The sequence below is a fragment of the Pteropus medius genome, unplaced genomic scaffold, assembly GCF_902729225.1.
Source record: "Pteropus medius unplaced genomic scaffold, Ma_sr-lr_union100, whole genome shotgun sequence".
NCBI classification, from domain to species: Eukaryota; Metazoa; Chordata; class Mammalia; order Chiroptera; family Pteropodidae; genus Pteropus; species Pteropus medius.
In genome coordinates this window covers 11,611,764-11,853,766 of record NW_024355990.1, presented here as the reverse complement: position 1 = coordinate 11,853,766, position 242,003 = coordinate 11,611,764, and the positions used below count along the sequence as shown (strand labels likewise).

The following is a 242,003-nucleotide window of genomic DNA, read 5'->3' as shown; positions in this document are numbered from 1 at the left end:
AGAAGAGAGTAAAACACATCTGTATTCAAATCCTAGCTCCTACATACTTACTACGCTTGGACAAATTACTTAACCTAAGATCAGTGTTTTCTGATGATGGATGATATGATGGTAATATTTGTACTCACTTGCTTCACAGAATTACTTTGAGAATTAAATGAGATGATTTAGGTAAAGAATTTCTTCATACTTGGCAAACAGAGGTACATGGTATTTACTATTATAATAAAAAAGCAAAATTCCTAATGACAGATTCCTCCATACCCAGGGTATCGGGAATTGATCAAGATCCCTTAAAATCAGGTAGAGGAATAAAAACTTCAAAGAGAAAGTAGAGTATAAAACAGAAGCAGAAACTCTCTTTCCACTGACCCCTCCATACCCACCTCAGTATCCGTCTATCCCAGGTGAAATGCTTGCATTAGCTGGGTAAAATAAAACAGCCATTTACATAAACCCTTACCATATATTTACAACGCAAGAATAACCATTATGCATGTCATATTCACTATATTGCAAACTTAAATTCCAAAACTCAACTGCCTTCATTGGTTTGTTGTTCATATAACATGAATGATTTCACTACTTCAATTAATTAGAGGCGTCGTGGGCATCAGCAAAATTCTGGTCTCTACAAATCTGAAGCTTTAATAATATGCTTTAAACTCTGTAAACTCTCAATACTATGTTATTTAGAGTTACCTTAAGAACATAGGCAACTACCAAGAAATTACCCAAAAAAGGCTGTGAAGAATTTTGTCCTCTCCATACAAAGATACTATAAAAACAGAAAACACAAATAAAACACTTCAGCCAATGAAAACTGAACCCTCGAAAAACAAATTTGATGGGGGGAAGAAAACCTACAAGTTGAATTAAGTACGCTCAAAGAAGAGATTGGAGATGCACAAAATCTAAGAACAGAAAGGGAGAAGGGGAAGGAAGAGAGAAGAGGAGGAAAAGAATGAGGAGGAAAAAGACCATAACTGATCAAACCCAGGGGAGAAAATGAAGATAAAACCATCACAGAAATGAAAACTAAAAACTAAATTACAAGGCATCCATGGGAGAATAGAATCAAATGAAAATCTAATAAGTGACCCTTATTAGAAAAGCAGGAAGGCAACCAAGAGAATGAAAGTGAGAAAGAAAAAGGGCAGAGAGGCTGATATAGAAGGGAGACAAAGAAAGCCAATATACATATAGTTGGGAGTCTCTAAGGAAGAAAAACAAAATAAAAAAGTTTTAGAATATTTAAAATGTAATCCAGAAATTCAAAAAATTTACATATTAAAAGGGCCCATCTTATACATGGGAAAACTGACTCAAAACAACAAACCCTGAGACACATCCTAGTAAAACTAGACTTTGAAGACAAAGAAAGAAATCCCCAGGGCTTCCAGGCAAGATTGAATTACTCATAAGAAAACAGGCCCGTATCAAACTTCCCAAGAGCACCACACACAGCAAGGCAACTGTGGAGAAACATTTTCAAGAAATTGGAGGAAAGAAAGTACAAAACGATCTTTCAAGTACCAAGGCTATTAAAAAACAGTTGTTTTCAAATGTGTAAGAACTCAAGAAATAGTCTACCTTCTTGAAGAGTCTTAAAGAGTCTGCGGCAGGATGAGCCCCATCCAAGCAAGAAATAACTGAGGCAACTGAAGTAAAAGAACTGGTGGTGAGCATTTATTATTTTTATTCATAAAGAATTACAAAAAAGTCAGAGGCAGAGACATGGGTAAAAGAATAGTATACAAATATTATATGTTCTGACAGATTTTATATATGATACCCCAATAAAAGAAAATATTAAGCACGCATACACAGAACATCACAGTAACTGACCACATATTATGATACACACACTGCAAAAAAATTAGAAAGTTTCATAAAGTAGAACTATTCCAAATACTCTGATCACAATTAAATGCAATCAATGAAATAAAATTAAATCCCTTGTTTTTGACTAGAATGTTTCACTCACCATCATCAAAATATTGTTCCTATGTTAATTTATGAATTTAATGAAATCCCAATAAAAATATTACAATATTTTCCTGGAGCTGAAAGAACTGATACCTAGCACATATGAAACTATCACTAAAATGCTAGGAAAACACAAAAAAAGAAACGCTATGTGGGAAGGGAAGACCTAGCCCTACCAGATTCAGAAACAAATTACAAAGCCTCTATAATTAAAACCACTAACACATAAATAGATGTACATTTATAGACAGACTGATAGAACAAAAAGTCCAAAAACCGACCTAATTACTTCACTATGGCCTACAATATACATGATGTACATCCCTTCATACTACATATACGAATGAAACAGTTGTTTACATAATTTTTATCACCACAAGTATCAACTGATCTACAGACCAGGGGAGAGACTGCTTCATTCATCTCTCCATCCATCTATACAGCTGCAATACCACATCAGGGCCTTATTTTGACAGAACAGACAGCAGAATCAATGCATGAATATCCACAAGAAATGAGAATAATTTATCTCAGAATCAACTGAGAAATAACTGCAATATCACTGATTACTGGTGAATACTGATGTGCAAAAACTTTGTCAAGGAAATGTGATGACATTCTAAAGTAACTCAGAAATGATTTGCAGCTTGGTCTGTTTAAAAATGACCATCCTGAACACCACAAGACGACTCATCAGTACTTTATTCTCAAAATGAGACAAACAATATTGATGGTTTATTAAAAGTTGAAAAACGTCGAACTGTCGAATACAATAGCAGAACTGTTTATTGCACTAAAATTTTAAAATTAGATCAGCACAACTCTTGTTGGCTCCTTTGTCTACCCTCAAATGTGGTGACTTCCAGTACAACAATTAATAAAAGCAGGAATAATGGATTTACTGCTCTTATTCCCTATCTTAAAACAAAATCTTCTATCTTTTGATCAGTCAATGAGATTTTTCCTTTAAGATTTTAGTTGATAATCCATTATCAAGTTAAAGAAATGTCTTCTAAGCTTAATTTGCTAAGCACGTTTTTAACATAGGTAGGTGTTAAAAGTTGTTTCTGCACCAATTACAATAAACATATCCTTTTTCTATTTTATTCTGTTAATGTGGTGATCAACTGTTTTCTATAGTTAAATCACCTTTGCAATCTTGGAAAAAATCTTGCAATCTTGGAAAATACTCAAGATGAATATTTTTGTTATTTTTTAGTTTTAATTATTTTATAAACATTACCAGAATCAGTTTACTAATCATTTATTTAGGACAGTATTTCCACTTAGAGTACCCTCACAGGAAATATGCTCAAAAGTGCTGAAGAGACGTAAGTTCTACTTGAATATGCTTATCGTCTTTTGTTCAAGTAGCACAATTATGTGCTTATTAATACATCAGAAAAGAGAGCCTTCAGTCCAAAGTGATATAAGATTTCACTTTTCCTGTTCTTTCACAGAAAATAAACAGGTTTTCTAGGCTTTCGTTTCTCAGAAAAATATATCAATTCTAAATGAAATAAACTGTGGGAAAAAAAAAAGACCTTAAAAAAAAGCTATACAAGAAACTACTGCCCTTTAAAAGTTGAGCCATTTCAATATTATCTGACATGATCCAGCTATTTTTGTCCTTATTGTCTTTATAATATAAAATTAGTGACAAAAAGAGGCTTATAAGCAATTTTACATTTAGGATGATGATTTTTAAATGTCTATGTTTAGTAACAGCAAGAACATGAAATGAAACTATAATCAGTTAAGATTTATCACTTTTGCTAAAAAGTTAAAAACTAGCATAATAATTATAATGTCAATTCTACATACAATGCCAGATTTGATTTTTATGCAATATCAAATTTTAATCTCATCACAACTATTGACCATTTAAAAAATTCTATATGGCAAAAGTTATCATATACAAAATTAAAAGAGAAATGACAGAAACAAAATAGAGTGTAACAAAAGATTAATATCCAGGACGTACAAAGAGTGTCTACAAATCAATTAGAAAAATCCAGAGAGATCAGAAAATGGTTAAAATAATATAAACACAGAATTCACAGAAGTAGAAATGGCGAATAAAAACATAAAAATAGAATTACCACACAAAGAATCAAAGAAAATAAACATCATGGTGACATTCTTAACTCGCCAAATTAGCAAAAAACTTTTAAACCTGTTAAAACTCAATTTTTAAAAACAAAAAACATGTATATACTATGGAAGAATTCTGAAAGTATAGATCAGACATATTTCCTGCCCTTAAGAATTGTATAGTCTAGTTGAGAAGCCATGACTAAGAAACATAAAACTACCATTAAATTAGTGCTAAACTGAACTACAAAAACATTCATAGTCAGTACAAAAAGTAGTCCAAAAGAAGAAAGCTCAATAGAACAAATATTTATCAAGCCCACGGGTATATGAAGGCACCGTGTGTGGAAAATAAACACCATAACTATGTTATATCACCTAGCAAGGCAGTTAAGACAAGCACAGTAGAAAGCATTAAGTGACAAGTGCCTTAACAAGCAAAGAGTTCTGAGATTTCAGAGGGAAGAACTCAAAGTAGCTTCTAAATTATCTGAAGAAGCTGTACCAGTGAGGTACAATGTTAACTGAACTCCAAGGATAGGTATGATTTTTAACCAGTAGAGATGAGACTAGAGAAAACCACCACCCAGGAAGAAGAAAGAAACAGACAAAATTAAAAATGGAAGGAGATACATCTGTGAGAGGAGCGTTCCAAGTTCTCCAGAGCCCAGGCGAATTCAGGGGGAAAAGATAAGGCTTAAAAGGTAGACTGGGTAAATTTCTGGAATGGCTTGAATGACAGGCTAAGAAGTTTGGATCTTATCCTATCAATAACAGTGAGATATTAAAGGTTTCTGAGCAGGAGAAAGCCATGATCAAAGTGAAGCTCCCGGTAAAATTAATCTGACAGTGAAGTCCAAGATGGACTGCAGCACAAAGGGCTTAAAGTAGAGAAACCATTGGTTAACTATGGCAACAATTTCAGTCTGAGTTAATACCTATTGGATTATGGCAGTGGAATTAATGAGAATGGAAAAGGAAGGGATGGATCAATAGAGATTTTAAAGGAGAAAAAGTAGAGCCTGACGATTAGAGTTGAAAGGAACAGAGAATTAATTAAAAATTGAAAATTCTTCCTTTGTTTGGAAATGTTTATTAACTCCTGGCTACGTATTGGATAAAATCCAAACTCCTTAGCCTACCATTTAAGTCACTGTATAATCTGACCAGGTGTTCCTTTTTTCCCCCTTCTTACCCTACTCCATACACATAACTTGACATTTTATAGCCTTTGATTTTGCTTGTGTTTCTCTCTCCTCCTGGAGATTAGAACATCTGGAGTCTAGGAGGTGGGCCTAGACCACTGGAATTACTTGGATTGTGGATGAGACAGAAGAGGTTCCCAAAAGGAAAAGTAGGATAAGTTATCAACAGAACAGGGCAAAACCGCAAGCATCCTCTGCTTCAGCAGCTGGCAATTTACAGTTAGGTGACACTGGTAACTGATTACATCTGGGGGAACCATATTAAGAAACTAGGGAACACATGGAAATTAATCTTTTCAGTGTACAGTCTTCTGTACAAGCTAAATTTGCCATGTATGTACATTTTAGCTTATTCTATTTTTTAAAGTTTTTTAAATCATGCACAAAAGATATAAAAACTGGGTGACAACCTGTATCTTTAAGTCACCTCGAATCACACACAGTATGAGAACAAGTCCCAAATCTTGTTATTCAGAATTCAGGACAAAAAAAACGTTACCCCAAGGTAACTGACCGTTTTCCCCCTTGTGTGTATGAAAGTTAAAAACTTTTAAGTAGAGAAAAATAGCAAAGAAATTCTTTGACTGCATATTAATATAAATCTATTTTTAAACCTAGAAAAAAGTACCGTAATTTCCCTATTAAAGCACATTTCAGGGCCAAACACTATGAAAGGAAATGTTTAAATATAATCCAAAATGTAAGGTAATCTCTGGATAATGATTTACTTTTCTAGTACTTTATAGTAATTGTCAAAATTTCTAAAATGTATCTGTATTATTTAGTAATCAGTATTTCTTAAATGATGTTACAAAACTGACAATTTCAACATTTAAAATACATCTTAATGGATTTACACTCAAATTTTATTATTTAATAAATAAGCTTGAATTCTTATATGCTTGATACAAATTACATAAAATAAGTCCCTGCCCCCAAGTTGGTTTCGGCCTCATTAAGACTAGATATAGCACTAAGCTCAGCAGCTAGTAGCTTAAGGGATCCATCACAGAAAGGTATACTAGTCCTTAGGCTTTATTTCCAAAATTAACTAAAAGCTTAGAAATATGTAATGAGTATTCAATCCAATTTCCTACATTACTTAAGGCTTCAATACTAAAATGCATTCAAACTGCAAAAACGCAAAATCCTGAAACAGCCAGTAAGATATTACTAACTAAGACAAAAAAGGAGATTCACATTTTAGAAGAATCTTCCATACAGTAGATAAAACAACCCAAGTTATCCCTAAATACTCATTCCTCAACAATTCAAAAAATATATATTTACAAAATACTGGAGAAAGAAATGCAGACTTTAACCCTTTAAGAATTTTTCTAGAATTCTTCTTTTTCAGTTCTTTTCCTTCACAAACAGAAATCCATAAAAATTTTATTCTCCATTCAGTATACACACTGTTCAAGAAATTTACTTATTATTTTATTTATTTTTATTTTTATTTATTTTTTTTAGGCGAGGCAACCCTTGGTTGACCTCACAAATTGCAAGGACCTTGTCATCTTACAATCCCTTATTTTTTTTTATTTTTTATGCCTACAGCACCTGGTATTCTAGGTGGTCTCCCATACAAGTACTAACTAGGTCCGGCCCTGCTTAGCTTCCGAGATCAGATGGGATTGTTCAGGGTAGCACGGCCTAGACTGTTCAAGAAATTGAAAAATGATCATGTTAACGAAAACTACACCAATCCAGGACTCTGAAGACAGCATAAATTCACATCAAAATAGGAGTCAGGAGACCACTGCTGAGTAAGTTGCTTAACCTTGCTGAGCTTTTTCTGTGATACGAAACTGGATCCTATGCGGGGAGGTGGGGGGAGCGCGGGCAGTACACATATACAAATTTACATACAGCCCAGGGGATTCACAGTACCCTCACAGTATCCACAAAGTACCAGAAGCCAATCTACAGTTCTTAAAGGTCTACGTAGCCCAGATTAAGGTAGAACTTATTCTCGGCCAGCTCCCAAATTTGAGAGTTGCTATGAGCAAGTATAGCAAAAATCATAAAGTAGTAGAAAGAAAAAAGCTCAGATAGTAAAAGTGATCGAGTTCACTAATAAAAGACTTTCAAACCGCAAAATTTTAAAACATACCATTTCACTCATCTACAAAATGGTTGAACACTAAAAAATTGATAATGTTCATGGCTGGCAATGCATTTTCACAAGTTTGGCTTTTTCGTTATTTATAAACCAGAGTCCAATACAGACTCTCTCCCAAGGAAAAAAAATACAAGACATTGCATGGAATTTCAGCACTGCCTACTCTGGACTTCAAAGTTTACTGTCCCAGAACTTTTCCTTTGCCTCCCTCGGCCTCGCCCTTCATGTACAAAAAGACAACCACCCGTGTATACCTTTTTCACAGTGTGCTCCCTCTTTTTGGTGGGCATATCTTTCAGTAGCTTCCTAAGAAGGAGTAAGTAGAAATAATTTTTTGAGATCTAGCATACCTCAAAATGCCTTTATTCTGCTCTCACACTTGACCGATCTAATGGTTGAGTTCTAGGCTAGAAGTCATCTTCTCTCGAATTCTGAGGGCACTGCTCCACTGCTTCTCCATTCTGATATTGCTGATGAGAATTTCTATTGCTGATAGAAATCTAATGCCATTTCTATTTCTTCATGTGAAAGCTGAAGGACTGAGTAGTGAGGCCCTCCCTCCCCCACCTGGCAACTGATAACTTTACTGTACGGTATCTGGCAGGATGACCTAGCTAGGGAGACTCTAAGTATCAGCATTTATAAGTGTTTTCTCTGGAGCTGTCCATTTTTTTCCAGAAAAGGCTTTCTCGTAAAGGATAAAAGACATAACTGGCTGCTAGCGTTTCTGGAGCTAACTGGTGCGCAGGGTTGGGAGTTTCTCTATTTAAGATGCTCCAGTCCCCTATTTTCAGGTCAGCACTTCTCCCCGCTGCCTTCCAGACTGTCAGGTCTCCCTGGGTCTGGAATCGGTTTGGTTAACTTTCTCCACAAAACAAGTCTTTAATTTTTCGTGAGGATTAAAGAAGAATAGTTCACGTAGCTGCCTGGGATACGGTACGTACATAAGTTTTTGGCCTTACATCTCACCTGTACCCTCAGAGATATCTGGTGTCTCCAGTCTTGAGTCTTTTCTAGAGATCTGTGATATGAACCTGCTGGAATAATGCAAAGATCTGGTACTCCCCCTCTGCAGATACTTGATATTCTACTTTCTCAGTTAAATTACCTACTCCAACCACCACCTTCCATCTTCCTGAAATTTTTGACATCATTTATTTGCTGTCTCCTCTTCTGTAAGTCTTGTTCGGGTAGGTATAAATGCTGTTTTCATCCCTTGACTCTCACTGAATGGGGTTTGAGGAGAGAAGAGAAATAAACATTTGTTCAATCTCCCAGGCTTAAAAAAGATGACAGATAACTTTTATCTGATGCTAATATATACACTGGGGTACATCCAGTTGTGTGTAGCCTGGTTGGGGGCCCTGCTTTAAGAATAAGAGCAGAAAAAATAGATATGAAAGTAAATATTCAACTCAGAACGAGAAAAATGAGAAATTTTAACAAACTGACAAATACCATCAATATCATTAAAAAATGATAGAAAATACTATTTTTGTTAACTGACACACTCCGATACTACCTTTTTTCCTAGCTTCTTGGCTGCATACTCTTTGATTACCTCTTCCCATACGACAGAGCTTTTTGAAATTTGTTTTACTGAGAAAAAGTTATATAAAATGAAATTCACCATTTTAAACTATGCGATTTAATGGGTTTTAGTATATTCCCAATCCAATACAACCATTACCACTATCTATTCCAGAACATTTACATCACCCCAAAAAGAAACCCCATACCTGTTAGCAATCACCCCCCAAATCTCCCCTTCCTCCTGTCTTCTGGCAACCTCTGATGTACTTTGTCTCCATGACATTTGCTGACTGGAATCATACAATATCTGATCTTTTCTGTCTAGCTTCTTTCATTCAGCATAATGTTTATGAGGCTTGTCCATGTTGTAGCATGTATTAGTATTTCATTCTCTTTTATGGCTGAATAATATTACATTGTTTAGATATACCACATTTTTTTTTATCTATTCATCAGTTAATGGGCATTTAGGTTGTTTCCACCCAATTATTTTCGTCATTGTGAAGAATGCTGCTGTGAACATTCATGTACAAGTTTTTGTGTGAACATATGTTTTCAGTTCTCTTAGATATATACCTAGGAATGGAACTGCTGAGTCATATGGTAATTCTGTATTTAACTTTTTGAGACTGCCAAATTTTTTGCCACATTGGCTGAACCATTGTACTTTCCCACGAACAATGTATGAGAATCCCTGCCAATACTTATTTTCCCATTTTTTATTAAAGCCCTCTTAGTAGGTGTGAAGTGGTATCGAATTGTGGTTTTGATTTGCATTCCCCTAATGACTCAAGATACTGAGCATCTTTCCATGTGCTTATTGGTCGCTGGTATATCTTTGGAGAAATGTCTATTCAAATCCTTTGTCCATTTTTTAATTGGGTTGTTTGTCCTTTTGTTGTACAATTTTAAGAGTTCTTTATATATTCTGGATACTAGACCCTTACTGGACAGATATTGATTTACAAATATTTTTTGTAACACATTTTATGAATTGTCTTTTTACTTTATTTGTAGTGTCCTTTGGGGCACAAGGTTGTAATTTTGAGGAAATCCAATTTATTTGATTACTTGTGTTTTGGTGTCATATTTAAGAAATCATTGCCTATCCAAGGTCTTGTGTTGTCCTCTAAGAGTTTTTATGGTTTCAACAGTTACATTTAGATCTCTAATCCATTTTGAGTTGATTTTTGTATATGGTATGAGATGGAGTCCATCTTCATTCTTTTGCATGTGGATATCCATTTGCTCTAACACCATTTATTGAAAGACCAACCTTTCCCCATTGAATGGTCTTGGCACCCTTGTCGAAAATAACTGACCACAGAGGTATGTGCTTATTTCTGGACTATCGTTTCTACTTCATTAATCTATATGCCAGTATCACACTATCTCACAAGTTTTTAATGTCATTTTCCATAGAAATAACAGGAAAATAATTCAGTTCTTCCTCTAGCATAGTTGAACACATTTCTAAGCCATTGATAATGGCTTAGAAAAGTTTCTTTTATAGCACAGGTTCATTGTTGGTAATGTTACATAAACTTTTAGGATTGTCATCAATTTTGAGAAAACTCTTAAGACTCTTTCATACAAAGCTTTAACATTTGGAAGAATTTTCCACAGACTGGCTTTTGACAACAAACCTTGTTTTTTCTCCATTAAGCACATACTTCAGGTGTCGGATACATGGGACACATTCATATCACTATACCATCTCTAGGCCTGCAGGTTAATGTTACACAATGTCGGGTGGTTAACACAATGTGTAATATTCCTAGAAACTATCCCCATACTGGGATGGCTAGCAATACCTTTACTGTACATAAAAAGACTGTGAACCACATAATCCTGCAAAAACCCAACTAAATGTATCCTCAAGTCAGTTTCTCCATGGCCAGATGCCCAAAATGCCTACAGCCATTCCAATGCCAGCAACATGAGAAGGTAGACAGAAGAGAAGTCAGTGTAAAAAGAGGCAACAATCTTAATTGATTGTGGTTAAGATATCTTAACATTTGCAACTTCTTCATAACTATATGACCATGTACAGGAAATACTGTTTCTTGATTGAGGTGCTGCTTATATACGTGTGTTAAGTTTGTGAAAAGTCTTAAGCTGCACACTTAAAAATTCTTGCACCGTTTCTGTGTATATAACATATACCAATAAAATATTTTTTTAAAGTGACCATATGAACTCATTACTAGGGTCCCTCCCAGGCCCTCAGATAGAATCCTGAAAGTTAAGCTTCATGAGTTTCATTAGCCTCATGAATTTCACAGTAAACTCATCTCTATACACATAGAACAAATTGGACATCCCAAAATGTAGTTTCTAGTACTACCTTGAAGACTGTGTCTTGCCAACTAGCCATGGGACTTAGAAAAAAACACATATGACCTCCCTAAGTACGTTACTCACCTAAAATCGGTTAGAAGTTAGATCATATACTCTAAGACATCTTTCTAGTAGTCATTCTTTCAAGAAACAGTTACAGAGTACCTCCCAAGTGTTCAGCATTACCGTAGGCAAATGAAACATACAAGGTCCCTGCCCTGTCAGAGCTCCCAATTTAATAAGGATAAAAGAAAATAATCAACATTAGGTAAAAACTAAGAAAATGTGAATTATGATTTTAATTAATAATATCACTATTGGTTCATTGTGACATATGTACCATACTAATGCAAGATTAGTTAATAACAGGGGAAACTGGGTGTTAAGTATATAGAAACTCTCTGTACTTCTTGCCATTTTTCTATAAATCTAAAACTAATCTAAAATTAAAAGGTTACTTTTTAAAAAGAATAAATGGGTGAAGAAATGAATATGAAAATAAATTATGTCTTCTGAAGTCAACAGGGTACTATGATAGAGTAACGAAGGCAGAACTCTACAAAGAGCTCCCCACAGCAAGAACTTTCAGATATTACTCAAACTGACACAGAAAAATAATAAACAACAAGATCACTAAGTGCGCACGTGCACACACACCCACACCCTGCAGTGGAAAAGAAACTGGCCTTTTCAAGAAATTAAAACACAATCAATGTGACTAAAGCATGATGAGCAAAGGAAAGACCAGTCAACAGGGGCTGAATTACGGATCTTATGCAAATAATGTCTATTTCATTCAAAGTATAATAGAAAGCCACTGGAGGGTTTGAAGCAGAGGAGCAAAATTATCCAACATGTTTTTTATTTTTATTTTTTTAGAAGCTCCTCTGTGGAGAATGGATTATAAAAGGTTTAAAGAAAAACAAAGCAGACTCAAAGGGGGAGCATTAAAATTCTTTGATTCTTAACCCTAAATTATATTTCCTCATTATAAAAATAATTCCAGAGAATTAAAGAATTAAATTTATACATTTGCATAAAGTATTTTATTCAAATAGAGTCTGCCTTCTTTCTTTTTACCAGTCTGCTTCTGTTTCCATTGAGTATCCTTTTTTTAGTATCTTTTTTATCCTTTACCAAAATAATTTATGGATTTTAATACTTAACAATAAACTATAACTTTTCTAGAAGCTGTTGAAAATTTTTATGACATTTGTTAAGTGCTCTGTAATAAAATTTCTGGAAACGCCAAAAGGAGAACATAAAATAAATAAATTATAAAAGTTGAAAAATGGTGTCTATTAGATTAAGATACCAAAGAGTAAGTACATAGTTCATCCCAAAAAAAACAAAAAGTAGCAGCAGCTACTGCTGCTACCACCTATGACAATTTTTTAAATGGCTGTCAAATTTTTTTGACACTTTCCATTAAGAGATGGGGTCTATGTTCCTTCCACTTGAATCTAGAACTTGTAACTACCTTACTTGTAACCAATAAAATGTGGCAAAGACTTCCTAGGATGGCAGAAACAGAGATGCAGCTTTCGCCTTGCTCACTGGGCAGTTCCTGCTGGTGGCCTGAGCCAAGTCACATTAGCAGCGTAACTGCCCGGGAGCTGCTATAGACCAGCCTGGGCAGAAAAACCACAGGAGAGGCTCTCAGGAGACCTGAAGAGACAAAAATGCCCAGCCAGCCCCCAGCTGTTCCAGCTCCGGCCACTCTCTGAAGAAAACACATGACATACTCTGAGCCAAAACCACCCGGCAGAGCCCTTCCCAAACTCCTGACCCACAGAAACCCCAAGAGATAATAAAAGTATTGTTTGGGTTTTAAGCCTCTAAGTTTAGGAGTAATTTTTATACAGCAATTATAACAAGCCTTTATAGCAAATATATGATAGTTAGTCCAACTAACTGAGGGAAGAGGAAGAATTTCTATCAATAAGGGTGGATTTTTCAGATAGAGACCAGCTTTAATATATTTAGGAAATTTGAAAAAGCTCTGCGATAAGTACGGCACATTCTTCCTGAAATCAACATTTTGGCCTTATAGTCTCTATAGATCTACAGATTCTTTCCCTGCATCATGACTCTCCTGCAGCAAAAGGGCATAAATATACCTATCGAGCCACTGAGCAGCCAAGTCAGAGTCTTGCATTACAACCCTTCTATATGTAGTAATCTGTTATCACTGGCCTAAAGTAATCACTGGCCTCTCTTCAACCAAAACGGGTAAGCCAGTTATTGCGGAAGCATCAAAACTGCCAAACAAAGCAAATATTATTAGATTTACTCCCTTTGAACTAAGAATCACCACACATTACCATTAAGTAGGAAAGACCTTTTAAATTATGTATCTCGTCCATATCCTTTTTTATACTTTTATTCATTTAATTAACAAATATCTAATAAGCACTGTGGGTATACAAATATAAATAAGAGATAGTTCATAGCTACAAGAGTTCATGGTGCTATGGGAAAAACATCAATACAACCAATGAATTTTAAGCCAGTATGATAAATGATACAATGAAGTATGCTAAAGTATAGTAGGAATATAAATAAGGGTATGCTGGATGTTCTCTATTCGCTCCTCCAAAACCATTCTCCACCCTTTATCCAGTGCTTAGCATCCTAGAAAGCTGACCTTTATGAACTACATAAACTGGACTCCCTTGCCCTCTGGCTTCAAACTGGGTTCAGTAAATGAGAAGCAACAGAGAGGGTCTCTCCAGGTTCCCATAACTACTGGCTCCCTTTGCCCCTGCTGGCCCAAAGATGGTGCAACTTCCTTATCCTTGCTAGTCCCTAGGTGCTACATTATTCCTTGTTGGGATTCTTTAACCCTATTTGTTGTAAGTAGTCCCTTCATGACATTCTATTTCACCTATGGAGAATGTTATCTGTTTACTATCTGGACCCTAACTGATAGAGAGGCATACCTAACTCAGCCTAGGGAAGTCTGTGAAGACTTCTCACAGGACATAATGATTCAGCTATGTCTTAATAGCTGAATAGATTAGGTAGGAAGACTAGGTAAAGAAGAAAGGTAACAAGATCTAAGGAAACAACAGTCAAAAACTTGGAGATATGAGAGAATATGAAAAAAATTAGGAAAGATGAGGAGAGACTTGAAACATACCAACCAAACAGACCTTTTCTGCATCCTGATTAGAACAAACCAATTATTCAAAATGGGGAAGGGAAAGAAGAAAAGAAGAACTGGAAATGCATCTCTTCATCAGATGAATGTGGTTTTCTTATTTTCAATTAGTTCATGTATCTATGAGTGAATATTATCTATTGTAAATATTCTAGTCCTATTCTATTCCTATTTTTCATTACTATAAATGTGCTAAGAAAACTGATTCACATAAATAAGTGAATAAGGGAGTTTTAGTATAGCAATGCCACCAAATTATTTTAATTCTTTGAGTTATATGCAAAAGAAATCACAATAATCTCTCATGATTTCTAGAATGTAATGGCATTCATTTGCATTCTCTTTTTTATGAAAGTTGCTTTTAAGGATCAGCTAACAATTTGTTTAGGTCCTTCAATTTTGATGAAACCACTTGACTTGTGAAAAGATGTTAATCAGTCATTGGAGTCACTGCCTTCTCAGCAACCTCACCAATATTTTGATTTGTCTCTTTGGTGCTCTGGAAAGCCTCTCACCACAGGACAATATACTATTTGAGATGGCCAAGAGATGTTCCTTTTTTTGTAAAGTGTTAGGAAGAAAGACTGATCAATTTTAGAATCTGAAAATTGAGCTCCCTTAAAAATATCCATGAGCTTTCATTCTTTTTATTTTACCCTCACTGAATGTACCACAAACTTTAGCACTGACTGTTTATTTTATCCATCACGTCTTGTCTCTGTTTACACTGCAAATTCCCTGAAAGTAAGATCAGGGTCCAAATCTCTCCTTGAAATCTCGGAGCCCACACCTCCATGTTAGGTGCATATAAGACTATCAATAAATGTTCACTGAATGAACATGTAAATATTTCATCACCATCCCAAGTCCTCTTTCTAGTTAGAAAAAAACAGACTTAACACTTAATGAAACTGGAAGTCAGAAGAAACCTGAAATATCATCATCAACCCCATTTTAAAGTAACAAAGATTGGTTTCCTATCTAAGTTTTTGTACCTAAGAAAAATACAAAACAACGAGGAAAGAGAAAACTAAAATACGCAAGGATTCATATTTTTATTACAAAGGACTTTGGTACAACTAGTCTCATTTTGATAGAACTAGAATAATTTTAACAAATGTTCCACCAAAAACCTATTACTATTCTCTTCATAAGATTTAAGGAAAAAAATTCATCAGGTAAAATGTTTTCATTTCACTTTCATTTCAGAATACCTATAAAGTCAAGATCAGAATAATAATTAAATTAGATAATAAATGAGAACACTTTAAAACTGTAGAGCTCTAAAAATAAAATTAGCTTCCTAACACTGACAGACTGGCTATATATGTGATTTTTCTTAGTTGACTTGACAAAAACCAGTGTTTTGGCAGTGAATTCAGATTGACTTTTACTTCTGTTAAGATGTCTGCAGAGTACGGTAAGAATTCTATCCATCGAATCAAATATTAATGAATAAATACTTCGATCCTATATCTTTAAAACTTAACATTGTCAAAATTACTAAGGTATAATTGTTAGTTAACCCTATAATGACATTGTAGAGATCTTATTATTTGTTTCAAATTAGGTCCTTAAGACCATGTAAGCTTTTTTCAATTTCATCATTCTTTAACTCAAATATTTACTGAAGATGCACTATGTATTGAGCACTGTGTTAAATATGGTATTTTGAATGTATCAAATGCCATTTTACTTTCCTTAAATTTAAACAAGATTTTTTCCATCATTCTTCCTTCGCAAAATTTCCAAAATTCATTCTTAAAAATCTTTCAACCTTATTTATAGTATTGGTCATATGATTCTGAATCTGACCAAAGTTTTCTTCTTCACTAGAGAAAGTTATGTTTAAAGCCTGATGACATAAGATCATACAAAAATAAAAATAGAATTAACCACTAATATTTGCAATCCTAATATAACAAATAACATGTAGCATACAGTCTATATAAGAAAGTTTATCTTAAAGTATGGATTTTCATTAGAAGCCAACATCACCTTTAATAGTTTCTAATTCTACAACTCCATTTATTTCAATTTAGACTAGGTTTCAATTTCACAGGTCTTTATTTACTGTTGACAGCTACCTGTGCAGAAATAACCCCATCTACTGGCAAGAGGTGAAACTACAGGCTATTTTTGAAAGTGCCAGCAAGCTACAGGGAAATGTATTAAGTCATTAAAGATTTGGATCCAAACAATTCCCTCACCTCCAAAATCTTGAACTATTCAAACTGTTCTCCAAAGCTCTTCTACTTTTTACCAAAAATAAAGGGGAGAGATGAATACGTTAAGTTTCTAAATGTTTGCTATACTGTTTAAAGATAAAATTATAACACATCAGCTAATATAACTATACGAATGCTTTATGATATACTAGTACCCCAAAGTGTACAAGACATTTATACCTATCTTATAACATGATACCCTTTAAGTCAAATCTTTATTAATGTTGTACTCGCTCCTATAAAACACAACATATAATTGGTTATGACATATTTAAAACAGTCTGGTCAAAAATGACAAAATACATTAACATAATAACTTACAGCTTGAATGGTATTTTCTACATATACTGTATCTTGTCCAGTGGAATCCTAAAATAAATAACACTGTCATTTAAAGCATGCATTTATAACTAAAAGCAGAGGCACCGAGAAAATAAGTGAATTACTTAAAGGCACCAAAGCTCATCAACGGCATAACTAGTACCCGAACTCATATTTTCTGCCTCCAAGTTCTAACTTTTCCACAACACTCCACTACCTCCCACAAAATTAGCAAGTATATCTTTCAAAGTAAATAAGATCTACATTATGATGTCCGCTTTGTGACAGTTCCCAGGAATGCACTGTGGTCAAATAAAAAAAGTTTGCTTAGATTTTAATAAAACTAAGTTTCTTCCTTTCTTTTGTCTTATATAGAGAAAAATACATGATCATAATATAAAAGTTTAAAAACCCATAATCCAATTCACATTTAATAAAACAATTACATTCTTTCTTTTCTATTGCCACTTTTTAGATATGTTTATTCTATTCATCCCACTTTTTTCCAAAGATGAATTGAACTGATAGCTAGTCAATAGGCAAACCCTGTTAAGTCATGCTTACTGCAATCCACTTTCATCAGTAAGAGATAAAGATAAAAATTTTAAAGGTCCATCATAAAAATTTTGAAAGGAAAAAGAGAGTCCATTCTAGGTCCAATCTGATTTCATATATCTCCATTCAGGATGCCATATAATAAAAATAATGTCTGGCACATGTCAAGAAATTGATAAGTATTTGTTGGCTGAATAAATGAAACAATGGCTCTAAAGCATTACAAGATCCTAAGTTGCTACAGTTCCCTAAATTTAAAAGACTCAATTATGCTTATTAATCTATTCTTATCAAAATGTTTACCAAAAAAATTTATCAATGTTTGAAATCAGAAGATTTACATTAAAGCTACAGAAATCAAGAAAGTGTGGATTATAAATGATAAACTTCTAAAAGAATTATAGATAAAAGGAACAGAATAGAGTCCAGAAATAGAACTACATGTATACTGTCAATTTATTTTCAGCCAAAGTGCCAAGACAATTCAATGGAGGAAACAATAATATTTTAACAATACTAGAAAAATCAGATATTCACATGGGGAAAAAAAACACACCTTGACCCTTACCTCGCATGCCATATTAAAAATTATGACCCTTTAGAAGGGTCAAAAATCTAAATGTAAGAGCTAATATTATAAATAATGCAGGGGAAAACCTTTAGAACTGTGAATCAGGAAAAGATTTCCTAGACAGGACATAAAAAGCATGAATCATAAAGAAAAAAACTGCTGAGCAAGGATTAATCAAATTCAAAACTTCTGCTCTTTGAAATACTATTGGGAGGGAGTCACAATATAGGAGAAAATATTTGCAAAACACATATCTGATAAAGGACTTGTACCCAGAATATAAAAAGAATTCTCAAAACTCAATAATAAGGACACAACCCAATTTTAAAACTATGAGCAAAAAATGTGAACAGATACTAACCAAAGACACATAGATAACAAATAAGTCCATGAAAAGATGCCTAACACTGTAGGTCAATAAGAGAATTACAATTAAAGCTACACTGAAATATTTCTACACACCAATTAGAAGGGCTATAATCAAAGACTGACAACAGCAAGTGTTGGCAGAGGATGGGGGCAACTGGAACTCTCACGCATTGCTGGTAAAAATGTGAAATGGTACAACTTTGAAAACCAGTTTAGCAAATTTTTTAAAAATTAAATACATACCGTACGACCCAACGATCCTAATCATGAGAAATAAAAACATGTTCACAAAGAGAGGAGTACTCAAATGTTCATAACGGCTTTATTCATAATGGCCAAAACCCAGAAATGACAAATGTCTATGGATATTTGTGAATGGATAAACAAAACTGGATATATATGTACGATGCAATATTCCTCAAGAATAAAAAGGAACCTACAACTGATACATATGAATAGATCTCAAAAGCATTATACTAAGTAAAAGAAGCCTCATCTAGAAGGCTACATACTGTATTATTCCATTTACATAAAATTCTAGAAAAGGCAAAACTACAGTGAATGGGTGGTTGCCAAGGACTGGGGATGGGAGAAGGAGACAGCTATGAAGGGGTACAAGGAAACTTTCCGAGAAGAAAGAAATGCCCTTTATGCAATCATCTATGTAGTAATTCCTACCTAAAATGAATCATCAAGATTTATTTTAAAACTGAAGTTTTATGTCTGCTGTCAATTTTTAGTAAGAAACCAAACTGTCAAACTTAAGATACCTGTTGATATTTAATGACTTGTAAAATGTGTTTTTTTCCCAAAGCAGTCAATGCTTTCAGAAGTTATTCTAAAACAAATTAATATAAAATTCCTTGCTTTGTTCAATGATTATACATTAGTGAGAAAACCCAAAAGAAAAATGTTAAGTGTTAACATCCAACTGTAAAAAAAAATGCCAAATGTTAATACCCAGAAAACGAGCATTGAGTGAAAAACCAATAGGTTTAGTGTTGAGCAAAAATACATATGACTGCATTCCTAAATATAAGCAATAACTAAGATTAGAAAATACAATGAAAATGCCATAAATACAAATTAGCTGTTATTACATTAAAATATATGAAGAAAATTATTAAACTTCCCTGAGCAATACAGACGAAAGCTTAAATAAACAAAAACACAGGGTGCTCCTAGGTGAGAAAACGAAATACTATACACTTAAATGTCTCCTCCCAAAGTAAGGCAATTCTAATTACAATCTCAATGAAATTTCTTTTTAAACTTAACAAGTTTAATATTCGTATGGAAAAGTAAACATGTAAAATAGTAAAATAAATTTCTGACACAACAGAATATTAAACCAGATTATAAAGCTACAATAATGAAAAGAGCATGGCACTGAACAAGAGATAATGTGATTCTACTACAACTAATTTAACATAACTAAAAAGATAATCACATCACTGTAGAAAGGAAGAATTGGTTAATAAATAATGATGAAATGACTAATAGTAATTTGGGGGAAAATAGCTTCCTAAACCATTTTTTAAAACCACTAAAATAAAACGCATTTAAATATCTACTAAGCCTCTTGAAGAAAAAGGCCTTCCTAAATATAGAAATAATAGGAAAAACAAAAGAAAAGTTGGACAGATTTGACTCCTAAAATAACAAATTTCTGCATGTCCAAAAATGGTCAAAATTAAGAGACAAATAACGGACTGAGGAAAATGTTTGTAGCAAATATGACAACAGGCTAACATATTTTTAATTCTCAGGCAGATCGATAAGAAAAAAACTAAGACCTTAAAAGATAACTGGGACAAAGCCAAACAAGTCAACGAAGAGAAATAAAATTAGTAAACAGGAAAATATTCAACTTTACAAGTAAATGTTTCAAGACTATATGCCATGAAATTAGCAAAAAAAAAAATTAAAAACAAGAATCAATGCTTGTACTGGAATAGTAGAAAGGAAAATTTATTTATCCGCTGCTGCTCTGAATAGGCACAATTCTTTTAGGAAGCTGCCTGAGGAAAAAACTAATCAAGAACCTTAAAAAGATCCATACCCTTTAACACAATAGCACTTTTTCTATGGAAATATCCTAAGAAAATCATCTTTAAAAAAAAAAAAAAATCAAAGTTATCTACACCATGTTTACAGCAATTATCTGTAATAAAAAAAATTGGAAATAAAAAGTTAAAACAAGAAAAACACATGAACAATGGTTGTGGTAGCATCCTTTTAACTGATTATCCTAAAATCAGTCTTCACAGTTCCCATGCCAGTCCATCCTCCCTATTGCCCCAAGATTAACATTTCTAAACAGCAAATACATCAAAGCTTAAAATCTTTCAAGAGTTCCCACCGCCTTAAAAAAAAAGGAAAAATCAAACTTCTTGGTAAAATATAACAAGGTCCAAAATGGGTTTGTCCCTGTCTACATCCTCATCTCTTGCCACTCACACCCACTGCATTAGCCATAAAGAACACATGTAGAGTTACACAGAACTACTTCTATGTCTTCAGCACTGATCCAATAAAATGCCCAAAAGTTCTTAATCCATGCTGAAACAAGGCTTCTGCCATCATGGAGTTTACAGATAGAAACAACAAATGCCCTTCAGTGAGTTACAGAGGAAAAGACAACTCAGGGCAAAGAAAGTTCTAAGGATAGGGTAATCCTGGAGATGAGTCTTAAAAAGTGAGCAAGGATCACAAGGGGCAAGGGTAATTCCAACTAAATGGAAAGTATTTGTTTCCACACGAAATCTTGTAAATTTGTAACAGGCTTTCTAGATAGACAGCTTAGGTTCTAACATGTACTTAACTTAAGTTTCTCCGACCTCTTGGAGCTATTGTGAGAATTCAAAGTGATAATAGATGTAAACTTAATACAGTATCTGGCACTTAATAAGCATTCAATACATGTCAGTCATGTGGAAACATATTACAATACTAATTGCAAGAGTATATTTCAAGGGTCCAGCACTCTTAGAGAAAGTAACAGAAACAAAGTGAGGGTAGAGAGAGAAAAAGCAGTAAGACTTCACTCCATGATAATATCCTCACACTACAGCACAATACTTTACACTCATAATGATGTTAAATCATAAATAAAACATTAAGTTCTGTTAAGGATGGTCTATTTGAAAGGAGTAAGACATAATAACATCTTTAAAAGCCTTAAAAATCTTTTAAAAACATCAAAAATGGCTAAAATAAAAATCTTGTGTGCCTAAAATATAGCCCCTTCATTTACTTTGAAAATTGAGTTATCTGCTAAATATGCTAATTATATGCTAAATAAATGACATGGTAGTATGCTGTCATAGCTACAATTCAAGAGGGAAAAAGTAGACTATTATTAAAACACGCTTTACTCACCAATAAAAACCAATCTACATGAAGCACCTACGCAGGTCCAACTGCCTGTATGAGGTTAGACCAGAAGAGATAACACACTGAGAAAAGAAAGGAGCTAAGCCAGACTGGCTTCCTCTTTAGAAACCAAGAAAATAAAATGAATTGGGGATATTCAAAACACTAAATAAGAATAAGGCGTTATGGTATATAGGCACATTCTTACTTACAAACCTATGAGATATAACCAAGTTGTAATTTTTAAAGCCTTAAATCAATAAAATATGCAGGAAAACAATACTAAGATACCAGCAAATCTAAAATGAAACTTTTAAAGTTGATTTTCCGTTAGCAATAGACAAAGTTAACCTCATTACTGCCAAGGGTTTTATAAATTCATAACATGAGCAGCATACAAAAACATTTAAAATACAAAAAGGTTCTGGATAAGTAATCTGTTATTTCTCCATATCTAAGGATTTTAAATATTAGAAATTATATTAACCTGCTTTTTCCAGGCTTTAGTTTTCAAAACAATGATATAAAAAATATTACCCCCAATTTTTTTACTATAACCAAATACAAAGAATATTTTTTCTAAACCATTGTACGAAAAGCCCACATCAGATATTCATAAGAATGTTGTATACAAATTGTACATTTTATGATCAATTTGCTCTAGAAATATTTGCTGAAATTGATAGCTTTACCATAGAGCCCATTTTAATGACCAAGTATTATGTGTCATAAAGAACAACAGAAGTAGCTTGATGAATCCAATCAGATTTTAACCACTAATGGCCCGAGGAATCTCAAATTTGGGATTAAATTTGCACTGTCTTCTTAGTATCAACAAATACCAAACAGTTCATTAATTGATTATGGTCTGAGGAATAATATGTGGAACAGTCTAATTAATATCTGTTGTGGGCAGAGATCTCATAGCTCAAATATTTCTTCTTCACTTTGTGTGTGTATGAATATGAGGGTGAGTGTGTCACCATGCAAGAATCATTTATAACCTTCAGTAAAGGGACAACATTATATCCCACATTAAGGATATAATTAAGTAACTGCAGTTCATAAAGCTGAAATCAAAGATAATCTATAAATTTAAAATACTGGTATGGTATTAACATAAAGCAAAGAACAATAATTTTAAAACATCTTACAGCCCCAGTGTATTATAAACCAAATAAAAGCTCTCTGTGGAATCTGCCTTTTTTTTTAAGTGATTTTCCTCTATTATGGAATCCGAATCTAAATGAACTGTTAAACACTTAGTCTAAAGGTATGCCAAACATTTCTTAAGGTCTTAACAAAGAATCAACTTTTTTTTTTTTTTTTTAAACAAAACGAGGCCTAGGTTAAATATTTTATTTGGCTTCTCAAGATGGACTGAAAAGTTGGGCACCAGCTCCAGACCAATTCCTGGACGCACATCAAACACAGCCCTGTCATTTATCCAGTCAGTCAAAACAATCTTTTCCATCTAACCCTTTAATGTTTATGTCCTAAAAAGCTGCTAATTGAATCCAGCTCTTGAGATCTATTTGTTAAAATATATATACCATCTAATTTGTAAATGAACAAAAATAAAAAATATATGTTAACTTTCCTGGCAAAACAGCATAAAATCCACCATATGTAACCAAAAGGGAGAGGGCAATGTTTTTCATATTTGAATAGTTTTCTCTTAAAATATGACAGAGATGAATTCTCAATGGTTTTAAGAAATTGAGAGTACCTCAACTGTTTTTATAATTAAGGGGACACAGTATATTTAAAATTCCTCAGAAAAATCTAAAACTACAAAAATCACTCAATTTAGTCCAGTGTTACTCTCCCCCCCCCCAAAAATAAGTGTAATCTTTTCTCGTAACTTTACTCATGAATTTTTATAATGTATCACATACGGTCCAAAAACCATAGATAAACACTTTAAAATCTATTGAATCAAAAATGGCTAAAATAAAAATCTTCAAACTCATTTTATCTGCAGAAAATCAAAAGCCCTGTTTTCTCCCTCATTTTCTCATTATGGATATAGTAAATGGCTAACAGCCTATTTTTGATGCTTTTTGCACACCTGGAATCACAGGTTCTTTCCATAATCACTGACAGAGGACTGACTCTGAGAAGAACAGCAGTAAACTCTAAAACAATCATCTCTTATAAAGGTTTCCATTGATTCAGAAGAAAACAAGGAAACTGAATGGGGGAAGGTGGACACATGCATCCCCTCAACCGGGTTTTTCATTAGTTAATGATTCCTTGCAATTTTCCCTAGCAAAAGTAAAACTATCATGAAAGCAATATATTTTAAAAATTGCAGCCAAAAGTCGGGCTAAATTCTCAAATACCAACTTCTCTGCAAGTCTTTAACCCAAAAGTTCAGCCAGTGGGCTGGGATGTGACACACAAGCATTCAATTACAAAATTAGTCCATATAAATCTCAAAGTCTAGTGCAGACAAACATAGTTACAGTTTATTCTTACACACGCACCCACACACATACAGATCCTAAGGAAAACGATCTTTCTCGCCACACATCCGAATATCAACATGGGTAATTTATTAATAGTGAATGGAGAAACTAGGAATAACTACGCTGATTTCATACATTTTTCAAACCAAAAATAATTTTTCCTTGAAATGGGGTAACGACTTTGTAAGAATACCAAAAATGGCACTGTAAGCAAAATGGACCTGTAATGTTAAAGATTTAATGCACTTGGACTCATAAACACTTTGTAAGAGAAGCCTTCTCTCTAGCAACCCCTCCAGACATTCTTTTCTATTTAGAAAAGGGAAAGGGAGGAGGCTGGGGAGAAAGAAAAAACTTCGCTTCAAAGTTTGTATGAGCACATACTTAGAAACGTACAAAAAAAAAAAGTGTGTTTGTAAAGCCGGTCTCGAGTTAGGAGTGAGACATAAGTTCTGCGGCCTACAAGGAACAACCCAAAACATGCTACCCTGCAATCAAACACTTCCAAAACACAGAGTGTACAATGAGCCGGAGACGTCGGATCAGGCGGACACACCGGAAAAGTCAACCTCAGTCTCCTTCCCTCCCAAGGACGTGAGTCTCAGGTGTGTGGCACCGGCCGCTGTGGCTGGCAGCTGAGAGTGAAGGCTCTGCACGCGGGCACAAGTGGGCGAACAAGTTAACAATCAGGGAACACACACACACACACACACACACCCTCCCGTTAAGCGCTCCATCTTTAAGGAGTGTTTACTGCGCGCAGTCAGCCACCGGATTCAATAATCCGGCACTGGAGCTCCTCAGTCCCTCGACGACCCCACCTGGGCAGCGGCCCGCAGGCTGCTCCCCGAGGTCCCCGGAGGGTCGTTGCTCCTCGGCCAAGGCTTTCCGACCTCCAATTCGCCTGCAATTCCAACCTGGGTCCCCCTCCCCTCAACAAAAGACCCCCGAGTCACCCTTGGCGTTTTTAAGAATTTCCAGACAAGGGCGTGAGGTTTCTCCCTGACTCTCCCTGAACTAGGCCTTCCCACGTCCCCGACCCCCAACTCACCATTGATCGCGACCCTGGCCCTTCCAAGGCCACTGGCACCCCCCACCGGGTCGCCCACCCGCGGCTGCCCCGGCCGCGTCCCCCCGCCCCCCTCACCTGTCAGGCGCAGCTTGACGGGCCCGTTCCTCCGGCCCCCGGGGTTAGACATGTCCCCGGCGGCGGGGGCGGCGGCGGCGGGGCCGCGGCGCGGGGCCCGGGGCCGGCGGGCGGGGCGGGGGCGACGGCGAGGCGCGACGGAGTCACCACAGCGGCCGGGGCTGGGGCCCGAGCAGCCGGCGCCGCGGCCGCCGCGGCCGGAGGGTCCCGGATGTGCCCAGCGTCGTCGCCATGAGCCGCGGAGGGAGCGGGACGCCGAGCCCCCCCTCCTCCCACTTCTCCTTCCTCGGCCCGGGCCGCGCAACAAAGCGGCAGCGGCGGCTGGCCGCGCTGCCTGCGCCCGCGCCCCGCCGCCGCCACGCAGCCGCCTCCGCCTTTCCCTCCTCTCGGCTCGGCGAGGCGCTGGAGCCGACGGGGCCGGTCGGCTGAGGCGGGCGGTGCTCGGCGGCGCCGGGGCCGACTCGGGGATCGGCCGCTTCCTCCTCCACCGCCCTCTTGTCTGAGCGAACCCGGTCCTGCGACCGCCGCCGCCACTCGTCGGCTGCGGGGGGGCGGGGCCGGCTGCGGGGGCGGGGCGGGGCGGGGGCGGGGCCGGCTGGAAGGGAAGGCGGGGCCGAAGGGCGGGGCGGGGCCGAGGGGCGGGGCTCGGCGCGGGGGCGCGAGGGCGCGAGCCCCGGCGCGGCCTGGGCACCCATGTGCACCGTTGAGTGTTCGCGGCAGCGGAGCGCCCCACGCAGAACTTGAGGAGGGAACCCGCGAAGGAACCGAGGGGCGGCGCGGAGCTCTCTGGCCCCGGGAGGGGTTTCGTGTCCCGCCCACTTAAGGGAGAGCTTTTGTCCATGCGACGCAGACTGCAGTCCACTGCGTGCAGGGCTCTCGGAGAGGCTGGGGCGAACAAGGTTAGGACCCCATCCGCTGCCCTTTGGGAATGTAGCGTCACCAAGGGAAGAGGCGCTATTTTCATACCGAGGATTCCAGCAACTCCCCAAGGGGTGTTTTGCTCCTGGTATCATAGTTGCCACTCCATAAAGGACTCACCGGTGAACGAGATCAGGTTACCTGCCTGTTCGGCTCTTTTTACAGCTGTAGAGCAAGGATAGGAGGATAATACTATTGCCTTAAAGGATTATTAACAAGATAAACCTTGGAGAGCAATGTGTGAAAAGCTTTTCATACAGTACTGTCTGTCGTTATCTCAGAAGGAAAAAATTTTTTAAGTGAAATAAAAATAAGTGTACCTTACGCTTTGACTCTGTAATTGCACTCTTAGGAATTTATTCTTGACATATAATAATACAGAAGATGTTATTTGCAAAGTTTGGTTAATAACAAAAGAGGGATTGAGCAAACAGCCTGGTGAATTACATCAACCCCTTGGATTTTTATGCAGCCGTTTAAATGGCAATTTTGAAGATCATATAATGGGGAAGAGTTTACAAATAACCAAAGTTTAAAAAGCAGAATAAAAAGTTGTATGCGTGCATGCGAAAGTATCCAGCATAATGAAAACTAAGGATATCAGCGCGGGGGGGCGGGGGACGGGGAGAGGAGGAGGCTTTGTTTAAAGCTGTCATAACAATGCAAATGTTTAACAAAGTATAATATATTTTAATCCTATATCAGAGTCAGTCGTTATTTCCAATTCATCAGCGATGTCACTTCATCCTCCAGAAGTAGTTAACCTCCAAGAGCATCTCATCAGAGTACAACCCCACAATAAAGTGATTACATAAAATTCCAGAAGTCAGACTAGAAATTCATTCAACAGATACTGAGTGCCCATTATGTGCAAAGCAGTGAACAAGATCCTCTAAAAATACTTCTTTGTACTACAGAAGCTCTGAAGATACACTAATCAATTTAAACAATAGCCACTATCACAATTTAAGAGACTGGATGGATAATGGCAATTAAACTTAGCAAGCTGACATATACATACACACACATTTGCCTCATTCTTAAGGCACACACTTTGCTCCCAACCACCCACTAACATAATTTGTAGCTTTCTATTAGGTAATAGAAGTTAGAATTTCATGGGAGAGCTAAGGAGACTACCTGCTGTAAAGTTTAAAGCAGTACATTCAAATATGTAAGTGACGGTGGAGAAAAATGTATATATGCTTACTTAATATGCCTATGTGTAAGTTTAAATCTTGCTGTTTAAAATGAAAAATTCAGATAAGAATGATATTTTAAAACAATTCATACTGTTAAGGAGAGCTAAACTTTTCATATAATTACATCTTAGCATTAGATGCTAGGATTGCTTCATCATGGCAACAGTTTAATCATATTTTTGAGAAAAAGGAAGGAACAACAATTCTTAGGGAATTCGCCCTCTTATTTCTTCCTAAAATAAAATCGACTTCCAATGTAAATTGTACCTATACATGTCTCTAATGGGTATGGAAATTGCAGAAAATCTTTTCAAAGCCTTTTTATTCCCTTATGACTTCTAATTCGCTCTTGGTAGAACTGTGCACTTTTTATTGAATCATTGTTTTAGGCATCTGTCTCAAGTATACTAACTCCACCTATTTCATAACGATAAAATGTCTTTTTGCATGAATGCCACTAAATAGAACTTTCCAATGAAAATGCTGTAACAGCTCATTAAATAGCGTTTTTGAGCAAAAGTTTTAAACTTTTTCATTAACGTATATTAATCACTTAATGTTGTACTCTTTATAATTGTATCCTAGACCAGAGGTAAAAATCGACACCTAGTTATAAGAATATTTAAAACCTTTTGTTTAAAACATGTTTCTGTTTTTCAAGACTAATGTTAAATTTGAAGTGACTTTGCAAGAAAATGCTTACCATCTGTAGTTGGTATTTTTCTTCTGCTCCAGCCATTAATATATTTTTCACATAGAAGAGTTGTCTCCAGTAATAAAAAATCTGTCTGAGATAAGGTTATGTTAATAATGGTACTCCTGTGAAGCTATTTTTATAAATTTCAAATTTAATACAGTTTATGCACCACGGAAAAAGCAAACATCAGACACTCAGCAGTTCTGCTCCTGCTTAAAATTCAACTCTCTTAAATATTTAAAATATCATGAATTGAATTTAATATTTAGTTCTAGCTTCCTCCAAATCAGCTTGTAATTGATAAAGCCACAGCCCCCATGTACCTGCTTATTGTCAGCCTGACCCTTCCTACCCATCTCCACTCATTTCCTCTGCCTGCCCCAGGTCCTCAGAGTTAGGTTCACTAAACACTCTGATATGCAGTCCTGTCCTGACATGGTTTAGGATTAGGTCACATTCCAAGGTATTCTCCACGGCCCCTTCCCTGATTCCCTCCCAGCAGACCAGTGATGGAAGCTGAAGTCACATCCGAGACCTGTGTCTCTCCAGGTCTGGGCTTCCCCATGCCACTAGCCTCAGCTCTTGCCTTCTCGGCCTCTACCTGGGTGTACTAAGATGGTAGCCTCTACCCACGTTCCCTTCTGAAGGAATCTGCCTTCATTTCTCTAACATAGTGTCCTAGACTCCATCTCAGAGATATTGATTCAATAGGTGGGGGCGGGTGCCTTTCTAATGCCGCTGGTGGGGAGAACCCACTCTGAAAACCACTGCCTTACACCAGAGATGAGCCTGCTGGCCCTATTTGCTAGGTGAGCTTGACCTCGGCTAACTGAGCCCAAGATGGATGGCTGACCAAGAGACCAATCAGATTTTTTCTCCTTGGAACACGAAATGGGGACACTGGGAGACTGAGTTAGCAGTGGGGAGCTGAGGGTTGAGAGGTGACAGAGTTAGCGGTTGAGAAAGCCATTTTAAGGTTCAAGTAGATTAATAAAAGAGGAAATAAGTGTGAAAAAAGATACTAAAATGCAGATAGAAGTGTAGATAAAAGGCTTCATAACCCCAAAGAGGAAGACAAAGAGGGTGACTGTCTGATGGATTTCCTGCAGGTACTCCTGGCCCAGGTGTGCCTTGTTACAGTTCATTTTTTTCAAGGGGCCTCACTGTGCAGAATAACTATTCCACTCCTTACTCAAGCCAGTTTAAGTGGGTCCCTGTCCTTTGCATTCACTTTGTCTCCACTTGGAAACTTCTTCGGGCCCCTCCTAAGCTCTTCCTCAAACAACCTTAATTATCTCTTTTCATTGCTTCTGCCTGTCTTCTTCCCAAACCTGGGTCTCACCTGAAACCTAGTCTGTGGCTTGGATCCCGTCACCAAGGGCAGCACCTCTAGAATCTAGAGCAGTCTAATACATACAGCTGTCATGCTCATGAAATATGGCTAGTGAAGTGCTGCAAGTATAAAACGCATATTGAATTTTGAAGATTTAGTATGGGAAAAAAGGCAAAATATCTTAATATTTTTATATTGACATATTAATATGGTAATATTTGGGATATATTGGGTTAAATAAGATATAGTTCTTCATTTTTTTTAACTTTTTTTTTAACATGACTACTGGAAAATTTGAAACTACAAATATGACTTTATATTTCTATTGAACAGTGATGATCTAGAGCAGGGAGAAGTTCCCAATCCCCGGGCTGCAGACTAGTACTGGTCCATGGTCTGTTAAGAACTGGGCCACACAGCTGGTGAGCAGCAGGCAAGCAAGCAAAGCTTTATTTGTATTTGCAACTGCTCCCCAGCGCTAGCATCACCACCCCAGCTCCACCTCAGATCATCAGGCATTAGATTCTCATAGGAGCACCGGTCCCTGGAGCCAAAAAGGTTGGAGACCACTAATTTAGAGGATGATGACCATCCCACCCATCTACTTCCAGTTCAACAGCAACTATCTCACACTAGTGAGAGCGGGAAGAGATCCTCCAAAAAGATATATTGAAGTCCTAAATTTCATCCTTCACCTGTGAATGTGACCTTAATTGGAAATAGGGTCTTTGAAAATGTAATCAGGCTAAGATGAGGCAATAGGATAGGTCCTAATAAGAGCAAAATACCATGTGAATACAGAGACACACAGGAAGAATGTCATGTGATGACTGAGAGATTGGAGTGTATAGCTGCAAGCCCAGGAATGCCAAAGGTTGCCGGCCACCACCAGAAACTAGGAAGAGGCAAGGAGGGATTCTACCCAGAGTGCCAGAGAAAGCATGGCCTTGTCGACACCTTAATTTTAGACTTCTAGCCTTCGGAACTGTGAGAGAATAAATTGCTGTTGTTTTCAACCACCTTATTTCTGATCCTTTGTCACAGGAGCCCTAGGAAACTAATACAACCTCTAAGTCCCTTCCATACCCAATTAGATTGGACGTAATACAAGTGAAAAGGCACACTGCATAGCTGGCTTTCATTATTTGTTGCATTTACAGCACAGCGCTTCTTAAAAAATAGAAAACCCTGTAAATCCAGGCCATTTTTATGCGCCCAATTTCAAATGTCTTCAGTATACAGACTGCCCAGTTATATTGTGAATTCTGAGTTAAAAGAGAATATAATTTGAAGAGATTGCATATTTTCCAAAGCCAATTTGGTGATTTAAGCATGGAAGTATTACAATTAAATGTTTGAGAAGTTATCTGTGCATGGTTTGCTGTAAGCTGATATCATGAAACAACACATCTTTTCAGGATGAGGTAGCAGCCCCAGCCCCGGGGGAAAGGGAGCGGGCGCATCACTCAACTGCAACTACTCTGGACAACTGAGCAACACGAGCAGGCTCAAAAAAAAAGTCATATCCAATCATCTTCAAAATAAAAACTGTAGTAGCTACAACACGATTCTCTAAGGGCGGGATGGGAGGAGATGTGGAAATATTTGTATGATGCAGTCTTCGTGGGTAATGCAGAGGATATGGGCCAAAATGAGATCAACACAGCTCAGAAGCCAATGGGTCAATGTCAACCATTGCTTAAAAACTTTCAATGGCTGTTCATTGCCTTTAGAAGCCAATCCAAACAGCTTTATGACATAAAGGAATGTTCATGATTTAAGTATATAAACTTTTAAAAAGGAGAAAATGAAAATACACGTGAGGAATAATCCCAATTTCAATTTTTAAATAAATGTACATTCATTCAAATGACATATACCAAGTGTATGCTAGCTGTTGAGAACTGTTCTTAGAGCTTGTGATACAGTGGAAGAAGACAACTAACAAGGAAACAATATATGAAATACAAAGGGTAAGAAGGGAATTATCTGTCATTTTCTAGAGTTCATTTTCAATGCCTAAGTCAAATCAATCACAGTGGTTCCCCAAAGTTTTACCAAAAGTGTTGAAAAAGATTTTACCTCTTCCCATTAGACATGAACTAGAAAGGACAGGCACTGCTGTGCCATATTGTGGCCCTCGATGGCAGACACTGTCTAAGACTGGAGTCAGCACAGAGGAAGAGGGGCCAAGAAATGAAGAATGGACTCTGATTCTGATTACCCCATTTGAGCCCTTGTATCTAGCCATTCCTAAAGCCACTATGTAGTTTGGGTCAGGTTTTCGGTCACTTGCCCACAAGAGTCCTAACTAAGCCAGATCTCTGAGGTGGAAGCCACAATCTGCATTCTTAACTAGGTCCCCATGTGAATAATCATTGAGGAGGTAAAGAATCGGCTTGAGAACATGGACTAGCAAAATTTTTCTAGACGAGGCCAGAGAGTAAATATTTTAGGCTTCACCAACCGTAGGGGCTCTGTTGCAACTACTCAACTCTGATGTTATAATGCAAAAGCAGCTATAGATGAAGGGGTATAGTTGTGTTCTAATAAAACTTTATTTATAAATGCAGGCAGTGGGCTAGATTGGGTCCATTGGCCATAGCACCAACTCCTGCTCTAGATCTAGAGCCATAAGTAAGGAGAACAGTACCATATCTGGAAGAGTCAACAGGATACAGTGTTTTTCCAAGATCTGTGAATTCTGAAACCATTTATTAGTTGAAGGAAAGAAGCCAATTCAATCATAACAAAAACTAATATTTATTGAGGGCTTACTATGTGCTAGATGCTATGCTAAGGAACATATCATTTAGGACGCTTTGGTTAACAAGGAAAGAAATCCTGAATCAAACAACTTAAATAATAGAGATTTGTTATCTCATATAACAAGTATCTCTGAGATAGGATTTATTCCATTATTGGAGTTTCAGTGTTTAGTGATATGTTCAAGAACCTAGGTTCTATCTTATGTCTCTGCCTTCCTCAGGGCTTTGGCTTTGCCTTCAGGTAACTCCTCAATGACTACCAGATGGCTACTGCAGTCCCTGGCCTCACATTCAGACCAAATAATCTTCAGAAGAAAAAGATCATCTCTTCCTCTGTCTGCTTCTTCGGAGTGAAGAAATCCTTCCCTGAAGCCCTTCCACACCAACATATTTCCCTCTCATCTCTCATTGGTCAGAATTTGATCATATGCTCACTCTTAAACTAATCATTGGCAAGGGCAATGGAATTTCCAAAATTAGCTGAGACCAATCAGGAATTACCTCCTGATCTAGGCTATGTAGAGAGTATAGAGAATGATGGAAAACATGCATGAATATCTAAATGAAATCACGGTTCTGTTAGGAAGGAAGTATGGAGGCCAGGAATGAATATTGAATAAGGAACCACAGGTGACAATGTTAGGTGATATTCTTTTTTATTTTTACAGATGGGAAAATAAAGTTCAGAGAGACAAAAGAAACTCACCCAAGGTCATACAACCAATAAGTGGAAGAGACTGGATCCAGGTCTTTAACTATAGCACCCAAGACCTCAACCAACACATGAAAGTGCTACGGTAAAGCTGAAGATGTTGGGGAAGTACAGGATAGCTCCAAAGGTCCCCATAATCAAGTAAATTGGGTCGGTTATTAAACCTGCGATGTGACCAGACTTTCCTAGCAGGGTGTACCACCGAGTTTTGCTGTGTAACAACCTCCTAAGTTAGTATATAAAACTACAACAATTTATTTAGCTCATAATTATATGGGACAGCAATTTGGACTGGGCTCTGGTCTCAGGTGGACTCACCAATGTACATTTGGTCAGCTGCCAGTTAGCTAGTAGATCAACTGAGGACTGGGCTGGTCTAAGATGGCCTTAGGTGGGATGGCACAGTTTTGCTCCACATGGTCTCTCATCCTCCAGCAGAGTGCCAAGAGGTAGAGTGAAAACGCAAGTCTTCTTGAGACTTAGCTCAGATCTAGGAAGAGTTACTTTTTGATTAGGGACTGAGCTGAAAAAAAGTCTTTTCTCACATTTTGCCCATTCTCATGTTTGTTATTCAGGAAATATTCAATAGGTTGGCCTATTTTATGGCCAACACATCACCTAAGCTCCCAGAGGACAAGGCCTCTTAACCAGAGCTGGCAGATGACACCAAGAGGTGGGACGTGGATTTAGTACGGAGTTAGAAAAGCGGCACCATGGTCAATGGATTGAGGCTGAGCTAAGAAAGTATCTGAAAACCAAATCAAATATTTAAACCCAAGACAAAATTATACCATCAATATGTGTCACCCCCCAAAACACATTTCATATGGTAATTTAAAGACCAGAGCCATATTTTCTACTATACTGGTAAATATAAGTTATACATTCATTCATCAAATATTTATTGTGCCAAACTCTGTCAAACATGAAATGAATTAAATTCTTATCAAGTTGCTGTCTTTAAAAATGTCCTTCAGAATGAATTATGTTATCTTTGTAGGGCCCAAGAAGATTTCCCCTCAATATCAGAATTTCTTTATTTGCAAAATTATTAAAATATTGATATCTTTTTTTCTGAATCCATTCACTGCTATCTTTGGCAGTTTAAATCTATGACTGTACGCAGGCATTTAAAACATTCTAGAATTAATTTTTAAGGAAAGGCAGTGAGTTGAATTAAGCTGTATTTCATCTTATGAACCCATTCAGAAATTTACAGACTTTAGGTAAGAACTTACACTGCGAGAAGCCTGGCCCACAGCCCATTTCTGAACGTGGAATTTGGCTCATGTGAATTCTCATAACAAAAGAGAAATTGCCAAAACAAGCAATTTTCTCTAAATACAGGTGAAATAATATTCTTACAGAGTAAATCCTCACTACGTGAAAACACACAGAGTAAGTTCACTAAACGTTCCCTAAAATAGTTCTCCATAGAACCGAAGCCACGGAAAGTGACTGAGCCAGTCAAGTCTGTGAAGGGAATTCCTCTTCCCGCGTCATTACGCAGGAGACTCGAGAAAGAACACTGAGCAAATCAAGGTGAAATCTGCCAACCCCCAGGGTAGAGCAGCCTGACACAAGAAAGTTCTCTTGGTTTCAGTGATCTCAGCTTCTACAAGCTTGAGAAGAGGCATGGATATAGAAAATGTTCATGAATATGAATATAGAAAATATATAGAAATATAGAAAATATATAGAATATAGAAATGTAGAAAATAATCACAAAAGCTATCTACTGTATTAATGTCCACTGTGAATTTTCTTGTTGAAAAATAGCACTTTCTAATGTGTCATTTGTATGACACTACAGCTAAGTAATCTATAATATATTCAATTAATAGAGTGCCATGAGGGCAATTAAAATTGCCAAGTAGGTAAACTACATTAATACACTCAAATAAAGTTAAGTTTAAAAAATGTTTAAGAACTTTGAGTTAGGCATCATCAAGTGGTGTATATTAACAAGAAAGTTAAGAATAAATGACCTAGTAGAGTATTCTGTTTAGAATAAAAAGTTCGTATTCTAGCAAAAAATTCTAAACTATCTTAATATCTAATCATTCATGATCGGTTAAATAAATTATGGTACATTTATACTATGGAGTATTATTTTAATGTAGTCATTGGAATAATATTATAGATGCAGCCATTAAAATAATATTATAGAAATATATTTATTAAATATAAGATGCATAGCATAAATAGTACATAAAAATATTAAATATTATTAATATACCTATTTCTTGACATGAGAAAATGCTATAAACTTGCAGTCAAGTGAAAAAAGCTTTATAATATTATATTGCTGTTGAAATTCATTCAACAGAAAAATATAATATGTATGCAGATTTAAATCTTAGTATTTTTTCCTTATATTTGTATTTTCCACTTTTTTAATAATGAACATCTATTACCTATGTAGTTAAACAGTTAAAATATGGGGTTTTAGCAAGATAAAAATATTCAAATAGAAAAAGAATGAAAGAAATTCACCAAGTGTCAACAATTGTTGTCACTAGATAATGGCATATTACGTGATTTTCATTTTCCTTTTTAACTTTGATGTTTTCTGAATTTTCCACAAAGAGCATATGTTAAAATTATATTACATATTACTACTACATATTATTTCACCCCATATTGGATGAATGGATGGGGAAAGGAAGTGTTTACACAGGAGAAAGTTCACTTTCAATAAACTAAAAATGAAAACTTCTGCATTATATGCTATAGATATATATGCATATAAACTATGCTATAGATTCTTCAGAAATGTCTGATTGTCAATAGCAAGAAATTTTAAACTATCTTAATTCCTAATAAATGAAGCCAATTAGATTCCTAATAAATGAAGCCATTAAATGTGTAATTTGCAAATGCCAGTGACAACTTTAAATCGGTCCAAATGGTGGTGGGATCCCTGACTCAACATTGCCCCCTTCCTGTGGTTATAGTATCTCTCTCTGGGACAAGGACAACCCTATGCCAACCAAATTCCAGGGAGAAAACTGGAGCTTAACAGGGGGTTCCTTGGGTTACTAGGGTTCAAAGAGTCACTTGCTCAAGTAGAAGTTGAGAGACACATGAATCAACAACAGCCCCTGTGGAAATGACTTCAAGCTCTTAGCTGACAATAGGCTCAGCATGAGTCATTCCAGTGACATGGGCCCTTAGCTGAATTCAGAGCAGGATTCTATTGGGGATGAGGATCATGATGGTCCTCCTCTCCTTGAAGCCCATCAGCCTCCTCCATCCACAAAAAATACTTTCAGTTCTGGGTGCTGTACTGTAAAAGGGACAGGAGAGAAAGGAATCAAAATGCTGAAGGCCTTCAAGCCATGCCCCAGGCAGAACGCTTGGAAAAGCTGAGAAAGAAAACCCAGAGGAACACACCAGCTGCCTTGAAATAACTGATAAGCTATCATGTTCAGGTGAATTAAACTTATTCATGTGGTTTTGCAAGAAGGAGCTATGACCAGCGTGCTGGAGCTAGGATTGCAATACAATTGAGACAGATCTTGAGACAAGAAAAAGGCTTTCTGAGTAGTCTGAATTTGCGGAAGATGCACTGGCCTTGAAACTGCTCCTCAAAGTGTGGTCCATGGAACCACAGCGTGGGCTTCATGGGAAACCCATTAGAAAAGTGCTGGGTCTCAGAGCCAGTGCACACCCATGATATTTCAGAGAATCAGAACAGGCAGCTTTAAATGATGCAACTCAAATGCACTTTCCAGTTGGAGGGGCCCTGGTGTAGACTGCCCACCTGGGGAGAGAATGTGCCCTGGAGACAAATGCAAGGCTGGGCTACCCTCATTCAGGAGACTGTGTGGAACTCATACTGGAGGGCTGAGAAAGATTTACGAGTCAGAGTGTTCACTGAAGCAGAGTTTGAATTAGAAAAATAAAAAGAAAGTAATCGAAATCTGGTAAAAAAGCTATAATAAGAAAATATTATGCAACTATTAAAAATGATATTTCAGAGAAATATTGAAGAACATTAAAAATGTTCATAATACCGTACATTAAGGGAAAATAAATTACAAAATAAATTACAAAATAATATACACAATGGGAGAGCTACCATACATAATATTAACTTAAAAATAATTATGAAAAAGTTAAAAATATAATTAAAATGTTATGTAGCCTATGGAGACTGATTTTTTTAAATGTTTATTATAAAAGTAACAATTGTTCATCACAAAATTTGAAAAATGGTAAACACTATAAAGAAGAAACTAAAAACAATTTATTATCTAACTCCCAAAGATAATCATTGTTATCATTTTGGTATATTTCTTTTTATTCCTTATTCTATGTGAACTATGTAGTTTAAACATTTATTTTTCTGATAGATATAGAGAATTTAGAAAATCAGAAAAGTATAAAGGAGAAATTTTAAATATTCAGACATAATCGCTATTAATATTTCTATCTAGCTTATGTTTTTATGTATAAATGTAAAAATATATTTTTAAACCAAGTTGGGATTATATTGTAAAATCAATTTTATATCCAGATTTTTTATTTATAGTGAGACTATTTCTGTATTATTAAATATTATTTGAACACAAATTAAGTGGCTGTATCACATTTTATCCTGTAAATATACATACTTTATTGCTTAGTCACATGTTAATCAATATTTAGATTGTTTCATAGTCTTCACTGGTTTAGATCTATAATTAAAACTCTTACTTATACATCCCTGATTATTTTATTAGAATGAGTCCTAGAATTGGGATTACCTTGAGGTCAAAGGGCATGAACTCTTTCTAGGTATAACCTTCTTTCAGAAAGGTGAGACTCTCCAACTCCCTGCATGCCCACTAGCCTTTCTTTTCCTGAAAGCTGACAGCAGACTGGCAAGTTCTGGACTCAGAGATTTTCTTGGAATTAATATTTTTTAAATGACATTCATATTCAGTTTCTTCCATAGCTGTTTGCTTATTCTGATACACTACTTTCATCAATCGACTTTGGTAATTTATATTTCCCCAGAAAAAATTTCCACTTCATTAAGAATTACAGATTTAATAGAACAGTGTTGAACATCTTATGCTGTTAATTTCTTCCCAACTGATACAGTATTCTCTTTCTCATCTCTATTTCTAGTTATTATGGGAGATTCTCCCCCCATTTTTTAGCTTAATTATATCACCAGATTAGTATTTTAAAGAATTAACCCTTTAATGTATTATCAATTCAAACTTATTTGACTTATTTATTTTTATAATTCCTTTAGAGAATAACATCCAAAGTCTAGAAAAAAGAAAAGCTATTTTTCTTGCATATCCAAGAAAAATTAACACAAAAGTAAAATAAACTGACTGCTTTCTGTCTCCAAATCTAATTAGGAAAGTTTTATTATTTTTATTATGTGGAGAACTTAAATTCCTAAGGAAAAAAACTTACTAACCAAAAAGATTAATGGGTATATACTTGCATATACAGTTCATCGAAGAAAAAATTTTAAATTCACTTATTAAAATATTTCTCATGAATTGAATTAGAAAGATATAACAATAAATAAATAACCTCATATTAGTCAGGTTTTCATAGAATTCATTGCCTTTTTTTTAATAATAGCTTTATTGAGCTATAATTCACATACCATGCAGTTTATCTTTTTAAAATATACAATTCGGTGGTTTTTAATATATTCACAGAGTTGTACAACCATATCACTAACTCATTTTAGAACATTTTCATCACCCCAGAAAGAAATACTGTCCCCATTAGCAGTCATTCCCCATTCCATTCTCCCCCAGCCGCAGACAACCACTAACCTACTTTCTGCCTCTATAGAGCTGCATATTGTGGACATTTCAAATAAATGGACATACAATATGTGATCTTTTATTACTGGCTTCTTTCATTTACCATAATGTTATCAGGGTTCATTCATATTGTAGCATGCATCAATATTTCAATCTTTTTCATTGCCAAATAATATTCCACTGTGTGGATATACTATATTTTGCTTATTCATTCATCATTTCCTGGGCATTTCGAGATGTTTCCACTCTTTGGTGATTGTGAACATTCACGTACAAGTTTTCATGTGGAAGGACATTATCATTGTCTTTTACACAGCCGAAGTCTATAAATTGGATGCAACTTTTTGACAAAATCATATATAAAATGTCCATTTCTTTTCACTTCCGTAATCCTACTTCTCAGAATCTGATTCAAATAAATAAATAATAAACAATGCGGGAAAACATTAAGCAGAAAGCTGCTGATCATGATATTATTTAAGCCTAACCCATTTGTCCTGCTTCTCCAGCAAAAGGTGCAAAAATGAGGCCCCGATTTCTTTATAACTGAAATGACTGGGACACATTACTGTCTTTCTTTCATCTCAAGAGGCTTTTCCACAGAGAAAATCGGTCCAAAGGGGCTCATCTCTGCCACTGTTGCTGGAGTGGCTCTCAGAGTCACTATTGGAAGAAGTCACTGTGGGCATTCGGGCACAGGCTGGCCACCCTTCTCGTTTCCCCCGGAAGGCAGGGTCTGGGTTCCTGGCCACTTCCTCCTTCAGTCCCCTTTGTCCTTCAGATGACCTCAGCGAGGATTAACTCAGTCCATCAGTGAGACCCCAAGCCAATAAACCTCTCTAAGGGCAGATTTTCCCATTCCTCCCCAACGATTTTTGAGCTCTGCCCTCCAAGGAGTCCGGGTGGAGGAGTTCACATACTGGAAGCCCCCAGAGTGTGGGGTATGCTTTGCCTTACATCTGCCTAACTACAAGAAACCACTCAAGGGGGTGCTTCCTAAAGATCAGCCCCACTGCTGGCAGCTTCTATTTTTAATTTTTAAAATGTAAATGTCATGCTTTTCTGTGAGTACGCAATCAATTTCACTCAAAAATTAAATAATACAAAGGGGTACACAGTGAAAAGCATCCTCCAATCCTGTCCCAGCCTCCTGCTTAGGGACCATGTTAGACTAACCAATATCACAATATGAGAACTGATCATACATAATCTTTGTTCACATCTTGTTTATCCTTCCCTATCAGTGCAAAATTTGGATATATCATAACTTATTTAACCAATCTCTTATTAGGTTGTTTCCAATCTTTTGCTAATCAATCAATAATGCAACCAATACCTTAATAAGGGTAAAAGGGTTCTGCACCCAAATTTCAATGCGTAGAGGGGGTTCCCCTCCCCGCCCCCACACACCATCATGCAATGCTCTGGATATCAGCTGCATGTCTTTGAATTCAACTTAATTCTAACACTATCTTCTTGGAGAGAGTATCAGACCCTGCGGGTTGAGGACTCAACCTACAAGACTGCTAACTCCCCATCTTCACCTGTGCTTCTCACTGACTACGAATCAGAGGTTTCCAAGAACCCCTCCTTATGTTTGATTAATTTGCTAGAGCAGCTTACAGAACTCAGGAAGTGTACTTACTGGATTACGGGCTTATTGCACAAAGATATAATTCAGGAACAGCTAAATGGAAGAGATGCATAGGTGTGATATGGGGGAAAGGGCACAGAGCTTCCATGCCCTCTTCAGGGGGTCCACTCTCTCTGATCTCAATGTGTTCATGAACTTGGAAGCTCTCTAACTCTCTCCTTCTGGGTTTTTATGGTTTTCATTACACAGACATGATTGATTAAATCACTGGCCATTGGTGATTGAACTCGATCTTTCCAGGAGGTCTAGGGGTGAGACTGAAAGTTCTAACCCTCCAATCACATAGTTGAGTCTCCTGGCAACCAGGTCCCACCCTTAGGCCAAAAGTGACCTAATTAACATAACAAAAGACACTAAGAGCTTCTTTCATCACTTAGGGAATTCCAAGGGATTTTTAGCAGCCCTGTGCCAGGAAGGGGAGAAAGATCAAATATAGTTTCCTTATTATAAATCATAATATCACAGAGGCACCATTGTTCATGACAAATTAATGAGCTAAATGCTCAATTAAAGGGTATGTAAGCATTAATTTTGGTAGATATCACCAATTTTCTCTCCATAGACATTTAGTAACTCAGCTAACCAGGAGGCAGTGACTATCAGGTCTTTGCCAATCTGAGAGATAAAGACAAAGACTAGTACTTTCTGGGTTGTTTTCATGTGACTTTCTCTTAGTGAACATTTCTAAAAGATATTTAAAAATGATTTGTGTTTCCTTTTCTGTGACTTGTTCGTACATAGTCCTTGCTCATTTTCTTACTAGGTTATTGGCTTGTTTCCTTACCAATTTGTAGGAAGTCTTTATATATTAGGGAAATTAGCCTTTTCTAAATTTGGAATTGAAAATGTATTCCCAGTTTGTCATTTGTCTTTTGACTGCATGTATAGTAAATTCTGCCATGAAGGAATTAGATTTTTATATAATCATATTTATCCATTTTTTATTTTATGGATTCTGGACTTAGTTTCACACTTGGACAAAATTTCTACTTATAAAATATTAAAAAATTCTCCAATGGATTTTTCAAGTACTTTTATAGTTTCTTTTTTTTCTCTTTTTTTTTTTCTTTTTGGACATCTAAATATTTAGTGCATTTGGAATTTATCCCAGTGAAAGTTATGGATCCAAGTTTTTTCCCCCCAGATGGCTACTCAGTTGTCCTCAACACTACTTTTAAAAATTATCTATATTTTTTCCTTTAATTTATACATCATTATCATCTATTAACTTTCCCTGGCAACATTCAAATGATAGCTTCTTCTAGTTAAAAAAGAAATACTGAGATATAAACCTAAAAGCAACAAATGAACAGGACAAACAAGAGACTTGTGGGCATGAATGGGGGAAGGAGGGAGGTAGATGGGGTAAAAGGGGTCAAATCTGTGGGGACTGAAAGAAATCTAACTATGGGAGGTGAAATTTTAAAGAAAAAATAAAAAATAAAAATAACAATAAAGAAATACCAGGTGTAGTTACCCTACTTCATTTTCTTTCCCCAATACATTTATAAATTAATACCAGGAATACCTTAAATATTTGGTAACAGAGACCAACAATAGAATTCTAGTAAGAGTGTAATCTTGTAAATAATTTTGATGAAATACTGTGCAATCTTTAAAGCAATGATTATAAAGATTATGTCAAAACATGGGAGAAATGCTTCAGATTTCTGCAATTCCTGACAAATGCAATTGTCAAGTGAAAAACAAAAAAGGATATAAATTTTACGCAAACCAGGAATGACCACATTCTGAAAACATGTGTAGCAAAGAATCGTATGAGCAATACACCAGAAGGATAATAGTGGTTTTGCTGGGATGAGAGACAAGAGATTCCCCCCACCTTTCTTCCCCTGAATTTTCTGTAAAGTGGTATTATCAGTAAAATTTTCAAATTTACTTTTTAATAATGGCAAATTGTTCACATGGGTTTTTTCTCCTCTGCCTCCAGATACCTCAATAATATAATTTTTAAAAATATAAAGATTACAACTCTATACACACACACACACACACACACACGCACACACGCACACACACAAAGGGAAGAGAAAGATCTCATGGTTGAAAAATTCCAACACGTTTTGGGAGCGGGCAAGCTCATGTAGGAGTGGTGACAGACACCACGGAGCTGTGAGGAAGCGACCAGAAGACGCTGGGTGGGGTGGTGATTAAAATAAAACATGTCACTTGTGGACAGGACTCCAGACTTCCCTCCTGGGAGACATCTCTGACTCACTGTGTGTGCCCTCCAGCCAAGACATTGAGAGGTGCTCTTGCCTCTTTTCTCCCAACTGAACAAGGAGCACTGTGTTTAACATCTCTAGCGTTCACTTGGGGCTACGGGGAGGTTAATTACTGTTTGAGAAGGTATGTGAGCTGGTGGAATAAAAGACCCAACAGGCGGGAGGAGGGTTATTCCCAGTCATGTAACCCTTTAAATCCTGTGATCCTTGCAGGCAACCAGGAGCCCAGCACTTGGCTTTCCAGCTGGACAGCTGCAGGTGCAGCCTAATGCAGGTTTGGCCGAATCACTGTAAGAACATTGCTGTGAAGATATGAATGGGCATGAGGCTTGCAGCTGAGACACCGGCCCAGGCACATCTTTGGGGAGCTGCTTCCCACAGAGCTAGTGATATGTTCTCCTTGGTCTCCTATTCAGTATGCTTATTATTCTCCAGAACTGGAGCCCTGTACAGGGCCCCTCACTGCCCTGCCTTGCTCCTACTGATCAAGAAAAGTCCAGTCTCCCTATACTGGGAGCTCCAATGCCCTAGAGTTGCTGCTCAGAACGCAATGGTCTTGTCAAGCTGTAGAAATGATCTCCAGCATGTTGATGGTGTTGGCAATCACATCTTCTTAGGAGGGGGAACACACACACACACACACCTCTGACTTCAGGAACTTACTGGTGAGCTTGAATTCAATCTCTTTTCTATGGCTTGGAAACCAGATGGGGCTAAAAATATTTGTTCATTCATTCATTCATTCATTCATTCATTCATTTCATCAACTGTCTTCATTCTTTCTTTAAGAGAATGAATTTCTAAGCTCAGAAATGTAGCTTTAAAGACCACAATAATCTGTTGAAAATCTACTCTACAGGTCAGTCCCTGTCCTAAACCCAATGAAAATAAAAAGAAATACAACTCCTATTCAGAGTTAGCTAGATTATTTATACTCCTCTTAAAGATTTAAGCATTTTTTTCTCCAAAAAAACAGAAACCATGTCTGTCTTATTCACTGCTGTATATTGTATTTATTCATCAAGTAAATATTTACTGAGCACCTACCATGTGCCAGGTCCCAATTCAGGTACTAGAGACACAACAGTGAACAAAGTATCTACTTTCATGGAGCTTAGATTCCAGTAAGAGAGACAGACAATAAATAAATGAACAAATAAACCCATAATATGTAAAGCAGTGAAAAATACTTAGGAAAAATAAAGAAGGGTAAGGGCCAAGAGTGGCAGAGGATGTTATTCCACATGGGTCCGATATAGGAGAATTTTCTGATAAAGAGAAGGTGGAGCAGAGATGTGAATTAGGCGAGGAAGTGGGCTGTGGAGACATCTGGGAATAAATGGAGTCATAATTGCAAAACCTTCAAGAGAGGAACAACCAACAATGGTATGTTGGACAGTAAGGAGAAAATCGTCATAAGAGTGGAGCGAACAAAGTTGGGGTGCAGCCAGAAGTGGGAGTTGAAAAGAGAGAGTGGTATGATCATTTAGGGCCTTTTAGATATGGACTTTGTGTAAGCTTTTTACAGAAATATAACACACGTAGAGGAAAGGCCACGCATTATAAATATACGACTCAATGAATTTTCACCAACTGGATCTACCTGTTTAATCCTGACTGAGCGATGGAACATGCCAGCAACCCTGAAGCCTCTCTCCTGCCTCCTCTGTCATTATCCCCTCAAGGATAACCACTAGCTCAATGTCTATTTCTATAGATTAATTTTACCTGTTTTTGAACTTCATGCCAATGGAATCACACAGTATTACTCTTTGGTGTCTGGCTTTCCTTACTCGATGTTCTGTTTGTGAGATTTCTCTATACTGTTGTGTACAGTCATGGCTCGTTTTTTTCATTCTTGTGCGTTATTGCACTGTATAAATAAACCACAATTTCTCTCTCCAGTCTACCACTGATCAACATTTGGATTGTTTTCAGTTTGGGGGCCATTTCAAATAGCTCTGCTATGAGTATTCTCGTTTGCATCTTTGGAATGCATGAGTGTGCATTTCGGTTGAGTGGATATTCAGCGGTGGAACCATTGGGCATAGATTTTGCTTCCGAAGACGCTACCAAACTGTCTTCAGACTTTGCTTTTTAATCTGAGTGGAAAGGAAAAATCATTTGAATGTTTCGAGCAGAGAAACCACACAATCTGGCCTATCTCTTTAAAGGGTCACATACTAGAAATTTTTTAGGATCACATTTTTTAAACGTTCACCGTATGACATAAAACCCACACTGACCAGCACCCGCACGAAAAGCATGACGGCAAATTTATATCTCCGGCCAGGACCTCTACTCTGAAGCACATACTCGCGTCTCCAAAGCCTACCTGACAGCTCCACATGGGTGTCTACTGGGCATCTCAAACCTTCTATGGCCCAAACCAAGCTCTCGATAGTCTGCCCCGGGTCAGCTCCTGCTACAGGGTTCTTCACCTTCATTAATGGCAGCGTCGTTCTTCTATTTACTTAGGTTGAAAACGTTAGTGTTATTGTTATCTCGATCTCCTTGAATTTTTTCATAGCCCATATCCTGTCTGTCAGTAGATCCTGTGAACTCCATCTTCAGAATATTCTAGAACCACTGCTCACTATGCCCCCTTGCCACTACCTTCCTAGGCCACCATTATCTCTCCTCTAGACTATTTCGTTCCCCTCCTATGTGGTCTCTCGGCCCTCACCCTCTTCAGGCTACCTGAGAGAGCCTGTTGAAACATAAATTAGATCCTGTCACTTCTCTATTCAAACTCTCCTGTGGCTTTCCATATCGCGGGGTGAAAACCAAAGTCCATCCTACCACTTACAAGTCGCAGCGTGCCATGGTTCCTTTTAACCTTTGACTTTAACACCTGTGCCTCTCCCTTCCTCACTTCACTCCAACCACAGTGGCCTTTCTCCTGTTCTCCACACGGTCTGGGCATGCTCTCACCTCAGGGCCTTTGCACTCGCTGTTCCCTCTGCCCAGAATGCTCTTGCCCCCATTGCTTGCTCCCTTCCCTCCTTCGAACCTTTACTCAAAATTCCCTTTCCCAGGAAGGACGTCTCCAGCCACCTTGTGAATGTCTCACGCTTCCCTCCATACCTAACGTTGCGTATTTGTTTTCCCAGCTTTGTTTTCTCCGCTTCGCATTTATCACTATCTCACATGCCATAATGTTTTATATTTTTTATCATGTTTATCAGCTGCCCCTCCCAGTGAACGTAATTGCTATGAGGACATTGATTTTTATGTTTTGTTTACCTCCATTGCCCAGCATCTAGAATAGGACTTGGCATGTAGTAGGTACTCAATAAACATTTATTGTATGAATGAATGAACGGATGGATGGATCCTGGCCCTGGATGCTTTCTTCATTACCTGTGCCTGAGAAGCAGTAGTTTCTCAGCACCTCCAATGAGTTAGAGTTGCCAATAGAAACATGTTCATTCTATACTCTCCCTTCCTGCCGTGCAGGGACCTGGGAAAAGCAGAGATGCTGATTGATATCTTCAGCTGGGAAGGAAGATGGGATTAGGTACTAGAAATTAGAGGAAGGATGTCTCCGCCCGTCTGCTCCCAGGAGCAGAGGCTGCGATCTGCCTGGCAAGTCGCCTGCTCCCAGAAACAGGATGTGTCCGGAGAGGAAGTGACTGCAGACATGGTTCAGGGGGAAAATGCCCTGTGCCTGAGACAGAACACTTGAGGCTAGTCATTCTGGAGCCTTCCAAGGGTCCATTCCTGGGGGATGAGTAAATTCCGCTCCACGGTCCTGCGGTGACTCACTCCGTATCTCAGGGAATTCTCAGCCCATCCCTAAGACAGGGTGGACAGGTGTTTCCTCCTCTGGGGTTCCCAGCTTGAATGACTGGATGCTGATGGGGAGAGGATACCCATGCCCCCAGACAGCTCGGGTGGGCTGTGAGATTAATCGACTTCTGTGCCAGCATCTTCCTGGGGACAACGTGGGTGAAGAAGAGAGCACGTAGCAAGGCAGCAGGTCCTGGAGCTGTGTGTGCTGTTGCAGGGAAGAATAACTCAGGTCCAGAGAGAGAAAAGGGCGTGTGTGTTTAACGCTTTGCAGAAACTGTCAAAGGGGGTAGCTTGCCAGCAGGTCCTTTTAGCAACCATCTCTTAATTTGAATCAGAGGTTAGAAGTCTAGAAAGCCGTTGCCTGGGGTTCTCTAGGAAACTTGCATGCCGTACCTTTCCCAGGAGTGAGCGAGGAAGCAAACTTGGCCTGACCGAGTCCTGGGACCTCACGACAGGCACCCCCAGCAGAATCTGGGGGGTTCTCTCAGCTTTTTTGAGGTTCTCCAGCTTCAAGATCACAGAGGCCATGGCCAAATGTCTTATTTTGCAGCCAGAAGAGAGAGAAAGGGTTCCTACAGACTCTCTGCAGTCATTCTGCCTTGGTGGCTCTAAAATTTGGACTCCACTTTTTGGTCAAAGGGCATCAATGTCATCAAATCCATCAAATCCAGGAAAGTTTTGATGAAAAACAACTTGGCTCTTTAAGAAAAGAACCACAAACACACTGCTCAGCGTGGAAATGGGCAGATGCATCGATACAAGTTCCCAGAAGAGCAGAAAAAGAAAGAAAACTCTCCCAATGCTGTGTGACCACAGCGATCCCCAGACAAGCTCCCGGCCTTGTGTTTATGGTGAAATGCAGCAAGCAGCTCAAAGCTAGGAATGTTGTTACGAGCATTACAATTATTATAATAAAAGCCGCAGTATTTTTTTTTCTTCCTCTCCGAAAACCAAAATGAGCATCTTTAAACTTGTTTATGATGCACGGTTAAAGATAGCAAGCAGGAGGTGTCATCCTGGCGGGCTGCTTCTAAACTTCTTTATTTACAGAAAAGAGCTTGTATGGTGTGAAGCATCCTGCAACCTGCTCTATTTGCTTAACCAACTGACTGCGAGCATCTTCGCCAAGCTCACATACATTTCGATGTATAAACATCTACATCCTCCTACGGGCTTCCTGTACACTAAGAATCTAAGGGGTCTTCCTTGATGGAAGAGATGGAGTCACCTTGGCAATGGCCAGGAGGTGGGCCCCAAAGCAGACATCCACTCTGCTAAATGCTCTGCTAAACATCCCCGCGGGAGGAGCTCACCACCTCAGCCCTTTCTCATGTTACACAGACACCCATCCATCTTCTGTGTGTCAGAAGGGTGGGGAGGGTGCCTCCTCTTGGCCATCTTGAGCTCTCGCCTCCTGCAATTTCCCCTCACCTTGCTCCGATCTCACTTTTTCCTCTCTAGAAGCTGAAGATAGATGGCAAAGCGACCGTCTCCCTGGCAGAGTGAACAACCCTCCTGGTTTGCCTGAGAGTGAGGGTTTTCCAGGAACATGAGACTTTGAGTTTTAAAGCCAGGCCCAGGATAACCAAGGGGGTTGGTCACTTATTCACAGAACTGGGGGAAACGACATGGTCGATCCTGATCCTGATCAAGTTGCTGGAGATCCCCTTTCCACAGCTCCACCAAGGTCAGGTGGGAAGTTTCCAGAAGGCACACTCAGAGATTCTCATTGACCCGGTCTGCTTGGGTCCACTGTGGGAACAATAGCCAGGACAGGGGATATAGATTCTGGGAGGCAGAGCACTATCCAGCAGGAAGCGGGCAGCTGAGGACGCTGACCACTTCTCAGCTTCTCTCCAGATTCTTGCATTTGTCATTAAATGAAGTGGCCCCCAGGCTCTTCCCCATCCCAGTATAGAATGGAGAAAGGATCGGCCTGACAGGGGGACTGAGGCTTTTCCTGCCACCTGAGTGTTAGTAATCTCAAAGGAGTGGGGACCAGGCAGACCCCGTGAGAAGCGGACTTGCTAACAGACAGGACAGACTCCGCTCCATCACGACGGGAGACACAGCCCTGGGCCAGCAAAGCCAGAGACCAGGATACACTCACATTTCAGCAATACCTTAGGAACGCTTTCAGATAACACGCTCCACGTTTTAATTCGGCCTCCCCACACCTTTCCTGGTAAAATACCTCCATTTAAACCAATGGGTCTAATTATTAATCAAGAAAACACACAATAAGTTTGTGACCTTCCCTGCATTTCCAGACTTTCTGGATATTACCCCGCAGTGCATTTATTGTACTTTTTTCAGCTTAACAATTGGACCCAGTAATTCAATGGAAAGTTACTTCCCCTGTAAACATAACGAGCTTATCATTTGAAAATGTAAGTAGCATACACTTAAAAAAATAAATAACTGAATAAATGAATGAATGGAGAACAAGAGATAAATCTCTCATGCAGAATTCCAAATCATTTGTGTAGGCACTCCACACTCAAGGGGAGGAGCAGAACTCCCTGGTCCTTAAGACTCGTCTGTGCATGGTGACTTCCTCCCAAAGAGAACAGCCTGGAAAAGGGGAAAAATAGGAACTTCATAGTGGGGAAATCTGACAAATACAACCTCAGCCAGGTGATTTCAGAAGAGTTTGTGCTGTGTTTCCTGACTTTGCCTGCACACTCCAGGACTGTGGGGAGGCAGTCCGGTGAGGCAGAAAGATCTTGCATCTGAGTTCCAGTCCTACCTTTGTGTGCCTTTGGGGCAGGCACTTCATCTCATTGACCCTCAGTTTCCTCATCTGCAGGTAGGAAGAGTATTAGAATGTGGTGACATATATCTGCCCTTTAGCCACATCGAGTGCTGAAAAACCTGATTCCATTTGGGGAGAGCTCTGAGGTGCCAGAGTGGTATGCAGGGGACAGCTTAGCAGAGGGTCGTGCTGCCACCAACCCCTCACCCAGGCAGTTCTCCTCATCCTCCCGGATCCATCCAGCTGTTCACTCATGCTCCGCCAATGTCAGCAAGGTCAAGGGCCTTTCAGACCCTTTTGGTCAATTTGGTTGGCAGGGGGGCCAGAGGGGCGAGGTTTGCACAAAGCTTTGCCTGTTAATTTTACAGGACCCAGAGGGCACGTTTTATAGAACACGATGTTCATGCTAGCATCTCAGACCACAAACCCCAAGAATCGGAATGCTGAGACACTCAGGAAGCCTAAAGAGTTCTCTCATCTTGAAGCCCAGCCCAGCTCACGGGAATGGCATGCATCAAAAGGCAGGGAGTCCCTTCAAGTCTGTCCCATCAAGCCACCAGACACTGGTTACTTTGATGTGGCTACACAAGAGGTTGAATTCTCAGGGAGTGGTGAAGTGATCTGGGACATCCAGAGCTGGGGTGCAACTCATGCCTGAGAAGTGAGGCCACCACAAGAAGCCCGGCTCCCCCTTGCTAAAAGAGGGACTCAGAGCTGGAGCCTCAATTCCTCATGGGATAAATGGCATTTTGGTTCCTGTTTCTTTTCCTCTCTGTTTGTTTCTTTGTTTGTTTGTTTGTTTTTCTTCCCCCTACATTCTCTAAAGAAGTATTAACAGGTACTGCAAACCCCAGGAAAAAGTCCCCAAAGAAACACAGAAGAGTGGGTGGCCTTCCTTCAAGATCTGATGTATCAAAGGCCTCAGGACAGTTCTGGCTGTTGCTCTCCCCCTGCTGGCTGTGCCTCATCACTGGCTTGGCGGGCCGGGACACCAGCTCCCTGTCCTGGACTTCCCTGGGGGAAAGAGAAAAAATAGAGAAAGAGAAGGAAGATGGCTGAAGGGAAGAGATGGCCCGACAGGTCACAAAGTCAGACTTAGTCACAATTCCCGTGGGGATTTCTCTGCAGCTGATGGCCCTGTGAAGAGCGAAAGAAAGAGAGAGAATCACTTAGGGCTAAAGAAGTATCTTTGTAGAAGGAGGGAGAACAAATAACAGGTCAGCCAGGGAGACCTGCTGGCCTCCTGAAGGCATCTATACGTAAAACACACCAGCTTAAGACAAGCAACCCAGAAAGTGAAAGTAAAGAAAGAACAGGACAGCAAGAACAGGACGGAGAGGAAAGACAAGCAGAGAGGAAGATGAAAGGCAGCCCTAGGGACACAGGGCAGTGACATGCATTTCTGTTTACAAAAGCCCTGCCCTGGGTCACTGAACACATCTAGAAGATTTAGTTATCATTGCTCCTCACAGCATTTTGCAGATAAGAAAACCAAGACCCACAAGGTTAAAGTCTTCACCCTAGGACCACAGGTAGGGATTAGCTGAGTCAGATTTGAACCTAAGACTGTCTGGCTCCAATGCCCAGGCTTTTAATACAACCCTATGCTTCATCAGTAATTGCCCCAGAGCTACTGGCTGCCTGCTTTGGGTCCACACCTGACCCATGGCTGCTTTTCATTGCTTGTAATTTCAAAAATAGTCATGGAAAAGAAAGGGTACAGACTGGGAGTTAAACACATCATTTTCCCTCACATTTTATAGATTAAAATATAGTCATAATAGCCACACGTAGGGGCAAATGGATGACAGATGAGCCCAAAAGGGTGACCCCCCTTAGCTGGTGGGTGTCTCCTGCCATAAGCAGCCCGGTTTATGACTCCAGCATTTCATACAAAAGTATGACTTTCTATGTGTATCATGATGTGTAAAAGTTGGGTTCTCCTTACTTGTAAGACTACAACTAAGTGACATGGAGTCTGGAAACAGAATAAGAAAACATTTTCATGTGGGGTGGTGAAGGATGGATACTGAAGACAAGAACATTAAGACAAACTCTATCAGTTCTCAGTATGAGCACATTTCTCTAGAAACTAATTACAACTGGGGAAACCCTGTAGTTGGATAGAAACCAATGATAAAGAATTAAAAATCTTAAACAATATATTTGCCAAGTGAACTCATTACGGAATAAGAAACAAAACGATCGAGTAAGAGTGGCATTCAAGGATGGTTAAACATCTAAATTATAATGATAATAATAACAATCGCCTCGCTGGACACTTGCCCCTCCAAGTCCACCCTTCACCCTTCCGCCTGTGGCCCTGGAGACAGACCAGAGAGGATGACATCATCGCGCCTCCTTGCCCTGGCTTCTGATAGGCTCAGCCGATGAAGACACCAAGAGGAGCCCACGGTCGGGGTGTGGATTCCTCCAGCTGTCTGTCGGACAGCTTGCCACTAGGCTGCGACATCCCTGGACTGAAGGTCACAGCTCCTGCCAGGCAGCCATCTCTATCTCTGGATTTCAGTAACCAGTCCTGCCCCGGCCTTCTACGGCCCAGGCCCAGAAAAGCGTTCCACTATGACGAACTTTTGGCTATTGAGCTTATTCCTTGTTGTTTTCCTCACTTTCTTTTCATTAAACTCTCCTCGAATTACCCAATTTGAGTGTGCTGTCTTCTGCTAGTAATTGGTGACAAGAGCGGCCCAGTATCAAGGGCAGCCCTCAAAATAAGATCCTGTGATTAGATTGTCTATATAATTGAATAGAGCAGCAATAACATCCTTGAAGGGAGTGGTGGGCATGAGTGGTTCATATATCATCAATGGCCTTGGGTGATATTATAATCACTCAAGGGTGGCATGGGATGAAGAGCAGGTGGCATGGGATGAAGAGCAGGTAGAGGATAAGGCACTAAGATTTAGAGTGACTTGGGCACTTAGACACTGTGACAATAATGGTTGTTATAGACTGTGGAGTCACTTGGCCTCTACTAATGTCACTAGAGAAAATACATAAGGAAAAAGAACAATTGAAAGCTGAAAATGTTAAACTGAAAATGCAGTGAAGAGTGAGAAAGGCTTGCTGGTAGCAGTGAAGGAGCCTTCATCCCCTGTCTTTGCAGTATGTGGCTGAAGACTGAGGCCAGAGCCTCACTGTATATGTAGCAGAAATGCAGCTCCAATTAAATGCCCAGGGAAGGACCAAAGGGGGAAGTAGTGAAACCCTGAGACTTAAAATGGCAGCGTCTGGGAAGTCGCAGACAAGACTGAGAAGTTTGAGCTCAGATTCTCCCAAACCTCCCTCGTCATCTCAGGCAGTCCCTCCCCCATCTGGGGGAACAAACATCCCTGCCTAGGAGCCCTCTAGTGACTGTACTTAGGAAAGCCGCTTCACAAAAGGGATGCCAAATCTCCTTCTCGAACCTCCAGCCTCAAAAGGAGAGTAGGATCCCAATATGGCCCAGATGAAGGAGACTAAGCCCTGCTCCAGAAGGAGATGTCCCACATACAGAAGTGTTGCAGGACCTTGCCAATTTAAATCAAGAGTCTTGGGAGCATGTATGGCAATGGAGTCAAAGCATTCTAGCCCAAGGAAGGTAAATACAGGACTTGATCGGGCTGAATTCATAGATACGGATATACTTGCCTGGGTTTGGGCATTGGAGTTTGACAGGAAATTGCAGTAGTGAGTGCCACCATCAAGGACGTGAAAGATGCAGGGACAGCCATTCCCACACCATGCCCACATAACATGCCTGTCTGAATGGTGTAACCCTCTCGTAATTGCAGAGAATGTCAGGAGATTGACCCAGACTTAAACAGATTGACCCAGACTTAAACAGGTGCCAGCTGTGACGATCACAGCTGAAATGCTAGGCGCCGAATGCACAGCTACTCACCAGAAAAACACTTTCTCCCCATTCCCCTCAGTAAAGAGAATCAGAAGCAGGGGTCAACACAGATGCTCTTTACTGCTTTGCCTTAGGGCTCCGCTGCTATCTTTCTCCTGTGACAATCTAGTTCAGGAGGCTTTGATCATCTTGATAACCCGCAGGACACCACTGCTGCTCCATTGATGAGCTATAAGTAGTAATCACTTTAGATACCTCAGTAAGCCACACCCGTATACAGAGTAGGAGATAAACCCACAGACTTTCAGAGCCTACCATGTTGTGAATTTTTTAGGATCCAGGAGTCTGGGGCCCATCAGAACATCCCTTCCAAAGTAAGAGATAAGTTGTTGCACTTGCTTTGCCCACCATGAAGAAAAAGGTGAAAAGGTGAAACCCTGGTAGACCCCTGAGTTTTGAAGATAGTGTATATCACATCTGGGCATGTGACTCTGAGTCACCAGTAAGGCTGCCAGTGTTGATGGGGCTTGGGGTAAGAAAGGGCTCTGCAGCAGTCCGGGCTACTATTCAGGCTGTCCCATTTGTTCTATTTCTCTGAAGAACATCTTTGTAAATAATCCCTGTATTAAATTCTCCTCGGATTACCCAGTTTGAATGTGCCATCTGTTTCCAGGTAGGACCCTAACTGATATAATAGCTAAAATTTATATAGCACATTTTAAATGCCGGGCATTGGTATAAGACCTTTACATATACCATTTCATTTAATCCTCTGAAGAACCCCATGAGGTAGCTACTGTTCTTATCCATAATTTACAAATGGGGAACTGGAGCACAGAAAAGTGAAGTAACTTACTCAAGATCATACAGCTACTGACCTACACAAGCTGTTTGTAGAATTACGCTCATAACCACTGCACTAAACCACCTTTCTTAATAATCAAGATAGGTAGTGGGTACATGAGGATTTATGATTATAGAGGATATTTCTCATATATATATATGTATTTTTGGCCACCTGACATCTGCACCCTCTTCCAATGCATCTGGGGTACAAACATATGACCTGGACTCAGCTATTTAAAAACATTCGGCCCAGAGCTATGTGGGCCATGAGTAACTCTACCTCTAGAGGCACAAGATAGAATTCCTGGGTAGCTGTGGCGGTGCTGCCAATGGAGTCACCAGCACTTAGGGCTCAAGGTGTCGGCAATGCAAGCTGCAGCATCTAGAGCTCAAAGGACAAGGCTTCCTGCAGTTCTGAGAGATGCCACTCTCTTGCTCGTGAACTGTTTTCCTACCTAAATCAGCTCAAATTGATTCCTGGGTCTTGCAATCAGGAACTCTGATCAGTACTATTGCTTGTTGCATATTTCTCTATGTTTGACATATTTCATAATAAAGAAAATAAATTAATCCACTACATTAAAAGATCAAGGAGGAAAGACACAGGATCATCTCAAGAAAAGCAGAAAAGGCATTCGATATCATTCGACATTTGTAAATAATAGTAATAATAAACTCAAAGGAAACTAGACTAGCTGCCAACTTCCTCAACCTGATGAAAATTTTCTATCAACTCGTTTAGAAAATGGACATGCAGAAGCAATGAGACCAGAAACAAGAAATGAAAATCCACTGTCACTATTTCTATTTAACATTCTATTGAAGGGCCTAGGAAATGCAATAAAAATAAGAAAAATAAATTAGGAGGTATAAGAATTAAGGAGAAGACAAACAGCATTTATTTGCAGAAGATATGATAAGTACATAGAAAGCTCCAAGAGAATCTTTGCACAAAATACTAAATTTAAAAGAGTTCAGAATGGTGTTGGAATATAATATCAAAATACAGAAACCTGACAGCATTCTTAGACAGCGGAATAGCCAAACCAAAAAAAAAAAAAATCCCATTTATAATAGCAACATAAAGTCTAAGATGCTTAAGAATAAATGTAACAAAATATGTCCAAAACCTCTATGGAGAAAATCTCCAACCATTCTTGAAGGACATAGGAAGAAGACTTATACCCAGAAATGGAGAAATACAACCTGCTCAGAGATGAGACAGCTCGATATTGTAAAGATGTCATTTCCCCACCAAATTAATCTAGAACTTTTAATCTATAATGAAACTTTTTAAAAATTCCAAATAGGTTTTCTTCAGACTTAATAAAAAAGAATGAAAGCTAAGAAATATCTGAAGAACAATGTAGTAGGACTTGACCTTCCAAATGCTGTAATAATATTATAATTAAGACAATGTGATATTTGTGTAGGGAGAAACCAAAAAACCAGTGGAACAGAATAGTGAAGCCAGAAACTGATCCATGCAATATATAAAAACAATATATGACAGGAGGATATTACAAATCAGCGAAAAGAAGATGGATGGCTGGACTATTCAAAAGTGATGCTAGAAGAATTAGTTACCCAAATGGGAGAAAATAGTTAGATCCTTACCTCACAGCATACACAAAAATAAATTCTAGATGGATTGGAGACCCAAATGTGGAAGCAAAACTTTAAAACTTAAAAAAAAATATATATATATATAGAAGAATATCTTCATAGTATTGGGCAGAAAAAGGTTTCTCAAATAAGACACAAATAAGATAAAACTATTATAAATAAATAAATAGATAGCTAGATAAATAAATAAATCCTTACCAAAAGGAAGAAAATAAGAAAAGAAAATAAAGCGACAGACTTTAGTTTTCAGAAGATATAAAGAACTCCTATAAAAGCAAGAAGATGACAAACAAACCAAGCGGAAAAATGGGCAAAAGATTTTAACAGGAAATTCAGAGAATAGTCAAAGGCATATGGAAAGAGTCCCCAAACTCATTAACAGGGAAATGCAAATTAAAAGGGCCCTGAGAGACCACTTTACAGCCTTCAGATTGGCAAGGATTTAAAAGACTGACAATGTCAAGTGTTGGCAAAGATGTGCTCAAACAGGAACTCAGATGAACTGCCGGTGGAGCGTAAATTGGTACAACCACTCTGAGTAATGACTTGGCCACAGTAAACTCAGTGGAGAATAAATCCTTCAATCCAACAATTCCACTTCTGGGTATATATACTGTCAGCAAACTCTCACACACTCGCCAAAAGAAGGATATAAAAGAATGCCTCTTGCAACTCTATAACAGCAAAAAACTGCAAACAACTTAAATATCCACCAATAGAAGCCTGGATAAATAAATTGCCACAGAAATGTACAATGGCATTGTACATTTAAAAAATGAACAAGAGCTTCATATATCACCGTGGGTAAATTTCAGAAAACATAAATTTAAAAGCATTTAATGTTGAAGTATAATATACACATGATTTAATTTAAATAGAGTTAATAAATAGCCCGAATGACAATTCTGTATATTATATTCTGGATGCTATATATGTTGTAAAATTACGCACACATCACCAAAACTCAGATGCATGGTTACTTCTGGAGAAGGGAGGGGTAAGACAGATAAGGGTTAGACAGCAGGAGTAATGGTATTGATCTCTATCTGTGATGCTTCATTTTCTTAAAAATAAGCAAAACCTCAAAAGCAAATTTGGTAAAATGTTAAATGTTACTCATTGACGGTAGGTGCAGAGAATACTATATCAAACTCTGCACTTCTGTTAGAAATACTTTACAATTTTTAAAAATGAAACTTTTTTTGTGGAAATTGACAAACTGATCTTAAGATTCATATAGAAACGGAAGGGGCACAGAATAGACAAAATAATTTAAAAAAAAAGAACAAATTTAGAGGACTCACACTTGCTAATTTCAAAACTTACTACAAAGCTACCTACAGTAATCAAGACAGTACACAGCTGCCATAAGGATAGACGTATAGGTCAATGGAATAGAATTGAGAGCCTAGAAATAAACCCTTACATTTATGGTCAATTGACTTTTGACAGGGGTGCCGTGACAATTCAGTGGGGAAATCTTAATCTGTTCAATAAATGGTATTGGGACAACTGGTATCCACATGCAAAAGAATAAAGTTGGACCCTCTACATCACACCATATACAAAAATTAATTTGAAATGGATCAAAGACCTAAATGTAAGAACTAAAGCTTAAAACTCTTAGGAGAAAACATAGAAATAAATCTTTGTGACTTTGGATTAAACAATGATTTCTGAGATATGACACTAAAAAGCACAAACAATAAAACAAAGAGTAGATAAATTAGACTTATTAATCGTAATTTAAAACTTTTTGCTTCAAAGGACACTATCAAGAAAGTGAAAAGACAGCCCATGGAATGACAGAAAATATTTGCAAATCATATACCTGATAAGGGCCTAGTACCCAGAATATATAAACTCTTATAACTTAACAATAAAATGACACGAAATCCGATTAGAAAATGGACAAAGGATCTGAATAGATATTTCTCCAATATATACTGGAAATATATACAAGGAAATATAATCAACATCAATAGTCATTAGAGAAACGTAAATCAAAATCACAATGAGCTCCCACTTCATACTCACTGGATGGCTATAGCTGAACAGATGGATAATAAATATTGAAGATGTGGAAAAATCGGAACCCTCGCACATCAATAGTGGAAATGCAAATAGTGCAGCCACTTTGTAAAACATTGACAACTCGTCAAAGTCTTAAACACAGAGTTGCCCAGTTCTACTTCTAGCTCTATACCCGAGAGTATTAAAAACACATGTCCACATAAAAACTTGTACACAAATGTTCATAGCAGCATTATTCATAATAGCTGAAAAGTAGAAATAACCGAAATGTCCAACTACTGATGAATGAATTTTAAAAATGTGATTTATCTATACAATAGGATATTATTTGGCAATAAAAATGAATGAAGAACTGATATGTGCTATAACATGAATGAACCTGGAAAGCATTATGCTAAATGAAAGAAGCTGGACACAAAAGTCCACATGTTGTATGATTCCATTTATATGAAATGTGCAGAATAGGCAAATCCATAGACACAGAAAGCAGATGAATGGTTGTCTACGGTAAATGGGGAGTGATTGCTAATTGGGTACGGAGTTCCTTTTTGGAGTGATGAAATGTTCTGAAGTTAAATAGTGGTGATCGTTGCATAACTCTGAACGTACTAAAAGCACTGAATCATATACTTTAAAATGGTCAATTTTAGGGTACATGAATTATACCTCAATTTAAGAAAACGAATTGAAGATTCTGCTTTGGAGTTTGTGACCTGCTCTGTCCCTCCCCACTTGTCTCCCTGGAGGGGCTTCAGGACAGCAAATGAGAGTGTGACTTGGCAGTTGCTCAGATGCTTGTCCTCACACAAAGACCATGAGGAAATTAAGCCGGAACCCTGTGTCAGAATCGTTTCATAGGCTGCAGTATGGCATCAAGAGTGTTTGCCACTTTATCCTATAGCCAAGCAAAACACATGCTTGATTGCAGGAAATAAATGAGCTCTGCATGAATGTAATGGTTTAAAAAGTTTCTGCATATTTTTGACCTGCATAATTGCCTTGAATGTAATTATAAGACTGTTATAGTCATGTCACAATGATCGATGGTAGTCTCTTGATGTGCAATTATTTTCACTTGTTTTGCAAGCAGACCTGAATACACATGCATTTCAAATATCTAAAATATTTGTAAATTAAAATATGCATATTTTATATGCGTGTGTATTCATTTATTTATCCACTCATCTAACAAATAGATGCACCTAACAAGTAAGCGTCTTGCCAGGCACTGTTCTGGGCACTGGGGAGACAAGATAAACAAAATAGAGAAAGCTCCTGTTCTAATAAGAGGTTACATTATAGTCAGGGAGACCAAAAATTAACATATTCATATGAGGCAGGTGATCATAAATGCTGTATTTACAAAGCGAATAGTGTGAGAGGATCAAGTATCTGCTTAGCAGGTAGGACATTCATGGTTCGCTTCTCCGAGAGGGTGACACTGAGCAGAGATCCAAAGAAGAGGAGTGGGGAGCCCTAACAAGCTCTGCAGGCACCAAACAAGCACCAACATCCGGAGGTGGGAACAAGCTTGCCGCATTTGAACCATAGCAAGAAGGTGAGTGTGGCTGGAACGGAGGGAAAAAGGGAGAGGCAGGTAGAAGATGCAGTTGGGGAAGATGCTAGGTGCCAGCTGTGCCTAGATGCTACTATCTGGACTTGGCACAAATACAAGGTGAGAAGGGAGGTCCATTGGAACATTCCAGGCAGGGAAGCTATATGTTCTGTTTTGTATTAAGCTCACTGTAAAAAAAATACAATAAAAGAAGCCGACTGTGGCTGTGTGCAGAGGATAAAGTGTAAAGGGGCAGGAATGGAGGCAAGGAAACACAGATAAGGGTCAGATGCAAACAGAGCCAACTCTCAGTGGTTACAGCCAAGTAGTGTTTAACTTTTATTCTCCTATACAGTTCAGGTTTGTTATACTGGATATGCATTCATTTGGAACTTAGAATAAAGATATTTTAAAAGATAACCTCTCCTTTGGAACCCTCATGCAATGCTGGTGGGAATATAAAATGGTGCAGCCACTGTGGGAAACAGTATGGTGGTTCGCCAAAAAGTTAAGCATAACATTACCATATGATCCAGCAATTCCACCGCTACGTATATATGTATATGCCCTGAAGAACTGAACGCAGGGACTCAAACAGATACTTGTACACCAGTGTGAATAGCAGCATTATTCACAATAGCCCGAAGATGGAAACGACATCTATACACACACACACATTCTCTCTCTCTCTCTCTCACACACACACACACACACACACACACACACACATGCATTGCCATGCACACACACACACACATTTATCAGAGAAGGGATAGTGGGGAGAAATCTGCATAAATGCCATCCAGAAAGCAGACACTGGGGATGAATATGTTTTACAAGATAATGAGATCATATGTCTAAAACTCTCCTCTATTAAAAAAATAAACTGCCTGTGATGTGGTCTAGAGCATCACTGTCCAATAGAAACACAGTGTGAGACACATGTAATTTTATATTTCTAGTAGTCACATTAAGAAAAACAGATAGGATTCATTTTTACAAAATATTTTTAACCCAGTGTATAAAAAACATCATCTCAGCTTGTAAACAATATTAAAAAGTCATTAATGAAATAGTCTACATTTATTTTTTTTTATACTAAGTCTTCAAAAGCCGGTGTGTATGTTGCACCAGCAGCACATCTCCGTTTGGACGAGTCACATTCCAAGGCTCAATGGCCACATATGGCCTGTGGCTTCTGCACAGGTCAGCTCCAGGCTAGAATGAGGAGCCAGCCTCTGAACCAGCATTCGGCCCCCTGGCTTCCAGCCTCAGCTCTACCACATAAGCCACGGGACCTGTGGGAAGTGCCTTAATAGTCATGAATTTTGGTCCTTATCCTGAGAAATTCTTAATAAAATGGAGTGGACAGTTTATGTGCCTATCTCACAGAGTTTTGGGGAGACTCCAGAGAGATAACATGAAACTAAAAAGGTCTATACAGGTGTGATGTCTGATTGAATCCATTTATCAACGCCCAAATGCAATATACTAACATTATAGTGTTAGTAATAACTATAGGCAAGATGAGTATTTCTGTATGTGTTAACTCGGGAGGAGGCACGTAGAAGTGTGAAAGGGAGAATGTCGTGGGATTAAGCATCAGTAAATAACTCCACAGTAGTCCTCTCCAGGAAAGAGCCCAAAGCCACTTGTCACTGACTTATGAGTGTGTGGAGCCCGAGGAGCGCACAGTCTTAATTGCTCTGCAAGTCAATTTTCTTCCAAAGGAAGAAATTTCTCAAAGATGCTATTTCTCAAAGGAAGGGAGCTCAGAGCTTTCTTGTTCATGAATTTATTTTTCAGGGGTGGGGTGATTTAAAGAGCCCAGGCCATTTCCTGACGGTGCACGCTGAGCCCGCCTGGAAGCCTCGGGCTCCAGCAGGGCTAACCACGAGCCAGACCCAGAGTAAGCTTCATCCCACGCTTCCTGTCGGGTCCGGCAGCCTGAGTTTCCTGGTGACCCTTCCCTGCATCCAGCTGATTCAAAAGCCTGGCAAGCCTTGGTGCCAGTCAAGAAAATCTGAGGCAACCAGGTTTGTTATTTCAAATCTTTAACCCTACAGACCTCTATGTTTGGCTAATAAATACGAAAGTTAAAACAAGGATGCATGGGTTAGCTATGATTATAATACAAGTGGGCAAAAATCCCTGTATGACCAGCCTTCAAAATGCCAGCCCATTTCAAAGTTAACTAATTTAACTAGTAGAGTAAAATAATATAAGCGATGAGCAGTGGGAATGTAAAACGGTAAAGTCATTCTAGAAAACAGTTTGGCAGTTTCTTATAAAGTTAAACACACACTTACCATAAGATCCAGCAATTACACCCCTGGGTATTTATCCCACAGAAATGAAAACTTGTGTTCACACAAAATCCTATACACCAATGTTTATAGCAGCTTTACTTGTAATAGTCATGTATATAGATGTAAAGAGATTTATAATAAGGAATTGGCTCACGTGATTATAGAGGCTGACAAGTCCCAAGATCTGCAGTCAGCAAGCTGGAGACTGAAGAGAGCCAATGTGTAGTTCCAGTCTGAGTCCAAAAGCCTGAAATCCAGAAAGAGCCAATGTTTCAGTTGGAGTCTGAAGGCAAGAAAAAAAATGACATCCCATCCGAAGTCAGTCAGGCAAGAGGAATTCCCTCTTATTTGGGGGAGGGTCAGACTTTCTGTTCCATTCAGGCCTTCAACTGATTAGACAAGGCCCACTTACATTAGGGAAGGCAATCTGCTTTACTCGGTCTATCATTTAAATGTTAAACTCATCCAAAAACACCCTCACAGAATAAGGTTTCACCAAATATCTGGGCATCCCATGGCCCAGTCAAGTTGACACATAAAATTAATCATCATAAGTCAAAAACCGAAAACAAGTCAAATGTCCTTCAATGGCTGAATGAATAAACAAACAGTGGTATATCATTACAATGGAATATTACTCAGCAAAAAAAAAAAAAGAAAGAAAAGAAATGTACTATGAATACATAGAAAAAAAAAGATCTCAGAACTTTATGCTGAGTGAAAAAAGTCAGTCTCAAAGTTTACATACTGAAGGTAACAGATATGTTAATTAGCTTGATTGTGAAAATCATTTCACTATTTAAAAATATATCAAATCATCACATGTACTCCTTAAATATACACAATTTTTATTTGTCAATCATACTTCAATAAAACTGAAGGGAAGGGCGAAAGAATAAAGATTAAATCCTGCTTTTGCTCCTGTTTGCCTGGTATAAAGGTATAAGTGGCAAGACCAAAATTCAACCAAATCTGTCTGACTCCGAGTCTTTTGACCTCTCCCCTGCCTCATAGAGCCTCCATCACTTACACGATAGGTCGTTCCAGCCCTGATGTCAGCTGAGCATCCTGCACTTGTCCTTCTCACACTCCCTGGTACCTGGGGTCTTGAGATAAACACAGAAAATCCTGCTCTGTGAAGAGGCTATAAGAATTAGCAAAGAAGTGAATCCATTGAAGAGCAAACTACAGAATGAGGCCAGACAAGCAGATGGCCCAGCCTAGGGTCAGGGGTCCTGGAACAGAGCGAGCAGCTTTCTCACTTGAACTTAGATGGTGACCAGCTTTTCGAGGATGTGTGTCTCCTGCAGGATGCCGCCCCTGACTCCCTCCAGACTGAGCTAGGGGTCTCTCTTCAACGTTCCCATATCGACAGAGTTTATCAGAGATGTTCCATATGGTTCTAGAATCACCAGAGTATATGCCATCGATCTTGGAGCCTAGCACAAAACTTGGCCTGAGTAGGGGCTCAGTAAGTGTTTGCTTAGTGAATGAATTAACTGCAAGATTCTACAGATTGTGGACGCAAATGCCTTCAGAGGCCAAGCAGACAGTACAAATGAATGAGGTTGGGGATGGTAACAATAGGGAGTGCTGAGGATTACATGTGTCACATTCAAAAGGGCAGCCACTATTCAGCTCTGGCCATTTGCTGCCATGTGGGAATGTGGACCATCTATTGCCACATCTGATTTTTCAAGAGAAGCCAAAATCCAGACTTTTATGATGAGCTCCTGATTTTTTCATGTTGTGAACAAATTTTAAACTTTTTAAATTAAGTGAGGGCCAAACAAAACACATGTGGCTGGTTGACCACTGACCAGAGGACATGTTTGGAACTTCTACCCTGAAGCTTCAGGATGTTTCTGATGCAGCGAGAGTGATTTTGCTGAAAACTGCTAGGCAAAGAGGTCAAGAGCAGGCAAAGGAAAGCCAGTATCACCAACATCCATAAGCCAATTCCATTTGGACGGCCTCTTCTGCAGGCAGCCCTCTGAGAGAGGCCTAAAGAGCAGGCAGGAACTCTGAAGGCTGGTTGGGGGCAGGGACAGATGGCCTTATAAACTGCTAGCCGCTTTGATTATAGGATTCTTGTATAACTTGAACCCTCATGAAAAATGCATTTTAAAAAAATTATCAGATTATATTCATCCTGGTGCTGGAGGCACAAGGACCAGACAATCTCATCTAGTGGTCAAAAAATGCCAGATTTATTTGAAGAGGAGCCTCATCTCTGCTTGCACCAGACAGAGGGAGTTTAAGACAAGACTGGACAGGGCCCTGGGGAAGAGCCGCGGGTGGTGAATCAGCCCCAGTTAAAGGACCTAATGTGGGTGTAAAGTCTCCCCACCTCCCACCCTTTGCTTCAACACCAGGGGCCTTTTGTCATCTTCACCAGATGATTCTTCCTTTCAAATTAAGGAAATGGCACAAAGTTCAGAATGGCCCAGTTTCAGATCCTCCTGGCTGTGTGACTTTAGGCAAGTGTGACAGCTTTGGAATCCCAGTGCCTATATCTTTAAAAAGTAACAAGCACATGTTGATATCACACACTCTTTGATATGATATAATGAGAAGGACACTTCATCTCTTTGGTATTTTTTCCAAAAATCTACATCCCCAGTCTAATCATGAGAAAACATCAGATAAGCTCAATTTGAAGAACATTATACAAAACATCTGAGTGTATTCTTCCAAAATGTCAAGATTAAGAAAAACAAGGGTAGACTGAGAAACTGTCACATATTGAAAGAGACTAAGGAGACACAAGAGAAAAAGGAGTTACAAATATGGAAAGAGAGAAGTCTGGAATGAGCCTTGTGGTGTTGGATAGTGATTGGACACATCAGCGTGAACCCATGGCTTTCAGCATATATAGATAGGTATAAAAATAATTATAGAAATGAGCGCTCGTAGGTAGAGTTTCAGTTTTGCAAGATGAAAGAGTTCTGTGGATTATGGTGGTGAAGGTTGTACAACGAGGTGAATGTACTTAATGCCACAGGACTGTACACTTAAAAATGGTTAAGATGGTAAATTTTATGTGTATGTCATCACAATTTTCAAATACAATAAATAAACATAAATGTAAATGATTGTGTGTGCTGTGTGCTGTGCTGTGCTGTGCGTGTGTATATACACCTATATTCTACCCACTAACAAGGACTGGCAGGCATTGCTCCAGCAGCAGTGAGCACACCCAGCATCTGGATCTTGACTTCTAAATACCATTTTCAGCGAAGTGAACCAGGATCTTTGGAGAAATGGCTGATTCCAGGGCTAGGACAGGAAAAGTACAAGAGGAACCTAGAACCATTGGTGCTGGAAAGCTCAAAGAATGACGGGTCATGGATAAAGGACACGGCCACCGGCTCGGATGGGCCACCACTGGCCGAATTGTGAATAACTTACTTAACGAAATAAGTCATGAGCATAATGGATTATAACTCATTGACTCCACAGATCCATAAAGATATAAGTAAATTACTTGCCCAAGATCTCAAGTGGGGAAGGTAGCACTGGAGGAAGAAGAATACTCACTCTTTTTCTTTTTTTTTTTTCCTATTAAAAAAAAAATGCTGTGAGTGGAAAGGATATGACACATAGAGCGAATTGGAGGCCTAGAAAATTCCTAGAGAGACTGTCCAGGACATATGGACTTTTGAGATCTGTCCAGTGTCATTTCCTGTTGGTGGGAAGGGAAGATGCACAGGGTACCCACGAGGAATGGCATGTAGGGGCGAGGTGGGTAGGAGAGAGGGGAGGGGCCCGGGCCACCAGCTGCTGCTTCTGGCAAACCCCTCCCCCCGGGGCCTCCCAGAGTGGCCTCTGCCCTGCAGGGTGAGGTGCCACACATCTGGTTCACATCAAAGGGTAAAAGCCAATGGGTTTCTGGGATGGAAGAAGCCCAGCAAACTCAGCCAAGCCATGCTGCTTGGACACCAAGGCACAGCGTCACCTCTTCCACAGGTCACCAGGCCTGGCCAGCTCCCAAGGGCCTGGAGAGGGGATGCATTTGGAATGAGGCCATCTTTTCCGCTGAGGACCACATTCTCTGGGCCCAGCTCTGCCTAATATACAAAACAGCCTCATCATGTGTCCAGAGGGGCTGGTTCTGTGACTTGCAGATGACTCATTTCAGGTCTGGAATGAGGCTAGAGCTGCACACACACACACCAAGTGTAACAACCTCCTCCCACAGGGCTTGTTTGTGCTTCTCATGGCGCCTCCCTTGGCTGGGAAGGGATAATTGCTTGCTGTGGAATCTTAAGCAACTTTCTTAACTTCTCTCAGCCCCAGTCTCTCCATCTGCAAAATGGGAACAATACCTTCTTCACAGGGCCATGGTTAGCATATTAGAGCTACTGAACATAAAGCATAGTCACAGCTCCAGAGTTCTCGATTAATATCACCATTCCTACTGGTCATTTGAATATCAGTCTTATCCTGTTGAACAGTAAAAATCTTGGGGGAAAAAAGACTTTTTTTTTTAGGCTTTGTACCCCAACAATTAGTACCATGTCTGGCGGTATGAGGCAGGGGACAAAACAGTTTACTTTCTGGCTTTGCTATTTGGTAGCTGTGTGACTCTAGGAAGCTTCCTTAACCTCCCTGAGCCTCAGTTTCTTTCCCTGCATCCGAGGTGTTTGCAAGAATTGAGAGAGGCAATGCATGTCAGGAGATGGTTGGTGGTATAAACTATTTTCCTTCCTAGACTCATATTCAAAGCTCAAGAAACAGTTGTTGAGTTGAAAGGATGCACATCAGGGAAGCTTCTCTTAAAACCATCCAGCGTTAGCCCTATTTCTGCCCAGAGTTAGATTGTTCCTCTTCAACAATTGGCAGCGGCCAGAAGAGAGCTGGTTCATTCTGGAGAGAGCTCTGAGGCCCAGCATCCTGGCCAGTGCCCCTTGCAGGCCTACGCTTCCTACCCTGGTCTTGTTCGTTGTCTTCAAACTTATGGAAAGGATATTGATTGCCCCTTTGCCAGATGCAACCATCTTGCTCTTCCCCAGTGCGGGGTGTCCCCTGGGGAGCCATGTAGCTTCAGTGGGCATACTTGTCCATTGCAAAATGGACAAGAGCTGGGACTGCAAAGTCTGGGTTCTGTAACGCCACGCCCCTTGGTCTTTTGGAAAAGAAGATGAAACCAAAGAAGCTGGCTACACCTTGACAAATCATTTGACCTCATTGTGCCTCAGTTTTTCTCATCTGTAAAAAGATCTTATAGACACCACCCACTTCATGGAGTGTGATGAGGCTGCCTGAGAAGTTCGAGTATGGAATGGGGCATACTTAGTACAGTGCCTGGCACATAGTGCTCAGTAAATGTTCGCTCTTATGATTATTGGCTCTCATTTGAAATCTCTCCAGCCCTAAATAATTCCTGCTGAGCAGAGTTCAAGCTTGACTCTGGTTTACCAGGGCTCCTAGAAGAGAAAGACAATCTCTCATTTGGTTTCTCTTTCTTCCTTTCAACAGTGAGGAATCTGATATTCCATCAATATTTAGTCCATCCCTATAAACCAGAGAGACAATCTAATCTACAGATAGAACCATAACACGATCAGGTGATGAAATCTAAGTTCCTCTCATTTGATCACCCAGATCCCAACACACCCAACTAATCTCTCTCCTCCTCCCAAATTATATCAGTCCCCTAAACAATCAACCATTTAACTACCAGCCATAATATAACTACCTGCCCTAACTTGGACACTGCTCAGCGTAATCAACGCACAAAATCGAAAGCTTTCGCTTTAAACTCTTTCTTTGAAAACTTGACCAAGAAAAAGAACAGAAAGAAGCAGCCTTCCCACCTCTGTAAAATCCTCTGTGAAATGAAAAGCCCAAAGTTAAAAATAGACAGTAAATACATAATTATAATATATAATAATACATTCTATTACATAATATAGTTGATTATATTATATATTAACAAAATAATTATATAATATTTATCATTTCCGTGTGTGTGTGTGTGTGTGTGTGTGTGTGTGTGTGTATACATACAACCAAAAGCCAAGAGAAAACTTATCACTCTTAGGAGTGAAATGAAACAAAGTACACATTTTTTGCGTGACAACAGCTAGAAGAATATCATTGTGGAGTGTTGCAGAAGCAGCTGTTGCAATCTGCTTCGTAACCAGAATAGGACGTAATTGTAGGTGAGGACTGGGGACAGACTCATTGAGTTTAGAGATACTTGGGTTAAAAATATCATACTCTCAAAAAAAAATCTATCATCTCTCTATCAGAAATTTGTCGCCTTCCCTTTAAACTTCTATTTTTTTATTCGAGGTGTAATTGACATATAACATTATATTAATCTCAGATGTACGACATGATTCGATGTTTGTACATATGGCAAAACAACCACAAGTCTAGCTAATAACCATCACCATATATAGTTACAAAATTTTTTTTTCTTATGATGAGAATGTTTAAAACCTACTGTGTTACAACTTTCAAATATGCAATACAGTATACTGCTTTTTAAAATGACACCAGTTGAGAGCTTACTCGTTGAGCTGGTTATCTCACTCACCCTTAAAATATCCCTAGGAGTTAGATAGCAGTTTTATCCCCATTTTGTGGAGTTGGAACGAGAGCAGTTAAGTAACTTTCTGGAAGTGGCACAGCTACTAAGTGTGGGAGGCAGAATTCAAACTCGCATCTGACTCTACAGCCCACGTTGTTAACCTCAAAACTCTACTGCCTCCCTGTGGCAGTTTTTCCCAGTCCCGAGAAAGCCACAGCTTTCACAAATCCACACTTACCTGTCCCACAACACACTGAACTCAGTGTCTCTCATGTTGCTTTTCAGAGCAAACTCCACACCCTATATTCACATTTTCAACATGCAGAAAATATTAACCCACCATGAGAAAGAAAAAAAAATACCTTGATTTGGTTTCCTTTTAACCAGTAACTTCCACATTCTCCGACTCTCAGCCATTATAAGGAGAGCATCGTTTCTTATGTTCTTATGTAAGACCGAATGGATCTACTCACTGTCAACTCACGACACAGTTGGGAAGCCGTTTAGAAGCCCTGGGGCTTGAGTCTAGTGGGAGGAATCTGGTGATGCATGGCCCAGGTTGGCGGGAATTCGCTTGGACACCTAGATCGGGATCGCTGCAGTAGGTCGCATCTGGTCCTAACTCCAAAGTTTTAGACACATCTTCGTTCTTCGTATCGGTGTTTCAGATACCTCAGGTGGCAAAAAGGGAGGTTTATTTTTTTCTGTTAAAACTTTCCTAGTTCAAAGCAAGAGTTTTTTGCCTTGGATGTTGGTTTTATTGCATAGTGAGTGAGGTCCGAGGTGGAGGAGGAAGAGGGTCTTGGTGGGAGGGTAGGTTTGATCTGTTCGGTGGGATTAGGAGCAAACGTGGCCCCTTTAATTAGAAGGTTAGAACAGAGTTGCTGGGATCGGGGTCGATTGAACTCAGGTTTGACTGGGCATTTGGTCCCTTACTCTTTTCCAAGTAACGTGGAGGTGACAAAAACCAGCCCAAGGAAAGGGCAAAGGAGTGAGTAGGAGAGATGACCCACTGGCGGGATTTGAGGACGAGTAAGTGGTAGGACAAGGGGAGGTGAACTTGCAAATAGGTAAAATAAAATCATTAAAAGGACGAAGATACTGTGTTTCCTTTATCTTTTCCAAGTGTCTTCGCCTCTGAATCAAAGCTCTCAGTGTGGAGTTTGCTGAGAATCTGTGGAAATCCTGGAAGGCAAAGACGGCCGCCCACACTGCCAACAGCTGAGTGCTACTGTTCAAATCATTGTAACTGCACTAGGCTGTTCAAACCTCATAACAAACAACCCTCACGAGGTGGAAACCATTTTTTACATTAACAGATGAGGAGACTGAGGTTCCCCTGGAAGTTGGGCCTGGAGGAAGAAAGAAAGAAATAGCTACTCACTGAATAGGCCCAGTCAGAAACGGAAGGCCTCATTCTGCTCACTGCAGCAAAAATAAAACCTCAAAGCTCTGGGGCCCAACAGGGAACTGCAAAAAGTGGCTTTTTCAGAAAAAAAAAACACAAGGTGCACAATGCATATGCTTCCCAGGGGACACATGGTACAGTGAGAGGCATGTCTCTAATACCTCATGGCTTAGGAGAATGTCATCACCTGCAGAGGAACCCAGGGTGCTCCCAGGAGCTTAGAGCCTAGATCTGAATGGGCTCTGAGGTCACCAACATAAGACCTGGGGCTGAGAGAGAGGACACAAACCTCAATGAATCGCTTTGATTCTTTAGACAGGGGTTTTTCAACCTCAGCACTACTAACATTTTGGACCCGATAATTCTCACAGTGGGGGTCTGTTCTGTGCATTCTACTGTATTTAACAGCACCCTTCTCCCTGAGATGTGACAATCAAAGTGTCTCCAGATTATCAGACTTCCTCTTGATGGGGGGGGGGGGGGGGTGGGAGCAAAATCACGCTCAATTAAGAACCACTGCTTTAGATAAAAATTAATCTTAGACTTGTTCTTTTTTTTTTGCAATTCCTGAAATCTTGCTCAAACGTCTAAATGACCCGTTTTAAACACCAGTATCTGAACCCCGCCGAATGCAGCAAAAAAGCAAATCAAGGAGGCAATTAAGTGGTGCCTAACTTGCTTCTTCCTTGCAGTTTCAATTGCATGTGGCCGTCGGCTTCCCTTCCTCCCCACGGTTTGAATCGTTGCTGTGCAGGGCAAAAACAGTGGCTGGTCCACCTCAGAGCTGGCCGCATTTCAATAACGGCTGGGAGGACTCTCATGGGGCTTTCCAAGCTTAATTAGTTCTTATTTGTAAAGTTCCTTAGGAAGCTCAGGCCAGGATTCTATGGGAAGTCCGAGTTACTAGGATTCTCGCCACACTCTTGAACATTCCGGCAGAAAAGAGCTCACAGGAGCGAGTGTGAATAGTGAAGGAGGCCTTGTGGAGCGCATTCGAGACTAAAGAAAGAGGGCAATACTTTCCAACTTTCTGGCCCTCCTCCTATTCTCCAGAGCAGGAAGTTATTTAAAGTATTTCCTGAACAGCTGAAGTATGTTAGAAACCTGCTAGCATTCTCTAAATTATCTCCAAGGAAATAGATGCTGAAGAATTTCTTTGCAACAAGGAACTTTTTGAGCTCTGCTGCCCATTTCTACCTGAATAGGGTGAATACTCTCACTCTGGGAACTGGTGACAATTGTCTTAGATCATTTTGATGTCACTTTCAGTGTCCTAAACAACATACCCTGGAGAATTCTTCTAGCACATTATGTATATATATTTATGAAGGGAGAGGGAGAGAGTTTGAATGAATGAATGAATGGATGAATGAATGAACTTTCTTCACTAGGTAATTTAGCAGGATCGATAATAGCTTGCTAATTATCTCATTATCCTCAATCTTTGGGGCAGTCGGGGAGAACGGGTAAGAATGAGGTCAACTTTGATTTTAGGAAGAATTCTAGAATGGAAACTGATCAGCCCCATCCCACCTCTAGAGAGTTTAAACCTCCCCTGCAAATCAGTGTTGGGATGTTGGGAGCGGGGGTTGGGGGAGCAGGGTCACGGGACAGAGAGCCATCTGGGAGCCAGCTGTGACTTCGGCTAGCAAATTCCTCCAGTTTCTTATGAGAAGGGCAAGCGTGATTGGCACAGCAAAAATACCAGAGGAACATGGCAGTTGTTAACTCCAAAGCAAAGAACAAGGCCTAGACAGAAAGCCAATTCGTGAAGAGAATGACAGATCTGATTATGCTGCTGAAGGCCAGGCAAGTTCCCTGCCTCCTCATAAGTTAGGAACCAGTCCCCGGCAGGGCTCAGGATCCAGCACTTGGGAAGTAAGTGTGTGACTTGCCTCTCGAACACCTGCTGTTACCGTAGAGTCAGGACCTGCAGGAATGCTGAACTGAGGCCAAAGGGACAACTATCAGCCTCTGTCGTCTTGTTTTCCAGGGACAAAGGCACCACATTCTTAAGGGTGTTTTCAATTCTGCTTTTGGAATGAATGTCAACCAAATGCTATTGCTTAGGGACAGCAGTTACAACTCCTATTTAACTAGAGTTCTTTGGTCAAAATACAGCCTAATTCATTGCTTTATTTTATTCGTTATTTTATAATGGGTCTTAAACTACCGCATGAAGTAAGCTCAGATGGTGACATGAGAAAAAAAGCACACTACAAATGTGTAGAAAATAAACTGGAAAGAGCTACACCTGAAGTTTGTAATATTTTGAAGGTGGCTACACCTCTGAGAACTTAATTTTCATCAGGCTATAAGCTTCGTTCTCAGAAAAGCTCAGATGCATGTTATTTAACGGTAAACTTTACAATGTCAAGGGTTCACGGGCTCCCTTAAGGCCTATCCCGGATCTCGGGTTACTTAGATTAAGAATTCCTATCTATGAAAAAAACATACAATTCAATGGTGGAATTTTAGACTATTATTTTAATCTTTGTGATATTCTGTGTTTTTGCATTTTCTGAAGTTAGTATTACTGCTGTCACTAGGAAAAGTTATTTCACAAAGTTACCAAAAAGAAAAAAAAGGAATAAGTTTCATAGTCACTAGGATCTCTCATGATGGAAACATTGTTCATGGGGATGGGCAGAGACAGTCACTGGGCACCTGAAACTCTGGTCTAACTAAGTCATAGTTTTGAAGTCTTATTTCTACATGTTTTCCCGCATTTTTCCTGTATTCCAACAGTTTTGCTAAAAATATGTAGCTACAATCAGGAACTGCCTTTTCATTCATTTAAAATTAATTTTCTTTTTCATCCAATTATCCCTCATCTTCACTTTTTATGGACAAGCTTCCAATATTTCTGCCTGAACCTGTTCAAGTTCTAAACAGTAAACCTTTTTCAGAGTAGAAAATAAAACTTTGCTGTCTCACAGCCACGTGCTTGTTCATTGAAGGAGCTTCTTATCACTAATAAGTAAAGGCCCATCGTTTATACTGACAAGCTTCCAGGCAAACATCACCGCGTAGGACTTAAGCGGCTCAGGTGGCCATTATCATGGCCACTGAGAAGCTGGATGAGGAGGTGCTCCAAATATTTTGTCCCACAGAATTAAGAGAAAGGGGGACAGTGGACACAGGAAGAGAACTCGAGAGCTCTCACCTGGATAGCTACACTTTGCTAAAAGCTGGTGGGCCTGGGTCAGTTCCACTGTTCAAAAATCCAAACAAGCCTGTAAAAGGCCTAAAGGCTGACAAAACATCCAACTGTTGGATAGAATCCTATCACTGAATATAGAAACAAACCATGTAGTGATCTTGTGTTGATTTACATCTGATTGATAAGGGGAAAAAAAGGGTAATGATAAACTTTAGCCTATAAGGTAAAATATATTGAAAGAGATGTGTTAAAAGAACTAAATCTTTGCTGTTAAAAGGTTGAGAATTGCTGTTCTATGGCTATAATACTTATCTGAGATATTAATATTATATAGTAATATCTATACTTACTTTATACCAGGGATTGTGCTATTTTAACAGCCCAAACTTACTAACATATGGAAGAGGACTTGAACTCAGGGAAATGGATCTGGCTCCTAATTACTAGTCCATTCCACAGCAGCGCATCCCATCCCAGACCTAGGATGAGGAAAGACATTTGTGACTGTGAAAAGCCTAAGAGGAATGCATAAACTGATCGATTTAAAAGGGTTTGGTGAATACAACTCCTTCACAGTATTATGAAACCTTCCCAAATATTTAGGAGAAATTGGGTATTTATAGACACCAGAATTATGCTTTCAAACTATGCCAACATACAAACACTCAAAAGCAAATTGCTCTTCTGCTCTCAAAGAACCCTACGTGATATCCTGTTTTTTTATCATCTTTATTAGCTGGGGTTAAGACACTTATCAGTAATATTGCTAAAACACTTTTCACTTGACACTTTCCCTTGGGGGAGAGGGACACCGCATGATTTGGCCAAGTTCTGTGAATCACAAATTAGGTCAACAGCCCAATCTCAAAAGAAAGCACCATTAATGACATATTTCAAGGGCTTTCCACAATGAGCCAGCTGGGTTTTGGCAAGCTTCAGCAGGGTGGAGGGAGGCAAGCAGTCTGCTACACTTCCCTTAATGGCCTTCTAAACTTGGAGTCCTGCATCTCACAAACTTTCTAACTATACATACAAACAAAACAGGATTTTGCTTTTACCACTATTGACAGGATGGAAAAGAACATATCACTTTGGTGAACATACAATTTTGGTTCTGGAAGCTCAAAAAATAAAAATAAAATAAAAGAATAAAGTAATTTAAGAGGCCAAATGCTGAAGCAAAAGTCCTATTTAACAATGAGGATTTACTATGGCAAGAAATTATCCAGAGTTTATTTTTCCAGTGATCACACAGCCACAGAAAGATTGAGGGTGAAGGAAAAATAATCAAACCACCTTAGGAAATGGAACGTTTATTTCCTACTTTGTTCCAAAAATAGTAGCTTGATAGGATTTAAAGTCATGGTACAATGTAACAATTTTTTGATAAACTATCTTTCAGCTCTATTTTTAAAACTTATTGGGGTGACATTTGTAAATAAAATTATATAGAATTCAAGTGTATAACTCAATGATACATCATCAGCAAATCACATTGTGTGCAATGTAACAATTTAAGGAATCAATACTTTGTGAAATGTTTAACACTGACGTTCAATCTGTTAATGATAATGCTATTCTGTAAAGATTTTTGCAGCAAGTAAAATGTTAGCTTTTACTGATATTTGCCTCATGAAAATTTAAGTGTTACTTTCCCATCCTTACCTACAACTAATATAAAAATGAAAGTTATAGACAAAGATATAATTAAAGTCTCAAATGAGATTTAAAACTGCTAAGAATTTAGTGCATTGATAGAAGCAATTTAAACATTAATACTTCGTAAAAAAAGAAAAAGTTGGTGACTATATAGTGTTTAATTGGACCTTAAACATTAAGCTAGATATGAAAACTCAAAGATAGAATTTTATCCAGTTAAATTCAATAAAAACATACAAATGCCTCTATGGGTTTTAACAACTCCAAGAAAACTAGCATGATAAGAATTTTATCTAAAATATGAAAATGTATTTTTGGAAATCAGCTGTCTCCTGTCCATTACTTCATACTGAGTTACGCTTTTACTCTAACAAATCCAGACCTTAAACTGTTTTTCAGTGGTATTACATCAGTCCCTCCCAAGCCATTAGGCTTCACCTATCTTCACAGCAAAAGCCTCAGGGCGTCCAGATTTACTTCTACATTATCTAAGTTAGAGACTTTTGGATGCGGCATCCAAGAAGAGACTTACGCTGGGAAAAAGGTAGGAAAAAGCAGGAGTGGAGCAATAAGCTGGGAAAGGGCAGTCTGTAAAGCCACACCCTTTTGTCCTTTCTCTTCACTCTCCCCTTAAGGGAAGGCTTGATACAGAGAAAGTGAGAAAAAGCCCAAGGCTCCTAACAAGATGCCCTAAGCTTAGGGAACCACATGTACTGTGGTTTAGTGTTCCGGGTTAGGAACCTGGCTGCAGAAGGAGCTTTAAATTAGCATTAGCTAAAGTATTCTCTATTTCTGCAACCAAACTTTCCATTTCATGGAGGAAATTTTGATGAACTGGGAGAATATCCTTACACTTGTCCCCACTGAGAGCAGGTAAATGAAAATGTTACATTGTATTACTGACTTGAAAAGCCATCTTATTTTATTAATACAGCACCCTTAAAGGTCATTAATCACCTTTAACTAGTTTTCAACCCAAATCCTAACCTCCACCACTGTAGCTTGTCTTCTATGGAAAAAAAAAGGCAAAGTTATGGATTTCAGCAATGTACACTTAGTTTAACATTACTTTTCTACTAGTCGAAAAAGCAAAAACGCAGTAGTACTTTTAAGATGCATTTCATTTTTCCTAAGACTTACGGGGTACCGTAGTTAACACCCACCCCAATCCATTTCCTATTCTGCTAACAGCACAGCTATTCCATACAGTAAGCTTTCAACTCAAACTGCAAAAAGGAGCACCTGAGGATTAAAGAGAAGATAGGATACTTGGACCCCACTCCTTACCAAATAAACATAAACATAACTTCTGGGAAAACACTTTGCAGGTGATGCCAAGATAAACCACTTTCAGCCTTGGAGTTTGGGAGGAATGAATTTTGTTTGTAGCTCCCACGAACTCATGGTTAAATATAAGATTTTTATTCCATCTCCCTGGCCATTGAGATTTGAGACTGGCTGAGGGCCTCTGAAAAATTTTTTCTGGCTAGTATAAAAAGGATGTGAAATCTGGAAGTGCCAACAGCCATTATTACCAAGCGGGGAAGCAGCTAGAGAAAAGCCAGAACTGGGAACCAGACAGCAAAAATGTTATTATTACCCCTGTGCCCTTGATGACATCATGAACTTTACTACATCAAATGTCTGTAACCAGAACCGCATCTCTAGAGTCACATCCGTTTTGGTTCCATTACCCTTCATGCGGAACCTAAGAGCTCCAAATTGGAAAGCAAAACATAGGCATGGTAAAGTAACAAAAAGGGTGGAATTTAATCTTTATTTACAGGACACTGCAAGATATGAAATTCCACATAGAAATAAGAAACCCATTGAGAGACGTTTCGTACAGTATGTACAGTTTGGAACTGTTCAAGTATAGTTTTGTTGTAAAAAGTGCTACAATAACAAACCACATTTAAAAAGAATTCTTAGTAGAGAAACAGTAAGACAAACTTATACCAAACAGTGCACAACAAACAACTTTATGCCCCAGCTGTACAATCTAGAAGTTAAAGGTCCCAGGAGTGCCATCCTGGACTTGGAATGTATAGCCTTCAGAGGTAGTTTCTGGTACAACATTTTGATCTTCCTCTTCCTGAAGTAGTAAAACAAAAACAAAAACACCAATATAATCCCGTAAATATGGCACATTTCTAAGCAGTAGTTTGTCTAGAAGTAAATACTATAGAAGTATTTACTCTGAAGTTCTTTATCTACACATATCATATTTAATCCTGTACCAAATTTCAATACCTGTAACAGTGGAGGGAAGGTGGGCTGCTGAAACCTGCCAATTTCACAGTGCCTAGGAGGGGAAGGTTCTGAATGGGTTAAGGAAGGCTACCTGTCACGTCACTTTAATAGGAACTGCTTATTAGGCCAGAGTGTGGTCAGGAGGTTGGCCCACTTCTCCATCAACTCCTACACAAACTTACTCTCAAGATATTCTAAGATCCCCAAGGCTATTCATTTCAAAGTAAATTGGTGATTTTTAAAAATCTCAAGTTAAAAATATTATCATCAAACCAAACATGAGAGGAGCAAGTATGTACATTACTTATACTGATATTTTGCTCTATTTAACAAGGGTACAAGGCTCACTAAAAGTGCAAGAGGTAAAAAGAATCCTATAGGCTTGACCCTAAATGTGTATTTTCCAAGTTCTTATATTACCATGTTACTCACCTCTACAGAGAAATACTTCTCAATCAAGTTCAATGAAGCTTTGTACACAGACTCATTTTCATGGTTTTGTAGAGCTTCAATTTTGTCCAAACCTCCACATTCTTCAATCATTATACTAAGTTTCTCAGTTTCACCTAGTTTCTCAGCAGCCTGAAAAAAAAAAAAATTCCAAGTTTACTGGCATATACACATACACACTCTATTTCAAAGAAAACAATGTCTGTTTGAGTACTAATATATCAGACAGAAAAACACTTGACAGTTCCTTCAACCCTACGAGATAAAATATGAGTATCTCCATTTTACATTTTTTAAAAATTCAAAGTGATCAGATCTGTACTTGCTTTTAGCAACTACTTCTGTAGCTTTTGACCAAAGAGATCTTCGAATAATTCTCAACTTCTGTGTTATCAAAATCACCAGGGCGAATTTAAAAACGACACTATATCCAGGTTCATTGGTCTGTGATGGGAACAGGAAACTTGTTTTGTAAAAGCACCCAGATAATTCCAAAGTGTAGTCACAGCTGAGAACCATTATCTAAGGGCAAAGATAGCCTATGATGCATAAAAACAAATTTCGATGACTGAATTATTTGTTGATACCAAGAATTTATTAGGTGTAAGAATATTGTGGTTAAATTTTTAAATCCTTGACTTCTAAGAGATAAATTTTTACAGATGAAATAATTTATTTGCTTCAAAATAATTTAAGAGGCTTTGCTTAGATGAGAGAGAATAGGAAAATAGGTCAAATGTTGACAAATTATCTTTGGTGATGGATACATACCAGGGATTAGGCTAGACTCAACTTCTGTACATAAAAATTGCCGTAATTAGAAGTTTAAGGTTGTTGCATAGGATCTACCTACCATTAATCACTGTGATGAGATACAAACATGCTAACATGCTTAGATCAATTAGGAAGGAAATATAATTACATAACAGTTGTTCTAATTTAATTTCAACAAAATTCAGGAGGAAATTGGGGAATTAGTTTTTTGACAAAATAATTAAGAATAGTGTTCACGTATGAATCTGACTTCAGTTCAGGTCACATCAGGCACTTGTCATCTCCTTATCTTTTAATCCCTGTCACACCTTTTACCAAGAGTGCAGCTCGCATAAACAGGCTTCCTGATTCTGTGGCCTACTGGGTAAACTTAGCTGCCTCCACCCCACCCCACAGCCCCTTTCCCCCATATAAACAGTAAGCTAATTATCAAGCCCAAATTCAAATAAATTCCACCTTGTTAAGATTCACCTGAAAGATATTTGAAATGGCATCCAGAATAACCAGAATAATTTTGGTATCTTTCGCAGTTAAGAGGTTCATCAGTGGTTCTATTATGCCACAACGAACGAGGTATACAATCTGTTCAACCGTTCCACCACTTGTATAGTTGGTCACAGCCCATACAGCTTCCTTTTGTGTCTTAAAGTCTGCCTAATAAACATAAGGAAACAGATTTATTTCAGAATGGTTGTAAAAACAAATTTCCAAAAGTATTGTTTTAGAAAAACAATAACTAAAACTATTAATTGGTTCCATTGAACCTTAAATGAAAGAGATAACTGGCTATTATTTAGCAAAGGACTGTTAAGAACCAAACATTGGTACATTAAGAATCTTACCGAGCAGTCTTACCAAATGCCCATCCATAAACACTAACGATCTTCTGATTAAGGTCTGACACTTCAGGTATTACCTTAGAGAGAACGCCAATGAGGAATGGGACTAATCCATGATTCACGACTTGCTGTATCTGGTCCTGGCGGCCAGCTGTGATGTTAGACATTGTCCATGTAGCTTCCTTCTGAATATTAGTTTTGGAGTTCGTTAGCAGGCTTGGAAAGATGGCAAGTGCTCCCGCATCTATTACAACCTGAGTCTGTTCATCTGTCCCAGTGACAATATTTCCTATGGCTCTTAGCGCAGGAGTCTGAAAAGAAAAAAAATGTTGATACTAGCAGTTATCTTTCATTTTTCCCAACATTGCTCAAAAATTCTATACCCTAAATGTTTTGACAAGAGGCTCATCGTGGCCTAAAGTAGACAATATGTCAACGTTAATATCGACTGATAATGCTCCTCATACTTCATAGTCTTGTCTGAACGTTCACAACTTACCACAATTGGCAATTCAGTAGCCCCTAGGAGTTTCACAAGTTGGGGCACAACTCCTGTTTTCACGACCATTTCAATCCGTTCATTTGGACCATCAGTAAGGTAGGAAATGGCCCAGCAGCTATCTGCTAATACCTCTGGATCATCATGATGCAAGAGGCGAACTAAAGTAGGAAGAATTTGCTCAACAGCATCTAAGGGGGGTGCAGGATTCTTATTGCGACAAAGGTTTGAAAGCGTCCAGGTAAGATTACGTAAGTAACCACACTGGGGAAAAAGAAAAAAAGAAATGAGAGATCCTGTTTTTTGAAGGGGTGGGAAAAATTAGAATCAACAATTAAGTAACTTCACTTATTTTAATAACTTACTGCTAAAGATGACATATCAGGAACTGCAAGAAGAGCCAACAGTGGGTCCACTGCACCATACTTGATAACCAAGTCTCGGAAAACTGAACCATCACCTGAAAAACGAGGCGGTTAATCATATCTGAGAATGTTTGTCTTTGCATTAGACTCTGGCACACCCAGTCACTGAACATTCTCAGAAACTCCTTAACTTATTCAGATGCCACTTTCACCACTAATAAGCACTGGAAACAAGCAAGTTCAAAACTTGACACAAAAGTCACTATTACTTATGACAAGGCACTTCTCCCAGCCTCAGCAAGATTAGAGACAATCTGTCAAAAGAATTTAAAATGAAGTACCTGCAATGTTTCCTAGAGCCCATACGGCTTGTTCACTGATGTGAGCATGGGGCGATGCCAAAAGAGAAATGAATGCTGGGATAGCACCTCCGTCAACTACAGCCTTGGTCTGTTCTGATGTTCCAGAAGCAATGTTAGTGAGGGCCCAAGCAGATTCAAACTGAATGGGACTACAATCAGTTCTGCCCAAGAAGGACACAAATTTTGGAATCAAACCAGCCCGGATTATGTTGTCTATGGGTGGCTGTTTTTCCCTAGAAAGCAGTTTCCTAAGGGTAAGCAAAAAGAGAAACAAAAGTTAAACGTGATTAACAAGTGAAGTTTGTGTAAAAACCAATGAAAAATGCAATTCAAGAGTCTGAAACTTTAGATAACCTTTTACAGTAAAGCAAATAAATGCTCAGATATCCTGGAATTGGAAAGGAACTAGCACCATACACACATATCCTTAACCACCTTTTTTCCAAAATAAAAATATTACTAGTTTTGTAGATCACCTTCCTCTCTGCGTCCTTGCAGAAATCTTGCCACATTTTACAAACGTTGACAAACTGATTACACTCAGTAAATTTAAATTGTGTTTCTCTGACCAAGTGAGGTTAAACATCTTTTCCATGATCTTTTGTCATTTGGATTTTCTGCAGTTATGCTCGAAAAATTATTAATCCTTTCTGTTAGGATGTCAGAAATATTTGTGTATAGTGATAGTCTAAATACTTATTTTCTAAATGGTTGTACCATTCTAAATGGATGTGCCAATCCCATTTACTGAATAATCCTCCCTTTCCCTGACACTGACTTGAAATGCCACTTTGACAAAAACTTTGCAGTTTTCTTTAAAAGTATACCAAAAGGTGAATAGCAATTATCACTGAGTGTGGGTGGGACTTTTGGCATTATAGAAAATTATAGCTGCACCTAACAGATTTTAATGAAGATAGGCCTATGCGTGGCTTAAACCATTACCCACCAACATCATCAGTCTCTTTTCACACCAAAAAATCCAAAAAGGCTAATTTCTTAGGTTACCCAGGCTATAACAGACAAGATTTACCTAGCAGCTTGAGTAGCTTGGAGTTGGTTTTCCAAATTGTTGCTGTTTATGCCTTTGACAATGTCATCAACAGACCAATTTACAGTGCCCTACAAAAACAGTGAAATTTATCATTTTTAAAATTAAATACAAACATTAAAATCTCCACTTGCCATTGTGAAGACATTTTTAGATCTATAATCAGTTACTAAATTTTTATTAGCTCTACATTTCATTTTGCCTGCTAATTAAATATTCATTATACAGAGAACAATTCTCAAACTTGGTGTCATAATTTACCACAGTCTGTTACGAAGTATACCAGCTTTTTGTCACTAAAAAGGTGACTGAACAATTAAAAAAATAAATTAGAGCAGTTTGAAGGTTATTTCTACATTAGTCTCAATCACTTGCATTCAGATATGCTTTTAGTGAAAAAAGAACTGAGCTATAGGCACTGTGCTGGGGATTTTCTTACCTAACTTTGTAATCTATGCATTTCCATGGTACAGTGCTGCAAAGACGTTTTATATTGTGATCACAGTATAAAGGTTTGAGAAACAATGCTATAGTTAACTAGAGAAGAAGGGATTTAAGTACAATACTCAAGAAACAGCACATAGGTAGCATTCAATTTTAAATAAAATGTGGAGCGCTAAAGAAAATCATAATGTGAAAAAAATTAAGTGCCCAATATTGTTGAAAGATGAAAGAGATAAATTTTAAAATCTAAGATGTGTCTAATTTACAAAAAACCTTCAAAGCATATGGATTTGAAACCATCGAAGTTGTTAAGCAAACAAAGACTATGTCTAAAGCCGTCTTTTAGGGAAATATTTAGGTAAATAGTATGTGGCATAGAATGAAAGGAAGATAAATTAGGAGACTACTAACAATATTTCAGGAGGAAAAAGATCTGAACAAAACTGGTGACAAGTACAATAAACTAGAGAATGTCAGCAAAAAAAAAGTTAGAAATAAGCCAGAAAGTGGTCAGTTCTGGACACGCTCAACTGGCATGGTCAGGTCAAGGTACTGAGCTGGCATCTGTAAATGCAGGGAAACTTGAAGGGAGATCAGAGCTAGAGACGACTTTGGAATTAGCCTCAGTAGATTACAGAGTGGGCAGGAAAGAAAACAACCCATCAGACTTACTGATTTGGAGTAGCAAAAACATCTTCACAGATTTTATAGTTAAAATCATTAGGCTAGGATAGTTTTAAAATTTCTAAGCCCCATACTGATTTTCTGGGTTCATCATAACTCATAAACTAAAATATAATTACCTGGTTGTTGCGGTTTTCCTGCAGTGGAGAAGTAGCATCATCAGGAAACGAGCTTACATTTCTCCTTTTCAGCATCTGGTCATCCTTCTTAGCTTTCCTCAGTTCCACATTAACTTCTATTCGGCGCCGCCTCATTTCCTTGGGAAAAGATAACATATTTCACCTATCGTTTCAGTTTTTGTTGTAAAGCGAGGGCACTTTTCCCCCAAATTCCCTCAGTTTTGACCCCTTTCCAAATATCTTTCCATTCAAAAAAATACTATCCAGAAGCAACAGAAGGTACTCACTGTACTGTCTTTCCCCTTGTTCTTGAATCTGTTGAGGCGGGCAGCTGGTGAATTAGCATTCTCGTTGGTGGACATGGTTGAGACAAAGGGAGAAAGCTGTAAGATGGGGAAAGAGAAAAAAATTTCCCTTTTATCATTTTGCTTTGCCCATAATAAGAGCATTAATAGATACTTCACATTCTTTTTTCATACTAATTCTTCTAAATCTTGTGTGTACTTCAGCATTCAAAATTTAGACTGCCCACAAGCATTTGATAACTACCATATTGGACAGTGCGCCTCCAACTCTACTATATAGAATCTATAAACAGCTAAAGGCAAAGTAGGGGAACTGAGCTTACAGTTAAAATCTGTCGTAGGCGCAATACATTCAGATCCTCTGGAGGCTCTCTCTACTAATAGTCTTTAAATGGCCAAAATAGGTATATTTTCCACACGTGAAAATTAAAGAAAAATTTGGTTCATTATTACATTATGGAGTCTTCCATTACATTTCCTGTCAACACTGAAAATTTGCGATGCAGTTCTCCATCTTAAACATCTCAATCACATTTTCATTTCCAGGAATTTCAAGTGAATGCACTTAGGCTGATATCATTCAGACTCAGATACTGAAGAGCAATCTCCAAAAGGTGACAAAAGTAAAAGGGCGCCTAACAATCTATCTTTACTCCATTATGTTTCTTTAAGAAATTGACACAGCCAACCAAGTCCTACATGTTAAGAGAGAGTTCTTCCAACCGCCACCTCCATTTCCAGCCTTCCCCTGCCCCCCGCCCCAGGGAAGATGCAGCGAGTAACCAATCGGCAAAGGAGGGGCCTGAGAGAGGCTCCGGCCTCACTCTAATTCTCTGGGCCGCGACGCGCAAAGGCTCTGGATGAGGTTCGCAGAGCCTCGGCGGCCTACAGCCCAAGTACTCATACCGCGAAACAGACCCTTCGTCAACGAACGACGCCCAGAAGGCTTCGTCAACGAGGGAGGCCAAAGCCAGGCCGGGCGTGTACCGGGAGCCTCCTCTCCCGCCACCCACAAGCAGAGCGCGGCCTGGCCAGCCGTTACCACTCGGGCCGTGCTGGGACCAGCGTTCGTACCTACACAGCCGGCTCAGGGTTTCACAGGAGACGGTGAGGGGGTCGCACAGGCTGCGGCTCGCCTACTCCGAAAACGTCCACCACGGATCGGCCCGAAGACGGTGTGGCTCGTGCAGCCGGCCGGCGCGATTTAAATTTCCCGGTGACTCCGCATTCTGATTGGCTGGTTCGAGCCCACGGTGTGCGTCCATTGGTGGATTTGAAAAACACGTTGGGCGGGGGAGCATAGGGCCTAGCCCGAGAGAAAATAGCATCGCGAGATGAGGGAGCGGCCTGGCAATCCCAGAGCGCTTAATAGTTCAGAGTGAAAAGACTCCAGATCCCAGCATGCAGCGCGAAGGGCCAGTCCTCAACCCCGCCTTGGTCTGAGACTAGGCCCTTTGCAAAGGGTTTGCGCGGGTGAAGTCGCTGGACGTTTCCCTGGGCGGCTTCCTTAACCAAGTACTACAAATGATTCCCCAAATCATGCTTTTTAAAATGTTGATATAGAAACTTATTGCTATGCATAGTCTCCCTGATAGGACACAGATGGAATTTGGCAGGGGTTTATGACCATTATGGAGAAGAGGGATTTGGTCAATTGGTATGGCTTTTTAAAAATTTTTTATTTTTTTAAACTTGTGTCATAAAAGACTTCTTAGAAGCCACAAATATGGTAACGGAAGGTTCATTATGCCCGTTTCTCTAGATAGTCTTTTATTTTTAAATAATGTCAAATACAAAATAATTGGAAATCTTTACCCAGATTTACCAAACGTTAACACTTTGCCACATTAGCTATTCTCTCTCTCGCCCTCTACGTATATTTATATAGTGTTCAAATTTTGCCAATCGTTCTATGCTGTATTTTACACATTTCTGAATAAAATGTTTGCATTTTCTTGTCATGTACACTTTTTAAGTATCAATGATGGTTACGAGAGCATTGGGATTATGGGCCATTTTTTCTTCCTGCAATTTTTCTGTATTCTAAAATGGTATTTCTAGAAAAATTAGGTTCTTTTTCTATAAATAAATTCAAACATTGAACTTTGTGCATTCTTGCAGGCATTTATGCCAGCCTCATTCATTGTGTAGCAGCCATGGGGTTCACAGGTCGATTCTACTCTCCTACTCAACCAGCACAATTCCATCCCCCTAAGTGCAGAAATGTGGAAGAAATTCGCCCCTAAACCAATCACTGCAGGGCATTCTCTTGGCTACTGATGGTTCAGGGGCATACATGTGACCTAAATTCACCCAGTTGGGAAGGCTATGCCTTTTGATTGGAGGTAGGAAAGCAGGCTCTGTTCCTGAGGGGTGTGAGTCCTAGGAATTTGAATAGGACAATTGTAGAGAAACCAGGAAAGTTCTAATCAACTGCCTGCCCTACCTCTGAAGGTTGCAGTTACATGACTTTGCAATTATGTCTTCCAATACATTTCCTTTGTTGTCAGTTTGGTTTTTGTTTTGTTTTGTTTTGTTTTTGCTGTAAATATCGAGTATATGCCCAGAAGTGTTCTAAGTGTTTTACCTATATTAACATTTAATCTTCACGACTCTGAATCGTGAGTAGTTAAGTAACTTGTCTGTGTTTATACAGCTAATGAAGTCAGAGATAAAGACTCCGATCCAGGCTGTCTGGTTCCAGGATGCATGCTCTCAACCACTATTCTGTACATGCACCTGAAAACCTGAAACGAATATAATGTCAAAAGTGAAAGTTGCCTTTGAAAGATATACAGTATTGCCCTTAGGAAGCATATACCCTCCATTCTTAGCTACTGTAGTTTGGAGATTCCGCAGAGGGTCTTGTCTAGCCTAGGCCAAACAGTACATTCCACTCCCTAGATACAGGGATTGGTGATGAAGATGTAACACTATGGAAGAAAATCTTTACTGAGGCCTTTGAGAGATACTCTCTCTTCCACAGGACTGTGTGTTGTGATGTGAGCCTGAGAATGTAGCTGCTCCAGAGAAGCAAATCCAAGTGTGATCAAGTCTGAATAATCTTAGTTTGCCTGTCAGTCATTCTTTCAAGTAAAAACTTTCGAGGGAAAAAGGAGCTAGTTTAGCCTGCAACTCAAACACTGCACAAATGTTTTCCTCCAGAGACTACCACTGTATTTTGGTACAGAGAAGTGATTTATGCACACATCCCATTTGTCACATAAAATATTATAAAGGTGTGTACTCAAGGGTTGATACTTAATACAATTAATAATTCTTATAGTATCATCAAGGATATAATCCTAAGTGAAGCTGGCTCTCCCCCACCACTAATACCCCCACCCCCGACAGTTTAAGTTGAAAATACCACTGTTACTAGTTGTGTCACTGCCTAGATTCACTAAGGTGCCAGTTTTACCCACCATCGCTTCTGTACCATCAAGTACTACACAATTTGTGAAGTATTATTCACTAATAATGTCTTAGTTTTCATGAAAAGCATTTCCTGGATGACTCGTGGTCCACAGGTAATAAAATAGTGGTCTATAAGATTTAAAAGATTCACACCAAAATTTTAATAGCGCTTAACTGAATGCTAGAATTATGGTCAATTTCAATTCTCTTCGTTTGGCTTATCCATATATTACACAGTTTTACAATGAACAGGTATTATACGTCTAAGAAAACGAAAATTTGTATTTTAAAAAACCACAAATGCAGCATCTTTACACGCTACAAGCCTAGAGATATTGTGCATGGAACCAGAGAGTCTCTAAATCTTTAGAATTAAAAAAAAAAAAAAATCAGTATTTTGTATTTAGGGACCGTGTTCTACCCATTTTCCCTTTAACCGGGAGGTAAACAGGACACGGGGAGGAAAATAGATGTAGATGAGTGGGGTAGAAGGGCAGATTTAAAGAAAAGCCTGTTCACCCTGGAATCCCACAACAGTCTACAGCACGTAATAGGTTATCAAATTAATGTACGTTGACTAAATGCAAGAAAGAAAGAGAAGGAATGGGCTGTAGGAATGGAAAGGTTGAAGGGGGTGAGGGAGGACTTTATGCTGTGCGAGTGGCCAGTGGCAGAGGAAGGTCCAGGGAAACCGTAAAATGCAGACGCCGGCGCCCACCTAGGTAAACAGAATTAGAATGGACGGAGTAGAACCATTGGAATTTTGTTTAAAGTTCCTCTGATGCGCCTAAGGGGCAGCCAGGGAAGAGAACCTTCCAAGAACCACGGGCAGACAGGAGATGAGCACCCGCGAGCGGACCACACAGTGCCGGGCGGCGCCGGCGGGGTACCCACGCGCAAGCGCGCCGGGGGTCTGCCTGCGATCTGGGCCAAGGGCGCAGGCGCGCGCTGCCGCCGTTGGGGGCGGTTCCCAAAACACACACCGCCCCACGCGAGGCCGCGGAGCGCAGGGGCGGGGCGCGATGATGACATCGCGTAAGGAGACGGAGTGAGAAGCCGGATCCTGTGGTGACCCAGTGGCCTAATGGATAAGGCATCAGCCTCCGGAGCTGGGGATTGTGGGTTCGAGTCCCATCTGGGTCGCACGAAGTTCTATTTTGGTGAAGAGAACAATGATGAAGAACACGGTTGGCGTAATAAAAGTAGATTCTGAAATGAGGTTATTTTGCCTCTCCAGTGATCTCGAGGATGATTGTATTTACAATTAAGAAATGCATCTTCGCGTTTTAAAACCATTGCAAATGAGACCAAGTGAGAGCTAAGATCTGACCCTAAAGAGGAGTATTTTTCTTGCTTAACTTTTACTTTTGAAAGAAAAAAACCGACTGAACATATGGCATCACCTCTTTTTCTGTCTACCTTTTCAAACTGAGTTTCACCATGGCAGCCACACATGCAATACTTTCTCCCCATCTATCCCAAGGGATGTGTGAGCAGATCCAATTGTGCTGTCTCCAAACATTTTATTTCAGTACTAGGGAGCGTTTATAGAAAAGAAACTGTGCTGTTACAACACACAAATGTAATAAGCATAATTTATGGTTTCTGTCCCTAAACTATTATGAACAACAAATTGTAGTTAGAACATCCTGTTTGTATGTGTGTTTTATTTGCGAATTAGCGTTATAAAAGAAATACGATCAGAGTTTAAGCATTTCAGACCCGTTCAGTTGACTATCTTGAAAGTTTAAACTCTTCTTGCAAGACTTGTAAAAGAGGAATATCACTGAGTTAATGCCTATTCCAAAACTTACGAAATGCAACGTAATGTCCTGGATTTCAGCCTGAAACAGAAAAAGGACCTTAGTGGAAAAACCAGTAGAATCAGAATACAGTCTGATTAGTTACCATCAATGTACCAATGTTGATTTCTTAGTGGTGACAAGTGTACGTGGTAATGGAAGATGTTAACATTAGGAGCAAATGGGGGAAGGGTATATGGGTGCTCTCTGCCCCATCTTTGCAACTTTTATGTAAATCTGAAGTTATTCCAAAATTAAACGTTTATTTAAAAAAAAAAAACAAAAACTAAGCAACCAATGGAGAAGTTTAACTAATATCCTCACACTCCTTTTTAAGATTAGGAATGCACTACTGAAAATTTTAAACCAGAACACTTTAACAAATGAAGACCACGGGATAATTTCCAGCTCCATTCCTGGTATCTCAGAGTTGGTGACCACATTAGGTCCTTGCATGCAGTAGGTGAACAAAAAATCCAAACCAAATTGTCTCCTGCCTCCCACCAGTAGACTGGATCTGGGGACAATAGACAGTGACAATGTCTCTCTGGTCCCCAAAGGTAAGATTGCTCTCATAACAGAATGCTCAGCCCTGAAAACTGGGCAGCTCAAATTCTTGGGTTTTCTGCCCTTCGGGTTTCTGCCTAGGCCTCCAGCATGCTCACCTGACCCTCCCACCTCATTCCTCTCTTTCGTCCTCCCTCTCAACCCAGCTCCTTCTCTCTCGTAGATGTTTTGTGGCTCGCTCGCCATGGTGTATTCAGCTGAAGTCAGTAAACATTTACTAAGTGCCTACTGAATTCTCCAGTTTCAGGTTACCTGGTGCAAATTCCACATTTTCCTCTTCCCTCACCTCTGTCACCTTCCCCATTTCTTTCTTCACCTGTGTCAGATGAAGGGTTGTGACTCCGCCAGTCCCAGGACAGTCTCTCTCTCTGAACCTATCCTCTCTACCCTCAGGAAATTGTCTGGCACTTAATAAACACTCCAAAGGGATAGGCCCATTAATTACCTCTTGCCTAGGTCTTTAGCTTCCTCCTCTACTGGCTCTTTCCTCTGAGCCCCCAAACATCCTACCATTTCCCCATTCCTTAGAAGCTCGCCCTTGGTCCTGGACCCCTCACGTGAGACCTGGGTGTGTTCTTCCCACGCAGCCACACTGATCCATGGTGGTCTCCACAGGTCCACTGTCTCCTTTTCTCCACTTGCCACGCCCCCCTCACTCTCCTGCCGCAGGGCACACTCCTTGACAGTGACCTCTTAGTTGGCAAATTTAAGAAACACCTTTCAGTCCTCATCTTGCTTGGCTTCACTCTGAAGTCTGAAATTCTTGACCAGTTTTTCCCTCTTGAAACACACTCTTTTCCCAGGCTTCCAGGAATTCTCTCTTTCTGTGATTCTCCCAACAACTTCTCAGTCTCCTTTGCTAGTTCCCTGTTGCCAACAGCAGAGACAAACTAGTCCAACCTAAGCAAAGCAAATGAAAATTCACTGGAAAGACCTGGGGACAGGAGGCGCTCACTAACCAGAGGAGCAAAGCTGGAGGACCAGGCTTGGGAACAAGCAAGAATTGAGGACACACCAATGGCCTCCCAAAAGCAAGAATCTGGAAGCACAGTGATTCTCAGAGGTAGAAACGCCTGCTGCCATCACTGCCCCATGTCATGTGGCTAGAGCTGCAATAAGTGCCTATGATACTTTGTTTTGTCCCAGGACACTCACTCCAGAATCAAGGTTCCAGGGGAAAACTTACAACTGGTCCAGCCTGAATATGGACCTTTCTCTATTGATTCACAGGGCCACAGAAGAATTAGCCTCCCACCAATTATTCCCACAATGGAGAAGAGGTAATTCCTTAAAAGGAAAAAGAGGAATGCTCGTTAGCCATGGAAAACACCAGCACCTTTCCTTAGCACAAATTTTGTACATTTTATTTTTAGTATTCCGTATTAATTGTTCTGTCACCACTGTTGATTTTAGGTGACGTAGACTGGGATTTTTTTTCTCTTTAAACTTTGTTTTAATGGATCTGAAAGTTCTGTGACAGATTTTTGGTCAAGTTGTTTCCATTAAAAAGTACTGATTTTAAAAACTGATAATTTAAAACTACCACACATAAAAGAACCAAATGGTCCACAAAACATTCTCTTTTTTCCTTCTGAAGCTTTTACAATGCATCGTTATCATTAACCAGTCTTTCACTATTAAACTCCAGTGGCCATTGGAGACAGTTCTGAGACAGTTCTCCCACCACTATTAAGACTGGGTGGCAGAGAGTGGGAATAATATTCATTTGCCTGCTGAGCTTTCTGGACAGACTTGGTGACTTCGGCAGCCCCAGGAACCTTCCTGTCCACTGCTTTCATGACACCATCTGTCTCATGTCACAAAGAGCAAAACGGCTCAGGGGAGGATAGTCAGAGAAGCTCTCAACACACACGGGCTCGCCAGGAACCATATCAATAATGGCAGCATCCCTAGATTTCGAGAACTTAGGGCCATCTTTCAGCTTTTTCCCAGGATGGCAATCAATCTTCTTTTTCAGCTCAGCAAACTTGCAACCAGTGCGAGCTGTGTGACAATCCTGCATAGGTGCATAGCCAGCACTGATGTGGCCTAGATGGCTTAGGCTAATCACCTGAGCCATGAAGGCAGCTGCTTCCACTGGCGGGTTATTTTTGCTGTCAGCAGCCACACTGCCATGATGAACATCTTTGACAAACATGCTCTTGACATCGAAGCCCACACTGTTCCCAGGAAGAGCTTCACACAAAGCTTCATGGCTCATTTCAACAGTTTACAGCTTTACTTCAGTTTTGATGTTGACTGAAGCAAAGGTGACCACCACGCCAGGTTTGAGAACACCAGTCACTACTCAGCCCAGAGGGACAGTACCACAACCTGGAAGGGCAGACCCAAGGGCCTGTCAGTTGGACAAGGTGGCGGGACACAATCCAGAGCTTCAAGCAGCATGGTTCCACTGGCACTGCCATCTTCATGGGTGGCTTTCTAGCCCTTGAACCAAGGCATGCTAGCACTTGGCTCCAGGACGTTGTCACCATTCCAACCAGGAACTGGCACAAATGGCACTGTGTCGAGGTTGTAGCCAATTTTCTTAACCTGAGTGCTGAGTTCCTCAGCGTTTTCCTTGTGCATCTTCCGGCTGTAGGCTGGCTCGGTAGAACCCATTTCATTGACACCAACAATTAGTTCACACTCAGCGTATAAGGCAGAAGGGTCTGCCTATTCTTGGGGATATCTGCTTTAAATTCACCAACATCAGCAGCAACGATTGGTATCGCACATCAGCCTCGGATGTGCCTATCATCACATTTTGGGTAAAGTCTCCGTGTCCTGGGACATCAATGACAGTCACATAACACTTGCTGGTCTCAAATTTTCATAAGGAGATATATCAGTGGTGGTACAACACTCACATTCAGCTTTCGGTTTATCCAAGAATCAAGGATAGTTGAAGGAGAACTTTCCCATCTCAGCAGCCTCCTTCTCAAATTTTTCAGTGTACTTCTGTTGATCCCACTACATTTGTAGATGAGATGGCCAGTAGTGGTAGACTTGTCCGTATACACAGGTCCAATGACCACAACGTGGCTATGAGTCTTTTCCTTTCCCATTTTGGCTTAGATGTAGCGGTGGTTTTCACTTGTGCTCTGGCAGCAAACCTATTGCGAAAGATACTAGACTGTGAATTTTTAAGGAGTCACAGACTCTCATTACATTTCATGATATAAAGCGTCTGTACTTGACATTATTAATAAACAAAGGTGTCAAATCTTGGAGTAAAGTGAACAGCTTTTAACCAATGATAGCTGTATCACATTACTTATAGTCTGAGAAGACAGGTAAAATTACTAATATATATTACAGAACATTTTTGGACTTTGGTTGAAAATCAGCTTGAAGATTTACAAATGCCCTCCTGTGTCAAATCAGCATGACGTACGCCTGGAATGGTAGTTGGTTGAGGTGACTGTTTCACCCTGATAGTTTGACTTACTTGAGAGCAGGGCTCCTCGACTAGGTCAGTTTTGCTCCTGCGGGGACTTTTGGCATATCAGAAGACATTTTTAATTGTCACGACTGGGGGAGTTGTGACATCTGTGGGTAGAGGTCAGGGATGCTGTTGATTACCCTACAGTGCACAGGACAACCCCATAACAAACAATGATCTGGCCCGAAATGGCGACATTGCCCAGGCTTAGGAACTGCCTTAGAGGCTTGACAAACAGGGATGGTATGATTATATTATTGATGGGCCTCACCAAAAACATTTTAGGATCTCACCAATTGCCCCTATTATCACTTTTCCTTTGTTTCCCAAACAGTCTCAGGGACAAAGTGAGGAGTAGGTCAAAGGGTGTTTCTAAACAGAATTCCAGGGACACTCAGGGTAAGCTAGGTATAAAGCCACCTTTGATGAGGCCCTTGCTGAATCCTGGGCCTGGTTCTGGAACCCTCACATCACAAGCGGGGCAGGCTGGAGTGTGAGGAGACAAACAATGGCCATTATTTGGAGAATAATGTACTATAGACCCAACTATTTGGAGAAACCCATTTTTACCACAGGAAAGATAGATTATACTTGTAATAAAGATAGTATCCTTAATATAGGGAAGAAAATAGCAAAATTCAGATATTTGAAGTTTTTGCATAAGATTCTCCTTTACGTTTCAACTGAGTCAGATAAAGATCAGGTGTTTACTACTAGGATCATGATTTATTTTTAATTATGGGCTATTCTACTTTGGGGTTAAAAAATAATTATCAACACTTAACATATAGAAAAGTCACATATCATTAAGTGTTCAGTTGAAGTATATTCACAAACTGAACACACTTGTATAACCAGTACCCAGATCAAGAAACAGGACATTAGTCACTGCAGAAGCCCTCCTTGAGCCTTTCCCAATCCTGACCTCCTCCCAGGGTGACCGGTAGCCTTATTTCTAACAGCATCATTTAATTTCGCCTGTTGTTGTAGTGGATCACTTCGTAATTTTAATTTTTAAGGCTCAGATAAATATAAGTATTTATTAGTATTGTGTTGGTTCGAATTGTCAAAACTCATTTGAGAACGTCAGAAAACACATCAGAATTAATATTAAAATACAATCCAATAATATTAATATCCAGAATTTATCATACTTGAAAATTAACCTACCGTAGTTATCATTTTTTCCCTACTCGTCTCGGAAATCCCACAAAAACATCGAGAAGAAGAACCACAAACAACACCATTAATAAAACTTAGAGACATGTGAAATTTCTCAAAATAAAAGGAGAAAGGAAGGCTGCCCAAGGCAGTGAGGAACCCGCGGAGATAGAGTCAAAAAAGGGTGCTGGTGGTCGCAGATCTTAGGAAAGGCCAGCAGAGGGCGCATCTCTAAGGGGAAGGGTCGCGCTCTGGAAGGCAAAACAATAATCCCTTGTTTGCGGTGGCAAGACTGGGGTGTGCGGACAGCGCCTCCCCCTCACAGGGAGAGACTCGTGTTCTGGGTATGGTTTTGCCTTCCTTGCTTGCAGGACTTCTGCTAGCACCGCCACTGCTGGATTTAAACGTTGCCAGAATGCACGCGTCCAGGAAGCAAGCAGAGGGGGTGGGAGTGGCCCCTCCCACTACCACCACTAATAATTCACTGGAAGAACTTTTTGCTTTCCTTGCCAGTGATCTGACACTCAAGGGAGAGTCCCAGTGCCCAAGGAAGGAACGTTTAAACCAGGAAACACTATCATGGTTCCATTCATTGGAAGCTGAGGCTACCCATTGGCCATTGGACCCCCTCATGCTGTTGAATCAATAGACAGAAAAGGGGTCACTGTTATAGCTGAATGTTTATGCCCCCCCCAAATCTATATGTTGAAGCTCTAACCCACAATGTTATGGTATTAGGTGGTGGGCCTTTGGGGTGCTTAGATTTAGATGAGGTCATGAGGGTGGAGCCACCATGATGTATTAGTGTTTTTATAAGAAGGGGAACAGTCCAGAGCCCCTTTCTTCTGTCTTCCCTTCCCCTCCTCCCTCTCCCTCTCCCTCCTCTCCCCTCTCCCCTCCCTCCCTCTCTCTCCCTGCCAAGTGAGGATACAGCAAGAAGGCGGCCATCTGTGAGCCAGGAAGAGAGTTCTCACTAGAACCTAACCTTGCTGGCACCCTGATCCCAAACTTCCAGCCTCAGAAATAAATGTCTGTTGTTTAAGCCACCCAGTCTATGGTACTTTGTTACAGCAGCCCCAGTTTAGACTGCGTGATCGATGTGATTCCCAAGGGGAAAATTGCTCTGCTATTAAAATTGCTCTGCAAAGTCTGGAACCCAAGGACCTCCTGGGGGCCCATCTTAGGGTGCCCTTGTCCCAAAAACCCACTTAATGGGGGAAGTACAGCAATCCAATAAATTCAGGACTATCAAGAATTCAGGTCCTACAGGAATAAGATTCTGGGTCTCCCTACCAGGCATACAGCCCTGCCCAGTTGAAGGTGAAGGAAACATGGAATAAGTGATGGAAGAATGCTGCTATGATGATCAACTCAGACCTTAGGGCCATTGTTGAGGAGCCTCTAAGGGCTATGTTTTATGTTAATTGGCTCTTTTCTTCCTGTCTTATGTAAAGAGCACTGGTAGTACCTAATGGATTTGGTAGCACTTGCATTATAGCTGTATACTCCAAATGACACCAGATCCAATAACCGATACCAGATCGGTTACTCATCTGTAAAACCGGGATAATAAAAATATAAGTTCATGTTTTGATGTAAAGATTTAATTCTTGGAACAGTGCTCAACAGGTGGCACTATTATTATAATTATTATAATTACCGACAGATGTTCTTTTTCATTTCATTGTAACATAAGACAAGGAAGTACCCAAAATAAAAAAAAAAAATCCCAATTATGCATTAATTCAAAAAATCATTTCTTGAACTATGAGTACATTTTTAAGAATAAGAAAATGGATTAGAGAGGGGCATAAGGATCCTTCATCTGTGTATTGGTTACCTATTGCTGCAAAACAGATGACCCCCAAATTTAGCAGCTTAAAGCAATGAACATTTATTAATCACACGTTCTGTGGCCAAGGATTCTGGGAGTAGTTTAAATGGGTGGTTCTGTTCATATCTCTCAGGAGGTTTCAGTCAAGTTATGGGCTGGGGCTGCAGTCTTATCTGAAAGCTCAACTGGGAGAAGATCTGCTTTGAAGCTCACTTGCTGGCTGTTGGCAGGCCTCAGTGTTTTAGTGCTATTGGTTGAAGACTTCAGTTCCTTGCTCTGTGGGCCTCACAGAGACTGCTTGAGTGTCCTTTAAACATGGCAGCTGGCTTTCCCCAGGGTAAATGATCTAAAAGAAAGAGAGAATGCACATCCAACCAGGAAAGTTCAGTCTCTTTGTAATCTAATCTTGGAAATGTCTATTATCATTTCTCCCATATGCTACTGGCCACTCAGACCAGTCCTGCTAAAATGTGAGAGGAGGCTGTACGGGATGTGAATAGCATGAAGTGAGTGAGCATCACTAGAAGCCAGCTGTCTGGAGACTGGCTACCAATTGCATTTGTAATTTTTTTTAACACTAAAAAATATGACGCAAATATAACTGGGTCATACTTATACAAAATGTTCATTATATTATTCTCGATAACTTTTGCATACTTGTAATATTTTGTAATAAAAATATCTTCCCTGGTTGCCCACTTAGAGGGGGGTTGGGGAGCTGGGTGAAAAAGGTGAAGGGATTAAGAAGTACAAATTGGCAGTTAACAAAATAGTCATGGGGATGTTTAAAGCATAGTGTAGGGTATATAGACAATAATATTGAAATCACTATGTATGGTGTCAGATGGGTACTAGACTTACCGAAGGGATTACTTCTTAAGTCATATAAATGTCTAACCACTGTGCTATACACCTGAAACTAATACAGTACTGAATTTCAACTATAATTAAAAAATAAATATATATAAATAAAAAATAAAAATATCTTCACCTTAAAAATGCTCACAGGAAAAGCATACCTCAAGTAATGATGATGAAGAATCCTAAAGACATTATCAAGAAACAGGCGTTCTAGCAAAAGTACAAGAAGTAATGATCCTTGTGAATCAGGAAAATTTAAGAAGGGAGTAGACTAAGATGAAAGAACAATAGGATGGATCAAAACAAGAGTTAACTAATAGCAGTTCCTTTGCATTAAAATCCTTATTGAAAAGAGCCAAGGCAGAGTCGATACGATTAAAAATGAAATCAGGGACGGGATGTACAAATGCAAGAATGTCTCCTAGAATGAAAGGGAAAAAGAGATAAAAATGAGGAGAGAGAAGGTAAAATACATAGAAGACATAATCAGATGATCAATGTTAAGAAAGTCACAATGGAATAGAAATATTTGTCAAATTCATAAGGTGTTAAAAGGTATGGATATACAGATAAACATAGCTCGATATACTTGAAGCAAAATTGTCTTTATTCACTTGAAAATGGATCATTAGAAGTGTTCTCTGCTAATGAGGAATACCAATAAAACAAAAATGATGATTGTGATATTATTCAACAAGGTTTGGAAAGTTCTCCTTAATGAAATAAAAAATTAAAATATATATTGGAGACGAAGAGGCAAAATATCATTATTTATAAAGTATATGGTTTTCTACTGGGAAAACTCAAAGGAATTAATTAAAAATAGTTTGGAATATTTTTGGACATACACAAATTGGGATGTAAAGAGGTAAATACGAATATACACACAAATCAGTAGCTTTTCTATACACCTACCAAAACCAGTTAGAAAATGTGAAGGGAAAATGACCCTTTCCATATTATATTAAAAATATAAAATACCCAGGAAATAAATTTAACAAGAAATGTTTAGTGCTTAGATGAAGAACATGAAAATATTCTGACACAGGAAAAGAAGACTCAAAGAAATGTAGAGGTATCTCATTTTCATGGACAGAAAGAGTACAGAAAAGCTGTCAATTCCTTTATAAATTCATCTATACATTTAAGAAAAATTAAAAAAAAATCCTATAGGATTTTAAAATTCAGCAGAGTAATTCTATAATTCACTTTGGAAAAATCATTGTAATAGCCTAAGTAAGTTTTGGAAAGAAAGATACATTGTAACACCATGATAGTTATAACAATGCTTCACTCTGGGCATACAGGCATGTGAAGAAACAGATGGAATAAGAGATTAGAGTAGAAAGTCTAGAAATAGACCTACATTTACTATAAGTTAACACTCTCTGTGTTAAAGGTGACATCTCGACTTTGGGAAAGGATGGATTTACTTGCCAATTGGATTAGACAACTTCCTAGTTATTTGAGAAAAAAAATAAAATTAGATTCTTACCTCATACTACATACCAAAATAAATTCCAGATGGAATCATGATTTAACAATAAGCACTAGAAAAATATAGGTTAATTTATTTATATACATATATGTAAACATTTTTAAATTTGAGTTTGAGAAAGTCTTTCGAAGCATGGCAAAAGCAACCAGGGACATTGTTAATTAAACAATGGATTGCACTATACAAAATTTAAAAGTTCTATGGCCAAAAAGTCACTAAGAAGTTAAAAACCAAGTAAAATTCTGTAGGAAAATATTTGCAATATATATATAATGGACAAAGGGTTAAAATTCTTAGGGTATAAATAGTTCTTAAAGTCATAAAGGAAAATAAGAACATCCTAATAAATAAACAAGGAATACGAACAGGAAATTAACAAAAGAAAGCCAAATGGCCAATAAATCTATGAAAAAGTATACAATATCACCAGCGATCAAAGAAATGTAAATTTAAAAAAGGAAAACCTTAAAAGAAAAACCTCTTTAAAACAGCATAGATATCAAATAATGATGATTTGCTATCTCAATGTGGAGAAACAGGCATTATTGCATGCCTGTGCCAATCACTGGTCTGTGTAAACTGACAAAGCATATCTGGGGGACAATTCAGAAGTCTGTAGCAAAAATATTGAAATTACCATATCCTTTGATTCAGCAATTCAATGTCTAGGAATTCAATCATAAAAAAAAAGATGATGGAATCCTATACTTATTGACATGGAAAGATGTTGACATATTAAAAATTTAGAAACCATGTCATAAAATATGTATGGACCATGATCCCACTTTTATATAAAGAAATTATGTAATGTATTTACATGTACATATATGTGTAGAAAAAAGTCTGGGAATTCATACATCAAAATATGTATAGTAATCTTTTCAAGACAATAGGATTATATTTGATTTTTTCCTTTTTTCTTATCCGTAATATCTAATTATTCTGGAATGAATATGTATTATTTATATAAATGTAGGCTTTTATAAAGGAATGGAAAGTGTCACCAAAAAAACCCCAACAGATTTAACTATATAAACTAGTAACATTTCTTATTTACGATATCAGAAATTCATAGGTCGAGCTCTAGAAAACTTCAATACCGCAGATCCCCCCCACTCTAAGTACTCTTTCTGGTCACTGCCTACGTCCGAGGATAACGATTATCCTAACTCTTAACTTCATAGATTAGTTTTGCCTGTTTGTAAACCTTACAGAAATAAAATTATATAGCAGGCAGTCTTTTGCATTAGGCTTTTTTTACTCAGTATTGTCTTTATGAGATTCTTCTATGTTTCGCTTGTGTAATTGTAGCTCATTTATTTTTATTGCTATATTAACAATGAATATGGTTCATGATTTTTTCCCCCAGGAGACATCTGGCAATGTCTGGAGACAGTTTAGGTTGTCACAACTGGAGGTGGGGGGTGCCATTGGTATCCAGTGGATAAGGTCGGGGATGGTGGTCAATATCCTATGATACACAACAAAGAATTTTCTGCCCCAAATGTCAATAGTGGTGAGTCTGAGAAACCTGGCTCTACAGTATTCCACTATGTCATGCTACAGCCATTCCTCTGTCGATGGGGTCACAACAGCAAAAACTGAGAATCTGTGAACAGAAAATGTTCACAAATTAGGATTTGTCTAAAATGAGAACATGTTATGCAGTTATGAGAGTTCACATTTACAAAAAGTTTGTAATGCTATTTTAACAATTTTAATTAAATAAAAGCCGGATACAAAACTGTATACACAAAACGTAAAGTGGGGAAGCATAGCTGTCGTGGTGTCATGTGAACAACACAGGATCCGAAATCGTGCAGACGTTGGCCCGCGCACCTGTGTCAAAATGATACCTAAGGAAGCGCCCGGAAGGAAGAGGCTGGGATGGTACAGTGATTGCTGGCAGGGCTGGGGGTGAGACGAGGCCCACATTTTGTAGTTATCGTGTCTATACCTTTCTCTATACATTCTCAAACGTGTCTATACATTACTGTAGAGTGATAGGAAAATAAAATCAAGAATTGAAAAACAGCTACTCGGAACCACTCAGGGACTCCCCATCATCTGTGGGCGGTCCGTCTACAGGGCCTCGAGGCTCTCCAGCACCTTCTCGCCCTGGGAAGCCTTCCTCAGCGCTCTGCCTGGCTGGATGCGCAGGCTCTCCCATACGTCGATGACTTTGTACGTGCTGTTGCCTCAGACTGCAGTACCTGCCCTCCTTGGTTTACCTGGTCAACCCCAATCATTCTTCAAACCAGAATTTCTGTGTTGTCTACAGGGAGCTTTGCTTGGCCTCCACTTCCTGTTGAACACTCCTAACAGGTAGAACTTTTTCATACTGCACTTAACACTATAATTGAATGCTATTTCTCACAGTAGTCTATGAGCCATGTAAGGGGAGGACTTATGTCCTAACATCCCAGGACCTGGCCCAGTGCCTGTGGGAGTAAACCTAGGGGCTGTCTGCGAAAGTCTGAGGATTTGGGGAGACCCTGGTCCCAATCAAGATGGTCCTGAAACAGAACTAGAATGTGACACTAATTTACCTAATGGAAACCAAAGCAATTGTGTTGTAGTCTTTTTGAAGAATGATGACGACTGGTATTTCTGGCTTCTAAAACAAGCCCTGGCCCATAGTATTTCGACACCAGTGGTGGACTGCAATTCAGTTCTGGCTCTAACCACCTGGAGTTGGTGCAGACCCCACCTGGAGTTAGTGCAGGTCCACCCCAAGACTGCTCTCATTTCAGACCAACTGGCTACAAATCTGGACGGTTCTCACAATCCCCCTCAGGTTTGATAGTTGTCTACAATGACTCATAGAACTCAGGAAAAGTGCTATACCTATGTTCACAGTTTTATTATAAAGGATACAAATCAGGACCAGACAAATCAAGGCACACGTAGGGTGGGATCTGGGAGGGCCCAACTGCATAGCTTCCTTGTTCTCTCTCCATACATGGGGATGCATCACCCTCCTAGCACATCGATGTGTTCACCAGCCGGGAAGCACCAGAGTTTTCTCTGGGGTTTCTATAAGTAGGCCTGATGGATTCCATCACTGGCCATCTGAGTGAAACCAATCTCCACCCTGGAGGTCGGGTTGGCTCAAAGTCTTGGCTCTCTAATCCCATGGTTGGTCTTTCTGGTGACTTGCTCCTGTCCTGAAGTTAGCAAAGGGCCCTCCAAGAGTCACCTCATTAGCATAAACTCAGGTGTGATCCAGGAAGCTCGTGAATAACAAAGACATTTCTATCACTTGGGAAATTCAAAGAGTTTTAGGAGAGGCCATGCCAGGATACTGGTACAAATTCTTTCTTATACAACACATAGTAGATGCTCAACAAATATTTACTAAGCAGATGGACTCACTCAAAATATGAGAAATTGGCAGGGAAGAGGAAGGCCGTTAGACTCTTAGAGTCTGCCACCTGATACGTGTACATAACTATTGTGGAGATGGACACATTAGGCTAGGAGAAACCAATACCGTTAAAACATTCCAATCACATGATGAACTCCGGCGCTCTGGTTTATATTACCAAGCACCACGATGGTAATTTGGCTTCCCATGTGACTCGTTTATAGAAAGAGAATACTAGCCAGGCTGACACGAGCATGCATGTCTGCCTGAGTTGATTTCCTGTTGTAAATTAATAGAGTGGTGTACTGGCTTACATAGGTCCGTCTCTGAGCTCTTTGTGCTTTCCACCATCTGTGTGGTTTCTGAATCTGCAAGCTGGTGGCTGCCCAAGACCCAGCCCTGGACTCTGACAAGTTCTTTCAGGCTGGTGCCACCGAGAGCCTCTAAGAGCCCATGGGAGCCACCCAGCCCGATCTCTGCCTCTACATTTCAGGGTGTGGACGCCAGGGCATTCACAACATTCCAGCGACAGAAGAGTTTCGGGAACACCTCACATTGGATCTGGGTGACTTAAACATAATCTCAAACAGGTATGTCTGAGATGTGGTTGTAACTGAGAAAGCTTAAGCCTAATTAATTTTATTCCACTTGACTTAAAGAAAGCATGTGAAAAAAGGGGATCTGAGGACATCTACAAACTGGTCTCCAAAAGCATGAATTTCACAGTATATTGGTCTGGTCGTGGCCGGAGGCTGGAGGTACTGACTCTGGTGTACTTAAGCCTTGCAGTGACTGGAGGGATTTATTTATTTATTTATTTGAGGAAATAGAGAATTCGCTCTTTTAAAACCTGTATGAGGAAGATTAGCCCACCTTCAGCTTCAGTTCAATCTAGTGCTCAACAGGCAACCTTCTGAATTAGACCTCTGAATCATCTTTACTATAGCATCTCTGTTGCATATTGATAAATGACATTCTGATATATATATATATATATATATATATATATATATATCTGCTTTTTATGAGTTTGGTTAATGTGAGTTGGTCCCACAAATTGGCTCCATGGCCAAAACTGATTTCAAGCTGAGGCTAGCCTACAGAACATGATGACACCCTCCCAACACATTGTCAGCCTGTGAGTGACTAGAAAGCCAGCTCTTCTGTAAATGAACACATTTACCTCACTGTATCCCTCAAAACACAACACACCTAATCCAGGAACCTGTTCTACAGTATCCCCAAATGATCTTCTTCTTGGATACCCCAAATGGCCAGGAGATCATTGTCATAACCCTTCAAAGCCATCTGTTTTCTCGGAGATCTTGGGCGTTAGAATATTCTTTCTAAAATTGCAATTAAACCTGTCACTTCATAACTTCTACCTACAGGTTCTTTCGCAAAATATAACAAATGTTTTTGTGTGTCTAGGCTGCATATCCTCAGTTTCTCTAAAAGAACTTGAACATGATGGAGTCCAGTCCCCTCACCACCCTATTGTTTTCCTTCCAGCTTTCCAGTTTCTTTCTTAAAAACATGCTCCCCCCAGAATCCAGTCAGTCCACTACCAGTATTATTTTTGAGACATAAGATATTAGTGCAGCAAAAGTTTGTTATTTCTTTTAGCAGCTGCATCTCACGGTTGGCTCAGATGCTTCAGACGCCCTCACTCAATGCATTTCCCCTTCCTTTCGGATTTGAAGCTGTTGACATGAGATACGTGCCGGGAAAGCTGTGAGTTTACTACGCTGAGCTTATTTTCCCTTTGGTCAGTGCTGTTTCTGTTCACTCTGAGGGAAAGGGTCCTGAGCTCAGGACCAATATACAGAGCCATTTCAAGAAGTCATACCTAAGCAGTGAATGAGAATGAGTTTTTCTTAGAAAGAAAGAAAGAAAAAAAAAATCCACCTTTCTTGAGGAAATGAGCCATCGCAAGAGAGCTGGGAAGGTGTCTCACTCATCTTTGCCCCCGAGGATCTACTAATTTGTCTATTTACTGTAGGCTTAATCTAGAAAAATCTTGCTCTCGCTCACTCTCCTGCACCCTGTCCCTCAGCCCCTAACACCGATAGTCTCTCCACTTCCCACCCCGCCCTCTCTTCCCCCCAGCCCAGGACGCGAACCCACAGGGCTTTAAAGTTTAGGAATGATGTTATCGATACCCACAGGACAGACATTCGCGGGGACAGCTTTGGGAGGCCATGTGCTCGTCCCCCCTTAGAAGTGGGAGAAATCCCCGCGGCTGGGTGTCGTTCCAATGGTCTGTCCAGTGAGTGAGTCCCGTTTCCCCAAAGGCTGCCCCTCATTAGCATGAACGGGGGTGGGGGTGCGGAGAGGGGTGGGGGGAGAGAAAGAGCAAAAAGCCCAGGCTCAGTGTTAGAGCCTGGGAACCTTGTCTACAAAAATGACAGCTAGAGCTTTGTGGCTCCTCTGTTTGATCATTGGATCATCTCCCGAAGCCCCAGTGGCGGAGAGAAAAGGTAAGATTGATGAAATGCTGAGCCCTGGGAGAGGGGCTGGGATCCGGGGGGACGTGGGGGAAACTGGGGAGAGGGCGCAATGAAGAGCGGAACGAGAAAGGGGGTCAGAGTTTGCAAGAGGAGACACCGGGTCCGTGCTCGTGTTTGCAGGGAGCAAAACGTGTCCCCCAAGATTTTGTGTGTCTTGGCAGCCTTTTAGGAAAGAAGCCAGTTCGGCTACTGAAATGATCTCGAGCGAACCCGGCAGGCTGGAGAAAACTTTGCATGTTAAGTAGTTGCTCCATCACAGAGCAGGGAAAGTGTCAGAAGGGGTCGCGGCGCGCCTTTCGGGAGCCGCGCGGGCCGGGCTCGGAGGACGCGGCGGTGGCGGGCGCCCGGAGGAGCGCGGGGTCCGCTGTGCGCCCGCGTCCGGGTCCCACCCGCGATCGCAGCGCTGCGTGCGCCCGCCGTGGCTGCGGGCGAAGGGAGCCGAAAATGGACACATCTCCCCTCTCATTGCAGCCCCAACGAATGGCCCTGCGACACCTGAGTCTTTAACACACGCGCACGCACACACACACACACACACACACACACACACACACACACACACACACACACACACACACACCCCATGCATGAAACAGAAAATAAGTTACTGACGGAATGAAGAAATCAGGGATTGTTCTGCAGGGAGGTGTTTTTGTTTTGCTTTTGGGGGGATGTTCTGTTCGATTCACTATCTCTGGGAAAAATAGCTTCCGCACCTCACAGGGCAATTTACTTTGGGTTATTTTTCCACATGGAAATGGAATGACTTCAGTGGCATTTAACCCAAATATCGGACCATCTTTCCCATGACAACAGATGGCGATATCAATGGGGAAGCAGTTGTGAGGTCAACAGTTGACAGTCAGGAATTGGAGAGCCACCAGAACTTTATTCAGCTGTATATGGGACAATGTTGACCATGATGAGTCAGAATCAACCTCTCTGCAAAAACAGGAACTATATAACCAGCTATTATTGCTGGGTGAAAGTTGATTTTAAAGGAGATTGTCAGTTTGGCAAGATAAATCACTTTAAATGAAGTGTTGCAAGAGCTGCCAAGCTCTTCAATGCAAGAGGAGCGAAATGCTGAAAACCAGCCGTTAAAACAACAGAAAGAGAAAAATCCAGACGGGTTCTCGTGCCTGTTTGGAGGGCACTGGGACCCAGGCGAACGCGGAGCTGATACTGTGTGACCGGGCATGCATGCAAAGTTGCCCAGCTTCCAAGCTGGCTGAAGTGTGCTCACCAACCTGCCTTCAGAGCTGAGGAAAATCATGAATAATTTTAAAAATTTGTTTTCACGCCTTATCATTTAGGAGTTTTTTTCTCCATCATCAAAGGAGGGATCAAATGTAAGCGACGTGTGCGCTTTTATACTTAACCAGGGGCCTCCCAGGCACGCTTTAAAAAAACTTTCTTAGCTGTGGTTTAACAGTAAGGGGTGTCCAAGAGCCAGATAAAAATCCACCCACAAATGCTCGATTCTGCTGAGACCAAGATGACAATGTAAACATGGATGGGAAAACCAAATAGTTCTGTTGTCAGGGGCGCTTAAACAATTAGGAGAACCTGTAATATGAGACCTCTCCCCCTGGGGCTTGCTCTCGGTACTTTCTCAACAAATTGTATACAGCAAAAAGGCGGATGTTTACACACACACACGAAAGGGCAAAAAGAGTTTGTTATTTAACCAGAGTTGTCAGTTATCTTTAGTCCTAGCACAAACAGGTGGTTGCAATTTTAAAAGCTATAGATTTGAAAAGGTTCCTTAACAAAATGAAATGTTCCCACGTGGTGAGAGGATTTTTCTCAGTTGGCCTCATTCTTAAGAGGGCAAAACCCTTATCTGTCTCTCTTTGGGGCCTATGAAAGGGACCAGAAAGTGAGGCGTCCCACCCCTGAACGCCTTCCCCTCCCCTCGGTTCTCTTTTCTTCGCTTCCAGGTCCCCCGGTCTCCCCATCTCCCCTCTCGCAGGTGCTAGCTAAGTTTACATTGTCCCCCATCTCCCCTCCCCTCCCATGGCCGTGTCTTCTTTCTCCCCATCAGCCTCCCGTCCGCTCCGCGGCTTCATCTCCTCCGCCCGCCTCCCCTCTTCTCTCCCTGCAGCCTCGGCGGCGCACAACAGGAAGCCCGACCCCGGCGGGGGCGCGAGCGCGGAGGAGACGCCGGGGCCGCGAGCGCAGCCGGCCTCCGAGGCCGCTCCGCGCGCCTGGTCGGACCCGCGGCGCCGGAAGCCCCCGCCGCCCGCCGAGAACCGGGCCGGCTTCCGGGAGGCCGCGCGCGCGCCCGCCGGGCCGTCGAGCCCGCGCCTCCCGCAGGCCGAGAACCGCGCGTCACCGCGCCGCGTGCCCGCGCTGGAGGACGCCCCGCGGCGCGCGCGCGCCCGGGCCCTGCGCTTCCCAGCCGTGCGGCCGCCCGCGCCCGCCCGGGACGCCGGCCCCGCTCACCCCAACCGGCCGCGCGCCGCCCTGCTGCCCCCGGTCCCCGCGCCGTCGCCGCCGAGGGACACGGATGCCGGCGCGGAGCCCTGCGCGCGCGCCTGCGGGGCGGACCTGGACGAGCGGGAGTCCTACTGCGCGAGCGAATTCGGTGAGCCCCGCCCCGCCCCGCAGCTCCTCCCGGGCCCGGGCTGCAGAGCCTCGGCTGCCGGGCGAGCCCTTCCGAGCCGAGCGCGCCCGGCTGTGCACGCGGACACCCTAAGCCAAACCCTAGAGAAACCCACCCACTCGATCCTGCAGGCCCCAGACCCGTGTGGACTATGTCGTGATGTGTTAAAAACGCACTGGGGAAGGAAAGGAAGTGAGCGTTATGCATTTCTCCAAACTTTGTTTTTTGAAAGCAGCAGTGAACGGAATCGTGCATGATGTGGACGTGCTCGGCTCAGGGATCCAGCTGGTGACTCTGCTGGTGGACCGGGACGGGCTGTACAAGATGAACCGCCTGTACATCACTCCGGACGGGTTTTTCTTCCGAGTCCACATGTTAGCCCTAGACTCCTCCAGTTGCAATAAGCCATGTCCAGAATTTAAACCTGGTATCGAAACTGATCTGACCACCTTTTATAAGTACTTTATGTCACCATTTGTAACTTGGGCGCCACAGCTCGGTCTTTTGGTCACTTTTTTGAGGGAGAGGGGTATTCTAAAATGAATAGAATTTAGACGACAGGTATTTCGGCCATTGTGATTTAAGCTCCATCAGCCCCCCACTGCCCGTGCCTCCGTGGGAACATCACTGATTGGCACAAAGCAGGCACTCAGTAAATATTGACAGGTGGAGTGCATGGTGAAACACCGTTGCCAGAAGAGATGCATAAGGGGCTCTGTTTAAACTGAGTTTAGCTAAGTCCCTTTGTTGGGGAGGTGGCCCATACCCACTGCCATGTCTTTCTAGATATGTGCTTTGGAAAATCCTGCTAAGTTGTGATTAGGACCTTTGTTCTCTAATATTGACTGTTAACAGGCCGATTATCGGGTTATCTTCTAAAGGTTACTAGACTGTTTCCACCTGTTTTCTGAGAGTTTAGTGTCTGAGATCCAAGATAATAGATTCAGGCTTAGACATTTCTTAAAAGTCTTACTTTTATTTTTATTTTTTTATTTTTATTTAATGGCATTTAAAAGACACTATGCATTTATGTTTTGGTTATTTATTTTTGCAGGCACCAGGTATATTGTGATGGGCCACCTCTACCATAAGAGACGGCAGCTCCCTACAGCTCTGCTCCATGTCCTCAGAGGGCGCCTCCGACCAGGAGATGGACTGCTCTGGAGCAGCAGCAGCTATGTGAAAAGGTTTAACCGACGAAGGGATGGGCAAGTTCAAGGTGCAGTTCACACTCAATGCATTTGAATCATACCATCCTGGCATTTCTGGATCATAAAAGACTTGGAATTTAGCAACAAGACAGGAAAGGTTTATCTTCATGTAATGGCTCCTTTATGAACTAGTTGCATAGTTCCAACTCGAATGTTGAAGTTACCACTTAATTACAAAATGCTTCTTAAATGGCATGCTTCTGAGCCCTGTGGCAGTTATTCAACTATAGTGACAGTTAGGCACACAGCTAACTGACCTGTCTAGTTAACAGATCACTACTTCATGTTGTTTATTTTTAATTATTTTAATTTAAATACATTCTTCAGTAGAAATAGTTCACAAAACATTTCCTTGATTTTATATACAACTTTGAATAGTTTATATCATGTATCAAACCAGATTTTATACCCAAATCATCACATTTTAAATTCTGTACATAACAATAAGTGCACTAGTCAGATATGTATGGAATATTATATAGATCAAACATTAGGGTCAGAGCCCAAGTTATAAAGTTTTACACTTAAAGAATGCTAAAGGGCTTAATTCAAGCAAAATACTTTTTAAACAAGCGTTTCTGATGCACCGAAATGTAAGATATAGTTTATTTTCACGCCTCCCTGCTCCTAAAAATGTATGTTTTGTGCCGAATTGGCAGCTCTCCCGATGCTAAACATATTCTCGGTGTATCTGATGTCATTTTTCTATTAAGACCAAGTATCATGTTTGTGTTTGTAAAGCAGTAAATCTTACCTTGAAATCAGATCTTGGATGCACCTGGGTTTTTTTTTTTAGCCTCACTGAGCTCCAAAGTTGTTGGGGAAAAAGCCTTTCTCAAACTTACTCCAAAACTCTGGGACCAATAGTCAATGACAGTTTGGAGACATGTGAATGTTAAACATTTGCTAGTTGATCAGAAAAAGGTTTAATCACTAGCTGAATCTAATATTGATTTTATATGAGTCCACAAAGATATTAACAATATTTTTTCAGAAGAGCAAGCTGTACTTAAGTTCTTTTGAAACACTGTGAGCAGACACACTGATGATCCACGGTTGGAGATTAGTGCCTCAAGATAAAAAGGAACTGCACTGAAGAGAGACTAACAGCCAACTTGGTCTTAAAGCAGATGCGCTTGGGGAAGTGTATTTAGTCTGTAATGGCACCGTCTTTAATGGCCATACAGAAGCACTGAATATACCTATAGGACACCAGTACAGGACTCTAGAGATTTCATGGGAAGCAAGTAGCAATAGCCTAAGACATAACATGAGATTGTCATGGGAGATAGTTACCTTATTCGTCTCAGACTTGGGGCAAAGAGGTGAAAGTTGAGAGGTCTGACTATTCTGTGGTTAAAGCATTACTGAGGGACTTTTGGAGAATTTTCCAAAAATGAGTCTTGCCCAAACTTATTAAAAATCATACTAGAATTGCTTCTTGGGCATCAACTGCACTATTACAACTACAAACTATTGGCAGTATTAGCAAATGAAGAGCTTCTAGGCTAGTTTTTTTTTTTTTTAAGTTAAAAATTACTTCTGACATAAGTAGCACCAGTCACAAAAATCAAAGCTGAATTTTTGAATGTCACAAGGCTAAATGGTGATCTTGAGTAACATGGTGAGGAAAATAAAATGGCCAAATAGATAAATTATTGGTTGGTCAGATGTTTGAGCATAGTTTAACTAGCTCTGGTTTAAAAGAGAAGGGGGAAAAATCACTTTTACATAGACTGAGGGTTAGGGTTTGATTAGACTGATTTAATAACATTCAAGTTTCTGGTAAGTTTTGGAAAATGCACAAAATATGCCAAAACTCTGTGGTCTGTGTGCTCCTTGGCCATACAATTAGCATGTATACCCTGGCAAAGCAGCAGGCCAGCTTTTTAGAAACTTCGTTAAAATTAAGGCCAGGTTTGTAATGGGAGTCCAGTGAGGCTCTCAGGAGCCACAGCAGTGGTGGGCCTGGGGACGTGCACAGGAAGCAGTGACAACTGCCTGGGACTCTAGGTGAGCAAGAGGGGAGGAACCTCCTTTTCAATATTCAGCATGTTGGGATACAGTCTTGAATTTTATGGAAAATTTTTATTAGCAAATTCATTGTAGTTCCTAACCCTTTTGTCCTATTGATGTTTTAGCACATGGATTTGTGCTCCAAAGGAATCTGTGCACACCGAATAGTCCCTCATGGGACTAACTCATTAGTGACCCTCCTTCCTTTGCATTAAGCTGCTAGAATTCCAGGGAAGAAAAGTACTTGTTTTTCTTTCGGTAGGGAAAGGTCTATAAAACATATATATATGTTTTGGTACTACCTTTTTACTGTCTTTTAAAAATATCATTTAGCCTCATTTCTCTAAAAATCATTTTTAAGGTTGATCAAACACACATACATGCATGCACGCACACACACCCCCCTAAAAAACTGACCTGACACCTATAATACACCACCTCAATTTCAGGATCAGGACTTCATCATTTAAAAAATATAGCTTATTTCTTCAGTTGTTTGGTCCAAATTGGATCAAGTGGGATGTGTGCTCCTTTAAGAAATGTCTTTTTGGTATCTTATTCTAAGTACCTCGAAATACCTCTGAATATTTCAAATTATTAAAAAATACTTCTCAGTGGGCTCTGCCCTCACCTGCCTCCCATACTTATTTGGCATCACTTCGCCCATGAGATACCACCATCGTTTCAGAACTAGAAAGCTGAGACTCAGGGGTAGCGGCCTCAGCCATGAAAACGGTGAGTACCGCAGTAATCATGTAGCGCTGTCCAGCTCAGTCTGTAAGTGTGCAGATTTAAAAGGTCACTGGGCTGGCTCTTGAATATCAGAAATACACAAAAATGCAGGGATTTTGCCTACTAGAAATGAACAGAAATAGGGAAATAACTTTTATTTGCAGTTTCTAGGAAGGTGGATTACAAATAGCAAATACCAGTGTCTCTAAGTAACGCTCCAGGCCATTCGTAATATACAAAATTGTTTTACTTTAGAAAATATCTCTAAAAGTTCACAAGTTTTTTTTTAACCGGCTGCAGGACATTAATGAAATACAAGTCCTGTTGAAATTGGATAGGTGAAAAAAAAGCCTTACCAGTATTATGAAAATACTTTTTATGAAATAGTTCCGGGGATTATGAATTTGGCAGATGAAACATAAGCATCGAAAATACCTTTAGCCAAGGAAATCTACTGATGCAAATAGATATACAAGCCCAAAGACTGGGTAGAAAAATCCTAATGGTGTCACAAATGTGCATTCTACTACTTGGATTCCTGAAAGCAGAATAGCTGTAGTATGTGTATTTTATTGAACAGCAGCAGCTTATCAAAGGATACTCATAGAAAAGCAGCTTTTGAAACTCCCTATGTGTTATAAGAATATGTTTTTCAAAAATTACTTTTGGAAGACTAAAGCTCTGTAGTTGCTAAAACTATAACATATCTTAAGTATTTATATGGTGATAGAAATTGCAAAATGCTTTATAATAGTAAATACACACGTGAAATTAACACCTTCGCGGTCAGGATTCCCATAAAATTTACCTTTTGCGTACAATTTGGCAATGCCAACAGCTACAGAAAATATATATCAACCAACGAACCACTGTTTCATTAGAAACTGCACCAAATCCAATGTCAAAAACATTATTTTATTTTTCTAGATGAAATGTCCTATTACGTACAAAAAGAATAGCTGTTTAGAATTTGCCACAATCTGTTAAAAACATAGCAATCTATTGCCTACAGGTAGGAAAGTTCTTGCCGCAACAAGTTTTAAATGACTAAGCCCATATATATCTATATATGTGAATAAATAGTACAGAAATATTGTGATGTGATGAGATGCAGAATAAATTTTATAATTCAATAAAAGGTAGGATTCTTGCATCAGCACAGTGCATACAATATGTAACATTTTTTCAAAAAGTAAAAGGACAAAATAACCTATATTTGACTACTTCCATGTTAATATTTTAAGCAAAAACTGTTTCCATGTGTCTGTATTGAGCAACTAGTCTCTTTAGTTTGTAAGCATAGATTTAAGTGACATTTTTATGTACAAAAAGGAATGGGCTTCATTAGATAAAATTAACCCAGAATAACCTGTACACCTGAGCCTGTAATAAGAACTGGGAACTGTGGCAACATCTTTCTTTTAAGAAACTATGGTCTGGGAAAGGTTTTGCATAGCAGGGTGATATTAAACAGAAGGAAACTTTTTAAAAACAATAATTAGATAAATTCCAGAACTTGGTAGGACAAAGCTAATATGAATTAGTGTAAAATTTTTGCAAAGCTGCATAAACCAACCATGGCAGATCTTCTAGAAGCTATCACTACAATGCCGTGATTCAGTGGAAGGTTAGAACGCTGAGGGAAAACATGCAAGATACACCTTCCTCTTTTTCCATCGTTCTTCCTACTGCTTACACTACTTTTCCTTATGTGGGAAAATACTCCAAATGACTCAACCAACAAAAAGTTTTAAAAAGATGATGTCATCTAAAAAAAATGCCCTTCATAAGATATAAGTAGCTGTCTGTAACTTTAACATACGGATGAAGGCAACGTGCATTTTGTCACATTACCTTTTTTATTAGTACAATCAACTGATGCAACAGGACTAGCACCCCTGAAGATTTTTTCTTTGACGTGATGACAGTGGGCTGGGAATTATAATATGAAGGGCCACTACCAGCCTGGACAAACCCAGGTACGATTAGATTCTTCTGCCTTTTATTTACGTTGCAGCCCTCCCTTTCCCCTAAAGGCTCACAGATAATCATTAGCGCACATTCAAAGACACCATCTGTGGGAGAAAAATGATCTCCATTTATTTTGTTTCATATACATCCATAGTTGAATTTTAATACAAAAAGAAAAAAATTAGAATCTGACAAATGTTTACAAACAAGATACCTTCAAATAGATTTTACTCATTTTAGCCTGGTGCAGAGTAAATGACAAATTGTACTTTTATATTCAAGGCAACAGTCTGTAGTCCAGGACCACTTAGCCCAACCTTTATGCAAGCTTAATTTTTATCTACCATGAACAATAAACTCATTGTTGATTCCCAGTTGTGTGTGTGTGTATTGTGTGTGTGTGTGTGTGTGTGTGTGTGTGTGCACATGTGTACATAGCAGCTCCTTTCATAGAAAGAAAAGACATCTAGAGGTCGTCTTGTACTTTTACCTACAGGAATCATGATAAGATACAGAATGGATTACATGTAACCGGGGCTGGATTTTATAAGAAAAAATAATTAGCTGACAAATGAGGGCAGCAATAAAAAAGCGTCTTTTTTTTGCAACAATAAATAAATACAGTCAAAAGTTTTCTGTGAGACTCTAAACCAGCTTCTTCACTGAAGAGCAGACGTGGCATTTCCATGGAGTTACACTTGACCCCATATTATCTTTTTTTCTTGCTTTCTTTTTTCTTTTTTTTTTTTTCAATAAACAAAGTTTTCCCGCTTCTGCCACAATAGTAAAACCATTTGATCTTGACAAGATAATGGTGTCGTTGACTTTGCTTTTCCCTTGTCCGTTGGACAAAATTGGTCAAGAATATAATTGGACTGTTATGACCAATAAAAACGAAGTTTAGGTCAAGTCTTGTCAGGATAACCTGACTAAAAACATCTGGCTCCTTAATTTAAAATAGTTCAGACAACCAGATTCTTGCTGTGTTTAAGTTTAGGTTAACACGCTGAACTTTAAGAAGCTGTAGACTGCAGTTTGTTGTTATGAGACCTACAGAATACAGAAAAAAGGGAACAATTAAGCACCCTTCATTTTTGAAAACAATGATGCTTTATGTGGATGCCAAGGTCAGTCTGGGGGAAGCAGCCATGTTCTTTCCTTTTACCCTTGTGAGCAAATGTATGAGAACAAGTATGAATTTTTAAACCTATAATATTAAAAATCTTCACTGTACACTAAACATGATAGTTCACTAAGAAAAGCCATATTGAAAAATATATATATTTGTCTAAAAAAAATTACATTTTTAGCCAAAGGAACAAATAGAGACATTTACAGAAGTATCACCATTGCAGTAAAAGATGTGTGTGTGTATACGCACGTGCTTATTTACACTGGGAATATGAAGGGAAAAAATTATGTTAAAAGAAGAGAAATAGCAATATTAAAATCACATTTTTCTATTAAAGTCCAGAAAGTCTCCTTTCTAGTTTCACAGTTTTATTCACAACTTTTGTTAGTAAACCAAATTCTGTACAGTTACCAGGACTAAGTCAAAGTATGTTCTACTGCAATAGTGTATATAAATACAGTATTTCAGGAGTTTACAATTCTTAAATACATTAACATGGCTGCTAGAATAAAGTGTTTATTACTATACATCTTTTTTTAACATTAAAAAATTATATTAACTAATCTGAACTTTTGGGGGGCAATTTTGAATTAGGTAATCACGTGGTACAATAAAAGAATGACCCCAACATCCAGTTCTGATTCCAGTTAAAAATTCAGACTAAAGATATCACAATCTGTAAGAAAAGAAAGAACATGGATGATATAAATGATGAATTATAACAAAGTAATGAATATAATTTGCAAATAATGCTGGAGATCATAAAAATGGGGGAAAATATGACAAAGGAAACCCTGAAAATCCATAAATAAATCAAATTTCAATGATTGGCTACATGTGTTTCATTCTGCTTTAATTCTGAAAATCAACAAAAATTCCCTAACATCTCTTCGATTTTATTTAAAAGCGGAATTGAGCAAACTTCTCAATTGGTTCCCATGTTCATTAATGAGTTATGTAAACTCGAATGTAATAAAAAGTGACATGAGACAAGCAGGTGGCGAGCTGTCCTCAGTGGCCTCTCTCCTGGGCAGATCCAGCCTCTGGGCCCCTCCCCTCTCCCAGCTCTTAGTCGCCACAAGCCCACGCTCTCCGCTGGCTTTCCTGACCTTCACCAGTGCTGCTAACACCCCCATCGGGGTCTGCCTGCGAGCTTGGCGCCAGGGTGGGGTTTTAATCTCCCAGCTACCACCCTACCAACCAAGACAAGGGGGGGAAAAAAAAAAAGGCAATTTAAAAAATGTAATCAGAGGAATAACTGCCGGAAGCATAAATCAAAAGCATGGAGAAGCTTATAATAAATTGTGGTCCTCTGTCCTATCTTTACTTAATCTGAAGTCCAGGCTCCCTAGGATCAATCACTTTGACGTTTCAGTTCTTAAGTAGTTAAGAGTTGTTATACTGCTGTTCGTTTTATCAACTTTACACTGTTTTAAAATCCTGTTACAGCAAATGAGAACTGAGCTCACGTAACCGTTCTCCGACTTCCCTGCTTGAGTCGCGAGCTTTATTTCCCTATCATTTTACATTAAATTTTTCTATGCTTTGTCTCTAGGCTGATTCTGAAAAGATATAAATCAATGTAGTATTTAATTAAGATTAGGAGATATTTTTCTCTGTAGCACCCCCTCCTCTGCTAAGAGGGCATTCTCGGCATTCCTATACAACTTTCGTGGAGTTGCTAATTATTTTTCATTTTCTCTCCTTACATTCTTAAACACATTATCTTTTTTTCTCCCCCCGCCCACCCCTCAGGGGAGTGTACTCCACTCTTTCTCTGATTTGGACTGCTTGCTGCATAGGCCTCTGTACAAATGTCGCCCTGGGTCAGAGTAATCCCCACTGCTTTCTTGAACTTCGTTTCCTGGATCTGAGGTCTTGTTTTCTTGATTTGCTCATTTTGCTAATACACATCTTAAAATAACTTGCTAAGAAAGGATGCATGGAAAGGAGGCCCTGAATTCTTATGTGACTAAAAAAATGTATTTATTTTTTAAATGCCTCTACACTTGATTGCTTGGCTGGACACAGACTTCTAGGTTGAAAAGAATTTTTCCTCAAACTTTTGAATTTACTCTCCATAATCCTCTAGCATTCCATGTTGCTAAAGAAAAGTCTGCTACCTGACCAGTCTAATTCTCATTGCTTTGTAGGTTGTCTGTTTTACCCTGTTTAGAAACTCTTTTATCCTTGGCATCTGGAAATTGTACAGCGATATATATGTGGGGTGGAGTTTTCTCCATTTGCCCAGCTGGTTTATTTTGTTTATCAATTTTCCTCACCATCCCACATAGCCCCGACCCGCTGCCCTGTTTGCCCACCTCACAAAAGGAAAGGCCTACAGAGAGGAGCTTGTTTCATTCACTGCTGCGTTCGGTATCTGACTTGCAGCAGGGTCTCAACCATATGCAGAGTGAATGACTGTTTTACTTGGATCTGAAGTCTTGTGCCTCTCATCAGCTCAGGAAATTTTTCTTTTATTAGTCTTCTGAAAACATCCTCTTCTGTCTTTTCTGTTCCTTTCTGGAATTTCCATTAAGAGAATATTGGATACTCTATAACATTTTTTCTTTCACATTTTTCATCTCGTCTTTCTGTTCTCTATACTAAGAAAGTTCCTGATTTTAACTTTCCTGCTTGCAATAACTTTAGATTTGTTCCAATCACTCCTTTTTCTCAGATTGTTTTTTATTCCTAATATCCGGTTCACCATTTTGTGGATGCAGCATCTTCTCACATTTTTCTCGGGCCATGATTTTGAGGCCTGTTTTTGTAAAGCTCGCTCTGGACACCTGGACCTTTCTCTTACACCGCAGGCTTCCTTCTATCTGCTGTCCCTGGCTGTCTGTTCACATGTGAGGATAGACGGTGCCTGGAGAGTCCGGTGTACGGGGTGGGGCCTGCTGCTCGGAAGGCTCTGCGTTAGGTCATGGTTTCTCAGTCTCACTATTGACATTTTGGGGCTGGATGTCTCTGTTATGGGGGGCTGTCCTGTGCAGTGTAGGATGTTCAGCAGCATCTCTAGTCTCTTTCTACCTATTAGATGCCAGTGCCACTTCCCAGCTCCAAGTGTGACCAAAAAAAGAAAAAAAGTCTCCAGACATTATATCCCTTGGGGGCAGGAGTGGACACATTATCTATGTTGCGAGCCATAATTTTAGGATAAGGGGGCTGGGGACTAGGCCCTTCAGAGGTCAGGAGACTTTACTCTGGGTCCGGTTCTCTGCAGAGGGTGTATTCCATTTCTTTATAGAATGCTATGTTCTTCCAGTTCCTCGGGTTCCTACACAGGTCTGCATACAGGGATCAGGGAAGGTGACTAGCTCATACACAGAAGGTTCCCAACTTGCCATGATTTGACTTAACGATATTCCAACTTTCCAATGGTGCCCAAGCAATAGGCATTCAGTAGAGATGGGTGAGGCTAGGGTATGCTGTTCAGCAGGTCAGGTGTATTAAATGCATTTCTGACATACGCTATCTTCAACTTACAACGGGCTTACTAGGATGCAACCCTATCGTTAAGGTGTGGAGCATCTATACAGATCTTCAGTTCGTCCCTCCCTTTTCCCTTCTCTCTTGCCTTCAATTCTATTTCAGCATCTGTGTGTTGGAGGCTCTCTGTGCTTCTACTGAACAGTAAGCTGTCACCTGTTTGAAGAGCCCTCTAGAAGGAGTCTGGGTTGTGGCTCGTCTGGCCTCAATCAGTCCTCTTCCATCTGCTTTCTGTATTCCAGAATCTGTTGAAATCTCATTAGCTAACTTCTACCATATTCTTTCTGTTCACTATTCTGAGTTTATCTCTTTATTCCTTTATTATTATTTTTCTGGGGATTCTGTCATATTGAGTAAGCCCTCTTCCATTTTAAGTTTTACAGCTAAGGGGTTAATAGAGGATGATAAAAATGGGAAAGTTTTAGAGTTCTGTAAGGCTTTTTGGCTCTTGGTCTACAGCCTGACGGCCTACATACCTGCTTTCCCTCCTTCCTTGCCTGTGGTTTTTGATTCCTTTGCTGAGAAGGTAACTGGATACTTCAGCTGGGTTTGTCCTTAATTTTTAGTTTACGTAAACTAACTCTAAAATGCAGTTCTTGATATACCTTGCTACAGGAGAAGAGAGACAAAACACCGTACAGATTTTCCTCCAGGGAAAATTACTAAGTAGAGCACTGGTTCTTACACTTTGGTGTGCAGAGTCCCATGGGAGTTCATCAGATAACACAGAGGACCAGGCCCCAACCCAGCCGACATCCACCCAATCTGAATATCTAGGGACAATCAAACTTGTGGGTTGGTGGATGGTGAATAACAAATCTCAGGGGCTACAGAGTGGTGGCAGCTGCCACAGGAATGGAAGATGGGCTTCTGCTGGAAGGGAAGTCGTGGGCTTCAGAAGGGGGCTGAGGTTCAGAAACGGAAGTGATGAAAGTCAACATGTACATATCATGTAAAGTCGCTCAATGCTTTTACGTTACTAGAGGTTCAAAGAAAAGGTCTGTGGACTTAAAGTCTAGTTTTGTCCAGAAAAATAAACATTTTATGATTTCAAAGATAGAGCAAACATAAAATAAGGAGAAAGTCCTTAAATGCCCCCTTCGTGCTCTTCCCCTATAAAACAGTCATTTTTATACTTCTGTAAACACATCGAGAGCAAGGGCTCCGTCTTACAGTATCCCTCCCTGTGTGTGCCCTATGGCATTTATGATAGCATCTTGCATTCTGTAAGCATTTGATAAATGCTTTTTGAATTTTAAAACATGACTTTAATTTGAAGCAGGTCACAAACTTGGCAATTTCTCATTATTGAGTCTGTCCTCTTGTCCTTGACATTATAACATAGTGCTAGAGTCTTGAAATTTTATTTTATTTTTTTTTAGATTCTTGATTTTAAGACTCAAATGCACCATAAACTGCACTGGCTGGTTCCTTAGAACAGTGTAAAGAGCTTGAGGAGCTGAATTCATTCAGAACACTGAACACGCCCACTCACCTGCTAGCCTTGAATCCTTTCAATTTCTGTACAAAGAATGATTCAAGAACTTCTGCACACTGGTAAAAAGGGGAGTCACTTGGATTGTAGTAACGACAGTTATCAAAAATTTTGGTCATGTCTGCCACAAATTCCGTCAGCTTTTCATAATATCGTCTTTGTATTCTTTCTTCCATGGTGGCGAGGTCTTAAAAACACAAAATGTAAAACATTTTCAAAACTTTAAGGCTGCTCCAATGTGACTATTGCCCACAGTCCTGAATAATAAGAATATGTACTTCCTATACGAGCAATCCTGGAACGAAGCTGGTTAACCACTGAGGACTATTTAGCAATTCATGAAGAAAACAGGAGCACTTCTCCAATTTTGGTTTTGATTGGGGATCTAATATGTAAGGCTACTGTTAAAGAAGGTATTTATTTTTTAACTATCAGTTAACTACAGAGAACAGCTCTTTATTCAATTGGTTTGAAATAAAGGCAGCCACACCGACGTGATCAATACATACTCAAGTATAACACATTTTCACATGCAAACTATTAAGTATATGATGTGCACAAAGTGAAGGGGGATAACTGGAATTAAGAACAAAATCTATGGGTCTGTAATCCTTGTATTAGACTTGATAACATTTTGTTTTCTTTATTCATTTTTATTGTTATTTTGTATTACAAGTAATAGTGACTCACCGCTTATGGTGGTGGTAATATGAAATGTATACTTGAATTAACTTAAAGGAAAATATTAGCTGATATAAATAAAAATATTAGTATGTAATAGTACAGGTAGTGTGCAGAAATGACAAAAATCATTAGGTTATTGCTTTGGCATATACTAATGAGCTAAAAGCTACATGAAATAACATTAGGTCCCAGGAGAAAGTCGTATTTGAAAGAAAATTCCACATAGTTTTACCTAAAATTTTGGGAGAGTAAAAGGCCAGTGATCTCAAATCAATCTAGGATTCACGGGTAGATAACACAATTCTAAACTAATTTCAATGATCATTTTAGAATTTGAGAAAAGTCAAAAAATAAAAGTCTAAGAATATCTTAGAAACATCTGAAAAATAAAAGGAGAGAAAACTTAGATATTAAAAAATATAAAGTTGTGATAATGAAAAATGCGGCACTATGCAGGATGACACAAACATTAATGGAACCAAATTCAAAGTAGGAATAGACCTAACTTTATTAAGTATAAGAATTTCATAATGTTGAGCATGTCAATTCATATAAGCAGAAGAAGGAGGAATTCATTAAAAAATTGAGCTGGGGCAACTGACTACATATCTGGAGAAAAAAAATTCTACCTCACATTTTAAGCCCAAATAATTCTCGGTGGATTAAAAGTTTAGGTCAGAAATTAAAACCATAAAAGGTACAAAAAGATACAACACTGTGAATATAATTAATCACTAAATTGTGCAAATAGTTAAAATGGCAAATTTTATGTTACATATGTTTTAACGCATGCACGCACATCTTTGATAGGTTCAGTCTCTATAGGTAGAGAGAAAACTGTGTAAACAAGAACAACTGCAAAAATGTACCTACAGCCTGGTGATTAAGTTCTAAGCACAATCTGGACACATCTATTATTCTGTGTAGGTTATTTAAGTTGTACAGAAAAGAGTGAAAGCTTAATATAACACATCACATCAGAATATTATCATTTTCATACTTAAGTTCCAGGTACTTAAAGCCTGACTAGTTTTAATAAAGTATATAAGTAGTGCTTGGACATTTTACGGTTCCAACTTAATTAGTTATCTCTTAAAAGAAAGTATTAGGAGAATGAACATACAGGTGATTTACAAACTTGGGTAGGGAAAAGGGCTAAAAGTATGACTCCAAAGGCAGAATTTATGATGATTAATAGATGTGAATCCAAAATGTTAAAAACTATCATATGCCATTAAAAAAATGAAATCCTACCATCTGCAATGACATGGATGGACCTAGAGATTATGCTGAGTGAAATAAATCAGCCAGAGAAAGATGGATACCATATGATTTCACTTATATGCACTGTCTAAGGAACAAAAAGAACCAACTAATCAAAAACAGACTCAGAAATATAGTGGACAATTTGGTGACAGGCAGAGGGGAGGGGGGTTGGGAGGCTGGGAGAATGGGTTGAAGGGTTAAAGAAGTACAAATTAGTAGTTGATAGCTGAGCACAGGGAGCATGGCAGAGGGAATGCAGTTAGCATTAATATGATGGCTAAGTGGAGGGCCAGGGGAGGGAGGGAGCAATAGGGATTCGTTTTATGAACATTATAGATGTCTAACCAATGTACTACATACTTGAAACTAATTTAAACAAATAAATTTATTTTTTAAAAAATCATATGTGCCCTCAAAAAATCACTATAAAACTTGTGTCTTTACTATTTAAATAGTCCTTAAATAACAGTAACAACATCATGAATCTCTCAAGAGATAAATGGGCAAAATATACAGATAGGAGACTCACACAGAAAATGTTCAAACAGTAAGTAATCATTCGTTACTGAAATCATGCGACACCAAAGAACCACTTTCTTTGTCTAAATTAGCAGTAATTAAAAATTATAATATCAATCTATTAACAGTATCTTTAAGGGAGAGTAAAAGAGTGGCAGTAAATTTTATATTTTACTCTCTATACTCTAAAAAACTTTTTTTTATTAAGTTTAGAAGGGTGACATTGATTAATAAAATTAGAGAGGTTTCAAGTGTACAATTCTATATCATTTGTATATTGCATTGTGTTCACCACCCGAAGTCAAATTTCCTTTCCTCACCAAGTATTTGACACCTTTTACCCTTTTTTTCTCTTCTTCCACTTCTTTAACATCTGCATTTGTATATCAAACATATTATTTCAAAATAAATATTTTCATTGAAAAAAATTTCCCTTCAAAACAGCAATAATATTCAGCGTTTTCAAGTGTTCAGAGAGAAGTGTATAGATAAACACTATTACTGGAAACTGGTTCGATTTGCTGAAATGCAATTTAAAAATATTTATCAAAAGCCTAAAAGGTATGTATATCCTTTGGCATAGAAATTCTAATTCCAGGAATTTTTTCTAAGGAAACAAACAAGTGCAGGCAAATGAAGGATCAACGATGTTTACCCAAGTGCTGTTTATAGCAGCAAAAACTGCATACAATGAAAAACCCATCAATGGATGGTGATTAAATAAATTATCTTAATTTCATATACTTAAAAAATGATATAGGTCTATACCGCAGCTGATGTAAGAAAGGTACTGAAAAGTTTACGAAGTACACTATAAAACATGATAATTCATATAACCTATTTCTGTTTAATAAAAGTTGCTGATCTTGTTGGTTCCCTCGTACTCCTAAACGAAACTGCTATTTTCAATTTAGTCTATATCCTGACATTTTCCATGTAATTCCAAAGACATTTGTGTACTCTTAGAAAATATATAATTGTTAACTGCTTAAAACCTAAGTATTGTTCTGTAACTTTGATTTTTCTTTCAACAATATGTCTTGGAGATCTATATTATCTTTATGTACATACCTAAGATGATGTTTATCTGGGTGGTATGAAAAAATAAAAAAGATATGAAAAAAAGTCTAGTTCTTCAAGAAAAGAATTCTGGTTAAATAACTTAAGGTATATTCAATTACAAAGTATATAAAGCCATTAAAATCAAGTTATTGAAGACTGATGGTACAGGAAGATGTTTGCCAGACAGATCATTATATAATTTCAATTCAAACAGGCCAAAATGTAATGGGATTCATTGAAGAAAAGATGAAAGGGAATTATAGAGTTTTATGGTGATTTTTTGAGGAGCACATATAATATTTTGAAGGGAAATTTTTTTCAATGAAAATATTTATTTTGAAATATGTTTGATGTACATATTATTTTTTCTTTATTTCCTAAATTTTCTATAATTAACTTGTGTTATTTTAGAAGGAAAATCTATCTATCTAGCCATCCATCCATCCATCCACCCCTCCCCCGCCGCCAACTCCCCTTCCACCCCCAGGTACTTTCTCAAATCAGAATATACAAATCTGAAGCGAATATAAGGATTAACTTCTATATTCAACATCTAGAGAATAGAGAAATGACTACTTATTAATATATTTTTCCCTCAAAGACACTTTTTTCCCTCATTTATCCCTTCTTTGTTTCCCTCCCTTTGAAAAGTTGTACTCAAAAACACAAATTCTTCCCATTAAGACTTTTTTTTTTCAATTGACATACAGTTGATATGTAACATTGTATTAGGTTTAGGTGCACGAAAGAATTTTATATGTGTATATATTGCAAAATGATTACCACAATAAGTTAACACCCATCATTACATATACTTAAAATTTTTTTTCTTGTGATGAGCACTTTTAAGATCTACTCTCTTAGTAACTTTCAAATATACAATAAAACCCTTCCCATTTATAAAATGGTTAGCTGGCTTTTGGAATACTTCTTTCATCAGATAGAGCTAATAAACCTTTGGCAGTTTGGAAGCTTTTATCTATGTTTTAATTTCTATAATTTTTTTTGCAGATAAACTATTTTTAATGAAATCATCATTGCTTTCCATCTTAATACAATTACTTGTAGCTATTTATTACTCTTTTGTTTTCCAGGAAATGAGGCTATATTTTGTTGGATCTCTACTGTGGGCCATCAAATTTGATCTCCTTCAGGAAAAGATGAGGAAGATGTGACAGGGAAGGATGAGAGGCTCAGACAGACCTGACCCATTTATTGATTGGATTCATTCATTTATACAGCTGCATATTATGTCGCTCATACATCATTTGATTTAGCTACTCTACTGATGGCTATTTATTTCATTTCCAGTATTTTTGCAATTATAAACACTGCTGTGATGAACAACGTACTTGTGCCCACGTAAATAAATCCTAAGAAATGAAATTGCTGGGTCTGATGGTATACACATTTACATATTAATACATCATCTTAATTTATCCTACAAGTTACCACACCCACCAAATGTGCTCAACATATCCTAATATATTAATTTTATGGATGATAAATGAAATATCTGCTGAGACTTCTGAAAGAACTCCATATTCCACCCAGGTACTTACCCATAGGTTCCTTAATGACGCCGTAATAATCTGGTGCATCATTAGGATCCACTGGTTCAAGGAAAGGCCAGGCCATCTTATGGGCCTAAAATAAAAAATTTAAAAAAGGTGTCACTATTGTCAGATGAAATACTAATTCCATTTAGATTTCCCATTTGAGTTACGGCACCAATCAACTCTTAAACTCCAAAATCAGTTTTAAACTGGATAGATAAAATTATTTATACTGAGATGCTTTTTGCTCTAGTCACAAATTATCTCAGATGAGCATATGGTATAATAACGGTTCTCAAAGGGTTGTCTGAGGACCTTAGCATGGTGGGTGGGAGGGTGGAGCACCAGCTTAGGAGTCGAGAAAGTTGTACTCTTGTCCCTTACGTGACGACCTGCCAACTGAGTGATGATGGCTTTGCAGTCACACCTATAAAACTGGGTGGGATGGGTTCAGACTGTGCAATGGTTACTACTGCTGGCTTCTGAGGGGGCAGAGATGTGATGTTAAGAAACATTCAACTGCATATTGAGACTGTGTTCTTCTGTCAGTTCCTCCAATTCTTTGATTATGATTCCAACAAGACAAAGTATCAATCCGGCACTCTCACGTCTGGAATACACCTCTTAATATAAACTAATCTCGTAAGCCGCCCCATCTCCTTTTAATTTTTAATAAGGTGGGAAGGCTCTGGCTCAAAGCCTTAGATAAGCATTTGTATCTAACTAGAATTTAATCAAACTGTTTTTCAATTTATGGCGGCGAGATGAAGTTATCCCTTAAAATAAAACGTAGGTTAAAAAAGTGAATTACTTTAAACACAAGTGTTAGCTAAACAACAGCTGCGTCAGTGTGTGGATACGGTAAACCCCGTGACATTGGCACACGAAGGACTGAAGTCTGTGGAGCGCTTCGCTAGATCGCCTGGGCATCAGCAGGTGAGCAGGTACTCTAAGACCGGAAAGTTCGAGCCCTAGAAGAGTTCCCAAAGCCATGCTGGTTGATTTCATCCTCAAACACTGCACGCAGAGGCGTTTCTCACCTGTAAGGAACGCAGCACCCTCTTCAAACCCTCGTAGTCTTTCTCTGTTAGTGGCGTGAGCACTGTCATGGCATCCTCTGTCGACTGGCACTGTGGACAGACATACTCGTCAATGAGCTCTGCCTCACTCTGCAAGATGCCAACGCAGCGCCCATGGTACCAATTCTGACAGCGATCACAGCCAATATAGAATCTGCAAGGTCCGAAATGCGAATGTGAGTTCAAAACAGATGGGATCACATTACTTATAACTTACTTTAAAAAGTGATAAAACATGCACCCAAAAATATTCTAACCCTGGGATATAAAACATTTAGTATTATAATTGTTTTAATACTTTTGAAGACTGATGTTCCTATGTGTTAATTTAGTATTTCTGATGTTAAGAACAAGCATTACAAGTTTATTTTGAACACTGTAAAATATTAGAAAACCAATACAAAAAAATGTAAAACATTTTTATTGACTTTAAAGCTCAAAACAAAAAAAGCCAAAAATCTTTCAACAAGTACCATATCATATGGGAAGCTGATATTTGCCACCCAACTGGGAGTTCAAAATCCTATAAGCTAATGACAGTCTCAGAGCTTGTATCCAAATTAGTGTTTTTCTAACCTACAAGAAAGCGCCATTTCAAACACTAATGAAGTCCAAACAAGTCAAGCTATTTTAATCTCATTAATTCTATGTTACATATTGAAGAATCAAGTCTACCATTAAACCGTATTTTTTCCAATGAATCTCAAACATTCACTATGAAGCAACATAAATTTTGAAAGGGAGGTAGAGAGGGAAGAAGAGAAAAAAAACACTGGAAAGGACTTTGTAATGTAGGTGTATAATTTATGCAGAAAAAATCTTGCTTTTTATTTTATAATAAATAACCAGTCAGAGCAATTTGTCTTCCTAAATTATTAAATATGATGCTCTTATCAGAACTCACTGTGACTCATCATAAGGTGTTCTGCAGATACAGTACAATTCCTCACTGCTGCCCTCTTGTGCCCGTTTACAATCATTACAGATGTACACATCCATTTTCTTAGCCTCCTTTTCTGTGATGCCAACACATTCTCCATGATACCAGTTAGTACAAAGATCACAGCCAATATAGAACCTAAAAGTATTCACAATGAAAATGACAATGTAATTGTCATTTTGAGCTGCATGGTACTTAATTCTGTCTTCACTGCCCTGATTCACTTTCTTACAGGATAACTTTCTGCAATGAGTCAGCTAAACATCCTGAATCCGACCATTCTACCCCTGGCAAACTACAGCATCAGACACTGTATCAAGTGTGGAAACATAAAGTCACTAACATCGATTTCAACAAATACACTGTTTAGTGAAATATGGGTCTTTAAAAACATACTGGAATTTGAAAAAAATAAAGAACACACTGATGGTAATGTTTGCTTCTTAATGAATGTGTGCAAAACTGTAACAGGCACAAAAACCAAAGCCAAAGAATCAAAGACTTACATCTGTCAAACCTATGCCACAGAAGCCATTTCAAAATCAGGGCTATTTCTTAGATAGGTTTGAAAATGTATCTCACAATTTAAATTTGAAAACAAAGCAAAGCGCAAACACCAAGTAGAAGTTACACTACAAGGAACATGCAGGTCAGCCAGGTGTAGAAGATAAATGGTCAAAATATGATATGAAGAAGAAAACTAAGAAAGGTACATGTAGTAATTCAATTCTATCAAGTTTTCTAAATAAACACTGAAATTTAACTGTAACCGAAGATGACATGGGCCAGTTTTTCTGTTAATATGACGTGTGTGACAGCATGGAGAGTGGCCACGTTAATTAACTGGTAAGGAACTGCTTCAATTCAAAATTAGGACACACGGTGTGGAGAGTGATTTAAGGATAGTTATCCAAAACAGTGAGAGGCTCTACAGTATTTGGCAAGGTGGGGTTGTAAGAGTGTGTAACTGTGGGTTAAACATATGCAGTTAAAACGTGAGGCTTCTGGAATATAATATCCCAAATGACAAAACGAATGTATCTCTATGACAAACACATAGTATACATTATATCTAAAAGTGCTGACAGGCACTGTGTAGTAACGCCATGTCAAAGTCATAGTAAGAGTTAGTATGAATCACCGGGAACCAAACTGCCCTTGCTGATACCATTGGTTCTAGCAGGGTGTTTCTTGGTTGATTCCTCTAGAGAAATGAAGTCGTTCTCAAGCTTTAAATGAACCTGCTTTATGAACGTTAAGGAATAACACACGGTTGTGTGGTTTATCTATTACCATTAACTTTTTTCTTTTGAATTATGATTCTCGCGTGATTTTCACTGCTACAGGTGGGGGCCCCCATGGTGTTTTTGTATGTTGCCTTCACCAGATGGTGGGCTGTATGTTCTGGAAGTAAGCTCAGCACTTGAATTTCAAGTTTTAGTCACTCTCATTAGATTCCCAAAACAGCCTGGTTTGGTATAAGAGATTACAAAATACTAAAAAAACACTAACTCATCCAAACTAGAACAAGGAGTGAATGAACCTGGTATACTGAAATGTTAATAATGACAAACTGAAAAATATGAAATATCCACAAACTAATGAGGCAATCTCAAGAGAATGAGCACATGTACATGTGTGTCTCATTTCATGCAACTTAGGTATCACATAAAATAAATTTCTGTAACCTGAATATTTTACATAGGCCAAAGAAGACTGTTATTTAAAGAAATTCCATAAGCAGATCTTTTTGTAAAGAAAGTAAATCATATTCTGTTTTGTTCTATAAATCATTTAGTATATTTTGCTTAAAGGGAGGCACACTTGTATTAGACTAAGGGAAAAAAATCAGTTAAAAGGGCTCCACTTTTTACATTATGTTACATTTCCAATAAACTAAGACAATGAAAAGTAAAGATGCCTAAACTGATCTGTGTTTAATTCAACACACAGCAAAATCTACCAACAAAAGTTCTGATCTAGCATTGAAGACTGTAATTTAAATAGCACCACCAAAGCAGCTTCAAGGTTGCAGCTGTAACAACATTAAAGACATCATAATTTTACTTTAGAAACTGATTAGGCATCGACTTTAAACATTAAGCATTCCTAATTCTAAATAATATTTTTTTAGCACAATCAAAAAACTTCAGTATTATAAAAAATATCATGGTCAATTCTGGCTTTAAAAAAGCTGGCTCGCATCCAAATGTTCAAAATGGAAGCTAAATACTTAGTTGAATGATAGTAATAATAAGAAAAAATAAACTAACATTTATAGATTCATAGCACTAAAATCTTCATATATCACCAAATACAAGCCATAACTGTCAAAAACAGCTTCTAGCTGCCTTATATATATCAAATTTTGAGTGTCTTACTTGAAGAATGGGTGGAAGAAACATTTTTTATATTTTTCTGACTTTTGTCCCAATAAAAAAGTGGGAATTTTGACAAAAATAATATTGTTATAGTATTCTAATACAGGGAGAAAAAAAAGAATTGCTTAAAATTAAACAATTAAAACGCCGAAGCCACTCAGACTCGAAAGCTCCTGCACCATTCGTGTGCGGTCTCTAGAATCTGATGTAACCAGAGTTGCGAACAGATCCCAGAGAGGATGCTCTCAACTCTGGGCAGCAGTAACAATAGACCTCCTTCTCCAGACAGCATGACTGACTGACCTGGAGTTAATTCACAGAGAAGAGGAGAAAGCAAAGGAGCAACAGGAAGCTTGTTTTTGACAGGAAAGAACATGATGAGGGACAAACATGAATTATGAACATGTGAAATAACATTTTTACTTTCTAGCATCAAGGTTAAGAATATCAGATGCAAGATCATAGGTGAAGCACTATCACCCTTACTTTAAACTATTTTAACTATTTTACGTTGCTACCAATATACTCATTTTCTTCAAAACTGGAAATTTAACAGCTAAACTTTAAGAAAATAAACTAGAGCTCAAAAGGATCTACTCACTTAGATTCATCGTAAGGCGTTTTACAGATACAGTAAAGCTTTGTGTCCTTCTTAGTTTCCTTTGAGGTAGTAGAGATCATTTTCTTCTTCTTGGACTTGGAGCTTGAGTCTCTTTCCTCTTCCCGCTTTCTCTTCTGGGAAGCCACAGGCAGCGCGGCCGTGGCCGTGGCCGTGGATAGGGGGCCCGAGTGCTGCGGGGGAGGCGGAGGCGGAGGCGAAGGTGGAGGGGCTGGAGGTGCAGGCGGCGCTGCAGGGGAAGTGACAGCTACTGCTGTGGCCTGCACCATTTCTTTTTCTTTCTTAATTTTCAGGTCTCTCTTGAGCTCTTCCTATTGCCAATTAAAGACAATACAAGACTATCACTTGACTTATGTAAACGCATGATCTGGCCAGAGGATGTTACATCACCTCCCTTTGTCCAAGTAGCTCCACAGTCCAGCCTAATGTGCGGGAGTTTTAGTAATTCCAAACGAGAGTGTTTTATATACCTTAAACCCAATTCAAACAACCAGAAATAGAAAAGGAAGAAAGCTGCTAGTTATCTTCAAAGGAGATATGACTTGTGAGCTTATCTTCTAGTCAACAGCCTATTCAACTGCCCTTCTCTATTTAAAAGAAAGTCAGAACTTTTCCCCAGGGAATAGAGTAAATCTTGAGTTTCATTTTGTAATTAACATGGATTTATAGCATATTTAAATACACTAGGAAAATCAAGATCATCAAGACAATATAGTGGGTACACACTTGATCCTCCCCCTTTAAGAACATACCAATGAATAGTAAAACATAAAAGAGAAAACGGAAAAGACACAGCCATGCTTGAATACAATATAAATGTCTCTATGGACTGGAGATACAAAATTGTGAACAGGGCTAAAACTGCGGGCCTGCTGGGCTCCAGATCAGAAGTAGGAAGTGACAGCCCAACAACGGTAATGGTTTCTGCAGGAAGAAAGGGGACTCCAGGTGCTTCGTGTGAAATGGGCAGCAAAAGCTGGCTCCCTGCTCACTGTTAAGGGTTGGCTGCGCTGCGATGGCTTCGAGAGGAAACAAAGCAAAGCCCCTCTCACATCAAATGCCAAATGCAAAACCAAATGACAACACGTAATGTGAAAAAAGACTACCAACAAAATCAATAACCAAATCTGAATTCGCTCCCTATGAAATTAACATTAAAGAACAATTTGATGAAAACTTTATAATAAGTATGTTTGAGATATTCAAAGAGCTAAATAAAGACGTTACGAGTCCTATTAAAAAAAATGAATAAAAAATTATCAAAAAGACAAGTAGAGGGGGTTGGAGGTGGTATGAAAAGGTGCAACACAGGACATTTTTAGGGCAGTGAAACTATTCTGTATGCTACTCTAATGGCATGATCCTGAATTCTGTATGTAACATGGACATATGACATAATTTGTCAAAGGTGTAAAACTGTATAACAAGCAGTGAAACAATGTGAATTTAATATAAAGTCCCTTAATGATACTTTAGTTAGTAATAATGTATCAATACTGGGTCACCAATTATAACAAGTGTGCCACATTATTAACACGCAAGATGTTAACAATGGGGAAACTTTCAGAGTGGGAGAGAGTGTATGAGAACTCTCTAACTTCTGCATAATTTTTCCATAAATTTAAAATTACGTGTACAGCCATGCTACCCCGACTGTGCCTGATCTCATCTGATCTCAAAAGCTAAGCAGGGTTGGGCCTGGTTAGTACTTGGATGGGAAGACCAGGTGCTGTAGGCATTAAAAAAATAAAATAAAATAAAATAATTTAAAAAATAAAATTGCCCCCAAAATAAAGTTAGTTTAAAAAATGATAAGCAGAAATTATATAAGAAAAGGTAGATATAAAGGACAAATCACACATCTTGAAAATAAAAAACAAATAACTAAAAAATTTTTAAATGTTAGTATATACACATTTGAATATTGTCCTTTAAAGCAAAATGCATTATGTTAGCAATTCTACTAGTTAAAATAATGCTGAATATATTCGACACTCAAGAGATAACACTTATCAAAAAGAAAACTGTAACTACAAGAGAATATTTACGGTAGTAATAACATTTTTTAAATGGCTGCATAGTATACTGAATGTTGAAAAATGTTCAGTATATGTTGTCTCCAGTGTAACATACAAGATATATTCTAAAATTATTTTAAAATGGCAATCTTTGGGCGGTATGGACTTACAGATTATTTTTATTTGTTGGCTAAAGATAACTGCCTTGAAAGACATTTGAATGTATGTGTCCAATTTATTTATTTATAAAGGATATGCACTACAAATATTTTGCCACTTTGTGCAGAATATGGAGTGGGAATAATATGTGAAACATCTCAAATGTTAAATAAATATCTGTTGAGTGAATTGAATGGATACATCACATTATAAATACTATTCTGCGACATGCGTTTTTCATTCAAATATTGATCATGAGAATTTCCCCCAATGAATTAAAAACAAAAAAAGCATCAACCCTACATTCACCATTTTGTTAAAGTGGCCACTCCAAAATGTATTTGTATTTAACCTGGTGGTTCTCAACTGAGGAGGGTAATGGTAGCTCTGGAGAGTAGGCATGAATGTATGTGGCGGGGACAAAGTTATTCTTTTAGCTATTACAAGGAAGGGGATGCTATTAGCATTTGGAACCTAATATTAAATTTCCTACAGTGGGTAAAAAAGTAGCCTGTCAAAAGGGCCCAAAGCTCTACCGGTGAGAAACACCGATTACCAACACCCACTTCTTTGTGGACTTTGGGCTGATTCCAAATTTGTTGTTATTAACATTATGTCCTTGTTCATGTATCTTGCCTACTTGTTTCTTAGATGATTCCAGAGGTACAATTACAGATCATAGTATCCACATTTCACAATCTTCATATATAATTATGAAATGTTCTCTAGAAAAACAAGATTTTCATTTCTTTCATTTGTACATTGATTATCTTTATGTTAATTGGTATTTGACATCTTTAGATTTGAAAACTGCTTGTTTATGTGTCTTACACAATCTTCTACTAGAGTTTTGTAAATTTCAGTTTTTTATTGAGGTATAACTGACAAATAAAATTGTAAGATATTTAAAATGTACATTGTAGTGATTTGATTTATGTGTATATTGTGAAAGAATTCCCCTCATCTAGTTAATTTGTCGTCTTTTTCTGACTACAGAGCTCTTTAAATTTTAAGAATACTAATTCTGCCATAAATGTTACAAATTTCTTTCCTGTTGTTACCTGTTTTTCAATGTTGTTTTGGTATTTTTTTCCTATATAATTGTTTTTCTTATGTCATCAAAGCTTTTTCCTTTGTGGCACTGGAAATCTGTAATGCTTACTAGTGGTTTTCCCCACTCCAAGATTACAAAAATGACAATTGTGTTCTGTTATTTTTCTGGTTTCCTTTTTCATTAAAATTTTGATCTATAAAATATATCTTAATTTAAGGGAGGTAGTATATTATATATTGTTGCTTCTGTGAATTAGCTTGTTTATTTGACACTGGTTATAGTCTCGATATTTATCTAGTGACTTACTTATCTTACTGAATTCTCTCATAAATTTTAATCGCTTTTCTTTTGGGGTTTTGATATAATTATACCATACACAATAACGATTTTATCTTTTTTCTTTTCTTGGCTTAACACACTAGCTAGAATTTACAGAGATGCTAAATAACAATGCTGATTTTGACATTATCATCTGGTTTCTGACTTTAGTGGGAAGACCTCTAATGTCTCAGAGTTATGTGTAATGCTGATTTTGGGGCTGAGCAGAATTTTAGTATTTCTCACCTTAAAATATACCATGTACATTTATGGATGTTTTACATTGTCTATTTCTCTTTTTAAAAGCGATTTAAATATATATGAATGGATGTTTTCTTCCATTTTTCAATACTTTCTCCAAGTAAGCAAAGGATTAGCAATGCCTACAAATCAAGGAAGAAGTTTGGTTTTATTTAATGGACACACTTGATTTTTCATTCTTTCAACATTATTTCAGTTTCTCTACCTTTCTTATGAAATTTGGCTCCTAATAACTTTTGATGAAATTATGGTCATAGAGAATTAAAGCTATTCTCAAGAGACTTCTCAAATGTTTTAGTCAACAGACTAACCTCTTAAAGTGGCTACTTTAGAGATTACAACATACATTTAGATATAAAATCCATATTTTGTTTTAAAAGACATGTGTCCTATGGCTTTTTACTAAATGTATAGAAGTATAAATTCTAGAAAACAAGCTGAAATTTTAAGCTTAACCAAAATTTCAAGGGGAAAAAAAATAAAATTAGATGCTACATCCTGGCCATAGGAGGACAGGCAGCCCCTTCTCACCTGCACTTCGATTTGTAGGTCTTTGTCCAGGAGCGCCCTCTTCTTCAGTATTTCTGCCTTGAGCTGCTCTTTGTGTTTGAAGAGCAGTGCAGACAGCTTGGTAGCATTCTGCTTGCTACGTTTCTGTTCCACACTCTCCTCGCGCTTCCGTTTTTTCGCTGCTTGTTTCTCTTCTTTATCGATCTTATCCAAAATATACTTCATCACCTGGTTACAGACAATCATTCTAGAGAGAAATACACAACCTATGTAATGCTGGGCATTTCATTCTGAAAGGCTTAAGACATGCGTTTTCGATGACTGGAAAGCTTCAAAGACCGATGTGAACCAGCTATGAGAACCTATTAGTGCCAGGGGTTCTCATTTAATGAACTTCAATTAGCATAAAAAAATATAAGTTCAGAACCTACGCCTGAGCATGCTAAAAGAGAAGAGACTGATTTATACTGAGACCCTGTGTTACTGAGTTATAAGCATTTCTCCCTACCTTTGATTCTCTTCTCTTTCAGCTGGAGTCATGGTCTTTTTCTGTTTTAAATGTTCTATTACAGCATTATGCTTCATCACCACCTTCAGGACAGAACAAAATCCAAAAGTGCGTATTTTATAATGACAAGTTGGTACACAGATAACAGTAGAAATCTGAGCACAAGAGTATGTTCCCCAAAGAAACCAAGAATTTTCTATCATTATACAAATAAAATGAGAGCTACTATATGGTCTGGGTGCTAACCACATCCTGGGAGCTGTGCTAAGGTAAGCACCTGACATCATTTATTCCTCATAACAGCACTGAAAGGTAGGACTCAATAAGACACTGAGGCATGATAAGTAATAATCTAGCTGTAAGTTTAGCCCAGTTATCATACTCCAAAGGCCATGTTATTAATATTATACACTCTCTTCCCAGGCATTGATTTTAAAGATAACTCCACCCCCATCCCACAGATGGGATAAAGAGATTAGGGTAAGGTAACATATTGTAATATGTAATTCTCAATTTATAGACTATACAGTACTATGAGATGGGGAAAAAGCATTTAAACACATATATGATGTCAATATCATATGAACATAATCGCAGATCTTTAAAATCCTTTAGCTGTTTAAAAAGTGCTTCTAACAACAATAGTTTTATAATCACCAAACTTGCTGAGACTAGGTATTAATTACTGAAAAGAAATGACAATTATGTGATATGTCAAAGGTGCTAGCTAGCTGAGGTTATTGTTTCAACGGCAATCACATTACAATATATAAATGTATCAAATCGACATGCTGTACACCTTAAATTTACACAATGTTATATGTCAAATATGAAGTGCTTCTACACACATGGCCTCATTTAATCATTACAACAATCTTGGGTGGCTAGAAAGAGGGAGTTTTAGTGAGGATATAGTTTAGAGGAGATACGTGAGTTTGATGAACTGAATGGGAGACCCGGGAACTGAATGACACAGAACACTTGAAATTCACAATCAAACTCCCGATTAGTGCCGACGGGTGCATGCTATAGATGCAAATAAATTCTTCTCCAGTAATGCTATACAGTATGTCACACATGTGACTTCATTTTAAGTAGAATAAATCTCAGTCACCTAAACTGCCTTACTTCACTAAGAGTCCACTGCATGCCCCTTTTTATTTAAGGTAGGTACAGAATAACATTTAACACTTATTTACCAACGTAAAGCTAGAAATGCAAATAAGTTTAATCTGTCTATAATTTGCTTAGTCTACATGCAAACTAAGGGATGACAACTGTAAATAACTTCAAACAAATCGCTATGATGCCCAAAGTGGCTTTAAAACTTCGTTAAACCTTCCCGGTTTGTATTAATGATACTTAAACTCCTATCTCCTATCTCCCATTCTTCCCATCTTTGTTCTCCCAAAATACAGGTGTTTTTCTAATAAGCACTGACTATTTAAGCCAACAGAATCCCAAACCACAGTAGCCACTCAGTAGTTTTTGGTTAATCCAGCACTGCTTCTAAATCGCAACACAATGACTCGTCTCATTTAGGAAACCTAACACAACCAAACACTAAGTCTAATGCACAGCACAATCATTCAAGCTACTGAACATGCTGCTTTTACTTAATAACTTTACCTGTTTCTGAATGATTTCACTTTGATTAGAAGCTTGGAGGGTGTGTTCCCGCTTAATTTCTATCTGTTGCTGCTTCTTCTTTTGCTGCTGATCCCTGAGTTGCTGAACCCTTTGCAACTGCTCTTGTACACTGGCTGCCTGCACTGTAACCACATTCTGAATCTGGTGAGTCTGCACAGGACTGCTTTGCTGAATTTGAATAGGTAACTGGAGTTTGATTTGCTGGGGCACACCACCTTGCTGAGCCTGTATCTGAGCCACAACCTGCGACTGGATCTGAGAGAGAACCTGGACTTGTTGCAGCTGAGGCACAGCAATGACTTGGGGCTGTGGCTGCTGTATTTGTAGCTGTGGACAGGATGGGGATGAAACAGTAACTTGACTTAACGTTTGTCCTGATGAAAGAGTTTGAGGTGAAGACTGTACCTGGGGTTGTGATTGTGGCTGGCCCTGGGAAGGTATCTGAAGAGATGTATGTGGCTGAATTGGAATCGGTTGTGAGGTTGTAGTCTGAACCTGGGCTTGCTGTCCAGGAGACACCTGGGATGGAGTTGATGGCCGTATTCGAGTCTGTGGTGGACTCTGGACGCGAGCAGGAGACTGTCCTTGGACATTACTTTGAGGCTGACACTGCACTGCAACCTGGGGTTTGGATGACTGTGCTTGGGTGGGCTGTGCTTCAGGAGGGACATGGGATGCAACAGTTGTTTGGGGCTGAACTTCAGGCTGAGTCTGAACGTCAGGCTGAGCTGGGGACTGGGGCTGGGTTTGGGGCTGAGCCGAAGGCTGAGCAGTCTGTGGCTGGGCTTCTGGAGGACTCACACTTGGTGACTGAGCTGGTGGCAGGGTTTTGGCTTGTTGCACCTGTGCTGGGGGTGATGATTTACTCTGTTTTTGTTCACTTGTACCTGTGAAAAGGAAAGATCAAATATTTCTATTATGCTAGAACATAAGACTAGGGATAAAGAAGAATTTGAAAGAGATTATCTAAAGGTGAGAATTCTGTATCACAGTATAGAAGGCTGATGACTTAGAAATGCTCCATTCAGACACAGTTGGGTTAGGACTCTTAAACTGGGGAGCAGGGAACCCCGTTTCATGGCCACCCTCTGTACTTTGCTGACTCTCCAGAAATCTCTGGAAATCAGCCAGGTCTTCTGGTCCAGGCTATGTAACCTTCATTTTCTCTATGGCACGATGGCAAGTTAGTGACAGCAGCTTGCAGCAGAAGGCTAACGAAACAGTTCTGGACCTGCAGCTCTCACTTGTAGGTTACGAGCTGGATATATCTGCCTTCTTTGAGATTAACATCATGACTTAGTTAGGCAAGAACCAAGTGTAGGCATAAATTATTAATAGTAGCCACTATTTTTTTGCTGCTCCTACCCCCTTTCCCATATTTTTATGGGGGGATGGATGTGACAGGGAGTCTGCAAGAATAAGAAATCTTGTTGAGATCTTGGGAGGTTGACCCATCAGCTGTTAAGCTTACTGGCTTGAGGTATAGCCTCCCAAAGATAAGCACTGGGCCTCCTGACCCATCAGCCCCGCAACTCGTGGTAATAACATGCAGCGTTTCTGAAAAGCCCCAAGTTCTACCTGCTGTGGTAGTGGAAACAGTGGTGGTGGTGGTGGTGCTGGCTGTGGTGGCTGTTGTTGCCAATGGGGTAAAGAGGAATCGCTGAACAGTACCATTTGGCATAGCAGCTTGCATCAGCTGCTGTCCTGGACCTGGAAGTATAGTCACCCCTTGAGGTATCAACTGCAATTGTCCAGTAGTTTGACCTTGTCCTTGAATTACTACTGTCAAACCTTGATTACCACCCTATGGAAAAAACACAACATGTAAAGTGTTCAGAGCATCCATCTGTAAGCACAGCATTTTAATGCTGAAAAATCCTATAATATAATCAAAATATGTGTTTGAATGCCTATGGAATGGCACCAGAAGGAATTCAAATGAATTGTAATATTTATTTAAAAAGACTGAAGGTGTTTTGTGGAAAAACCATGAATAATCCAGAGTTCCAGCCCAAGTTCTCCAAATGGACAGCCAGATATCTGTCTTTAAGCAACATCACTCCTCTGGATCTAAATTTCCCAAATTATCAAGTACTGTAGCTGCCCCTATCCATGGTTTCGCTTCCCTCAGTTCAGTTACCCACGGCCGAATGCAAGATGAAAATATTAAATGGAGCATTCCAGAAATAAATGATTCATAAGTTTTAAGCTGGGCGCCATTCTGAGTAGCGTGATGAAATCTTGCACCTATTGCCTCAAGCCACCTTGGATGAGCGTCATCCCTGTCCAGCACATCTATGCTGCAGACGCTCCCTGCCTGTTATTCACTTAGTGACCCTCTTGATTGTCAGACTGTCATGCTATTGCAGTGCTTGTTGTAGTTAAGTGACTCTTATTTTACTTAATAATGGCCCCAAAGCACAAGAATAGTGATGCTGGTAATTCAAATATGCCAAAGATAAGCCATAACATGCTTCCTTTGAGTGAAAATATATGTGTGTAGGAAAAACACAGTACATATCGGAGTCAATACTCTCCAGGGTTTCAGGCATCCACTGAGGGTCTTTGGGTATAACCCCCAAATATAAGGGGGGACCACTGTCAGGGACCTGAAGTGAATGACTAATGTGAAAACAAAATTCTGAGTTTAAATCATCTTATATTCATATTATTTTACAATTTTCAAAGCATCTTCACACATACTGCCTCATTTGGTTTTCTCACAATGGCCTTGTGACTTTGTGGAGCTGGGAGAGAATGCTACTAAAATCTTGTTACCAATTAAGAAACTCAAGTGAGAAGTTCAGTCCCTTGCCCAAAGTTAGAGACCAAGTTAAGGTGAGATAAAATGAGGAGTCCAGGTCTCTTAATTTCGGTTTTTCGATAAGTACCAAATTACCCATGGGGTGGCGGGTGTGTTTGCGCGCACGTGCATACACTAAAGTATAAAAAGCTTAGGCTTTCAGACATGGAATATAAATGCCTAGTGAGGATTTGATTACTAATGTCCAAGTAGTAATCAAAATGGGGAGGACCAGAACTAAAAACTCTGTATGTACTGCCTCTTCTGTCCAGGACTTATTAATCCAGTAACCTTACCTAGAAAGAACACAGCAGAGATAAAAGGCAAAAGAAAAATCAACCCACCCCAAATCCCCAGTAGCCAAAATTAATGCTACAAAGTTCATATACTAAATTTAAACAACATATACTTTACTCATGAGTCTCTTACTCTTGCTTTTCTAAAATGTATTTTCTATGTACATTCAAAAATAAATAAAACAACAAATATAGTTTTAAGAATAAAGTGAACATCTGTAAAACCAGCACTCAGATCATCATTGCCATTATCCAAGAAGCCCCCAGGTGACCTGCTCTGATCTTAATTTCCTTCCTTTCCCCTGGAGATAACCATTATTCTGTTACGATAATGCTGCATTTCTTCACAGCATTACTACCTAGGTATAGATCTTTATAGGGCCACAGGTTCACAACTTCTGAAGCACCACCCACAAAGAATATGATGAAATGGTGCCCCCTCCAGACAGGCAATGCAGTGGCCCTGTAACCCTATACAATAGACCCAGTTTTGCCAGTTTCTGACATATGCAAATAAAATCACAATGTAAGTTTGTCTGTTACTTGCTTCTCTGGCTCAACACAGTAGTTCTGTGTGGCTGTAGTCTGTTCATTTTCATTGCTGTAGGAATGCACCAAAACTTATCTAATTGATTACAGACATTTAGGTTGTTTCCAGTTTTTGACTCGTGAACAATGCTGCTATGAATATTCATTATCCTGATGCTCACACAACTTCTTTAGTGAACATACTTAGAAAGAACTTCTTTAGGGAACATACTTAGAAAGAGAACCACTGGGACCTAGGACAACATATTTTCAACTTTGCTAGGTAATGTCTTAAGAGTTTTCCAAAATGTTTAAACCAATATATGGCACGCCAGTTGTTTATAAAGAGTTTATTCTGCTCTGCACCATTAACTCTTGACTTTGTCTGACATTTTAATTTATACCATTCTCTTATGTGTTTGTGTGTGTATATGTATATATATAAGGACCTTATCAGCTTACAATCTTTTATTTTTTTTATTTTTTACACCTACAGCACCTGGTCTTCCTAGGTGGTCTCCCATCCAAGTACTAACCAGGTCCAACCCTGCTTAGCTTCCGAGATCAGACAGGATCGGGTTTGTTCAGGGTAGCATGGCTGTAGACTGTATATGGTTTTAATGTGCATTTCCTTCATTACTAATAAAGTTCAGCAGATTTTTGGACTTTTAGACATTTAGATTTCCTCTTTTCTCACCGTTTGTTCTTTTTTTCCTACTGAGCTATTGAATTTTTTTCCTTCTTGATTTGTAGTAATTCTTCATGTATTTTGGATAGTAGTCCTTGGTTGGTTGCATTTATATCTCTTTTCATTCTTTTCACACTCTTTTATAAGGTAGTTGGATTTACAAAATTTTCCTCTAGGGTCAGTGGTTTCTGTGTTTAAAAAAGCTTTTCTTGCCCTCAGATTAGAAGGCTGAGTCAGGTTGTGTCCTAGTTCAATTTCCCACATACGCCCATCTGTCACAGCACCATGTACCAAAGTCTGTCCTTTCCTCAATGATCTGCAGTGTCACCTCTGTTATAGAAAAAGTGTCCACACATGCATGGGCCACTTTCTGTACTTTTTACTATTCTGTTGGTTACTGTACCTTACTATATTAATTACTGAAGCATAATAAGTTTTGATATCAGGTTATCACATTGGTCAAACCCTCCAGTTTTTCAAAACTGTTATATAGCTATTCTTGATCCTTTGTACCCCCCTATAAATTTTAAAAATCAGCTTGCCAAGTTACGCAAAAATTTCTTGGGATTTTGATGAGAACTGCATTTAACCTATTCATTATTATTAGAATAACAGGTAACAAACAATACTGACTCTTGCAAAGAAGCAGCTTAATGTATTCAAATTTTATTTTTCCCATGGTAACTGGCCAACCAATAAAATTTTGGTGGTTAAAAGTATTAGTCATCTCGCTGTTATAGCTCATGGTCTAAGGACTCTAGATAGCTGAGGTTACATTCTGCCTTTAAGAAGTATTTCTCTTTGGGACGTGGTTCCATTGTGTAGCGGTTAGCACGTCTGCTTTACACGCAGAAGGTCCTGGGTTTGCACTCCAGTCTACGGCCATGCCACCCTGAACAAGCTCGATGTCTGATCTCGGAAGCTAAGCAGGGTCAGGCCTGGTTAGTACTTGGATAGGAGACCGTCTAGTACTTGGATAGGAGACCGTCTAGGAAGATTAGGTGCTATAGGCATAAATAATAATAAAAAAGAAGAAGTATTTCTCTTTAACTCTAGGAAAGCAACCTTTTCTTAAAATAAGTACATTTTTTAATATCTGAAAATAAGTGCATGCTTTTAAACTTACAGCAAGTATAAATAAGATCATCTCTAAAGTTAAAAATGAAGTCGCATTACTTACGTGACCCTGTGTTAACTGAGTAAGCTGAGCCATGGTTAGCTTCACCTGTCCTTGCTGGGGGCGAGGGGACTGTGAGGCTGAAGACTGCAGATTTGCAGTGGACGTTCCTGAAGGTAATCCTTTCTGCCCAGGTGTTGAGGAGACGGCATTAGGGGCAGAGATTGCAGTGGACACAGGCTGTCCTCTGATGATCTGAGTCACCACTTGTTGGGGAGTACCTATGCACACAGCACACATCACAAATACTTATGTGCCCTTAGCAGTACTTTGAACTGAAACATTTTTTCAACACTTCAGATGAATGTATTCTTTCCAATTTTCAAAAACGACTTATGGAATGCCGACAGTCCAAGGATGCACTCAGACCTACACCCAAAGGACCCACCTCATAGTTGGTGAGCCTGTTTGCAATTGGCTCACTGACACCATTCTCCACTTCCTACTAACTGTAGGAAAGTGAAAAACAATATTCTTCCTGTATGTCTAATGCAAAAATGACAACAGGGAAGACAGAAAATGATATGTAAAATATGCCATTTATAAGGCTACCTTTCCTTAAAAACATAGCATTTAAAACAAAAACTTAATATATAATTAATTTATATACATTTAAAGCAAAATATAGAGAACCTGGAATATTTGGGGCAAATTATGTTTATAAATAAGTTTTTCTTACAGTTACGTCCCAGACAATTTGGGGAAAACATGAGGGGAAGGATTAAATCCTCAGTAAGGCACAGCCTCGTTTTGCTGCGCTTCACTTTATTACGCTTCATACATGCTACGTTTTTTTCAAATTGAAGGCAAGACCCTCCACCAGAAAAAATCCCACTTGCTTTATTTTGATACTGGCTTCACTGCGGAGATCTGGAACCGAACCTGCAGTCTTCTGAGAAGTGCCTGTACCAGCAAAGTGCTAACAGAATGCTCCATAGTGACTGTTCAGTAAACATCTATTGAATGAGTGACCTTAACTGGAACGGCTCTACAGTCTCCTGAAAATTTTCATTTCTCATTTAACTTCCTGAAACTGGAAGAAGAGGCACGTGGGATTTTTTTCCCCCTGTGGAACGGCTGCTGAGAGTAATTATTTGGTAGCTAATTTTGCATTTATGAAGTCTTAATTCATTATTAATTAGTGAATAATATCACATTTTTGAAGTTCTGTATTCGTTTCCTGTTTTTTCCTTCTGTGAATTACATATATATTTCTGTGTATATTTCTTTTAATGACTGGTATTTAATATTATTGCATGTATATAAAACTGAACCTTTTTTAACATTTAGAATACTTTCCCTTTGGCTTTTTAAAAAAATAACTCCATGGTGAAATCCTTGTTTACAAACTTTTATGTACTAATTATTTCCTTAGCATAAACTCCCCCCAAATTACTGAGCTCATAGTAGAAAACAGTACTAAATTGAATTTTAGAAAGGTTATACCAATTCTTATTCCCACCACCACTGAGTTCCCATTTCACTGAATTATGAAACCCAAGGTATTAGCACTAAAGTAACATAGTCCAGCAATCAGAAAGATTATGATCATGGTGCCTGAATTTATTCAATTATTATTTGTAATGTAATTTCTTAAATTACATTTAAAACTGTCAAGTTGTTGTACTTTATTTTTGAATTCTCTTACAGTTGCTTTATACAGATTAAAGATATAAATTACAAAAATGTATTATTTCTACTTTGCTGTCTGCCTTTTAATTTTATTTGTAAACCTATAAAAGATTTTTTTTTTACCTCCCCCCGTCCTCTACTTCCACCCCTGACCTATGGATGTTGCCGTCCCCCCTTAAGAACTGGATCTCTGAAGGTAGGGTGTCTCCTCCCATGTGCTCGCGGAGCACACCTGGGGCCTGGTGCACCTGGGGTATGGGTTGTGGCTCTGCTGGGGTTTGAACCCAGGACTTTCTGCATGCAAAGCAGACGTGCTAACCACTACTCTACGGAACCACCCCTATAAAAGATTTTTTAAATGTGGATTTTTTTTTTTTTTTTTGCTTTAATTATTGCTTTTAAAGTTTTCTTGCATTCCCTAGTCAGATATATCTTTCCAAGTCATGGTATATGTTGGCAGATATATTTCCCCCGCCAAACTATAAAATGATTATTTCTGTATCATTTATTGATAAACTCAGTCCATCCTGATTCAAAATGAAGCTTCTATTATACAGCAAATTCTCACATATAATGCCTCCTTAATTGTTTCTATTAGTCTAATTTCCTTTGGTATCATGCTCCTAATTCTGGAGGCTTAAAACATGCTTTAAGAACTGGCATGGCAAGTTTTCCATCATTACTCTTTCTCCTAAACTTTCCTTGGTTATTCTCATCTATTTATTCTTCAGGATGAATCAAAACACAGTACAGAATGTATAGTCAAGTGCTTTAATTTGAGAACTTCTAAACCTAACACTATGTCCTTTTACTGCAGTTCGAGGAACAGTGCATGAAAAGTTACTTTAGCCGATCGCCTGGTACTAATATACTGTCATCATTGACAGATGGATAAAGAGTTGGTACCAATTGATTATATCATGGTCATTCAGACGATCCCCAATAGATACATGTTATTTTTAGATTATCATCAAAATGCAAATTCAAAAATTAAAATGGTTTTACTATTATAGTGTGTGGATTCCATTTTGGGAAAGGCTAGTGTAGTGTTAGGAACAGGGAGAAGTTGATCAGTGCACACAGAGACACACTGCACACATCCATCCACCTGCTACCTCTCCCACCACAACCACTATGACCTCTTCTCATCGTACTGGGCACCACCAGCCCCACTGGCCACCTTGCTTTTCCTCTAACACACCAGACACACTCATATGTGAAGCTATAGATTCACCTATGCAAATCAAACACATAATTGCAGCTACACACGGCAACAGGAAACAAAGGTTCTATACATCTTGCAATTACCACATTTTTCAATTTTCTACATATAATTTATCATCTATAAATATTTTTGTCCTTTACATTACTTTATCTTTTCTTTTAGTTACTTGTCTGACATCTATATTTAAACAGGAAGAAATACTGAATTTTAACAACTGTCCCTGTAGCATTAACTGAAATAATCATTCTTTCTTTTCTGGAATAAATCCTACTCAGGCATTAGAAGATTGCCTTTTTTTAAAAAAACCCAATGCTATATTTATTAGAATTGTGCTAATTTTGTAAAATGAGCAGGAAAGATTCAAATTTTTCTTTCTTCTATATTCTAGAACTAGTTTTTATAAGAAGGAATTGTTTCCTAACCATTTTGAAGAATTTTACCCATAAAACCATGAAGTCTGGAATTATTTTTTGTAGGTAATATTACAGGAAATTCCCAAATTTCTTTCCTTGATAATTGAGATTTAAAATTTATAAGCATAGTATATAATTGTGCCTCATTATTCAAACAGATTTAGTTCCTGAGTATGGATAGTGAGAATTCTCAAAGGCTACCTGCAACACAACTCTCTTTTGATTTAAAAAGTTTGTTTTTATAGCACTTTCTCATTTCTAATTCTGTAAAGTACCATTTTGTTCTCTTTTCTCAAGATTCGACTTATTAAAAAAAAAAAAGATTCATTTCAATATTTTCCTTCTGTTTTTTAATTATTACTTGTACTTTTCATTTTACTTCCTCCCTCCTGTTTTCATTTAAGACTTGTTTTATATATTTTTCTAGCTTCTGATTAATAATATGAGTTTTTATGTTTTGTTTACCAGTGTAATTCAACTGCCTAGAGTAGGTGCCTGAACATTTGTTAAATGAATGAACTTGCCTCTGAGTTCAGGTCAGGCAGCATAGCTCAGTTGCTATCTGTTTGATAATCTGTTTGTAATTACATATTCGATGTTTATTTAACCTAAAAATTACTTATGAGAACATCTGTTTTTAAATTTCCAAGTAAGAGTTATCACAATACTTCTTTAATTTCTAGCTTTACTATATAGAATGTGGCCTATATACATTCTATTTTTTGGACTTTATCGAGGTTTTACCATGATGTACTATATGACCATTTCATACGAATCATCCACAAATGTTTAAAACCAATGTGTATTCTTAAAGGTCCAGAAGTTGATGCAAAACAGTCTGTTCCTGGTCTACTACTCCCTGCCTCTGTGACTCCCTCCTTGATTTCAAATAGTTTTTGCTTTATACATTTCAATGATATCTTATTTCAGAGATCCAAGATTGCCTCTCCATTGCAACCTTTATCTTTAAGCTAATACAAAATGACCCTCTCTGTTCTACTGAATGTGGTTTTTTTAAACACTGAATTTTTTAAACACTATTCTGTCCAATATCAGAATTACCTTTGTCCTTCCCCTGCTCCCTTCTTTCTTTTTTTAGCATTTAATTCATGTATTCTTTTTCTTTTTTTACCTTTTGTGGTAATTTGATTTTAGGTATATTTCTCAAAAATGTATAGTTAAATTTTTTCCACTTAACCTTTAGTCTTCAACATTTAATATGAGAATTGTAACCTATTTCCATTAACGAAGGGCTAGCATTGCTTTCCATTTAAACTCTTCTTAGCTATCTGCTTGATTTTATCTCCGTCTTTTGACATAGTTTTCTTTGCTCATTCTTTACTCCAATGACTTGAATGTATAAATTCCATTTATTAGAGGTTTTAAAAACATTTTTAATAAGCATACTTGGATCTATTTTGCAATGCCAGCAATAAAAATATATCTGTGGATGCATCCCATAATGGATTAGAAATTTCGTATGCTTTGAAATCTTAATTCAAATTGGTATTTTCTAGTATGTGGAGTGCCAAACATAGAGTAGAACAGACTTCTTGGACTATTTGTTTAGATGTAAAATGAAAATACTGAATGGATGAATACCTGGCTGTACCATCACAGGTGTTCGAATAATTGCCTTTCCTAGTGTTGACTGTTGGAGTGGTGTTCTAATCACCGTCATACCAGGGCGGATCTGAGGCCCTGTGATTACCTATAAATGACACAAAAGACAGTGAATTAAAATGTTTTTAAAGGACTAAAGCATGATGGACACAGAACACAGATTTTAAAACATTCTATATTGATAAACATGTCTACGGAAATAACAGAGGTTCTTGAATATTACATTAAGCATCAGAATACAGATGGAATTTTGAGGAGAGAAAATTTAATTCAAATGAGATCAGATGAAATTCCTTGTCACTGATATCAAGAACAGCCTACAAATGACAAGGAAGGAACAAGACCCTAAGCAGCAACCACTATAGTTGATCACAACCCATATCTGTAACCCAAAGAACAGAAGAGTTAGATCAGAAACCAAATGTCCTTTCATAGTTTTAAAGGGAAGACTAGAGAGCATGTGATTTTCAGTTTTATAGTAAGGTTCAGAACATTTTCAAATCTGCAAAACTTTAAACCTTTTCCATAATACTAGTGCCAAAGAAATGATGTATCTACTGAGTGCAGAGCAGCTAATTACAAACTAGTTATCATGCTATGGATTGTATTTTTCATACTATTTCTTAACTGCACAGGAAGTTTCCTTGGATGGTCCAGTGCTGTCCATTATTTTATATAAAGGAGTTTTCTTTATAAAATTCTGAAAAGCAATTCTTATGATTCACGAACTCTACTAACTAAAGTGCTTTTAACTACGTTAAAAATTAAAAGTTCATGTATCACTTTTGTTTAGAAATATAACAGAATTTTTAAAAAAATCAGTATTCTGTCAGAGATTAAGTAAAAGGCAAAGAAAAATTAGAAGCTGAATTAATCCTGGAAGAGGCCATTCTAAAATCTTGATGTGGTTAACATTTCAAAACAAAACAAATCTGTGAAGAATTCTTACTTGTGAAGTGCTTGTGGTTCCTCCAGAGGCTGAGGTATTGGGCCTGATTGTGACTGTTGCTGTCCTGGGCTGGAATGAAGTGAAGGTTTGCTGACTAGTACCTGTACTTGATGGAATGATACCCAGGACTTTCTGCTGTACTTGAACAACGCCTTAAAAAAAGATAAAGGAGTAATTAACAACTGCCCCTTTAATAAACAGTGTCAGGTGCTGCTCGGTTTCTGAGGAGAAACTACATGTGGCAGGGTTTTATAGTGGGCTACATAGAATGTGAGATCCGAGGACTGAAATCAGTGAAACGGAAATGGAAAATAATGGCAACAGTATGATCTGGCAAATGTGAATTAAAACTCTTCACATTTCCCTTACCTCCTTGTGTTGCTGGCACATTTACAGCGACAATCTTGCTGTTTGCAGGAAGTGGCAGTTTGGTAATTACTTTTCCTGCCATAGTGACTGGACTGCCTGTAATTTGGAACGTCTGACCTGTGCTGGCAATGGTTGTAGCAGATGTGGCAGCTGTGCTGGTGGCTAATGGGGTATAAGACATTTAATAAACTTTAGATTTAAAATAACCAGCAACGTAGTGATTTCTAGGAAGGGCACCAATGCATGAAATGTGGTTCATTTTGTATTAAAAAAAAAAAATTCCTCTCCAAAGGGAACTATGTAAATGTTGAAAGTGAAACAATGTGAGAGGAGTTTTGCTAATGTAATATTATGAATATTGTCTGTAACAAACCAACTGTTACAGCTTACTTGCTCAATCAGCTGCAGAAGAAAAACAATTTTCTAGAGAGATGTTTTATCCCAGCAGGTAATCGACTGAAATTCTTTTCCTTAAATGAAAGCAATATTTTATTTAATCACAGTTGTGTACCTGAATTGGACTGGCCTTGCTTAACCCAGGTAGCAAAGGTTTGATGGAAGTTCTTGTTCTGCTGGAATGTTACTGTAGCTGGAGATCCAACTTTAGTAGTCAGTACCATTTTGGTTCCAGCTGTAACTGAGCCACTCAGAGGGGCCACCATAACTTTTTGTGCTGGAGAGATGGTACTAGTTGTACTGTTTGTTGGGGAAGTGGTGGAAGCTGAAATTACTGTAGGCTTCTGCTGTTCCAACCGTTTCTAGAAATGTCAGGAAGAAAAAACATGAACCAAAAAAGTTCTAAATAAAAACAATGCCATTCTGCAAGAAGTCTAGCTAAATTTCTCCTAAACTATGAAACTGTACCAAATTTCCAAAATATTTTACTTCTGAAAATATGCCCATGTAAATATATCTTGAATTTAATTTCTTGATGAAAATGTTTAAAAAACTCTAAAAGTCACATTTTATTAAAAGTTGTTTTTCGTAACAAAAATTTAAAACCAACAAAGTTTTCCAGTTGGTAGAAACAGCCAAGCTTTCAGACTAAAAACAAATGAAGCGTGGGTAATCTTACTGGAAACAGGAACACCTTGCTGCTCAGCGGTGGGACTTAGAGTAGAGAGCAAACGATAAGAACTGAAAAAAGGTTTTCGGTTTACCGTAATGCTATCCAATCATAAAGAACAGGTCAATATTTAAATATCACAATTCAAGTTGGTAAACCTGCAATCAAGCAAGCTGAAAATTATAAAACAATTTTTCTAGACTATGTTTTTCATTTCAAACAGTTTTACAGAAAAATACTTTAGATGATTTCATATAGTGGTAAAATAATCTAATCTTCCAGACTACAGTTATTAAAGAAAATCTGTTTCTCTCTCATCGGAGATTGCTGACATTTCCTGACAGCTTACAAACACGATGGTATGAGCTTACATATGTAAAAATAATGGGTGGCATGGACTGCAAATCTGGTGACAGATGTTTTACCTTCATTATCTTATTTAACGCTCCGACCAACCCAAAAAAGTTACTGGCATTGTGATTTAAATATGAGGAAAATGAGACTCAGAGAGACTGTGCAACTGGCCCAAGGCCACAGAGCTAGCTTGTGGGAAAGCTGAGATGTGCAGAAGATAAATTCCAGGGCTGAACTCTCTCCTGCCACTGGAAACTTCTCACCAATGACATCACACTCTATGTGTGCACGTCCCCTGTGCCTGATATAATGTGAGGGATTTCACATAATTTATTATTCCTCAGAGGAAAAGGACTTTTGTTTTGGATACTTATACATGGCATCTGACTGAATCAGTATAAAAAGGAGGCAAAAAAACATTGAACACATATTTTTAGCAGTTATTTCCTGGGGCTATTTCTTCAAAATTGGGACATGTTGACCATCTTTGTAAATAAGCATATGAAAGAAATATTAGAACGTAAAACATCAGGTTACACTGTAGAGATAAGACACATGCATAAAATGAAAAACAAAAACAGCCAGTTTTTCTATGAACAAACAGGTAGAATCCAAAAGTGCTGTTATCTCGAACTTTGATGTAAGTGAAGATAATGACCTACAGTAAGCTGATGCAAAAGAATCTCAAAAAAATGTTACGTAAAATGTAAGAGGAAAAAAAGTAGTTTGGAATGAACAGTTTGTTTTATAAAATGTATAATTTTTAAAATTATGTGCAACTTAAAAGTTAATGATATTATAAATAGACATAATTGGCTAAAAACTTTTATAGTATCTTCTAAATAGAAAAAAGGGGTAATCATCTTTTATATGTGTCCCTGATACTCAGGCATACATGGTACCTTATTTACAGTATAGAAATGCTAAGAAACCATCAGTAGCTTTATGGTCATCGATTACAACAAACTCTTATAGTTTCAGTACATTTCGCTTTTTCATAGACATCAAAGATTTTCAAATCAGAATTCTGCAGGAAAAAATTATCGTTAGAAACAGCTATTAAATTATAAAGATAATAAGTAAGAGAAATCACATTTCATACACTGTTCTCCAAATATGTCCACTTTTTGCAAAATTACAGCTTGCTGTATCCCCGGAGCTACTTTCAGTAATGAAATTAAAGTATATGTGAGATACACTTACAAATAAAACCATGTGAATATACAATTACTGTGTTTTTAGTGTGCATGAAATTGGCAAAAAATGTCAATTCGTTGCAAGGTGGGACGGTACCAACTCCCCCACCTGCTGGGCAGCCAACCGCTGCTGTTTGAGGTGAGCCTCCATTTGGGCCTTGAAGTCCTCTGCCTTCTTCTGTTCACTAACCTTAGCCTGTTGCTCAACTGCTTGTGCCTTTTCTTTCTCCACTCTGCAGGAAAAAAAGGAAGTGCTCATCAGAAACCACCCTATCAGACATCTGGCATCTAATATTAAGGGAAATCTGGTTAACTTTTACATCATACAGAAGTATGAAATTCATTTTGATTTAAAAATAAAACGTTTAAATTAGGATAATTAGAAACTGACAAATGGATAAAATTAGAAACAGGACCTTAATAAATGATATAAAGCTAATACTTAAATTAAAAAAATAAGAGTTAAATTAGGACACCGTGAAAAAACTATTAAAGGAGTAATTCTTTAATTCTGAAGTAATAAAATTTTCAAATATCTGAGAACGTGCTAACCATTTCCTTACCTCTCAGCAAACGCCCTGATCTCCCACAATTCCAACTCTTCCTCTGCTATCCAGGTTTCGATAATAACAGGGCCAGTTTGCTTGGGCGTTTCTGGTCTCTTTGGCCGCAATGCACTTGATCGAAGGCCTTTCCTCTGAGGTGTAGGTGTTTCTTTGAAAAAGAAATCAGAGTATTTTAAGTAATATAGCTTCTAAAGTTATAGCCCTTCTGGCATCTCCTCTTACATATCATGAAAAGCAGGGATTGGCAAACTTTTTCTTAACGAGCCAGATGGTAAATACTATGTGGGCCAGATGGTCTCTGTTACAACTTCTCAACTCTGCCTTTGTATCATGAAAGGAGCCAAAGACAATACATAAGTGTGGCTGTGTTCCAATCAAACTTTATTCACAAAAGCAGGTGGTGGGTCAAGGCTCTTGGGCCATGGTTTGCTGGCCCCTGGTGTGAAAGGACTATGAACCTTTATACAGCCCATTCCCTCTGCCTGCAACACTATTCCTAGCCTCCACCCCTCATGTGATTAATGCCTATTTATCCTTCAGACCCTGACACGGATACAACTTCCTTCAAGAAGCGTAGCTCGTTCTTCCCACAGTTGGGCTGGGTGTCCTTGCCATGCACAACTCTGGCAATCTGCAGGCCCCCATCACAGCACTGAGAAGGGGGATGTGAGAGTTGACAACACAGCGGAGGGATCAGAAACTATGAAGAACAGATAAACTATCCTAATGATCAAAATTTAAAAATAAAAAGCAGGGAGAGACAAGCATTGCACTGTCCCATATGTTGAGGAAACTGGGAAGCAGTAGAAGGAAATTGAAATAGCAGTAGGAGCTGGGTGTACTAAGTGATGCAAGCCAAAGAAAAGTGATTCAAGGAGACAGCAGTGGTTGCATTGAAGTCTGTGGGACCAAGACTGAAGACCGGCCGGGAATACCCTCTTCCTTCTGTGCCTCTACCGATCAACTGGGCTGCCTAGTTTTGTCCAGGACGACATTGTTTTAATTACGCTCACAGTTCATCATCTACTAGGGCAGGTACTCCCTTATTTGTGTTCTTTTCAAAAAGGCCATTTTCAGTCATTTATTCTCCGGTATGAACTTTCAAGTTAATTCAATCAATATTCAAAAATTTAACTTATACATTTGGGGACAATTAACGTCTATAAAATAGTATGTTTCTATCTATGGACAGCATTTTTCTTTTAAACAGTTCTTAGTCAATTTTTTTCATAAATATTTTTATTGCACATATACAATAAAATTATTGATTTTTGTCTATACATCTTGAATCCAGACAACTTACTATACTCTTTTTACTGTTAATAGTTTTGATTCTCCAGTATATTGTTATAATACCATAACCTTTTCTTTGTTTCCCTGACAACAGGGACGAGGTCTCATTGTTCTATATATTTGCTGCCCAGTGCCTATCATGTGGGTGCTGTATAACTGTTTCCTGAGTAACACTTTAGCCTCTTATAGTATTTCTACCCTGAGCACTAAAGTATTTCACAGTAGCTTTAACCCCTGAGCCAAAAAATCTTCATTAAGCACTTAGGTGTCAGTTGCTGTAGCAGGTGCTGGGACTACAACAAACCAGACAGACTCAGCGGCTACCCTCTTGGAGCTGATGGTCTGGTGTCAATGACGGCGCCACAGCTTAATCATAAGAGGTATTATTACAGCTCTTTGTACTCTTCCTATTCTTGGCACAATGCCTATAGGCGTCAATGTGTGCCTAGTAGAATCTTGCTACGCTTACTAAACACCATTTTATTTATTTATTTTTTTAAATTTCCGCCCCCTCATCAGTCAGCTATTCATCCTTTCCACCAGTTCCCCTGTCCACTTACCGTAGCCAAGTAAATGTGAGGCGAGATCAGTCCAGGTGAGGCTCCTTTCTTAACCACCTCTCCCATGGGGAAGGAAGCCTGGCCTCTCTACTTTAGGCTCGTCTGAGGGGAGGCAGGGCAGGCTGAGCCCACCCCCCAGGAAATCGAGCCAGGTAAACATCACTTTGAAAATGTAATTTGTAGTAAAGATATTTTAATTTATTAAATAAAGAGTTAAAGAAACAATTATAATAAAACTTCAATTCATAAAAAATGTGGTTAACAGGTCAAAAATAAAAGAATGGAATTCTTTCTGTTCCTTACCTTTTGGTGCTTCTGGAACTCCAATGGGGCAAATGATTTTTCTGATACAATATTCAGATCGAATGCCATAAGGACCAACATCTCGTCTCTTAATTATTTCTGTTGTTGTGATTTCAGTTTCAGATGTTTCTATGGTGATTTAATTCATAAAGTATTAATAACCACCTAAAATATTCAGAGACTAAAAAAGGTATAACATCTGCTGCTTTAAAAAAGAGAGACACGTGGAATAAACTTTCAGAAACATTTAATTAATGACCACGAGATCCCTGTTAAAATGTAATAATACTGAGTTTCTTTCTAACTGAAAATTATTTCTAAACTGAGCAAAATGCTGTTTGGGGGCAGCTTAATTCCTGGTGGTGAAACTCAGCCAAAACAGTAAGAACCCTAGGAGACAAGAAGTAGCAGAGTTCCAGATGTCCCAGTTTAAATGATTTATACTCTACAATAAACATCTTTTAAAAATTCAGACTGGTTCACACATAAGCGACTCATCTTATAATCTGAACCACCCTTCCCCGCCCCAAGGATTGTATAGCACGTGCTGTCAAACTTTACTAAAGCTCTATTTTTAAAACAAAAGCATTATATTTTAATAAGTAACAGGTATGCTTAAAATTAAGCAAATTGTCAAGTGATTTTTCTTTTTAACCTTAAACCAGAAAAGACACTCTCACCTGTCCGCGTAGTCCCTCCCCCGGAAGGAGCCTTGGCTGCCATGTCATCCCATCTCAGACTTGCCCACAGTAACCGTAACATAAGGCTCACTCCAGCCAAGGACTTTACAGTCTGAAGTCTATACCTGTAAGAAAAATCCAAGAAAAACTACATATGTGTATATATACACGCACACACATATTCCACTAAACTGAAGGATTGCTTCTTGTCCTTATGACTTCAATATTTATAATATGTTTTCGTAAGCACTTTGGCTTCTATGTCCCTTAATAAAAGAACTTCTTTGCTCCTAGGCATACCATGCATCTAACAGCTTAAAAAGGGTCTGTACTCCCTTTAAATGCCATGTAAATTTGTACAGGAGCATGTTTCATTCTTAGATATGACAACAACTTAGGAAGATTTTATAAATTTAGGCTAATTCTAAAATAGTGTTAGAAAAATTATGGAGAGCAAATATAGAGAAATAACTGTGTCACAAACATGATAAAAGAGTTTTGAAGGATAAAATCTTAACTGAATGATATTTAATGAGACAAACTGGGCATGTTTACATTTTCTCAAAAAGCGAAACAAAAAAAGACAATACAAATCTAATAAGGCCTTTTCAAATGGACAGAAAATTTTGTATCCAAATGGTGGTTCTGTAAAACATGAACTCCTGGATGGTGAATACTGCTAACAACACTTTAACAACATTAGTGCAGCTTTGGAATCCTACGATACAGTGAATAATAAAAAAGGACAATACTGTATTGGTTACCAATCAGGGGACAAAGAAATTTCTGTGTTTTATAAACATTATGTATAAAGTTATTGAACATTTTGTATATACTTTTAAAGATAATATTAAAAACACATTTCAAAATGAATTTACAACTGCAATGAATATCATATTCTAAAATGGATTTAACCAAAAAACATTTTAAAGTAGCTCTAGGCTGTCGATTCTCTATTAGTGATATTTGTGTAATTACTTTTTTGATATTTCCACATAAATGAATATACTAGTTGATCGCAGTGTAGAGAAAACCTATAAAACTTAAATAATTTCCTCCTCTAACAGAGGTAGAAGGTAAATCTTAGATGATTTGTATTTGGAAGGCAGTGCTTTCTAATTCTTGATGTTTGGAAAATGAACAGTGTGAGAAAGGGAAAGCTCTAGCCAAAAAGTTGCTGCAACTTCTTAACTTCCCATCTCCATCTGTGATACCACTATTTTCTTCGCTGTGCTAACACCCTGTGTATCCTCTGACCTGCAAAGAATAATTTTTAAATTCGAAGGCAAATGTTAACTAGTGCAGGGATCCCTGGGAAGGGGAAAGTGAGTGTCACTTTCAGACCACATCCACAGAAGTGCCTAGGGAACTCTGCGCTCATGGAAAATACAAGCAAATACTTATTTTGGAAGATAAGTTTTTCCCTCACTGTGTCTCTTCTTCCTCCAATCGCTCTCTACAAACAACCTGAAAGCATCTCTATTGTACAATGGAAACGCCACCAGGGAAGGAACACACTTCATGCGTTATTAGCCTATTCATTTATTCATTCAAAAAATATCTGAGTGCCTTCTATGTGTCAGACTAAGTGAAAGGAGCTGGAAACACAGATATGAATTATAATCTCTTCCTGTGTCTTCAGGAGCTGGAACAAAGGAAAGCACAAAGGAGAGGCCTCTGTTTGGCTCCGGGATGGGGATTAGAGCTTGGCTTCTGACTCTCAAACAAGAATGTGGGGTGGCTGAAGGAAGGCAAGGGGCACACATATACTTAGGAGGAAAGTGTACAAGAGCACATTCTTATTCCCAGAAACCACATCCGGTGTGCCATGGCTGGAGGGAAGGGGTGTAGAGGTGCAGCAAGAGATGAAGCCTGCACCAGAGAAAGGCAGAGCCAGAAGGTGCTACACCAAATGGAAGGATTGAAGAAGAGCCTTAAAGACAATCTGTATTAAGCCCTCTAAAACTTATCTAATATTGGATAGGCTGTAAAGAAGTACTTCTCCCAGATGTGGTGTACAGGTGACAAACACTTTCCCCCTCTCAGCCCTGCAGTAATTAATTAACAAGGCCCCTTTAAATGCTTGCTTAGCTCCATTAGAATATTCATAGGATGGATCAGCATCTTAGGAGGATCCATCCGGCAGCACTGTGGAGGCAGCTACTGGTTCAACGTGATAATGAAACATGGAATCAGGGCCTGGGGAAAAGGGGGTAAGGGACTGGCCAGTGTGGTAGGAAAAAGAAGCCCTAATGAGTCGATGAAACAAGTTTCACTTAAACAAGTTTAACTCAGAACTGCACAGCCTTAACATTAAATTAATAAAGATCAAACATGCATCTTTGGCATTCTTAGCTCCTACTCTAAGCACGAGACATATTTTATTCAGAGTACAAATATGCATTTCACATGCATGTTTTTTATAGCTCCATGTCTTCAAAAAACTGCATTCTAAACTCAAGAATAATTTACATATTTACCCATGTCTCCGTTAGACAGAAGATTGTTGCTCTCAACTTCAGCAAATTAGGATGTTAGCATATATCTGAAGGTAATATCTGTCTAAAATGTACAGGAAGGTATTTCCTTCCATTAAAAAATGAGAAATTAACAGATATGAATTGTGCCCACAGTGCATATTAAAACACAACAATATAAGGCTCCTGAAACCCAGCCATGCAGGAAGAGCCCTGGGCAAGTTGATCAGAACTAGTCCAGAGAAAATGCTTCCCAGTCGAGCCTACCTTCCATTTCATAATAGAAAGGAGCACAAAGGCTGGCCTTCACAACCGCCAGGTCATTTTAATTAAAGTATTTTTACATAGTAACTTTTCCAGTGGGAAAGAAGTTACCTGCAGGACAGTCAAGGATACACTTTGGGACCGCTCTCAATGAAGAAAGCAGAAAAGTGCAGAGTAATCCTACAAATCCATGAACTGTAATGAAGAGTTCCTTGATTCCCTGCAGGATTCTGCAAATCCTTCATTGCAGGCCCTGCAGAGAAATTGGACTTTTCAGCTGTCTCTATTGAATGTGTAATGGAGTGATGATATTTTAATTCAAATCAAAAGATGAGTTATAAAAACTTGGTCAAACCAACTATGACTGGTCATATTAATAAGTTAATTCCTTTACAGAGAGTACTCATTTACACTCTTTTTTGGTCTTATATAATAGTAGCTAATTGTAATATAAAGGAAACAAAAAAGTATGATTTTTACTTAAAGAGACTGGGACCATATTAAAGACACACAGACATGTAGCCTAGAGTAAAAAGGAGTCTGTCTCCTCAGTAACTCGCTGAAGCAATCAATTCCAGGATCCTAGTGAATATAACTAAGACTCAGACTGTTCTTGATTTCTGAGCATGTCCCATAGGACTTTTTATGTTTTTAATGTTTATGTTCCATCCTTCTCAATTGTTAAGGGTGAAAAAGTAAAAAGACAAGGGCATGAAAAAGGACAAAGCAGGGATAAATATGTGGAATGTGACATAGCAGATAAAGTATTGGATTGGGATTTAGGAAGACTGGGAACGACTCCCAGCCTGGTCCCTCTGTGGCCAGAGGCAAATTATTATACATCCGCAAAAGATAAAAAAGTAAGATCCTTTTCCAATATAAAACAACATGATCTTACAACCTGATCACTACATACTTATGACTCATCTTCAAAGTTTAATGCCCAGGAAATTTTAAATTAGGACTATTTCTGGGTTTAAAAAAAATCCCTAAGGAACCTTAGACACTACCTTTCTAGACACTACCAACAAATAACAGAGAACTCCACAACATTTATCATGCAGATAAATAACATTAGGAAGATCTCCGCATCGTGACGAGCCTTATGTGATTTACAAGCAAGTTTCCTACGTCTTATGTTTTTATGAATTACCTAAACAGAAACAAATTATATTCCCGATCTGCAATTGGGAATCCGTATACGTGGAGGGCCGATTTAAAATTAGATACGGATTTCTGACTGCATAGGTGGTCAGTGTCCCTAATGCTTGCATTATTCAAGGGTTAACTGTACAAGCATTCCAGAAAGCTGGAGATTACCTATTTCTGTGATTATCTCATTCCCAGAGCAAACACAGAGCAATAACTTAGAAAGTTATTTATATCTGACATGTTTCTTTTGTCTTGTGAAAAGTAAAAGTGAATTTCATTTTAAAGAATTCCCTTACATTTTCAGTCTTTAAACATCTTTCCCTCAGTAATCTTTAGTATCTATCAGCTGCCTGAGTTCAAAACTCTTATCATTTCTATTACTAATTGCCCATTTAAAGATATGCTTCCCTGTCTCATCTCTATAATCTCATTTTAAAAACTGAGATATTCTTATTAAATAATCCTTTTAAACTTTCTCCTTTCCCCAAATACATTTTAAAGTGCATACCTCCAAGTGATGCCAAAAGTTGGTCTAGGAGAAGGATATGGCCATATATCCAAGGCAGGTTTAGCATTGTAATTAAAATAAGGGACTTCTCGGATTCCTCCTTTTCTGGCCAACTTTTTTAAGTCATCATTAGGCAAAACAAATATGCTCTTCTTGCTGCTCTTGGTGATAAATTTTCTATAGGATGGCAGAGCTGTACCTGAACGAGTCTTCTTGGGTCTTGAAAATTTCATGAGTTTCACCTTGTCTCTTGTAGAATATTCTTTGCTCACAGTCATAGATGTTACCAAAGTGCCTCCTGCGGTGGTCAGTGAGTCTGTCACTGTCGTGGTAACCACGGTTTTGCTCTGTTCCTTCACAGAAATGATGTCCACATTGCTGCCTGTGGAGGGTGTGGAAAGTTTTGTTACCGTTGTGGTGGTGGTGGTGACAGTGGATTTGGCACAATTTTCTGTGGAAGAGACCACAGTTTGCTTATCGCCTTTTGCTACTTTGATTACGGTTTTTGATTCTGTGGCCACTGTGGATGTCGTGGTGGTGACTTCTGTGATGACTGTTTTTCTTTTAGATTCTCCATTAACATTTTCACCTTTGCTGACGGGCAGACCATTTTCATCAGTAAAATCATTACTGAGGTTAGATTCCTCTCCAGAAGTAATAGGTGATGGAGTAACTTTCTTAACATCCGAGGTTTCAACTTCCATATCTTCTACCTGATTTGCTGAACTGCTTTCTGAACACGATGGTGGAGGTATGGTGGTGTGTGCACTCTCACTCTCTTTGGTTGATGGCAGGGTCTCTAAGCCATCCTGGTAGTCACCTTCCGCATCTGAAGATCTCAGTAAACACGATTTTGTTTCCAAGTTGTTTTTTTCATTAAAATCTTCCATGATGACATCACCATTCATGAACGGCTTTACAGCAGATTCTTTAACAGTCAAAGACTTAATATCGTTTCCAGGCATTATTTTATTTATATTATTAACCTTTGGTTCAACGTCACCACTTGCTACTTTACTTTCAGAAATTTCTTTCAAACATTCACCTTTCAAATATACTTTTGGTTTATTATCTTTTCCATTTATTTGAAAAGTACTTGCTTTCTGTCCTTTCTTTCCAGGCTCTCGATTTTCATTATTCTTTTTGTCAGTACTACTTTTTAGATTTATTTGATCAATATATTTATTAACTGGTCTCTCCTCTAATTTCTGTTCTTGACTTGGTTTTTTACCATTTGCTTCAGTTACCTTACCCTGCAGCCTGTCATCATAGTTTCCAGTGGTCTTATCTGAAACGAACTCACGTTTCAATGGTTCCACGCCTTCGACACCCTGTTCTTGAGTTATGAATTGCTCAGAAATACTGTCATTGCTATTCTGAACAATCATTTCTTCTTCACTGCTGTCTTGAATAGACATGGTATCAGAACTATTTTCCAAAGTACTATTATATTCAGAGTCACAGCCCAGTTTTCCTTCAAAGTCCATTGCTTTTGACAGAGATGGGATATCTCTATCATCACTACTTTTAGATACTGATGGAAGTAAAGGGCTCTGGGAAGGAGAAACAATGGTGTCATCCTCCTGTGTGAGTGTTTTTTTGTTCTTATAGATCAAAGTACCAATTTCATCTGCACTGGCTAGTTTAGAGTCATCAATGAGAAAATCACTTCCTTTTGTTTTAATCTTACTGGCTTCCTGGCCTTTACTGGTAGGTTCAGAGACACTCTCATCTATGTCATTTCCAGAATTTTGTTTCTGACAGTTTGCCTCTGGACTCTGAATGGAGACGTCATCTAAAATTTGATCTTTTGGATAAAGTTTATTTGTGTGATCAGAATCACTGATTTCCAGAACTGAGGAGTCACTTTGTGAACATTCCCGAATAAAGTCTTCAGATTTATCGTTACTTGCATTAGGGCTGTGTTCTTGTCTAAGCAAGTCACTTTGACACCCTTCTTTTGCTTTTATTACTGGTGACTCTGACAGACTTTTCAGAGAATTTGTAGAGGTCTTTCCTGTACCCTTAATTCCACTCTCCAACTTCATTTTCTCGAGGCGCTGTTTTTCTTCCAGTGTAAACTGTTTAATTCTCCTTTCGAGAAGTCCATCTAGCTTGGATGATTTAATTTTCTTTTTATAACTAGTCCTTAGATGGAAACCCTCACTGACATTGACCACATCTACTTGAGAACTTTCCTGACAATTTACATGTGATTCTGTTTTCACATCATCATCTATTTCCATCGGTTCTTCCTTAAAGGATTTATCATTGTCAGAATCTAAAACTTCTTTTACATCTGTGAAACAAAGACATTTATGTAAGTGAAAATTTTAGTCTGAAATGTGATTCGTGATAATACTTTTATTTTAAAAACTACCAATTTTCACTCAAAAACAATTATTTGAAGTTCTTGATACATGATTAAAACGGGTCAACGGACATGGCTAAACTTTACAAAAGATTAAAAACAATATATTCCAAATATTTAAATATTTTTAGTATCTAAAAATGATGGAATTCCACATTTAAAAATTTCTTAGTATATGATAACTACTGCATACACTGGTACCATCACGTAAGATTTTGAACAGAATATTTTATAGTTATAAAATATCTTAAGGCTCATGCATTATCTAGTTTATCTAGTTTTTAAAAAACAACTTTTCACAAAACAATGTAAGTTCCTCAAAAGGCTGAATGTAGAGTTATCTCATGACCCGCGATTCTGCCCTTGGGTATTTACCCATGAAAAGATAAAAACATATGTCCACATAAGAACTTATCCATAAATGTTCATATCGGCATTATTCGTAATAGCCAAAAAGTAGAAAAGACCCAAATGTCCATCGATTTATAAATGGATAAACAATATGTAGCATATAACGTGCAATTGAATATTATTCAGAAGTTTACAAAATGAAAGAATATTGATACATGCTAGAATACGGATGAACCTTGAAAACGTTATGCTGTGAAAGAAGCCAGTCACAAGGTACCACATGTTACATGATTCCATTTACATGGAATGTCCAAACAGGCAAATCCATAGAGACGGAAAGGAGACAGATGGGCTGGGGCGGGGAGTGGGTAGGAAAGATCAGAAACTGCTAATGGGTATGAGTTTCTTTTTGGGGTGATGAAAATGTTCTAAAATTGACTGGGGTGATGGTTCAACAACTTTGTTAAACACTACAAACCACTGAATTGTACACTTTAAATGGGTGAATTACATGACATAAAGATTATGTATCAAATGAAGCTGTTACCAAAAAGAGACAACGCAGTACCTTTGCCGCTGTGCGAACAAATCCAGTGTATTCTCATCACCCCCAGGCTGCCCTTCACACGTGCCTCTCCTTACCTTGGTCCTTCTTCTCAGTCATCTTTGAAATGTCCATCTCACTTTGGTCTGCTCCTTTTGTAGCATCTGAATCGTTCACCTCGCCTTTCTCAGAATCAGGTTCTGTTTTTATTTTTTTTGGACTTCGTGGACTTTTTCTTCTATCTGATTCATCCATATTTTCATCCATATTAGTTTTGGCTAAAAAGAACCAAGTACACAGTAATTACAGGTATTTCGAATATCAGCAATTTAATATATCTAGTTTAGTGGAAATTATCAAGTATTTTCGAACAATATGTACTTCATTACTTTTTATTAAAAGAAGTTGAAGATCCTATATACTTTCTCATATGCTCCGGTGACCTAAAGCATAAAAGGAATGACTGCACTTTAGATGTGCCTTAGAAGACTTTGTATGTGAGACTATTTCGACCTGTTCACTGACCCCAGAGAGTGTGCATCAGTGGTTTCTAACATACATTGTGTTACAGAACCACATCAGAATTGGCTAAATGCTATAATCCCCTAACCAAAAAAAGTACACACGCAAACGTTTGTAATCAATTTCAATGGATTCTGGATAGCCTTTGAGTTTATCCATGGATTCCAGGTGAAGAATACTTAAGTCTGTCACAGAATAAAAGACTTAAAAGAAATAACCAAATGCAATGTGTGGCCTTGTTTTTATCTGGTTTACTGCCAACAGTAAAAAGGCATCTCTGAGACAACTGGAGCAATTAGAATATGAATTGAGAATCAGACGGTTAATATGGTAATTACTGTTAATTTGCTGAATATGGTAATGGCATGACAGCTATGAAAAATGTCCATTTCAGTTAGAGATACATACTGAACTACTTCTGGTCAAGAAACATGATTTTGAGGATTGGCTTTAAATACAGGGGAAAAAACTCCAGGGAAAAAAAATGAGCAGTAACGACTGAAAGAAGAGTAATAAAATTTGATCACTGTTGAAGCTGAATGATGGTTACATAGGAGTTCATTATTCTCTCTTCCTTTTGTGAAGCTTCAAATTTTCCATAAGGGGGAAAAAAAACCCCCACAAAACTGAATTACTGTCTGGATAAATATTCTTGGGCCTCAGAAGCATTTTCTACCTTTTATTTCTTCATTTGAACTCAAATATCTCAAGGCCTTAGCAAGATGTACATATTTATTTATTTAAATAAATGACTCATTCCAGAAAGGTATGGATGATGGAAGGGAAAAGAATGCAAAAAACACACTCAGTACCTGTCAAGACGATAGGATACTGATGAGAAAAGCATCATACAGAAGGGTGATAGGATGTGTCTGGATCTCATAGATAACAAGAGGATAAAAAACCTAAACTGACATTTTCCTATTCGATGCTTCTTTAGTTATTGCGCGACTGGGAAATATATTTTCAATGGTTTCCAGTTGCTCAAAAAGAGCTTTAAATGACAATGGTGGTCCAATCTATAAACTATAAGAATCCTGATATTTAAAATGGACAACTATAAAATGTCTGGGGCTTCCTCCCATTAAAGGTCTTCCTGACATAAAGAATATTAAAATATAATCATTATTGAAGCTGATAAATTAATGTGCAAAACAAATGCATAGTCTGAGTTAGAGCAGAATAACGTTAGCAGCCAAACAAGCCGAATGCTCTGGTCTTCTGTTACTAAGTCAAGTGTTCCCTGAACTGCATTTTTGTTTATCAACACATCTGTTCCTCTATCACATGATCAGATTAGATTAGCCATTATTATAGAGACTAATAGTTCTGAGATTATAAACAGTAAAGTTGATACTGATTTATATAAACAGTACAAAAATATATTGCTGCCTTCACAGTAATTTCTACTCTATATTAAGTTAAGCTAACAGTATGCACTGCTCCTTTTTTTTCTGCTACCACGTGGGACGAAAAGACTCAAAAGATGCTAGCAGACCGATCTGGTACCTGACTGTTAAGGCTCAGCATTTGGATAATGCAAAAGCCTACACACTAAGCAAAAGATACATAAGGTGTATTTGTAAAAGCCTAAATATTTTACATATTGATAGTCTGGATTTTATTACACAGGTCAAACTAGATCAGACACAATTAAACAGAAGCTCTCTGTAATTCTAAGTGCTACGTGGGTAACTGGAGCAACAAAATGGTAATAAAAACTTTAACAGTTTTTTGGAATTTATGATAATGAACATTTAGCTTGAATATAATCAGATAACAGAACTGAATATCGAATATTTCTATTTAGTAAGCAGAAATATTTACTGAGCATCTGCTATGTGCAAGACACTTCTAGTCCCTATAAAATAAATTCCAGTGAGCTTTCCAAAATATACTTTTTCTGTTAAAAGGTAATCCAATGACAACTTTCCCAAATTAACGGTTTCAAAAAGCTACCAGTCCAGACTTCACTAGAACCATTCACAAGGAAGCCAAATCAGTTAGCTAGGTACGTACATGTAGTTATTTGGCACTCACAGCATAGGCATTATAGAAAAGAACACTTCACACTACAAATTAGCAAATTACATTCAGAGTGAACAGAACTGCTTTTGAAAATCACTTAGATAACAAAGCAGAGACTGCACGGTAGAATGCAAAAAGACAGATGGAGCCCGGAGACACGGATTCCAGCCCCTTCACTCTATCTGTATGAACTTCAGTATGTTCCTTAACATCTTCATTAAATAATCTGCTCACATAACATGAATTTCAAAACATGCGGTCTCTTAAAAGGACAGTTCACCTCTGGAGTTCTGTGATTCTAAATACGAAAGTCATTAGCCAGTAGCATAAATCAAGGTAATACCTCATTTACGTGACAGTGTTGTAAGAACCTCTATCATTTCCTTTCTGTTTTTTTTCATCTATTACAATGCTGGTTACCAGATACATGATTCTTCAAGAAGCAGTACTGAACTTAAGGTCTCAGGAAAATAACTAGGTGGCTGAAGCCTTTGTTGTTTTCTTTTTTTTTTTTTAAGTTTTATTCTGTCATCTTTTTTTAACTGAAATACTAGATATCAAAATCCTTTGAATAAAGGTAATTTTAAAAATTCTAGTTTATAATTAATAAGCTACATTAGTAACCTTACATATTCTATTAAAAATTTCAGAAAATGTTTTACCCAAAATATGATCAATATACTTAAATCTTTAAGAAATAATACAAATCAGAAACATTTATGCAGGAAAAATAACTCCAATTACTTACTTCCTTCTACCGACTTTCTGTAATTCACATTAGTATTGCCTGGCAATTTAGGAACAAACCTATAAACATGAGTTTTGCTAATCCAGCTCCAACCACCATATCCTGTTACTCTGTATTCTTCTCCTTTTTGTTTCCAAACCTGATGTAAATAAAAACATTCTGGTTAAACGAGAATGAGAACGCTTATAAAAGCACATGTGGTTTTATACATTTTTACCAAATGAAATGAACTGGCAGGCAAATTAATTAAATTTACTATATCTATTTTCACTGGGAATCAAAGGTTTATGAAAAAACTTAATATTCTTTTCTAATATTAAAAATGTAAAACGGAGGGGGAGGGGAAAGGTAGACGGGGGAAAATTTTAAATCATTTCTTCAATTAAAAAGGGGGTGGCTCCATAGTGTAGTGGTTAGCATGTCTGCTTCACATGCAGAAGGTCCTGGGTTCGCACCCCAGGTGGAGCCATGTACCATACCCTGGTGCACCAGGCCTCCCGAGTGTACCAGGCCTCAGGCGCACGCTGCGAGCGCGTGAGAGGAGACGCCTTGCCTCCAGAGATCCAGTTCTTAAGGGGAAAAGGCAACATCCATAAATCAGGGGTGGAAGTGGTGGTGGGGGGGGCCGGTGGATATTAAAGAGGTGGGGAAAAAAACAGAAAACAAAAAAACAAAATACTACGGCCAAGCCACCCTGAACAAGCGCGATCTCATCTGATCTCAGAAGCTAAGTAGGGTTGGGCCTGGTTAGTACTTGGATGGGAGACCACCTAGGAAGACCAAGTGCTGTAGGCGTAAAAAAAAATATATATATTAATTAATAAAATTTTAAAAAGATGTAGCACAATTTTACAGTTTTATAACAACTACAACAAATTGGTCTAGTAATACATCTATACTTTAAGATGAACCTAGGCTTATAAAATTTCCAGAAAGATTACTCTGTTCCAACTACATTAAAAGACTGTATCAAAAGAAAAACAAAGTATTCAAACTTGCAGAATAAGTCTCAGAAATAGTAACGCTATTTTAAGGATTATAATAAAAATTACCTGATGTTTAACTGGAAATGTATATTTCACCCATGTAGCTTGTTGCATTGTTTCTTCCTCTTCTTGTTTCTTCTCTTTTTTTTTGACTTTCTCTTTTTCTTCTCTTTCAATTGATGTCATCCTGTGTAACCTAATATAAGGACAGAAATATAGAATTACATTTAACTTTGAAAAATAAATGAACAATATAAAGTGCTGAAAAAATGATTAGCTATAATCCCCAACCCAGACAACCCCAACTTGGAAAAATAAGTAGATGTGCAATTCCACAATAAGAAAAATCGAATAATACAAAAAGGCAAAAACATACTATCCTTCCCATATGCCTCCCCATAATACTCACTTATGACTTATTCCTGAAATAGTTCATACATACACCAACATTATATTTACAAAAAAGTATTTTATTACAAACACAACTACCAAGTTTTTAATTAACGAATAACTGCACTAGGAGATCTCACCATACCAGAGGATAACAAATCTCTTAAAGAATTAAATAATATACTCCTGCATGGACATACTATAATTTATTAAACCAGTTCCCTATTAAAGGGAATACTTTATTTCCTTCCCTCCAAATAAGACCAACGGATTAAAAAACTTTTATTTAATCAACCAATATTTCTGATCCTTTCTATCCAGCACTGGGGATTTTAAAGCCTTCACAGGGTCCACTAGCATAGAATTCAGGCTTCCTACATCCACAGAGAAGGGAGCCACATGTCTCCTGCTTTTGGGTGAGAAGGGCTACAAAGGAAGGACCACACTGATTAGGCATCAATCATTAGTCATAGGATGCAAGCCACACTCTTTTTTCAGGCAGGCTCAGCAATAAAGGCATGGGCAGTCCTGGAGTAAGACTCTACATTAAGGTGTTAAGACTGGATTTTCATAACGGGACTATTTCCCATAATCAGGGACATTAACCAATACCTATGGAGAGAACAGTTCCTGGTCCTAAGCTCTGGTGGTAGAAGACTTGCTTTTTATCACACTCCACCTAGTTGTACCCAATTCTGCACGCACAGGTATGCAGAGAAAATAAAGAGATCTTTTGTCAACTCAGGGGAGAGGGACATGCTAGTAAGCTATAAGAGGGGATTTAATTCTCTTTATTTCCACCACTTATCTCTACTTTCAAGACAGCTTTGTGTCCCTGTGACTATAAAATCCTAGAATCTAGCCTCCCCCAGGCTGACAGAACTCATGTTTGTTACCTGCAAACAACTAGCATAGCACACATTCTTTCTTCCCTCACAATTGATGGGCGGAGAGGAAAGGGAGTGGATTCTCACCAGGGACTAACTCGCTGACTCAAAAGCCACCGATCTGCTATCACTCTTGGAACCAGGGAGTGGGGCAGGCTCTGTAGGCACAGCATAGTGGATACCCGACAGCCTCAGCCCACCAGAGTAAGGGGAGGCATGCCTGAGCCAGGACCAGGTAGCATCTCTCAGTAGCGGTTTTGTAGGCTCAGCTTTACACACAAGGTCAGGTCCAGCACAGCAACTGATTCATCTTCACAGACAGTGGCCAGGAATGGAGCACCTTGTGGGGAGAATACCAGTGTGGTGACCTTGTGCGTGCTCACGGCTGGGCTGGACACTCAGCTCGTGCTCTTGTTATTAACATGGGAAACAGGTCGTTTTCACCACCAAAGGCTTTATTTACTTTGCTGGGATACCGGGCCAGTGACATGATATTGTAGTTAATCTGTGACGTTAGCTAACTCAGAGTAACTTCTATTCCCACTGCCACTGAAACAACACTTAAGGGAAAAGGCAGCAACAAAGGAGCTCTGAAGGAGTTCAATTCCATTTGGCTGGGCTGGTCCTGCACAGCCTCCAGGTGCTGCTCCATCCTGGTGGGCGCACTGGGCGGCAGGTGGTCCTTCCAGATCTCCGCAGGTCCCTGGAGAGCCAGACCAGGAGTATGATGCACTGAGCTTCAACTCCACTCCCGGTCCCAGTGTGGTGCCCAGGGCGGTATTGTGTTTGTTTGCCATTACAAAGCTACAATAAGCAATGTTTCATGTCTTGTCTTGGTCAGCTTGGGGAGTATCGCCCTACCCAGTGCGGAGATGGCTAAGTCCAAAGGTTCTTGCACTTAAGATGCTGATAGTACTAACTGCTCTTCAGAATCGTACACTTTGATAAAGCCATCCTGCTTTTCCACACCTTCACGTAAGTTAGTACCAAACTTCTAAATCAGCCCATTGAGAGATAAGAAATACTATCCCAGGGATTTGATTTATATGTCTTTTTTTTTTTTTTTTAATGTCTACTGGCCTTGCACATTTATTTTTCTGCAAAATGCCTGTTCAAATCTTTTGTCTTGTCTGGACTATTATTAGTCCTTTTCATTTAAAAAAAGTCTTTGTAAATTAAGGAAATTTTCCATTTGTGGTGCAAATATTTTTCCTCAGTTTGTCATCTGTCTTTTGAGTTTGATTATACTACTATTTTTCCACTCAGGATTTTAAATACATGTATCCACTTTTTTCCTCTATGGCATCTGGCTTTTATATCTGTTTAAAAAGAAAGTCCCACAACAAAAACACATTAATCCATGATTTCTTATTGAGGTTTTGTTGTTATTAGAGTGTATTTTTTTAAATCTTCATTTATTTGAACGTTTTTGCTGGGCAGGGATCTAGGCGACATTTTCCTCAATGTACCCTCCTTCCTCCTCTGACATGGGATGCCATCAGAGCGAATCCCGCATGTGTCTGGGTCTACTCTTGGAGTTTCTGCTCGGTCCACCACTCTACTTCCGCTGTACCAATTATTTTGGTTACTGTAGCTTCAAAATATGTTCTAGCATGGATTCCTATTTTTTTAAATACTTAATTCCCCTTCTTGCACATTAATTTTTCTAGATGAAATTATTAGTACCATTTTGGTCAAGTCTCCCTGTCCCCCAAGAAGGAAAATCCTATTCACGATGCAAACAAGTATTAATTGATAGCTTATATATGTACCATCTTCTAAAATTTAATATACATATCTAAGCATATATCTTTTCATTTACTCAAAATAGCCTTGTATATCTTTGGTAAAGTTTTAATGATTTCTTTATATAATTCCGAATATTTCTTGTTAAATTTATTTCTGGTTGTTTGAGGGTATTTTGTTGTTTGGGGGATGTTTCCTTTCATTGTGTTTTTAAAAAATATTTAAAATATTTAAAAGGGTTGAGAAAAAAACCTTCATCAATAACCAACATATTGGAAGCTAGTGAGTCCCGCCCCCAGGGAATCAGTAGCCTAACTTCTGTGTTACCACCCTTTGCTTTTCTTTATGGGTTTAACACCCATGTATGCATCCCAAACAGTATAAAGTTTGACTTTTGAAAACTCAGCAGCAAGAATAAAACTAGGTGCATGATCAAAAGAGCAACACTGTCACTATTAAAAGGTTCCTGGGGAAAAAATAAACTTGTTTCTGGGTCACAGTTTACAAATTTACAAGAGCCCTTCCTGGTGAAACCCAAGGCCTGGAAGACACCCTGCTCACCGCACCGGGAACTCTGGCAGGATCGTGTAAACTGCACACTACAGAGACAGATCTGAAGAAGACCGTTCTGTAGTTCCTGCTTCTGTGCTTTTTGAAGAGTCTATGGTGTAAAACTTGTGAAAATTCTTAAGTTCTCCTCACTGACTTGGGATTTGGCCTTCTTGGGTAGGTTATCTAGCATCTGTCCACCTGCATTACTGCTTCTAGTTTTACTGATGCTGTAATCTCTGTTGTTCCCCTTGTCCCCTTACCCAAATCCCTTTGCCATAGTTTTGGTGGAGTTCAGCAAGGGAGCAAAGATAAATGTGTTTATTCAATTTGTTATTTTAAATCAGAACTCCCATTTTCTACATGGTCACTGTTTTATACATAAAGCCTATTGTTCAGAATGGCAGTCACCTTATTTAATTTTCATATTGTTTCTGATAATTTTTCAATTTCATGGGTTTTCTAAGTATATAATTAGATCAGCTGCATAATAATTGTGCCTCTGTTAATATATATTTCCTGACAAACTGCACTGGTTAATACTTTTAAGAAATGTTAAAAATTAGCAGTGATAACTGTCTTCTTTGTTTTGTGCCACCTAAATGTTCATGGGAATGCTTCAAGAGTCTCACCAAAAAGCATGACGGTTTGGTTTGAAATATATCTTTACAAAGAAACAACAAAGTCTATTCATCTATTCCTATTTACTAAGTTTTTTTAAAACCAAGAATAACAAACTTATAGCTCATTAATAAAACGAATAACTTCTTGGCATCTAATGAGATGATCAAGGTTTTCCTTGATGTCTTCTTACAAGAGCATGTTATTAACGATCTCCTAAGAATGAACAAACCTGCCATACTTAGGTGACGCCAAAGCAGCCACGATTTATTATTCTCTTAATTTACTTCTGAATATATTTGCCAACTTTTTGTTTAAGATTTCTTGAATGCACATCCATTTGTCACTAAACATTAATCTATGATAAATATTAATAAAGGAGACAGGACCATAATTTTCCATTTATCTATTTCTATTTATCAAGTTTTATAAGTTTCACACTAACAGAAGTAATAATCTACAAGATTTCTTTCTTTTTCTATTTTGTGAAAGAGTTTAAATAGAATTATCTGTTTTCTGAAATTCGAAGAACATCCTTACGGGGTCATCCGGTCCTGCCCATCTCCAGTGATATCCTGAACCGGAAATCCTTTTCCTGCCTGACAAGAGTGTGGCTTATGCTCTGCTCAGTCCAATGACTGAGATTTGGGGGCTCCTCCCCAACTCTTCTCCTACCCAAAAGTAGAAGCCCAGCAGGCCTTCTTCTCTGTGATGCAGTAGGCCTGAATACTATGTTAGTGGACTCTTTGAAGGTTTAAAAATCTCTAGTACCAGTGAGAATCAGAAATACTGGTTGTTAGGTCCCTTTTCTTATTCTTGAGATTATTTGTGCTTTCTCTTCCCCGCCCCCCATTACCTGATAATCTCATTAGAGGTTTGTAAATTATAATAAAATCTAAGGTATGTTTATTTTCTATTTCATCAAATATTTAATATTTCTTAAAATTTCCTTTCTTGGAGTTGATGTCTTGAGATGTATGCCTAACAAATTAATTTGCAGTTTTTCTTTTCTAATGTAAATGTTGAAGGCTATCAATTTCCCCTGGGTACTTTTTAGTTGCATCCCCCAAATTTCAATATATGTAACTGTTCTCATGAACATTCAAAATGTTTTCTAGTTTCCATTATGATGTTTCTTTAACCATTTTTTATTTATTTAGAAGTGTATTTCTTAAGTTTCAAGCATATAACTTTGCATCCCTTTAAACTTTTACCACAAATGTCTATATCCCTAAACAATTCTGTAACATTATAACAGTGCACATGCTTTTAAATTTGACATAAATGGAATCATACTCCATGTATTTTTTAGGAAAATAATTATCTCACTGTGTTGTACAGTTATGAGATTCAGTGTCATTGACCCTTGTTGTTCTAGTTTGTTTTTCACTACTGTATAGTAGTCCTTTAGCGAATGACACCACAATTTAAACATGCCTCATTATGGGCATTTAGGGGCTGTTCCCAAATTTCATCATTACAAAATATTATAAGGAATATATCTTTCTACATGTCTTTCACGTACTCATGTAAGGTTTCTCTAAGGTATCTAGTTAGGAGTAGAATTGCATTTTTGACTTTGTTTTTACCAAAAACTGATCTCCAATGTGCTTGCAGCAACCATTATACTAGTTGCTCTTTTATCAGCAATGTATCAGAATTCTCCTACTAGTATGTCACGTTATTTGCCAATACTATAAATTTCTGACAATCTGATGGATGTGAAATAATAAGCCCTAGTTTTAATGTGCATTTTCCCCACGTTATCACAAAGGTTAAGCATCTTTTCATGTCTTTTGGGGTATTTGTGTCTCCTCTCTTGTGAATTGTTCATACCCTTGGATATTTTTCATACTAAATGGTTCGATTTTTTTTCTTATTGAACTGAAGTTCTTGAATATATTGTAGATATTAACTTTTTGATTTTAGTATAATAAAGCAATAAAAATATCTTCACCCAGTCTTTGACTAAGGTCTTTTAGAATGATACATTATTATAAAACAACAGAAAATAATCCACTATTACTGATATATACATGTGTGATAAAACTACATAGTTAAAGGAAGGTTATAACAAAACATGAACTTAAAAATTATAGTTATTTCTCACGACGGGCAAGATAATGTGAATGGAAAGTAGACGCAATGATAATGTTATTTTTAAACTGAGTGATGAATTCACAGATGTTCATTTTATTACTACCCATTACAGCTTACATATGACATGTAAGCTTATGTATGTATAACCATCTTAAACATACACAGACACATATATGCACTCATTCTCATTGGACAGATAACATGCTTACAAATGAAAGAAATAATGCCCGCCTTTAGGTATGCTTTGGGAAATATTGAATGAATTAGGAAGGAAAGAAGATAATCAAGAGAAAGAGAAAAAGAAGAAAGTACGGAAGGAAGTAAGCGAGGAAGAAAAAGAGCATAAGAAGAGGCAAGAAGAAAAGGGAAAAAAGAAGGAGGTGAAGGAAGGAGGGAGAAACTGGAGGGAGAGAAGGAGAGAACTTTCTTTATTCCAGGGTCATAATCTCTTATATCTTCTTCTTAAATTTTAAAGTTTTGCTAGGATTTACTCTACCTGTATGATATAGAGAACTTTCTACTGTATAGATAAGTAATTGCCTCATCACCTTTTATTAAATAGTTCATCCTTTCTAATGCTACTTCCATTATAAATTGTATTTCCATACTCAGCTGGTCTCTTTCTGGACTGTTTATTCTGTACCACTGGTCTATTTGTTTGTCTTTGCATCTATATTACAGTATTATTAGAGCTATCCAATATAAGTTTTGTTACCTGGTAGGTCAAATCCTTCCACCTTGCCCTTCAAATTTACTTTTTCTCTTATTGCCCCTTTCCTATAAATTGTCTAATCATCTTGTCAATTTCTACAGAAAATTCAATTATAATTATCAATGATATTGAAATTAATTTATGTATTAACATGAGAAAAACTGACATTGTCAAGATGCTGAGTCTTCCTACATATGAACATAAGATATATTTCCATTTATTTAGGTATTCTAATGTTTTTCAACAAAGACTATAATTTTCTCAAAAAAGATCCTAATTTACTAATATTTTTAAATATTCTGCAACTGTTAGATATTCAGATTGCTCTTAAAGCTTTATTATTGAATATCACAATGAATAAACATTTTATGAATAAAATATTTGGTTGAATTTCTAGATATTTCCTTAGGATCAGGCCTTAGAAGTTCGCCACCTAGAAGCTTTTGACCACAGTACTGCCAGAAGTGGAAGTCCTATTATTAACTTCTAATTTTCCTGAATCATGGTCTCTAATTTTTTTTTAAATGTAAAGTGTCCTATTTTATCTCACCTCATAATATTTAAAAAGAGTTCTTTCATATGTATTACCACATGTGCCAAACTTAAACAATTCATTGTATAATTTTATAACTCTATGTAACATGTTTAGAAGACTAGTCATAATGACAAACCAGGAAGGAAAAAATTCCTCAATTTTTAAAAATAAAAATTAAATTTCATCTTCATTAGAATGTTTGATATTCAAAAACACATTTATAAAAGGTATAATTTAGTCATTTTAAGTTCTGTCTATGTATTTAGAGTTTTATTTAGCAACATTTAGCTTAGCTGTAGTTCCCGTAGTATTGATCTCTTGTCACCAGAGACATGGCTGCTTGGTCCACTAATACAAGTTCGGATGATCGCTGAATAGGAGAATGTTGGGAAAGAAAAGTTTGAGGCAAGTCTGGAGGTAAATGCAAGAAGGAACAAGAAAAACACATATCATCGCCACACAACTGCTTCTGACTGTCTCCTTGCTCCATCCACCCTGATGAGAGATAGCAATAAAAGGTAGAATAAAGGTAAATCACCGCCCACTTAGCTCTCCTTTCTAAGGGTGCAGTCTGTGGCACCTTAACTTAACCCTGTTTTCGGTATCCTGGAAGAATTAAATCCATTCCATTCGTGGAAGCCTCTACTGGTAGCAGCAATTACATTCAAAATAGGAGGAAAGAAAAAGAGAATAAAGTATCCAAAAGATTTATATGGGGAAAAGAAAACACCAAAGAAAACTAAGAGCAACATTTAGCAGATGAAAAATAATGTTTAGTAGGTATAAATTTACTTTTCTTAAAAACTTTTCATTACAAAATAAAACAAATGTTGAAAGCAATACAAAAATATGTTTATATTTTAAAAAGTGCAGAGTTATACCTTTGGAGCCCAGTAAGTAGAATGATTTTTATTTTCCACACTCAATAATGATTTACATTTTTTATCATAAAGTTTATTTTAGTTTTGTAATAACTTTCTAAAGGCTAAAGTTAAAACAAATCCATTGGGCTGAAAGTATTCAAGCCATGAAATTTAGCTATTTTGTTTAACCATCCACTGAAGTTGCACAGCTGAGTCTGCTTAGGAGCTGCATGATCTGTGCCAGACACTCAACTCTCAGTCTATCGGATCCCTAGCACAGTACCTGAAACATTCTAGAATACTCAAAAAATGAGTGTTCTTTCTGTTCAATAAAATGACTTTTACTTTTGAAAATATTTTTATTTTCATATACTTGACCTGTTTTGATCTTCGTTATCATCCTGTATCATAAGACCTAATGCTCGTTCATGTTTTTGTCTCATAGAGGAGGAAAATGAGGCCAAAAAGAGTTAAGTCTTCAATATAGCCTTTTAAATACATTAATTTTCATTCTTCACAGACTAACCTTCCAAAAAGGAGTCTAGTACACCATTCACAGGGCTCAGAATTCACTTACCTGGTATGTCCTAAAGATTCCCGCCATATTGGTAGCATCACGACCGGTTTAACTGCACACTCCAAAATAGCTAAAGCCAATGCGAATTCTCTGGGTTTGCTACACATCTGAACTGCCTTGATCCAGTTTGCCCTGAAGGGAAAAAAATTATTTCACTTCCTTGATCTTAAATTAGAAGCACAAGAGTTATCATTCGCGATCCCTCCATCTTATAGGGCATATGTGTCTAGGCTGAGCAAATATAAATATACTGCTACTGGAAGTTTCTACCTCACGGAATCATAAATTTTGATCACTGGAAGGAATCCTAGAGATTAATCAGTCTTTCAACTTCTTAAACCTTCTACAGTGTTCTGGAACTTTGTCTGGCCTTCACTTGATTCCAGGGACAAAGACTCTGCTTTCTAGAAATCTCCCAAACGTTAGTGTTAACTCAGTAACTGAGAAGTACACTCACATCCCTAATGCCCTCAGTGTTTTGCTGACTAAACTGAATTCATTCAATTCATTGGTAATGACTGTTTAAAGTACAGACCTGCAATAATCATTCAGCAAACATTTAGTGTACTCACAGCAATAAATGAACCTTAGTTTCCTTTACCTGTGTGAAGCCCAATTGGGATGAAGAAAGGATGAAGGGATATTGTTTTCCAGTTGGGTGATAGTCAGTCTCAGAGTAGATATTGTAAGAACTTTGGACCCGTGGACAGAACCATTCCATTTAAACTCTCCTGCTGGAGTCAGACAGAATTTATGTGCAAGATGCCTTCTCTTATCATGGTCTTCTCTGTGCTGGTGCTTATTCAAAGCAAATGAATTGGTGGAGTACTGATTGTGGTAGACACGATACTTCCCTTCTTGACCCAACTTAAAATAATTGTTGATATTTCCTTTCATGACCACTTCCTTTTTGGTGCTCAACCGTGAAATTTCTCCTTGAGAGTTAACTACCAGTACCTGACCAAGAAAATAAAAAGGCTTGATTACTCACATCAAATATATATATTTGAGCAACTCTTTCAATAAGTTATAATTTATTATGCCAAATAATTAAGATATATCTTGTTACTGAACTTTTGAAGTTTAAAAGCTAAAGCTGATTGTTTTATATAATTAAACAACCAATATATGGCTACAACCAATATATGGCTGCAAAAACCTTAATAATGTCTGACATTATTAAGTTAGTTTCATGTATTTCAAATATACACGCAGAACTACATGTGTAAAGCATTTACCAATCATAACTTCAAGCCTACAATAAATATATAGGTTAGGGAAAAAAGGAGGGCATTACAGGTACTATTCCCCAAGATATATTCCTAAAAATGCCTCTTCTTCTGCTCCTTTCATCAACTCCAGCTTTAGTATAACAGCCCATAGATATTCTAAAATAGTGTTTTCAAAGAGTTTATCCCAATCTCGTCAGTGGACTGTTAAATCAATAGCGGGTTTTATTCAGCTCCTTAAAAAAGTGGAATCTAATAGAATAGACTAGACTAAAAGAGGAAATACCAGAGTATTCCCAAATAGTAAGGTAAAATACTATTTCTGGAAACTTGTGTGTGTACTGGGCTGCAGCAAAAAATGTCTCACTGAGGGTCAGAGTGAAAAAGAAGCTTGAAAGCTGCTGCTTTAAAGCTATTCCTATGGTGTTAAGAAAAGAACATTGTATGTTCTTGCATATCTACCCTGCAAATAATTCTCAAATCTGGGAGAAAAAGTTGTGGCCATTATTTTGTCACGATGGCTAGTTGCGGGGCAGAAATACTGAGTCCTAGCTTTAATATTTTTCTTCATAACCAGAGCTGGGATGCAGTGCTGTTCTATGCACTGTATTCTACTATCAAGGGGTAAGTCCTACCCTTTAGCTTCAGGTTCACCTAAAATGATTATAGCGAGATCTGAGCATTAAATCATCTACAACTCTTTGATAAAGCCCACCCATAGCCTACTCATTACGATATGTGCAAAAACAAACAAACAAAAAACAAAACAAAACAACAAAAAAAAAACCCCACAATCTCTTTAGAATTATATACAATAAAACTATATGGTAAGAAAGTATACCACCCATTTACAGTGTTTCTATGCATGAAATGTGAGTGCACAACTATATTTACCATAACATAAAACTAGCAATTTAATTCTTGTTAGCCACTACACTCTTAGAAATGAAGAAAATACAATTCAAAAGTAGGTCTACAAAGTTCCTGCCCCTATTTGTAAGGTATGGTAAATAAACTTATTTTACATTCCAGAGATTTTAGTTTTAAACAGAAAGAACAAACCTCTTTGCCCTCCTTAAATAACTTATTTGCTTCATGGGCTGCGGCTGCCACCTGTTGGTTCTTCAACTGACTAAGTTTGCTGTCTGGATTCCGTAATCTGGTGATGATTCGAGTTGAACTAGATGCTCCTCTTGCACCTCCAGGAGACTCACTTATTTCCCCATTAGACTTCTCTGATTTGAAATCGCCTATTATCAAATGAAAAGCCAAAAGTAACTGCTAACAGTAAGTAAATCACACACAATAATAACACTTGGGGCACATTTAAGATCTAGAAAGTACAAAAAAAAAAAAAAAAAAAGCCTTTGAAAGCCAAAACAAATGCATTAATTCTTACAGGTTTTACTTAAAGTATGTCAGAACTTTACTATGAGTCATTTATTATTTTACAGAAAATTCAAACATGGCAGTTTATCTGTTTCAAAGTTCTTCTATTAGAAAATAGGAAGGACTGCTACAAATTTACAACTAAACATAACGATTCAAAACGCACACTAATAAAATGTTGCCTTACATATTAAATGTGGACTTCTGTACAAAAGTAAAGGCTATAATTAATTTTAGAAAGATTTTCACTGAAATTGTTTAAATGTTTAATAGTTGAAAACTTATACATATAAATGGCAAGTGAATTTTTTCCTAAAGAATCTGTATAATTATCTGCATGTGAAAATCAACTAAATTTTTTTTTTAACATAATAAAGGCCTCTCACATTTTCATAGTAAATTAATTTTTTAAAGAGACAGATTTAACTGCCAAGGAGCAATTTCTGCTTTCCCATGAATCTCACTTCGGCTGAATATTGCTATACATTCTGAAACTACTGCATCACTATTCAATTTCCATTGGCCAGGTAATTGAACAAGACCTCATTTTTCTTTTTTAATTTAAAGCTTTTTAAAATTAAGGCAGTGTGGCATTGGCAAATGAAAAAACAGAAAACTTACCATACTCTATATTACAAAGATGGAATTTTAAGTAGAGAAAAAAATTGGATTTGGAAAACTGGCTATCCATTTTTAAAAATATAAAAGTTAAAACAATTCAATAAACATTTGTTAATTTAATATATTCGACACCCCTTCTTTCCTTTGGGGAGATGCTTTTCCCTAACTTCAATCATATGATCCCATCAGGGCTGCAAATACATATCTTGCCCCATGGGGTGAGCAATGTCACCCAGCTTTGACCAACAAATCACATCACTGGCTGGCCACAGTGATTGTCCCAGACCTGATCATGTAGTCGAAGTCATTCAGCATCCTACTCCAATTCTGAAAATCTGAAGATGGAGAAAGGGTCTTGTTTTTTGTATTAGTGAGCAGAAAGGTATAAATTAAAAGTTGGCTACTTTTACTCTATTAACATGGAGAAAACGTCTAACAATATGTGAGAATAAGCCCATCATGGTGGCAGGGGCAGGCGCTGAATGTGAGAGGAAGACTACTGATAACTTCATTTGGCTCCCTGGGTCCAATAATGCACCTGACGCTGTCATTACCTCTGAACTTCCCAACTGTATGAGCCAGTAAAATTCACCATTTTAAGCAAGTGTGATGGATTTCTGTCACTTATAATCACCAAATTCTAACTAATCCAAGAGTAAGATTTTGATCCCAAAATATGGCACTGAATAAATCAAGATGAGGTAGAGGTATTGGCTATCTTGCCATGCCAGGGAAAAACATTAGTAACCTTCGATGTGTCAGAGCAAAGCAGTTGGTTAGACCATCAACAATTTTCTCTTGGTCCCAGACCATGAGTTTACCCATGCTGGAGTTTTATGCCAAGATTTTGATCTATGGTGGCTACTTCTTGGGACCATCTATATAAAGTCCTACGATAAAGACTTTATACATTGTCTGGTCTAGGCTGGACTTCCTAGAAAGCAAAAAGGGAATGGCGCAGCACTTTAAAAAAGAAACCCTTCAATTTAGAGCCAACAACCCAACAGTGCCGAGAAGCAATCTTTGCCACTAGCTAAGTTTAGTGCAAATAAGGGAAAGGAAGCAAAAAAATTCATTCCCAAGGGTAAGATCTGAAAGGAAAACAGGCAGAGAGCGGAAGTCCTTATCTAACACTCCTCACCCAAATCACCTCGTGCAGCCTGGCAGAGCTGCTGTTTAATTGTGTCAGGAGGCAGAAGCCTAGACAGACCTTATTCACCTGCGGGCTAGGGCTACTGGTCTGCTAACCAGACAAAGTACGCAAGTAGAGGGATTTAGCTCCAACCTTGAACCAAGTTTCTGGGCATAAGGTATTAACTGGGTATCACCAAGCAAATCTATAAGGGAGTCCCATTGCCAGAAAAAAGTCCAAACCTGCCAAACTAGGATGTATGATTACTGACACTTACAGCAATCCCCAGCAACCCATCTCTGACAACGACCAGCCAGAACTAGGCTGCTAAAGCAGAACAGACTCCAGAAGGGAGATCTTCCCATATGCTTCTCACTTCTCATCCATAGCCATCCTTCCAGAAAGTCAACAGCAGCCAGATTTAATAAAAAATATCCTCCACAATCAGGATAATGAATGCTACAGGTAGTTAAATTTTTAATTTGCTGATGGATTGTGAGTTCAAGATAAGCCACATCCAGATCTAATCAAAAATAATGCACAACACACAGAAATCCCAGATACAATTACAATTATCCGATGTAATTTTGAGAAAGAAGTTTTTGAAAAATTTTTCAGTTGTGGGTGAGATCTTTGCATTATGTTAGGCAAAAGCATCTCTGAATTTGAATATACAAGTTTGTGCTGAGTTACTGAAAGGTGGTATTGTAGTTATTTACAATTTTCTGTCTTTGCAGCATCTCTCTTTTTTGGAAAACCATTCCGACTCCACTCCAACCAAATATTTTTGCTGAAGCTGTCAATCATAGTACCTTGCCTGCCCTGGCCACGGGGGTGGGAACAATATGTCCAAGAAAAGTTACTCATATTCCTTCCTCTGGGGCTTTGTCTTTGGGTCACAGACCTTGAAAATATGACTATAAACCACTGATACCATCTTCCCTGTCACTTGAAAAAAGCCTGCCTGTATTAGGAGAGAATGAAGTTAACACACAAACATATGCAGATCCAAAAGGTGAGAAACAAGGAGAAGAGGAGAAAGATTTGATACCTGGGGGTCCAGTTATGCCTGATGATGGACTGGACACTCCAGTTACACGAATAATTAAATTTCCTTTTTACTTAAGCTAGTTTAAGCTGGTTTGGTCACTTGCATTTGAAAAAGTCCTAATTAAAACAGATCTCCATATCATAACCATACACAAAATTATACTCCAGAAGGATTAAAAACCAAGTTATTGAAGTATTACATAAAATTACTGTAAATATACATATATTCTTGGGATAGAGATAGTCTTCTTTAGTAAGACACAAAATCCAGAGAAACCCTAAAGAAAAAGATTGTTAAGTTTAACTACATAAAATTTAAAAATTTCTGTACAAAATAATAAAAAGAGTTAAAAACAAGCTGTGTAAGTATATATGTAAAATAAAAGCTTAATAGTCATAATACAGAAAGCATTCCTAAAACTCATTAAGGAAAAATATGAAAAGTCAATAGGAAAAAATGAGCAAATAATATGAAGCAACAATTCACAGAAAAGCTGAATAAACACATGAAATCAACCACTTAAAAGTAGGGATATGAACATTTTTAAATGAAATACTTTCACTAGTGACAAAAATATGAAAAACTAATGATTTGAATTTAGGTGAGAGTATGAAAAAATACATATATATGTAAATTACTGGCAAAAATCCCTTTTAATGTACAATGAAACAGTAGGCATCACTAGTTTTTAAATGTGCCTATCATTTGACCCAGCAATTCCACTTACTTTTCTATACTGCCAGAAATACTTGTGTAAGTACACAAAGATTTATGTTGAGGATGTTAAAAAGCACCACTACTTGTAATAATGAAAAATCAGTTAACAGCCTAAATGTCCATTCATAAAGAAATAGTAAATGAATTATGGATCATCCATACTGCGGAGTACCATGCAGCAGTTAGAAAAGAATGAATTCAATTTATAACATGAAAAGATTCACTACATGTATTACTGAGTGAATAAAAGCAAGATGCAGAACAATACATGCAAAATGATCCTGTTTAAATTAAAAAAAAAAAAAAACTTTTTGTAAACATACATACATTAATGTAACTGCACGGAGAAAGAAGTAAAGTTACACACCAAACTGTTGGTGGTGGTTACCTTTGGGGAGGGGATGTGAAAAAGATCGATTTTTCCTGTGTGCTTCTGTATTTTTTAAAACAAAAACAGTAAGTGCAAGTGTTTAAAAAAAAAAAGGAAAAAAGAAAAGAAAATCTACTCTTCCCACCCCCATCGAACTTGTATTTAAAAAATTAAAAATTAAAAAATTAAAAAGTTCGCTTTAATGTATGAAGTGTATTCTTACCTATCTCTTCGTGAACAGAGACAGGTGTATGAGACTCTCTTTCTCCATTTTCAGGATCATCAGCTGCCTTAGCAGATTCACTCTGGGAAGAGTTTAGTTCACTGCTGCTGTTACTGTTTTCCAGATTAGGCTGAATGGAGGTAGTGGTAGCACTAGTATTACTGCTGTCACATGGCTTGTTAGGTTCTTCTAGAAAAATAGAATATCTGATGTTTAAATTGAGAATCACATCAAAAATAACTAATTGTCAAAAGACATTTTATTGTTTCAGGACTGCATTATATAACTGGATTTTAAAAAGAAAAGCTGCTCATGATGTATGAATAATGCAATGTATGAAAAAATTCATAGTCAACACCCTATGAGTTATTTTTTAAGTCTCCCAGTCTGTTAACTCAGACTTTTATCATCTTAGTCTATAGTGCAAAGCAGACAATTTTTCAGATACCCCAGAGCTAAAGAACAATAAAAGAATGTAACTATCTCACAAAACTTACACTGTACCAGATACTGCAGAAGTGATTTTGAGGTAATCCCTCAAAATCTGAAATTCATACTACTTTTCAAAAAGTATTCAAGGAGTATCAGAAACAGAATTAAACAAGATTCTTTATCTCTAAAGTTTTCTGCCTGAATTCTGTGCCCCCAAATTAACTAAAAGGTAATGCCTAGGGATTACTAATTTTAAGAACAATTTAATAGTATCACTAAGAGTATGCTTTCTGAAAGTATATCAAAATGAACACTACTATGAACTAAAAAAGCCTACGTCTCCCCATGGTAGTTCAGAAATTAAAAGCCTCACTCTGTATTTCACTTGGTCACTATTAAGATACTCTTTAAATCAATCACCTAAATTAACAAGTGGTTGACAGTATATCGCAAAGGCTATCTCTACTGTATAATGAGCTTCTAAATTTTTTTGAGGAAAAAAAAATCTGATAGAAAAATGGAAAATTATATAAACAGTCACCAAAAAAAATGAAAATGGCCTTTAAACATATGGAAATATGTTCACTTAATTCAAAGTAAGAGAAATGCAAAGTAAAACTACATAGAGAAACAACTACTCAGCTATCAGACTGGCAAAAATCCAAGTCTCACCATACACTCAGGTGGAGAGGCAGTGGGTTAACTGGCATCCCCTACACATTGCTATGGGAATGCAAATTGGTGCAAAGTGGGTAAAAGGAAACTGACAACATCTAGAAAAATTACCCTCTTAACCTAGCATTCCGATATTCAGAAACCTATCTCAAAAACACTGGCAAAAATACTAAATTACTTATTTACAGTTATTCATTGCAGCATTATTTATAATGGTGGAAACAAACAATGTCCATCAATAGGACACTTGTTTAATAAAAGATGACATACACAATGAAATATCATGCACCATAAAAAGAACTGAAAAAAAAAATCACTATATCCATATGACATGATCTCAAGATTAAATATAAAAATAAAAGTTCAGAACGGTACTTATAGTATGCTAACTTTTGTGTAAGAAAGAGAAAGAAATATAAATTTATGAACATATTTTGCTTTTATTTACAAAAAAACCCCCCACCTCACTAAAAGAATAGCCAAACATTAATAAAAATGGCTACCTATAAGGAAAAGGAAGGATCTGGTTACCCAGAGAAGAATGAAAGTGAAAGTTCTCTGCACACATATAGTTACATAAACTTTGGAATCATGTAAAAAATTAAAATTAGAAATGCAACCCCTAAAAACTGAAAACAAACTGAAACAAATAAACCTAACTGTATATCAAGTTGTTAGCATAACCGCACAAAGAGAAAAATCATTTCAAGTGACTCTGGAACACAGTACTTTGACTGTTAAGTCCTTACTGGAAATATGGTATAAGAATAAAGAACTGCAAAAATCCTTTAATGCCATTCAGCAGTCTTAATATAAGCAGTAATATTGGTTATATGAAATTACTACAACCTATAAAATAATTTATTACTGTGTTAATGCACATCAGAATATTAATAATGTTATTATTAACAGACATCTGTATCAGGATAAAGAACATATATAAGGTACTGTTGTTAAGAACTAACGCTTTCAGTGTAAGGGAAAAGAAAAACAAGTGTAAAAATAAAGAAACTAAATATGCAATCCTCAATTTAAATCTGAAATGTCAATAGGAATTGTCTTTTTCTTTTTAAAAACAGGTATTCCCTAACATTACCCACCAAAGAAGCCTAGAGGCAGTGAGAGCCCAAGAGCAATAAGTATACCCAGGCCCAGATTATGATCTCTAAATATCATTCTCCCACTAAAAGAAAACAGGGTTTCTTGGAGGAATGATTGATTTCAGGTCTGGGGTAGAAAATGGGAGAAGGAAAAAAAAAAAACACACAACTTCAGCTGTGTTATTCTGCCAAAAAACCAAGGAAGCTATCTAAGACTACAGGGTCATGGTAAAAGCACTCAAAAACCAATGTGAAGGGGCTCTGCTGTCAATATAAGCAAAATAAATAACTACAACTGTCTGAAACAAATTGAATACATGCAGACACATGAGTTCAAACAGACACCTAAAATGAGAAAGCCACGCCCTTCCCTCCAAAGTCCATTACTCGTAAGTCACCACTGAAAGTAATTGGACACCAACTCCTGATTTTGAAAATTAGAATTTAGTAAAAATAATTAAGCATTTATTCTTGCTCTAACTATATTTCAATATATTCAAAGAGCCTTAGTTAATGAGGAAAACTTCTTTACAGAAAAATTCTAGTTAAAAAAATACAGAACAAATGATAGAATCAGAAATCACCATATTATAACCTCCAAAGAGATAACTGATTCTGGAAAGATCATCAACTGAGACATTAACAGGGAACTTTACAATGTTAACACCTGAACTCAATGATCAATCTTAGCATTTGTAAAGGTGGAACAAACAGACATCATGAGGTGTTTGATGCAAAATGACATGAGGTACTCAGCAGATAATTATTAAGTATTCTTGCCAAAAATCCTTGAAAATGAATTTACTCAAGGCTTCAGTAACAAATAACATCAAGAGGAAGGAAACAGATAAATCCTGGATGTGGGACATGACAGGGAAGGACATACTAGAGTTCTTCAACAAGTCAACAGCCTGTGCAAGAAACTTTAAGAAACTCCGGAGACATAAAACCAAGTATTATGTTACACGGGGAACTTATTTGGAGTTATTTCAGATACAGCAAATGTTAAAAAAAACTTTTAAGTGAGGAAATTTAAATTGACTGGATAACTAAGGAATTGTTGATTTTATTAAAATGATCATGGCACTGCAATTATGTAAGAAAATGTCCATATTCTTTAGAGATGTATACAGGGTTGACATAACATGATGTTTGAAATTTGCTTTAAAATACTGCAGTGGGAAATAACCCTAATCCACATCAAGAGGAAAGAGTATAAAGAAACTATAATACAGTTACACAGAGGAATATTATAATGCAGTTAATATGAAAGAACTCCAGCAATATACATATTAGTAATATGACAAAGTGAAGTTAAGTTCCAAAAAGTTATACTTAACACAATACACTTAATAAGATATACTTCACACAACACACTTGCTATAAAATTTAAAATAACAAAAACATATAATTTTTAGAAAATCATGTAGATCAACTCAATGAAGCAAGAGTTATGTGAGTTATACATCTTTGACCTCAGGTATCAACAATCTTATTCTACTGGGTTTCCCTGACAAGAAGGAAAGATATTAGTGAACAAAGGATTCAGTGCTGACAATCACTTCGGGTAGGAGAGAGGGAGCAGGGGCTGGGACTGGGGAGATGGTTAGATGCAGGTTAATTTCAAAGCAGTACTTAGCTTTTTGTTTTGGGTAATAGGTTCCTAGATGTTTATTTCATTATTAAAGATAATGTTAAACCTGGATGAATAAATTAAAAGAGACTACACACAATGACCAATGATAAATGCAATTAACTAAAGACTATGACTTATCTAATACTATACCTCTGGAATCAAAGGGAGATTTTTAATTTGAGGCAAAAAAAAAAAAAAGAAAGAAAGAAAAAGGAAGTTAAAAAAAATGCGTGAAGCAAGTATAACTAAATCTTGATAATTTTTAAATCTAAGTGTTAGATATATGGGGCAGGGGTCCATTATACTACTTTCTTAACTTCTGTGTATATTTGAAATTTTTCATAATAAAAAATTTTATATGAAAGTTAAAAATGGCAAATTTAACACTTATACCTACTGTCTATGGCCATGCCACCCTGAAAAAGCCAGATCCCGTCTGATGTCGGAAGCTAAGTAGGGTCGGGCCTGGTTAGTACTTGGATGGGAGACCACCTAGGAAGACCAGGTGCTATAGGCATAAAAAATAAAAAATTAAGAGATTGTCAGCTAACAAGGTCCTTGCAATCTGTGAGGTCAACCAAGGAGTGCCTGGCCTAAAAAATTTTAAAAACTTAAAAATAAATAAAATGATCTAAAAAAAATTTTTTTTAAAGAAAACTTACACCTACAAAGCTACAAACCAGTAATATAATCAACTACTTCTTGGGAAAACACATGTAACTGGAAGAAAAGAAATCTCACACAAGTAACAGATTCCTCACTAATCATTCCTTTTACAGCTGCAGATCTAGATTTGTAAAGTACAGTATACCTAATTTATGATAGTCTAAAAATCATTTATTCAATTAATGAAATAGTATATAAAGATCTTCCCTCATTTATGAGCTCAGAGTTCAGAGTACATTTTCTTAAAAAAATATTAGAAAAAGTAATTAGGTTCTAGACCAGTCCATAAAAACTTTTTCAGTACGTAACATACTCAAGTTTGGTTTTAATCAAAAAAATAATTCTGGGGTAGGAACTTAAGAGATTCAGATTCGTGTGTGTGTGTGTGTGTGTATGTGTGTGTGTATTTCAATGTATTCAAAGAGTCTTAATGAGAAAAACTTCTTTGAAGAAAAGTTCTAGTTAAAAAAATACAGAACAAATGATAGAGTCAAATCACCATATTATATACATCTTAAAATACTTTATAGAGTGTGCTCTCTGCTATTAGGAAGATAATGGTACTTCATAAGAGGCAATCAATCCCCTACCCAGGTATTCTGATCTAAAAATACCATTAACCCTCTAAAAGCAAACTGAGTTCAGATTCTATCCTTCTAAACTTTTAAGGTATTAATGAGCTGAGGACGAGCATAAACTCATAATGTATAGGTTTTCTGTTCATCTGTCCCTAGTAAATTTGCCTTAAGTGGAAACAGTGTTTTCCTCCAGTTGTAAATACTGAATTTTTTTTTTAAAATAATGGTTCTAAAACTCTTCACCTCTTTAACTGCATTAAACTACAGGATTACAGAAATCTCAAGCATTTGCTTCAAAATACCACAAAGAAGGTATATTAACTACCAATACATACATTTTAATCCTCACAGTCCAAAAGTTCTAACCCTACAACAAATAGTATCGGTTCTGATATTTACAATACTATTATCATTGCACATGACAAACACTGTAAATGACTAACAAGAGGAATATTTTTGTAGTTGTCCCTCAAACCAAAATTATATATAGATCTTGTTCTTCGACTTCTGAACATAAACACTAAAGTCTTTTTAAAAAAATTCTAAGCAAAAAACTACAAAGAGAAAAAAATAACTTCCAACTAATGGTAAAAGAGAAAATTTTTTTAAAGGAAAAAAATGAGGTAAAATAATCAGAATGCATATGACTAGAAACTAAAACAAAACACATTAAAAATAATAAGAAACAAAAGAATATTTTATAGATGTTAAAAGTTTCGATATAGTCATGGAAATATTTTCAAAGCAATTATAAGCAGCTCAGGAAATAAAGTTTTACCTACTACTGTTATTTTCCTAATCCCAAGCATTAAATCTAGAGGCAAAACAAATGTCTGCATTATACATTTGATTACAAATTCTCAACAGTGGATTTGAGCTTAAGATGCTAGAAAGACATGTGTTCCTTTTTCCCCTTAAAATTTAAAAACTGACATTCCGGTACAAAATGTTTCTAATCTAAAATCCATGATAAAAGTTTCATTGTGAAATTGAGCTTTCTGTTAACTACAAAGAAACTCTAAAGAATACAAAACAGCATACTTGCTATAGGGGTCGTTTTTGGCAACATTAAACCATTTTCATGAACTTATGTGAAATGTCTGGAACACAGACACAGGGGAAAAAATCCAAGGTATTAAGACATAAACTTTAAATGTGATATCTACCAATCTTTCCCAAATATGGCCCAAATTTCCAGTTTAATCTTCAATCTTAACCACATAAAATCTTTCTGATTACTAATCATACCCAGTATCAAATCATGAAAAATCTGCCCATTTTTCTTACGTTCTCACTTCTACAGATTTTTAGACCACAAATTTGTAATTTTTTTGCATGTTATCTATCACATGAAAATGAGTCACCTGACAAGACTTGACAAGGTACAGCTTGAAATAATATACATATATATATTCCTAAAGAAATTCTAATGTAGATGTATTTCTAAAGAGATTTTAAATCCTCAGATTATTTTTCAAAATTTTTCTATTTCAGAAAAGATATACAATAAAACATATACAATAAAAGCTACTGTAGCTTAAAAATATGATTAAAAATAGAGAACATTTCACAATGACAAAGTTAATGCAACAAGAAAATATAAAAATTATGTGCATCTAATAACACAGCCTCAAATTACATAATGTAAAAACTGAAAAAATTAAAAAAAAAGGCAACGCCACAGTAAATAGAAATAATTTATAAGTATCTTGCAGAGAAGGAAAAAAACGTAGAAAGGACAGAGATTTGAATAACACAATAAGAAACCCTGACCTAATTGTCCTAGACTGCACCCAACAACTAAAAATACATATCCTCTTCTAGTGTACATGGGACATATATCAACATTAATAAATGCTGCACCATAAAACAAGCCTAAACAAATCTTAAAGTACATAAAACATGCACAGAATGTTCTCTAACTACAATAGGTTAAACTAGACATAACAAAAAAGTAACTAGAAAATCTCCAAATGTTTGGGTATTATGCAATATACTTCCACATAAATGATGGGTTAAAAAAATATATAATGGAAATTAGAAAATATTTTAAACTGAATGATAAAGACAATATAACATAAAAAATTTGTGAGATGCAGCAGCAGCAGTACACAGAGGGGAAAACACATAGTCTTGACAGCAGACATAGAAAAAAGAAAAACTAAAAATCATCTAAGCATCCATCTTAAGAAGTTAGGAGAAAAAATAATAAAGACGATTTAAGAAACTTTTGGAGGTGATGGATATGTTTAAGCCATAGATTGCAGTAATGGTTTCATGGGTGTATATTTATCTCCAAACTCATCAAGTTGTATGTCTTAAATACATACAGCTTTTTGTATTTCAATTATAACTTGATAAAATGGCTTTAAAAAAATCGGAGGGGATCCACAAAAATGCAAAAATGAAAGAATATAATAAAAATAAGAAATAAATTAGAGAAAACATACAATAGAGAAGGAATCAACGAAGCCAAAAGTTTTTTTTTTTTTAAAGACTAATAAAAATTGTTAACAGTCCTGTGAAATGCTGATCGAGAAGAGAGAACCAATTTCTGGGTTGAAAAAAGTGAACATCACTATAGATCCTGCAGACATTAAAAAGGTAGGATGTTATTATGCCAATAAAATTTTAAATTTAAATGAATCAGGGATTCCTAGAAAAATAAAACTTATTAAAACTGATAGTAGAAAAAAGAAAATATGAATAGCCCGCTATATACCCCAAAAATGAAATCTACAATTAATAACTTTCCCACAATGAAAATTTCAGGACCAGACGGTTTCAGCAAATATTTAAAGAATAAATAATACCAACCCACAAGAACTCCTGCAAACAAGAGGAAAAATGGGAACTTGTCCCAACTCAGTTTATGAGGTCAGCATGATCTTGACACCAAAGCCTGACATGGATATTATCAGAGAAAGAAAACTGGAAGTCAATCTCACTCATGGAAGGAGTTTGAAAAATCTCAAACAAAATAGGATACAGCAATATATAAGAATGAAAATACATCGTGACTAAGTTTCCAGGAATATAAGAATGGATTAACACTTTTTAAAAAATCAGCGTAGGAATGTCTGCTTCTAGTCAAGATAGAGGGACTAAATTTACCCTCCTCCATGAAACAACCACAAACCAAAAAAGAGAGCACTTACTAGAAAACAAAGGAACTCAAAGGCACTTCACAAAAGAAGATAACTAAATGACCTATATACACATACAAATATATGCGCACGCACACACACATACACACACACACACACACACAAGAAGGTGCTTGACATTCTTAGTCGTCAGGGAACTGCAAGTTAAAACCAGAATAAGATATCCCCACATTCCTATCAGAATGACTAAAATAAAGGTGTGGGGGGCGGGGAGGAGGAGATTATGTGATATTCTTACAATACACAGAAAAAAATCTGTCATGATTTTCATCAAGGTATTAACTATAATTTTTGACTTTTAATGGTACTTCCAGGGTTTATGTTCTTGTTTGCTCAACTAAATTTTCTAATTTGATTTCCAAAAAATATAAATAGTTCTTATAATAATTTTTTTCATTTTTAAAAATGGCAAAAGAAAAGGCATAATGACATTTCGAGGTGCTATGTAACTTATTTTGAGTGAACTTTAATTTTAAAAGCATATAATATGAATTACTGATTAACTTACATTTTTATATCGAATACATCTTACAAAAATGTTTTGTGACAGTGGTTTTCTATTATGATATTATAGTTTGAAATGTTAGAAAAAAACTACATGAGCACATGCAAACATAAAATTATTCTGTTAGCACATAGAGAATTAGAATGATCAAATCATTCAACACTGAGCCATTAGTATGTAAGTACTTAAAACCAAAATATCTGCCACTACGGTCTGGTGATAAAATATACAATTAAGTCTATTAGACAAAAACAGCTAAATGAACTTCGAAAAGCATGACGATTATGATGAGTTTCAAGCACTAACTGCAAGAACATTTGTCAAACTCCAAATGTTAGGTGACAATTTAGCAATCAAGGATGGCACTTAGGTAAGCAAGCAGCATGAATGAACATATACTTTAAGTTTTAGGTGACATTCAGCTTTTACTACGAAAGGGAAGGATTCCCCCCATTACAGAGGCATTGATTGATACACTGCCCTCTGTACCTGGCACATCCGGGGGGAGCTCAGATGCCACCTTCTTCTCTGCCATGTTGCTGCTATCATGGGTTTCTGAGAAACACCCCACGGGACTCTTCCCTTCAGAGGGACTAGTCTCTTCTGAAGAAGCATGTGTTGTGTTGTCGCCAAGATTTGCTGACACAGAGTTACCTTTATCCCCAACTTCTGTTGGCTCTACAGTAAAATGCACAACAAAACTTTAAAGATATTCTTTAAAATTGCTTTAGGACATATGGCCACATTCAATCCACTACTAAAAATGAACGATCACCAAAAAACCCTACTTTTATTTGATGGCCATTTTGAAGAAATTAGATTCTGAGATATTTCTGCAGTAGGCAATCCAAAGAGTATTTAAGAATATTAAACATGTTAAGAATGTTTAAGTAATATAAAAATGAACATATTTTATCATATACAAAAGTGGACATTCTAGTATAAAAATAGTGATTTTTTGCTAACAAATCTCACAGGGAAATGGCACCTTATTACAAAGTATAAATAGAGACATGGGTATACCATCATAGAAATCCGTCAAGACATAAAACGCATTACAATGACTGTATGTTACAAGGGAAAAGCGTATCTTCACTCTTTAGAAATAAAAAATTAAATAGTTGCTTGTAATAAAAAAGATCTATTTTCATTTGCAAGTAAAACTGGAGATTTTATAAATAACATTGATGAACTATTTCTTTTTAACCAAGTAATTTTTTACCCTCAGATTTTCCTTGCTCAGGATCATCTTCTGGTGCTTTGTCGTCGCTGTCTTTTTCAAGGGACTGGTCTTCAAACTCCTCTCTGCTTTTCTCAGCATCTTTGGGGTTATTCTCAGTCTCACTGTTGTCCTTTTCTATTTCTTCTGGGCTTTTAACAACATCAATCTCTCCCTTTTTGGCTTTAATGGACTCCAAAATTTCTTCTATAATAAAAACAAATAAAAAATTTTGTTTCCATATATACCAAATACAAAAGTACTACAAGTGCCATGTAAGAGTTTCAAGTTATTAAAGTTAAATGTTAAAAAGTATTAAAATTATGAATATGGATCAAGATTACCAATAAAATTTTGATATGTAGAGAACTCAACCAATTTGGTTATCTTAACTTCTAGAAAATACACGTTAATTATAAGTTCTTTCTCTGTAAAACCATTAATCTACCTTTTGAAACTGAGACTTGATTATAGATTACTGTCACATGCTCTCCCATATGAGAAAAATCGTAAGCTGACATAGACCCACAGTCTGGGCAGCACGGTACAGTGATCAAAACCTTCAGACCCACTGACCTAGTGCAGACAGGACTTGAATTAGCTGTGTGACCCTGGGCAAGCTACCTAACCTTCAGTTCACTGTAAAATGAGAAAACAGAGGTCCATTTGGAAACATTTCTCTCTGCAGTCCCATAACTTTTCTGAAGATCACTAAATCCCTAAGGGCTCTAATCCTTGAGCAGTGAAACTACGACATGGTACAGACCACAGGTTATTCTTTGGGTTATGATCCATTACTATCGCTTTTATTTTGTTGCTCAGATTGTTCAAGCTTTAGCCATAGAGAGCTTTTTCAGGTGAATCCTGTGTCCTTTAATCACACCTCAATCATTCACTCATTCATTCATTCATCCAGCACTTCCTTACTTTCCAGCACTACAAGATACTCCAGGCTCACCTTGTATGTTTTCCCTGCCTCCACCCCAGAATCCACCATTTCTCTAAGGGGTCTTGGTCCTTTTAAATCGGAGAACAGTATTCAGAAGCCATGATCTGGGTGCTAGGTGTACCTGTTACTACTGGGGTATCGCTGCTTTTATATTCTCTCATCCAACAGAACTAGGAAATGCATGTATACTAACTCATGTACATATACACATACATTATTTCTGTAGCTATCTGTGTGTGTGTGGTTCATTTAAGCACGGCCCTGTTGCTTCTCTGTAACTTGTTTCTCTGACAGGAGAAACCTGGTTCTCATTACCTACCATGTACTTATTTGGTCCACAATAGTATACATAGTAATTACAGAATTGATAAACTGCATACACCCATGAGAAAAAAATTTACCAACTTGAGTACAATGTTTGTGATGAGGAAGAAACATTCTTAATGCCATACACTCACGGTCCCTCTTTTTGGATTTTTAAAATTGCCTTGTTTACGTTTTCCTTAAGTGTTCTCTAACTTCATTTTCATCACTATTTCTTAAATTGTAGATGTCTAGAATGTTTCCTAGGATTAGAAAAACTTTGTAAAGTCATTACTGGAAAATACTGACCTTTCTGATAAAGTGACTTACAGTTGAGCTGGCCGGAGTTAATTCCTCACACCCTCTCTCACCTCCTCTACTAATTCCTATAAAAATTTGGAGCCACTGAAGATCTAAGACAGCTACAAGACAACGACTCAAATGAAAGTAATTCCAACTGACATTATTTTCTGTCCTCATCACCCAAGTCATCCCAGGTTCCCTTTTTACATGACTTTCTTTCACCTCTTTACCTATCTACACATGCTACTTGCAGTTCTGATTTACACTAGCTGCATTTACTCTTGTTAAGCACACTAAACTTATCGATGGAAGTACCACAAATCATTCTTTTTAAAATAATTTTTTATTTAGAAAATTATCTGCTTTTCTTAGAGCCATATTTTTTTTTTCAAACATAGCTTCACCCTGCTCTTCTACTGCTAGATAGTCCTAACCAAACTGTAATAATTCTTTCCAATTTCTGTAGTGCCAGTTAATAAGAATCAAACATTAAAAACAAATCTATAACAATCACAAGTAGAATGACCACAGATCTCTGATTTTCTATAACGGTTCTAATTTCAAATATTCTATTTGTTACCACTCTATCAAGCACATCTATATTTATCAGTCTGGATGTGTTTGTTTCTGGTTTAAAAAACGATGATACGCACAGCCATTAGAAAAACAGACCAAAAAAAGTTAGAAGAGAAAAACATTAAAAGATGAAAGAAAAATCATCAGTTTAGGTTGTCAAATCTGATCTATATAACACACATATTTTAAAAACACATACATTCTATGCCTTGCAGGAATATTTCAAAACTAAGCTGAAAGAATTAACCTACCAGACGTCAGTAAGTCTCTTAGAAAAATTCATTCCAAAAATAAACTTCCTTCAAACAAGCAAAATAAAGCATTACAAAACACAATTACCATAAGGTATACAATAAGAAAAATTTAGTATACCATTTACAGTTACAAATATATAGTAAACTGTGGATTCTAAATGATGGGCCCGTATTTACTGTATAATTCTTTTGACCTTTCTGTATATTTGAAAATTTTCATAAAAGGAAAAAAGAAAAAAAAAATTCAACAACCAAAAGTATAATTAAATTCTCCAAAAGTGGACATAACGTGTATATAAAAACCTGATGGTTCTAAATTTGAAAGGATTTATGCTATTCGAGAAATTAAAAATGTCAAGTCATTAGGACAGGCTATGATTCTTCAAATTATTCCTGGCTATTTCAGAACCTCAGTAGTTTCTGTTGTTTTCATCTCATAAAATTCCAAGTTGAAGACCACCACTAGGCATTATTTTGGGTATTTACCTGGGGCTGCATGCTCCTAAAATAATTATCATAGCCAAGACTTTGTTTCCCAGAGAGAGCAAACTAAGGTAACAGTGGCAGACCAGTTTTTAATGGGGAATTCTTCTATCTGAATGTTTAACCCATTGCCAGTACACTTCTTACAACACTGCTGAGAGGACTTAAGGCTTATAAAACATCTAGTTGAACACCTGGCCTACAGGAAGTATACAAAAATGTTAGTTTCCCTTTCTCTTCCCCATCAATTTTCAACCTGTGAATTCCTCCTCCTTTAGTACCAAGTTGCTTGCACCTTAGCAAAAGAGGAGGGGGAGGAGGGGAAAAAAGAAAGAAAAGTCACTTTTCGTCTAGATCTCACCATTAAATCCAAGGTGCAGTTACCTTAATTAAATGCACTCCACGTTGTACTAGGAGGGTAACTGCAGGGCGCAAGGCAGGCAGCCCACAAGTCTGGCCATCCAACTTTCTAAGAACACACTGTGGCCTACCACTCAAAGCTCTCTCTGCTGTTCTTGATTACTACAAAAGGTTTAACTAATATTTAAAAGTACACTGCATGCCGAATTACACAGAAACATGCTCGCAGGAAATCTGAAAAATATAAAAAGGAAACCAACTATAATCCTACTATGCTAACTGGTTATTTTTTAATAATAAAGGCTGGTCTATTTACCCAATTGGTTATTTAAAAGAAGAGAATTTAAGTACCTTAAAGACTCAGTTACTGTTTTTGCATGGTACCTTATATAATTCTCCAATATACAGTGTTCTATCACATGATAATCCATAATGGAATTAACTAATTCCTCTATACTGAACATTTTTAGTTTTTTACATTCCCTTAAATCAGACCACTGAATGTTTTAATTATCCATTCCTATTTTGGTTTTGTTCTTTATTAAGATGATACTATGTATACAATTTGTACACAAAAAACTCTAGAAAATATTTCTATTTCAACGTACTTGATAAAAATACACTTCATATTGCTTTTTAGGGGACTGGACATGTTTTTTTATTATTGTACTAAAAGCTGAGAATGCAAAAAAGTAAAAACGGATTTATTTGTCCATTTTAATGCCATGATTCATGAAAGGAAATTATGAGGGGTGGTAACCAAATTGAAATTAATAAAACTTCCTCTCCAAAAATATTCATAAATTCAAGAGACTATTAATGCAGAGTGTGTGAGAATAAGCTTGTATATAGCTGAATTAAACAAGCTTATTAAATGCAAAATCTATTTTAAGAAAACGGAAAATGGGGAAAGTTAATAGGCATGTATGTTTAGTAGATAACGTATGTAGAAGAGCAGGAACCAGGCAGTTGAAGTGTACTTTCAGAGTCTTATCGATCATTTTATCTATGTTGATTAAAAGGTACTATTAGAAAACATAGGTGATACTTATTAAACATGCACAGAGTGTATCTGGTAGGATTTCTTAAAGTGATAATAATAGTTGTCTCAGAAAAGAAAGGTGAAACTGGGGATTATGACAGTAATTTCTAAAAATTATCGTGTGCATCTTATTATCTTTTAAAAAGCAAAGGATTTTTTAAAAGCAAAAAGTTAAGTAACAAAATAAAGTAGCAACTGAAATATAACCCAAAGTATAAAAGAAATATCCATGAGTATATACTGACATAAATAAATGATTGAATAAATAAATGGAGAGACAGATATCCTGTGCAGAAAAACTCCAAATAATTTATGTAAATATCTGTTCCTTCAAGGAGGTGAAACATAATACCTTAACCTGTAAGTGTGGGCTGTGCACAGTGACTGTCTTCCCAAAAGCACAGAATGAGTGGGAGGAATAATTTTATAATGTAGAAACCTGACAAACACTACCTCAACCAGCCAATCAAGGTCAACATCATCAGTGGTAAGTCAAGTTGACAGCATGTACTGATATGATGACGACAATGGCACTTCACCTCTGTGGTCTTCCTCCCCAAAATGCATTACCCCAGGCTAACTATGAGAAGAACATGTGACAAAACCATATTAAGGGCATTCTACTAAATATCTGACCAGTACTCCTCAAATCTGTCAAAGTCATCCAAAATAAGGAAAGACTGAGAAACTGCGACAGTCTAGAGGAACCTAAAGAGATATAACTAAACATAATGGGATGTCGTGGACCGAGTCATGAGACAGAGAAGCACCATTCGATAAATACTAAAGAAATCTGAATAAAGTATAGATTGTAGTTACTACAACGGATCAACACTGGTTCGTTAGTTACGACAAAAGCATCGCAGTAACATAAGATGTCAACGGGAATCCTGGTGCAGGGTATGTGGAAGTCTGTACTACCTTGGCAACTCTTCTGCAACTCTAAAAACATTCTAAAACTCAAAGTTTTATTAAAAAAATAAAGCTTTCCATCTGGCCGCAGCCATCAGGGGCCTTAAAAGGCTCAGTTAAATGATTTCCAGAAAACATGTGGCAGACTCATAAAACCTCTTGAGATCTAAATCTCTTTCCATTCAAATATTTTAAACATCTATTTTGTGTGTAGAGGTTGTTCAACTAAAGGAATGTTTATTAAACTAAAACAAATGGAAAATAAATAAAGCAAAGAGTAAATTTTAAAAAATACCACTTCTCATAATTAAAAATAGGACTCCCAAAAAGGTTTAATAAGATACTTGAATTAAAGAAACAAATAAGCACTTTGGGGGACAGTAGTAATGACCAGACGGGGCGAGATACAAAACACTAACATGTATAGCACCTCTCACTTAGGTTGAGATTAACGAGGTTCTCTTGGCAAAATGTAATACGGAGAACTCAAGTAAAATATACACACTTGAAATATATATTTTCAAATTTTGTAGTAATTTCATACCAAGAGTTTGTCTCAAATTTAACAAAAATTAAAATGAAAAATTTCCTTCTCACCATTAGCTGCCGCCAGAAAGGATTTATTACTGCCCCGAGCCTTATTGGTCAAGTCTTCAGTTATGTCCATATGCCGGTGGATTTCTTCACGCATTTCTTCCAGAATTTTGCAGAGTTCTGCTTCCCAATAATCTTTGTCTAGACAGTCAATTAATTCTGCAAGCTGGACTTTTGTACTATAGTACCAAATTTTCTTTTCATTTTCATTTTCTGTATCTTCTTCTCTGTTTAAAAAAAGTACAAAAACATTTGCTGTTAGACACAATGGCACTTATTTGGCAATGTCACCTGTCCGATGAAAGTTAAAATATGTAACAAAGTTTGTGCACTAAAGCTCAATATATTTGCTCACAAGAGATCCCCTCGAGTCTCATTCAAACTCAAATTAACTTTTATTTGAGCAACCTCTAATTATTTTGATTTTTCTATCCCACAGCAGCTTAGGATAAAATAATTATGAGTAATGGGGAGAAGAATTAGTATAGCAGCAAAAGCGGATATCTAAAAACAGGACACAAAGAAACAAGACCTCAGAAGCAAGGGCATGTGAGTACTTGGTGGACAGTGTTGGTTACATTTCAGTCAACTTTCGGATCATCACTGTAACGATGTGATGAGCGGATTTTTCACAACAAATATTTAAACTATGTTCCGAACATGGCAGGTACAGAGCAGGTCCACATTACAATGTACTTTAAAAACATTTCCATCAAAATAGTATAAAAGCTCTGTTAAATTCTAATCCTTGGAGGACCTGAATCAAGAGATAAGGTCTCATCTCTCTTCTTTTCTTATGGACAATCAAAGCTCAAATTGGAGAGAAACTTCCTTTCCAGCTTAAATCTCTCCAAAGGTCCCATGTACTTGTGATAGTGGTAGACACTTCAACAGGGATGGTCACCAAAACACAAGGCAAACTAATGTCTAGGACCAGAGTCAGAGAAGCACATGTGATAGAATTTTTCTCTCATTCAAAAGAAATTCAGGAGTGTGGCGAGGTATTTGATGAGAAAGACTCTAACTTTTCCCAAAGGCAAAAACTCATGGAGCTGAAAGAGCTGGGCTTTAAGAAAAATCTGGCTTTAAATGGCTCTGTCACTTGTGAGCTATTTGAGTGTGGATAAGACACAACCTCCCTGAGCATGAGTCTTTTGATTTACCGTAACAGTACCTGTCTTTGGGACCACTGTAACAATTAAAACTATAGTAATGAGGCATCTATCACAGTGCCTGGGCACATCATTAGTGATCAATAAAAATATTATTGTTACTATTAAGGTAGAAAATAAATAAATAAATAAATAAAAATTTAGCAGAATCTCAGGAATTAATTCTGAAGTAATTCTGAAGAAAGAAGGGATATAGTAAACCACGGATAAATAAAAGGATATAAAAAAATTAAAGAAAAAAGATTAATAAAGGGGTCCTTTACCTAGCTTTGCTCTTTCAAATCAGCAACTGCTGGCATATGAGATTGGTATATTTTTAATAGAAGCTTTCCGCAACAATTTCTGAAATCATTTCTAAATCTATTCTAGATTTCTCTCTGTAATGGGTATTTCTACTGACTTCTTATGACTGAGTGATGACAGCAGTCTTATTCCAATTTACAATGTTAAAGATGTCAGAGTCCTCTAATCAAAAAAGATTAACAAAAAGCTTTCAAAAGGCAATACCAAATCAAAAATCTACTTAAGTGACAACATCAAATCAGAAAGTACTTAGGAGTTTTGATGGAGCGTAAGAGTTACAGCACTGCCCGATTCTTTATTTTCTAAAATAGCAATCTTCAGAATTTCCCCTATATAAAGATGTTTAATTCTTTAACTGTTTGCTTTGTCCTCTTTATTCAGAAATAGCTACAAATTTCAATGGAACAAGAAAAACATTCTATGTAAAAATGTTTTTGGGGAGGGTAGAAAACAATTTACAAGCATTAAGATGTCAACATAAAAATGAGATGCTATGGGAACAAATTTAATTAAATGGACATTCTGTCCATTTTTTCTTTTCCTCTTTTCATTCCGTCCATTTTTTCAAGCAACTCAGAGACTACTGAAAGGATCCATAACAGCTGACTTAGTCCATGTTGGCCACTGCAAAAATGTCTATCTTAATAAAGAACACTTTTCATTTTCACTATAACAGAGAACTAGCTACTTTCATATGGAAGTCTGTTCTGGACTGAAACTGCTCTTTTAGAAAGCTTTTCTTTTTAATGAGATGGCACAAACCTAATACATCCACCAGCCAGTCCTGGTTGTGCCTGCTCAAGTTTGTGAAATAAACCTAACGCCTCCTCTGCACAGCCCTGCGAATCTTTCACAACAGCTATAATTTTGCTGTTGTTTTTTTTTTTTCAGGCCAAATATGCTCCAACTCTTTAATCATTCCTCATACAGCACATTTTCCAGAGTCTTCATTACCGTGATATTCTTCCCCTAAATGTAGTTTGTCAACATCCCTCTATAAATGTGGCATGCAAGAACTATTTTTTATTCTCTTCATCAAAGATAATACTTAACACTGACAATTTTTTTCTTCCTGAAGCTACATGCAGAAGGATAAATTCTTTAAAAGTATAAAGTAGCAAAAAGGGCAAGCGATAACCGCTAATGCTTTCAAACAAAAGTTGTTCTAATATTCTGCACTCGGGCACATTTACATAGTTTATATAATGAAAATTATTTTGTTCTAACAGTAAAAGTGACAACAGCAGCTTTTTCCATACAAATACACATGGGTTTGTATGTGTATTTGGTTTTGGGGTTAGAATGTGGTTTCTACAGAAGCTCTGTCCTACAATGACCACAATGTTCCTCCTGCACCCCCTAACTGGCCTGGCTTCCCTACACTAAGAATCAGCTTGAGAAGGTCATAGGATGGCAGGAAAATATAGGTTGGAATAAAAACATCTGCTGAAAAATATACTTATGAGCAAACATACATATGTCTACATTTTAAAGTTTATTTGGCTTCTACTTTGGCATGCTAAGAGGTTAATTACTAACAGTAAGTTTTGAGTTTCATTTCTAAACAAACCCACAGAAATTAAGAATAAGGAACACTACTGCGTGGGCTGAAGAGCAGGCCTCCAAAGTCACGTCCACCTGAAACCTTAGCATGTGTATTTAGAAACAAGGTCTTTGAAGATGTCATTAGCTAAGGATCTTGACCTGAAATCATTCTGGATGTAACTCAAGCCCTGAAGCCAACGCCTAGTGGCCTTCCTTATGAGAGGAGGAGAGGACAGAGAGAGACACACAGAGAGGGTGCTGTGAAGACAGAGGCAGAGATTCAAGTGGAGGCATATTCTGTAAGCCGAGAAATGTCAAAGACTTCCAGCAACCACCAGAAGCTGAGAGAGAGGCACGGAACAGTCTCGAGAGCCTCCAGAAAGAACCAATCCCACGACACTGTGCTTTCAGACTGCTGGCAGCCTGAACAGTGAGAGAATAAAATCTTGTTGTTTTACATGACTCCGTTTATGGTAGTTTGTCATGGCAGCCCTAGGAAACGAATACAGATTTTGGCACCAGGAAATAAGTGCTGCTGTAACAAAATATCTGAAAATGTGGAAGTGGCTTTGGAATTGAGGAATGGGAAATGGCTGGAAGAACGTGAGGCACTCGATGGAAAGGCCTAGACTGTTTGAAGAGAGAAATAAGAGACTGAAATTATGCTGCCAACTAGCCAAGGAACACCTGGGGCACCAGAAACTGGAAAAGGCAAGAAAGGATTCGTCCCCAGAGCCTTCCAAAGGAGCATGGCTCCACTGACACCTTGATTTTAGACTTCTAGTCTCCAGAACTATGAGAGAATAGATTCCTGCCACCGAGTTTGCGGTACTTTGTTACAGCAGCCACAGGAAACTAATGCAGCTAGGGATTCAGCATCAGAGACAGCAGCTAGGTCAGGCAACCCGAGTGAGTTAGGGGCACACATTCTGGATCCAGAATGCCTGGAACTCAATCCTGGTTCCATCGCTTAACTAGCTGTGTGATATGGAAAAAATTACTTGACCTCTCTATGCCTCAACTTCTCCCTGTCTGAAAAATGAGCGACAATACTTATATCAAAATGTTGTTGGAAGGACTGAGTTAAAACATGTAAAGTGCTTAGAACACCGCCAGCACTTCGTGGGTGCAATGTAAAGAGTGCTATTTTTTTCTTCATCTTATGAAGAATGATATCTACCTCAAGACAAATAATTACATTGGTATGTTGAAAAAAAGTAGAAGTGTTTCAGGGTGAAAGAGGGAGGGAGGCTCAGAGAAAGAAAACCCTAAGAAAGGGCAATAAACAGGCCAATTTGAAGGATAAGCTAGCCAAAAGGTTTTTGGGTGTTTTGGTTCGCTTTTTATTTAGTTTTGGGTGGTGAAAAGCAAGGGAATTAAATGCACGAAGTTAGGGACCTGTGACTTTTCCGTTAAGAGCAAATGGAAAAAATTGAGTTTTTCAACTTGGGGGGGGAAGGAAACTTGATCAGAACTGCTGTTTTAAAAATCTAAGGAGCAGAGAAAAGAATTGGGGAATGGGAGTGTTATATAGACACTAAACTAGTCTAATCAAGATGATGCTGCCTTGTATTATGCTAGGGACAGTGAGAATGGAGAGAAACTGATTCAATATTTAAGAGGTAATTAAAAGGCATAACAAACAATACAGGACAAAAGACTATTCTCAGGTTTCTAGCTTGCGCAGCTGGTAGGATGGTGATCCCATTTACTAAGATGGGAACACTGGATGAAGGGTAATGGCAGGGAAGTGATGAGTTCATTTTAGGCATGTTGTGTCTGACATGCCTGCTATATGGAAATGTCCAGGAGGATGCTGGATATACAGACGTGGACATGAGCAGAATGGTTATAGACATGTTTGGTGGCAACTAAGCCAGCAAGTAAATAGGTGGCTTATAGCCAGAGTGGGTAGAAAGCTGTATAAATTAAAAAGTGTAATTTAGTTCTCCTGAAAAATGAAAAAATTCAGAGTTTTAAAATGTTGTGCTCAAGGTAATTTTATTCAGAACGGAGAGTGACAAGAAAAGGTGCTAATCTGATTTGGCGATTCCCATTTTACTAAGAGTCTCAATTTCAGAGCAAATGAAATGACAGGATGAAAGCAATCTTTAAGAAAGATTGGCCCTCTTATATATTGGATTAAAACCGATCTCTAAATTGTTTACCCAATATCTTGGTTACTCAGGTAGACTATAAAGAATATTACATGCTTCACTAACCCATACAAAAAAATTTTAATGAGTATTAAACAAATAAAGGCAATAATGGAAAAACTTAATTTCTACAAACTACTAGCAATACAATTAAAAATTATTTATTGCCCTAGATTTTGTTTTAGGCATGTCCCCCTTGGTCATAATTTTACCATTTTAAGCTGCTGAGCTTCCAGGGAGTGTATATACCAAATCTCTGCATCCTGCAAACGGGGCAGTTTATGTGGCTTCAAAACGTTTGTTCACCACAATACACGTATAATCTACCACAAGGGGGCACTTAAACTGGAATTGTTTTCATCTAACTTTACAAACATGTAAAATCTTTCAGACTTACTCAAATTATTGACAAGGAACACTTAATTATCACTAACAATGATATTTAAAGTTTCATATTTGACTTTACAAAGAAAATAATCAAAATATCGAAGCATGAAAAAAGACATCCTTGTCTGAAATCTTCATTAAATTTTGTGCGTTTTATCATGCATTGAGAAAAGCAATTTGAGGGACTATGATTAAATCTTTTAAAGCAAATAGTTTCGTTGCCTAACATATAACTTAAAGAACTTTATTGTTCAATTTAGAAAAGATTATTTCATTTCATCAATAATGTAGCACAAATCCATCCACAGGTGCTTCAAAGGTAACTTTGATTCATGTAATTGCAAAGGTTTGAACTTTTTGAACTACATTCAGAGGATCTTCTTTCCCGCTTGCCTGAGTAACGTTTTATATGCTGATATTGATTTATCAGGAAACAAACTTGTTTTGGAACGCCACGTAACTTATTTTATATTTTCTAAAAATGCCGTTGTCCCAAATTTTTAAAGATCTCAGAAATACTCAGCCCAGGTATAGCAAAAATCATTATACTATCTTTCTCCCCCAGTTATAAGCATTGATTTTAACAGCTAAAACAAAGCAAGTTGCAGACTTCTCAAGAGATGGCTTGGAAACTACATTACAGTATATATTAAGTAAGTGCTCAGTAACCACTGCTGTTGGCTATTGTTATACTAGCCCATCACCAACTAGTTCCATCTTGGTCTAAAACCCTAAAACCAAGGCCTCCACCACTGATTACTGTGTAATAAGCCTTATATACAGATGTCAAGGCCTATCTATATGTGGACATATATGTGGACAAAGCACCTCAGGCCTCTCTCTGGCCCGAAAGGGCAGCACAGGGAAGGAAGTGAGAGGAAGTGAGAATGAACAACCAACCAAAAGGGTGAGGAGAGGCACGCTAGGGAAGGGAAGCATAGGAATGGGAGAATAGAAGCATGGAATAATTCTGAAGATTCTGAGCCCTTTTGGGAGGGCATTTGAGACTCAGGGAACATGGCCTGTTAACTGCTGACTGTCTACAGAGATTACAAGCACCAGGTTCCTTGATAGGCGGTGTCACTGACTTTTCACTTAAACGAATACAACACTAGATTTCAGAATATGGTTACAGTTACCTCATCATTTGTAATGACCTTCAAACAAAAATTTTCATGCTACCATCTCCATAGCGAGATGTCAAAAAAAAAAATTGTTTTTAAAGGACACAATAAACACCATGACCAAATATTTGGGAGGTGAAGGGCAAGGAAAAAAATTACACAAATTTTTTTCAATAACTGATCCAAACCAACTGTATATAAAACTTGATCTACTGTTTCTCATATCAGTTTCCGGATTAAGGTAACAGACTGAATCCACAAATCTCATTTTGCTCCCCCCTAAAACTCACTTAAAACTGCTAAAGAAATATTTTAAAAGATACAAACTCACAAAGATAGAGGAAATAAGAGAGACAACAAAAAAATTTTGGAAGCAGAAAAGCAGACAGATGAGTGATAACTGCCTTGAGAGAGCCAGGAAAGCCCAATCCCAAACCAAAGGGTGAAGCCGAGTGCTGACAATCACATCCCTCAAAAGGCACCCAAAATTGGGGAGTGGGGAGAAGGACATACTCACAGCACAGAACTGCTTGAAAGCTGTTTAAGGAGCAGGTCCCTAGACCATGTACTCTCTTCAAACCATTAAAGGTGACGTAAATCTGAGTTCTCTGCACCAGGATACACACAGCTCCAGTGTGAACAAAGATACCTACTGTACACAAAACCCGAGGCGCTGAGCGGCTACCAGAAAAGGCCTCTGTGGGCCATCTGACCAGCTCAAGAGGAAGGACCAAAGATAGTGACATCAGAGATTCCCAGCAGATTAAGAAAGTCACTCAATAGCTAAACTCAAAATTGTTAAGGCTCACCGGCTTGTTCACAGCTTCCAATTGTTGGTGTAATCTCACAGTATTAATGAGCAGGAAATTAAGGATTAACAGACATCTGAAGATGGAAGAGACGGACCAAAACAAAGAGCAGGAAGAAGCAATTTAGAACAGAGACTATGCACGGAAGGAAAAAACACAACAAACTATCATTAATATCCTCAGAAAAGAGAAAATTTTACATCTGATGAAGCAAAAACAGGATTTTTTTTTTTTAAAGGAGGAAGATTCTAAAAACAAAAGAGCTCTTAAAAATAAAAAGAAAAATGACAGCAGAAAACGATAATTAAATAGTAAGGCTGGAAGATCAAGATAAGGAAATCTTCTAGAAAAACAGAGCAATACACACACACACACACACACACACACACACACACACACACTCCCTAAAGAGGAAAAATGACAAAGAGGAAAACTGGAGAGAAAAGATAAGAAAATCAGAAGACCAAAATAGGAAGTCCAACATTCAATAAAATAATAGCTCAAGGGGGAAACACAACAGGGAAAAGGAGAGGAGAGGTTCTCGGAACCAAAAGACTCAACTACTAGACTGAAAGTGCCCACCCAGTACCCCATGGATTAAAACAGATCCACACGAAATCACTCTAAAACTTCAGAACACTAGAGGCAAAGAGAAGATTCTATAAGCTTCCAAACTAGTCCAAACCGGTCATGTACAAAGAATCGATGAATGGATTCAAATTTCTCAACAGCAGCACTACAGGAAGACACTGCACAAAATTCTGAAGACCTCTCTATTTACTCTGCACCCTCTTTAAAAGCCAAGGGTGAGCCCAGCTAAGATCTCTACCTGGCTTGCTCGACCACTACCGATGAAGTTCCTGCTCTCTTCACCTCTATGTCCTGCTCTGGCATTCATTTCATCCCACCACAGATTTTCTGACTTGACCTAATTCTGAAAGCTGGAAAACTCTGAGAACTTTGGAAGCTGAAAATACAAAGTAGCCCACTCCCTCTGACCAAATTTCCACAGGACGTCCAAAATCAAGTCCATGGCCCGACGACGCAGCCCAACACTTTGTGTGAGTAAAGCCAGCTTCCCAGACTGACTCCTGATTTTCCCACGGACCTGCCTGGAAGAGCCTCTTGAAAACCTGCAGAAAAGCAGAAGCCAGACTATGAGTCTGCTGGGTTTATGTTCACCTGGGAGACTGTAATGGCAGAACTGATCTTTCCTTAGACAGATGGTTTGTTCTTGCTGCTCCATTTGACATACAGATATTGCAAAACTAAAAAGAAAACCAGGAAAACCCTAACAGCGAAGTGAGGGTAGATTACTTCAGGATGAACCATAGGGATATAACCCAGGAAGGCCCACAGTGGCTTCTGCCTAGTAATGTTCTATTGCCTATCCTAGACATTAAATACAATGTTGTACATTTTGTTTTTACGTATATTGTTCTTTCTTTACAATTTTGAAAACTGTTTTAACATACATATTCCTTCAAGTTAGAAATTGTTTAACTATACAATTCATTATTAAATCACAAAGGTTTAGATCACATTGGCAGCACAGCTCTGCTACATCAATCATGAAGAAAACTGGCTTCATTTTAAATACGTACAAAAATTAAGACCACATTTACTTACATTATGAGTCTTCGGTTTAAGAACCAGTATTTCCTCCGACTTCTGTCATATCCAATAGGTTCATGTCGAATGTATGGTTTGTTTTTTTGGATCTCAGCAACACAGTCAGTCACACCAGGCACCTTGTGTGCTACGCAGACTTCGCACTGCCATTCATCCTCCGGCACCTCCTCAAGAGGCGGTTTCACACATTCCAAATGGTATACTGCGGAACACGTCTCACAGCAAAGCAAATCCCCAAGTTTGTGACAAACCCGACAATGGTCATCATACTGGATCACCCCTTCAGACATCAGCTCCTCACGTGCAATATTTGTGGTGAGAAACTGATCGACTAAGAACTGCAGAACTTTGATTTTGTTCTCTACTGGTCCATAAGGATAGTCATCTGCCTCTTGGTAAGGAAGAACATGATGGTACTCCTTGTCACTCTCACAGTACACCCGCAGCACCTCTGGCCACGTCATTCCATCTATGAAATACAGCGTGGAATTAACGCTATCTTTCAGATCGGCAGGTCCAAAGGTAGTATTGGAAGTGTCTTCTTCTCGCAAAACTGCTTTCAGAAGCACAACGTGCATCTCCGCCATAAGTGTGCACTGCTCCTGACTCACCAGCGCTGCACAAAAGTCTTCAAAGCGAAAAGGAGATAACCTTAAAACAGTGCCAAAGTTCCGCAGTACCTCATAAATGGCAATAACATTCATTATATGCTCATTGGGCACCATTAAATCCTCAGAGGACTTGGGAAATTCAAGGGGCGGGATGTCTTTTTCTTCCAATATTGGAGAACGAGGCCGATGTACTCTTGGTTTCCGCCTACCTGTAAATAAAGAAATGGTATAATTACAAATCAATATATCATTTCTACAAACGAAAGGTTTGCAAGTTTTTCCTGTTTGGACATATACCTCAAAAATTAGAAAAGCTTATTTCTATTTTTCTAATAACTGTCAAGTTAAAATTATGCCAAGTAGCAATGACTTATCTCTAATTTTTAAGTCTATAAAAAATTCTAAATTCAAAGCTTTCTCATTATACTCCTAACTAGAAGTAAAAAACTTTTGATTATAACAGCTCTCAATTACCTAGAGGCGTTAACTGGTTTACAGGTAACCATGAAAAAAAGAAAATAGCACATTTGTGAAAGATCTGACAAGAACAGAAACAAGAAAAAACATTTCCATGTAAGATAACAAGCACGATAGTTCTCACACTGTCAGCTGCAAAACAGAAATGGCTCTCAACAACCCAACAGGAAGTTCTCTGGTGTAGCACCCTTTTCCTCTACCATAAGTACTTCCTAAGAGCCAAACGGTGAGTTCCACTGCGAAACACAAGGTTAGGGGTGAGACAGGAAGGAAGGAAGAGAGAAGTACTATTCTAATACTGGGAAGAAAAAAAGGGGTGGGAACCTCACCTAGGAAGCGGACCACAGTACAGTTTTTAGCAGTCAGTTAAGCAAGTTTAACTGCTCCCCAATTTATGAGATGTGATATCCTGGAATATACATATATATGTACATAAATATCAATATATAGCATTTGAGAGCTCAGCTTATAACAAACACATGTATCTTATTTAATCCTCTGAACAAGTCTAAGAGCTATTATAATAAGCCCTGCTATATAACTAAGAAAACTTATGGAAAGAAACAAGTTTCTCCTAACGTTTTCAGTACAGGAAATATATTTTTAAATTTTAACAAGAACAATTAACGTTAAATTCACTTTTGTACAATTAAGTTTTATTAAGCCCGATTTTAGGTTGCTGGTACCATCTTCACTGTCTCCTCCCTCCCGCAATGCTGAGCCCTCTCGCCATCCCCAACTTACTCTCATTACTTTCATGGGCAAACTAAAAGGATCCATGGAGAAAAAAGTATGCTAAAACCAGGAGAAGAAAGTATGCTGAAAATACATATAAAATGTCAAGATCTTTTAATTTACACAATGCACCCCAACTATTCATTCACTGGAAGGTAGATTTTCCAAATAAGAATATACCCATTACTTTCTGTAAGAAAAAGTCCAAGGGATCACCCTGAGCCAGACATTGCTGGTGAGCCTATATAGTGAGAAAGAAGCCTCCTCTATATCAGCAAACTTCCCAAAAGAGACACCATCTACACAGGTGCTGTTTTCACAGTTTCAATTAAATCACCAAATCACCATACTTGTAAGCATCATGATGGGTAATCCAGTCCATTCCACTGTCTTCTGGAAATTACAGGACTCATCTGCATAAGTATAAATGAGAGAAAGCAGAAAAGACTGAATCTAGAGGAATACCCTCAAATCAAGAGAGTAGAAGAAACACAAGTCGGCAAATGACACAAAACTGCTTATAGAAACAGTCCCTGTGTTCCTCTTAGCTCTTTATGCAAAATGCTGCAAAAGATAATTCAACTAAAGGATTATTTTTTACAGAAGGCAAGGCTGGAGAAAAGAGCTTCTAGGATCAAAATGCAGAGGTCCTTAAATGTTAGGTTTAGGAGTTTGTAGAGTACTTTATTCTGGCAGTAATTAGGGTTGGCACAGGTTTTCTGAACAGGGCAGGGACATGAGTAGAAGAATGCCTAGAAAGACTTCTCTGGCTTTAGTGTACAAAATGACTAGTTAAGAGTAAAGAGACCAGAGGCAGGGCATCTTCTGTAATGACCCAGAAGATAAAGACCTGGATTCAGAGTATGGCTGTGAGAACACCAACAATAGATATCAGTGACCTTATGGAGAAAGAAATCACCTGGTATGGAAAATAACACCACGGCCTTGAGATTTAACGCTGGTACCACCTCCTTCGAAAATTGATCCTAACCACTCGCCTACCCCAGGTTCTTCTGAACTCTTGTAGTCTTCTTTGAACCTTATGTTACCTTATAACTTACATTTTCATGGCATCTACTTCATCTCCCCAGCTAAACACCCAACTCTTAAGCCAAAGAAAAATCTGGCCTATTTCTTTTATTGTAATAAGCATTTGCCCAGCATCATTCTCCTCTTTAGAGAATTGCCCTGCTGATGGGGCCCCCAATCACAGTATTCCATCTCCTGATCACTGGAGTGGAGACATGGTCCAGGTCAGACCAGCCAGTCTTTGCCTGAGATTTTGTATTCAGGTGCTAAGTGGGAAGCACTATGAAGCTCTTTCTTCCTGTGAAGGTGACTAACCCACCTTTACCTCTCTCATAAAGGGAATAAGGATGACAGAGCAGAAGTGAGAAATAAATAGTGATCACTCTTGAGTCCTGGGGTGAAACATGTCCTTTGAATTTCCCAGTAGCATGAACTGAAAAACCATTTCCTTTTGCTTAAGTAAACATGTTGGTTTTCTGTCACTTGCAAATAAAAGAGTACTGATTAAAACAGTATCTGACACTGCATAGAGTAGTTTTTTTGTTTTTGTTATTTTTTAATGCCTATAGCACCCGGTCTTCCTAGGTGGTCTCCCATCCAAGCACTAACCAGGCCCAATCCTGCTTAGCTTCCGAGATCAAACAGGATCGGACGTGTTCAGGGTGGCATGGCCATAGACTACAGTAGGCTCTTTATGAGAAACACAGTAAATTACCATTTAAGGACTACCATTGAGAACAGTTAATGTTAAAAAAAAACAACAACAGTAATCTATCTGTAAGGCAGTAGCACTAATATTGCCTAATTTAATATCTAATTTTAAACTATGAGCTTTCATATATTCGGAAAAATTTGGGGTAATCACTGTATTATTCTCATTTTTTAACATTTCATTAAGCTTTCTATCAAGCTAAAGTCTGTTAGTTTTCTGTTGGTTTCAGAGCTAAAGAGAAAAAAAAAGCAAAAAAGGTCTATAGATTCTATATTGTATATTATCTGGCTGGAAACTACAAAAAAGCTTCTATCTGAGCTATGACTATAGATGAATAATGTGAGCACTTTTGAAAGTTAACATTAAATACTAATTAGTTCCTTCTTGAAGCATTATTCAGGTTGATAAAATGATGCTAATGGCTACTGATGGTCCTGTATGAACACAAATATAAGGTCATTATGCCAAATTCAAAGATTGAGGTTTACAGAATTGAGTATAGATTATAGTGCATAAAGGGAAAACACTAAATTAAACCACTTAAGCCTCTCAACTGTCAATCAGTATCAGCGAGTCAACTCACTTCAAACATTCACGGAAATGTATTTATAACATGCCACTGAGGATTATGCTCATTACCATTTTCAACACTGATCTAATATCTAGTAGATAAATTATATTTATTTTTCTGTATTTAAAATCTCACTAATTATCAGAGAAAGACAAAGTAAAACCACAATGAGATACAGTTTCATACTCATGAACAAAAATTTAAAAGTCTAACCAAACAAACTTTTGGGAAGAATGTAGAATAGAAACACCAGTATACCGCCATGGGAAGTGTAAACTGGTACCACCACTTTGTAGAGCAATTCAGTAACAGGTTATTGTGTTTATAGGTTATATTAACCCTGAGAGAGCAGTCTGCCAACTTTTTATCCATGACCTACAAGAAAAACATTTACATCTCAACCCAATATACACACATCCCAAAACAAAAACTCGACAAAACAATACTCTTACTATATGCCTTATATTAATCTTCTCTTCTATCCTATTCTAATACCTTCTATTCTATTCTCTTTCCACTTTTAAACATGCAGCCCACAATTTGAAAAGCATTTCTCTAGAGAAGCTTTCCTTATGTATATACAGAACATTCGATATTGTTTATAAAAGTGAAGAGTTAAGCTGGAAACAATCATAATGTGCATCAACAAGGAAATGGTTAAATTGTGAAACTTTAATTTGATAGAATTGGTCTAAAGACCAATCTTGAGTAATTTAGGGCTACCTATGTAATGGATCAATCTTACAAACAAAAACACCACGAAACAAAGAATTGCTAAACAAGGATAAAAAATTCAAAACCATGCAAAACAGTTTATCTACTGCTTAATGAACTAGTAGTTAACATCACCACTAGAATGTAATCTCTTTAAGAACAGGAAGTTCTATGTTGTTTTTTGCTGTGAATAGTGGTTGGTACATAGTAAGGTGGATTTACTGAAAGAAATAGTCATTTTGAAGTGCTAGCCATACAATTACACAAGAAAATGATGTATTTACATTATTTGGAGATGTTATGTGTTTTTACACCTCACTATGTAAGTAAATAGAAAACTCTAGTGAGAAGTCCTAGAACAGTGGTTCTCAAACTTTGTATATCAGAATCACCTTGAGGGCTGATTCCAATTAAAACCGCTTCTGATTCAATAGGTTTAGGAAAGAATCCCAGGATTTACACTTCTAACAATTCCTAGGTGATGCTAACTGTGCTGGTTTAAGGCCCACACTTTGAGAACCACTGTCCTAGAAATTAGAAAGGTTATCCCTCTGAGATCTGGATGAGTAAAAATTAATAACATCAGAAAAAATTCACTAATTTCAGAAGTTACCTTCGAACTTTACTACTCAAAATGTGGTGGGCATTACCTATGATGCCTGAGAGAAATTCAGAATCTCAGGGCCCACCCTAGGCCTACTAAATTAGAATCCCCAGTTTCTCAAAATATTTGAGTGATTCATATGCTCATTAAAGTTTAAGAAGCTGTCTTCAAAGAGTCCATCCTAAAACTGGAGGTGCAGCAAAATCTCATGGTAAGCTATTAAAGGTAGTGTCAAAATGCAATCCAAGTTTATGGAACCCCAGGTGAAGCTCAGTGCTCTGCATTCTTATCCTGCTCCCCTGATAATTCTGATGTGCAGCCAAGTTTGAAACTACTGCTTTAGAGAAACTGGATATTCCCCCCAACCAAGCAGAGAGCAGAACTTTTATGGAAACTCCTCAGGAGGAATGATTAGAACAGAACTGATGTGAAAGGAAGCTGAAGCCTAATCAAAGACATTAATAAGCCTACAAAAAGAAAATGCCAAGAACGAAAAGTGGTCTGCATGAATTGGGGCCTGCCAAACAGCAAGAATTTGTCAATGAATTTCTAGCATAGTCTAGGTTAAAGGAGAGAATTTCTTGACTGAGTAACAAAGATTCTGTCCCATCTGACAGGTTATTACGTTAGCAGAAGAATTATGTTACTATGTGTAGACACTTTATTTAAATAACCTGGCAGTTGCTGTGGCAAAACTTTCCATTCTTTCATACTCTATAACAGAAAGAAGTTACACTTAATAAAGTATACAGGTATGCTCTAATTCTCTGAACTCTTTGGAAGAACTGGTCAACAGTACTCACCAAGTGTTGCTTAGGGTCCTTTTCTACATGCCTGAGTTTTTAAAATACGCACTGTGGGCATGATCTGTATTTGTTTTAATTAACAACAACAACAAAAAAAACCTTCTCTACATTTTAAACAGATATTGCCTTAATTTGCTTAAGTTGAAAGAAATCCTAGACTTTTTCCAAGGCCCTGATCAAATGAAACTTCTCCAGTCCTCTCCTGTGCCTCCTGGCACTGTGCTTCTCTGACACTTTGTACAGCTCTCTATTAATAATGAGCACATTTATATTACAGGTGATTACTCATGTGCCTCCAGTTCGTTTGTTAACTTCTTTAGAGCACAGACCAGGTGTTAGTTATTGCAGTAACTAAAAGACATTTGCTCAACTAATGACACCTAAAAGCCAAACTATCTGCAGAAGGTGGATGTCAAGGGTTGAAGGTATGCCAAGATTAAAACCCAGATATCACTGTAGATTTCTCAGTTTGGCCGATAAATTTTTATTGTATTAATTATAGGATGAATATTTAGATTGTTTTCAGACTTCTAGACTCCAGAACTCTCTATATAATGTGTGTTTCTAGAGGGGAAAAATGTAATATTGTCCCATTTCAAACTGGTACCTGAGAGAAAATACTGAGGGAATGAGAGAAGACTGTTTCCAACAGAAGCTAATACACTAGATCTAATAAAATCTAATTCCGTAATTTGTTATACATACATAAACCATAAATGGCATAAAAATTAAATCATCTTGATGCCTTTACCAGTCACCCTTTAAAAATTATGAAACTTGTCAAAAGTAACGAGGATTCTCCCTTTGATCTGGAATAGTGTCCCATTTGGTCTTAAGGTTATTATTCATAGTTGTGTTCTTCCAGTGAGTACATTCCATTTGTCTATATTCCCTATTCTTTCATAACAGTAATAACATAAAAAACACCAGCAAGCTTTCATGGAGGGCTTCCTATGTGCCAGGAATCATGCTAATAAGCACATTTAAATGCATAATCTCATCTTATCTTCAGATGAACTCCATGAAGTAGGCACTATTATAATCTCCTTCTAAAGATGCATATAGAAAGGCTATGATTTGTCTGAGAGAACACAGCCAGTGTCAGCAAGAGTTACAACTGAGGCGCAAGTCCGCCTGTCTCTTTACTACATTAGACTTCCTCCCCAATTGTTAAAAATCACCTGTGTCAACCTCTCAGCAAAGGGGCATCTGAGCAATAACAAGTGCCCTTTGTGCAGGTAGGAGAAACAGCAGATGGAAATCAATGACCATCCAGTCATAGAAAGTGTTAGTCCTGAAAGCAAAAATGTTAACAAGAGCCAGCATTTCAAGTGCTTAATAGCTACATGTGGCTAATGGCTACCATATTGGACAGTACTGACAGGGAACATTTTCACCATCACAAAAAGGGCTGTCTACTGGGACAGCCTTGGTCTAAAAATATGTCTAGGAAGTACTGTACAACAACTGGAGTTCAAATAACCCCACTGGGCTTCCAGCACAGAGCTAAAATGTATTCAGGACTGTCTCTCTTTAAAATGGTTGCAAAATACTGAATACATTCTCTATGGATTTCTAAAATAAGAATCCCACCAAAACTGAAGTAAAGATATAAGCATCAAATCAAGAAATTCATACATATGTACACAGACACACACGTATGTAAACATATGAATTGAGAGAGCATGTGGTACGGTGCTCTAAAGAAGCAACCCCCCCAAAAACACTTTTCACCAGTAGGAAATGGTTAAATATATGGAAAACCGTACAGTATTTAAGAAGAAATGCACCAGGACTATCAATATAAATACTTTTTAAAAGGTGAAAAAAGCAAGTTAAACACCAAAAGACCATCTATGTAAAATTTTAAAACGAACAAACATATATAGTACAAGTATAAAAACATGGATGGGAATAGTAAACACCAACTTCAGAAAAATGGAAGCCTCCTGAGTGGCAAGGTGGGAAAAGGAAGAGGGGAGGTTAATTACATTTGTAACATTAGTTTTACCCTAAAAGAGAACAAGCTGGAATAAATATGGAAAGTATCAGTATTAATTAAATCTGGCTAGAGGGTAAAATTGTATATCTTACTTTTAAAATTTTTCTGAATATTTGAAACATTTTCTAACTATTTTAAGGAAAAAGTTTCTTATATCTGAGAAGTTAACTTACATCGAATTACCACCAAATTCAATGGTTCAACCATTACTAAATATGTTACTTTCCACGTATTCAAGAAAAATGTTCAGGAATTTTGGCTTCAACAGAGGTTTAAGAATTCATTTAATTTCTTTCAGCCTTTAAAAAATAAAAATCTCTTATATATACTTCTTTAGTTTCTTCTCCAAAGTATGCCTCTATTATAGTAAACATTTTAAGTAGCATTTGCAAAGAATCTTAATTCCTAAACATCTGGCACAAAACGTACTATGACATAAAAATTCTTTGTTTTTCACAATGACTAATATGACTAATAATAATAAAAAAAAGAATCCGTTAGTCCACAGTAATACTCAAAAGGGAGGAAGGGAGAAGTCTTCGAATGCTGACTAATAAACCATTTTACAACCACCAATGTACTAACTGGTTCAGGCAAGGCCCATCGATGGATGCTAAAACCACTGGATAGCCTACGGCCATGCCACTCTGAACAAGCCCAATCCCATTTGATCTTGGAAGCTAAGCAGGGTCGGGCCTGGTTAGTACTTGGATGGGAGACCACCTAGGAAGACCAGTTGCTGTAGGCATAAAAAATAAAAAATAAGAGATTTTAAGATGACAACAGCCTTGCAATCTGTGAGGTCAACCAAAGGTTGCCTCGCCTAAAAAAAAATTTTTTTTTGAAAGAAAAATAAATAAATAAATAAATAAATAAATAAATAGATAGATAGATAGATAGATAGATAAAACCACTGGGTAAAAGACTGCTGGGCAACAGGATATTCTCACAATACCCCACAAATTACATATTAGTTTCAAAGAGGAAAGGTACCTTCGAAGGGAGAAATATGGCAGACAAGTGATCAAACTTATCAAGAACGGGAAAAATTGATGGCATGCCTTTTGATAAGATGTGCTGAAGGAGACACAACATCACTAACCAAGTATTCCTGCCAAAAGTATCTAAACTAAATCTATGGAAAACAATCAGATATACCCAGATAGCGAGACATTTTAAAGACAACTGGCCAGAACAATTTAAAATAGGTCACTGTCACAAAAGACCTCTCCCTTCTCCAAAAGTAATGGAACTGCTCTAGATTAAAGGAACAAAAGAGATGTCAACTAACCACAAGACATGATCCTTGCCTAACGCTTGAATAAGGAGAAAAACATCAATAAAGGAAAGCATTTGGGGAAATATGAAATGTAATATTATATCTATGTTAAATTAAATGTTTTGAGTCCACTAAAGTATTTATAGGTAAAGTATCATGGTGTCTGCAACTTAATATCAAATAGTTCAGCAAAAAGAAAATTTTGAGAGAAAACAAATATGGCAAAAATGTTAAAAAACTGATGAATCCAAGAGAAAGCATACTGGGTGTTGCACTAAAACATTGAGGAGGGGGCAAGTAAGACAAAGTAACCTACTGGTTGTGATACTTTTACATTTTATCGAAAGGGGTAAATTGCTAATTGTAAGCAATTAAGATTAGGTATGTATTTTGCAATTCCTACAAGAACTACTAAAAAAAAAAACAAACTAAAAAACAGATATAACCAAAAACCCAATCAATTGAAAATAGGACAATAAAAACCTATTCAATTAATCCAAAAGTAAGCGAAGGAAAATAGAGGAAGGAGGGAGAGAAGGAAGGGAGGAGGAGAGGAAAGGAGGAGAGGGAAAGGGAGGGGAAGGAAGAGGAAAGGGAGGGTTTGAAAGAAGGGAAGGAGGGATGGAGGAAGGAAAGAATAAAAAAGGGGATAAACAGAAAACAAATATTAAAATAGTAAACCTAAATTCAACCATATCATTTACATTAAATGTAAACAGTCCAAACGATAATTAAAAGGCTGTCAGAAGACTGGATTAAAAAAAAAAACGAAACCACTTTAAAATATGATATAGATAGGGGAGAGGACGAGTTAGACGGGGTAAAAGGAGTCAAATATGTGGTGACAGAAATCTAACTATGGGAGGCGAACATGTAGTGTAAATACACACACACACAATACACACACGCACACACACACACACACACACACACACGTGCCTTACTGTTAAAGTGTACAGCTGAAACTTATTGGATTTCGTTAACCAATGTCATCATTTAAAAATTTAATTAATTAAAAATAAAAATTAAAAAATATGATATATATAAAAAGTAAAAGATGAAAAAAGTTATACCACACTAACAGTACTCAAAAAAGAAAAAAGCCGAATTAGTTATGTCAATATCAAACAGATTTTAAAAAGCAAAGACTGTTACCAGGGGTAAAGAAGGTCATTTCATAATGATAAAGGGGCCAAATAATCAAGAAGACAAAACCACCATACATAACAACCATAAATGTTTATGCACCTAATAAAGCCACAAAATACACAAAGCATAAACATACAGAACTACAAAGAGATAAGACAACAAATTTATAATAGTTGTAGACTTCAACACTCCTCTATTTATAATCAACAGAACAAGACAGAAAAGCAGCAAGGATATAGAAGACCTTAACACCATCACTATCAACAAATATGACCTGACATTTATGGAACACCCTACGACCATAATAAATTTAAATTAGAAATCAATAATGAGAAAATATCTTGGAAATCCCCCAAATGTTTGAAAATTAAACAATACACTTCAAAACAATCCATAAGTCAAAGAGTAAGTCATACCAGGATTTAGAAAATGGGAATTGAATGAAAATGAAAATAGGAATCAAAAATTGTGGGATATAGCTTATAAAATGTATAGAGGGACGTTTATAGCATTACATGCCTAGAATAGAAAAGGAAGGTCACAAGTGAATGATTGTTAAGATAAGTGTCGCTTTCAGAAACCAAAGTAACAGCAAATTAAACCTAAAGTAAGCAGGAGTGAAACAGTAAGGGTAGAGGCAAAAGTCAATGAGATACAAAAGAGAAACACTATACACACACACAAAACCAATGAACCCCCAAACTGCTTCTTCTAATAGATCAACTAAATGGATAAACCTCTGGACAGACTGACCAAAAAAAAAAGAAGACAAATTTCAGTATCAGGAATGAGATGACATTACTATAGACTCCACAAATATTAAAAGGACAAGAGATTACGAACAACTGTATATTGATAAACTGGACTCACATGAAAGGATCCAATGCCTTTAAAGACATGAACAATCGAAGCCCATTAAAAAAAAAATTTATATCTGAAATAGCCTTCTATGTATTAAAGAAACTGAATTCATAGTTTAAAATCTTCCAACAAAGAGAACTCCAAACCCAGGTGACTTCACTGGCATATTTCTACCAAACTTTTAAGGAAGGAATAATTAAAATTCTACACAATCTCTTGCAGAGAACAGAAAAAAAAAAAAAGAGACAACACTTTCTAACTCATTTTGAGGCATTACTCTGATACCGAAATCAGATGAGACATTACAAGGAAACTAAAGACCAATAGTCCTGTAAACACAGATATAAAAATCCTCAAAAACACCATGTATGAGAATTCATCAAGATATAAAAAGGATAATACATCACAACCAAGTAGAGCTTACCTCCTGGAATGCAGGCTGGTTCAACATTCAAAAATCACTCAATATAATTCATCATATCAAAAGACTAAAGAAGAAAAACCATATGATGAACATCTCAATAGCTGAAGAAAAGGCATTTGACAAAATTAAACATCCATTCCTGATAAAACCTCTCAGCGAACTAGAAATGTAGGGAATTTCTTCAAACTGAAAAAACCTACAGCTAACACCATTCTCAATGGTAAAAGACTGAATGTTTTAACCCTAAGATCAGGATCAAAACAAGGATGTCCAGTCTTACCCCTCTTATTCAGTATCATACAAGTCTTAGCCAGTGCAATGAGAAGAAAATCCAGCTTAATAGGACATAAAACCATCTCTACTTGACAGGCAACATAATTACCTATGTAGAAAATCCCAAGAAATCAAAAAAAAAAAAAAAAGGCTACTTGAACAACGGGTGAGAGGTACAGCAAGATCATAGATATCAATACACCAAAATTTATTGTATTTCTATTATAACACAAATTTGAAAATTTAAATTTTAAAAGTATCAATTATAATAGCACCAAAATCATGAAATACTTAGGTAACAATATATGGAGAACCAGTATGCTGAAAATGACAAAACACTGATGAAAGAGACCAAAGCCCTAAATTAATGGAGAGACAGACTGTACTCATGGACTGGAAGATTCAATATTGTTAAGATGTTAGTTTTCCCCAAATTAGAGATTCAACACAATCCCAATAGGGTATTTTGTAGACACTGATAAGCTAATTCAAAATATAAATGGAAAGGCATAGGAACTAGAATAGTTAAAAAATTTTGGGGAAAAAAAAAAGCTAGACAACTCGTACTACCTTATTTTAATTAAGAGTTAACCAAGAAGCTACTCTAAACAAGATAGTGATCAGGTAATTCTGATTACCTGCAGCAGACAGACACAGATCACTGGAACAGAACAGAGTCCAAAAATAGACTCGCACAAAGATGCAGAGGACATACGATGGAGAAAAAATTTTATTTCAACAAACAGTACTAATTTAATTGGACATCCATATGCCAGGAAAAATAAAAAAAGTCAACTCCTATCTCATAGCTTGCACAAAAATTAACTCAAAGTAAATTGTAAACCTAAATATGAAACCTGTAACTAACATTTCTAGAAGAAATCGAAGAAAATCTTTGTGACCTGGGGTCAGTTTGGTCATGACCCATGAAAGATAAATGGTTAGAAAAAATAATCAAAAGAATAACATTTGGTGATGTGAAGATTAGGTGAAATTCAAATTGCATATCTATGAAGTTTTACCAGAATATAGCCCTTCTTTTTTTATTTATATGGTCTCTCTGCTGTTTTTCTGCTAAAATGGCACAGTTCTAACAGGTTGCAATCAAAAGTAAAAACTTCTGCTCTTAGAAAGACACTGTTAAGACAATGAAACGAAAGCTACAGACTGGAGAAAACATATTCACATCACACAGACAACAAAGCACTTATATCCAAAATGTATAAAGAACTCTTACTATTCAATAATAAGCAAGCAACCCAATTAAAACACCTTCAATAAACATTTCATTATCTTTTTATCAAAGATATATAAATAGGAAATGAAAAGATGCACATGAAAATATGCTCAGTGTCATTAGAAATAAGCAAATTAAAACCACAATAAGATACCCCTTTAAACCTATTAGGATAGCTAAAATTTTAAAAATAATAATAAAATAAAGCAACTGACTATCAAGTGCTAACTAAGGAGGATGTAGAGCAACTGGAACTCTTACACATTTGCTGATGAGAATGCAAAATGGTGTTAGCCACTCTGAAAAACAGTTTGGCAAGTTCTTATCAACATATAATCCAGACACACCACACCTAGGTATTTATCCAAGAGAAATGAAAACTTGATCATACAAACACCATTATGCAAATGTTTATGGCAGCTTTATTTATAATTACCAAAAACAAGAAACTGAAATGCCCTTAAACTGTTGAATTGATAAATGAACTGCAGTAAACACATGGAATGGACTGCTACTCAGCAATAAAAAGAAATAGATTACTGATACACACACAACATAGATGGATCTCAAATACATTATGCACTGTGCAAGTATAAACTATTAAAAAACTAAAATATCTTTTTTAAAAATCAAGCAATATGTGTAAAAAAATAACATGATCAAGAGGTTCATTTCAGGAATGAAAGGATGGGGCAAAATTATAAAATCTAATATAATTCTATTAATTAACATAGGAGAAAAACTGATCATCTCAAAAGGAGCTGGGAAGACATTTGACAAAATACAATAGCCACATGTGACGAAAAAAGAAACTATGTGTGACAATGTGGAGATCCCTTATCCGAGTTAATAAAATGCTAGAACTGAGGTAAAAAAAACACAAACCACAAACAGAAATAGGTGAATATACTCAATACAATTTAAGGTCTCAAATCAAACGCCAGCATAAATATTAACAGCGAAATATTAACATTAGTTGCATTAAATTTGTAAAGCAAACTAAGATGCCTATCATTAAAACTAATACTTAATATTGTTTTGGAGGTGGCAGGTATGTGCAGATGATACAATTTTATTCCTAGAAAATCCAACTCAATCAACAAATAAGCTATCAGAAACAATTAGGAAAAAGAATAGGTGTTAAATATGAAATTAACTTTTAAAAACCAGAACTCTCCACTAGAAGCTCCATGAGAGCAGATATTTTTGTAGACAAGATATTTAAAGATATAGTAAGAGTTCACAGTATAAAAGATTTACAAAACCAATTATGCCTTACCCAATTATAAAAAAAAAGTTTCTACACATGTGAGTACTCACTTATATGCACACATCTACACTCACACAAAGATGGTCACCAAAGGAGAGTAACCAAAATATCAATGCTTTCTTCTCAGTTTTCTAAATTTTCTGTATTTCCTTCTTGACAAAAAGGAAAAACAAAAATAAAATTTAAAGTTCTTATAAGACTTTCAAAATGGCAAGAGCTCAAAAGGGGGTTGGCAAACTGTGGCCAGCCACAGCCTGTTTTTCTAAATAAAGTTTTATTGGAACACAGCCATGCTCATTTGTTTATTATTGTCTACAGCTGCTTTCATGCTGCAGTGGCAGAGTTGAGTAGTTGCAACAGAAACAACCTGGCCTCCAAAACCTAAAATATTTACAATTTTTCCCTTCAAGAGAAAGTCTGCCAATCTCCTGCCCACCTCATCCGGCCTACACTCTTAAGATGAGTAAACTGAGACCCACAGAGGAATGACTTCTCTAAGGTCAAACTCAAGCTAAGAAGCAATAAAGAATTCTATTCTCACTTAGCCAGAAAATTCTCAAAACAGACATCTGCCATTGCCGCCATTCTTCTCTTCTCCCCACCTCCAGTTTGAGAACTAAAACTCAGACTCTCATATAACAAGCAAGTACATTTACCAATAAAATGAGGAAAGGACTCTGGGCCTAATCTGTATCCCAGAACACCTACTAAAGGTCTGAGTAAACTTTGGTAGATTCTAGGAGAAGTTAAAGCCACATAAGCACAGATTAAGGAAGGTTTAAAAACAAATGATGGGAGTACAACCTGCTTCAGCCTAATATGTTTGCCAATTCATTTAACTGCCTATTAAATGTAACCCAACAATCCCACTCCTAGAATCTACCCTATAAAAAAAAAAAGCAGTAACCTAAGATAGACCTAGCACATTTAGAACAGCACACTGCCTGTAAAAGCAAAAAGAGATGAAAATCTCAACAGGGCTACTTTTTCAAGGCAAATAAATACTGACAGCAAATGCAGTTCTGTATTAATAAAAGGGGGGAGGGGCACTTCATGCCTTGACCTTACATACTTGGATCCGGTCACCATTTGAATTTGTGACTCCTGCCATAAACAACCTCCAAACAACCTCCTTATTAGTTTTCTTCCAAAACATAGGGAAGAGTCTTAACTCAAGGTCTTTAGGCAATTAAAAATAATATATCTGGATGAAGACTACCTTCCAAGTTTACAAATGATCAGAAATCTGAGGCATTTTACCCAAACAATTCAGACCAAAAAGTTCAAATGTATCTTGAATTACAATAAAACCGTAATTATTTTATTATCTGCATAACACTTTGAAAGCAGAGTGGTATTAAGTTGGAGAATAGGGTCATGTACTAAGATTTCAAGAAGTACATGAAATAATTTTGATATCTACAAGAACAGAGAAGACTGTGCTGACAGAAGGGGCTAAATTTTTATTAGCAATTTTAAATGATGGGTTATTTCCTCAGACAAGCCTGGATATAGCTATGTTAGCTTAGAAGGAAAAGGACAAGAAGAGAAATTCCACAGAGATTAATATGTGCATTTCTGAAATACTTTTTAAGTTCTATAAATAGAATATACTATAAACAGACAGACCTCAAAGGAGGCAATGTTAACATGCTGAAACCAAGCAGGAAGCCATGACAGTAAAATATAGAAATTGCATCTACTGAACACTGCCATTCAGTATGAGTCACTTGGCCGGGCGGTATCCTAAGTGTGTGAATTTTGAACATACCCATGAATGGAGAGGAGTCTAAGCATTAACTTTCTTAGCAAATCTCCAGAGGTTCCATAGTTGCAATTTAACATCACTTAAGTAACAAAAGAATTCTATTCAAAAATCTGATGTATGTTCCTTAAAAACTATTAGCTAAATAATTTGGCCAGAGGCTCCTGAGAGAAAGGTTTAAACCCAGACACACTGGGACACATCAGTATGTCACGATGCAGTTCACATACCAACTTTCAAACTTTCACAGCACAGGAATTGAGTTATCATATTAAATTTCTCAACCAAAATCTCTGAATTTTAACCCTTCCTTCCTTTCTGTCTCACATCTATGACTCCTGACTTAATTTTATCAGGACTGTGGCAGACTGTCTAACACTGAATGTTGACTATCTCTTCCCTCTACCATCAAGAACAAAAACTGAGGCAGTCAGCCATCTCAAAGATGATCTCAAGTCTTATTGCAGAAATTCATGCCATCATGTACATAAACCACCCTGGGCCGATAGTCTCAACCAGGAGGCCCACAAATTGCTGGCACTCCCCAGGCTGCATAGGATTTGGGGCTAATGAAAGGCTAGAAGAAAAGAAATGCTGGCGGAGGAGACCTACGCAACTGCACAGTCAGACCAAGAGAACTTTCTGTGATATGAAATGACCCAAATGTTCTACACCTGTGTGGTGCAATACAGGAGCCACCAGCCACATGTGGCTACTGGGCACTTGAAATGTAACTGGTGCCACTGAAGAACTAAAGTTTGAACCTTACTTATTTAAATATAAATAGCCACATGTGGCTATTGGCTGCCATAGGGGACAGTATAGAACTAAGGGTGAAGAGAATCCGGAGACTTTCTTTGACACTCAGTTCAACAATTACCTTTGCTGACTACTGCATACTAGAGATGGAGCCAGGCACAAGGAGAGAGAGATGAATGAGACTTTCCCTACCCCAAAGGAAGTTCTAATGAAGAAAACAGCCACATTATTAACAGTCCATTTTGGTACGATGTCTTAATAAATAAAGATACTATGATAAAGAAATCAAGTAATCCTCCCTAAATGTTTGTGCACTTAGTAAGAGCCTCAAAATACATGAAAGCTGATCGAACTCCAAAGAGAAACAGGTAAATCCATAACAATAGTTGAAGACTTCAATACTCTTCTCTTAGAAATCAACAGAACAAGTAGATGGAAAATCAGCAAGGATATAGACCTTAACACCGCAAACAACTTGACCTGACACTTGTGGAATGCTCTACTCAAGAGCAGAACACACCTTCTTTCCAAGTACACCTGGAACTTTCACCTATACAGACAATATTTTGGGGCATAAAATCTCTAAAAATTTTTTATAAAATTAAAAGTCATGCAACATATGTTCTCTGAACATAATGAAATAAAATTAGAAATCAGTAACAGAAAGATACCTAGAAAATGCCCAAATATTTGGAAACTAAACAACATATAAATGCACATGATCCTGAGGGGTAGGGGAGAGGTAAAGGAACTTACGATCACCCGGGGAAAAGGGAATGGTGACCAGGAAAGGCAAACTGCAGAAGGTGACGGATGGGTGACCAAAGAGTAAATCATCACAACGGTGTGTACAAGGAACTACAAATAATTCAGTATTACCTGACAATCAAATTCAAGGTGAAGAGAAATAAAGAAAAGTTAGAAGTCAATTCATCCTTGATTCCTTCTTCCCTTTGTCACGCCCTGCCTAACCAATCTATCACTAAGATGTCATTCTAAATCCTAAATTATTTTCTGAATTATTCTCTTCATTCTCACTGATACCAACCTAGTACAAGACCTGTCACGTGGTCTACTTCCAGCCTAATTCCTTTTCATCAATTCTTATCCCACTCCAATTCATTCTCTATTCTATAGCCAGAGGGACTTTTTAAAATAACACAAATCTGATCACATCACTCCCTACTTAAAATCCTTCACAGTTTTCCCTCCAGTCCATTGCATCCGATGATCCTAGGGTCTAGAATCCTTCTTTGCCTTTCACCTGGCGACTTTAATTTTGAGCTTAATTGTCCTGACCCCCAGACCAGATCATATTTTCTTCCGCCTGTCAAAACATTTATCTCACTGATACACTGGCTGCCTTCCCTGCTACATCAGGGCAGGGGCCATATCCGATTTATTTGTGGCTACATCCCAGAGAGTACCTGGAACATAGGTACTCAACAGGCATTTTTCTGAATAAATAAACCAATCAATGAAGCAACAAAGGATGAAGCTGAAGGAAACAAAAGCTAAGTCACAGATTATACACATACACTAAAGCATATAATCATTTTTCCTCTGCAGATTTTTAAGAAAGGTCATAACACAGTCAGAACTGTCTTAGAGCAAAGCAGTGTGTACGTGGAGAATGAATGTGAGATGATTGAACAAAAGGGGACAAGACAAGCAGGCTGGTTCCTTCAAGAGGCAAGTGAGGGATGAAAAGGGCCTGATCCAGGGAACTATCAGCACAGACGAGCTGATATTTCAGAGATATAAGATGTAAACTGAAAAGGACGTGGTGACAATCCTGCACTTGGAGAGTGAGACATAGTTTGTTACTTCCCCTCTTCTGACTCGGGCAGTTCAGTGGATAAGGAAATGGGAGGTTGGGAGTGGTCACTACAGCACAAATTCTATTTGCAACATGCTGAATATGATGTGCCTAATAGGACATTTAAGTGGAGAGGTTCAAGAAGTATATTTATCCACTGATGAGATAAAACACAGGAAAGAAATCTGGGTATCAGGCCATGGAAGTATTAAATTTTACTAGTAGCCAAAGAAATGCAAATTCAAACAAGGGAACTTTTAACCCACTGAATGCAGATGGTTTATAACAAACTAGTGCTGGCGAAATGGACACTTTTATTAAACTGCAGGTAGAAATATATATATCATATTTATAATATAATGATATGTCAAATGTATTATAATATATGTATTATGTTACACAATGTATGTTATATAATATTTATAACATATTAGGAATATGTAATAAAAGCCTTTAAAAAATCAGGAATGTGAACCAAGATTTATCTAAAAGGATGGTCACTAAAAGTAATAGCAAACAAACAGAATACAACTTAACTATTTGGTAAAGGCTTAGGATGGAATCTTACATAGCTATTTAAAGTCATATTATATAATTCCCTCTTATTCCAATAAATCCTACCCACCAAGACCAGATTATTTTTCAAAAAACTCAACTTTATCATGACATATTCCAGTTTAAAAACACTCAGTGACTACCCACTGCCTATGAGTACAAATTCCTGAGACTGGTATTTATTCAAATTGCACTAAAATAAAATCTCTATTTCTCTACAGTCTTATCTCCTTGACACTCAAATCACAAGTATGTCATCCCTAAACATGCATCTTTCTGTCATCTGTTATATTTTACATCCTCCTTTCTCTTCCTGTTCAACTTCCAAAGAAATCCTACCCAATTCTTAAGGCACATCTAAAATTCAACACTGTTCTTTACACAGCTTCTGATCTCCCAAAAGAATGTGACTTCTCTCCCTAATTTAATTCTGTCTTCCTTATAGCACTTACTATTGCCTGCCCTACGTTATAGTTATTTATGCACTATGTTATTATTCCCACTTCTAAAAAATAAAGACCCTTAGAGCAGGGACCATTTATCCATTTCTGCATCTTTTAACAGTACCCTGTACATTTTATAAGTATTAGATAAATTATTTTTTAAATGTTTTGGTCACATTGTAAAGAAGTACTTAATGAGACTTTTGTTTACATGGCAAATATGTAACATGAGTTAATAAATAGCCTTTTGCTCTCAACACTTGGAAAACTGATAGCAAAGAAATACAAAAGGTAAAACCACAAGAACAAAAAGAACCACAATGAGGTATTACTTAACACCTGTTAGAATGGCTATTATCAAAAAGTTAAAAAATAACAAGTATTGGCAAGAATGTGAATAAAAAGGAACACTTGTGGCCTGTTGGTGGAAATGTAAATTGGTGCAGCCAACTATGGAAAACAGTATGGAGGTGCCTCAAAAAATTAAAAATAGAACTACCATATGATCCAGCAATTTCACTTCTGGGTATGCATCCATAACCAGAAAAAAAATCACTATCTCGAAGAGAGATCTACACTCTCATGCTCATTGCAGCATTATTTACAATAACCAAGACATGGAAACAGCCTAAACGTCCATCAATGGATGAATGGATAAAGATGTGATAGGTGCAAACACACACACACACATACACGAATATTATTCAACCATAAAAAAGGAAATCTTGCCATTTGTGACAACATGGATGGACCTTGAGGGCATTACGCTAAATTAAATAAGACAGAGAAAGGCAAATACCGTATGATCTCACTTACATGTGAAATCTAAAACGAAAGAAAACCAAGCTCATAAATAAGAAAGTAAATCTTAAAAGTTCTTATCACATGAAAAAAAAAGTTTTTGTAACTATGTATGGTGACAGATGTTAACTAGGCTTATGTATGCAAATACTGAATCATGTTGTACACCTGAAATTAATGTTATATTATCAATTCCATCTCAATTTTTAAAAAATAATAAAAGGAGGCTCAGCATTCCTAACATGAAATTTTAGTGAAGTGTGCATACTGTAAAGTATGAGTCTTAGTCACCTTCCTTCATCCAGCTTCCTAGGACACTGGGCATACATATCCCATCATGTTCCCCTGCTCCCAGTCCCAGACAAGAAAGTTAAGAAATCTTCCCTTAAGAAACCAGACTCACAGGAGAAAAATAAAGAGTGAAAGAGAAAACAACCAAAAATACACAAAAAAACCAATACTGATATTTAGGGGTTCCACCAAAATAAAATAAAGGTTGTCTCACTGCCTAATTACTTTCCACGAAACCCACCAGTTGACAAACCACAGCCATCCATAAGGTTCTATCCATCCAATGCCTCACTACTAAATACGAACAGCTAAAGATCACGAGGCATTTGAAAAAAGCCTCCAATATGAAAAAGAGAAAACTAAAACAGAATGGAATCTGAGGAAACAATAGAAAATGAAGAAAACTTAAAAAAAAACAAACAAAAAAAACCGTAATAAATCCTCAAAGATGAGATGTTGTATCCAAGAAGAGGATGCTCTGAAAATGGAACAGAGAAAAGAGCTTTGGGAAATTATATATCATAAATAATTATTAGTTAGCTGAACTTTCCAAATTCAATACGAAGAAAACCACCCAATTAAAAACTGGGAAAATATTTCAACAGCCACTTCACCAAAGATTTGCCTCACAGACAGTTCAGCATCATTGATCATTAGGAAAATGCAATTACAACCATAATGAAACTATACACCTAATAGAATGGCTTGAACCCTCACCCATTACTACTGGGAATGCAAAATGGTAAAACCACTTTGGAAAACAGTTTGGCAGTTTCTCAGAAAGTTAAAATACACTTAGCAAACAACTCAGCGATTCCACTCGTAGGATTTACCCAAGAGAAAATAAAGCTTATGTTCACACAAAAACCTGTAAGTGAATGTTTACAGCAGCTTTATTTGTCATCTCTAAAACCTGGAAACAACTCAAATGTTCTGGTGAATGGATAAACCAACTGTGGTACATCCATATAATCGACTACCTACTCGGTAATAAAAAAGAATGAACTGATACAAGCAATTCTTGCATAAATCTCAAATGCATTATGCTAAATAAAAGAAGCCAGACTCAAAAGGCTACATATGGTATAATTCCATTTATACGATATTCATGGAAAAGCAAAAGTATAGGGACAGAAAGTAGATCAGTGGTGCCCTAGGGTTAAGGAGAGAGAGAGGGAAAGGGGCTGACTAAAGGAGCATAAAGAAATTTGGAGGAGCTGATGGAACTATTATTTCATAGTGGTGGTGGTTACATGGCTATACATATTTCCAAAACTGAGTCAAAACCTAAAAAGGGTGAATTTTACTGTATGTGTAAGTTGTATCAACATTTTTTTAAGTTATCATTAATAAGAAATATAAGATATTGTATCAATGACCAGGATCCTACAAAAAAAGGAAAAAAAAACAAGTTTTGGAAATTAAATATCTAATAGCTGAAATAAAAACTGATTTAATAGAAGGCGTGGGAAAGAAAGAAATCTCCCAGAAAGCAAACCAAAAAGACAAACCAATTAAAAGAATTTAAAAAATCAGAAACTTAGTAAGTCTAGACCATCCAATATTTAATTAAGAGTTTGAGAAGAGAAACGAGCAAATCTTAAGAAAAATTAGCAAATAATTGAAAGACAATTTCCCAGAACTAAAGAACATGAGCTTAAAAGGGCCCACTAAGTATCTAACGCAATGAATGAAAAAGAGCCACATCAAGGGATATGATATCACTGTAAAAGTTCAAAATACTGGAGACCAGGATTGGAGCCTAAAAGCTCTAGAAAGGAAAAAAACAGGTTAGACATGATGAAAATAATTAAAATAGTCCTAGACTTCTCAACAGCGACACTAAATGCTGGAACACGATAAAGCAAGTCTTTCAAGTGAAACTGATTTTTTATTTAGGATCCTATACCCAGCCATACTATCAAGAATTAGGGCTGACAAGGACATTTTCAGACATGTAATGGAAAAAAAGGGAAGGTATTTCTCATGCACCCATCCTAAGGAAGCAACTAGAGGTTGTACTGAAAAAGGGAAGTAAACCAAGAAAGATGTAGGACCCAAGAAACAAAATCAACATAGGAAGCAGCAAAAAAGCAGTTCCAGTGTAAGGTTCACCAGACATACAGAGCAACCAGTTCAGGTGAGAGCAGAAATGCCGAGGGCTGCAGGAGGAAGTCAACTTGGAAAAAATGGAATTGTTACACTTGAGAGTTGAGAAAATAGTGATATTTTACAGTAAGTGATAACGTACTGGCCTAAGTACATAGAACACTAAGCAAGTGAAAAAATAAGGCAATAATTCCAGGAAAATAGTTATTAAAAAAAGTAACTCTCATAGCACACAATTTGATTCGATTGTGAATATTTAGTAGTCATAATAGTGTAATCAATCCCTGATGATTTATCAATAAAATCATGCTGTAACTGTAATGAGAGCATAAAAATAAGGATAATGATAATAAGGCTAAATCCTCGATCTACTATAACAAAGTCAAAAAAGAAATGTCTAAAATTGACAAAACAAACATAAGCATATTATTTTTAAATGGTGTGGTAATTACCAGAAAAGAAAAACAGCTACAAAAATTGAGAGCACTGCCTCTGGTCTCAGGTGGGAAGAGGTATAGCAGGGAACCACTTAGTTCGCTATGAGCCTTTAATACTATTTTATCAATGTTCACGTTCCACTTTGATAAAGAAGACACAATGATGCAGGAAAAATTTGCTGTATAGCAAGTAAAATCAATCAGTATGATCTTAGTTATCTTTCTTTAATATGTAGATAAAAACAAGGTATACAAAATGGTATTTAGAAAATATATTAAAACATTTAGTCTACCCTGAACAAGCCTGATTCCGTCTGATCTTGGAAGCTAAGAAGCAGTTAAGAAATGTACCAATGTTGTTTGATCTCAGAAGCAGGCTACTGATATCAACTTGAGGCCTTCAGACCTGGTTAGTACTTGGATGGGAGACCACCTAGGAAGACCAGGTGCTACAGGCGTAAAAAATTTTTAAAACATAATAATAAGGGATTGTAAGCTAACAAGGTCCTTGCAATCTGTGAGGTCAACCAAGGGTTGCCTCGCCTAAAAAATAAATTTAAAAATATATATTAAAACATTTACAGTAGTTATCTTTAGTTGGAAGGATTACAGATGATTTTCATTTTCATCTGTGTATTTTCCCAAAAGAGTAAATCTGTACTATTTTTATGATTTTTTCATGGCAATTTTTAAAAACAACTTAAGAGCAGATGAGATTCTCAGGGGAAGGAGGAAGACAGTGAGAGGGCCAAGGGCTGGTTTGAAAACCTGGAAACCTGGTGTTAAAGGAACAGGCAAAGAAAGATGGCATGAGGGAGAACTATCGAAGAACTAGAAGATCAAGAGTGCTTCCTCGACTTTAACCATTGTAAATAATTTCAGAAAGTGTATTATTTATTAGAGCTGGAATGAGTCAGATGTTAGTAGATGAACTAGTCTTTAATGGATAAATTAAATACTTAATATTTCTCAAATAAAACTGATTTAATATACATTTTTACTTAAAATGGTCCTCAAAATATTTTTACACCTGCGAGTCACTTGACAGCTTTCAACAGAATAAAATGTTACTTCATCACACTGGAAGTGTGATGTATCTTCACAAAATCTCTATCTTCAGTTCAGAAACAAATCAACACATGATTGTAACTAATATTTATCAAATCTTTCCCATGTGCCAGGCACTGTTCTAGGCATTTCATATGCATTAATTGATTTAACGCTCACAACACCTTGAATTAAGTACTAGGGTATCTCCATTTTACGAATGAGGAAAAGTGAGGCACAAAGAGTTGAGCAAACTGCCCATCATCACAGAGCCCAGATTCAAACCCATGAAGTCTGGTATCATATTCTTCACTCTTTAAATCTCTACGCTACCTGCTACCTCTCTAAATCCTTGACATTCACAGAAGATTTATCCAGACTCCTCAGATTCTCATACATTAAGATAGCCTACACTATTGTGGCTTACATATGTGGATGCCTCCAATACCTGCCACAAGTCCTCACACTGACAGTGTCCACACTGAAGCTGGTATGACTCCACTGACACTGGTCTTTCCCTGACAAATCCTTCTCCAAGCTGACCTAAGGCAATCCAAAGATCATAGATATTTTGGAAGACTTATAACCCAGCTCTTTCATCCCAAGAACTTTTTTTAAAAAACTATCATAGCAAACAAAATAAGTCTGGTTAAGATGATTCTAAAATTGTATTTGTAATGATCCAGTGATTCCATTCCTAGGATATACCCAACAGAACACAAACATATTATACAGGCGGAGGTAGATGGGGTAAAAGGAGTCAAATATGTGGTGACAGAAAGAAATCTAACTATTGGCAGTGAACACACAATGCAATATGTGTGTGTGTGTGTGTGTGTGTGTGTGTGTGTGTGTGCATGCGTACTATATATATGCACCTTACTGTTAAACTGTTCATCTGAAACTGGAATCCGTTAACCAATATCACCATAATAAAAATAAATTTAAAAAAATAAAAAATAAAGAAAAGAAACATATTGTACAAAAACCTACACACAAATGTTCACAGCAGTATTTATAATACCCAAAAAGTGGACACAATACAAACGTCCATGAACTGGTGAAATGGATACGCAAAATGTGGCATATCCGTATAATGAAACAGTATTCAAATATAGTACTGGTACGTGCTATTATATGCATGAATCCTGAAAACATTATGCTAAGTGAAAGAAGCCACATATTATATGATTTTGTTTATATAAAATGTTCTGAAGAGACAAATCCACAGAGAATGAAAGTAGTGGTTGCCAGGGGATGGAAGGGGAGGGAGGGAACAGGGAGTGACTGCTTTGGTAAGGGTTTCTTTTGGGGACTGATAAAAATGTTCTGGAATTAGGCAGTGGTCATAGTTGCGCAACTCTGTGAATATACTAAAAACTACTTAATTATACACTTTAAAAAATGTGAATTTTATGATATGTCTATCATATCTCAACAAAGCTGTGATTTTTAAAATAAAATTTTTATTAAATATTGCTTAAAAATTATTCAACAATTTAGAAGTCCAATAAATCTTAATTACTGTTACTATTTTAAAAAATCATTCAACAATCAAAAAATATTTGAGTAATATAACTTAATATCTACAAAACATATAAAATTTGATATAGACCAGTAGACAATACAAAACATAATAATTATATTCACTTCTTTTTTTAATTCACTTCTTTCTATATGATCTTACTTCCAATCTTTTAAAATATATTTTCCAAGTATAAGTTGGTTTTTTTAAAGAAATATTCTGCCTTCAGAGGCTTATCATTTTAAAGAACCAAAAGCATTTAAAAAATCAGAATAATAAGAGTCAATGCTAAATTAGTGTTCAATTATGAAGCTGAGGCGATCACTGCTGTAAGCAGGCATGCAAAGCAAAGAGAGACCAAGGTGAGCGGCAGTACTCTGGGAAGATGTCTCCTGGGAAGTGAGGTTGGAGCCTGGCTAAGGAGCAGAGAGAGGAATCTATTCAATGCAAAGACAGCATCTGCTAGGATGTGTTCCTATCTGTGTCAGTCTGTGTCATCCAGATTATAGGTCCCCCACCAACACCTTACCCCCTGCATCCCCGCTCCAAGGATCTATAGTCACAGGGAAGACACAGGGTCTCGAGGAGTGAGGAAAAGAGGATCTACCAGAAGAGACGAGAGCTCCTGGTTTTAACATCCCCAGTCCTGCTGCACACAGTTTCAATACACAGCTCCATTTCCAAATCTACACCAGAAGAGATGAGCATGAACTGTACACAAGACTGTTTATTATTGCATACCTCAGATGTACCTCTTTACTGCTTACAGATCATGTTGCCCAACTTTTTAATAACTCCTTGGGGCCCTCATTTTCTTTTAATTCTCATGTTTAATTTCTTCGGGTACTGATATCTGAAACCAGATCTCCTTAATTTCCCTTATAATCGTGAATTCCTATTGCTACTGAAAGCACTATCATTCTTACAGAGGAATATTTGATGCATTCTCTGTCTATATTCCTGATGCTGTCCAAGCCTGCAGAATTCTGGAGTGCCTCCTAAATTGACCTATCCAGGGCTACAAAACCCATCCAGTTCCCCACCAGCTATCTCGTCCTCTTCCTATCCATCCTGCAGGAAGAAATTATGCTACACTTCCTAATGTCCCACTGAAGTCATATCCTAACTTGTTTCCAGATCTCCTGATTGATCTCCCAAACACACAAATGAAATAGATTTGAAACAGACTAGAAACCATCTCCTCCAGCAATTCTCTCAATCTGGGGGGAAAGAGCTAGCTGCACTGTGGTTTAAGCAGCTGAATGGTGCTGATGAGAAAACAACATACCCCTTGGGTGTTCCAGGAGTGAAAAATGACTGAGGACCGCTATCTAGCCCAACCCCTTCCCTAGATGAGGGAAGAAAAGTACAAATGCTACATACAGCCTGGTTATCTAGGTAATGCCCAACAATGGAGCTTTACAATTTTTTCCTATTCAAATACTCAGGCTCTTACTAAACTTGGTTACTTAAGACGGCCCACACTTTAAAATCAGTGCCTTAATTCATGCTGCTCCCTCCCAATGCCTGTCCATCCTCACTGTCCACATGCCCATCCAGGAAGCATCTGCCCACACCAACTCCCCCAAAAGAGTATGATGTCACATCGCACTCCTTTAAATATCCACTGCCCTTTGGACCTCATTTGTAGCAATCAGGAATTACAAATATACTAAAAAGATATCTGGTTCACACAGATGAGAATAAATGTGCCAAACCAGTAACAAATCCTGCTTCAGATAAATCTACAATTCATTCATGGTGTCTACACTGATCTCCACAATCATAACCTTCAGAGAACATAAATCACTAACCCTCCCAGGACAACACCAGGCCTTTTGCTTTCCGAAGACACCAGAGGTTCTAAATTTCAAAATTCCATCTAAGTATTCTCAGAAGTCCCACACGAATTAAATGCAAAAACTATTCTAGTTCAATTATGCTTTAATTTTTTAAATTAGCAAATGCTTGATTTCGAGGTGCTGTCTGAACTTTATCAAATGCCTATTCAAAATACAAATTTATACAATCCTTCTCAAAGCACTGACAAAGTATGTCATAAAACCTGAAATAACTTTAGGCTGAAATAACTTTAAATTTTAACAATAAAAATAAATAAAAGCTTTATTAAGTCAAATACGTCTTGCTTAAACAAAACTAGATGATTTCAATTTTGTTGTAAGTTGTCATCCCTACAGTAACATGTGAGTAGCTTACACACCCATTTAAATTTTTTCTCCAGAAAAGAAAAACATTTAATCTCTAGTGACTAAACCTTTTTAAATCTGATTTTAGAAAATTGAGCTAGTAACATCAACCAATGCATCGTCAAGTTATATTACCTACAAAGTACTCAACACATGAAAAGATGAATGAGTTATTTCTTGTACTAGGAATTTAATACATTAGTATGTAAGCCAACATTCTAGTCTACAAAAATTAATCTAAATTACCAATAAAATATATTCCTCTTTTAGCCTTGACAGTATAGCAGGATTCAAATCCATCAAACATATTTCTTTATGTGCTCTTGGGATAGCTTAAGCCAGCCCGAGAATGTTTTTTCTTCCAAAGTATATACACACATACACATTACCTGCTATCCTTCTTCCAGGTCTGTACTGCCTAGAAGTACAGACAAAAAAACTAATGAAACTAGTACTTAGCCTCAACAACTCACTGTGATGCACTGTTACTCATTCTAGACAAGTGGACATGTTCTATAAGTTTAGAACACAAAATGTATCATGTGTTTTACCATAACCTTAAGAAATAATGTTTCAAAAAAGTAAAACATCCAACAAGCTAACAAAACATCCAATAAAAAAATGAAAATGCCTGGCAAACAATAGCCGTTTGCTATTTTGAACTGCAAGAAACACACTAACTCTGCCACTAAAAACATTCACTGGTCAAATTGTCTATCAAAACCTAAAAAATGAAAATGCCTGGCAAACAATAGCAGTTTGCTATTTTGAACTGCAAGAAACACACTAACTCTGCCACTAAAAACATTCACTGGTCAAATTGTCTATCAAAACCTAATTAAATCAATTTTTAGTTTCCCAGATCCAAAATATTTAGGAGTTATGGCACCCACTGTTATCCAACCAATCTTTGATGAGCACCTGCTACATGCAAGACACTGTCTAGGAAACTCAGGAGATATAAGATTAATATAAGGACATATAATCTTTTATTTCACATAAAGATAGGACAAGTATACACAAGGTAGACTGTGTCATTTAGAAAAAACAAATGTCAGCTACATACATAAATATACAAGTATTGTTTTAAAAAAGAAAACCCAACCACTAATTGTAATTTAATTCAGCGTATACATAGCTATCCTAAATATTATCTGCTAGGCCTTCGCAGAGAAGTTAACATTAGCTGAACCACCTTAGATCTTGTCTAACCTGAAAAAACTTCCTGGAATAGTGTAATTCAGTCTTCACGGGTCTTTCAATTCCAGACTAGTGGTAGAGAGAACTACATGTGATTTCTTAAAGTAAAAACTATTACTATAAAAGATGTAATAAAATTAAGTTGGCAAGAAATGAAAAGTGGCAGCGTCCTTTCCACATACAAGACATAAATACTTGACACTTCATTCTCCTGCTAGCCCAACCACCCCACAAAGACAAGCAGATATTCTTACTCTCTAGCAAAAGAAATTACCTTTTCATTTGCTGTTACAACACTCTATATGGGAATACAAATGGCTTAATACTCATCCTCCTCAAGTATTTAGGCATTTATAAAAAAACAGAAACATTTAAATTTAACCACTTCTACTATCCTCGTCTCTTTAAAAAAGAAAAAAAAGTGACACACCTAAAGATCCTATTTCCTCATAAACTTTATTTTGTAAATGCTCTTAAAACGAAATTCTAATTTAGTTAATCCAGATTAACAAAATCATAAAAGGAAAAAACCTTGTAGGTTATGGCGACAAGTTATGTTTTATCACAATTCAGTAAGATGCAACTACATATTTAATACAAAGCAGCAATTGTGTGTGGTTTAAAAAAAAAAATGCATCTCAAACATCATCCTAGAGAAACTTTCTGTGAAAAAACCGAAGTCACCATGGAGAAATCATTACAGATCCAGGGACGACTTTTATACTTCGAAATTGGAATTTTTTTAAAAAGTCATTTTCTAATAAACCCCCCTACACTTTTGCTTAGTGTGACTTAGAAGTTGGTCCAAAAGTTTGTCTTCAGCAATTGTGTCTGCATGATCAGCTGTACGTCTCCTGCAACAGGTGACTCGAAACTGCATTTCTCAGGCAAACCAAAGGGATCAAATTAAGATACACGTTCCTGCAGTTTCTTAGTTTTATTTTGGATTTTACTAAAATAATTTGGAATCGAAATAACGTTTCTTCAAGTTTTGCTTGGTTTTCTGCTTTGCTTTTTAATCAGCCATTTACCAGCAACTGTTGCACGAGCCCATTAGCACTCAATAAAAACAAACACACAGGACCAGATAAGGATTCCCTACTAACCTAAACTGATCCATTTCCTCGACACAATTTTAAAACCACACGACTGGTGGTGCGAAGAGAAGCACGTTGTGTGTGTGTGTGTGTGTGTGTGTGTGTGTGTGTGCGCGTGTGCGTGCGCGCCACAACCTGCCTCAACCCTCAAATCCTTTTAAAAGAACAGACATATAATAAACCTAAAAGAAGCCACGTTAGAAATGCAAAGAGGTTCATAAAACAACAGGCTTCTTTCATTCCAACAAGGGGAAAAAAAAAGACCAACCAAAACAAGGGGAGACAAATGAATGCAATGGATACGCGTGTGCCAAGTTTCCATCCTGCCCGACAGAGACACCTGCACTGGCACAGATTTTGAAGAGGAAAACGGGGTTGGGGGGGAAAGACAGCGAGGCTGAGTCTGGGCCTGCAAATGCAACAATGCAATCTCCATTTTGAACAATGCGCCTCTATCCTCCGGCAAATCTAGCTTTTTGCCACTTGATGTGCCGTCGCGTGTCCCCTCCGTCTGGGGGGAGGGGAGGGGGGCCGCCGAGAGGGAGCGGGAGGGGGGGAGCGCGGCCGGCGGTACCTGGCGTGCTGCTGTAGGTGCTGTGGCTCCTGAAGCTGCTCTCGGTGCAGTAGCTGGCGTCGTCGTCGTCGTCGTCCATGTCCTCCGGGTACTCGGAGTCGTCGTCCTCCATCTCGTCCTCCTCCTCGTCCTCGGAGTCCTGGGTCTCGTCGGCGTCGCCGTCCTCCTCCTCCTCCTCGGAGACCATGTCCTCCTCCTCCTCGTCCTCCTCGCTCTCGTGGTCATCGTACACCACCTTGCTGACGGCCCTGCGGGCCGCGGTGGTCCGGGCCAGGTGGCCGCCGCCGCCCCCGCCCCCCGTCCTGCCGCCCCCGCCTCCTCGCCCCCCCCGGCCCGGGGCGCTGGTGCTGGCGGCGGCCGACGGCGGCGGCTTCCTCCGACTGCCGCCCCCCCTGGGCGAGCTCAGCCGCGTCTTGGGCGCCACCTCAGCCTGGGCGGCGGCCCACCTGCCCCGGCTGCTGCCGCGGTGCCGCGAGCGGAGCCCCCCGATCGGTCCGGACGTGGGCGGCGGCGGCGGCGGTGGTGGCGGGGCCGGGGCGCAGCGCTCCGCAGCGGGAGCCGCGGGCTGCTTGGGCGGCCTGCCCCGCCGGCCCCTCATGTCGGAGCCGAGGCGGGGGGAGAAGGGAAGGCGGCGGGGGGAGGGGCGGGCGGAGGGGCGGCGGCGGGGGGCGCCGGGGCCGGGTGGGGAGGCCCGCGGGGCCGGGCGGGAGGGGCCCGGCCGGCGGAAGCGGGTGGAGGGAGAAGGCTCAAGCCGAATTGCTGGGGCCCCGCTCCGGATTGCCTTCAGCCGCCATCTTGTTTCTTCCCTCTCGCTCGGTGACTGGGGGAACCGACAGCGGCCGCAGGCCCGGAGCGCGGTCACGTGAGCTGCGCCGCCGACGAGCCTGGGACGGAGCGAGGCCGCGCGGCGGCCGCTAGGGGGAGCGCGGGAGCGCCGGGTCGGGGGCGGGGAGCCCGGGTCCCCTCCGCGCCGCGCGGCTGGACCACAGAACGCCGGCGGCGCGGACCAGAGGGGCGCTCCCGCTCGCGAGCTGTCCCGCGCCAAAGGCCTCGGGAAACGACGGCCTCCGCGGAGTCCCCTCTGGAGCCCGAATTCAGCAGGGCCTCCCTCCCGCGTCTCCCCTTACCTGGAGGAGGGCAAGGAAGCCCCCAATTGTATCCCCCTCCCGGGCCCTTGGGGGAAGTGATGCTGAAAGAGCCAGAGGGTACCGCGGGGGGTGTGTTGGGGAGGAGACTCGAGCGACCCAGGGGGAATAGGGCAGCTCCAGTGGCGGAAGGACATTGACTGGGGGGCGGAGAGACGAGCCCCCAGAACTATGAAACTCCGAAGGCTTGGTTCTAGAGAGTCCTGAAATTGATCCCAATGACAACTGCTTGAGGGCTGTGCCAGGATCCACGCCCTGGACTGCCAAAGTCACTCTGAGACTTTGGACTAGAATCTCCACCCGAAAAACCTCGAATGAACTCCGGAACGCAACTCCATTCCAGTTCCCTTCCACCTTTCCCAGTATCCCAGCTAGAAACTTGACCACCTTAGCAAAAACTTTCCAATATCTCGTTTGCAGTAGAAAGGGTACTTCCCACCTAAAACCTACTTCAGGATGTATGTCTGTGTTATGGAAATAATTTTCTTTACCTGCCAAGTCATCAGGTCTCGGCTTAGGCAGGGAACAAATCAAGGTGGTATTTTATGCATCCCCAAACCAAACTAGGGGGACTCAACTCAACTCGGAGGGTGGTCAAGGACAATTCTAGAGATTAGAGAAAGGTTTTGTAAACATGTTAATATTTATTGAAATATGTGACCACCAAAGAGTGATTTAAAGAAATATAGTTAACATGATTCTGCCCACTAAGGGGCTTATTACAATCTAGTTAGAAGGATAGAACGCACGTGTGAAATGAAAATGAAAACACAAGCATTAATTGCCAAATTAATGTATTCAATATAACTTGGTTGAGCACCAAGGGTGACAAACATATGCTGCCTTCAACGACCAGGTAAGTAATGAAAGTAAATAGAGTGGGCAAGGTGAGGACTTTGTCAAATGGAAGCACCTGTGTTTTGTTTAAAGTGGGGAGTTGTGGGAATGTGGGCCTAAAATGGCCAGATCTTCAAATTTTTCAAGAGAAGATTGAAATATGCATTACATATGAAATCTCATGGGTTTTAAATGTTGGCCACTAAGTCAATTTTTTAAAAGTATTGCAGATTGATCAAAGTAAATGCAATTCAGACATAGCCCAGAGTCTACGAGTTTGCAACCTGTATCCTGCACTATGTGGACAATACTAGACTTTCTAGTATATGGACAATACTAGAAAGAAACAGTGACAGCCTTCAGAGTTCACCAGCTAATAGTGGAGGAAGCCCGTTTACCAAAATAATTACAATAGGCGGCACAGCAAGGTATTTTTGGAGTTTTTAATTGCAAGCAACAGAAACTGACTCTGGCTCATCTAAACAGAAAAGAAGCACATGAGAAGGATATGAACATCTCCAGAATTGCTGGTTCCAGTACAAATAGAATCCAAGCTCTCAAGCTGTTGTCTTCCAGTTGGCTCAGGAGCTGTGTGTTCCATAGACCATTCTACTGTAAAGCCAGATACTCTGGTTATTGGGGTCCACAATATGGCTAGCAAATCTGACAGGATAGCCAATTTTTTTACTTCTTCAACTAAAGTTAGTCCCTTGGTCAGATGGACTGAATGTTTGTGTCCCCTACCAAATTCATATGTTGAAACCCTACTCCACAATGTGATGGTAGGAGGTGGGGCCTTAGGGAAATAATTAGGATTCGATGAGGTCATGAAGGTGAAGCCTTCATGAATGGGATTAGTGCCCTTATAAGAAGATGAGAGAGCTTGTGTTCCCTCGCTGCTCTCTGCCATGTGCGGATATAGTGAGAAGTCTACAAGAAGGCAGTCTACAACCCAGAAGAGGGCTCTCACCAGACCCAACCATGCTGGTAACCTGATCTCAGATTTCCAGCCTCCAGAACAGTGACGGATTTCTGTTGTTTAAAAGACACCCAGTCTATTGTAATTTTTAATAATAAATTTCTATTGTTTATAAGCCACCGAGGCTATGGTCATTTGTTAATAGCAACTTAAACTAAGAGATGCGATTATGTATAAGATACCGTGAGGGCAAATAAGGTATTCAGTAAACCCACATAGGATGATGATAAAAGCATGGCTGATGGGAAAAGCAAATCCATATTCTGTATAAACCTCTTCCCGATGAGGTTGACTCATTGTACTCACCATGATAGGAAGAATCCACTATAATGATTAATTTAAAATGAGCACTCGGCAGTGGCAATAGTCAGGTCAGCCTTGCCAAGGAGAAGCCCGTGATCAGTCCATAACCCAGTGAGTAGGCACTGGCCTGAGTAGGTAAGGAGCTTGACCTACACCCACAGGGTGGGTCTTCTTGCCCACTCTTCAAGCTTCTTTAGCAGCGGGAACATTTTGTAAAGTCTTCATCCAGAACACAAATACTCCCACTTTCTAGGTCTGTTCTGAGAGGTTCCTCTATGTCCTCTCCCTAACCTCCTTTTCACCGATCTAAATCTCTGCCCATCTGACTATGAATTGGTATAGAGCCTTTATCGAGGCAGAGAACTACAAGAGTACAACTTAAAGCTATGCCCACTGGGAAGATTTCCTTTTGCTATTGTCCTTTCAAGTCCACTTCCAAGTGCAGCTATAACACCTTAGCAGTCCACTCCTAGCTGATACTATCTGTAAACCAAGCTCAAATGTCATCCTCCTTAGTCACTTTGTCATGGGAGTTTTCCATAAGGTGAATGGGGGGCGGGGGAGCAATAAAACGATGGGAATAAACATACTGAGAGTTGCACGTGGTGCCTTCTCCAGGCTGCTCTTATATATTCCATGTCCTCTTGGGGAAGGGAATGCTACCGGGCTAAGTGAGACAGATACTGAGTTCATGATGAGATGCATAGGTTACATGGTCACCCGGTATTCCATGGTCAGGCTTTCAATCTCTGCCAGGGCCCAGAAGCAATTTAAGAACAATTTCTAAAAAAGAGAGTAATTATTAGCCAAAGAGAGCAAGGCTTTGCTCTAAAACCCTAAGCTCAATCATAGTGATGCTCTCGGGGCCTCGCCGTGGGCTCTGTGCATCCCAGCATGTGGCTATACGCAGAGCAGCACTGGATCTTGGAGCCCAGTGAGCAGAGCTCCTTGCACTGCAGCCTGGACCTGCTGAAGAATCTTTTGCAATGTGGCTCAACGTTAGCAAGCTTTCAGGTCACTTGGAAAATGGGTAAAGCGGCACATACCAGTGTGGTATATGTAGTCTTTCAAATCCAAAGAGAGCTGCCAAGCATGCAGCACTGCTGGAGACACCACCACACCCCACAGGCCTAGAATTCCTCACATCCATTATGGTTCTCCGGCTACAGCCACTCACTCTTCTAAAGATGCCTTTAATTCCAAATGACACAGGTGTTTCATCAAATTGTTTTGCCACTAGTTGATATGGGGTGTTTAAATCTCAGACCTCAATACTAGAGCATTTTCTCTAGTAGCAGCCTCAAAAGACCAAACAGTCACAGATCACTGCCCCCCCACACACACACACAAACAACTTATTTCCCTGAGAGGCTATGGCCTACAGCCTCTCTGGTTCTAATTTCTTTATCAGTTTAGGTCTTGGTTGCAAGCCACAGAAACCAATACTACCTGCTTTAAGCTCGCAGAATCTCTGAGAGTGCCCAAAAACCAGACTCTGAGGTTTGCAACCAGGAAATGTCCAAAATCAGGCAACAAAACTAGCGAGGACAGCACGCTGTTGCTGCCTGGCACAAAGCCCAGCTTGTCCTGGCAACACCACCCACACTGAGCACTGGGCACTGCTCCATAGCACTGTTAGCTTCCAGTTCAAAGGCTGAGGGAGGGTGCCTGAGTGCAGGGTTTACTGCACAGGAGGCCAGGATGGTGAGTACCTGGCGTTTCAGCTCCTGTAACATAGAGGATTCCTCCAGCCTCGGAGGGGATGTAGATAGGATGGGATATGACACAGAGAAATCCACATGCGACAACTTGGACTTGGGTAACTTGAAGTGATATATCACAGACTTGCAGTTAAGACTCAGAAAGTCAGCGCAGGAGCTGGTTTAGGAAGGAAATGATTAGCTCTGCAATCTTAGGTCACCCAACTGTAACTGAACCCCAGTTTCCTCACATAAGTTAAGGGGACTGGGTTAGAGCTGTACTTTCCAACTCTTTCACATTATAGCACCCAATGAAAACTAGAGGAATAATTAGAAGGGCATATTAGAAGTGGTAAAAATAAGATACTTCTTTATAGAATGTAATTATAATAAAAAGTAAAATAAAATATATAGCATTAGTGAAGATATTAAATAGGGAATTTGTAACACTTTCAAAAATCTCCTTTTTATTAAATAAGAAACTTGAACTTGAATCCTGATACCTAACTTTATATTCTCAGGTTTATGTTCTAAATAGCTCATGTAATTCCTGATTGAGACTTAACAATAATCTCTTTAAATAACAAGAAACTGTCTGCAGCAGTAGGCGATAAAAATGTTTAAATCATCTTTTGTAACCATTCAAACATTTACAATGGTAGAAATTATCTTTGTTATATTTAAAGCTCTTCTTTTTCTTTCATTGACAAACGCGCTTATAAAATTTCTTGTGGATTTTAGATCTAATCAAACGTCTTCACAGCTAGTATTTCATAATAATGATGAAGCTCTAATTTGCAGAATACACAGGCATTGTGAGAACAGTCACCTCCCAGTTTGGACATTACTTGTGGCACATCACCTACAAACAGACAAATACTTGTATATTATCCAATATAAAAATATGTGAAAATAGGGTTTCTGAGCCACCTGCACCAGAATCCCCACTATACATATACACTCACTCGCTCATACCTCCCTACCCATTGGATTGCTCTCATACTCCTTGAACCCCTGGGTTACAAACTCCTGCAGCATCTCCAAGCATGCACACAATGCTGCGCCTTGCATCTGGCTGCCAACAGGGACCTCCTGCTCACTATCAGGCCCCACTCACATAGGGTCGCCAGAGGATGAGGCTATAATGAACAAAGGTGACTGGTCTGGAGGTTCCAGCCACTCTGAGAGCTGGG

General features: G+C 38.0%; 4 protein-coding genes, 1 long non-coding RNA gene, 5 other non-coding genes and 5 pseudogenes across 53 annotated transcripts in view; 7 read left to right on the top strand and 8 right to left on the bottom strand.

The window, feature by feature from the left end:
• The window catches only part of SMURF2 (SMAD specific E3 ubiquitin protein ligase 2), a 93,705-nt gene extending 68,098 nt beyond the window's left edge, over nt 1-25,607 (bottom strand). The window contains exon 1 of the mRNA XM_039859882.1: nt 25,487-25,607. Within this exon, the coding sequence (XP_039715816.1) occupies nt 25,487-25,538 (52 nt within the window). The 5' untranslated portion in view covers nt 25,539-25,607. The remainder of the gene's footprint in view (nt 1-25,486) is intronic.
• A 23,230-nt stretch (nt 25,608-48,837) lies between these two features.
• Nucleotides 48,838-49,604, bottom strand: LOC120600370 (uncharacterized). The gene is made up of 2 exons (XR_005652182.1): nt 49,344-49,604; nt 48,838-49,168 (listed from the first exon to the last, which is right to left on the bottom strand). It is a non-coding gene; the product is annotated as an uncharacterized LOC120600370 (long non-coding RNA).
• A 26,488-nt stretch (nt 49,605-76,092) lies between these two features.
• KPNA2 (karyopherin subunit alpha 2) lies at nt 76,093-83,721 on the bottom strand. The gene is made up of 11 exons (XM_039859119.1): nt 83,566-83,721; nt 82,474-82,569; nt 82,187-82,324; nt 80,922-81,010; nt 79,868-80,136; nt 79,527-79,621; nt 79,162-79,425; nt 78,740-78,973; nt 78,295-78,477; nt 77,032-77,181; nt 76,093-76,441 (listed from the first exon to the last, which is right to left on the bottom strand). The coding sequence occupies exons 2-11, from the start codon at nt 82,546-82,548 to the stop codon at nt 76,349-76,351; spliced, it is 1,590 nt and encodes a 529-aa protein (XP_039715053.1). The 5' UTR covers nt 82,549-82,569; nt 83,566-83,721; the 3' UTR covers nt 76,093-76,348.
• A 3,257-nt stretch (nt 83,722-86,978) lies between these two features.
• Nucleotides 86,979-87,051, top strand: TRNAR-CCG (transfer RNA arginine (anticodon CCG)). Its single transcript has one exon. It is a non-coding gene; the product is annotated as a tRNA-Arg (tRNA).
• A 2,863-nt stretch (nt 87,052-89,914) lies between these two features.
• On the bottom strand, nt 89,915-91,384 carry LOC120600371 (elongation factor 1-alpha 1-like; annotated as a pseudogene).
• A 9,269-nt stretch (nt 91,385-100,653) lies between these two features.
• Nucleotides 100,654-107,538, top strand: CUNH17orf58 (chromosome unknown C17orf58 homolog). 4 transcript variants are annotated; one of them, XM_039859413.1, is made up of 7 exons: nt 100,654-100,761; nt 100,937-101,033; nt 102,070-102,177; nt 102,612-102,712; nt 102,855-102,923; nt 105,797-105,988; nt 106,616-107,538. In XM_039859413.1, exons 3-7 carry the CDS (start codon nt 102,095-102,097, stop codon nt 106,804-106,806), a joined length of 636 nt encoding a protein of 211 aa, XP_039715347.1. In that variant the 5' UTR covers nt 100,654-100,761; nt 100,937-101,033; nt 102,070-102,094; the 3' UTR covers nt 106,807-107,538. The 4 variants fall into 4 exon arrangements, with proteins under 4 accessions (XP_039715347.1, XP_039715346.1, XP_039715345.1 ...); XM_039859412.1 differs by lacking the exon at nt 100,654-100,761 and having other exon boundaries at nt 100,779-101,033; nt 102,073-102,177; XM_039859411.1 differs by lacking the exon at nt 100,654-100,761 and having other exon boundaries at nt 100,779-101,033.
• A 2,876-nt stretch (nt 107,539-110,414) lies between these two features.
• BPTF (bromodomain PHD finger transcription factor) lies at nt 110,415-236,658 on the bottom strand. 41 transcript variants are annotated; one of them, XM_039859370.1, is made up of 32 exons: nt 235,847-236,658; nt 204,461-205,283; nt 195,339-195,562; nt 189,563-189,766; nt 188,830-189,018; nt 179,582-179,767; nt 175,141-175,328; nt 173,451-173,806; nt 172,850-172,981; nt 163,936-164,065; nt 162,884-163,022; nt 159,684-159,863; nt 156,320-158,618; nt 151,919-152,043; nt 151,239-151,367; nt 149,080-149,230; nt 148,626-148,749; nt 146,412-146,658; nt 145,901-146,062; nt 145,532-145,683; nt 144,562-144,670; nt 139,693-139,910; nt 135,776-136,001; nt 134,177-135,084; nt 132,548-132,630; nt 132,061-132,286; nt 127,702-128,030; nt 124,684-124,857; nt 123,741-123,933; nt 122,707-122,791; nt 117,614-117,800; nt 110,415-112,541 (listed from the first exon to the last, which is right to left on the bottom strand). In XM_039859370.1, the coding sequence occupies exons 1-32, from the start codon at nt 236,442-236,444 to the stop codon at nt 112,505-112,507; spliced, it is 9,513 nt and encodes a 3,170-aa protein (XP_039715304.1). In that variant the 5' UTR covers nt 236,445-236,658; the 3' UTR covers nt 110,415-112,504. The 41 variants fall into 41 exon arrangements, with proteins under 41 accessions (XP_039715304.1, XP_039715303.1, XP_039715310.1 ...); XM_039859369.1 differs by having other exon boundaries at nt 179,582-179,770; nt 235,847-236,657; XM_039859371.1 differs by having other exon boundaries at nt 110,417-113,299; nt 179,582-179,770.
• LOC120600467 (uncharacterized) lies at nt 129,351-129,457 on the top strand (annotated as a pseudogene).
• Nucleotides 138,312-138,430, bottom strand: LOC120600479 (5S ribosomal RNA). Its single transcript, XR_005652196.1, has one exon. It is a non-coding gene; the product is annotated as a 5S ribosomal RNA (ribosomal RNA).
• Nucleotides 150,947-151,086, bottom strand: LOC120600491 (small Cajal body-specific RNA 21). Its single transcript, XR_005652207.1, has one exon.
• On the top strand, nt 163,279-163,352 carry TRNAV-CAC (transfer RNA valine (anticodon CAC)). The gene has a single exon. It is a non-coding gene; the product is annotated as a tRNA-Val (tRNA).
• LOC120600428 (uncharacterized) lies at nt 163,560-163,678 on the top strand (annotated as a pseudogene).
• On the top strand, nt 183,823-183,941 carry LOC120600510 (uncharacterized; annotated as a pseudogene).
• LOC120600518 (uncharacterized) lies at nt 207,876-207,994 on the bottom strand (annotated as a pseudogene).
• On the top strand, nt 213,354-213,472 carry LOC120600446 (5S ribosomal RNA). The gene has a single exon (XR_005652192.1). It is a non-coding gene; the product is annotated as a 5S ribosomal RNA (ribosomal RNA).
• Nucleotides 236,659-242,003: the final 5,345 nt, after the last annotated feature.

Excerpts from the sequence above, each read along its gene's own strand:
- KPNA2 (XM_039859119.1), bottom strand. The coding sequence starts at position 82,548 with ATGTCCACCAACGAGAATGCTAATTCACCAGCTGCCCGCCTCAACAGA. Across the intron at positions 82,325-82,473 it reads ACAAGGGGAAAGACAGTACA|GAAATGAGGCGGCGCCGAAT; the intron begins GTGAGTACCTTC and ends TCTTTTCCCAAG. Across the intron at positions 79,426-79,526 it reads CTGATATGTCATCTTTAGCA|TGTGGTTACTTACGTAATCT; the intron begins GTAAGTTATTAA and ends CTTTTTCCCCAG.
- CUNH17orf58 (XM_039859410.1), top strand. The coding sequence starts at position 102,848 with ATGACAGCTAGAGCTTTGTGGCTCCTCTGTTTGATCATTGGATCATCT. Across the intron at positions 102,924-105,060 it reads CCCAGTGGCGGAGAGAAAAG|CCTCGGCGGCGCACAACAGG; the intron begins GTAAGATTGATG and ends CTCTCCCTGCAG. Across the intron at positions 105,544-105,796 it reads CTACTGCGCGAGCGAATTCG|CAGTGAACGGAATCGTGCAT; the intron begins GTGAGCCCCGCC and ends TTTTGAAAGCAG.
- BPTF (XM_039859369.1), bottom strand. The coding sequence starts at position 236,444 with ATGAGGGGCCGGCGGGGCAGGCCGCCCAAGCAGCCCGCGGCTCCCGCT. Across the intron at positions 179,771-188,829 it reads GCTCCCCCCGGATGTGCCAG|AAGAACCTAACAAGCCATGT; the intron begins GTACAGAGGGCA and ends CTATTTTTCTAG. Across the intron at positions 148,750-149,079 it reads ATCAGGGCGTTTGCTGAGAG|AGTGGAGAAAGAAAAGGCAC; the intron begins GTAAGGAAATGG and ends TTTTTCCTGCAG.